General features: G+C 39.3%; 1 protein-coding gene across 3 annotated transcripts; it reads left to right on the forward strand.

Moving 5' to 3' along the window:
- The first annotated feature begins 68,608 nt into the window (after positions 1-68,608).
- Positions 68,609-215,872, forward strand: NAF1 (nuclear assembly factor 1 ribonucleoprotein). Of its 3 annotated transcripts, XM_049905512.1 has the most exons (10): positions 68,741-68,820; positions 93,055-93,219; positions 94,969-95,059; positions 171,112-171,283; positions 189,925-190,018; positions 197,105-197,187; positions 205,355-205,515; positions 206,499-206,550; positions 209,623-209,725; positions 212,595-215,872. In XM_049905512.1, exons 3-10 carry the CDS (start codon positions 94,974-94,976, stop codon positions 213,038-213,040), a joined length of 1,197 nt encoding a protein of 398 aa, XP_049761469.1. In that variant the 5' UTR covers positions 68,741-68,820; positions 93,055-93,219; positions 94,969-94,973; the 3' UTR covers positions 213,041-215,872. The 3 variants fall into 3 exon arrangements, with proteins under 3 accessions (XP_049761468.1, XP_049761469.1, XP_049761467.1); XM_049905511.1 differs by lacking the exon at positions 93,055-93,219 and having other exon boundaries at positions 68,609-68,820; XM_049905510.1 differs by lacking the exons at positions 68,741-68,820; positions 93,055-93,219; positions 94,969-95,059 and adding an exon at positions 163,698-164,213.
- The last annotated feature ends 72,486 nt before the right edge of the window (positions 215,873-288,358 follow it).

Genomic DNA, 288,358 nt, shown 5'->3' on the forward strand with positions numbered 1-288,358 from the left:
AGCCTCCACCAGAGTCCAGTACAACAAGATGATGCCCGACTACCACCACTGACTGCTCCGAAATGGATCACAATAGAGGGTCTCAAACAGAGCTGGAGAAAAATGTAGAACAAAATTCTAACTCAAAAAGACAGACCAGACTTGCTGGCCTGTCAAAGACTGGAGAACCCCTGAGAGTATGGCTCCCGGATAACCTTTCAGCTCAGTAATGAGGTCACTCCCGAAGTTCACCTTCAGCCAAAGATTGAACAGGCCCAAGGAACAAAACAAGACTAAAGGGGCACACCAGTCCTGGGGCAGGGGCTAGAAGACAGGAGGGAACAGGAAACCTAGTAATAGGGAACTCAGGGTTGAGAAGGGAGAGTGTTGACATGTCATGGGGTTGTTAACCAATGTCATAGAACAATGTGTGTACTAACTGTTTGAAGAGAAACTAGTTCTTTAAACTCTCTAAAGTACAATAAAAAAAAAAATGATTAAACTGAGCTTAAAGTTCCTATCTAAATAAACCTGTGTTCAAATCTATGCTCTTTTATTTCCTTGCTTGTATAACTGTGACCTTGGGCAGATAACATACCTAAATCGTACCTCTAAAATGGAGATAAAAATACTATCTCTTTTAGTTTATGTGAGCATTGAGTAAGGTTTTGTACCAAACCAAAAACCAAACCAAGTGCTGTTGATTCCAACTCATAGCGACCCTATACAGTGTAAGAATATTAGGATGCAACAATGCATGAAAATATGAATATATTTCAGTGCCAACAGTCTTGCACTTAGATGCAATATGAATTTGAGGAGGAAAGAAATTTCGGTCAGAATAACCCTTCAGCCCAAAAGTCTGTTGTATTTTCCCAGGAATTAGGTAATAAAAATCTGAAGTCTGAACCAGGGATGAAGTGAATGACATAGAGTAAAAGAAATCCCCAACCTAGTAGCCATCAAGTCAGTTATGACTTTTTTTTTTTTTTTTTAAGAGAGTAGAACTACCCCATAGGGTTTCCTAGACTGTAATCTTTACAGAAGCAGATTGCCACATCTTTCTGCCTCAGAGTGGCTGGTGGGTTTGAACCACTGACCTTTCAGTTAGCAGTTAAGCATTTAACCACTGTGTCATCAGGGCTCCTTGGAGAAGAATCAAAGTAAACTAAAATTTCTAACCTGGGAAACTAGAAAGATACTGGTATTACCAATAAAAATGGAGAAGTGGGAGGATAAATGAATTTGTGATGTTGAGTTAAGGAAAAATTGGTCAGTTCAAAATGCATTACAGAGATGGACCAAGATGGTGGTTTAGTCAGACACACCATGCTGTCTCCATACAGCAAAGACCTAAGAAACCAACTGAAACAGATTCAGATGACAGTCTTGGAACCCTGAGCAGAAAAAGAAGGATAAAGAATTAGATTGAACACCGAATGGAAGACAAACTGAATGAAAACAGCAAATGAGGAGATTTATGGATCATAGGGAGCTTGTCATCCAGCCCAGCACAGTGTGGCCACCCTGAGACAAATGGAGCAGTGTTCCTGGGTGAGGAGCATAGGAAAGCAACTTCACGGATAGGAGACAGAGATACTATGCAGTCAAACCCAGAGTGAAGCAAGCTGAGCAGATCATGAACCATATCTGCAGAAGGCAAGTGCAGAAAAATAGGTGAGAGCATTAGGGATCCAGGCAACCACAGAGGAAGGAGGGAGTCAGAAAATAGGTACAGTACTACTCACCAGCAACGGTCCCTGATCATTTGGGGGAATGACACCCAAGGTGTGGAGGATCCATAGAGTGCAGCTGGAGATACCCCACCCAACCAGACTCCTGACAGCACCCCCTACTCCATGCATTTGACTGTGGCCAGATCCTGATCACTGGCTGCACTCTACAGGAAGTGTATTGGCTCCCATGCCAGTGACCTGACAGGTGGCATCTGCACCTCTGCCAAACATAGAGCAGGAAATCCTATTGCCCTCATCCAACGTCTGTCCAGCTGCAATATCACACCTCCCACACCCAGATAGTTCCTACAGGATGACTGCGTATGCACTGAAACCCCTTGACTTCTCACCACCTACTGATACACCAATTTGTGCACACACAGAGGGCCTATTCCGTCCATTTGGCTAGCACTCCCTCACGGCGATTGCAGAGATGTCCTGCCCTGACCTCCAGAGGATGCACTCACTGCTAATACCAACTTGGAAGGATTCTATAGTCACACAAGGGCTGTGGAAGGATCCTGACCACCCAATATCAAGGAAGTAACCTGCTCCCCCAACTCCACTAAATCCTGCAGGGAAAGACATATGAGCCTAACCACAGAGGACTTGCATGTAGGTGTGACCCGCCATACCTGCTAGTGAGAGAAAATCACACTCAGCCAACTAACACTGCCAAAGTCATATATAGACCTGTACCACAAAACAACAATTAAAATAGTAAAAAGAAAAAAAGGCATTCTAAAGAGAAAGAGAAGGAACAAAGCTCCTGATAAATCGAAACAAAACAAAAATATCAGGACAAAACAAACAAACACGCAATCAATAAAGAAATATATAAACAAATAAATTAACACATTAATGCCTTGAAGACAGCAGGCAATAACAAATCACGTGAAGAAACAGGATAAGATGGTTCAAACAGTTGAGAAGAACAAGGGGATGAAAAAGCTTCCTGACAAACAAATGGTAATAGAAGTACCTGATAAGGAACTCAAAAAACTTGTATTTATGTTCTCAAAGAGATCAAGAGAAACACAAAAAAAAAACCCAAAAAGAATTCAGGAAAAAATTACAAGAAAACAATGACAAACTACATAGACAATTAGAAATCATACAAAACACCAACTAGAAATCCAGAAGATTAACAATAAAATTTTAGAAATAGATAACTCAATAGAAGGACATAGAAGTAGAATTGAATCAATGGAAGAGAGAATCCACAAAATAGAGAACAAAACCCTTGATGCTAATTTGTCTGAGGAACAATCAGAAAAAAAGAATGAAGCAAAATGAAAAAAAAAAAGCCTAAGAGTTATGTGGAACATCATCAAGAGGAATAATTTACATGTAATAGAATTCCTGAAGAGGAGGAGAAAAAAAGTATAGAGAATTTTTGAAGTTATATTGGCTGAAAACTTCCCAGATTCATGAAAGACAAGAATGTTTCCATCCAAGAATCTCAAAGAATCCCATATGGGCTAGACCCCCCAAAAATTCACCAAGACGTATCATAATCAAACTTTCTAAAACCAAAGACAAAGAAAGAACTCTGAGAACAGCTTGAGTAAAACAAAATATCACTCAAAGAAGCACCCATAAGACTAAGTGCTGATTTCTCATCAGAAACCATACAGGTAAGAAGGTAGTGGGATGACGTATATAAAATCCTGAAAGAATTGTCAACCAAGAATCATATATCCAGCAAAATCGTCTTTCAAAAATGATGACAAAACTAGGACTTTCCCTGATAAACAAATTCAGTGAATTTGTAAAAAATCAGTCCACACTTACAATAAATATTAAAGGGAGTCCTTCAGACAGAGAATCAACATCAGATAACAACCTGAGATAAAGACACATGACTGCATCACCAACATACCAACCCAGATAAAGACCTCACAAAAGTAAAATTAAGCTGCAAAACTAATGGTAGGGAACCAGAGATTTTAAGTTATAAATGTCAAGAACTTCAAAACAAAAAGAGGGAATAAATGGCGTAGTCATACAACTTCCATATGGAGAGAAAGTCAAGGCAATATCAAGATATAACAGATTGTTTTAAACATAGGAAGATAAAGGTAAATTTAAAAGAAACCACGACAAAAATTATAAACCAAAAAAAAAAACAAAAACAAAAAACCAAACCCACTGCCGTTGAGTCGATTCCGACTCATAGCAACCCTATAGGACTGAGTAGAACTGCCCATAGAGTTTCCAAGGAGCGCCTGGTGGATTTGAACTGCCGACCTCTTGGTTAGCAGCCATAGCACTTACCCACTACACCACCAGGGTTTCCAATTATAATCCTACTCACCAAAATAAAGAAGAAAATCAAAATGACTCAGTAAACAAAAACAACAAAGAAAGGTACAAAAAGAAAATCCATGTACAAAAACAACTCAGTACAGAAAATTACGTGGAGCAGACACTGCCTGGTCCTGCACCATCCTCACAATCATTGTTATATTTCAGCCCACTGTTGCAGCCACTGTGTCAATCCATCTCGTTGGGGGTCTTCCTCCTTTTCGCTGACCCTCTACCAAGCATGATGTCCTTTCCCAGGGACTGATCCCTCCTGATAACATGTCCAAAATATGTGATATGCATTCTCGTCATCTTTGCTTCTAAGGAGCATTCTGGCTGTACTTCCTCCAAGACAGATTTGTTCATTCTTCTGGTAGTCCATGGTATATTCAATATTCTTTGCCAACACCACAATTCAAAGGCATCATTCTTCTTCAGTCTTCCTTATTCATACTCCAGCCTTCGCATGCATATGAAGCAATTGAAAACACCATGGCTGGGGGGAGGCCTGCCTTACTCTTCAAGGTGACATTTGCTTTTCAACACTTTAAAGAGGTGTTTTGCAGCTGATTTGCCCAATGCAATGCGTCTTTTGATTTCTTGACTGCTGCTTCCATAGGTGTTGATTGTGGATCCAGATAGAACGAAATCATTGACAGCTTCAATCTTTTCTTTGTTTATCATGATGTTGTTTATTGGTCCATTTCTGAGGATTTTTGTTTTCTTTATGTTGAAGTGTAATCACTACTGAAGGCTGTGGTCTTTGATCTTCATCAGTAAGTGCTTCAAGGCTTTTTCACTATCTGCAAACAAGATTGTGTCATTTGCATAATGCAGGTTGTTAATGAGTCTCTTCCTCCAATCCTGGTGCTGCATTCCTCTTTGTATAGTCTAACTTCTCAGATTATTTGCTCAGCATATAGAGTGAAAAAGTATGGTGAAAGGATACAACCCTGACACACACCTTTCCTGACTTTAAACTATGCAGTGTCCCCTTTTTCTGTTTGAACAACTGCCTCTTGGTCTACGTACAGGTTCTTCAAGAGCACAGTTAAGTGTTCTGGAATTCTCATTCTTCACAATGTTATCCATAACTTTTTATGATCCACACAGTTGAATGCCTTTGCATAGGTAATGAAACACAGGTAAACATCTTTCTGGTATTCTCTGCTTTCACCCAGGATCCATCTGACATCAGCAATGATATACCTGGTTCCACATCCTGTTCTGAATCTGGCCTGAATTTCTGGCAGTTCCTTGTAGATATACTGCTGCAGCTGCTTTTGAATGATCTTCAACAAAATTTTGCTTGAGTATGATATTAATGATATTGTTGGATAATTTCCACCTTCAATTGGATCACCTTTCTTGGGGATAGGCATGAATATGGATCTCTTCCACTCAGTTGGCCAGGTAGCTGTATTCCAAATTTCTTGGCATAGACGAGTGAGCACCTCCAGCGCTGCTTCCATTTGTTGAAACATCTCAATTAATAGTCCGTCAATTCCTGGAGCCTTGTTTTTCACCAATCCCTTCAGTGCAGCTTGGGCTTCTTTCTTCAGTACCATGGTTAATAGAAGATATTAAAAATGAAATTTAAAAATTATTAGAATCAAATGAGACGGAAAACACAGCATACCAAAATCTTTGGGTTATAGCAAAAACAGCGCTCAGAGGAAAATTATAGCAATAAATGCACACATCAAAAAAGAAGAAAGGTCCAAAATCGATAACTTAAACCAACAACTTGAACAAAAACAAAAGAAACAGCTAAAGAAGACACAGTTACCAGAAGAAAGGAAATAAAGATCAGAGCAGAAATAAATAGAAAACAGAAAAACAATAGAAAAAATCAACAGGACCAAAAGTTGGTTCTGTGAGAGGATGAATTGACAAACCACTGGCCAAACTGACAAAAGAAAAGTGCTATATTTGGACCCAAGATCCCTGAGCTGAGAAGCTCCTAAACCAGAGGAAGATTGATAACAAGGGCCTTCACCCAGAGCTGACAGAGAGAGAAAAACTTTCCTTAGATCTGGCACCCCGAATTTGGACTTCTAGCCACCTAAACTGTTAGAGAACAAATTTCTGTTTTTTAAAGCCATCCACTTGTGAAATTTCTATTACAGTAGCATTAGATAAATAAGACACACCACAAAAAAGAAAATTACAGGTCGATATACCTCATGAATATAGATGCAAAAATTCTCAACAAATTATAGCCAACAGAATGCAATGACATATCAAAAAAATTATACAACATGAACAGGAGGAATTCATACCAGGAATGCAGGTGTGGTTCAACATTAGGAAATCAACCAGTGTCATTCACCACATAAATAAAGCAAAGGAAAATAACCACATAATCATCTCAATTGATGCAGAAAAGACATTTGATAAAATCCACCATCGTTTCCTGATAAACACTCTCAGCAAAATGGGAATAGAAAGGAAATTCCTCAACATACTTGAGGGTATATGTGCAAAACCAACAGCCAACATTATTCTCAATGGAAAGAGATTGAGAGCACTCCCTTTTATAATGGGAATGAGATGAGGATGCCTATTATCACCACTCTTATTCAACATTGTACTAGAAGTCCTAGCCAGAGCAATAAGGCAAGAAAGGGAAATAAAGTGTATCCAAAGTGAAAAGAAAGAAGTAAAGCTATGCTTATTTGCAGTTGAAATGATCCTATACATAGGAAATCCCAGAGACTCCACAAGAAAGTTACTGGAACTAATAAGAGGATTCAGAAATGTGGCAGGGTACAAGATCAACACACAAAAATCAGTTGGGTTCCTCTACACTAACAAGGAGAACTCCAAAATGGAAATCAAGAAAACAATACCATTTATGGTAGCCCCCAAAAGGATAGAATACCTAGTATAAAACCAACCAGGAAAGTAATATACTTATACAAGGAAAACTATAAAACACTGCTGCAAGAAACCAAGAGACCTATATAAAAGAAAAACATTCCATGCTCATGGATTGGAAGATTTAATGTGAAAATGTCAATACTATCGAAAGTGATCTGTAGACATAATGCAATCCCAATCCAAATCCCAACAACATTCTTTAATGAAATGGAAAAACTAATTCCAACTTTATATGGAAAGATACCCATATAGGTAAAGCAATACAGAAGAAGAACAAAGTAGGAGGCCTCACACTTCCCAATCTTAGTAATTAGTCATATTAGTCAAAACAGCCTTGCAGTGGTTCAACGACAGAAACATAGACCAGTGGAATAGAATTGAGAACCCAGAAGTAAATCCATCCATCTATGGGCAGCTGAACTTCAACAAAGGGTGGAAGTCCATTCAGTGGGGAAGAAACAGCCTTTTTAACAAATGGCAGAACTGGATATCCATTTGCACAAAAATGAAACAGTATACATACCTCACACCACGGACAAAAACGAACTCAAAATGGATCAAAGACCTAAATGTTAAAGCTAAAACTATATTGTTCCTGGAAGATAATATAGGGACAAAACTAGGGGACCTAATTTTTGGCATAGTCTGTCAACACAACTACAAATGCATGAACAACAGGAGATAAACTAGACAACTGGGAATCATAAGAATTAAATACTTGTGTTCATCCAAAGACTTTACCTACCAAAAGAATGAAAAGAGAATCTACACATAGGGAAAAAAATCTTTGGCAACAACATATCTGACAGGTGTCTAATCTCTGAAATATATAGAAAACTTGAACAACTCAACAACAAAAAAGGTAAACAATCCAATGAAGAAACGGAAAAAGGACATGAAAAGACGTTTCATCAAACAGGACATTCAGGCGGCCATCAAGTATATTAAGAGATGCTTGTGACCACTAGCCATTAGTGAGATGCAAATCAAAACCACAATGAGACGTCTTCTCACCCCTGCAAAATGGCAATGATCAAAAAAACAGAAAACACGTGCTGGTGAGATTGCGGGAAGATTGAAACTCTTATACACTGTTGGTGGGATTGTAAAATGATGCAAGCACTATGGAGAATGGTATGATGCTTCCTCAAAAAGCTAGAAATGGAAATACCTTATGATCCAGCAATCCCACCCCTATAAAGAATAATGAGGAGTCTGTGAAACCTCTTATGACATGGATGAACCTGGAGGACATTATGGTGAGTGAAATAAGTCAATCACAAAAGGGCAAACATTCTTGTTATAAGATGTTTCACGGACTCCTCGCTATTCTTTATAGTTGTGGAGTATTCCATTGTATGTATGTACCATGATTTGTTTACCCATTCGTCTGTTGATGGGCACTTAGGTTGTTTCCATCTTTTTGCTGCAATGAACATAGGTGTGCATATGTCTGTGTCCCTGCCCTTACACCTCTTGGGTATATACCTAGGAGTGGGATTACATCCTAGAGAGGGCTTGGAATCTCTGGTTGGTGCAAACCATTAACGTGCTCAGCTGCTTACCAAAAGATTGGAAATTCAAGGTTAAAAAGAATCCCTGAAGACGTATTGAACTGCTAGACCAAACAATATTCTACACCTATCCTTGTTTAACTCTTAGTTCTTCTGATCACCTTTTCGCTGTTCATTTCCCATTTCCACCTCTTCAAATTTTGCTCTCATTGCTATATACCCATTAACACCTTTGGCCCTTTTAAATGTTGTCTCTACACCACACCTACATACACATCTCAGGACCATATTAGTTAATACACTTTCAGAATCTCAATTTAATCTCAAATAACCTCTAACCTGGGGTATGCTGTGAAATGAATGTGTCCCCTCAAAATATGTGTTGGAATCCTAAATATGCCATGGACTGGAAGAAGAAGAAATAAATTTGTCTTAGAAGAAGTACAACTAAAATGCTGCTTAGAAACGAGGATAGTGAGACTTCATCTCACTTATTTTGGAAGTATTATCAGGAGGGACCAAGGAGGAGGTAATGCTTGGTAAAGCAGAAGGTCAGCAAAAAAGAGGAAGGCCCTCAATGAGATGGATTGACAAGGTGGTTGCAACAATGACATCAACAATTGTGAAGACAGTGCAGGACGGGGCAGTGCTGCACTCTCTTGTACATAGGGTCGCTATGAGATGGAACCAACTCTACAACACCTAAACAAAAACACCACCTATGAAGGTAACCCCAACTGGGAACAGGGTTTTTTATTATGTTAATGAGGCCATATCAATGTAGGATGTGCCACGTCTGGTTTATCCAATAGACAAGGTAAGCACCATGCTTATCTTGCTTACCAGACCCTTTGTAGTGAGCAATTTCACATTTCTTCATGACATCAAATATTCTGCTTCTAAGTATGGTTGGCATCTGTCTCTCTTCCAAACCCTCAGCACCTTCCTATAGAATCAAAGCCTCTTTTCAAATTCGCAGTTCCTGACAGGGTGGATGACCTAGTAACAAGGTAAGCATGGACTTACTTATGCTTATTAATCTGTAGTGAACAATTTCACAATGGTTTCGCCACTTCAGGGTAGATCTTGAATTGTCCTTTTTATTGATGAATGTAATACTACTCCTCTTCAATTTGTCATTCCCTGCATAGTAGACCATATAATTGTCCAATTCAAAATGGCCAAAACTGTCCATTTCATCTCTCCGATGCCTATGAAAAAAAAAAGTTTTTTTTTTGAGGGAATATCAATTAAGATATTTCAACAAATGGGTGCAGCGCTGGAAGTGCTTACTTATCTATGCCAAGAAATATGGAAGACAGCTACCTGGCCAACTGACTGAAAGAGATCAATATTTATGCCTATTCCCAAGAAAGGTGATCCAACCGAAAGTAGAAATTATTGAACAATATCACTAATGTCGTACTCAAGCAAAATTTTGCTGAAGGTCATTCAAAAGCAGCTGCAGCAGTATATCTACAAGGAACTGGCAGAAATTCAGGCCAGATTCAAAACAGGACTTGGAACCAGGGATATCACTGCTGATGTCAGATGGATCCTGGTTGAAAGCAGAGAATGCCAGAAGGGTGCTTACCTATGTTTTATTGACTATGGAAAGGCATGGGACTGTATGGATCATAACAAATTATGGATAACATTGTGAAGAATGAGAATTCCAGAACACTTAATGTGGTCATGAGGAACCTGTACATAGATCAAGAGAGTTGTTCAGACAGAACAAGGGGATACTGAGCGGTTTAAAGTCAGGAAAGGTGAGCGTCAGGGTTGTATTTCCACCATACCTATTCATAACCTGAGAAGCTGAACTCTAGGAAGAAGAACGGGGCATCAGGATTGGAGGAAGACTTATTAACAACTTGTGTTATGCAGATGGCACAACCTTGCTTGCTGAAAGTGAAGAGGACTTGAAGCACTTACTGATGAAGATCAAAGACCACAGCCTTCAGTATGGATTACACTTCAACATAGAGGAAACAAAAATCCTCACAACTGGACCAATAAGCCACATCATGATAAACGGAGGAAAGACTGAAGTTGTCAAGGATTTCATTTTACTTGGATCCACAATCAACACCCATGGAAGCAGCAGTCAAGAAATCAAAAGACACATTGCATTGAGCAAAACTGCTGCAAAACACCTCTTTAAAGCCTTGAAAAACAAGGATGTACCTGGAAGACTAAGGTGGACCTGACCCAAGCCATGGTGTTTTTAATTGCTTCCTATGCATGTGTCGATGGCGCTAGGTTTTTTTTTTTATGCATATGAAAGCTGGATGATGAATAAAGAAGACCAAAGAATTGATGCCTTTGAATTGTGGTGTTGGAGAAGAATATTAAATATACCATGGACTGCCAAAAGAATGAACAAATCTGTCCTGGAAAAAGTACAACCTGAATACTTCTTAGAAGCATACTTTGGACATGTTGTCAGGAGAGATCAGTCCGTGGAGAAGGACATCATGCCTGGTAAAGTAGAAGGTCAGTGAAAAAGAGGAAGACCCTCAGTGAGATGGATGACACAGTAGCTGCAATGATGGGCTTAAGCATAATGATCGTGATAATGGTACAGGACTGGGCAGTGTTTCGTTCTGTTGTACATAGGGTTGCTATGAGTCAGAATTGACTTGATGGCATCTAACAACAACATTCATTGATCCTGGTGGCAGAGTGATTAAGAGCTACGGCTGCTAACCAAAAGGTCAGCAGTTTGCATCCACCATGTGCTCCTTGGAAACCACATGGGGCAGTTCTACTGTGTTCTATAGGGTCACCATGAGTTGGCATCAAGTTGACACAACAGGTTTGGGTTTTTTTTTTTCTTCATCCATTGATCTTATCTTAATTGGGCTCTTAGCATCATTGACCACTCTTTCCACCTTGAAATAATTTATTCTTTGCTTCTAGGGCACAGCTGTCTTTTGTTTTGCACTTCACAGGCAGTGTCAGGTTTCTTTGCAGGTTTCAGCTTCTCTAACTAACCTTTGATATTGGAATTTTCTCAAGCTGAAACTTGATACTGATTCTCATCTCTAAATACCCTCTTTCCTTAAGTGATAATCTTGTTGTCTTTAAAATCATTTCACATGCTCATAACTTCTACATGTATATCTCTTGATGTGACCTCTCCTCTGAGCTCTAGACTCATATCTAACTACCTACCTAGAATCTCCACTTATATAATGTACTCGTTGGGGTAACACTAGCTGCTTTAACAAACTAACCTTTCAAGTTTCAGTGGTTCAATACAATAATAACTGTTTATTCCTTATTCACATCAACAGTGCAGTTGTGGGCATTCCAGAGGTGCCCTTCCTCATGATGGTGAGTTAAGTCCCAGAATTTTCCCTTCAAAAAAAAATTTTTTTTTTTATGTGTATACCATCCTTTAGGCCTGACAGTATTCTGCATTTAGCTGATAGGGAAAGCAAGAGTAGATGAGGCAAATTCATACCTCTGCCCAAAATGACAGACATCATGTTCTCCTTTATTCCATTGGTGAGAACTAGTCACATGGCCCCACGGAGATGCAACATGAGTGGGAAAATACTGTCTCTGATTGGGAAGCTGCCAGCAATGAGTTTATACTATTGTGAGAGGAGTATGATTCTTTGTTGAACACTAGCCATCACTGCCACATTCAGCCTTTCTAACTACCAAATGTGCATCCAAATCCTTCTCCACACAAAATGCAAACATCCCCTTTTTGAGGGAGGCAACCAAAAGTCTCAACCAGTCGTTTCATCCAGCTGAGAGTCCAAAATCTCTGGGGGATGGAAAATTCTCTCCAGCAAGTATGGAAATGGATCCTTGTATTCTGGCAACATAAGAACTAAAGGAAAAATGATCTGTCCACTCCATCCCTGACCTCAACGACATCCAATGCACAGTGGTGGATCAGGGACAAAACAGAGCAGTAAAAGCTTACACTCAGAATCTGGAGTTGTGAGGGCTGCATCCACTTCCTAGAGCTTCGCTAACAAAATACCACAAAACAGGCTGCTTGTAAGAACAGACATTTATTGTCTCAGCGTTCTGAAGGCTAGTAGTACAAATTAACAGTGTTGGCAGGGTCGTGTTCTCTCTAAGGGCCTAGAGGAAGATCCTTTCTGGCTCGGCTTGTCTCCGCTTCTGGTAGCCCAAGGAGATCCTTGACTTGTAAATGCAAATTTTTATTGCTGTCCTTCCTCTGTCATTCTCTGTGTCTCTTCTGATATTTCATAGGAATGCCACTCAGTTAGGATAAGCATCCATCCTTCTCTAGTATGGTCTCTTGTTGACTGATAACATCTTCAAAGACCCTATTTTCAAACAAGGCCATGTTCACATACACCAGGGGTTAGGACTGCAACATAAATTTGTGGGGGAGGGGGCATAAACAATCCATAACTGAGACATACCAGTCACAGCTCCATATTAATGAGTAATTCTGCAGGACTGGCATTGTGAGTTCCTTATGTCTTAAGGGGAGAAGTTTCTTAAGTAGACCCTGTTATGGATTGAACTGTGTCCCACAAAATTATGTATTGTAAATCCTAGCATCTATGCCTATGTGCATGTGTCTGCCAGTTTGTCATACTGTGAGGGCTTGCGTGTTGCTGTGATGCTGGAAGCTATGCTACCAGTATTTGGATACCAGAAGGTCACCCATGGTGGATACGTTTCAGCTGACCTTCCAGACTAAGACAGATGAGGAAGAAGGACCTGGCAGCCTACTTCTGAAGAGAATTAGCCAGTGAAAACCTTATGAATAGCAGTGGAACATTATCTAATATAGTGCCAAAAGATGAGCCCTCCAGGTTGGAAGGCACTCAAAAGACTGGGAAAGAGCTGCCTCCACAAAGTAGAGTCGACCTTAACAACATGGATGGAGTCAAGCTTTCGGGACCTTTATTTGCTGATGTGGCATGATTCAAAATGAGAAGAAAGAGCTGCAAACATCCATTAATAATCTGAACGTGGAATGTACAAAGTATTACTCTAGGAAAATTGGAAATCATCAAAAATGAAATGGAATGCATACACATTGATATCCTAAGCATTAGTGAGCTGAAATGGACTGGTATTTTCCATTTTGAATTGGACAATCATACAGTCTGCTATGGCGGGAATGACAAGTTGAAGTGTAATGGCATTGCATTCATCACCAAAAAGAACATTTCAAGTTCTATCCTGAAGTACAATGCTGTCAGTGATAGGATAATATCCATATGCCTACAGGGAAGAGAACTTAATATGATTATTATTCAGATTTATGCACCAACCACCAAGGCCAAAGATGAAGAAATTGAAAATTTTTATCAGCTTCTGCAGTCTGAAATTGATAGAACATGCAATAAGGAGGCACTGATAATTACTGGTGATTGGAATGGGAAAGTTGTAAACAAAGAAGAAGTATTGGTAGTTAGAAAATATGGCCTTAGTGATAGAAATGATGCCAGAGATCACATGATTGAATTTTGCAAGACCAATGACTTCTTCCTTGCAAATACCTTTTTTCACAGATGTAAATGGTGACTATACGTGTGTACCTTATCAGATGGAATACACAGAAATCAAATTGACTACATCTGTGGAAAAAGATGAAGGAAAAGCTCAATGTCATTAAGTCAGAACAAGGCCAGGCTCCGACTGTGGAAAGGACCATCAATTGCTCATAGGCAAGTTCAAGTTGAAACTAAAAATTAGGAAAACTACATGAGAGCCAAAGTACAACCATGAGTATATCCCTCCTGAATTTAGAGACCATCTCGAGAATAGATGTGACATGTCTAATGCCTGAAGAACAGACGAGTTGTGGAATGACATCAAGGACATCATACATGAAGAAAGCAAGAGGTCACTAAAAAGACAAGAAAGAAAGAAAAGACCATAACGGATGTCGGAAGAGACTCTGAGTGGCAGGACACAAGATAAACATACATAAGTCAGTTGGATTCCTATACACCAATAAAAAGAATGATGAAAAGGAAATCATGAAAGCAATACCATTTATAATAGCCTCTGAAAAAATAAAATACTTGGGAATAGATCTAACCAGGGATGTAAAAGACCTATACAAAGAAACTGCAAAACACTGCTGCAAGAAACTGAAAAAGAAATCTACATAAATGGAAAAACATACCATGCTTATGGATAGGTAGACTCGTCACTGTGAAAATTACAATTCTACCCAAAGCGATTTACACATACAATGCAATCCCGCTCCACATACCAACAACACCCTTTAGAGAGATGGAAAAACTTTTCATTAACTTTATATGGACAAGGAAATGTAAAGCACTGTTGAAGAAGAAGAATAAAGTAGGAAGACACACACTACCTGACCTCGGAACTACTGTACAGCTGCAGTAGTCAAAACAGCCTGGTACTGGTTCAATGAGAGACACATTGACCAACGGAACAGGATTGAGAACTCAGATGTAAATCCATCCACCTACAGTCACCTGATCTTTGACAAGGACCCAAAGTCCATCAAATGGGGAAAAGACAGTCTTTTTAGCAAATGATGCTAGCAAAACTGGATGTCCATCTGCAAAAAATGAAACAGGGCCCTTACCTCACACCATATACAAAATCTAATTCAAAGTGGATCAAAGACCTAAATATAAAGCCCAAAACCATGAAGTTCACAGAAGAAAAAATAAGATCAAAGCTAGAGGCCCTAATGCACGGCATTAACAGGATACAAACCACAATGAACAACACACAAACTCCAGAGGGTAAGCTAGATAACTGGGATTTTCAAAAAATTAAACAGTTATGCTCATCCAAAGACTTCACCAAAAGAGTGAAATAGAAATACCTTATGATCCAGCAATCCTACTCCTAGGAATATAGCCTAGAGAAATAAGAGTCGTCACATGAATAGACATATGCACACCCATGTTCAATGCAGCATTGTTCATAATAGCAAAAAGATGGAAACAACCTAGATGCCCATCAACAGATGAACGTATAAACAAGCTGGTACATACAAACGACAGAGTGTTACTCAACTATAAAGAAAAATGATGAATCTGTGAAGCATCTCATAATATGGATGAATCTGGAGGGCATTATACGGAGTGAAATAAGTCAATCATGAAAGGACAAATATTGTATAAGACTACTACTTAAAAATTTATGAAAAGTTTTACACACAAAAAGAAACAATCTTTGCTGGTTCTGAGGGAGGGGAGAGGCCGGGGTGGAAAAACACTAAACAGACAATAGATAAGTGGTAACTTTGGTGAAAGGTGAGACAGTACACAATACTGGGGAAGCTAGCACAACTCGTGCAAGGCAAGGTCATAGAAGTTCCATAGACACATCCAAACTCCCTGAGAGACCAAATTGCTGGGCTGAGAGCTGTGGGGACCATGGTGTCATAGAACATCTAACTCAATTGGCATAACATAGTTCATAAAGAAAATGTTCTACATTCTACTTCGGTGAGTAGTGACTGAAGGCTTAAAAGTTTGTAAGTGGTGATCTAGGTTAATCCACTGGTCTCACCCCTTTGCGAACAAGGAATAATGAAGAAAACTAAAGATGTAAGGGAAAGATTAGTCCAAAGGACTAATGGACCACATCTACCACAGCCTCCACCAGACTGAGTCCAGTACAACTAGTTGGTGTCCAGCTACCACCACTGACTGCTCTGATGGGGATCACGATAGAGGGTCCTGGGCAGAGCTGAAGAAAGATGTAGAACAAAATTCTAACTCAAAAAGAAAGACCAGACTTGCTGGCCTGACAGAGACTGGAGAAACCCTGAGAGTATGGCTCCCAGACATCCTTTCAGCTCAGTAATGAAGTCACTGCTGAAGTTCACCCTTCAGTCAAAGATTGGTCAGGCCTATAAAACAAAACAAGGCTAAAGGGGCACACCAGCCCAGGGGCAAGGACAAGGAAGGCAGGAAGGGTCAGGAAAATTAGTAATATGGAACACAAAGTTAAGAAGGGAGAGTGTTGACATGCTGTGGTGTTGTTGACCAACGTCACAAAACAATATGTGTACTGTTTAATGAGAAACGAGTTAGGTGCGTAAACCATCATTCGAAGTGCAATAAAAAATAAAAAAGAGACTCTAAAACCTGCTCTCGAACATCGAGCAGCTAAAGCCAAAGGAAGAAATGATGAAGTAAAAGAGCTGAACAGAAGATTTCAAAGGGCTGCGGTAGAAGTCAAAGTAAAGTATTATAATGACATGTGCAAAGAGCTGGAGATAGAAAACCAAAAGGGAAGAACATGCATGGCATTTCTCAAGCTGAAAGAGCTGAAGAAAAAATTCAAGCCTCAAGCTGCAATAGTGAAAGATTCTATGGGGAAAATATTAAAGGACGCAGGAAGCATCAAAAGAAGATGAAAGGAGGGACACCAGAGGTCATGGTCCTGGGACTGTTACCCACAACTAAAACCACTCTCAAAACCAACTCTTCAGACAAAGATTAGACTGGACTATAAGACATAAAATTATACTGGTGAGGAGTGTGCTTCTTAGCTCAAGTAGACACATGAGATTATGTGGGCAGCTCCTGTCTGGAGGCTAGATGAGAAGGCAGAAGGGGATAGGAGCTGGTTGAATGGACAAGGGAAATACAGGATGGAGGAGAGGAGTGTGCAGTCACATTGCAGGGAGAGCAACTACTGTCACCTAACAATGTGTGTATAAGATTTTGTACAAGAAACTGACTTGAATTGGAAACTTTCATTTAAAGCACAATAAAAAAAGAAAGAAAGAAGAAGATGGAAAACACACAGAGTCATTATACCAAAAATAATTGGTCAATGTTCAATCATTTCCAGAGGTATCGTATGCTCGGGAACTGATAGCACTGAGGGAAGGAGTCCAAGCTGCACTGAATGCTTTGGTGAAAACAAGTCTCCAGGAATTGGCAGCATATAAATTGAGATGTTTCAACAAGTGGATGCAGCACAAGAAGTGCTCACTCTTCTATGCCAAGAAATTTGGAAGACAGCTACCTGGCCAACCGACTGAAAGACATCCATCCATATTTATGCTGATGCCCAAGAAAGGTGATCTAACCAAATGTGTAAATTATTAAACAATATCATTAATATCACATGCAAGTAAAATTTTGCTGAAGATCATTCAAAAGCGGCTACAGCAGTATATCAACAGGGAACAGCCAGAAATTCAGGCTGATTTCAGAAGAGGATGTAGAACCAGGGATATCATTGTTGATGGATCCTGGCTGAAAGCAGAGAATGCCAGAAGGATGCTTACCTATGTTTTATTGACTATGGAAAGGCATGGGACTGTGTGGATCATAACAAATTATGGATAACATTGTGAAGAATGAGAATTCCAGAACACTTAATTGTGCTCATGAAGAACCTGTACATAGATCAAGAGGCAGTTGTTTGGACAGATCAAGGAGATACTGTATGGTTTAAAGTCAGGAAAGGGGTGCGTCAGTGTTGTGTCTTTTCACCATATCTATTCAATCTGTATGTTGAGCAGATAATCCAAGAAGCTGGACTATATGAAGAAGAACAGGGCATCAGAATGGGAGGAAGACTAATTAATAACCTGTGTTATGCCAATGACACAACCTTGCTTGCTGAAAGTAAAGAGAGCTTGAAGCACTTACTGATGAAGACCAAAGACCACAGCCTTCAGTATGGGTTACACCTCAACATAAAGAAAACAAAAATCCTCACAAATGAACCAATAAGCAACATCATAATAAACAGGGAAAAGATCGAGGTTGTCAATGATTTCATCTTACTTGGATCCACAATCAACACACATGAAAGTAGCAGTCAAGAAATCAAAAGACTCATTGCATTGGGCAAATCTCCTGAAAAAGACCTCTTAAGATGTTGCAAAGCAAAGATGTCACCCCGATGACTAAGGTGCGCCTGATCCAAGCCATGGTATTTTCAGTCGCGTCACATGCATGCGAAAGCTGGACAATGAATAAGGAACACCAAAGAAGAATTGACACCTTTGAATCGTGGCGCTGGCGAAGAATATTGAATATACCATCGACTGCCAAATGATGAGCAAATCCGTGTTGAAAGAAGTACAACCAGAATTCTCCTTAGAAGCAAGGATGTGAGACTGTGTCTTACATACCTTGGACATATTGTCAGGAGGGATCAGTCCCTGGAGAAGGACTTCATGCTTGGTAAAGTAGAGGGTCAAGTGAAAAAGAGGAAGACCCTCAGTGAGATGGACTGACACAGTGGCTGCAACAATGGGCTCAAGCATAACTACAATTGTGAGGATGGTGCAGGACCAGACAGTGTTTCGTTCTGTGGTACACAGGGCCGCTATGAGTCAGAACTGACTCAATGGCACCTACCGATAACAACAGGATTGTGTGTATAATCTCATTTGGGAACAGGTTGTCTCTGTTATGTAAATCAGGTAGGATTAGTGTAGGGTACATTTTCAATGCCTTTTGAGATATAAAAGAGATAAAATGCATAAAAAGATTAAAAAAAGAAAAAAACCAAGAGAAGCAGAGAAGGGTAAGGGAGATGCCAAGCCACATGACGATTGCCCAGCAGCGAAAGTTCATAAGAACAAGGACCGGCCTCCAGAGCCAACAGAAGGAGAAAGCCTTCCCCTAGAGCTGGCACCCTGAATTCGGACTTCTAGCCCCGAAACTATGAGAAAATAGGTTTCTGTTTGTTAAAGCCACCAACTTGTGGTATTTCTGTTACAGCAGCGGTAGAGAACTAAGACAGACCCTGATTCTGTTTTCTAAGTGGAGCTCCTTTTTTCATCATTCCCCATGGCCCCTGTCACCATCTTCTGGAATTTACTATCTTGCCCATTATCATCCATGAGCACATCTGAAGTAGATTTTGAGATATGTGTCCTTTTTAACAGAGTCTCTGAGTGAAACAAACAATTAAGCCCTTGGCTGCTGACCAAAAGTTTGGTTGTTCAATCCACCCAGCAGGGCCTGGGAAAAAAAGACCTACTTCCTAAAGGTCACATCCACTTCTGAAACACAAGGGTTCCCATGAGTGGAATCAACTGAACAGCAGCTAGTTTGGTCGAGTTTGGTTCTTCTTAAAGGTGTACTAAGGAGCCTGGTGGCACAGTGGTTTAAAATTCAGCTGCTACTGAAAGCTTGATAGTTTGAACCCACCAGCAACTCCATGAGGGAAAGATGTGGCAGTCTGCTTCCATAAACATTACAGCATTGGAAACTCTATGGGACATTTCTACTGTGTCCTATGGAGTCACTATGAGTCTGAATCGACTCAAGGGTAAGGGGTTTTGTATAAAGGTATACTTTGACAACTTTCTTCCTGTTCATGCAAGTTAGAAGCAGAAAGGTTGTTTGAAGACTCAATAAGTCAAAGATAGGCAGCTTTGTAATAACATTTTCCAGAACTTTGTAGGATTTCGATCACATTTATTTCCAGTTCCAGGTACTACAACCGTACCCAAATTTCTTTTCTAGGCAATAGTTCTCTGGTCAGATTTATTTATTTGTTCCTTAACCCAATGCTCCTTTCTTTTAAATTTATGATTACTACTTTGAGGCAAGCTGAAACAATAAGTGTGGAAGGCAATTCCACATTTTTAATGGGTCTCCATTTGTCAAGTTTCTTTAATCATAAAACTGATTAGTGCCTACAGCGATTGTTTTTTTAATAATCCTTAAAGGCCCTAAACTTTTGGATTCTATTCCTGTCTTTGTTATCTAGTGCTGGTATAACAAAAATACCACAAGAGGGGAGCTTCAACAAACAGAAATTCATTTTCTCACAGTTCAAGAGCTGAAAGTCCAAATCCAGGGTGCCAACTCCATAATAATCCTGCCTCATTAACATAACAAAGACAACCCATTCCCAAATAGGATTATAACAACAGGTATGTTGTTGTTGTTGTTAGGTGCCCTTCAGTTGGTTCCAAATCATAACTACTGTACATACAACAGATGATAACACTGCCCAGTCCTGGGCCATTCTCACAATCATTGCTATTTTTGAGACCATTATTGCAGCCACTGTGTCAGTCTGTTTCATTAAGGGTCTTCCTCTTTTTCACTGACCCTTTGCTTTACCAAACTTGATGTCCTTCTCCAGGGCCTGGTCCTTCTTGATAACATGTCCAAAGTACTTGACAGGATATCTCCCAATCCTCCCTTCTAAGGAGCATTCTGGCTGTACTTCTTCTAAGACAGGTTTGTTTGTTCTTCTGACAGTTCATGGTATATTCAATATTTTTCACCAATGTCATAATTGGAAGGCATCAATTCTTTTGTATTACTCACTTGCTGTCCAGCTATCACATGCATATGAGGCTATTGAAAATACCATGACTTGGGTCAGGCATGCTTTAGTCCAAAAGGTGCTATCTTTACTTTTTAACGCTTTAGAGAGGTTTTTGCAGCAGATTTTCCCAATGCAATGCTTCGTTTGATTGCTTGACTGCTGCTTCCCTGGGTGTTGATTGTGGATCCAAGTAAAGTGAAATCTTTGACAACTTCAATATAAAGGGTAGGATTTGCAACACATATTTTGGGGGGATACAATTCAATCCATAACATTCCATCCTTTATTCCCTCAAAATTCATGTCCTTCCCACATGCAAAACACAATCACCCCATCACATCATCCCAGAAGTCATAAATCAACTCCAAGTTCAAAATCTCATCTTCTGAATCACCTAAATCAAATATTGGTGAGACACTAGGTGTATTCCATCCTTGGGCAAAATTCCTCTTCATCTGTGAACCTGTGAAATCTACAAGTTATCTTTTTCCAAAGTACAATGGTAGAAAGGCACAAGGTAGACATTTCCATTACAAATGACAGAAATGGAGGGAAAGAAAGGATAAAGGGCACCAAGCAAGTCCTAAACTCAGCAGAACAATTTACATAAGCTCTCAAGTCTAGAAACTAATCCTCTGTTCCTTGGGACTATCTAGGCAATGGTCTTGCCCTCTGGACTCTGAGTGTTGGCCATGTTTTCTAGATTCTGGGTGAAGGCTGCTTAGCCCTGAGTTTTAGCCCTACCTTTCAGACCCTCTGTAATGGCAGCTCTGCTTCCTTAACTTTGTTCAGCCCTATTCTCTTAGTCCATCTGAATGGCAACCTCACCCTTCGGCACTGGCAGGCCTCATTCTTCTGTCCCCTGGGCGTGGAAGGCCAGGCCCCTCAGCTTGAGCAGCGGCCCCATCCTCTTGGCCAAACTGAATGGGAGCCCCGCACTCTGGAAGATCTGACTGTTTGAAACCTAGGAGGCCATGGCTCTACCCTTTGATACCCCAGAGGTCATGGGCCCACCACTTGAGGCTCCAGAGGTCATGATCCCACCTTTTGAAATCGAGAAGGCCCTGCTTCCTGTGGTCCTTCCAACCATTCTGCTGATATCCAAGTTGCTCCATGGATGGTCCTTTTCTTTTCTTGGAGGACAACTGATGTTGTTCCTTTGGCCTGTGTCATAAATGTTTATACGTGACTCTCTAGAAAGAGTTGCTAGATAACAGGCCAGATATATCACATTGGGGTCAATTGAGAGAAAGACACTGGATTATTGGTCCAAAAGTGACAAATATCACGACATCTCACATTTCATTTATCAGAACTAGTAACGTGCCCTCCTTTCCAAGATGGAACCAGGGCTAGAAAATAAAATTCTTGACTAGGCAACCACTTACGTGCAACAACTCACACTACAGAGTGGGAGATGACTATTTTCAGTAAACCATTAATGCCTTAAGAAATTAATATATAGTGGAGAATTAGTGGTCTTTCCCCATCTCAAACTTAACATGCCCAACTTAAGAGCCCACGATTCCTGTATTCTGTTAAAAAAAGGGGGAGGGGGCTTCTCTCTCTTTTTATGCTTTTCAAAAATTAAGTTTGTCTAGCTTCCAATCACTGTCAAGGTATTAAAAATGTTCTATTAGGTTTCAGTGTAAAGAGATTACAGAGAGAAAGGTATATAGGTATGTCAAATTCTTGATAAACCTGTAAGCGGTATAAAGTAACCCATGACAACACAGCCAACTGTGAAATATACATTATCTTTGCAGACTTATTTTTAGAAAAATGTTCCAAACTATGAAAATGAGCAGCAATGAGTCCTAGATTGTATATTATTATGCAGAACTGTAATGTGGACTCGGAAACCCTAGTGGTGTAGTGGTTAAGTGCTGCGGCTGCTAACTAAAAGGTCGGCAGTTCAAATCCACCAGGCGCTCCTTGGAAACTCTATGGGGCAGTTCTACTCTGTCCTATAGGGTCGCTATGAGTCGGAATCGACTCGACGGCAGTGGGTTTGGTTTTTTGGTTTTGTTTTAATGTGGACTCAGGTAAGGAAAGTTTTTTCTACATTTGCATGCTAGAGGATGGGAAATTAATCTGACAAAAATTTGGGCTCCTTCCACCTCTGAAATTTCTAGGAGTCCAGTGGTGCAGGGCATGTTCAGATAGTCCTTCCAAGTGAAGGATAAGTTATTGCATCTGGCCCCTGTCACAACTAAAAAGGAGGTACAACGCCTACTGGCCTCTTTGGATTTTGGAGGCAACGTATTCCTCATTTGGGTGTGCTACTCCAGCCTGTTTATCAAGTGACTCAAAAAGCTCCTAGTTTTGAGTGGGGAACAGATCAAAAGAAGGGTCTGCAACAGGTTCAGGCTGCCTTGTAAGCAGCTCTGCCAACTGGGCCATATGACCCGGCTGATCCAATAGTGCGTGTCAGTGGCACATAGAGATGCTGTTTGGAGTCTTTGGCAGGCCCCTATTAGTGAATCACAGCACAGACCCTTAGGATTTTGGAGCAAAGCCCTGCCATCCTCGGCAGATAATTACTTTCCTTTTGAAAAACAGTTTTTGCCTCATTACTGGGCCTTAGTAGAGACTGAATATTAACCGTGGGCCACCAAGTCACCATGTGTCCTGAGCTGCCCATCATGAGCTGGGTGTTGTCTGACCCACAGAGCCATAAAGGTGGACATGCACAGCAGCACTCCATCACTAAATGGAAGTCCATCATTAAACGGACTTGAGCAGGACCTGAAGGCACAAGTAAGTTGTGTGAGGAAGTGGTCCAACGCCCATGGTCTCTACTCCTATCACATTACCTTCCATCTCCCAGTCTGCACCTATGGCCTCATAGGAAGTTCCTTATGATCAGTTGTCTGAGGAAGAGAAGACTCGAGCCTAGTTTACAGATGGTTCTGTGCGATATGCAGGCACCACTCGAAAGTGAACAGTGGCAGCACTACAGCCCTTTTCTGGGACCTCCCTGAAGGACAGTGATGAGTTGAAACCCTCTCAATAGGTAGTACTTCGAGAAGTGCACCTGGCTGTTCATTTTGCTTGGAAAAAGAAATGGCCAGATGCACAATTGTATACTGATTCATGGGCTGTGGCTAATGGTTTGGCTGGATGGTCACCGACTTGGAAGAAACATGATTGGAAAATTGGAGACAAGGATATGAGGGGAAAAGGCATGTACATAAACCTCTCTGAATGGGCCAAAGAAGTGAAGACATTTGTGTCTTTTGTGAATGCTCACCAAAGGGTGACCTCAGCAGAGGATGACTTTAACAATGAAGTGAATAGGATGATACATTCTGTGGAAAACAGTCATTCTTTTTCCCCAGCTATTCCTGTCATTGCTCAATGGGCTTATGAACAAAGCGGCCAAGGTGGCAGGGATGGAGGTTATAGATGGGCCCAGCAACATGGACTTCTGCTCACCAAGGCTGACTTGGCTACAGCTGCTGCTGAGTGCCCAATCTGCCAGCAGCAGAGGCCAACACTGAGTCCCCGATATGGCACCACCCCTCAAGGCGATCAGCCAGCAACCTGGGGCAGGTTGATTACATTGGACCACTTCCATCACGGAAAGGGCAGCGTTTTGTTCTTACTGGAGTGGACACTTACTCTGGATACAGATTTGGCTTCCCTGCATGCAATGCTTCTGCCAAAACTACCATCTGAGGAGTTACCAAGTGTCTTATCCACCATTGTGATACCTCACACAGCATTGCCTTGGATCAAGGGACTCACTTCACAGCAAATGAAGTGTGGCAAAGGGCCCATGCTCATAGAATTCACTGGTCTTACTAGGTTGTCCATCATCCTGAAACAGCTGGCTTGATAGAATGGTGGAATGGCCTTCTAAAGACACAATTATGATGCCAGGTGGTGGCCATACCTTGCGTGTTGAGGCAATGTTCTTCAGGAAGCTGTGTATGCTCTAAATTGGTATCCAGTATATGGTGCTGTTTCTCCTATAGCCAGTATCCATGGGTCCAGGAATCAAGGGGCAGAAATGGCAAGGGCACCACTCAGTATTACCCCTAGTGTCCCACCCACAAATTTTTTGCTTGCTGTGCCCACAACCCTATGTTCTGCAGGTCTAGAAGTCTTAGTTCCAAAGGAGGAATACCCCCACCTGAAGACGTATCACTGATTCCCTTGAACTGGAAGTTAAGAATACTACCTGGTCACTTTGGGCTCCTCATACCACTAGAAGAACAGGAAAAGAAGTGAGTTGCTGTATTGGATGGTGTGATTGATCCTGATTACCAATAGGAAATTGGATTGCTATTACATAATGGAGGTAAAGAAGAATATGTCTGGAATGCAGGAGATCTCTTAGGGAGTCTCTTAGTACTACTATTCACTGTGATTTAAGTCAATGGAAAACTACAGCAACCCAATTCCAACATGACTACTAATGGCCCAGATCTTCAGGAATGAAAGTTTGAATCACTCCACCACGGAAAGAACCGTGACCAGCTGAGGTGCTTGCAGAGGGCAAAGGGAATACAGAATGGGTAGTAGAAGAAGGTAGTTCTAAATACCAGTTACGACCTCCTAATCAGTTGCAGAAAAGAGGACTGTAATTGTTACGAGTAATTTTGCTTTGTGTGTGTGCATCAAATATTCTTGTTTTCTTCACTTATAAAATATAAGATGTTAACACGGGTAGTGTGTTTGGTTGTACATGTGTTACTTGTATCATGTTAGGCAAAGTATGACTTTATAGTTGTCTTTATTCAGCAATTATGTATGGTTTAAGGAGATGTGTACAGCTGCCAAGTTGACAAGGGATGGAATTTGATGGTTAAAGTTTCATGCCAACTTGGCTGGGCCAGGATTCTCAGTATTATGCAATTACCCTCCATTTTGCTTTCTGATGTAACTAAACTCAGATGTCTCTGTTTCCTAATTATATATGCTTGTGCTGGAATATACTATTTCCCTTAGTTTAAAGTTGATTCAATCCCCTAAAGGATAACTCTAAGCCAAAATACTGAGTGTAAATAAGATTGTATACAACTATAGCAATTTTTTTATTTGAAATTTTGGATTCTTGTCATCCTGCCATAAATTGTAATACAAAGTGTTACATTTGTGTATCTGTGTACCTAATAAAAAGCCTATCATAGCTTTGCTCCTGTACATAAATTATCTTTAATTGACTGTGATATGGATTTTTCTTTCTAATTAAACCATATGTAATTTAGGACTACCTAAGCAAAGGGCCAAAGTAGACCTGGTGGCACACTGGTTAAGAGCTATGGCTGCTAACCAAAAGGTTCGCAGTTCAAATCCCCCAGCCACTCCTTGGAAACCCTATGGGACAGTTCTACTCTGTCCTTTAGGGCCGCTGTGAGTCTATAGGGTCACTATGAGTCAGAATTGACTCAATGGCAATGGGATTTCAGGTCTTCCAAGGCACCTCTGGGTGGGTTCAAAATGCCGGCCTTTTGGAGCTCTGGAGGCACAGTGGTTAAGAACTATGGCTACCAACCAAAAGGTCAGGAGTTCAAATCCACCAACTACTCCTTGAAAGCCCTATGGGGCAGTTCTACTCTGTCCTATTGGGTCTCTATGTGTCAGAATCGACTCCACTGCAATGGATTAACATGTTAAAGGGCCACAGTCAGTTTTCTGAAGTGTTTCCAGTAGGCACTTGTGTAGGTAGAATGTATTTTTAAAAAGTTATTTTAGAATTTTTCCTTAGTTATGCCTTACTATAGTAAGGAAGAAAATTTAGAAAGCACTGAATTAAATAACGTCAAGCATGGTTCTTTTATGAGTGAACTTCTTTAAAAAAAAAAAAAAAGAAGTGTTGCTGTTGAGTTGATGCCAATTCATAGTGACCCTATAGGACGGAGTAGAACTGCCCAATAGGGTTTCCAAGGCTGTAAACTCTATGGAAACAGACTGCCACAACTTTCTCCTGCAAAATGGTGGGTGGGTTCCAAATGTCAACTTTTGGGTTAGAAGCCAAGCATTTAACCATTGTGCCACCAGGGCTCCTTAGAGAACTTCTTAGAACCTTTAAATTATGGATATTTACTATGAAATGCCAAGAGGGGCTATATTGTTTTCCAAACTTATTTGATTATAGATTATTTTTCATGGTACACCCAGCATTGTTAGTGATCTGGAGAACACTTTTAGGGAAACAATTTTAGTTTCTTGGGCTTGTTTTTGGGTGTCTCATAACTCTATCATTCTAACGTGCTTGAGAAATATTATAAAGAACCAAAACCAATCCAATACCATCTCAATTCCAGATAATATGGCTGGAGAAGGAGAGTTTTATCGAAGGTTTATCAGTCAAATTGTATAATTACAAAAGAGTATTCATTTATTTCTCTTCCTTTTGTGTGGAAAAGTGTTCCTACCAAGAGAACTGGTTACCAACAGGCATTGCAATATTGTCAAGTTGGATTTTTCCTCAAGACATCTGCATTGATCAGCCACTTAGGGTTGTAAGTGACAACCTTAAGGATAGGAATATTTACTATTTTTTAGAAGATAGGGATTTTTTTCTTTTTAATATTGTAAATGTTTTATGAACTCAAACCAGTAAAATACTTTAACAAATAATAGCTAACATTACTCTGGACTAAACAGAGTTTAATTGTATTCACTGCCTTGAAAGTGTTAATTCATTTAATCCTCACACCTCCTCTATGAGAGGGTGCTGTCATTGCTCCCATTTTATAAATGAGAAAGGAAAAGCACAAAGAGCTTTGGGAACTTTTTCCTTAGTCATGTTGTACTAAAGCAGGGAACAGAATTTGAACCCAGGATCCAGATCACTCTTAATCAGTGCTGTGCGATACACACATGGAGAAATTGCTTTCAGGTTCATTTGTGCACTGTCTTAGGGAACCAGGCCTAGAAGGATCTCGTTATTAGGTTTAGCCATTATAACTTGTAGTTTTTAATAAGTAAATATAGTTGGATAATGGTAATTTCACAAGTTTGGCCTCAGCAAAGAAAAGTAATGAGATTATTTGCGCACACAACAATATCACTTTTTTTTTTTTTTACCGGAAGTTGCAGATACGTAGGTGAGTAAAACTGCCCTGGACCTCAAAAAAAAAAAAAAATCAACGAAATTATTGTAAAATTGAGTATATAATTACAAACTGGACTAAATGCTAAAGGTGGAGAAAAAACTGGTGCTAAGAGTGTTTAAGGAGCCTTGGTGGTGCAAACAGTTAAGCACTTAGCTGCTAACCTGAAGGTTGGAGGTTCAAATCCATCCAGCGGCTCCAAGGGAGAGAGACCTAGCCATCTACTGCCGTAAAGATTACATCCCAGAAAACCATATGGGGCAGTTCTACGCAGCCACATTGGGTCGCTGTGAGTTGGAATCAACTCCGTTACACCCACTGGGTAACAAAAGGACATTTTATTTGGGGGAATAGAATAGGGTAAGGTTAGGAAAATTTGTCTCAGGAGAAACTTGAGTTGAAATCTGAAGTTTGAATAGAAATGAAAGAGAGAGAGAATGAGAGAAGCAGGGAAGGAAGGGTAGAAATGAAGGACTAAAATGGACAGTTGTAGGTCATAAAGAAAGGATTCCCAGGCAGAACAAGTAACACATGCAAAAACTCTGAATTTAGGAATATACACATTGTTTTGGGGAGACTAAAGTAAGATCATCATTTCTGGAGTGTGGAAAACCCAGAGGATGTAGAGTAGCAAGAGATAAGGCTAAAAGAGGTGGGCAGGTACAAGTTATCTACCTTGTACCTGTGGGCCAGCTAGGGACTTGGGATTTTATCATACGAGTAATGGGAAATTGCTGAAATGATTTAGAGAAGCAAGTGATATTATTAAATGTACATTTTCACTGCATCAGGAACTGACCTTGTAAAACAAACTCTGCTAATGGATAGGAGAGTGCCTCACCAAGGACTCAGGGGCAAATAAATCACATAAACGACTCAAAATATGTCATAAATGAAAGCTGGAATACTCATCAAACTTTGACTCCAGTTAAATAGTAAAATTACTTTCTAGCTTTTATAAAATAAACGTATATATGATACACAATAATTTAAAAATACCACAAAGTGCTATAAATTATGTTAAAGAACATATTTTTTTAAGTAAAATTATGACTCTTATTCAAATATACAATGAATACATGCCAAGGATATATTTAACTCATTAACTTATGATGAAATCAATTAGATGCTATAACCAGTTTCAAAGGAAAATTCAAAGAATCACACATATATGTGCAAATGAAGACTGGTGAAGTGAATTCACAAACAGATGCAGAATGGATCTAGTCACAAGCAATAACCAATTCCATTTGCCTAACGTAGACTTGCATTTTTATGTGCAAAGTTTTTTGTACTGCTCTCAGTTTCCCACAACTCACAGGCTTGTAAAATAACGCAAACCAATGCAAGGCTGGGAAAACCTGGAAGAGTATGCTAGAGGGAAATACGTCTGGTCAGTTTTAGAGACTTTCAGAATTGTTTCTTACATGCATACCAAACCAAGAAACCCGTTGCCGATAAGTCTGTTCCAACTCATAGCGACCCTCCCTATAGGACAGAGTACAACTGCCCCATAGGGTTCCCAAGGAGAAGCTGGTGGATTTGAACTGCTGACTTTTGGTTAGCAGCTGTAACTCTTAACTACTGCCCCGCCAGGCTCCATATATACTATAAATTTTATGGTCTGTAAAAAGGCTGTTCTAATACTGGTCTAAAAAATACTACTCTACCATGTAATAGATTTAACATACAAGGAAGGCTTTTATTTCTGGCAGAGCTCAGTGGGTTCCTGGAGCACTTCTGTTTTAATCTTGACATAGGTCAGCTCCAGAACCTATTAACCTATAGATTTCAGTTGTGTGAGACCCTGCCAGAGTTTAGCCACACAATGTTGGACTCCGGATCCATGGAGACTGTGAGATAACACACTTGTGTTGCATTAAATTTCTAGGTTTGTGGTGAAGTTTTACACAGCAACAAAAATCAAATGTAAACCGAAGGATTCTATTTATATTGAATTCAAAACTAGGCAAAACTGAGCTATCGTGTTAGATGTTAAGATGACAATTACCTATGGGAAGTTGTGGAGCCTTGGTGGCTCAATGGTTAAGTGCTTGTCTGCTAACCAGTAGGTAGGCAGTTTGAATCAACCAGCTGTTCCTTGGAAACCCTACGGGGCAGTTCTACTCTGTCTTATAGGGTCATTATGAGTTGGAATCAGCTTGATTGCAACAGGTTTTATGGAAAGTTGTTAGGTGCCATCGAGTTGGTTCTGACTCATAGTGACCCTGTGTACAACAGAATGAAACATTGCGGGGTCCTGCACCATTCTCACAATCATTGTTATGCTTGAGCCCATTGTTGCAGCCGCTGTGTCAATCCATCTTGTTGAGGGTCTTCCTCTTTTCCACTGACCCTCTACTTTACCAAGCATGATGTCCTTCTCCAGGGACTAGTCCTTCTTGATAATATGTCCAAAGTACGTGAGACAAAGTCTCACCGTCCTTACTTCCAAGGAGCACACTGGCTGTGCTTTTTCCAAGACAGATTTGTCTGTTTTTCTGGCAGTCTGTGGTATATTCAATATTCTTCACCAACACCACAATTCAAATCCATCCATTCTTGGAGAGTAGGGTGGGGATAATGACCGAGTTTGGCATGATGGGGTTCTGGGATCTAATAATGCTGTTTCTTGTTCTGGGCGGGTGTGCTCACTCTGTTAACATGCATTAAGCTATACACTTAGAATTTGTGTATTTTTCTGCATGTACTTACTTCAATGTTAGTCAAAAAAAATCATATGGTATAGCTCCTCTATGAGTTTATATTTTCAAGTCCTTTGGAAAAAAATATATGATAATAATTTCAATATGTATTGAGCTCTTATTATGTGACAGGCATGGTCCTAAGTGCTTTATATGAATTTAATAATAACAACCTTTGAGATAGTTTCTATTATAAATGCCTATTTTTCAGATGAGAAAACTGAGGAGTGGCGATATTAAATAACCTACTTGGGGCTACACAGGTAGTGACAGAGTCAAGATATGAGCCTCAGCAATCCAATGCAGCCTATGCTCCTATTTACCTACACAGCCCACTTCTGTTTCAGTTATTACACAAAGAATATCTTTAGGGTTCTTGGAAAATATATGTTAACTAAATCTGCCAATACTTTTCATTTATTTTTTAACATTATTATTAAGACTTTTAAATCATGCATTGTTACTCAAAAACTCATTATTCTGGAATGTGGTTGTGTGTTTATTATCCTGTGGTATAAGACCAAAAATTAAGGTTCAATATTATATGCTTCCTTGACATCTGAAACTTGAGTGATAAAGGGAGGGATCAAATGGCCTAACCTCAAGTTTTCCTCCCTGTGTTGTTCCTGCAGATAAGGTCCCCTGGTCAAATAGCCCTCCTTAACAAACAGACCAAGTCTAGTTCCTACTTATCTCAGTACTGGGTTTCAGTTCCCTGTTACCCTATGGAATTTTTCAAACAAGCCAATCATATCCTCCCATGGGAGCCAGGGGGCACCCTACCCTCTTGATACTACAGAGCCTGCCTCCCATGGTTTTTCACTCCATTTCAGAGCTCAGCCCCCATGTGGCCCTATGCAGTGCAGTGCTCTCCCCCAGCCCCTGGCTGTAAGAATATGTAACCAACAGACTGCTGTTCATCTCTCCTGTCCAAGGTCTGTTGTTAGTTGCCATCTAGTCAATTGCAACTCATGGTGACTCAATGTGTGGAGAGTAGAACTGCTCCACAGGGTTTTCAAGGCTGTGATCTTTTAGAAGCAGGTAACCAGGCCTGTCTTCCAAGTCACCTGTGGGTGTTTCAAACCTCAACTTTTTGATTAGTAGTCAAGCACTTAACTGTTTGTGCCACTCAGAGACTGCCGTTGAAGGTCTAGTGTCATGTATTTGGCCATTCCCATAAATCTAAGATGGGAATCCCTTCCTCACCAATGGGGTAAAGAGGAGGCGATCAAGACATACCCCTCATAATTGGGATGATATTTCACATACTGTTGCATCTTAATTTTTTCCACATGCTTTTTTTTTCTCACTTTTTTAATTTAAAAAAATGCAGAAAATATTTTGTATTTTATATAGTAATTTTGTGATGTCCAGAATTAATAAATATTAACACTTGTGATATATCAAATGAAGTAAAATGGATAAAATTGAAGTTTTCTTTTTAACTTTTATTTTTCTCCTTCCCTTCTCCGAATCAACTACTATGAGGGATTTATTGGAATTCTTCTAATGACATATTTTTCCTACATGTTATTGTATGATAATACACAGTTTTGTGTGCTTTAAAATGCATTTATTTTCTTCTACTTTTTTTTTGCTTATTTTCAGTATTCAATCCATGCTTATACGTATAGATTTAGGTCATTAACTTTAGCTGCAATATAGAATTACTAAAAAAATTACTGTATTTAGTTTATCCCTTCTCTTGCTGATGAACATTTAGGTTTTTCTTTTCTTTTTTTCTTAATCACAAACAATGTTGCAATGAACACGTGTGAAAGTTTTTTTAGGATCTAAACCTAGCAGGGGAATTACTGATTAGTAGGTGTTATAGGTTGAATTGTGTCTCCCCAAAATGTGTATCAACTTGGCTAGGCCATGATTCCTAGTATTGTGTGGTTGTTCACCATTTGTGATATGATGTGATTACCCCATGTGTTGTAAATCCTGCTTCTATGATGCTAATGAGGCAGGATTAGACACTGTGATGTTAATGAACCAGGACACAATCTACAGGATTAGATTGTATCTTAAATCAATCTGTTTTGAGATATAAAGGAAGTGACCAGAAAGGATAAGAACTTCATTACCATTAAGGAAGCAGAACCAGGAGTGGAGGGTGTCCTTTAGACTTGGGGTTTCCTGGCTGAGAAACTCCTAGACCAGGGGAAGATTGATGAGAAGAACATTTCTCCAGAGCTGACAGAGAGAGAAAGCCTTCCCTTGGAGCTGGTGCCATGAATTTGGACTTCTAACCTACTAGACTGTGAGAAAATAAACTTCTGTTATGGCAGCACTAGTTAACTAAGATAGTAGGGTATGAACATTTTTATGGTTCATAAATATTCTCCGTGGTTGTTTCAATTTACACTTCCATCATAATGTATAAGAGTTCCTATGATGCCACGTCCTTGTCAACACTTGGTACTAGCAGACATTTTGATTTTTTTCTTAATCCAATGGGTGAATTGGTAGCACATTGTTTTTATAATCATGTACTTGTTTTTATTATATTAATATAGCCAATCATTTTTCCATGTACTTTCTGCCATCTGTATTCCTCTGTGAATTTCCTGCCCATATCTTTTGTCTATTTTGCTATCAGTTTGTCTTTTTCTTATTAATTTTCAGAACTAAAAGATATAGTATGAATATTTATCTTTTAATTCTTTAATGTTTCTATATATATATTGCAATTATTTTCTCTGGGTCTTTTGCTGGGATTGTATGTTTTAATTTTGCACATTTCTTCACATACAAATTTGTTAATTTTACATAGTCAAATCTAGAAAGATTTCCCTTTGAGGCGTACTTGTATCTTGTTTAAGAATCTTTCCCTACTCAGTAATGTTTTTAAAGAGCTAAACAAACACAAACAAACACAGAATTGAGTAAAATGCTTCCAGAAACTAGTAAAGGATTTCCCACATGTGACAACTAATTTAATGTACTTTATTTTTTTATGATAAATACAAAGTCTTTGGTGTGTATTAAAGGCAATTTTCCCTCCCATATAGGAACTTGTAAATTAAAGAAAATTTCAGTGGTTATATTGAACCATTCATCTTTGATAAGTGAGATCACTTCTCAGTCCTAACACATATTATAAGATCAATCTTGGTTATAAAAAGAATGGAATATTTCCTTACTGGAATTTTTTATCTAGTTCACTTGCAATTCTCTAACAAGCTTCAGATGTAAGCTCACGGTTGCTTCAGTCAATCATTCTTACTGTGTGGCTGCCAGGTTTACTAATCTTAAATTTTTTTTTTTAAAGCTGTGTTATCTTTTAAAATCATTAAGAAACAGCCTCCTGAAATTATCCTTGAACAATCACTTGTAATCACACAATCCATATCAGAGAAAAAACAAAGTGGTGATTTCTGAGTACGCTCTAATATTGGACTCTATATTAACTTATTCCGCATTAATAAAAACCTTTCAAAAATCTTGTCATTCTAAATAACATTGTGGAGAAGGGCGGTATATGATTAAGGAAAAAAATGTACATGTGGGCAGTCTTTGTCTACTTTCATTAGTTAAATGTTAATGTTCACATAAACATAGTGGAAAATTATTTCTTGGTTGTACAATAAAGGTAAAATACATGACCATTTCCAAAGATATTTATTACTTGAAAATATAAAGTCGATTTCTACTGCAGTGTGAGGAGAAAAAGAAAATTTATGAACATCAAATGAAAAAAGTTTTAGTTTTATTCTCTCTTCCACACAAATATGTTAATTTTTTTTTAATTTTTCCCTAGGAGGCTGTTGTCTACAATCTTTGAGTCTTTATTTTGCGTAATGACAAGTCATTTTTCTTAGTGATTACCGCCATTCCTCTGTTACAGGCTTAATTTAAATCCTTTCTCTAGTTGGACATTCCAAACAAGTTTAAATATTCATGTTTTGAATAAACAATATACTGCCTTGTTTCAGAGTTGAAAAAGTGTGAGAGTGAGTACAAAGAAAAACCACCCTCCTCCTATCTTCAGCTCCCTCAACTCTCCCACTTCCAGGAAATATGATGTTTTGTATGTGTATCTTTCCAGAAATGTTCATTTTATGCATATAAAACAAATATATACAAATGGTACATGTGCATAGGTGTGTTTATTTCCCTCCCCCCCCCTTTATTTTTTTACACATGGTGGCATATATACCCATTTTGCATTGTATTGTTTAATACATTTATCATAGTGGACTTCATATCCATACATGAAGAGCTTCCTTGTTCTTTTTTCATGGTGACATAATATTCCATGGCGTGAATATATATATACCAGGTTTTTAACTAGTCCCCCCAAGATGCATATTTAGATCATTTCCAATAGCTTGGTATTATAATCAGTGCTGCGGTACATAATGTTGCATGTAAATCGCTAACTTTAATTGAGCTCAGTATAATTTCAGCACCATGCGAAGTGATTTATTCAATTCTCAAATAACTCTGAGGGTGGTATTTTGTTTTGTTTTCTTCTTTACAGATGAGGATAATAAGAGGTTGACTAACTTGCCTAAAATGAGAAATGGGTAAGTGGAAGATTAAGAATCTGATTGCTGATCTGTGTGTCTCCAAACTCTTAGAAAATAATTGCATAAATATTTACTGACAGCCTGTATGTGTGTGACATGCTAGGGAGGCCACATAGATGAGTCAAACACAGAATTTCACCTGAAGGAGTTTATTATGTGTTAAAAGCCACTGAGTAGCTTATTGTTTTTGAGTAACAATACAAAAAAAAACCCAAAAAACAAAAAATCAAACCCATTGCCATTGAGTCGATTCCGACTCATAGCGACCCTATAGGATAGAATAGAACTGCCCCATATGGTTTCCCAGAAGCGCCTGGTGGATTCGAACTGCCGACCTTTTGGTTAGCAGCCATAGCTCTTAACCACTATGCTACCAGGGTTTCCCTGAGTAACAAGGCCAGTAATAAAGATGTTTAAAGAGTACCAGATTTATAAAGAAGTAATTACAGCATTTAATATGACTCCAGATCTGCTTTTGGATCTAGTCATAGTAAGCTTAAGAGCTAAATTTCAAATATGACCACTTTTTATAGGTGAACTAAGAAACATCTCTAAAGTATTAATTACAGCTAGAAATGAATCTTACAACAGAGGAATTGAGGCAAATATTAAGAACATGGATGGTTTAGGAAAAATCCTAAAAATGGATGCCTGTTTCTAGGACAGAATTTAAACTTAATCTGATGATCAGACTTTGAATATTTCATTTTATTCTTTTTCAGTGCCAGTTTCCTTCAGGGACAAAGATTAGAAATGTCAAAAATAACATGTAACAGACATTTCTTCCAAATGTTGGGATTTTTGCAGAGATGGAAAATGTGGTGAAGAAACTTCCTTTCAAATTTCCAGACTAACTTGGGATGTTAAAAAGAGGGGAAATCTTTTTTTTTTTTTTTTTTTAGTAAGACGAGAAACCAGGATTTGGAGAGATGCACTTGCAACCAAATGCAGCCTTGGCAGTTGAGTTTCTCTTACTCCAGCTCTGCGTCTGCTCTTATCTCACTCCTAAGAGCTCCAATTCTGACTCACTGAAAGTCCCAGGAATCTGCATTTGACTAATTCTCATAAACCAAAATTTTAAAACCATTGCATTAGAGAACAAAGAAGTTGCAGGGCTTGCCTTATTGTAACAGAATGCCACTTGGGTTCTTGTCCTGTCTTATTAGCCAATTGAAATAAAATGGACACTAATTGCAAAGGAAACAGAAAGTGGCAAGTTTACTGTCTGCGCGTACAAGGAGCAACGCGGGTCCGGCAACCATAAGGCCATGTGCTTACCGTCTAAGGGGACTGGGGAGCTTTCTGTTTCCAGTGGCATTGGGGGTTGGGTTTGGTACCCTGAACTCTCCACCCTTAGTCCTCCCATGCCCATACTTGGAGGTCCGGATATTAAATCATCTTCGGTCAGATGTGCTTGTAGTGGGACCTCTGCTTCTAAAATGGAATCAGGTGAAATCATGGGCTGGGAAATACTGTTCTTTCTGGTGACAATCAGGCCCAGGATGAGCTCATCTCTTCAATCTGCGCATGCTTCCAGGTGTAGCTTCAATCTGCGCATGCTTCCAGGTGTAGCTTCAATCTGCGCATGCTTCCAGGTGTAGCTTCAATCTGCGCGTGCTTCAAGGTGTAGCTTGGGCTAGTTCAGTGGATGGAGCCACTACCTGCTGCAACTTCCTGAAAAATATTGCTCAAAACAAGCCTGTGGTTAGCAAGACAAAGAAAGCAGGGAGGGGAAGGGGTGTTGACTGGGGTTTTCATTATGACTTCTCTCTTTCCCTACCCCACGCACATTGAGACAAGCCAACATGATAGAAAGTACACGAGCTTAAGAGTCCGGAGAAGTGTGTTCTAGACTTGGCTCTGCTACTTCCTAGCAGACTGACATTATGTGTATCACCAAATGTCTATGAATCTCAGGCTTCACCTGTGCCACTTGCTTATCGTGGGATTAAGATAACATGTGCAGGCTTTTTATCTACTGTCATAAATATGTGTGACATTCACAGTTGTGTTCTGTTAAGCTTAGAGATGTATTAACCAAATCATATAACTTTTTATATGGAGTTACAGTCTCCCTTTAAATTTCAAAACAAACACACTTGCTTTGCCAAGAGCAAGGGAAAACAACAGTAGCAGGGGCAACAGCAGTAAAAATCGTTTTGCCTCCAACATAGATTAGACAACTTTCTTCTTTGAAAATAATGTAACTAAAATCTTTTTTTAATGTAAAAAAATGAACTTCTAGATTTTTCTAAAGTTGAAAAATAGCCATGGACAGATTGTTTCAAACATCATAAAAACTCTGTAGCCTATTGAGTAATGATCCATTGTTTTTCAGCCACCTGGGAACTGTGGGTGGTGTGGGTTCTCCAACTCCCTCTTGATTGTGTCCTTGGAAAGGAGTACTAGGTGCCGTGCCAACGTTCTGGTGGTACTCTCTTAACTGCCAGATAGACCATGTTTTAGATCCCTGTTGGTTTCATTCCTTAATACTGATGAATTCAGCCCGTAGTCATTAAATAATACCATGACATGTTAGAGTAGAGTTACTGCAGTGTTCATAAAGCTGTGCCCAATACGATAGGAATGTGGCTAAGTCAGATGGCAGCAATCTCTGCCTTTTCTAGTTACTTGCTGAATTGTACAGCGTAGCTGCATAGTCAAGCCACAGGCAGCAACATGCTCGTACTCATCCCTCTCCTAGGGTCCCCGAGTGAATCAAAAGGATGAAATATTTCAATCCCAATAATTTCAGCTGCTAAATTATGTAGATTGATATTCAGGACTCACAATATAGTCTCATCTTTTATATATATCTTTTTCTTAAGATTTGCCTGGTTGATCACAAGTTTAAATATCCCATATTGCTTAATCTAATTAGCTATTTTTTAAATGTCACAGATTCACTCAGAAGCCTTTGAATGACAAGCTAAAGCATAAAAGTGTAACTAATTGGAATAATAAAATCAACCACTCTACCAAAGTTTTAAAAAATCATCTTTGGTATCTTTAAATTTTATTTATCAAATCTAGAATAGGTTGAGAGTAATTATATTGAAATATAAGGATAATTTAGCTTTGCATAAAAATAAAGCCAATCAGTAAAGGGGAAAAAAATCTTGTCTTCCTATTTTAAGTATATTAAAATTGTAATTAAACATTTTTTAAAAATTTGTAGTAGAATGAACAGATATATGCACACCCATGTTCATTGCAGCACTGTTTACAATAGCAAAAAGATGGAAGCAACCAAGGTGCCCATCAACAGATGAATGGATAAATAAATTATGGTATGTTTACATAATGGAATACTATGCAGTGATTAAGAACAACAATGAATCTGTGAAACATTTCATAACATGGAGGAATCTGGAAGACATTATGCTGAGTAAAATTAGTCAGCTGCAAAAGGACAAATACTGTATGAGACCACTATTATAAAAATTCTAGATAAAGTTTAAACACAGAAGAAAATATTCTTTGATAGTTGTGAGGGTGAAGAGGGATATTCACTAACTAGATAGTAGACAAAAAATTATTTTAGGTGAAGAGAAGGGCTACACACAACACAGGGGAAGTCAGTACAACTGGACTAAACTAAAGAAGTTTCCTGAATACAACCAAATGCTTCGAAGGCCAGAGTAGCAGAGACGGGGGCTGGGGACCATGGTTTCAGGGGACATCTAGGTCATTTGGCATAATAAAATGTATTAAGAAAATGTTCTGCATCCCACTTTGGTGAAAGGCGTCTGGGGTCTTAAACGCTAGCAAGTGGCTATCTAAGATGCATCAATTGGTCTCAACCTACATAGAGTAAAGGAGAATGAAGAACACCAAAGACATATGGTAAAGATGAGCCCAAGCGACAGAAGGGGCCACATAAACCAGAGACTCCATCGGCCTAAGACCACAAGAACTAGATGGTGCCTGGCTACCACTGATCACTGCCCTGACAGGGAACACAACAGAGAATTCCTGATGGAGCAGGAGAACAGTGGGATGCAGATCTCAAATTCTCATAAAAAGGCCAGGCTTAATGGTCTGACTGAGACTGCAGGGACCCTGACAGTCATGATCCCCGGATGCTTTATAAGCCCAAGGTTGGAACCATTCCCGAAGCCAACTCTACAGACAGGGATTGGACTTGACTGTAAGATAGATGATGATACCGGTGATGAGTGAGATTCTTGGCTCAGGTAGACACATGAGACTATGTGTGTGACTCTTTTCTGGTGGCAAGATGAGAAGAAAGAGGAGGATAGGAGCTGGTTGAATGGACACGGGGAATACAGGGTGGAGAGGAGGAATGTGCTGAGAGGAGGAGAGCAGCTGGGAGTGCACAGCAAGGTGTGTATAACTTTTTGTATGACAGACTGACTTGATTTGTAAACTTTCACCTAAAGCACAAAATAAGTAAATAAATAAATAAATTTGTAGTAGACTGACATCTAGAGCAAAGCTGTGACCTTAAATTAAAAATAGTAGTAAAATAATATTGAAAGCTATCCATTGCCTTATCAAATCCCACAATCATACCAGATACAAAAAAAAACATTTTAATTAATTCATTTACTTGCTCACTAATTAAATTCGATAAACATTTGTCAAATACTATTAATTTTTATTACATGTGAGATACTATACACCGGTAAGTGAACATCAAATGTATGGTGTATTTAATAATGTTGATAATAATTAGCCCTTTAGAGCTTCTAAATGCAGGCATTGTCTAATGATATTATCCCTATTTTACAGATAATGACATTGAAACACAGAGAGGCTAAGTCTCTTGCTCAAGGCCACACAGCTAGAAAAGCAAAGCTAGGATTCTAACAAAAGCAGCCTGGCTCTGAGGCCCACACGCCCATCACTAGGCCATTCTGCTTTTAAACTAAACCGGCTGCATTTTCTATTATCTCCTTTTGTTCTTTTTTTACTGTTGCAGTACACAGCACTTTGGCTTTACAATCTTCTTTCATTTCTTTATAGTTTTAGATCTTTCTATTTTTCCTCTCAACTCTTTGTTGTTGGCTGAACCATCCCTATTTTCAGGTTATGTTGATATCAGATACATCCGAGAACCCTGGTCTTAGATGGTGCCTTCATTATCTGATCCTGTTTCTTCATTTTTCGTAAGGATACTGAGACCCCCAAATGGTAAGAGGCTTATGCAACTGGCAGCTTTGTCTACTGACTCATCCGTGATTTGACCAGTCTGAGCAACTAGCTAAAGATACTCATCTTATTATTTGTTCATTCTGACAGTTTGTGTCATACTAGCATGGCTTCGCTCAGTATTCTGTAGTGATGTCTCTAGAAAACCAGCTTATTTCCTAAGGGTTGTGATCATATTAGTCACATGTGTCAGACTAACTCATGCATCTTTTCTAAAATAAAAAGCAAGAGATACTATAACCCCCAAGGCATACATGCTTCAACAACAACAAAAAATTTCAGAGACTTGGAGAAAACTCAATCGTATCAAAGAATTGGCAATGCTTTATACTGTTAAATTTGTCCATTTTTAATCAGAGAAAGAAAATGTTTTTAATTCCCACGTGAAATGTATCACAAGTAATAGATATTAAGAAAAATAATAATTCTGAAAAAAATGTTTGTATTTAATGCTGTTATAAGCTTAAATAAAAAAAAAAAAGAAGTTGCTGAGGAGTTGATTCTGACTCATGGAGACCCCATGTGTGTCAGAGTAAAGCTATGCTCCATAGAGTTTTCAGTGGCTGATTTTCAGAAATAGATCACCAGGCCTTTTTTGGAGGCACCTCTGTGGACTCAAACATCCAACCTTTTGGTTAACAGCCGAGCATGTTAATGGTTTGCACCACTTAGGGACTCCACCATGAGTTCTCAACAAGTTAGTGAATATATGTTCCCTTCCCTGGTCTTTTATTCCCTCCTCTCTTTGTTGGAAATAGAAATGGATATGTTCTTATAATATACCTCTAAGTTTAACAGAACACGACTCATAGTGACCCTACAGGAGAGGGTAGAACTGCTCCATAGAGTTTCCAAGGAGTGGCCGGTGATTCGAACTGCTAACCTTTTGGTTAGCAGCCGCAGCTCACCATAGCACTTAACCACTGTTCCACCCAGGACTCTGTGGTTACTGTAGTTAATATAAACTTATTGTTCTTTTTGCTGAAGTTAATGTATCTCAGTCATTTACACATGTAGTTGGTCATGGTTTGACTATTTTGCTGGCCAAACTGATTTTGATACAACAGAATTAAGAGGCTGAATCATTAATTTATTTTAAAATCACTTTGACATAATTACATGGGCAACAAGTAGTTGGAAAAATCTGCTGTGGATAAATGTATGGCATCTTAAAATTTAAAATTCATGTAAGTATTAAGCAAAACAATTTTCTACAGAGTTATAAAGGTTTTTCTTCCTCTTTAGGTCTATTTTATATTACAAAATTCCATTCATTTTAAAATAATAGCTTTACTGAGATATAATGAACATGCCATATAATTTACCCTTCAGTGGTTTAGGGTACATTCACAGGTGTGTGCAACCATCACCACCATCTAATTTCAGGACATTTTCTTGATCTCCCTAGCCACCCCCCAAAACAAACAAACAAACTTTGTACCCATTGGCAGACACTCCCTGTTCCCTCGCCCACTAACCCCTGGCAACCAGTAATCTACTTTCTGTTTCTCTGGATTTTCCATTTTGGACACTTCATTTAAATGGATTCATACAGTATGTGATCTCTTGTTACTGGTCTCTTTCACTTAGCGTAATGTTTTTAAGGTTCATCCATGTTGTAGCATATGATCAAGAACCAATGGTACTGAAAGAAGACGTCCAAGTTGCACTGAAGGCATTGGCAAAAAACAAGGTTCTAGGAATTGACAAAATACCAATTGAGATGTTTCAACACATGAATGCAGCACTGGAGGTGCTCACTCATCTATGCCAAGAAATTTGGAAGATTGCTGCCTGGCTAACCAACTGGAAGAGAGCCATATTTATGCCTACTCCAAAGAAAGGTGATCTAACAGAATGCGGAAATTATCTTACAATATCATTAATATCACACACAAGTACAATTTTCCTGAAGATCATTCAAAAGGAGATGCAGCAGTACATTGACAGGGAATGGCCAGGAATTCAAGCTGGATTCAAAAGATGATGTGGGACCAGGGGTATCATTGCTGATGTCAGATGGATCCTGGCTAAAAGCAGAGCATACTGGAAAGATTTTACCTGTGTTTTGTTGACTACACTAAGGCATTCGACTGTGTGGATCATAACAAACTATGGGTAATGTTGTGGAAAATGAGAATTTCGGAACTCTTAATTGTGCTCATGAGGAATCTGTACATGGATCAAGAGGCAGTCATTCGAACAGAACAAAGAGATACTGCATGGTTTACCGTCAGGAAAGGTGTGCATCAGGGTTGTGTCCTTTCACCACATTTATTCAGTCTGTATGCTGAGCAAATAATTCCGGAAACTGGACTATGTGAAGAAGAACGGAACATCAGGATCAGAGGATTGCGTTATGAAGATGACACAACCTTGCTTGCTGAAAGTGAAGAGGGTTTGAAGCACTTACTGTTGAAGATCAAGGACTACAGCCTTCAGTATGGATTACACCTCAAAATAAACAAAAGTCCTCACAGCTGGACCAATAAGCGACATCATGACAAAAAGAGAAAAGGTTGAAGTTATCAAGGATTTCATTTTACTTGGATCCACAGTCAATCCCCATTGAAACAGCAGTCAAGAAATCAAACGATGCATTATGTTCAGCAAATACGCTTCAAAAGACCTCTTTAAAGTGTTGAAAAGCAAAGATGTCACTTTAAGGACTGAGGTGTGCCTGATTCAAGCCATGGTGTTTTCAATTGCTTAATATACATGCAAAAGCTGGAAATGACTAAGGAAGATCAAAGAAGAAAAACTGATGCCTTTGTATTGCAGTGTTGGAGAAGAATATTGAATAAACCATGGACTGCCAAAAGAAGGAACAAATCTGTCTTGGAAGAAGTACAGCCAGAATGCTTCTTACAGGCAAGGATGGAGAGACTTCCTCTCACATACTTTGGACATGTTATCAGGAGGGACCAGTCCCTGGAGAAGGACATTGTGCTTGGTGAAGTAGAGGGTCCACGAAAGAGAGGAAGACCCTCAACCAGATGGATAGAGGCACTGACTGCAACAATGGGTTCAAGTATAACAATTATTATTAGGACTGGGCAGTGTTTGGTTCTGTTGTCCATGGCGTCGCTATGAGTTGGAAATGACTGAATGGCACCTAACAACAACAGCAGCAATGTTCCAACATATGGATGGACACTGCATTGTTTCCGCTTTTTGGTGATTATGAATAATGAACATTTGTGTGCAGGTTTTGTATGGGCATGTTTTTAATTCTTTTAGTTATACAGCTAGGAGAGGAATTGCTGGGTCTTATGAGTTCCTCAAAATGTTAAAGATAGAGTTACCATAAAAAAGAAAAAAAATTTTTTCTTTTTTATGGTAACATTTTGAGGAACTGGCAAAATGTTTTCCAAAGTGACTAAACCACAAAACAATTCCATCAGCATATCCTTATCAACACTTGTTTTTGTCTCTCTCTCTTTTTTTTCCTTTTAACTGTTGTGGTGGATGTCTTAGTTATCCAGTGCTGCTATAATATCAAATACCACACGTGGATGGCTTTAACAGATCTATTCTCTCACACTCTAGGAGGCTAGAAGTTCATATTCCGGGTGCTAGCTTCCAGGGGAAGGCTTTGCCTGTGTCAGCTCTGGAAAAAGGTCCTTGTCATCAACCTTCCACTGCTCTAGGAGGATCTTAGTGCAAAGACCTCGAGTTCAAAGGATGTGCAGCACTCCTGTCTCTGCTTTTTTGGTGGTAGGAGATCCCTTGTTCTCTCAGCTCACTTCCCTCTTCTGTATTCAAGAGATTGACTCAAATTACAATCTAATCTTGTAGATGGAGTCCTATCTCATTAACATAACTGCCTCTAATCCTGCCTCATTAGTCTCATAGAAGTAGGATTTACAACACACAGGAAAATCACATCAGATGACTAAGTGGTAGACAACTGCACAGTACTGGGAATCATGGCCTAATCAAGTTGACACACATTTTTGGGGGGCACAATTCAATCTATAACAGTGGATATAAGATGATATCCCATTTTGGTGTAGATTTGCAGTGGGGACCTGGTGGCACAGTGGTTAAGAGCTCAGGCTGCTAACCAAAAGTCAGCAGTTTAAATCCACCAGGTGCTCCTTGGAAACCATATGGGGCAGTTCAACTCTGTTCTATAGGGTCACTACGAGTCAGGATCAACTCGGAAGCACACAACAACAAAAAAAATGATTAATAATGTTGACCACTATTGCAGTCACAGTGCCAATCCATCTTACTAAGTGTTCTCCTTTCTTGGATCTCGTGGATCCAAGTAAAATGAAATCCTTGACAACTTCAATCTTTCCTGTGTTTATCATGATATTGCTTATTGGTTCAGTTGTGAGGACTTTTGTTTTCTTTATGTTGAGGTGTAAGTCATACTGAAGGCTGTCGTCTTTGATCTTCATCAGTAAGTGCTTCAAGTCCTCTTTGCTTTCAGCAAGCAAGGTTGTGTCATCTGCATAATGCAGGTTGTTAATGAGTCTTCCTCCAGTATTTAAGCCCTATTCTTCTTCACATAGCCCAGCTTCTCGGATTATTTGCTCAGCACAGAGATTGAATAGGTATGGTGAAAGATACAACCCTGGCACACACCTTTCCTGACTAAACCATGCAGTATCCTCTTGTTCTGTTTGAACTACTGCCTCTTGATCCATGTACAGATTCCTCATGAGCACAATTAAGTGTTCCGGAATTTCCATTCTCCACAATATTATCTGTAATTTGTTATGATCCACATAGTCGAATCCCTTAGCAGAGTTAATAAAACACAGGTAAACATCTTTCCGGTAGCTCTGCTTTCAGCCAGGATCCATCTGACATCAGCAATGATATCCCTGGTTCCACTTCTTTTGAATCTGGCTTGAATTTATGGCAGTTCCCTGTCCCTGCGCTGCTGCAGCCTCTGTGGAATGATCTTCAGCAAAATTTTACTTTCATGTGATATTAATGATATTTTTCAATAATTTCCACATTTGGTTGGATCATCTTTCTTGGGAAAAGGCATAAATATGGATCTCTTCCAGTTGGTTGGCCAGGTAGCTGTCTTCCAAATTTCTTGTCATAGACAAGTGAGCACTTCCAGCGCTGTATCCGTTTGTTGAAACTTCTCAATTGGTATTCCGTCCACTCCTGGGACCTTGTTTTTCGCCAATGCCCTCAGTGCAGGTTGGACTTCTTCCTTCAGTACCATCGGATCCTGATCATATGTTACCTCCTGAAATGGTTGAATGTCAACCAATTTTTTTTGGTATAGTGACTGTATTCCTTCCATCTTTTGTTGCTCCCTGCATCGTTTAATATTTTCCCCATAGAATCCTTCAATATTGCAACTCAAGGCTTGAATTTTTCCTTCAGTTCTTTCGGTTTGAGAAATGCTGAGCGTGTTCTTTCCTTTTGGTTTTCTATCTTCAGGTCTTTGCACATGTCATCATAATACTTTACTTTGTCTTCTCGAGCCACCTTTTGAAAACTTCTGTTCAGCTCTTTTACTTCATTTTTTCCTTTAGCTTTAGCAAGTTTCAAAGTTTCTTCTTACGTTCATTGAGGTCTTTTCTTTCTCTACTGTCTTTAATGACTTCTTGCTTTCTTCCTGTATGATGTCCTTGATGCCATTCCATGACTTGTCTGGTCTTCACTCTTTAGGGTTCAATGAGTCAAATCTATTCTTGAGGTGGTCTCTAAATTCAGGTGGGATATACTCAAGGTTGTACTTTGGCTCTCATTGACTTTTTCTAATTTTCATCAGTTTCAACTTGAACTTGCATATGAGTAATTGATGGTCTGATATGCAGTAGGCCACTGGCCTTGTGACTGGTGATATTGAGGTTTTCCATTGTTTCTTTCCACGGACGTAGTCAATTGGTTCCTGAGTATTCCATCTGGTGAGGTGCACGTGTATAGTCACCATTTATGTTGGTGACAAAAGGTATTTGCAATGAAGAAGTCTTTGGTCTTGCAAAATTCAATCATATGATCTCCAGCATCATTTCTATCACCACGGCCATATTTTCCAACTACTGATCCCTCGTCTTTGTTTCCAACTTTCAAATTCCAATCATTGATAATTGTCAGTGCATCCTGTTGGCATGTTCAATCAATTTCAGACTGCAGAAGTTGGTAAAAATTTTCAATTTCTTCATCCTTGGCCTTAGTGATTGGTGTGTAAATTTGAGTAATAGTCATATTAACTGGTCTTCCGTGTAGGCATGTGGATATTATCCTATCACTGACAGTGTTGTACTTCAGGATATATCTTGAAATGTTCTTTTTGATGATGGGTTAATTATCTTTTTATTGTCGAGTTGTAAAAGTTCTTTAGAGATTCTTGATACAATAATGTCCCTTATCAGACATATAAGGAGCTCTGGTGGCACAAGAATTACGCACTCAGCTGCTAACTCAAAAGTTGGTGATTTGAACCCACTCAGCAGCTTCAAGGGAAAAAGACCTGATTATCTGCTTCTAAACAGATTACATCAAGAAAACATTGTGGGGCAGTTCTACTCTGTCACACAGGGTTGCTATGAGTTGGAATCAACTCCCTGGTGTACAACATATGATTTGCAAATATTTTCTTCAGTTTTATTGGTTGTCTTTTCACATCAAGAGATGGTGTCCTTTGATGAGGTTTTAGTTTGATGAAGTCCAGTTTATCTATTTTTCCTTTACGCTTTTGGTGTTATGTGTAAGAAACCACTGCTTTATCCAGGGTCATAAATCTTTACTCCTATGATTTCTTTTAAGAGTTTAATAGTTTTAACTTTCACATTAGATCTAAGATACATTTTGGGTTGATTTCATATATGATGTGAAATAGGGGTCCAACCTCATTCTTTTGCATATATAGTTGTCTCAGCACCATTTCTTGAAAAGACTATTCTTCCCCCATTGAATGATTTTGGCTTCCTTGCCAATAATTAATTGATCATAAATTTAAAGGTTTATTTCTGAATGCTCAATTCTATTCCATTGACTTATACGTCTAGTCTTGTGCCAGTATCACATTGTCTGGATCACTATAGCTTTGTAGTAAGTTTTGAAATCAGAAAGTGTGAGTGCTCCAAATGTGTTCTTTCTCAAGATTATTTTGCCTACTCTGGGTTCCTTTCATTTTTATGTCTAGTGAACCATTTAATTTCCTTGTAGTTTCTTCTACTGTATTTTTGCTATTATTATGGTGGTTGTACTTGGTATTGCAATTAACATCTTAATTTATAACAATCTCACATTAACACTAATTTAATTTCAATAATATACAGAAAAATTTCTGCTGTAAAACTTAGTTCCCTTTCTCTCCCTCATGATATTATTGTCATGAAAATTGCATCTTTATACATTATAAGCTCATCAAAACAGTTTTACCATTACTGATTTATCTTTTAAATCAAATAGAGGAAGAAACGATTTTCAAACAGAAATACATTTGGCTGTCCTTTACATTTACCTATACAGTTTCCTTTAACTTTCATGTAGATCTGAAATACTAATTAGTGTCCTTTCATTTTAGCATGAAGGACTCCTTTGGCATTTTCTGTAGGGCTAGCTTGCTAGTGCTGAATTCTCTCAGGTTTTGTTTATCTGGGAATATCTTAATTTCCCCTTTGTTTTTTAAGGGTAGATTTTCTGATTATTGAATTCTTGGTTGATGATATTTTTCTTTCAGCACTTTTAATATGTCTATCCTCCATTATTTCTGAGGAGAAATCAGCTTCTGATCTTGCTAAGGATCCTTTGTACATGATGAGTTGCTTCTCTCTTATTGCTTTCCAGGTTCTCTCTTTGTCTTTGACTATTGACAATTTGACTATGAAGTGTCTAGGTATGGATCTCTTTGAGTTTATCTTTCTTGGCATTTGTTGGCTTGTAAGTTAATGATTTTCATCATATCTGAGAAGTTTTCAATCATATTTCTTCAGGTATTCTTTTTACCTTTTTCTCTCGCTCCTCTCCTTCTAGGAAAATGTATGCGTATGTTGGTATACTTTATGGTATCCCATAGGTCTCTGAAGTCCTGTACATTAGCTTTTGCTGTTTTTTGTTTTTGCCCGTCAGATGAGATAACCTTAATTGGAAGTCTCTGGGTGACACAAATGCTTGACTACTACTCAGAAGGTTGGTGGTTTGAACCCATTCAGAAGCTCCTTAGAAGGCAGGCCCAGCGATCTGCTTCCAGAGGTGACAGCCTTGAAAACCCAATAGAGCAGTTCTACTCTGCACACATGGGGTCACCATGAGTTGGAATTGACTCGACTGCAATTAACAACAAGAACAATGCTTCAGAACATCTTACTGTCTTAGAAAATTAATGAATATATACAATTAATTTCATCCTTCTTTCCCTTGGATAATAATAATTGGCCTATATTTATTTCTCTGATTCCTTCTTCTGCCAAATCAAATCTGCTATTGACCTTCGAAACAAATTTATTATTTATGTTATTGTACTCTCCAACTCCAGCATTTCTCTTTGTTTCTATTTCTATCTTTAATGATATTCTTTCTAGTCGATGAGAAATTGTTGTCATGCATTCCATTAATTCTGTTAGTTCTTTGAAAATATTTATAATATGTGATTTTAAATCTTTTTCTAAAAAGTCCATATGTGGACTAAAAAACAGTTTCTATTTGCTGTTTTTTTGTTTACCTGTATATAGTCTATACTTTTTTTCTTTTTTGCATGTTTCATAATTTTTTATGGTTGTTGAAAATTGAAGATTTTAAATAATATAATCTGGAAACTCCAAAAATCACATTTCCCCCTTCCTTAATGTTCATTGTTTTTACTGTTTATTGTTGTTCCTGCTTTTTTTTTTTTTACTTAGTGAATTTCCTAAACTAATTCAGTGCAGTCTGTATTCATTGTCATGAGTGGCCACTCAGGTCTCTTCTATATTAGCTTACTGATCAGCTAACACCTGGACAGGAATTTTGTCTTACTCCTTAAGCATTGAATCTTTCAGCCTGTGCCAAAGGCTGTGTGTGCATGTTGGGACATGCTTTCAATATTTTGCCACACAGTTTACAACTCTACCTTAATTTTCACTTCCTGCTTGTGAAGAGCCCAAGATCAGCCGTATGTAAGGGATTAGGGCCATCTCAGGTCTTTTCAAGGAGCCCTGGTGATGCAATGGTTAAATAGCTCAGCTGTTAACCTGAAGATCGGCAGTTTGAATCCACCAGCCACTCCGGAGGAGAAATATGTGGCAATCTACTTCCGTAAAGATTACAGCCTTGGAAACCATATGGGTCAGTTCTACTCACAATTATAAATATAACATTTGATGAAAGAGCCCCATTCCCAAATAACCATCATTATTTGACCTATCTGGCTACTCCCTGGAAAACTCGCACAAGCAGGGCTAGTCTGTATTTGACCTGCTTAGAACCCACTTAGTGCCAACAGATTTTTTCTTGGGGGAACTTCCTGAAGAAATTTAGCAGAAATTGTCTAACATCACAGCTACCTGAGGTGGCATTACAAGTTGGGACCAACAAGAGGCTGACCAAAAAATATTAAAAAGAAGAACAAGGGAATGAGATTTCCACAGGGAACTTTGAAAAGCTCTGATACCTCCCTGGGAATCCAGAAGGTCATCCAAATGTTCAGATCTATTCACATGCCCAGAAAAAACCTAGAACCAAAAAACCAAACTCATTGCCGTCGGGTTGATTCTGACACATGGTGACCCCATGTGTGCAGGTGGTTAAGCAGTTCAAACTCAACCAGAGGTCCCTGGGAAGAAAGGCCTGGTATCTGCTTGTGTTATCTGCTTGAAAACCCTGTGAAGCAGTTTTGCTGTGCACATGGGGGTCACCGTGAGTCGTGTTGAATATTGGTCCAGAATAACTTCTGTTATAACCTTTCCATGGAACATGACAGGTTATTTCTGAGAGGTCAAGTCTGACAATTTGCAATGGTGTTTGAATTATTCAATATACTCTAAGAACTTTGTGAGAGCAGAAAATTGAACAAATTGGTATGATAACCTAGAATAAAATGTCAGTTATTGGAGTGGGCTACTTTTTGTAAATCTTACTTTTTTCTGGGACAGTTTTTACCTGATTGTTTATATATTACTCAATTTCATTGGTTTCATTCTTTTTTCTAGCATTTTTTTAAATTTATTTGATCAATAACATGAAATTTTAGACCTAAATCTAATTTTTGGCTCAATAAAATGTATCTTTATTGAACTTCTAGTCTTTGTAGGGATACAATAATTAAAAGCAAAATCCATAACCTCAAAGAAAATTATGTTCTTTTAGGGAGAGACATGCACAATTATAAATACAACATATGATAAAAGATGATCCTTTCTGTAAGTGAACTATGAAACATAGTGGGGAAAGAACTGATTTACACTATGGAAGATGCAGGAGTACATTTTGGAGAAGGTGATATTTGAGCAGAGCTAGTTTGATAAAAAATATTTTCTAAATAATATTTGAGGGAAAAGACAAATATGATGAAGGTAAGTGCGTAAGCAAAGAAAGAAGACTATGAGTATGACCAAAGGTTTGGGTTGATTTGAGTTCATGACACATGTGCAAGGGGAAAGACAAAAAAAAAGTGGGCTTGTTTTTATTTTTATAGTGTGTTGAAGGAGTCCTGGTGGCACAGTGGTTAGCACCTGGATGCTAACCGAAGTCATTGGTTTGAACCCACCAGCCACCTCACAGGAGAAAGATGTAGCACTCCGCTTCCATAAAGATTACAGCCTTGGAAACCCCATGGGGCAGTTCTACTTTCTTCTGTAGTGTTGTATGAGTTAGAATTGGCTCGATGGCAATGCATTTATTTGTGTTTTGATACTATGTACCAAGCACAGTTCTATTATTCAAACATATATTCACTGATTCAATCCTCACAATTCTACAAGATAGGTGCTATTATTATCTTCACAAGTTCCCTCATTTTACGTATTAAAAATTATACACAAAGGAATTAAGTGACTTATTGTGGTAGACAGACTCTGAGATGGTTTCACAGTATCGCCACCTGCTGCTAGTCATGCCCTTGTATGATCCCTTTCCTTCAGTGTGGGTGGGACTTGTGACTTTTTTCTAACTAATAGACTATTACAAAGGTAGTTGAGATATCACTTCTGTGATCATCATGTGTAAAATTCGGACTTCCATCTTGCCAGCAGACTCTGTTGACTCTTTTCCTTGCTGGTTTGATTACGTAAGCTACCACATGGAGAGGCCCACTAGTAACGAAACTGCAAGCAACTTCCAGCTCACAGTCCGAAAGGACCAAGTGCACTCAGTCCAACAATCCTCAAGGAACTGAATCCTGCCCAGAACCGTGTGAACTCGGAAGCAGATTCTTCCCCAGTCTCTCCTCAGATGAGACTCCAGCCCTGGATAACACCTAGATTTCAACTTTGTGAGAGACCTGATGCAGAGAAACCAACTTAACAGCACCCAGATTCCTGACCCACAGGAAGTGTGAGATAATAAATATGTGTTGTTTTAAGTCACGAATTTTGTGGTAATATGTTACACAGCAACAGATAACTAATACTCTTGGCCAAGATTATACGGGTAGTCGGTGGAGGAGTGGATATTTGAAATTCAGTAGTGTGGATTGAGAACTATGTTGTATCATGTTTTGAAGACAGCAGTGAAAAGATGTTTAAAGCCATAGATTGCAAAGTTTTTCATGCTATGCTAAGAAGTTTGAACTTTATTCTTTAGATAATGATTTGAGGGTAGGATAGGTTTAAAAGCTGAGCTCTGATTTGGGAAGTTTATGCTGGTTTGTTTTCAAAGCTTTCTAAGTTAGAATGTTTTTATTTTCTGTATTTCATTGGTCATTCTTCTAATGCCAGTTATAACTATAAACTTTATAATGATAAAAGAAAGTGACTTATTGTGGTAGACAGACTCTAGGATGTTTTTCCATCTCCCGCTAGTCACACCCTTTCTAATGGTAAAAGATAAAATTAACGGGTTAGATCTGGTAGTCAGATGTTTCTATCCAGTGAGGTTGTTGAAAATCTATTTGCATCCATTGATTAATAGAGATTTATCTATTTATTGTATATTATTATAAATAAACAGAGGGTGGGAGCTAGGCTTGAACTTTGCCCATTACTGGGATTCAAACAAACAGAAGTTTAACAGCAATCATTATGCAGGAAAAGATGTGGCTTCCTAGATTGAATTTGCTGTAAGAGAATATGGCATCAAGCACAATCACCTAGACATTAAACAGGGCTCTGGAGTTGAAGTAAAGTGCTGATTCAGAGTATAGATGAGTGGCAGGTACTGGTTCTAATGACACATATATGCTCTGTTCAGAGAAGGACTGTGTAGGAATTAAAAGAGCTGTTTTCTTTGAATCTGCAATACTCTGGTACTTAAGCAAATTTGCTGTGGAACCCACGTGTGTGTAAGGCAGCATTTTTTTCACTTGGAAAGTGGGATGAGAGAGTCCCAGCTCCAGAGCATCAAGGCTCAGATCATTCTGTCCAGTGGCTCTTCAAGGGGCATCAGAAGCAAAGGTCCAACTCCATGTGTAGTGTCTGTGGACTGGTCTGGGCCTGAGGCAGGGGAGCCTGGCCAATGAGTTGTGGCAAGATCCAGCAAGCAGCATGCATAACTATTTGGAGGAGGTAGGTAGGGGAGCTTCAGTCAAGCAGATGAGGGTTCAGGGATTAGATTGTTAATATAGATGTAAGAGCATTTTATGTTTAGGCACTGTATAAAGCTGGGACGCTTAGGTTACACAAAGATTAAAGAAAATAAAGAAGCTACAAAATGCCAAAGCACACTCGCTTGCTGTGCGTAACTTCTCCTGTGTACAATCGATGATTACTTACTAAAGAAACTTGCTTCTGAATATTTCATGCTGCTGCCATAGAGTTATTTAAAAATATGAAGTAAAACCGTGTAAATTATCCTTGAAAATGAATGTGTTTGTTATGTCAATCTACAGTCCCTGATTAAGTGCCTCTTTGGGGGGAAAAAAGAGACAAAGAAGACTACTGAAGGCTGAGTAAATATGGAAATGTCTCCATTAAGAAGTTTCAAACCACTGAACCAGACTGAAACTGATGACTTGAGCATGATATTTGTCAAGTTAATGTCTAAAAGCTTTAGTCTGTGAAAGACAGGGAAGCTGTTATGCAAATTTATGCATAAAAATAAAAATGCCATATGTGCCTAAAGGGAGACTTCTAGCCAAAATGCTAATGATATAACAATGCTTAGCTTTTACAGTGATTTTAATCCAAAGAGCTCAAAATGTATCACAAATACATTATCTGCTAAATGACAGTTGGCAATATTAATTTCTTTTGTTATAAATTTCAAAAGTGAGTACCTTTTAATTGAGCAAAAATATATACTTAATACTAATGTCTTTTTTTTTTTTTAGGAATCTAAAACATCACACTTACCAAAATGAATCAAATGGGTGGTCAAAAATACACACAAATTTGAACAACATCAATATTTTATAGATGATTCTATTCTACAAATAAAGCTTTTATCATATAAACTATACCAACAGTTTTTAAAAATAGTGTGAATTCTACATTATATAAATAAAATATGGCTGCTGCCTTAAGGAGTTTACAACCTAATGGGGGAAATGAAATGTGTGACTAGCTCTAACATTAATCAGATAGTCCGTGCTGAAGAGTTCTAAAGGAACTGCCAGGAGGAAACAGACATGGGAATAATTATCCCTGCTTGCCACTGGGAAGGGCAACTGAGTCAGATTTTGAAGTAAGTTTGGGATTTCCCAGGCCCGTACTGAAGGAAGTGAACTTGGGGAATAACAAAATAATGTTAAAGGAAACTAAGACTGATAAACTGCCAGAATGTGAAGTGCAGCAAATGAAAGGATGCTGACTGAGTAGACCGTCAGATGAAGGTAAGACTGTTTTCTTCAGGTCGTGAAAAATAGCTAAAGTGCTTTCAACAGTTGGACACTTTGGACGAGGGAATAATAAATTTTAGTTTAGAATGTAGAATCAAACTATTAGTGCAAAGATAAGTATGAAGAGTTATTCCCTACTTTCTGTTTCCTCTACTCTTTTTTTTTTTTAGTTGTGGTTAATATATATATTTATTTACCACAATATGTACCATTTCAATATTTTTTAGATGTAGAATTCAGTGCCATTAATTATGGTCAGCAGGCTGTGCAACCATCACTTTTATCCTCCGAATTATTCCACGTCATTAACAGAAACTCAGTGCTCCCTGAGCAATGACTTATCCTCTCCCTTCTGCCCCTGGTCTCCATACATTTACCTCATTCATTAGACCATATATTATATGACTGATTTACTTCACTCAGAAGTTTTTTTTTTTTTAATTTTATTGTGTTTTAGGTGAAAGTTAACACAACAAATTAGGTTCCCATTTAACAAGTTTGTACAAATTGTTCCATGACATTGGTTGCAATTTTCACAATGGGTCAGTCTTGTCATTATTTTCATTCTGGTGTTCTGCCTCTATTTATTTAGCTTCCCTACCCCTCCTTCCCTTCTCATTTTTGTTTTTAGGTAAATGTTAACCACTTGATTGCATAAGGGAGCTCATTCCTCACAAGCGATATTGTTTATTTTATAAGCCAATCTATTATTTGGCTGAAAGGAGACCTCTGGGAGTGGCTTCTGTCCCAAGTTAAAAGGGTATCTTAAGGCAATAGGATCAGGGGTTCCTCTAGTCTCTATCAGTCCAGTAAGACTGGTCTTTTTAAGGAATTTGAGTCTTTTTTTTTTTTTGCATTTTTTTCCCCATTCTGTCTAGGACCTTCTATTGTGTCCCTGGTCAAAATGGTTGGTACTGATAGCCAGGCAGCATCTAGTCCTTTTGATCTCAGGCTAGAAAAGGCCATGTTTCATGTGGGTTGTTAGTCCTAAGGACTAGTTTCATTCTCCACACTTTTTTTTTTTTTTTCTGACTGAAGAAACTGAGAACTTCAGAAGTAACCTATTTATTTATATGTCTAAGACTTGAGAAACAGAGTTTTAATTATGGAATCCAGATTTCTGCATTCCGTAGAGGTTGGGGTGACCCACCTGAGCTATTGTCCTGAGATGATATTTGGATCTTGAGCCTTGGAAGAACTGATTTCCTAAAGTCACCATTGAGTCAAACAATGATCTAGATAAATTAGTAAAGACCATTTTGCCTTAACGTGTTGTGGCCTTTTGAAGAATTATCTATGTGCAGTCAGTTTTGAGAAACTCTAAGATCAGACTAGAAGCTGTGTTTTAGGGTAAATTGTTGTTATGTAAACACTGTTCTGATCCCATTTCCATAGCAATGTAATAAGATGAGGTGTAAAAGTCTTTGGAAGTTCTTTCCTCTTTGGAGCATTTTTGACCCTCTGGTCCAAAATGTTACCCTGATTTGTAAATCATATATTAAATAAACTTCATTCAGTTTTTGGTTTAATATGATTTTTTTTTTAAACATACTACATAGTGAATCAGTTGTGTTTTGAGGAGCTGACAGGATGTTCCAGTGGAGACATCTAGCAATAGGCTAGAAATATGAATACAGACATTATAAGAGTTGAGAGTCAGACCTATAGATTTCGGACTCTTTATCATAGGAGTAAAAAGAGCATTCATTTTGGGAAGAGGGTGGGAATGAGCAAGAATAAAGGATGAGAATGAAAGATAAATTACTGAGAACTTCCAGCCAACATGGCACCAGAGACAGAAGCACCGCACCATTCCTCCACAGCAAAGACCCAAAAAACTAAGTAAAACAAGGACAAATATCATTCCTGGAACCTGAAGCATCAAATCAAGAGCTAAAGAACTCACCCAAACACCAAATGGAATAAGAAACTGACAGAGAACAGAGAGCAAGGAGAGACATACGGAGGCAACCTATTAGCTAATGCAGCATATATCTGCCATCTTGGATTACTGTCGGAGATTGGTGAACAGGAAGCATGGGAAAACAGCTTCACAGAGCTCCCAGCAGGAGACAGGGCACCCGGTAACCAGCGATACATGCTTTCTGACCCCCCATCCTTTCCCTGCTGTTCTACCTCCATGCTTCCTGATTGGCAGCCATGGCTCGGCCAGCCGGGAGGTTCAGCATCTGTGATGCTTTTTTGGATTTGTTTTTCTTTTGCTTTATTCTGTTTGTTTTCTTTTTGTGGCTTGGGAGCCCCTTACAACCAGGCTGCACTGCACAACTTGGGAGCCACATCCCCAGTCTGCAAAGCCCCTGGGGACATTTCTTTTTTCTTTCTTCCTTTTCCTTTCCGTCTTTTTTCATTTCTGAGTTCCCATCTCTCTTTGCTTACTTTCTTTTTCTGTCTTCTGAATACCTGGCACTGTGTGTCATCTATACCGCCTCTAGCCAGGCTATACTGTGTACCCTGGAAACCACATCCCTGGTCTTTACAACCACACTGGTTGGACCCCTTGCAGCTTCTCTTCTTTCCCAAATTTTTATATAGTTTTTTTCTTTTTCCCTTTTTCTTTTTCTAATTTCCCTTTTTGTTTTCCTCATTTCTCAGTTTCTCATCTCTCCATTCCAATGGCAAGTTCCCTTAGGACTCTTTTATGTTTGTTTGTTTTGGGCCCCTGTTCATCTATCCCCTTTTTCCTCTTTCCTATGTGCATATTAGCTTCACACATCACATCCTCCCCCCTCTTTCCTGCCTACTTCCACCATGCACTGAACATCACACACCCCTGAGCAGCACAGGCATGGCCTACTGGAACCTTCCCAGCACTGATTCCTGATATGCCCTGTTGGCTCTAGTACATGCCACAAACAACCCATCCCAGCCCATCCACTTCAGCTGGACTTGCCCTCCTGCTCCACAGCTGAGCAACTACTCCCGCCCATTGGACAAGGAGGTGAAAAGTATCATGACCACAGATGAGCAAACAACAAAGAACACACAGTCTACCTGCTCAGACATAATCAAATAAAACAAAAAAAGCAGAATGAAACAAAACTACTGAATGTCCCAAAGATAGCAGACAATATTAAAACATATTAAAAAAAATAGTAAATGATGATTCCAGCAGCAGTCCAAAATAAAACAACAGATGACTTTCCAATAGAAGAAAAGGCACTAGTACTACCTGACAGGGAATTCATATTTTTTAATATTCAGAGCTATTCAAGAATTGAAGCAAAAAGCAGACAAAAATAAGGAAAAAAAACTCAACAAATTTATGGAAAAAGAGACAAATTCATGGGAAATACAGAAAAAAAATGGAAGAATCCAGGAAAATAATACAGTAACAAATGCCAAAATAAATGCACGGCTAGAAATCATACAAAAACAACAATTAGAAATCCAAACGATAAGCAACAAGATTTCAGAAATGGACAGTGTCATAGAAGGGCTGATGAGCAAGTCTGAAATGATAGAAGACAGGATCAGCGAAGACGAATACTTGGATACAACTCTAAAATCATAAAAAATGAAGAAACCCTGAGAATTATGTGGGATACACTCAAAAGCAAAAATTTGTGAGTGATCAGAGTTTTAGAATGGGGGGAGAAAACGGAAAAAACAGGAAGGATCATTGGAGAATTGCTGACAGAAAACTTCCCTAATATCATGAAGGATGAAAAGCTGACCATCCAAGAAGCTCAACAAACCCCATTTAGGATAGACCCCAAAAGAAAATCACCAAGGCATATCATAAGCACACTTGCTAAAACCAAAGAAAAAACCCTGAAAGCAGCTCAAGAAAAACAAAAAGTCACATACAGAGGAGAAACTATAAGACTAAGTCTGATTATTCTGCAAAAACCATCCAGACAAGAAGGCAATAGGATGACATATATAAAAGCTCGAAAGAAAATAATTGCCAAACAAGAGTAACATATCGTGCAAAACTCTCATTCATATGTGGTGGTGAAATTAGGACATTTCCAGATAAGCAGAAATTAAGGGAATATCTAAAAACCAAACCAAATTTACAAGAATTATTAAAGGGAGTCCTTCGGTCTGAGAACAAACAACATCAGACCACAGCCTGAATCTAGGATGCAAGATTGTACCAGCCAGGAAACAGCCGAGGAAATGAACCCTCAAGGACTATACAAAAGCAAAAATTGCAACAGGGGTCCAGAGAGGTTAATCTGTAACTGAAACAATGTCAGAACAATAAAAGAGGGAATAAATGGTATAGGTATAGAACTTTCTAATGGAAAGGAAGGCAAGGCAATACCAAGTAACAATAAGAACCTATTACCTAGGAAGACAAGCGTAAATTTCAAGGTAACCACAAAGAAAGTTAGCAAACTTACTCATCAAAATAAAGAAGAAAAACATAAAGTCTCAAAAACAAAATCTACAAAAATGAAAAAAAAAATTCAGCACAGGAGAATAAGAGGAACAAAGAAAATGTTACCACCACAAAAAAAATTACAAAATGACAGCAATAAATTCACACTTATCAATAATTACACTGACTATAAATGACTGAAATGCACCCATAAAGAAACAGAGTGACAGAATGGATTAAAAAAAAATGATCCATCAAAGGAGACACACCTTAGAAACAAAGACATAGGTTTATTAAAAGTCAAAGGATGGAAAAAATATATCAAGCAAATAACTACCAAAAAATAGCAGCAGTGGCAATACTAATCTCGGATAAAATAGACTTTAAAACAAAATCTCCATAAAAGACAAAGAAGGGCACTATATAATGATTAAAGGGACGATCGATCACAAAGATTTAACCATAATAAACATCTACGTACCAAATGACAGGGCTCCAAAATACATAAAACAAATCCCAGCGGCAATGAAAAGAGAAATTGACAGTTCTACCATCTTTTTTTTTTTTTTTTTTTTTTTTTACCATAATAGCAGGAGACTTCAACACACCACTCTTGGTAAAGGACAGAACATCTAGAAAGAAACTCAACAAAGATACAGAAGAGCTAAAGAGCACAATCAGACAACTTGACCTCATAGACATATATAGAACACTCCACCCAACAGCTACAAAGTATGAATTCTTTTCCAATGCACGTGGAATATTCTCCAGAATAGACCACATCTTAGGCCACAGAGCAATGCTAAACAAAATCTAAAACATTGAAATAATACAAAGTGTCTTCTCTGACCACAATGCCATCAAAGTAGAAATTAACAACAGGAAGAGCAAGGAGAAATAATTGATTACATGGAAACTGAATAACACCCTGCTTAAAAAACACTGGGTAATAGAAGAAATTAGAGATGGAAAAAAAAAATTCCTAGAATCAAATGAGAATGAAAACAACATACCAAAAACTTCGGGACACAGCCAAGGCAGCCTTCAGAGGTCAATTTATACCCATAGATGCACACATCAAAAAAGGAATAAAGGAACAAAATCAAAACATCAGCTACACAACTTGAACAAATAGAAAGAGATGTCCACAGCTACCAGAAGAAAGGAAATAATAAAGATCAGAGCTGAAATAAATGAAATAGAGAATAGAAAAACAATAGAAAGAATCAACAAAACCAGAAGTTGGTCTTTGAAAAGATCAGCAAAATCCACAAACCACTGACAAAACTGACAAAGGAAAAACAGGAGAGGATGCAAATAACCCAAATAAGAAATGAAATAGGGGACATAACAACAGACCCAAGTGAAATAAAAAGGATCATAACAGAGTGTTATGAAAAGCTGGACTCCAACAAATTTGAAAATCTAGAGAAAATGGACAAATTCCTAGAAACACACTACCTACCCAAGCTAACACATAATGATGTTGAAAATCTGAACACACCTATAACAAGAGAAGAGATTGAAAAGGTAATACAAAAACTCCCAACCAAAAAAAGCCCTGGCCCAGATGCCTTCACTGGAGAATTTTACCAAACATTGAGAGAAGAGCTTATACCAGTACTACTGTACCTATTTCAGGACATAGAAAAGGAAGGGATACTTCCAAATTCATTTTATGAAGCCAGCACAACCCTGATACCAAAACCAGTCAAAGACACCACAAAAAAAGAAAATTACAGACCAATATCTGTCATGAATATAAATACAGAAATTCTCAACAAAATTCTAGCCAATAGAATTCAGTATCATATCAAAAAAATAATACACCACAGCCAAGTAGGATTCATACCAGGTAAGCAAGGATGGTCCAGCATTAGAAAATCAATCAAAATAATCCACCACATAAATAAAGGAAAGAAAAGAATCACATGACCATCTCAATCAATGAAGAAAAGGCATCTGATAAAGTCCAACACCCATTCCTGATAAAAATTCTTAATAAAATAGGTAGAGAAGAGAAATTTCTCAACATAATAAAGGGCATCTATGCAAAATCAACAGCCAACATCATTCTTCTTGGAGAGAGGCTGAAATCATTCCCCTTGAGAACGGGAACAAAGCAAGGATGCCCTTTATCACCACCCGTATTTAATATTGTGCTGGAAGTCCTAGCTAGACCAATAAGGCAAGAAAAAGAAATAAAGGGCATCCAAATTAGTAATGGAGAAATTAAACTGTCCCTATTTGCAGATAATATGATACTATACATAGAAAACCCAAAAGACTCACTGACAAAATTACTGGAACTAATAGATTCAGCAGACTAGAAGGAAACAAGACAAACATACAAAAATCAATTGGATTCCTATACACCAATAAAGGGAAAGATGAATAGGAAATCAGGAAAACAAAACCATTTATAATGGCCCCTAAAAAAATAAAATACCTGGGAATAAAGCTAACATCATAAATCTAACCTAATCTAAAAGACCTATACAAAGAAAACTGCAAAACACTACAGCAAGAAACCAAAAGGGATATACATAAATGGAAAAATATACCATGCTTATGGATAGGTAGACTCGACATTGTGAAAATGACAACTCTACCCAAAGCAATTTACAAATACAATGCAATCCCAATCCAAATACCAACAACATTCTTTAGAGAGATGGAAAAACTTATCAATAACTTTATATGGAAAGGGAAGAAGTCCTAGATAAGTACAGCACTATTGCAGAAGAAGAATAAAGTAGGACTCACAGTACTTGACCTCGGAACCTACTATACTATAGAAATGGAAAGAGGCTCAATATATTTGAAACAGGAATAGTTCAATTTAATATAGTTTGGGTTTCAGAGACTTAACAGCTATTATTAAGTATTGTTAATATTCAAAGCTCTTTACTTTAGTAATTAAATTTCTACCGTTTACTTAATATAACTAGACAGTTTACCAGCAGAAATAATTCTTTGGGCTTCCCTCTTAACTGTTTTCAGTAGAGTATTACCCAGTCTGTATGAAATTGGCTGAAGGGAAAGACCTTCCCTCTGTGAACCAGCTCTCTGCCATACTATTAAAATAGCCTCAACAAGGCAGTGCAATGAGTTACTTAATGTGCCCTTTCTGGCCATGGTCTTTGTGACTCACACACAATGATTGAGTGGGACTATGCAAATAAGGTCAATGGAAGCTGTGATGGTTGGGGTTATGTGTTGATTTGGCTAGACCATGATTCCCAATATTGTATGGTTGTCCTCCATTTTATGTGTTGTGGATCCTGACCTCTACGTGTTGATGACGGAGGACTAGCGTAGGCTGTGTCATGGGTCACAGCCTTGCAGGAGGGCACGACTCAAGTCCTGCCCTTACTCAAGTTACACCTTTTCCTGGGGTGTGGCCTGCACCTCAGATGTATGTGTGTGTCCTAGCAAGGCTATGTCTCTCTGCATCTGGATCCTGCATCTGGTTTATGATGGACTGACCTCTGGTTCTTGGGACTTGAGCTAGAGGTCTGCTGTTTGACCTGCTGATTCTGGGCTTCACTGGCCTCCATCATCTGACCTGATTTGCCAGCTTTTGAGCCAGCAGCCGTGGTCTGAACTGCCTGTTTTGGGTTCTTCAGCCCCTACAGCCGCGTGGGTTGGGAGGAGCCTACGTCTAACCCATGTATTTGGGACTTGCCAACCTCCACAACTGTGTGAGCCATTTCTTTTACATGGTTCATGAGTTCTGTGAGATGTTGCAGCAAATTAGGGAACCCAAAGACTGGAGGGAGCACTGAGGGGAGAGGGAGGAGTTGATGTTAGAGATGACAGAATGGTACAGAAGTTTGGAAAGGTTGGACATTTGGGACATCCTTAACATCCACCTCATAGGAACCAGCTTTGTGAAAATCCTTATAACAGAAATTATGCATTTAAATGTCCATGATTTGCATAGCACTTACATATGTAAAATGCTTTCACCTATGTTACCTCTCTTAATAGTCACGATCACTCTAAAAATGAGAGAAAATGGGGCACTGAGAGGTTAAACCATAGTGGCGTGTGGCCAAGTCATTGTTCTAACAGGCTTTCCAGTGTTCTCTCAACGTGACAAGTGCTGGACAGCTATAGCACAGAAGTCATGTCCAAGTGTAAAATATTTTAAATTATATAACATGCTGTTAAAGAAGGCAATTTTAAAACCAAAGAATGGCAAAAAAAAAAAAAAAAAAAAGGAGGGGGAATCCAATATTGTGATGTAATTAAAAGACAATACAGAGAAGGTGGACACCATGGGAACATGAGACAAAGAAACGTGGTAGAAGATTGTGGTAGGGAAAGCATGCTGGGGAGATGATTGCGGTCAGAAGGAAGTTAATGAGAAACAAATCTGGATGGCCCTGGAGGCTCCTTTCCTTTCCCCTTTTGGTAGTTTACTCAAAAGTTGGCTCAGCTGCAGTCTGCAGAAGGACAAGGCTTGGGGTGATGTCAGCATCCTGGCAGACAAGGTCGTTCCCAGGACCCTCAGCGTGCAGACCTTGGCCCTGGTATGTGCACTGCCTGTGCTATATCTGACAGTGAGATCCAGTGTTATGTTTTCATTACTTTGAGAAACTAGGTGTTCCCTTGACCGTCTTAGGCTAACCTATAAACATACAGTGCAGTGTCTTGGGTGAGATCAGTAGTGTGTCCAACTTGTTGTCTAGCCTGCCGGCCCAGATAAGCCCCTCTCTGCTTGCACCTTGTTCATGGAACTTGTAAGCCCAGTCTATGCTGTGGAACAATAAGTTTGGGGTATCGCACACACTCGGCTACTTCTCTGCTTATAATTTTGTCCCAAAAAGCCTAATGTGTGTGTCTGTGATCCCTTGAATGGCACATAGTGGCAAAAAATAGGTGAGAGACACCCTTAACACAGTGTGCTAGGGAGAAAGAAATATCTGAAAGTTAACAAAATGGTCAGCATGAGACTATTGACTGCTCTGAGAAATGAAGCTTGCTGATGGGAAGAAAAGTGGCATACAATAAGTATACACAATTAGCTCTAAAAATCAATCCATCTACGTAACATCAATTACACAGTTTGTGGTAGAATTAATGCCTCCCTCTTTTTGTCATAAATTTGAGGAGCCTTAGGCTGGCCGTTGATAACCCCTGTAAAGGCAGACGAAATCATGCTGCCTTATTAGCGATCTCATCGTTTCTCTGGTCCAGGAAACCCTGTCAGTTAACTTCTTTGTCATGTCTTTGGATGACAAACTTGGCAGCAGTCTCTAGAGCCACAACCAGGCCTAGTCTAAAGCAAGGGAGAGCTCCCGCCTAAATCACTTAAGGCCACAGTCATCTGTTCTCTCTTTCCTCAGGAGGCTCATACTCCAGTGGAGAAGGCACGTATTAAAAACAAGCATTCAGGTAATCATACAAGGCAAGAAGGACAATTTGTCACCAGAAGTTATGCTATTGGAAGATCTTCTACACACAGAACCCGGAGGATGATGCTGGGTGGTGCTTTGTCTTCCTCGTGACTCGTTAGATCTCAGCTCCCCTTGTGCGTACCGATGAGCCCTCCTTCTTTTACCTCACGTCCCCCCGGCCTTTTAACCTCCTACCTCCCCTCAGGATCCTGGCTTATGGACAATTGTTTCCATTCTGGTTCCCACCTGTTGAGCTAAGAACCAGCAGGTAAACACTCACAGATCCTTCCAGTGTGTCAGAGTGAAACATCCACAGGAAAAAACCAAAAAATTCATTCTAATGGGAATTGCCTCTTATTACATAACTCTCTTGTGCTTGTTAATATAACCTTTGCCTTTCTGCTTTTGTATCAAAGACTTCTCAGAGGAAGGGGCCTAGGGTGGGAGTGGGAGGGTATCACCTGCCCAGTGCCAGTAAATAAACATTTCATCAAAATGGGGATAAACGTTGTAAGAGCAAATAACACAGGGCCTGACCTAGCGTAGTGGATACTGTCACATACCATCCAGATACTTTTTCAGGATGCAAGGATGATTCACCCAGCAGCTGGGAATGCTGTGCCTTTGGGAGTTATTCGTAGGCACCTTGCGACTTCTACACAATGGGGCAGGGAAGAATATGATTGACATCGAGGTGACCGAAACATGTCTTGCTACTACTTTGTCAGTTTTGATGGGCAAGTACAGCAGCCACAGCCTGAGAAGGGTGCAGACCCCTCAAGGATGAGTATCTGTGTCCCCAAAACAGGTAACTCACCATGAAAATGAGAAGAGGTGCCAGCTTTGGGAATCTCAAATGAATTGTAGACAAAGGTGACAATGAATATCACTTGTGTCCCGAGACCTGTTGAGGCAGCAGGGAATATAGTTTGCCCACTGAGCTTCCTTCCAGGAGTTTGTTTACTCCAGGAAAAGAGTCCCACCAGAACCGACACTAAGGAGCGGACATGAGTGGCCCAAGGCACGAACTTCAGTGAATGCTTCCGTGTGCTGCCCAAATTCCTCTTCAGGACTGAAGGATTTATTTCCTTGGGTTCTTGCAAGTGCTGCTGAAACACTACCCCCGAACTATCAGCCTTCTTTTCTTTTTTTTTTAATTGAACTTTGATGAAGGTTTACAGAACAAATTAGTTTCTCATCAAACAGTACACACATTGTTGTATGACACCGGTTAACAACCCCACAACATGTCAACACTCTCCCTTCTCCACACTGGCTTCCCTGTTGCCAGCTTTCCTGTTCCCTCCTGCCTTCCAGTCCCTGCCCCAGGGCTGGTGCACCCCTCTAGTCTTGTTTTGTTCCATGGGCCTGTTCAATCTTTGGCTGAAGGGTGAACGTCAGGAGTGACCTCATTACTGAGCTGAAAGGTTGTCTGGGGGCCATACTCTCAGGGTTTCTGCAGTCTCTGTCAGGCCAGCAACTCTGGTATTTCTTTTGAGTTAGAATTTTGTTCTACATTTTTCTCCAGCTTTGTCCAGGACCGTTTACTTTGATCCTTGTCAGAGCAGTCAGTGGTGGTAGCCAGGCACCATCTAGTTGTACAGGACTTAGTCTGGTGGAGGCCATAGTAGCTGTGGTCCATCAGTCCTTTGCGCTAATCTTTCCCGTGTGTCTTTAGTTTTCTTCATCCTTGCTTCCAAAGGGGTGAGACCAGTGGAGCATCCTAAATGGCCATTCACAAGGTTTTAAGACCCCAGACGCTACTCGCCAAAGCAGAATGTCAAACATTTTCTTTATAAACTCTGTTATGCCAATTTAGCTAAATGTTCCCCAAAACCATGGTCCCCATAGCCCCCAGTCAGCAATTCAGTCCCTCAGGGAGTTTGGATGCGCCTATGGAGCTACTGTGGCCTTGCCTTGTACAGCTTGTGCTGGCTTCCCCAGTATGGTGTACTGTCTTACCTTTCACCAAAGTTACTGCTTATCTTTCGTCTATTGTTTTCCATCCCCACCCCTCCCCTCCATCGTAACCATCAAATATTGTTTCTTTTTGTATGTAAACCTTTTCATGAGTTTTAACAGTACATACAATATTTGTCCTTTTGTGATTGGCTTATTTCACTCAGCATAATGTCCTCCAGATGCATCCATGTTATGAGATGCTTCACAGATCCATTGTTGTTCTTTATCATCGAGTCTATTGCTGTCATTTCGTAGTGCTTTTTTTGTGTGCTAATGTTTTCTTTGTTCCTCTTACTCTCCTGTGTGGAATTCCTTTTGCTTGTGAATTTCTTTTGTTTTTGTAGATTTTGTTCTTATTGAGACTTTATGTTTTTCTTCTTTATTTTGATGAATAAGTTTGTTAACTTTCTTTGTGGTTACCTTGAATTTTACCCTTGTCTTCCTAGGAAATAGGTTCTTATTGTTACTTGGTATTGCCTTGCCTTCCTTTCCATTAGAAAGTTCTATACCTATAACATTTATTCCCTCTTTTATTGTTCTGACATTGTTGCCATTTATAGATTAACCTCTCTGGTTCCCTGTTGCAATTGTTTTGGTTTTGGGTAGTCCTTGAGAGTTATATTTCCTACTTTGGCATCTGGCTGGTATGATCTTACATCCTAGATTCAGGCTGTGATTTGATGTTGTTTGTTCTCAGACCGAAGGACTCCCTTTAATAATTCTTGTAAGTTTGGTTTGGTTTTTACATATTTCCTTAATGTCTGTCTAATCTGGTAATGTCCTAATTTCACCATCATAACTGAACAAAAGTTTTGCAGGATATGTTATTCTTGGTTGAAAATTTTTTTCTTTCAAGGTTTTATGTATGTCATCCTACTGCCTTCTTGCCTGCATGGTTTCTGCCAAATAATCAGAGCTTAGTCTTAATGTTTCTCCTCTGTATGTGACTTTGTTTTCTCAAGCTGCTCGCAGGATTTTTTCTTTGTGTTTGGTTTTAGTGAGTGTGATTATGATATCCCTTGGTGTTTTTCTTGGGGGGGCCTATCCTATATGGGGTTTGTCGAGCTTCTTGGATGGTCAGTTTTTCATCATTTATGACATTAAGGAAGTTTTCTGTCAGCAATTCTTCAATGATCTCTGTGTTTCCTGTTTAATCTCCCTATTCTGGAACTCCAATCACTTGCAAATTTTTGCTTTTGACTGTATCCCACATAATTCTCAGCATTTCTTCATTTTTTTTCCTGATTTTTCCTCAGAGTTGTATCCAAGTGTTTGTCTTCAATTTTGCTGATTCTGTCTTCCATTGTTTCAAACTTGCTCCTCAGCCCTTCAATGATACTGTCCATTTCTGAAATCTTGTTTATCTTTTGGATTTCTAATTGTCGTTTTTGTATGATTTTCAGTTGTGCATTTTTTTTGGCATTTTGTTCCTGTACTTTCCTGAATTCTTCCATTTTTTTGGTCTGTATTTTCCATGAATTTGTCTGCCTTTTCCAAAAATTTGTCTATTTTTTCCCTCATTTTTGTCTGCTTTTTGTTTCAACTTTTGGATTGCTCTGAATATTAGAGATTTGAATTACCTGTTAGGTAGTTCTAGTGCCTTTTCTTCTACTGGAAAGTCATTTGGTGTTTTCTTTTGGATGCCTACTGGACCCATCCTTTCCTGTTTTTTTATATGTTTTGATATTGTCTGCTGTCTTCGGGACATTCAGTACTTATTTCTTTCATTTCTCGATTGTAGATTTGTTTCTTTTGTCCTGCTTTTTTGTTTTATTTTGTTATGTCTGAGCAGGTGGGCTTTGCATTCTTTGCTGTTTGCTCATCTGTAGTCATGATACGTTTCACCTCCTTGTCCAATGGGCAAGGCCATTCAGCTGTGGTGCAGCAGGGCACGTCCAGCTGAAGGCGAGGGGCTGGGATAGGTTGTTTACAACACATACTAGGGCTGACAGGGCAGGCCAGGAATTAGTGCTGGGCAAGTTCCAGTAGGCTGTGCCTGGGCTGCTCAGAGGTGTGATGTTCAGAGCACCTACAGTTAGGCAGGAAGGAGGGGGGAGGTTTTGATGTGTGGGGCTAATAAGTGTATGGTAAAGAGGAGAGAAAAACAGGAGCCAAAAAAAGAAACAAGCAAAGAAAGAAAGAGAAAAAAAAAAGCTAAGGGAGCTTACCATTGGAGTGGAGAAATGAGAAACTGAGAAATGGAGAAAAGCAAAGGGGAAAAGAAAGGAAAAAAACTAGATAAAAATTTGGAAAAGAAAATAAAAGCCCCCAGGAGTCCCAGAGTCCCACTGGTGGGGCTGCTAAGACCGGGGGCAGGAACAGAAGATAAATGTAGACAGACAAGAACTGAGAAATGAAAACAGACAGAAAAGGTAAAAGAGAGAGGAAAGAAAGAAGTGCCTCTAGGGATCCCACCTACATGGCTGGGCAAATTGGGGGAGTGGGTCCTCAGCTGTATAGTGCAGCCTGGCTAACAGGGGCTCCCAAGCTGCAAAAAGAAAAGGAAAACAAAGAAACAAAACAGAATAAAGCAAAACAAGAAAGAAAAAAAAAAGCCCCAGGGATCCCACCAGCATGGTGTTGAGGGCCAGAGGAATGGTTTCCCAGTAGAGCGTGGCTTCAGAGCCTTTTAAGAAGGAGCAAAGGTGGCATACAGATCCAGGTGTTCCAGAGAAAGGAGGGGGAGGTCATAGAAGGCACAGAAAAAACCAAATGAGACAGAAAAAAGCAATATCTGCTCAGGGGCTGGGCCAGTGTAGGCAGGGCAAATCCAAGCAGCCTGAGGCCAAAGCAGTTGCCTCCCAGCCAAGAGACTGCAGCTGGCAGGAAGCAGAGGAGGCTGAAGGTGGCGGGGCGGGGAGGGGTTAGAAAAGCATATATCATTCTTTAGCGGGTGCTCTGTCTCCTGTGGGAACTTCCTGAAGCTGCTTTCCAGTGCTCCCTGACCGCTGATCTCCGATGTGGGTAGGGAAAATCCATGTGGCATGGATGCTGCACTTTTTGGCCAGCGAGCCACCACAGCCAGCCAGGAAGCTTGAAGGTACAGCAGCAGGGGAGAGAATGGGGGATGGGAAAGTGTGTATCGCTGGTTACTGGGTGCTCTGTCTCCTGCTGGGAGTTGGGCAAAGCTGCTTTCCGGTGCTCCCTGTCTGCTGATCCCTGACAGGAGTCCAAGATGGCGGACCCGTGCTGCATTAGCTGAGGGGGCCCTCCGCACATATCTCCCCTTGCTCTCCATCCTCTGTCAGTTTCTTACTCCGGTCTGTGTTTGGCTGAGTTCTCTAGCTCTTCATTTGGCACTTCAGGTTCCAGGAATGACGTTTTTCTGTGTTTTACTTAGTTTTTTGGATCTTTGCTGTGGAGGGACGGCATGCTGCTTTTGTCTATGGTGCCATGTTGATCGGAAGTCTAGTATCAGCCTTCTAAGTGAGTTTCCTCCACTAAAGACAGTTGCCGAGCTTAAGCTCACACCCTTTCCCAGAACACCGTGCAGATCACGACTAGACACCATAGGGGTAAAAATGCCCTGTTCTCTTGCTCCAACTCAGGACAACTCAGAAGGGACATGCCCATTTCAGCCGTCAGTAGAGTTAAGTGATACCTTTGTTGAAATAGCATTGCAGCCCAACCTCTCCTTCTACTTGATCCTATTTCCATCCCTTCCACAGGTATTTATCCCAAAATACTTTATAATGAACTATTTGCACACTAATCTTAGTCTCAGCGTCTGCTTCCTGGGGAACCCAATCTGCAATATCTGATCTCAGAGATTAGAGGTTTTTCTGAGGAAGTAACTTTGGCTGCTGAGCTTTGCAGAGAAATAACCAAAAGAGGGGGTGAGAACTTTTAAGTCTAAAGCAGTTGTTGTCAATTGCCTTCGGGAGGAATTTGGCGATGTCTGGAGATATTTTTAGTTGTCAAAACTGGGGAATGCTACTGGCATCTAGTTGGGTAGAGGCAGAATGCTGATAAACAACCTACAATGCACAAGAGCAGCCCCTCACAACAAAGAACTGTCTGGCCCAAAAGGTTGAGAATATTGAGAAACCCTGGCCTAAGGAAATGCATATGAAGAGGTTCAGAAGAAGAGGTGGGAAGAAGCATGGGACATTTGAGAAATTAATGGAAGCTCAATATGCCTGGAACACAGAAAATGATGAGGAAGGAGGAGAGGAAGACTGCAGAGTAGGTGTTGATTCTTAAAGGAAGATGATTTTTATATTAACCTCAATGGAAAGCCACTGGAAACTTCTAAGCTAGGGTCTAAAAATGATCACGTTTGTGTTTTTAAGAAATCATTCTTGTGAACGTGTAATGGCCTGGATAGGAAGGTGTATGATGAACATGTGAAGGATGACGTTGTTTTGGATTAGCGTGATGGCAGCAGAGATGAAGAAAAGCAGAGGAATTTGCGAGGTATTTATGAGGAAGAAGTAACAAACTTAATCATTGATTGGAGAGGCAGCACAGTGTCACGCTAAGTGCATGGATTCAAATTCTAGCTTCGCAATTTATAATTTTGTGGCCTTGAGCAGCTCTATGTAATGTCTCTATGCCTTGTTTTTTTCACCTGTTATGAATATTAAATGAGTTAATTTTTGTAAAGGGCTTAGGAGTGCTTGGCACATGGTAAATGCTATAAAAGTCTTTTTATTTAAATTAATTTAAATGTATTATTTAAGTAATAGGGAAACCCTGGTGGCATAGTGGTTAAGTGCTATGGCTGCTAACCAAAGGTTCGGCAGTTCGAATCTACCAGGCACTCCTTGGAAACTCTTTGGGGCAGCCCTACTCTGTCCTATAGATAGGGTCACCATGAGTCAGAATCTACTCAACGGCAATGGTCTGGTTTTGGTTTGGTTATTTAAGTAAATTCAGGGGTTAAGCATAGGAAACAGTCAAGGATGACACCAAAGTTTCTGGCTTTTCTGCTTTGTGTTAAGTGGTGTTATTGTGCCATTAATTGAGAAGTACCAAAAGGGGAGTCTTCTGTTTTTTTTTTTTTTTTTTTCTTGTGGGTGGTGAGAGCAATAGCCAGGTCCATGGTGCAGTATTACAGAAACATATAGAGAAAAAGGGTTGTTTACATGGTCAAAACTGTTGAGAAGCAAAGTGAAATGAAATGAAAATGAGAGACACTTTATTTGTTTTTGTAAGTAAATCTTGAATATATTTGAAAACAAAATGAGGGCTGCACTAAACAAATTGTGTCACCTTACTCTAAACTAGGAATGACCAGTAAAAAATATTGCCGCCCCCAACCTGGCATTGTAATGAAAATGATTATTGGGCTTGATTCACCTCCTTCCCAGGAGGTAATTAAACAGTGAGCTAATATTGATTCAATTATCTTTTACCACTTTGTGACATTAATTGTTGCTCATCTGAGTAACAAAGAAATTCTACCAACTGAATTCTAAAAATTCCATTACCTCAAAAGACAATTTAGTTTGAAGTCTTTATGTTAACACTTTCCTTATTCTTATTTAAAAAATTGATTGAAATTTTCATTTTCCAGGAGATAGTTGGATAAGCACTCTACAGGACCAGGATCAGAATTTTAACACAGTAGGAAAAAAAAAAAAATACTAATAATATCATTTGTGAATATTATTGAACACAGGTGGTTAAAAACAAATCTAAATTTGCAAAGGTGCCCGTCCACATGGAGGCATAAAAGAAAAGAGAAGTTTGAAAAACAACTATCCAAAATTATAATGCTAAGGACTACAAAACACAGCCTGACTTAGTGCAAAAACCTAAGATCCTTGGGATTTTCAACTGTTTATTTGGGGCAGAGTTTCGCAATACAGGGAAAAGATTTACAAGTACATAGTCTTTGCAGCCTATTCTATTTTTATGTGTCAATACACACTTTTAGTTAACTGAATGAACTATTAACATAAATACGTTTTTAAAAAGGAAAGTCATATAAGGGCTTGGGGAGCTTGTTTTATGCACTGTAACCCTAGAATAGAGAAAAAGAAAGCCCAGTAGTAAATTTGAAGTGTTAATTGTATAGAGAAAAATAGAAATTATTTTATTTGTCTAAAATGTCTAATTCTAGAATTTTGTGAATTTGTACAAGGTAGGAAAAATACTAGTGAAGGTTTGTATGACACACACTGTAGGGACTAGACAGACTTCTGGTTTGGGGCTGATGTCCAAATTAAAGCTTTGAAGCACATGCTCCCCAGTAGAGAGACCAAACCCTCTGACAACGAATGGAAGTGTTTTTTAAAACCTTCACAGAGAGTGTTTTCAGCATAGGAAATCAAGTCATAGAATTTTACCAAACAGAAAATTATTTGTTTTTACTATTGAAAATCTTGGGCTTTAACAAAACCTAAAAAGAAAAAGAAAAAAAAAATGAGGTTTCAATCAATAATTCTTCAGAACATAGCAATGATTTGGCTGAATATTTCTACACCACCAGCAGTCAAACTGCATGACCCGCTTGTTCAGTCAGTGTAATCAACGAGAATGATCTTGACAAGTTTAGAAAACAGAACTCGAAAGGGAAACTCATAGAATACAGGAAAGAACTCTTTGAAAGTATTAGACAATCATACCTACAAGAAACAGATATTAGGATTTAATATAATTATGACTAAAAGTGAGAAAAAAAATGAATCATTTTTCCCTTTAAACACGTTTTATCTTTTTTTGTTGTAGTTTTTTGTTTTTTGAGGGAGGCAGGGTGGGAGGTGCTTATATTATAAATTGACTAGACCAGGGCTTTCTAAAAATTTCCACAGTGTAATTCATTTGTAATTTGAGCACTGATCTCCATATATAAATATTTATTGTACATTTTCATTTCAGGTTGAATCATGTAAAATAACCCACGAAATAACTATTTTATATGGTTCTAAATAATATGAACATTATAGACAAGGATGTAATAAAAATAGACATGAGTGATTTTTTACTTTTTCATGCATTCCAGTGAAAAGTCCCCCAGATTGCATGGGTTATTTTACAGCCCAGTGTACTGGACTATGAAATTTTAAATATAGTACGGTACAGCAGAAACGAATATAACTACAGCCTAACAGTTGCTGTGCAATTGATTCCAATTCATAGTGACCCTATGGAGTAGAACTGCCTGATAGGGTTTTCACGGAGGAGCTGGTAGATTCGAACTGCTGACCTTTTGGTTAGCAGCTGAGCTCGTAACCACTGGGCCACCAGGGCTCCATAACTGTAGTCTAGGTAAATGAAATTAAGTATGTTTTCCTCCTGGGGCTTTCCCAACCCTCTTTTATATTTACCTGCTCCCCCTACTCATTCGGCTCATCTGTATTGCCTTTTGTAAAGTTTCTGTACTAATTATAACCTTTTTTCCGAATTAGATACACCTACACATTCCTGGCTCACTTTTTTGTTTTGAGGGAGGAAGAGATGAAGGTGTTTGATTTATAACAGCTTTTTTCAAATTTATATCACACTTTTGAAAATAATTTAAATATGAATTTTGAAGAATTTGTTTAATTCTTTTGAAGAATTAAAAGACTTACAAAAGAATTTCAGAATTTAAATTTTTGAAGTTCCTCACTACTGTACTAGTGGTCATCGTTCAGTTTTACTGTTTCCTAATTCAGGGTGTTAATAAATTCACTTTGATTAGCATTTATGGTCACAGCATATAAAATATACAAGCAAATCTTTTTCAAATTCCTAAGTGTTACATAATATTAACAAGGACTGTTTTTTTTTTTTTTTTTTTTGTCTTGACCCAGTTTTGAGATTATGGCACGGTTTCCCCTTATGGGCAGTTGGCTAAGCTTATACCCCAACTATTCCCCTTATCAACTCTAACATTCCTGGGTTACAGTGAATGAACCCTATTGCCAGAGGCTCCCAGATGCCTAGCACCTAGGGATGGCTTCTTTTTCCTTGGGCCTGCAGAATTACTCAAAATACCCAACCCCCAGGAAGCCCAGGAAACCTAGTTAGTCCCACCCCACTTGCCATATATAACCCACTTCCTATAGTTCCAGTTTACTATAACTCTTGCTGCAGGTACAACCCCCTGTGTGGCCCTCATGGCAACCTTCTCTCATTTGGAGCTATAAATTAATAGACAGTTCTGACTTTCATAGAGCTGAGTGTCTTTGTGTTGTGTCTCCAAGGACCAATAATCATACCTAATGCTGGAGCCCTAGGGGCACAGTGGTTAAGAGTTTGGGAGCTAACCAAAAGGTGCGCAGTTTGAATCCACCAGCTGCTCCCTGGAAATCCTATGGGGCAGTTCTACTCTGTCCTATAGGGTCATTATGAATCGGGTTTGGTTTGTTGGGTTGTGTCATATAATTATGAAATAATAAGAAAACAATTTTTGAACATCTTATTTTTAAAAAGAATGTGTACAACTTATTCAACTGCATTTATTACCTCTTATACGCCAGATGACTTGGGTTATATATGTGAGCAAAGCAAAGATCTCTGCCCTTGTGAAACATACTTTGGGCAGACAATATTTTAAAATGGAATTCAGTAAGCTGAATTATTTGATGTCTGATTTTTTTTATTTCACATTGAAGACGTGCTTGATAATATATATATTTTTAATATCAGCAAAAGGGAAAAAGCAGACACCTAGCAAAAATTCAGGCTTGTACTAAAACTACCATGCAAGATGTGATGGCAAGATAAAAAGAAAATATGGTAAATATTAACAATCATGTCAGGAGGAATTCAACAAAACAAACTGGGCTTATGCAGTCATGAGTTAAAAAAAAGAAAAAGTGTTCCTTAGTGCAAGTCTCAAAAGTATTTTAGAGCATTTTTCCAGAGGGCAGAAACAGTATGAGAAAGTCTTGGCAGGAATGAGAAATAAATAGCAATGAAATGTTACATTGGAAAAGCAGTGGAGCATCCCCAAAATAAATGTAAAATAGCCTGGAACCTTTAAATTATTATTTACTAGGGATTAAAAATGTTCAAAATGCATATTTTATTATATGACAATAGCTAGAATCAAGCATTTAATCTGAGGGAAGTGAAGTCAAAATGAATATATATTTTTAAAAGAAGAATTTCTTTGAAATTAAGTTGCATCAAAGTACATAGTACTTGACAAATATTTAAATGACAAGGTATTGTGCCAAATTCATTTTTAAACATGGTTGATTAAACAAGAGGAAGATGACCTGCTTTATCAAATGTGTTTCTAGGTAGCAATGTGATTTGAAATTTTGAGCGCCAGTCATAGCCCTCTAGTGAATGGGCTCCTTCTGAGCACCAGATCTGTTCCTGAGGCTCTGACAACCTAATTTTACTGTGAAGATCCTTAGCACTGGGCAAAGCCCACTGGCTAAAAACGAGAGGTATAGAGCATCCTCTGACTCATTTTTTTTTTTTTTGAGGCTCCAACCACCATGACTTACTCATTAATTTTTAATACCATTAATGATACTCACAGAGACCTAGTTTCACCTCGACTGGCAATCTTGCACACGTAAGCACGTGTTTTCATCTACTGTTTCTACATTAAAGAGAACTAGAGGAATAGAGGTGTTTCTCTCCTCCAATTCCAGCTTGCATGGAATCATGGTCTTATTTTATTAGGAAGGTTATTAAAGGCTCTCCATCTTCCTTTCTACCTCATACACTTTATTTTAAAATAAATATTTTAGAGTCTATAGCCTTCTGCTTTTTTGGGAATGAAAAAATATTTCAAACTACGTCATGGATTGAAATGTGTCTCCCAAAAGTATGTGTCTCAGTTTGGCTATGCCATGATTCCCAGTATTGTGTGATTGTCCAAGATTTCGTCATCTGATGTGATTTTCCTGTGTGTTGTAAATCCTGTCACTATGATGTTAATGAGATGGATTCACGGTGGCTATGTTGATGAAGTCTACAAGACTAGATTGTGTCTTAAGCCAATCTTTTGAGATATAAAAGAGAGGAGAGTAGAGAGACAGGGGACTTCATACCACTAAGAAAGCAGTGCCGGGAGCAGAGTGCATTCTTTGGACCCGGGGTTCCTGCACAGAGAAGCTCCTAGTCCAGAGTAAGATTGATTAAAAAGACCTTCCTCCAGATTCCCCAGGGAGAGCCTTCACCTGGAGCTGATGCCCTGTATTTGGTCTTTTAGCCTACTAGACTGTGAGAGAATAAACTTCTGTTTTGTTAAAGCCATCCATTTGTGGTATTTCTGTCAGCAGCACTAGATGTTTAAGACAGCCTAAATTTTCTCTAAAATTCTCACACATCACTCACAGTGCTGTCCATATTCTGAATATACTGTTATAAAAACTTTAGAGCTTACTATTTACTTTGGAGTCCCTGGATGGCACAATTCGTTAAGCACCCAACTACTAATCAAAAGGTTAGTAGTTCTAACCCACCCAGAAGCACCTTGGAGGAAAGGTCTGGCAATCTGCTTCCAAAAGATGAAACCAAAACCAAACCCATTGCCGTTGAGTTGATTCCAACTCATGCTGACCCGATAGGACAGAGTAGAACTAGGTTTCCAAGGAGCACCTGGTGGCTTCAAACTGCCACCCTTTTGGTTAGCAGTCATAGCTCTTAACCACCACGCCACTACCTTGAAAACCTTATGAAGCATAGCTCTACTCTGCACATGTGAGGTAGCCGTGAGTTGGTATTGACTCCACAATAACTGGTTTGGTTTTGGTTTGGTGTTTATTTTAGGGGGCACTGGTGGTTCTGTGGCAGAATCCTTGCCTTCCATGGAGGAGACCAGGGTCTGATTCCCAGCCAGTGCACTTCACGTGCAGTCACCACCCATCTGTTGGTGGAGGCTCATGCACTGTTACAGTGTTGGACAGGTTTCAGCAGAGCTTCCAGACTAAGACAGAATAGGAGGAAAGTCCTGACAGTCTACTTTCAAACATCAGCCAGAGAAAACCCTATGTATCACAATGGTTCAGTCCACAACTGACTATCGAGATGGCAGAGGACTGGGGACCATTTTGTTGCATTGTGCATGGGCTTGCCGTGAGAGAGGGGCTGCCTAACGGCCACTAACAATAACAACATGGTTATTTTATATTCTTCTATTGCACATTTTTAAATAAAACTTAAATTCCAGATGTGGAATAATTGAGACTTCGTTGAATAAAATTTTATTTATTTCTGAATCCATTTATTTAGTGTAAGCTTTAAAAAATATTTAAAAGCAAATATGAAAATTATGTTGCATAAAAGTTGATTCAATTCTGCCTCATTAAAAAAGAAAAAAGCAACACTTATAGATTAGGAAAAACAAAAGTCACAGTTTCTGATGTACTTGTTAATCAGTGTTACTTTCTAGTGGATGAATATTTCTATCCCAGATCATTAAAAACAGATTTATGAATGAACTAATGAAGAGAATCATCTAAAGAAAAAAGTCCTGTTTAAAAATTGAATTTTGGCTAAGACTTCAGCCACAATGGTGCTCAGATTGCTAATAACATGTTAGGTGACCTTTGGCTCTGCTTGAAGCAACGTGCCCTCTGCTGGTGGTGGGATTCAAACCAATAATGACTCATTTGCTGTGGCGCTAAGAAGCAGTGAATGCTTCTGAGTGTTCTGTGTTATCTTCTTTTAGAAATTTTTTTGGGTTTACTGTTTAATAGCATTACCTCAACAAATTTTATTTATATCATGGACCGTGTACTTTGTGAGTTGAATTGTTTGCTTTTAAATATCACCCACATTGCTTCATTCTGTAAGGCATCATTAAACAGCAAATAGCCACTAAGAGGAGTAGGATGACTTGAGCTAATTCTGTTGCAATCCATGCTTCCTAGATTCCCTTTACATTTTTTCCTTAAATTTTGTGCTTTCATGCTTACAAAGAATTCCTCTAGGTCCTCATTTCTGAAACTAATAAAGCTAATTCCCAGATGCTGGAAATACTTGGGTGATTGATGGAGTTTAATTATACCAGTGCAGCAAAAGAAAAACAACCTCAAGGAATAGTAGCTGATGGCTGGTGTGGGACAGCGCCAGTCAGAGCATGAAGAAGTATGGGACTTGCTGATTTAACAGCATGGAAAATAGCAGGTACACTGGGCAAGGAAAACTGCAAAGAGCAGTAACACTCGAAAAAGATGGCTTCAGAGACTGTGCTGTGTGGAGTAAAAGCTGTTGGCCAGCCAGGAGATTGTTGGGCAGCAATACCAAAGAGCAGGGTTATTTCTGGATTAAAAAAAAAAAAAAAGCAGTGAAAGAATAAATTAACATTCACATTCATTTTTACTGACCTCTCGTCAATAATAGGTTTTTTTTCTTAGAAAATCAAAGCTGAGATTTTTTCGAGTTTTTTTTTCTCCACATTTTTGTTTGTTCTTAAAGAAACTGGAGGAAGTGAGAAATGCGTAATTTAGGTAAATTGCTGAATAGAAGGATGCCCTTCTCTCCTGTTTCACATTGTATGATATTTATCAATTTACCCTCATCTTAGCCTCTGCTACCCTGTGGGAAGTTATAAATAGAGCAGTCAATTGGCCTTACAAAGATTGTAGGCCATTCTGAGGCAATCTTATCCTATAAACTATTCTCCAGCATTAAACTAAATACAGCAATACTGGCAAAAATTTGGCCTCCAAAATAAAATTCCCAAACTTTGAATATACCCACCTCTTCTCCATTCTTTCAATGTTTTCATATTCACACTAAAATATTCATCTTAAATGGTTCTTCCTACTTGTAGTCTTTCCTAAACTCTCAAGTCAGCATGATCCACTCCTTCCTTATTGTTTCTACAACACTTTATATGCATTTCTATTATCACTTGTAAGGCTGAACAGAAGATTTCAGAGGGTGGCTCTAGAAGACAAAGTATCATAATGAAATATGCAAAGATCTGGAGTTAGAAAACCAAAAGGAAGAACAGGTTTGGCATTTCTCAAGCAGAAAGAACTGAAGAAAACATTCAAGCCTCAAGTTGCAATACTGAAGGATCCTATGGGCAAAACATTGAACAATGCAGGAAGCATCAAGGGAGGATGGAAGGAATACAAAGTCACTGAACCAAAACTCATTAATTGATGTTCAACCATTTCAGGAGGCAGTATATGATCAAGAACTGGTGGCCTGAAGGAAGAAGTCCAAGCTGCAGTGAAGGCATGGGCAAAAAACAAGGGTCCAGGAATTGATGGAATACCAATTGAGATGTTTCAACAAATGGATGCAATGCTGGAGGCACTCACTTGTCTGTGCCAAGAAATTTGGAAGACAGCTACCTGTCCAACTGACTGGAAGAGATCCATATTTGTTCCCATTCCAAAGGAAGGTGATCCAACAGAATGTGGACGTTATTGAACAATACCATTAATACCACATGCAAGTAAAATTTTGCTGAAGATAACTCAAAAATGGTTACAACAGTACATTGACAAGGAACTGCCAGAAATTTAAGCCAGATTCAGAAGAGAACATAGAACAAGGAATATCATTGCTGTTGTCAGACTGATCTTGGCTGAAAGCAGAGAATACCAGAAAGATATTTACCTGTGTTTTGACTATTTTATTGACTCTGCTGAAACCTGTCCACCATGGATGTCCCTGCTGGTATTTGAAATATTGGTGGCATAGCTTCCAGCACCACAGCAACACACAAGCCACCACAGTATGACAAAATGACAGACATGTAGAGATGGAGTATGTACATGTTATTAAATCATTTGGCCTTGGACAGAGCAGATTACCTTCCACAATGTAATGTAATGAAATGTAATTACCTCACATCTAAAATGTAATGCAATGTCATCACTTTCCATAATGTAATGTAATCAATCAGTTGAGGCCATACCAGTGTATCATGAATCTGAAATCTTATCACATCTGAGTTATACAAAGACCAGAAAAGACACCTCCAGAGACTTAGATGAACAGAGGACCCAAAAGCAGTTTGAAAAGCAAGCTTCCTAGCCTTGAAGAATACAAGAAGGCACTCTTCTGCCATGGTACCTCCTGATCCTGGAAGAAATAGTCCTCTTGCAGTTCACAAGGGGCACTTAAAACTTTTTGTTCTCAACTGTTCCAGGAACTCTGACTATCTGTTTATCATCTTAGCAGGTTCAATTAACTGGAAGCAATTATAGTACATTTTAAAATTTTACTTGAGATTGAATAAACTGAAGTTCATTTCCTGTCAGTTCACTGGCTGTCTTAGTTATCCAGTGCTGCTACAACAGAAATACCACAAGTGGGTGGCTTTAACAAACAGAAATTTATTTTCTCACAGTTTAGGAGGCTAGAAATCTGAATTCAGAGCACCAACTCTAAGGGAAGGATTTCTGTCTCTGTCAACTCTGGAGGAAGGTCCTTGTCTCCTCAGTTTCTGCTCCTGGGCAATCTTCATGTAGCACGGCATCTCTCTTCCCCTCTCTCTGCTTCCTAGCTTGCGTGTTTAATCTCTTTTACATCTCAAAAGAGATTGACTCAAAACACATCCTATGAGGAGGGGCCAAGATGGCGGACTAGTCAGATGCTTCCAGTGATCCCTCTTACAACAAAGACCCCAAAAAACAGGTGAAATGATTATATATATGACAGTCTAGGAGTCCTGAAGATCAAAGGTAAAGTGAGAAAATGGACTGAGCAGCAGGGGAAGGAAGAGTCGGTTCAGAAGTGGTGAGGAGTTGCCGGACCTGAATCGCTGCAAACCCTCAGGCACCATTCCCTGGAGTGACCACAGCAGGACTGGCGGTAGCATTCCAGATGTGGTTTCCACAGGGAGAGACAGCAAGTCGCACAGCCGACTCACATCTCTGGAAACAGGGAAGAAGAGCACTCTTGGCAAAACTAAGTACTTGCATTTATTTTACTATGCCCCCAGTCCCAAAGCTGACATCAGTGGTGGTCGATTTTCCCGGGCCTGAGGTAGGTCCTGCTGTGCACTCTGAGCCATTCTTCCAGCCCTGGAGAAAGAATATTCATAACTGGGGGAAAAGATAATCTGCCAGGTCCACTAAGCTGGGGAGCTGAGGACAGAAGAGGCTCCTGTCCAGGCACAAACAGTCCACAGACTTTGAATACCTTTCACCCATACATCACCTGTCTGGGTTTATTTCAGGAGAATAGGCCCTTGTTGGCAGACTGCAACTGTTTCAGCTGTGCAGTGGAGAGGTGGGTATTAGATGTTGTCACCATTTTGCCTATTAAACAGGTCCTCACCTACCCACATCATGGGCCTTAGGACAGGTGGCTCCACACATGTCACCTAGCCACCTGAGATGGGTCCAAGGATAAGTGGTACCTCCTAGTATTGGATGACCATGGTCTGGCTTCAGAACCCACCCACCAGTGCACTCTAGGGAACAGGGATGCACTTTCCTCACAGACACTTGTGGAATGGTTGTCAGCACCTGACTTGTTCAGAGTGTGACTCCCTGCTGCAACCAGATACCGGTACCTACACCAATCACCCCTGCCCCTTTAAGACTGTAGGATAGAGCCTGTACGACACACTTGATGATCAATCACCTGGACACCTGAGTTGAAAAGTGAATGGACTTCCAGTCTCATTTAACTGGTAACAGCTCTAGCCATCTGATGACAGGATGTTAGAGCTCCAAAGGCAAAAATAATCAAGCTAGCTCACTCAAGCAACCCATTTGGGCATATCAAAACAAAACAAAGCAAGAAGCTAGGATACATTAAGCAAACATAAAATATACTAATACAACAGCATATAGATGGCTCAGAAACAGCAGTTAATATCAAATCACATAAAGAAACAGATCATGATCACTTCAACAAGCTCTCAAAACAAAGACTCAAGAAATCTTCCAGATGAAGATGTATTCCTGGAATCACCAGATGCAGAATACAAAAGATTAATATAGAGAACTCTTCAAGACATCAGGAATGAGATCAGGCAAAATGCCAAATAAGTCAAAGGAACACACAGATAAAGCAGTTGAAGAAATTAAAAATAGTATTCAAGAACATAATGAAAAATTTAATAAGCTTCAAGAATCCATAGAGAGACAGCAATCAGAAATTCAGAAGATTAACAATAAAACTACAAAATTAAAAAACTCAGTAGAAAGTCAGAGAAGCAGAATTGAGGAAGTGAAAGGCAGAAATAGTGAGACTGAAGATAAAACACTTGGCAAAAATATATTTAAAAAAAAACAGTTAAAAGAATATAAAAAAATGAAGAAACCCTAAGAATCATGTGGGACTCTATCAAGAGAAATTACCTACAAGTGATTGTAGTACCAGAACAGGGAGTGATAACAAAAAATACAGAGGATATTGTTGAAGATTTGTTCATGGAAAACTTCCCTGATATCCTGTAAGATGAGAAGATATCTTTCCAGGATGTTCATCGAACTCCATGTAAGGTAGATCTCAAAAAAAACTCACCAAGACATATTATTATCAAACTTGCTAAAACCAAAGATAAAGAGAGAATCTTAAGAGTGACTAGGACTAAACAAAAAGTTACTTACAAACGAGAGTCTCTAAGAATAAGCTCGGAATACTCGGCAGTAACTATACAGGCAAGAAGGCAATGGGATGACTTATATAAAGCATTAAAGGAAAAAAAATTGCCAGTCAAGAATCATATATCCAGCAAAACTGTCTCTCAAATATGAAGGTGAAAATAGGACATTTCCAGATAAACAGAAGTTTAGGGACTTTGTAAAAACCAAACCAAAACTATAAGAAATACTAAAGGGAGTTCTCTGATTAGAAAATCAATAATATCAGATATCAACCCAAGACTAGACCACAGGGCAGAGCAACGAGATGTCAACCCAGATAGGGAAATCACAAAAATAAATAAAGATGAAAAAAAATGCTCAAAACAGGGAAACTGACAGTTGTCATTACGTAAAAGATGACAACATTAAAACAATAAAGAGGGACTAAAAAATGTAGTCATAGATCTTTCATATGGAGAGGAAGTCAAGGAGATATAAAGAAATAAAAGTGAGGTTTATAGGAAAATAGGGGTAAATATTCAGGTAACCACGAAGGAGACTAACAATCCTACTTATCAAAGCAAAATACAAGAAAAAAATAAAGACTCAGCAAAAACAAAATCAACAACAATGAATAAGAAGAAAAGACAATATATATACTAATCAGGACAAAAAACTAAGTGGGAAAAAGAAACTGTCAACAACACACAAAAAAGACATCAAAATAACAGCACTAAACTCATACCTATCCATAATTACACTAAATGTAAATGGACTAAATGCACCAATAAAGAGACGGAGAGTGGCAGAATGGATTAAAAAAAAAAACAAAACACAATCTGTCTATATGATGCCTGCAAGAGACACACCTTAAACTTAGAGACACAAACAATCTAAAACTCAAAGTATGGAAAAATTATATCAAGCAAACAACAATCAAAAAAGAGCAGGAGTGGCAATATTAATTTCTAACAAAATAGCCTTTAAAGTTAAATCCACCACAAAAGATAAGGAAGGACATGATATAATGATTTAACCATATGAAATATTTATGCACCCAGTGACAGGGCTGCAAGATACATAAAACAAACTCTGCATTCAAAAGTGAGATAGACAGCTCTACAATTATAGTAGGAGTCTTCAACACACCACTTTCAGTGAAGAACAGAACATCCAGAAAGAAGCTCAGTAAAGACACGGGAAGATCTAAATGCCACAGTCAACCAAGTTGACCTCACAGACATATACAGAACACTCGACCCAACAGCAACCAAGCATACTTTCTTTTCTAGTGCACATGGAACATTCTCTAGAATAGACCACATATTAGGTCACAAAGCAAGCCTTAACAGAATGCAAAGCATAGAAGTATTACAAAGCATTCTGGATGACCATAAGGCCATAAAAGTAGAAATCAATAACAGAAAAAGCAGGGAAAAGAAACCGAACATTTGGAAACTGAACAGTGCGCTGCTCAAAAACAACTTGGTTATAGGAGGCATTAAGAACGGAATAAAGAAATTCATAGAATCCAATGATAATGAAAGTACTTCCTATCAGAACCTTTGGGACACAGCTAAAGCAGTGCTCAGAGGTCAATTTATATCAAAAATGCACACACCCAAAAAGAAGAAAGGGCCCAAATCAAAGAATTATCCCTACAACTTGAACAAATGAAAAGAGAGCAACAAAAGAAACCCTCAGACACCAGAAGAAAGCATCTAATAAAAATTAGAGCAGAATTAAATAAAATAAAGAACGGAAAAAAAATTGAAAGAGTTAATAAGACCAAAAGCTGGTACTTTGAAAAAATCAACAAAATTGATAATCCTTTGGCCTAACTGACAAAACAAAAACAAGAGAGGAAGCAAATAACCCAAATAAGAAATGATACGGGCGATATCACAACAAACCCAACTGAAATTAAAAGAATCATACCAGATTACTATAAAAAATTGTACTCTAACAAATTTGGAAACCTAGAAGAAATGGATGAATTCCTAGAAACACACTACCTATGTAAACTAACACAAACAGAGGTAGACCAGCTAAATAAAGTCATAACAAGAGATTGAAAAGGTAATTTAAAAACTCCCAACAAAAAAAGTACTGGCCCGGAAGGCTTCACTACAGAGTTCTACCAAACTTTCAGAGAAGTTAGGACCACTACTACTAAAGGTATTTCAGAGCATGGAAAAGGATGGAATACTCCCAAACTCATTATATAAAGCCAGCATATCCCTGATACCAAAACCAGGTAAAGACACCACAAAAAAGGAAAATTACAGACCTATATACCTCATGAACTTAGATGCAAAAATTCTCAACAAAATTCTAGCCAATAGAATTCAACAACATATCAAAAAAATAATTCACCATGACCAAGTGGGATTCATACCAGGTATGCAGGAATGGTTCAACATTAGAAAAACAATAAATGCAATCCATCATATAAATAAAACAAAAGATAAGAACCACATGGCCTTATGAATTAATGCAGAAAAGGCATTTGACAAAGTCCAACAGCCATTCATGACAAAAACTCAGCAAAATAGGGATAGAAGGAAAATTCCTCACCATAAGAAAGGGCATTTATACAAAGCCAACAGACAACATCATCCTAAATGAAGAGAGTCTGAAAGCACTCCCCTTGAGAACCAGAACCAGACAAGGATGCCCTTTATCACCACTCTTATTCAACATTGTGCTGGAGGTCCTAGCCAGAGCAGTTAGACTAGATAAAGAAATAAAGGGCATCCAGATTAGTAAGGAAGAAGTAAAAGTATCTCTGTTTGCAGCTGACATGATCTTATATACAGAAAACCCTAAAGAATCCTCAAGAAAACTGCTGAAACTAATAGAAGAGTTCATCAGAGCATCAGGATACAAGATAAACATACAAAAATCAGTTGGATTCCTCTACACCAACAAAAAGAACACTGAAGAGGAAATCACCAAATTAATACCATTTACAGTAAGAAGATAAAATACTTAGGAATAAATCTTACCAGAGATGTAAATGACCTAAATCGAAATAGATCAAAGATATATAAATAAAACCCAAAACAATAAAGATCATGGAAGAAAAAATAGGGACAATGCTAGGAGCCCTAATACATAGCATAAACAGTGCACAAGATATTACTAACAATGTGCAAACACCAGAAGAGAAACTAGATAACTGGCAGCTCCTAAAAATCAAATAAGTATGTTCATCCAAAGACTTCACCAAAAGAGTAAAAAGATTACCTACAGACTGGTAAAAAGTTTTTAGCTATGACATTTCTGAACAGCGTCTGATCTCTAAAATCTACATAATACAGCAAAAACTCAACAAGGAAAAGGCAAGTAACCCAATTAAAAAATGGGCAAAGAATATGAATAGGTACTTTACTAAAGAAGACATTCAGGTAGCTAACAGGTACATGAGGAAATGCTCACGATCATTAGCCAGTGGAGAAATGCAAATCAAAACTACAATGAGACTCCATCTCACTCCAACAAAGCCAGCATTAATCCAAAAAACACAAAATAATAAATGTTGGAGAGGTTGTGGAGAGACTGGAACACTTATACACTGCTGGTGGGGATGTAAACTGGTACAACCACTTTGGAAATCGATTTAGCACTTCCTTCAAAAGCTAGAAATAGAACTACCATATGATCCAGCAATCCCAGTCCTTGGAATATATCCTAGAGAAATAAGAGCCTTTACACGAACAGATATATGCACACCCATGGTCATTTCAGCACTGTTTACAATAGCAAAAAGATGGAAGCAACCAAGGTGCCCATCAACGGATGAATAGATAAATAAATTATGGTATATTTACACAATGGAATACTACGCATCGAAAAAGAACAATGAGGAATCTGTGAAACATTTCGTAACGTGGAGGAACCTGGAAGGCATTATGCTGAGTGAAATTAGTCAGTTGCAAAAGAACAAATACTGTATGAGAGCACTATTATAAGAACTCAAGAAATAGTTTAAACACAGAAGAAAATATTCTTTGATGGTTACGAGAGTGTGGAGGGAGGGAGGGAGAAGGATATTCACTAATTAGATAGCATACAAGAACTATTTTAGGTGAAGGGAAAGACAACACACAATACAGGAGAGGACAGCACAACTGGACTAAACCAAAAGCAAAGAACTTTCCTGGATAAACTGAATGCTTCAAAAGCCAGTGTAACAGGGGTAGGGGTTTGAGGACCATGGTTTCAGGAGATATCTAGGTCAGCTGGCATAATAAAATCTATTAAGAAAACATTCTGCATCCCACTTTGGAGAGTGGTGTCTGGGGTCTTAAACGCTAGCATGAGACCATCTGAGATGTATCAGTTGGTCTCAACCCACCTGGAGCAAAGGAGAATGAAGAACACCGAAGACACAAGGTAGTTATGAGCCCAACAGACAGAAAGGGCCACATAAACCAGAAACTACATCACCCTGAGACCAGAAGAACCAGATGGTGCCCGGCTATAATCGATGTCTGCCCTGACAGGGAACGCAACAGAGGATCCCTGAAGGAGCAGGAGAGCAGAAGGACGCAGACCTCAAATTCTTGTAAGAAGACCAGACTTAATGGTTTGACTGAGACTAGAAGGACCCCAGAGGTTGTGGTCCCTGGACCTTCTGTTAATCCAAGATAGGAATCATTCCAAAGCCAACTTTTCAGACAGGGATTGGACTGGACTATAAGGTAGAAGATGATACTGGTGAGGAGTGAGCTTCTTGGATCAAGTAGACACATGAGACCATGTGGGCAGCTCCTGTCTGGAGGGGAGATGAGAAGGCAGAGGGGGACAGAAGCTGGCTGAATGGACACGCAAATACAGGATGGAGAGAAGCAGTGTACTGTCTCATTAGGGGAAGAGTAACTAGGAGTATATAGCAAGATGTGTATAAATTTTTGTGTGAGAGACTGACTTTATTTGTAAACTTTCACTTAAAGCACAATAAAAATTTTTAAGAAATTAAAGTAAATTTAAAAAAATCCTACACTAATACTGTCCATTAACATAACAAAAATAACTCATTCCCAAATGGGATTATAACTGCAGGCATAGAGGGTAGGGTTTACAACACAATATTTGGGAGGACACAGTTCAATCCATAATATTCTACCCTTTGCCTCCCTCCCTCAAATTCATGTCCTTGCCACTTGCAAAACATTGGCCCCTCACATCATCCTAAAATTCTTACATCAACTCCAATTGTGAAATCGGATATTCTGAATCACCTAAATCAAATATGAATGAGACATTAGGTGTATTCCATTCTGGGGAAAAATTACTCTTCATGTGTGATCCTGTGAAATCTAGAATACAAGTTATCTATTTCCAAAGTACAATAGTAGAACAGGCATAAGGTAGATGTTTCCATTACAAATGGGAGAAATTGGAGGTTAAGAAGGGATAACAGGCACCAAGCAAGTCCAAAACCCAGAAAACAAATTACATTAGCTCTCGAATCTTCAAAGTAATCCCCTGTTCTCTGAAACCATCTAGGAAGTGGCCCTGCACTTCAGACTCTGGGTGTGGGCACACCCTTTGGATTCTGGGTGGAGGTCCCTCGGCCCTGGGCTTCAGCTCCACCTTCCAGGCCCACTGTGATGGCAACTCTGCTTCTTTGGCTTTGGCCAGCCCCATTCTCCTAGTCCATCTCAGTGATGATCCCCACCGCCATTTTTCTGTCCTTTGGGCATGGCAGCCCCACTCCCTCAGCTTTGCACAAAGGCTTCATTCATATCCCTGGTACACCTTAATGGCAGTCGCATACTCCAGAACTGAGTTGGTAAAGATCTGACTCTTTGAAACCTAGGAGGCTGTGGCCCCACCCTATGAGATCCAGGAGACCATGGCCCCACCATTTGAGAAGTCCCTGCTTCCCATGCTCCTTCCAACAGCTCTGCTTGATCTCTGAGCTGCTCTTGTAGAATTCCAAGGGGCAGACAGCACTCTTTCGTTCTTTCTCTTTCCCCTCGAGTGTAAGCTGATGGGCTAGCCTAACATCCTTTTTATCCCCAGAGATCTTATTGTATCTTTAAACTTACCCTTGTTCACCCCTTTATCCCCCAAAGTATGGTCTAGTAGCTAAATTCATAAAGTTGGATATAAGGTAAAAAAGAAAACAGTGAAGTAAAATACTACATTGCTTTATAATTATTTATGTACCTGTCTTTTCTCACTTGTAAGTTACTGAGAGTGGGAATAGTATTTACAATCACATCTCTCTCTGTGTTTAACATGTGTTGTTCATAACTGAGCTTAACATATGTTAACTAATGAATGTTTGCAGAAGGTTTGATAAGTTGAAACAATGAAATAGAACAAATGTTGTTTTTGACAAAAGCTTTCTTCCCCCTCAGATTTCTGAATTTATTATCTATTGTTGCTGTAATAGATTACCTCAAACTTTAGTGGCTTAAAACGATAAACATTTGTTATCTCATATTTTCTGTTGATCAAGAGTTCAGGAGCAGGTTATCTGGGTGGTTGTCATGGATTGAATTGTGTGTCCCCCAAAAATGTGTGTATCTTGGCTAGGCCATGATTCCCAGTATTGTGTGTCTACCATTTAGTCATCTGATGTGATTTTCACATGTGCTGTAAATCCCACCCATATGATTTTAATAAGGCAAGAATGTTAATGGGGAAGGATGCAATCTACAAGATTAGGTTGTGTCTTAAATCAATCTCTTTTGAGACATGAAAGAGAGAAGTAAGCAGAGAGATGAGAGGACCTCATTACCACCAAGCAAGAAGAGCCAGGAGCATGCATCCTTTGGACCTGGGGTCCCTGAGCTGAAAAGCTCCTAGACCAGGAGAAGACTGATGACAAGGACTTTCTTCCAGAGCCAACAGGGAGAGAAGGCCTTCACCTGGAGCTGGAGCCCTGAATTAGGACTTCTGGCTTCCTGGACTTTAAAAGAATAAGTTTCTCTTTGTTAAAGCCATCCACTTGTGGTATTTCTATTAGAGCAGCAGTATATAACTAAGGTTCTCTCATGAAGTTGTAATCAAGCTATTGGCCAAGGCTGCAGTCATCTGAAGGCTTAACTGAAAGATACACTTCTAACCTCTACACTTCCTACCTCTGTGTGGCTGTTGGCAGGAGACTGTGGGCCTCTCCATGATGCTGTTCATAACATGGTAGCTGAATTTTCCCAGAGTGAATAATTCAAGAAAGGGAGAGAGGAATAGAGAGACCAGGAAATAGCCTCAGTGTCTTTTATAACCTGATCTTGGAAGTGAGATACCGTCAGGACAGAAAATGGTCACAGAGAACAATCCTGATAAAATAAATTTAGGTGAGGCCTGTATAAGTCTGTTAATACCAGGAGATGGGGATCCTTGAAGGCCATCTTGGAGGATAGCTACCAGAATCCTTGTCTTTACTTCCTTTGAATGTGTTAAAAGATATAATCTACCCTGCTTTCTGATCATTTCCCATTTTTCATCAGCCACAATCTATAGGCTACAATGTTGAAGCTTATCTCACTTCATATGTTTCCTCCTCTACTCTTGATTTTGGTCAATTTACCGTTGAAGAAATGGTAAATTCTATATGTGATTATATAGAGTATAGACCAATCAAATCTATAAAGTAAAATTTACTGTCATTAATATAGTTTTACCTTTTGTTGTCTTTAATTTATTCACTAAAGCTAAAAAAAAAAAAAAATTCTCCATCCTAATGCACCATGAATCTCTGATTCATTCGTGCAGGTAACATTTGTTGGTCTTTCAGTGTGTATTTTCTCTCTCCCTCCTACTCTTTCCCCCTTGTGCCTGGCATTTTTCAGGACCCTTGTCACCATTTTCTTTGTTTGATCAAGAAATAGTCTTCCTTCTTAAAATAACAATTTATCTGCCCTATCTATAATCCCTTTTATCTTCCTTACACATTCCTTGGTTTTTCTTTCATCATTCTATCTTTCTGTTCAATTATACATGTCCAGTTCTCTTTCCACTTCAAAAAATTTATATGGAGTCCAACTGTTTTTCTAGCTACCATCCTATCTTTAGCCTTCTATTTTTATATAGATACTTATTTCTTCATTCTCTGTTTCCTTCCATCCTATTTTGTTTATGACTTCTTGTTTTCTGTTTCACCATATTATATAAAAAAAAAAAAAACTAACAAAAGTAGCCACTGAACTATTTATGCTAATACCCAAGGTTATCTCCATTTTGAACAACTCAAGGATATTTTTTTTTTTCAGGATTTGATCTATTCATTACCTTTGCTCTGTATTTTCCTTTGTCATTTTTCTTGCTCTCCATCTAATTTACCTAATTTAGTACCCAAGAAATAAATATTTGGAATAAACAGTTCTGGGTACCATTGTGTGGTAATTGAATTCAAAACGCAAAATTGGGAGTCTTGAGGTATAAAATTGTCCTTGGCTAAAAGAGAAATATATAAAATAAGGCATTGAATATCAACTAGAATTTCATAGACAGTCTCCTAAAATTGTAGCAGGTGTAAAATCAATTTCAAACTCTAAAAGGACTGAGTTGAAATCTCAAATAACACCGGTCAGCAAATAATTATCCAGTCTGTAAGAGGGAAAGAAAAATGAAGACTACAAGAGAAGTCAACATTTCCCTATCTTTTCATCTGTGTATAAAGTCAGTGAAACCATAGAAGCTGCTTATTCATGTTAAAAGCAACAGCCTCTAACTCTGAAAAGCCATATCAGCCCAGGAAGACACACACAAAAGAAAAAACCTGGAATATTGTCTACATATTGGTACAGATCTTCACTAAAGATTTATATTTATTTTGATAATATATCTTGGATTGTGCCTACCACCACTAATATTGCTAATGGTTTTATATTTTGGCACCAATGGAATCATCCTGAAATGATGGCATTCCTTAGTTGAATTGTCTGTATGTGATACAACTCAAGTGATTTGCGGAAGTACCAACATACCATGGTGACAGCTATCACGTCCCTGTGCACTTTGTTATTCTTTCATGAAACATTTATTGTTTCCTTTGTATCTAGCCACTAAGGGCACCAGATTGCACAAGATGCAAACAGGTAAATATCAGTGCTCTTAGCAAGTGTTGGGTAATGATTTTACTTCCAGGTCTAGAGGAAAGATTGAAAAGAGTAGGAGCAGCCTGACCTAGTTTAAGGAATGAATATGAGTTAGCCAAGTAGGTGGAGATAGGTGAAGAAAGAGAGATTGATTGTCCAGACAAAGGGAATGAGTGCAAAGGCCAGAGGTCTGAAAGAATAGGTATGCTCAGAGAGCTCTAAGTAGAAAGATTTTTGCTCTAGCACAAAGTTCAGTGGAGGGAATTGCAATTAAGATAAGCTTGAAGTTGTCAGCAGGAGCCAAAGATGGAGGGCCTTGTATTTGATGCTAAGGAAATGGACTTTATTATGCTGGCTAATGGGTCTCCTTAGTGTGCCCAAGAATCACCTGAGGAGCTTGTTAAAATGTCCCACCCTAAAAATTCTGATTCAGTAGGTCTGGGTTTAGGTCCAGAAAACTATTTTCAGCAACCACCCTGCTGAAATTTTTGAATGTAGGTTTTGTTAATACTTTAAGGAAACAGATGTAGTAACTGTGGGGTGTAGAAGCATTATAACTGGAAGTGCAATGCTTTACAGGAAGAACTGGGGTGGGGAAGACAGGGAAATTGGAAGTACTTGATGGGATTTGGGAGTATAATTTTTCTGAATCCGTTGGTCTGAGATTATATAGACCTAGATTCCCAGTTCAGCTCCATTACTGACTAGCCGTGTTACTTGAAAGTAGTTGCCTAATTTATCTGACCCTCAGATGTATCTTTTGTTAAAGAGTGTAATATTATGGGAAACCCTAGTGGCATAGTGGTTAAGAGTTATGGCTGCTAACCAAAAGGTTGGCCTTTTGAATCCATCAGGCACTTCTTGGAAACTTTCTGGGGCACTTCTACTCTGTCCTATAGGGTCACCATGAGTCAGAATTGACCCCACAGCAACAGGTTTTTTTGTTTGTTTGTTTTGGTAATATTATGAACACTGCTTCTAAGTAGATAAGTAATGGGGGTAAAAATTCATTTTAAAGTGTTTATGCTACTCAAAAGGAAGTTTTATGTTTGCAAACCATGCAAATGTGATAGACTGACCGAATCATATTAATTACGTGTGCTCAGGATGTGACCCAAATTTTTGTTATTGTTGTTGTTAAGTGCCGTGGAGTCAGTTCCAACTCACAGCCATCCAGTGTATTACAGAACGAAACACTGTGCGGTTCTGCGCCATGCTCACAATCATTGTTATGCTTAAGCTCATTGTTGCAGCCACTGTGTCAATCCATCTCATTGAAGGTCTTCCTCTTTTTCGATGACCCTGTACTCTACCAAGCATGATGTCCTTCTCCAGGGACTGATCCCTCTTGATAACATGTCCAAAGTATGTAAGACGCAGTCTCACCATCTTTGCTTCTGACGAGCATTCTGGTTGTACTTCTTCAAAGACAGATTTGTTCATTGTTTTGGCAATCCACGGTGTATTTAATATTCTTCACTAACACCACAATTCAAAGGCTTCAATTCTGCTTCAGTCTTCCTTATTCATTGTCCAGCTTTTTTATGCATAAGATGCGATTGAACATACCATGGCTTGGGTCAGGCACACCTTAGTCTTCAAGGTGACATCTTTGCTTTTCAACACTTAAAAGACGTCTTTCGCAGCCGATTTGCCCAACGTAATGCGTCTCTTGATTTCTTGACTGCTGCTTTCATGGAAGTAGATTGTGGATCCAAGTAAAATGAAATCCTTGACAACTTCAGTCTTTTCTCTGTTTATCATGATGTTGCTTTTTGGTCCAGTTGTGAGAATTTTTGTTTTCTTTATTTTGAGGTGCAATCCATTTTGAAGCATCAAGTTCTCTTCACTTTCAGCAAGCAAGGTTGTGTCATCTGCATAATGCAAGTTGTTAATGAGTCTTCCTCCAATCCTGATGCCCCCTTCTTCTTCATATAGTCCATCCCCTTGGATTATCTGCTCAACATACAGATTGAACAGGTATGGTGAAAAGATACAACCCTGATGCACACCTTTCCTAACTTTAAACCACCCCGTATCCCCTTGTTCTGTTCGTAAGCACAATTAAGTGTTCTGGAATTCACATTCTTCACAATGTTATCCATAATTTGTTATGATCCACACAGTCAAATGCCTTTGCATAGTAAATAAAACACAAGTAAACTTCTTTCTAGTATTCTCTCCTTTCAGCCAGGATCCATCTGACAGCAGCAATGATATCCCTGGTTCTACATCCTCTTCTGAATTCAGCCTGAATTTCTGGCAGTTTCCTGTCAATATACTGCTGTGGTCACTTTTGAATGATCTTCAGCAAAATTTTACTTGCATGTGATATTAGTGATATTGTTTGATAATTTCCACATTCTGTTGGATCATCTTTCTTGGGAATAGGCATAAATATGAATCTATTCCAGTCAGTTGGCCAGGTAGCTGTCTTCCAAATCTCCTGGCATAGATGAGTGAGCTTTTGTTATTGTTGCTAAGTGTTGTCAAGTCGGTTCTTACTCATAGCGATCCCACATAAAAAAGGACAAAGTGCTGCCCAGTCCTGCGCCATCCTCATAATCATTGTTATGCTTGAACCCATTGTTGCAGTCACTGTGTCAATCCACCTTGTTGAGAGTCTTCCTCTCTTTCGCTCACCCTCTACCAAACATGCTGTCCTTCTCCAGGGACTGGTTCCTCCTAATAATGTATCCAAATTATGTGAGACAAAGTCTCTCCATCCTCACTTCTGAGGAGGATTCTGGCTGTACTTCTTCCAAGACAGATTTGTTCATTCTCTGGCAGTCCATGGTATATTCAATATTCTTCAGCAACACAATAATTCAAAGGCATCAATTATTCTTTGGTCTTCCTTAGTCACTGACCAGCTTTCACACGCATATGAGGTGATTGAAAATACTATGGTCTCATGCATTGAATTGTGTCTCCCAAAAATATGAGTATTGTGAGGTTGTCCTCCATTTTGTGATTTTCCTATGTGTTATAAATCATAATCTCTGCCTGTGGTTAAAGAGGATTAGGGTGGGACGTAGCACCCTTGCTCAAGGTCACATCCCTGATCTAATGCAAAGGCAGTTTTCCTGGGGTATAGCCTGCACCACCTTTTATCTTACAAGAGATAAAAGGAAAGGGAAGCAGGCAGAGAGTGGGGGACTTCATACCACCAAGAGAGCAGTGCCGGGAATAGAGTGTGTCCTTTGGGCCTGAGATTCCTGCGCTGAGATACTCCCAGACCAAGGGGAGACTGATGACAAAGACCTTCCTCCAGAGCTGACAGAGAAAGAAAGCCTTTCACTGGAGCCGGTTCCCTGAATTTGCACTTGTAGCCTACTAGACCATGAGAATAAACTTCCGTTAGCTAAAGCCACCCATTTGTGGTATTCCTGTTACAACAGCACTAGATAACTAAGACAGAATTTGGTACCGAGAGAGTGAGGTGCTCCTCTAACAGATACCTAAAATGCAGAAGCAGTTTTGAAACTGTGAATGGATAGAAGACTCAGAAGGAAGTGAGGAGAACTGTTAACACCAGGGAAGGCACAGATAGTAAGAAACAGCAGCAGAGGACCAGCAGCAGCAGTGAGCTGGCAGCAGCAGAATCAGGAGACCAGTGCCAGAGTGAGAGAACTGAGTGCCTGTGCACAGAAGGCTTTCCGGTGGAGTGGGGTACCTCTGGGCGCTTATTGGTGAAGTTACTGAGCTTTGGAACACTTGCCTCAACAGGGCAGATGTGGGCATCAGGCCCAAGGAACCAGGAATCAGAAGCTGAGGAGACAAAGGAACAGAAGAAGCGGAGCTGCCTTAGTCTCAAAAGGTATGGCCAGGGCCTCTGGGGTTTCAAAGTGTGGAGCCATGGCCTCTGGTATTTCTAATGGTGGAGTTGCCACTCAGATGGACTAGGAGAATGGTGTGCCTAAAGCTGCAGGAGCAGAGTTGTGGTCCCAGTGAGCCTGGAAAGTGGAGCTGAAGCCCAGGGCCGAGGGGCCTGCACTCAGAGTCTGGAGAATGTGGCCAATACCTAGAGTGTGGAGGGCAGGGTGATTGTGTAAACTATCTCAGAGAACAGCAGATTATTTTCAGAGCTTTGAGGGCTAATGTAATGTGTTCTGCTGACTTGCTTGGTGCCTGTTATCCCTTCTTTTCCTCCAGTTTCTCCTATTTGTAATGGAAATTTCTAGCTTGTGCCTGTTCCACCATTGTGCTTTAGAAGCAGGTAACCTGTATTCTAGATTTCACAGATGAAGAGGAATTTTTGGATTTTGGACTTGTAGTTGATTTAAGACTTTTGCTATGATATGATGGGGTGAGTATGTTTTACATGTGGCAAGGACATGAATCCTTGAGGGTCAGAGTGTGGAATGTCATAGATTGAATTGTGTCCTCCCAAATTGTATAAACTTGGTTAGGCCATGATTCCCAGTATTGTGTGTTTGTCGCCCAACCCACAAAACCCATTGCCATCAAGTCGACTCCAACTCATGGTGACCATATAGGACAGAGTAGGACTGCCCCATAGGGTTTCCAAGGATGGCCTGGGGGATCCAAACTGCCAACCTTTTGGTTAGCAGCTGTAGCTCTTAACCACTATGCTACCAGGGTTTCTACCATTTTGTGATTTTCCTGTGTGTTATAAATCATAATCTCTTCCTGTGGTTAAAGAGGATTAGGGTGGGGTGTAACACTCTTACTCAGGTCACATCCCTGATCCAATGTAAAGGCAGTTTCCCTAGGGTGTGGCCTGCACCATCTTTTATCTTACAAGAGATAAAAGGAAAGGGAAGCAAGCAGAGAGTGGGGGACTTCATACCACCAAGAAAGCAGCACCGGGAACAGAGTGCGCTGAGATGCTCCCAGACCAAGGGAAGACTGATGACAAGGACCTTCCTCCAGAGCTGACAGAGAGAGAAAACCTTCCCTGGGAGCCGGGGCCCTGAATTTGCACTTCCTTGGAAACTCTGCGGGGCAGTTTCTCTGTCCTATAGGATCGCTATAGGACGGCACTGGGTTTAGCCTACTAGACTATGAGAGAATAATCTTCAGTTTGTTAAAGCCGTCCACTTGTGGTATTTCTGGTATAGCAGCACTAGATAACTAAGAGACCTGGCTTGGGTCAGGTGTACCTTAATCGTCAAAGCGATGTGTTTTCTTTTGAACATTTCAAAAAAGCCTTTTGCAGCAGGTTTGCCCAATGCAATGTGTGTCATTTGATTTCTTCACTGATGCTTCCATGGGCGTTGGCTGTGGATCCAAGTAAAGTGAAATCCTGGACAACTTCAATCTTTTCTCTGTTTATCATGACGTTGCTTATTTGTTCAGTTGTGAGGAGTTTTGTTTTCTTTATGTTGAGGTATAATTCATACTGAGGGCGGTAGTCTTTGATCTTCATCAGTAAGTGCTTCAAGTCCTCTTCACTTGCAGCAAACAAGGTTGTGTCATCTGCATAATGCAGATTGTTAATGAGTCTTCCTCCAATTCTGATACCTTGTTCTTCTTTATATAGTCCAGCTTCTCAGATTATTTGCTCAGCATACAGATTGAATAAGTATGGTGAAAGGATACAACCATGAGACACACTTTTCCTGATTTTAAACCACACTGGATCCCCTCGTTCTCTTCAAAAGACTATCTTTTGGTCTATGTACAGATTCTACATGAGCACAATTAAGTGTTCTGCAATTCCCATTATTCTCAGTGTTATCCATAATTTGTTATGACCCATACGTGGAATTCCTTTGCATAGTCAATAAAACTCAGGTAAACATCTTTCTGGTATGCTTTGCTTTGAGCCAAGATCTATCTGACATTAGCAATGATATTGCTCATTCCACATCATCTTCTGACTCAAATTATAGGTTATGAAATATTGATAGATGCCAGCAAACACTTGATTCTATGATTTTGGAAAAAATATGTCATTCCTTTTTACTATATAAATATCAATGTAGGCTTTAAGAAAAGGAGCACATAATTCTTCTGGCTAAATATCGAGATGAACTTTCTTCCTCCTTTATTACCTATGTTGGATTTATAACTGTAAAAGATACCCATTTTAATTATTTGTCATGATTTTTAAATGCTCCAAAAAGTGTAGCATAACAGCTCAGTCATGATTTATCAAAATGTGTAAACATACAAAGAATATCTTCACCACATTATCAATTCTGCTTACCTTTTCTGAACCTTTGGTTCATTTCATAGAATGCCTAGTGGCCTGCAGAATAATGTTGGATTTCAGTCTGAGTTTGAATACATGTGAAAATACTGAGCAACTGCTTTCTTTTCCTGCCTGAAAAAAAGAACTGAAAATTCAGACAGTGCATTAAAGTTCTTTTTAAGCCACTGATGGAGTGAGATTAAGGATTGAGATTTTATTTAGAATAAGGTCCTAATCTCTAGGGCTTTAGTTTTTCTCTTTTGCTTATTTGTAATTAAATAAACTTCCAGATTTTTTTGTTGCTGTTGTTTTGTTTTTTTGTTTGTCTTTTAACTAGTTGACTTAGTTACTTGAACATCACATGAATGAGTTCTTAAACCACATGAAAGGTATTTTACCCCCTTTGTTTCAAGACCACAGATTGTAACCTGGTTAGCCTTCTTGGAAATGCTCCCATTGGCCTACGGAAAAATAAAAACAAAGTACTGGGAAAGTGAGTGAAAGTCCTTTGGCATTATTCATCAAATAGCCACTGAGAATATACTTAGTAATAAAGTGAGAGGTTTACAATTTGAATATAGGTTCTCAGACCAAAAGAGAAATGATGTGTTTATTACTTACCACTATTATCCTCCTAATAACTTACTAAATCAAAATAATACCCTATGTTGTATTAAGTTGACCCAGAGGGGCCTGTGGAGTCTTGGATGGTCTGTCAGGTGCTGGTGGAGGATCACGCAGGAAGGCCAGAAAACAAATAGAATGGAGTGCTCCTAGATCCCAGAGAGGAAGCTACAGTGTGCCTTGATGCAGGGCCACACAGGGGATTGTACCCAGGACAAGGCAGCAACAACCTGGAACTGTAGGAGAGGGCTGCTGTATGGCAAGCAGGGTGTCCTCGAGGTTAAAGTGTGATAAGCCTTGTTGGTCAGTTTAAGTTTCAAGTGTGTTAGTGCAGGAAAAGGGAGACATTTTATCTTGGGAAGCCACAGGGGGCATGGCTGGGAGGGGCAAAGAGTGACCACCACTGTGGAGAGTGTGGGTGACAAGATGGGAAGGGCATGTCAGAAACTAAGTGAAAGGGCAACTAGGAGATAGTAAGGGATGCTGAGGCAGCAACGATGTAGGCCACAAGCTGGCTTTATGACAAATGTGTATTTATGTGCTATTTGCCAGGAACTGCTCTCAGTATTTTACATAAATTATCTCGTTTAATCATCACATTAACCCTATTTAAAAAAAAAAAAAAAAAAACAGTTGCCATCAAGTCGATTTGTACTGATGGCAACCCCATGTGTGTCAGAATAGAACTGTGCTCCACAGGGTTTCCAAAGGCTGGTTTTTCAGAACTAGATCAAGAGGCCTTTCTTCCAAGGTGCCTCTGGGTGGATTCAAACCTCAGAATTGACTCAACAGCAACTGATTTTATAGATATGAGGTACCCTGATCTGAACATATCTCAATTTTTCAATAGGCAGCACTTATGCTCAGAGGCATCAGACAACTTTCTCAAGGTAGCATGATTCAACTGGAGGCAACCCAGCTCCAGAGCCGGCACTTTTAAATATTCTAGGTGTCTCTCCCTTAATTTGGCTATGCACAAACTGTTGTTCATTGCCATCGAGTCAATTCCGACTCATGGTGGCCCCATGTGTGCCAGAGGAGAGCTATGCTCCATAGGGCTTTCACGGCTGTCACTTTTTGGAAGCAGATTGCCATGCCTTTCTTCCCACGTGTCTATGGGTGAGTTCGAACCACCAACCTTTTGGCTAATAGTCGTTTGCCCTTCCAGGAATATTATCACAGTGATCACATAGATTTTTTTCTACTAACATTTGGAAATTTCAAATTCAATGATCTCTGCAAGGCAATATGGTGGGCTCAGTTATGCAAACTGAAACAACCATCTCTATTTCTTACACAAAATATAAAAGCTTCTTCCAAATCACATGTTGAAATAATTCATTCAGAAGGCCGTTTTAAAAGTGGGAATTTAAATGGATCCATGTGGAATAAAGACCCACGTTCTCATACAAAAGTTACTGGAGTACCTGGACTCTAAGTCAAGAAACCTGATTTCTAGCACCAGCTCTGCTACCAACCACTGCGTCTGCGTGCCCTGAGGAAGCAAGTTATCCTTTCTTTTCCTCATTTTTTTTTCTTTACCATTTTAATATCACAGTATTGGAATAGACAGCCTCCAATATCCCATTTTTTTTTAATATCCCATTCAGCTCTAAAATATTATGATTCTATATGAATAAAAAGAGTGACTTTTCCCTTGAGTTAAGCATGAATAACGGATTGTCTTGGGTCTGAAAAATATGCCTTTAATCTCATATAACACCACAATATTTCAGGAGAGCTCTATGGTCACATTTGGCTGCTTTGCTTATGTAGTTTATGGCCAGGATTGGTTTGCTCTAGATAACGCATTCTTGTCCTGTACCACTGTTGCTAAGATACAATCTTGTAAATAAAAGTTATTTTAAATATGCATCTGAGTGTGGGAGCAAATATGGAAAGTAGTTGGCCAAAGATTTAAAATACCTTCTGAGAGGGCTGAGACAATGCACTAGGTAAATTTTCTAAAGGCCCACTTTTGAGTGCCTCCCCAAATCATTTTGTTTTGTACGGAAACTGGGTGAGGAGAGGGGAGAGCGAGCAACTCTAAGGTTAGTAAAATGAAGAATTGTTTTATAACCCTAGTAATTAGGCCAGTTTGAAAAGATACTGATATTGTTGGTACAGGACTCTGTAGTGATATTTTTTCCTTGACATTATGTCTCAGTCTTTAAACAAAAAATAAAGCAAGAGAATTTGATTGTCACCACCCACAATAAATCAAAAAAAATCCTATCTTAGGAATCACCCAGAGAGCAGTTGACAAGCAGGCTGCCTTACCGAGAAGGTGAAGTAAGTTGTTCCCCCAGGAACTGAACTCCAAGGGGAACAGAAAAACCTGTTGCCCCTAGGTCACCCCTTTACCACAACCAGAAAACCCACCTTTAGACACCTATTTCTTAAAGTCCCAACGACTTCTACTCTTCAAGAGCCCAAGTTGAAATGTAAGTACCTTCTGGAGATAGGAGTCAGCCTCAGTTCGAACCTGTTAAATGAATATGTAACATGATGTAATCTCTTGCCACCCACTCAGTCATTCATGTGACTTCTATTACAGTATATCGTTTTAATTGCTGTATTTTATTATTGTTAATCTCTTACTGTGCCTAATTTATAAGTTAAACTTTATCATAAGTATGTACGTATAGGACAAATCATAGTATCTCTAGGGTTCGGTACTATCCACGGTTTCAGGCATCCGTGGGAGATCTTGGAACATATCCCCAGGCTTTCGAGGCAGCTACTGTAATTGCTCTTCAGTTTATGTTCAGAGGCGGCTTTCTGGGCAATTAGCTATTAACAGGATAAAAGGGCTTCCAGAGAAAAGGGGCCTGGAATGCACTTTGGTTGCCAGACAAGGGAAAAAAGGAGCTAGAAATGTACTGCAAGAGTTTCAAAGGCAAAATTCTTTTATTTTTTTTCAAAATCTTTTTCTTTTTTTCTAATTGTACTTTGGATGAAGGTTTACAGAATAAACTAGTTTCTCATTAAACAATTAGTACACATATTGTTCTATGACATTGCTTAGCTATCCTATGACATGTCAACAGTCTCCCTTCTCAACCTGGGGTTCCCTATTACCAGCTTTCCTGTCCCCTCCTGCTTTCTAGTCCTTGCCCCAGGCTTGGTGTGCCCCTTTAGCCTCATTTTGTTTTATGGGCCTGTCCACTCTTTGGCTGAAGGTTGAACCTAGGAGGAGACTTCATTACTGAGCTGAAAGGGTGTTGGGGGGCCATACTCTCAGGGTTTCTCTAGTCTCTGTCAGGCCAGCAAGTCTGATCTTTCTTTTTGAGTTGGAATTTTGTTCTACATTTTTCTCCAGCTCTGTCCAGGACCCTCTATTGTGATCCCTGTCAGAGCAGTCAGTGGTGGTAGCCAGGCACCATCTAGTTATACGGGACTCGATCTGGTAGAGGCTGTGGTAGATGTGATCCATTAGTCCTTTGGACTAATCTTTCCCTTGTATCCTTAGTTTTCTTTGACCTTTCTTGCTCCTGAAGGAGTGAGACCAGTGGAGTGTCCTAAATGGCCACTTACAGGCTTTTAACACCCCAAATGCTATTCACCAAAATATAATGTAGAATATTTTCTTTATAAACTGTGTTATGCCAATTGAGCTAGATGTCCCCTGACACCATGGTCCCTATAATCCGCAGCCCAGCAATTCAGTCCCTCAGGGAGTTTGGATGTATCTATGGAGCTTCCATGACTTTGCCTTGTACAAGTTGTGCTGGCTTCCCCAGTATTGTGTACTGTCTCACCCGTCTCCAAAGTTACCACTTATCTATTGCCTATTTAGTGTTTTTCTATTCCCACCCCTCCCCTCCCTCGTAACCACCAAAGATTGTTTCTTTTTGCTTGTAAACCTTGTCATGTCTTTTTAGAGTAGTGGTCTCATACAATATTTGTCTTTTTGTGATGACTTATTTCACTCAGCATAATGCCCTCCAGATTCATCCATGTTATGAGATGCTTCACAGATTCATTGTTGTTCTTTATCATTGCATAATACTCCATTGTGTGTATGTACCACAGTTTGTTTATCCATTCATCTGTTGATGGGCATCTAGGTTGTTTCCATCTATTTGCTATTGTTAAGAATGCTGCAGTGAACATGAGTGTGCATAAGTCTATTCCTGGATGACTCTTATTTCTCAAGGATATATTGCTAGGGGTGGTGTCTTAATCATCTAGTGCTGCTATAACAGAAATACCACAAGCGAATGCTTTAACAAAGAAAAGTTTATTCTCTCAGAGTCCAGTAGGCTGGAAATACAAATTCAGTCACCAGCTCCAGGGGAATGCTTTCTCTCTCTGCTGGCTCTGAGGAAGGTCCTTGTCATCAGTCTTCCCTTGGTCTGGCAGTATCTCAGCACAGGAACCTCAGGTCCAAAGGACACGCTCTGCTCCTAGCACTACTTTCTTGGTGGTATGAGGTTCCCATGTCTCTCTGCTCCTTTCTCTCATCTGTATCTCAAAAGAGATTGGTTTAAGACACTACCTAATCTTGTAGACCTCATCAATATAATTGCTGCTAATCCATCTTATTATATCACAGTGATAGGATTTACAATATACAGGAAAATCACATCAGAAAATAAAATGGAAGACAATAATACAAGGGAATCATGACCTATCCAAGTTGATAGATACTTTTGGGGGACACTATTCAATCCACGACATTCCACCCTTTGGCCCCCCCCAAATTCATATCCTTGCCATATGTAAACCATATTCACCTCATCATATCATAGCAATAGTCTTAAATCAACTCCAAGTCCAAAATCCAAAAATTGCTCTTCATCTGTGAAATCAAGAATCCAAGTTATCTGCATACAAAGTACAATGGCAGAGCAAGCACAGGCTAGACATTTCCATTACAAACGGAGAAAAGAAAGCATAGCAGCCACCAAGCCAGTCAGCAGAAGACATTACATTAGCCCTCAAGGCTTGAAAATAATCCCCTGCTCTCTGAGACCATTTAGACTCTAGCTATTGGCCACACTCTCCAGATTCTGAGTGGCGGCCCCTCGGCCCTGGGCTTCATCTCTGCCTTCCAGGCTCACTGGGGCAGCAACTCTGCTCTCTCAGCTTTAGGCATGCCATTGTCCTAGTCCATCTGAGTGGTAACTCCAGCCTTAGAAACACCAGAGGCCATTGTTCCACCGATTGAAACTCCAGAGGTCATGGCCATATCTTTTAAGACTGAGGCAGCTTGAATTTCTATGCTCCTTGTCCCTCCAGCTTCTGCTTCCTGATTCCTTGGACTCTCCACCCCCTCAGACCTCACACCCACATCTGCCCTGCTGGGGCAAGTGTTCCAAAACTCAGTAGCTCCACCGAAAAGTGCCTGGAGGTACCCCACTCCGCCAGGAAGCCTCCTGCACACAGTCAGCTCTCTTGCTCCTTGGGTTGGCAAGCCTAGTTCCACTGATAAGTGCCCAGAGGCACCCAACGCCACCAGGAAGCCTCCTGCACACAGGCACACAGCTCTTTTGCTCCATGGGTTGGCTCCAGCGCTGTCTGGTGCTGGTCGCCTGGTCCTGCTTCTCTTAGTTCTCTGCTGCCTCCGGTCCTCTGCTGCTGCTGCTTCTCTGCTGCTGCAGGTCCTCTATCCATTCAGTTTCAAAACCCCTTCCACATTTTAGGTATCTGTTAGAGCAGACCCCACACTCAGTACCAAATGTCCTAGGCTGGGTTCTCTAGAGAAGCAAAACCAGTAAAGCATATAAATATAGAGAAAGATTTACATCAAGGAAATGGCTCCGTGGAATTGCTGGATCATATGGTGTTTCTATTTCCAGCTTTCTAAGGAAGAGCCATACAGTTTTCCAAAATGGTTGTATCATTTTGCACTCCCACCAGCAGTGCATAAGAGTTCCAATCTCCCCGCAGCCTCTCCAACATTTGCTATTTCCTGTTTTTTTTTATTCATGCCAGTAATGCTGGGGTGAGATGGTATCTCATTGTGGTTTTGATTTGCATTTCTCTAATGGCTAGTGTGTCTGTTGGCCACTTGAACGTCTTCGTTGGTGAAGTATCTGTTCATTTCCTTTGCTCATTTTTTAATTAGATTATTTGTCTTTTTGTTGTAGAGATGTTGGATTTTCTTATAGATTTTAGAGATTAGAGCTTTGTCTGATTTGTAATAGCCAATTTTTCCCCCCCAGTCTGTAGGTTCTCTTTTTACTCTTTTGGTGAAGTGTTTTGATGAGCATAAGTTTTTAGTTATTAGAAGATCCCAGTTATCTAGCTTACCCTCTGGAGTTTGTGTCTTGTTTGTTGTGGGTTGTATCCTGTTAATGCCTCTAGCGTTGATCCTATTTTTTCTTCTAAGGACTTCATAGTTCGTGGCTTTATATTTAGGTCTTCGATCCATTTTGAGTTAGTTTTTGAATATGGTGTGAGGTATGGGGTCCTGTTTCATTCTTTTTTGCAGATGGACATCCAGTTTTGCCAGCACCATTTGTTAAAAAGACTGTCTTTTCCCCATTTGATGAATTTTGGGTCCTCGTCAAAGATCATGTGAACATAGGTGGATGGATTTACATCTGGGTTCTCAATTCTGTTCCATTGATCAATATATCTGTTATTATACCAGTACCAGACTGTTTTGACTACAGTAGCCGTATAGTAGGTTCTGAGGTCAGGTACTGTGAGTCCTCCTACTTTTCTTCTTCAACAGTGCTTTCTTTACTCATCTGAGGCCTCTTCCCTTTCAATGTAAAGTTAATGATAAGTTTTTCCCTCTCTTTAAAGAATGTTGTTGGTATTTGGATTGGGATTGCATTATATTTGTAAATCGCTGTGGGTAGAATTGTCATTTTCACAGTGTTGAGTCTACCTAGCTATGAGCATGGTATGTTTTTCCATTTATGTAGATCTCTTAGTTTCTTGCAGTAGTGTTTTGTACTTTTCTTTGTATGTGTCCTACATCCCTGGTTAGACTTATTCCTATGTATTTTATTTTTTTAGGGGCTATTGTAATAAATGGTATTGTTTTCGTGATTTCCTTTTCATTGTTCTCTTTATTGGTATATAGAAATCCAACTGATTTGTATGTTGATCTCATGTCCTGTTTCTCTGCTGAATTTTTCTATTAGTTCCAGTAGTTTTCTCATGGACTCTTTTGGGTTTTCTATGTATAATATCAAATCATCCACAAATAGGGACAGTTTAACTTCTTCATTACCAATTTGGGAGCCCTTATTTCTTTTTCTTGCTTTATTGATCTAGCTAGAACTTCCAGCACAATGTTAAATAGGAGTGGTGATAAAGGGCATCCTTGTCTTGTTTCTGTTCTCAAGGGAAGTGATTTCAGCCTCTCTCCATTAAGAATGATGTTGGCTGTTGGTTTTGCATAGATGCCCTTTATTATGTTGAGAAATTTCTCTTCTCTACCTATTTTATTGAGAATTTTTATCAGGAATGGGTGTTGGACTTTGTCAGATACCTTTTTGGCATCAATTAAGATGATCATGTGATTCTTTCCCTTTATGTGGCAGATTGCATTGATTGATTTTCTAATGTTGAACCATCCTGCATATCTGGTATGAATCCTAATTGTTTGTAGTGTATTACTTTTTTGATATGATGCTGAATTCCTTTGGTTAGAATTTTGTTGAGAATTTTTGCATCTATATTCACAAGAGATTTTGGTCTGTAATTTTCTTTTTTTTTTGTGGTGTCTTTGCCTGGTTTTGGTATCAGGGTTACGCTGGCTTCGTAGAATGAATTTGTCATTATCACTTCCTTTTCTATGTTCTGAAATAGTTTGAGTAGTAATGGCATAAGTTCTTCTCTCAATGTTTGGTAGAATTCTCCAGTGAAGCCATTTGGGCCAGGTTTTATTTTTTTGTTGTTGTTGCTGTTGTTGGGAGTTTTTTAAATTATCTTTTCAATCTCTTCTCTTGTTATAGGTCTGTTCAGGTTTTCAACACTATTTGGTGTTAGTTTTGGCAAAGACAAAATTCTTGGTTAGCCACATTCAAATAATCTGGCTTTGCCAAGTAGACCTCATTCTTCATTCGCCAATCCTAGACTTGTCCTGTCTCTCAGTCTGTGTATATTCAGGAACTGTAACTTAACTTTATGTTTATTAATCTTAAATTCTTTAGCATTCAATAAATTACTTTGAGGGGGTTTAAAGTGTCACCCTGGCTGTTAAAATGAACAAAAAAAAAAAAAACAACCAGTTGCCATCAAGTCCATTCAGACTCATGGGAGTCTGTAGATGGCACAAAGTTAAGCAGTGAACTATTAACACACAGGTTGGTGGCTGGAACCCACTCAGAGGTGCCTCAGAAGAAAGGCCTGGCAATTTGCTTCTGAACATCACAGCCTTGAAAGCCTTATAGAGCAGTTCCACTCTGCAACACATGGGGTCAAACTTGCTGCTAGGCCTTGCAAAGACTTTGTAACATTGACCAACCCCGAAGGATCACATTGAGAAAATGCTCCATCCCTCACTTTCTCACACATTCTTTCATGCAATTCTCTCACTCACTTACTCACTCACTCATTCTCTCACTCACTGTCTCCCTCATTCATTCACTCACTCACTCACTCACTCACCCACTCGCTCACTCACTAACTCTCACACTCAGTCACTCTCTCACTCACTCATCCTCTCTCAGTCACTCACTGACAGCAGCATGCCAATCAGGAAATCTGAGGGTTTTTACCACCACAATCAGGTCATAACAAACTGACCTTTTCCTTCTACCCCTGAGTCACTGCTTTCTAGCATCATCATCATCATCATCATCATCATTACGTATTCAGTTTCTTCACTAGACTTTAAGGTGTCTCCAGTCACAGGCTAAACCTCATACGTCTTAGCGTTCTCCACAGTGCCTCGCCCAGTACCTGTTACATGGTAAGCTTCTAGAAAATATTTCTTAAGTAAATGAAAATAATTTGGAGTAGCAGGTTATTTCATCATATTTCTTAAATAATTGAAAATAATTATCACTAGCAGATCATTTCACCATTATATGAAATGGTATTCGAAGGTATTGCACAGTCTTAGTATTTCCTGTCATTACTTAGTAGGGAAAATAGTAGCTGAAAACTTAGACCATCAGTGTATCAGTTTCATATGTGCTGCTCTGTAGATCCTACCCACAGGAGCTGGAGCTGAAGAATGGCAGATGGTGGGGATTATTCAAGCTTATGGTGTTTTACTTATCTTTGCATGTTACGATTAAGTCCTGATTTTGCCCAGTCTGTTGTTTGTCTGGAGCTCTGGTGGTGCAGTGGGTAGAAGCTCAGCTGCCAGCCAAAAGGTCAGCAGTTTGAATCCATCAGCTGCTCCTTGGAAACCCTATGGGGAAGTTCTACTTTGTCCTATAGGATCGCTATGAGTCAGAATCAACTCAATGACAATGGATTGGTCCTTTTTCTTCTTTCCTTTTCACTTGACTCAGCATCATTTATTCTTCCCCCTTTCTGTTTTTCCTTTCTCCAGGTAGAAAATTAAGAAAGAATGAAAACTAAAGAAATCACTATGCTACTAAATAAAAGGTTAACACGGTAATTGTGAGTCGGAATCAACTCGACGGCAGCAGGTTTTTGGTTTGGGCTGCCTTGCTAAAGAAAAACACAAATCATATAACTCTCCTCCTGAATGTGCCCCTGGAAAAATCCTGGAAGAAAGTGGGATTCAGACTGCTTCACAGAAATGGAACTAAAAAATAAAACAAGTGGCTCTCACTGTCAAAGGAAAATGTGGAATACAAAGCTTACCAGAAACAGACGCTAAAAAAGCAGGCAAGCATAAAATGACAAACTCAAGAGGTCAAACTTGTTAGGCTGTGTACTCCACTGGCTCCCTTTAACTTCCCATCCTAAAAGGGGGCTCTGATGGGCACTGACTTTTCCTGTTTCAATGCACCCAAAGACAAACTGCTTGCTTGCTGGAAATGAAAAATCAGGACAGACTTTTTTTTTTTTTGCAGCCCCTTCCTTCAAATGCAAATCTTCTTTTATCTCAGCAGTTCCGGGTGGTTCTGCTTGTCTTTTCAAATGCAAATTTCCTGATTCCTGAAAGGTTCAGGTGGGGCTCAGGTAAATACAGGGCTGCTGCATTCAAACCAACAGCCTGTGTTTCTTTTGGGCAAATTCTAGTTCACTTATTAGCATATCCAATCAAGTATTGGCTGAAGGCAGAGTAAATGCTCTCTATTATCTATAATGCCCAATATTCATTCCTACCATAGGTTTAGGTCTGCTTTATAACACTAGGTACTAGAAGCATTCAATATCCATAGTACGTTCAAATAAACACATAATCCTAAACACATAAACCAAAACCAAACTCATTGCCATCCAGTGGATTTCGACTCATAGCAACCCCATGGGACAGAGCAAAACTGCCCCATAGGGTTTCCACTGGTAGATTCAAACTGTTGACCTTTCAGTTAGCAGCCAACCTCTTAACCACTGCACCATCAGGGCTCCCCTAAACACATAGCCGTTTTTAAAACATTCCAATTTCATCTTCTCTTCTCCATATCTTAAATATCTTCCCATTCATATTCATATGGTCTTGGGCCTCTGGCTGGGTGGAACCAGTAGGCCTGCCTCCTATCAATCATCTCCTTTAACCGGCCTGGTTTTGCCACAAGCCATTCCAGAAGCAGCTTTTCTTCCCTCGGCTCCAACATGATTTTCCTTTTGGACAGTAAGGGTAACAACAACCAAAGTAACCATCTAAGAATCAAAAGTTTCACTTCCAAAGCCCCTTCAGTATTTCTCTTAAAAAGTCTCATGCTTCCAGGAGTCTTGATCCATTGCAGCAAATGCTCTTCTTATGCTCACTGTAAATATGGCATGGCAGAGGCATCCAATCACCTCCAACTTCACAAGGGGGAAGGAGAATCAAGATCAACAGCCCAAGGCTGATTCGATGAAGCGGAGCTCAGACATGCTTCCTCCCTCCACTATCTTTACCGATTCTGACACCAATCATCCCTTTTATGGCACTCTACTTCTCTGCTGAGTTTGACAATTCATTGCAAGGGCCACACAGAACTCACAGACAATGCTTACCATTACAGGGTTTATTACGTAGGGAAACAGCTTACAGTTCAGGTTCAGGAATGCTCAGGATACAGTTCTTCCATCAGGACAGCCTCTTCTCAACGATGCCTACAGGCATGCCTCTCCCTGGCCCCTGGGCCTATGCCTGCATCATCTCCTGCCACCCTCCTGCCTCATGGCCATTTCTTGCCACCATTTGTCTGCCAGTGCTTCTCACTGTATCTGATGTTCAAACTCTCTCTCTGTCTTCTGGGTCTAGGAGGGTCTCAGCTCAGGGATCCCAGATCCAAAGGACACTCTCTGCTCTGGCTCTTCTTCCTTGGTGGTGATGAGATCCTCTCTTTCCTCTCTCTGGGATGCCTCATTTTAAGCCTAGTGGGACAGCAAAACTGACCAAACCCCTCGTTAGGGTTCTATATACCATATTTGCATGGTCCCATCTCATAGTTTGGTGGGAGTTACACAAGACCATAGCTACAAGGGCTATATTAAGTAATTCATTTCACTGTAGCCAGAATGCTCCTTAAAAGCGAGGATGGTGAGTTTTTGGCTCATGTACTTTGGACATGTTATCAGAAGGGATCAGTCCCTAGGGAAGTATATCATGCTTGATAAAGTAGAGGGTCAGTGAAAAAGAGGAAGGCCTTCAATGAGATGGATTGACATAGCGGCTACAACAATGGGCTCAAACATAGCAATGATTGCGAGGATGGCACAGGACCCCGTAGTATTTTGTTCAGTTGTACATAGGGTCACTATGAGTTGAAAGCGACTCAATGGTGCCTAACGACAACAAAATCAAAATTGTACTTCAAATAGCTATTGTGAGGAATGAATGAAATTATTATGCAAAAGTTAGCACAGGGATTGGCACCTAACTAATATGAAATAAAATGTTGTTTTTCTTGTGTACCATTGAGTCAATCCCAACTCAAAGTGATCCAATGGGTTACAGAGTAAAACTGCCGCATGGGGTTTTCTAGGCTGTAATCTTTTTAGGAGCAGATCTTCAAGTCTTTTCTCTCATAGATCTTCTGGTGGGTTTGAAACTCCAAACTTTCTTTCAGTTAGCAGCCAAGTTCTTAATCATTGTGCCACGAAGGCTCCTTAAATAAAGGATAGTTACTACAGAATTAGGTACTAATTGAGCTTTATATGTGCCAGGCACTATTCTATTCACTTTACACATATTGTCTCATTTAATCCTGATAATGTTCTACACAATAATGACAATAATTTGTACATTTTCAGAGGAGGTAGCTGGGACATAAAATGAAGTAATTGTTTCCCCAAGGTCACACAGATGGTAAGTGGGAGAATTGGGATTCAAGCCCAGGCAACAGGCCCAAGAATTCACACTCTTACTTTAAATAAAAATGCTTGCAAAATCTTAGAAGTGTAAGACACTTTAGAAATAGTTTAGTAACCCATCTTTTACGAGCAAAGAACCTGGTGCCCAGAGACGGGACCACAGACCTGGTGAGTGACAGCGCAGGACAAAAAGCGAGGTCCTGCCCCTGCATCCACACGTCCAGCCTCCCTCTGCGTGGAGAGGGCTTTCCTCTCACGTGGTAGACACTCTTTGGGTGGTCCAAGCATTTTCAAGAGAGCAAACAAAAGAATGTTTGTTTTGAGGAAAAAAAAAAAAAACCTTTTCTCAAAACAAATATTCTTTTGTTAACTTATATAAACTAATAAAATAAATTAAACCTGGCCTGCAGGAATTTTGTCTGCAGTATTAAGATAAAAAAAAGTTAATAAAGCGGAAAGGAATAAAGGAGGGAACGAACAGAATTAAAGTTAGTTTGATGTGTTCCATGTTTCCAAACATGAAAAAACATGGCTATTGGATTTTCATCTTCAAATCATCACTTTCTAGGGCTTCATTTATATGGAGAAACAAGAGAGAGGCTACAGAAACTAAGTTTCTGGACTCTTTTTGCCTATGTGCAGCTTGGGGGATATGTGTTCAGTCTCCCGTCATTACCACTGGTCTGAAACTGGGTGTGTAGTAACACTGCTAGGGTTCCTTATTAGAGTAGATCTGTACTGTTCACACTGTGTGAGTTCCTCCTCATCACTGCCTGGGAGGCATGCAGTGGAGCTTCAGCAGTCTCCTTTGGTCGAAGAGAAAAGTGAGGCTCAGAAAGGTGAGCCCCGACATGCCAAGCCCCTGCTCTGATACTTTGATGCTCATACTTCATGGAGGAGTAGTTTCACTGCTCACAACATTTTTCTTTTTTCTCCCAAGCATGGTGGTTTATGGCCCAGGAATATGCTGTAATTTACATCTATATCTGTCTCTGTAAATCACATCATAGTGTTTATCTCCATCTTATCGATGGTAAAGACATAAAAGTAATAGAGATGAGAGTCACTCCCCTAAAAGGGGTCTTTTGAAGTTATGGAATTAGAATTTATGGTTACTGTTGACCCTGTCACAACTAGGGCTATCAATGTTCATATATACCTAGGAACTCACTGTAGGGGCAAGTGGTTTAATTATTTATGACTGTAGAACTATGTCCCAGTCCAGAGATGAAACTTAACATTAAAATGTTCAATTACAACTTTATTAGTATGTGTACACCATAAACCAGCCTTAATTCAACCCCAATCTACACTCAAACCTCTGAGCAGCAAGTTTAAGGACAAGGGGAGAAGACACAGATTTGAATGACATCAGTCCAGTAAATCAGATGACCCCATGATACAGTACCAGACAGCTGAACTTCAGTGTAGTCTCTGTTTTACCCCAGAGATGTGAACAGATTTTAGCAGAATTACCCTAATCTCCTGCTTTGCTACATACAGATAAACATTTGCTATCTTAGGCAGCATTAACTTACAAGGTTGTTTTGGGTCCTCAAAACTGTTTTGTTTTGGTTTGGCACGTTAATTATTTACACCAGTTTTGAAATGGCATTTGCATGCTAGGTTACTTTAATAAGGACACCCCAATATACTTCAAACGTTTTATTATGCTCACAGATACAATGAGTAAGGAATTAGAACAGGACAGAACAGGGATGGCTTGCTTTGCTCCAAGACGCCAGGGACTTCAGCTGAAAAGACTAGAATATCTAGGGGTGATTCAAATGATGGGAGGTGGGAATTATCTGAAAACTTCTTTAACAACATTACTGGCACTTAGGCTGAGATGGCTTGAAGGTGCACTCAGCTGGGGCTACCAACCAAGCACTTACCCCTGATCTCCGTGAGGCTTGGGCCTCACACACTGGGTGCTTGGGTTCCCAGGGGGGAGGGAAAATGATGAACAAGCCAAGTAGAAGTTACATAGCCTCTTCTGACCAAGCCTTGGAAGCCACAGAGCATCAGTTTTGCCATACTCCATTGGTCAAATAAGTCACAAGCCCTTCAGAGGCAGGGGACATATACTCCTAATGCCATGTTTTAAAACTGCCACAAGGGGATTAAATAATAAAACACTACAAAGGTGAGCATTACAGGGCTAGAGGTGGCTCTTGCATCTTCAACTTGTGATTTCCAAGGTTGTTCCAATTGTCACCACTTTTGAGGCAACAGGAAGGGGAGAGTTCAGGGCAAGCATCTGTAAAAAGATGACCTGGAAGCTGCGCACTTCAGATCCTTTCATACCTCAGCAGCTTGAGCTTCAGCACATGGTCTGAGGGAACTGTATGGGAGAATGATATGTAGCTTGTAAAGTACAAAGGGATGCATGTGCCCAGCTGAAAACTGGGCTATTCTAATGCTAAAGATGAGAACGAAAGAAGAGACACTGGGGAACAGAGGGCCTCAGCCTGCCTTTCCACACCTCCCCCCAAAGTAATTTCACACACGTCTTTCTTCCTATTGATAGAGCATGCTTTGCCTTTCGCCAACAAAGACAACTTAGAATCCCATCCAATTTCTTCATGCAGCACAAAGTTAGGGTCTCTGAGTGATATTCTGTCTTTTCTCTTAGGCCTGCTACGGCTTCTCCGAGCCTGGCAGGCTACAAACAAAAACCAAGCAAAATGTGTAGATGGCAGGACATCCCAGCTGGCTCTGGACTGCTCACCTCTGGGTGAAGAGAAATGAGCTCCTGTCTTTCTTGTAATCCATTGTATTTTCCTTTTGGCAAAATTAATACAGCATGTATTACAAAGTCACTTGAATTTTCTATATTTATTATAGCTCTATATTTAAAGATGACTTCTTTTTTTTTTTCTTAAACAACAAGGCTATGTAATTTAGCAATTTCAGATTCCTTGAAGGAGTCTATTTCACTTATTCTCATTTTTCTCATTCAATAATCTCAATAGACGCCACAATATAGAGCCCAAAGAGAGGAGCAGATGGCCCAGAAAAAGAAAGTAAACTGGGCCCTCATTTTTACTGTCATTGCCACTGTTATCTTCTTTTGCTAGTAACTGGGAAAAATCATTGTAGTTATTTTTTGGAAATTTCCCTGCAGACTTAATAGAAGCCGGAAGTGCGCTGAGGTAAGGATTGGAAGGAAATCCTCTCATCCTTGCCCATACCTGTCTCATCAACGGATAACCTGCATGTGGAATAGTGAGGTGGAGACTTGTATTCATCAATTAACTCCTCCAGTTCCTGCTCAGCCTCTGATTATCAAGGGACGATTTAGTTGTTGGCAATATGTGACAATGTTATTTCAACTTTAAAGTGTTAAAAAGCAAAGGTGTTACATTGAGGACTAAGGTGCGCCTGACCCAAGCCTTGATATTTTTAATCACCTCATATCCATGCAAAAGCTGGACAATGAATAAGGAGGACTGAAGAAGAATTGATGCCTTTGAATTATGTTGTTGGTGAAGAATACTGAATACACCATGGACTGCCAGAAGAATGAAAAAATATGCCTTGGAAGACATATAGTCAGAATGCTCCTTAGAAGCAAGGATGGTGAGACTTTGTCTCATGTACTTTGGACATGTTAACAGGAGGTACCGGTCTTTGGAGAAGAACATCATCCTTCATGCTTGGTAGAGGGTCAGCGAAAGAGAAGAAGACCCTCAATGAGATGGATTGACACAGTGACTCAAGCATAACAACAACTGTGAGGATGGCACAGGACTGGGCAGTGTTTCATTCTGTTTTACATAGGGTCACTATGAGTCAGAACTTACTCAATGGCACTTAACAACAATAACATGCTAACTTATAATACAGGCAATGTTCAAAGATTTATGATTATTGTGCCTCAAGAACTTCAATCACCAAAGACTCATTTATTTGCAATATAGTTTGTCTTCCGTCTCACTCTTACATACACACACACACACATACACACACACCAAACACATACAGTCACATATTAGTGCAGCCCAGATCACATCAACTTGGAAATAAGAATAGAATTGTAATTACTATTCTAAACTAATTTTCTTCTATCTTCTCTTACTTGCTCAGAAGAAACTCTAGACCCCTCACAAATTCCTCCTAAATTGTTCTGGGAGACCTTAGGCAAGTTCCCACTGGTGTTGAATAAACTAGCATTTCCTACTATCTGTGGTACCTATCAGGCTTCTCCTCTCACTCTCCAGCTTGCCCCAGCTGGGCCTTCTGTCTCTGCTGATGCCTCTGGCAGCACAGAGTCTTATGTTGAGCAGAATGTTATCTGTTCCAAGAGTACTGATGCCCAACCCTTTCTGCTCCAAGGGACAACTATTTAAGTATCTCTTGATGCTTTCTTACTAATGTCCTCTTATATTTTGTTATTTTAAAATTCTGATTAACACAAAGTGCCTGTCTTAAAAGACTTCACAGTGAGAAGATACACAAAGAAATCAATAATCAGAAAGAGTGTAATTAAATTCCATCATATATAAATAGAATAAAATAGAAATACCAGCAGCAAAGCAGAAGAACATAGAATACTTAATTTAGCTGTGGGATATTGGGATCCAATGAGGAAGCATTTCTAAAAAGAGGTAGTGATTGATCTGTCCTTAGGGAAATAGAAATGAGCTAGGCACTTTAGTGGTTAGGAACCATGGGATTAGGAACGAAATCACAGAGAGAACTCCTGGTCTGCTGAGAGACTGAATGTGGGCTGGTGTTGTTGTAGTGAGTGAAGGGTGTGTGCAGAATTTTGAGAATGAAGCCAGGAAGAATAGCAGGGGCCAGATCAGGAAGGAGTTTGAGATTAGTACAGGAGTTTGAACTTTATATGAGGAGCTGCTAGAGAAACAGAACAAATGAATGGTGTGATAAGATTTACATGCTAAGAAATTCACTCTGGCAGCTGTTTGGAAGCTAAATTAAAAACTATTAGAGAAATCTAATCAAGAATGACAGAGGTTTCCAGAAAGGCCATGGAAGCTGGGGTAGAGAGGAATGAATTAAAATATTTCAAAAATAATGTTTGGAGAAAAGGAGGAAAAAGGGAAGATAATTCTCACTTTTCTGGTAATTGGCAGTACCACTAAGACAAAGAAAGCTAAATTAAAAAACAGAACGGGTCTATAAGGAAGGCGGCGGGCGGGGTAGGGGTAGGGTGGCGATGGTAGCAGTGATGGAAGGCAGATTTGCAATGCTGTGGGAGAGCCGAAGGCGCCTTGGTGGTGCAGTAAGTGCGTGCCCAAGCGCTAGGCTGCTAACCAGAAGGTCACGGTTGGAAGCCACCAGCCGCTCCGTGGGAGAAAGATGTGCCAGTCTGCTTCCGTAAAGATTTCAGCCTCCGTAAACCCTATGGGGCAGTTCTACTCTGTCCTGTAGGGTCGCTATGAGTCGCAATCAACTTGATGGCAATGATTTGGTACAAACTGAACCATCGGTGGTTTGAACCCACAAGCTGCTCATGGGAGAAAAATGTGGCCCTCTGTGGCAGTCTGCTTGCGTAAATGTTACAGCCTTGGAAACCCTATGGGGCAGTTCTACTCTGTCCTGTAGGATAGCTATGAATCAGAATTGACTCAAAAGCAACCAGGTTTGGTTTTGTTTTTGATGGGAGATCCACATGGAGATGTCAAAGAACATTTAGAAAGGTATATTTAAGTTTAGAGACGAACTCTAGGACAGAGAGAGAGAAGTGATTTTGTTGCATTTCGTGTAGATCATCTTGCACACAGTATATTTAATCATATGTTACCAAAATGTAAAATTTCCTTACACCTTGGCATACGGAGTATGAAGACACCGTACCATGCTTTATAGAATGCCTAAGAACCAAGTAAATGGAATCATGATAAATAAGTCAGAGTTTCAGAAGTCAAAAATGCAAAGGCAATGGCTGAGAATGAATACTCTTATAAGTCATTTTTAAACACAGTGTTTTCTTAAAAGAGAGATTTTCAATTATTCTGTGCATTTCTCACATTGCTGAAAGGCAAGAAGGATTGAAGTTAAGCTCCTGTGCTGTCTGGATGAACTGTATAGGTGACTTCTGGTAAAATTTGCTTCTCCCTGACTGTGTGATCTTGAACAATTCACTTAACTTCTCTGTGCCTTTAGCATCTGTAAAATGAGGATGATAATTTGGGGATAACCTACCATACAGTACTTCTATAAGTAGTAAAGAGACATAGGTAAGCACTTAAAAGAGAATCTGGCCTATGGAAAGTGTTCAGTAAGCATTATCTATTATTGCCTTAAATGAGCAGCAGTTTTTGTCATTCCTCTGACTTAAGCGTCCTAAGAACAGTTGAAAGAATGGGTTTAAAATCACCTTTTATATCGATAGCAATTAAACCAAAAGTTGGTACGTGACCTCAGTAGAAATTCTGTTCATTTCAAAAGATATTAGATACAAAGTGAATATGTACATTTTTCTTCTAGGAAAATAGAAACATTTTCCAGCATTAAGGAAAGAGAAAGCGCCTTCAATCCTTTTTGAAGTGGATTCAGTTGGGGAGAAAGGGAATTGGTTGTTGGCATTGTTCGCAATAAACAACAGGCTGGTAGGCTGAGCTTCTCCAGGTGATGCAAATGCGACCCGAGCCTCCCTAAGCCAACAGTGTGAGAAACGGGAAGGAGAAAGCAGTGAAGCTGCAAACCGAGAGAGCCCACCGCGAATGAAATCAATAAGCTTGAAGGGCAGTAAACTGAAGAGGATAGCTGTTCTTCGGGCTTTTGTGTGATACATTCCGAAGCAGAACAAACAGGCTGGAAGAGCCAGCTCACCTTGTCACGAGAGGGTGTGGACGGAGACCTGCCGTGTTGGGGGGGAAGGCAAATTCCAGAAGGTGAGAGGATTCCAAAGACACCAAATCAAAAACAGGGAAATAGTACTCTGGCTCTCTTCCTGGGGAAAAAATAAATAAGTTCCAGTTTGTGTATCTTGTTTGTGTTAAAGGAAATAGGACCTGCAAGAAGATAATTTACAGAGCAGCACCATCCCCTATTATGTGGTGCTCAGTTTAGCTTCTGGACTATAGCAATGACCTGATTCTTTCACTTAACATTCTACATATTTATATACCTTCTTCTGCATAGTCAGTGAAGCAAGTTCCTTTGTCTATGCCTTAGATCATAGTTTTTTTTGAAATAAGTGCTGTGTTGAGTATTATTCATATTAAAATACAAGGTGGCCTATCACAATGGCATTTTCTTCTCTACATATGGATATAGTATGTATTTGGTAGATTCATTCCTGATTGAAGCTTTACTAAAATGAATATGAAAGATAAAAATGATCAGGTACTATGTGGAGGTATAAGACACTGAAGTCATATTTCAATCCATTAAATATAGCTTCTTATACAGTGCAGAGCAATTAGGTACATCTTTTGGAGTAAACAGCATAAAAACAAAGAAAAAACTCACCACATAATTCATTTTGCTCCCAGAGAACCACTCACACTTCTCAATTTGGAAATATATGCTCACATGTTCTAAGGAATCTTTCTCTTTTCCCTTCTACTTTGGAAACAAATTTATACTTATGAGACATACCTCTGGTCCAGGCTATGTTCTAATGCATTTTTCAATTAGCAAAATCAAATTGATTATTTATCTTTGGCCTCATGGAAAATTGGTCTAAGTGGAGTCTGGGAGTGTTGGCTAAAGATGACTGCCACACAGTGACTGCCTTGGCTGCCAGGTTGCTATGTTATCAGGCTAACATGTCCTCATCCAGTTTCCAAACTCCTGGAAGAGAGACTAGAATGGGAAGAGCTTAGGTCATATACCCATCTCTAAGTCCACGTACCTCTGGCGGAGGACAGGGCTGAGAGTGAAAGGAATGCCAAAAACCAAAGCTACTGCCCTCGAGTTTATTCTGACTCATAGTGACCCTATAGGACAGAGTAGAACTGCCCCATAGAGTTTCCAAGGAGCGCCTGGCAGATTTGAACTGCCAGCCTCTTGGTTAGCAGCCATATCACTTAACCACTACGCCACCAGGGTTTGCAGTGGAAAGAATACGAACACTTAAAAAAAAAAAAAAAAAATGAACAGCTTCCGTGTAAGTATGACCATGGACTGAGAGGAAACTCCAAAATTATTCACTGCAAGCTTTGTTGTGTGCTCTTAAGTCAATTCTGACTCGTAACAGCACTATAGGATAGAGTGGAGTTGCCCCACAGGGTTTTCAAGGCTGTAAATCTTTGCAGAAGCAGATTGCCACATCTTCCCATGGAGCAGCTAGTGGGTTAATAGCCAAGCGCTTAACTCCTGTGCCACCAGGGTGCCTCATAATATGATCTAACCAGGGTTTATTCACCAACAGGAATAAAAGGGATCAGGGAAAGAAATTGGAAAAGAGATACTTGGAATGTGATTTAAAAAAAAGAATTGGTGGATTATTCTCAAGGCCGGAACACACAGCATTGTGGCATTGACAAAACAGAAAACCGAGAGGTATCTTATTTTAGCTACAGGCTAGATAGCATATTCTTTATCCAAGGTCAAGCGAAGGCAGGCTAGCTTTGATGACACCATTCATCTCATAAGGCCACCGCCAACTGAAATAGAAAAATGACGGTTTCAAATAACTGTCCTGCGGAGTTTTGCTGTGCTTTTCTGAGCCTGATGTATGTGCGTGTAAGACAAAACAGGATACTATGATTAGCCTTCTCTGCACCCAGCCTTCCTCAGATAAGTAGCAGTGGGTACAAGATGCTACCAAAATTCTGCATATCCACAAACGCTCTGTTCTTAATGGTGAATCTATAGTTGTAGCACAAATTTTGTTTTTAATAAAAAAAAAAAATTTTTTTAATAAAGGCAATTGTTATATTCTTAGCTGCAATATTATGTCTGTATTTAATAATTTGTTGCTGTTGTTGCTGTCCTTAGCTGTCATCAAGCCAGCTCCCAACTCATGGCAACCCTGTCCCATCCCCGTAACCGGTTGCAATCAGATCATTGTGATCCAGAGGGTTTTCACTGGCTGATTTTCAGAAGTAGATCTCCAGGTCTTTCTTCCTTGTCTTAGTTTGGAAGCTCCACTGAAACCTGTCCAGCATCACAGCAGCACACAAGGCTCCGCTGACAGATGGGCAGTGGCTTCACACGAGGTGCATTGGCCAGGAATCAAACCCAGAATTCTACCACTGTACCAACATTGTCTCACATTATTCCATAATAATAACTGTAAAAAAAAGAAAGGAAATATTTTTTGTTTAACCATTATTTTTAAATAAACATTCTCAGCATATACAAATCTATAGTAACAGATAAGCTTATTCTAAAATTTATACAGAAAGGCACAAGCCCAGAATTTAGTACTGAAAAAGAAGAATAAAGTAGGAAGAATCGCTATATCCTATATCTCATCTTACTATACAGCTGTGGGGAAATCCTGGTGGCACAGTGGTTAAGAGCTACAGCTGTTAACCAAAGGGTCGGCGGTTTGAATCCACCAGGTGCTCCTTGGAAACCGTATGGGGCAGTTCTGCTTTGTCCTTAAAGGGTCTCTATGAGTCAGAATCGACTCAACGGTAATGGGTTTATATAGCTGTGGAGCCCTGGTGACGTAGTGGTTAAGAGCTATAGCTGCTAACCAAAAGGCTGGGAGTTTGTAGTCCACCAGCCACTCCTTAGAAACCCTGTGGGGCATTTCTACTCTGTCTTTTAGGGTCACTATGAGCTGGAATCAGAGCAACGGGTTTTTATTTTATTTTATATAGCTACAGTAATCAAGACACTATGGTATTTTTTAAGAGATAGACATATAAATTAGTAGAGGGGAATAGAAGACTCAGAAATGGAACCACACAGATATGCCCAACTGATTTTTGACAAAGGTATAAAAACAATTCAATGGAGAATGGATAGTCTTTGAAACAAATGGTGCTGGAACTGTGGTACATCCATAAACAAAAACAAAAGAACTTCAACCAAAAATTCACACTTTATACAAAATTAATTCAGAATAGATCACAGACTTAAATGTAAAAAGAAAAATGAAAATCCTTTTAGGAAAAAATATTCAAATTCCAGGGCTAGACAAAGAATTCTTAGACTTGACACCAAAAGCACGATCCATAGAAGGAAAAACTGATAAACTGAATCTCACCAAAATTGAAAACTCTTGCTCTGCAAAAGACCTTTGTGTGTGTGTGTGTGAGATAATGGGTTTTATTTATTTTTTATTGTGCTTTAGGTAAAAGGTTACAGCTCAAGTTAGTTTCTTATACAAACATTTATACATACATTGTTATGTGACCCTAGTTGCTCTCCCTATAACAGATAGCACACTCCTCCTTTCCACCCCAGATTTCCCCTATCAATTCAACCAGCTCCTGTCCCTTTCTGCCCTCTCATCTCGCCTCTGGACAGGAGCTGCCCATTTAGGCTCACGTAATTTTTTATCTACTTGAGCTAAGAAGCACTCTATCACGAGTATCATTTTATGTCTGATAGTCCAGTCTAATCTATGTCTGAAGGGTTGGCTTTGGAAATGGTTTTAGCTCTGGGTTAACAGAGAGTCTGAGGGTCATGTCTTCTGGGTTTCCTCTAGTCTCAGTCAGACCATTAAGTCTGATCTTTTATTAGAGTTTGAGTTCTGCAGCCCACTTTTCTTCTGCTTCATTAGGGATTCTCTGTTGTATTCCCTGCCAGGGTGGTCACTGATGGTAGCCAGACACCATCTAGTTCTTCTGATCTCAGGCTGATAGAGACTCTGGCTTATGTGGCCCTTTCTGTCTCTTGGGCTCACATTTTCCTTGTGTCTTTGGTGTTCTTCATTCTCTTTTGCTCCAGGTAGGTTCAGACCAACTGATGCATCTTAGATGGCTGCTCACTGGCTTTTAAAACCCCAGATGCCACTCACCAAAGTGGGACGCAGAACATTTTCTTAATAAACTTTGTTATGCCAGTTGACCTAGATGTCCCCTGAAACCATGATCCCCAGACCCCTGCCCATGCTACTGTGTCCCTCAAAGTGTTTGGTTGTGTTCAGGAAGCTTCTTAACTTTTGGTTTAGTCCGGTTTTGCTGGCTTCCCCTTTTTGTGTGTTGTCCTTCCCTTCATCTAAGATAAATCTTGTCTACTATCTAGTTAGTGAATACCCCTCTCTCTCCCTCCCCACCCTCGCAAACATCAAAGAATGCTTTCTTCTGTGTTTAAACCTTTTCTTGAGTCCTTATAATAGTGGTCTCATACAATATTTGTCCTTTTGCGACTGACTAATTTCACTCAGCATCATGCTTTCCGGATTCATCCATGTTATGAGATGTTTCAAGGATTCATCATTGTTCTTTACGGCTGTGTAGTATTCCACTGTGTAAGTATACCATAATTTGTTTATCCATTTGTCAGTTGATGGACACCTAGGTTGTTTCCATCTTTTTGCTATTGTGATCAGTGCTGCAACGAACATAGGTGTGCATATATCTATTCATGTGACGGCTCTTATTTCTCTAGGATATATTCCAAGGAGTGGGATTGCTGGATCATATGGTACTTCTATTTCTAGCTTTTTAAGGAAGCACCAAATCAATTCCCAAAGTGCTTGTACCATTTTACATTCCCACCAACAGTGTATAAGTGTTCCAGTCTCTCCACAATATCTGCAACATTTATTATTTTGTGTTTTTTGGATTAATGCTAGTCTTGTTGGGGTGAGATGGTGTCTCATTGTAGTTTTGATTTGCATTTCTCTAGTGGCTGATGATCCTGAGCATTTCCTCATATATCTGTTAGCTGCCTGAATGTCTTCTTTGATGAAGTGCCTGTTCATATCCCATTTTTAATTGGGTTATTTGTTTTTTGCTTATTGAAGTTTTGCAGTATCTTGTAGATTTTAGAGATTAAACCCTGATTGTATATGTTGCAGTCAAAATTTTGTCCCAGTCTATAAGTTGTCTTTTTATCCTCTGGTGAAGTCTTTTGATGAGCATAAGTGTTTGCTTTTTAGGAGCTCGCGGTTATCTAGTTTCTCTTCTGTGTTTGTGCATTGTTAGTTATGTTTTGTATTCTATTTGTGACATGTGTTAGGGCTCCTAGCATTGTCCCTATATTTTCCTCCATGATCTTTATCTTTTTAGATTTTATATTTATGTCTTCGATCCCTTTTGAGTTAGTTTTTGTGTATGGTGTGAGGTATTGGTCATGTTTCATTCTTTTTGCAGGTGGATATTCAGTTATGCCAGTACCATTTGTTAAAGAAACTGTCTTTTCCCCATTTAATGGACTTTGGGACTTTGTCAAATATCAGCCTGTCATAGGTGGATGGATTTACATCTGGGTTCTCAATTCTGTTCCATTGGTCTATGTATCTGTTGTACCAGTACTGGGCTATTTTGACCACCATGGCTGTATAATAGGTTCTAAAACCAGGTAGTGTGAGGCCGGATAATGCTTTACTTATCCGGGACCTCTTCCCTTTCCATGTGAAATTGGTGATGTGTTTCTCTATCTCATTAAAAAACGTTGTTGGATTTGGATCGAGATTGCATTGCATCTGCAGATCGCTTTGGGTAGAAATGACATTTTCACAATGTTGAATAATTTGTTTATCCATTTGTTAGTCCATGAGCAATGTATGTTTTTCCACTTAGGTAGGTTTCTTTAGGTTTCTTACAGTAGTGTCTTATGGTTTTCTTTGTATAGGTCTTTTACATCTCTGGTTAGATTTATTCCTAAGTATTTTATCATCTTGGGGGCTATTGTAAATGGTATTGATTTGGTGATTTCCTCTTTGAAGTTCTCTTTGTTGGTGTAGAGGAATCCAGCTGATTTTTGTATGTTTATCTTGTATCCTGATACCTTGCTGAACTCTTCTATTAGTTCCAGTAGTTTTCTTGTGCATTCTTTGGCGTTTTCTGTGTATAAGATAATATCATCTGCAAATAGAGTTACTTTTACTTCTTCCTTACTGTCTTAGTCGCCTAGTGCTGCTATAATAGAAATACCACAAATGGATGCCTTTAACAAAGAGAAGTTTATTTCCTCATAGTAAAGTAGGCTAAAACTCCAAATTCAGGTTGTTGACTCCAGGGGAAGTCTTCTTCTCTGTGTCAGTTTTGGAGGAAGGTCTTTGCCCTCAACCTTCCCCTGGTTGAGGAGCTTCTCAGGTACAGGGACCCTGGGTCCAAAGGACATGCTCTATTTCCAGTGCTGCTTTCTTGGTGGTATGAGGTCCCCCTGTCTCTCTGCTCACTTCTTTCTTCTGTGTCTCAAGAGATTGCCTCAAAACACAATCCAATCTTTAAATTGAATCCTGCCTCACTAACACATCTTCCCTCATTAACATCATAGAGGCAGGATTTACAACTTATAGGAAAATCACACAGTACCGGGAATCATGGTCTAGTCAAATCGATACACACATTTTTGGGGGGCCATAATTCAATCCATGACACCTACCAATTTGGATGCCCTTTATTTCTTTTTATAGCTTAATTGCTGTGGCTAGAACTTCCATCACAATGTTGAATAAGAGTAGTCATAAAGGGCATCCTTGTCTGGTTCCCATTCTCAAGGGGAATGCTTTCAGACTCTCTCCATTTAGAATGTTGGCTATTGGCTTTCTATCCCACCCCACCCAGTGCCCTCGAGTTGATTCCATATAAATGCCCTTTATTATTATGTTGAAGAATTTCCCTTCTATTCCTATCTGGCTGAGAGTTTTTATCATGAATGGGTGTTGGACTTTGTCAAATGCTCTTTCTGCATCAATTGATAAGATCATGTTTTTCCTGGTTTTTGTTACATTTATGAGATGGATTACATTGATTGTTTTTCTAATGTTGGACCATCCCTGCATACCTGATATGAATCCCCTTTGGTCATGGTAAATTATTTTTTTGATATGCTGTTGAATTTTGGCTAGAATTCTGGAGAAGATTTTTGCGTCTATGTTCACTAGAGATTTCGGTCTGTAATTTTCTTTTTTTCTTTTGTGGTGTCTTTACCTGGTTTTGGTATCAGGGTTATTCTGGCTTCATAGAATGAGTTTGGGAGTATTACATCCTTTTCTATGCTCTGAAATACCTTTAGTAGTACTGGTGTTAACTCTTCTCTGGAAGTTTGGTAGAATTCTCCAGTGAAGCTGTCAGGCCTAGGGCTTTTTTTGTGTGTTGGAAGTTTTTAAATTACCTTTTCAATCTCTTCTTTTGTTATAGGTTTATTTAGTTGTTCTACCTCTGTTGGTGTTGGTTTAGGTAGGTAGTGTATGTCTCAAGAATTTGTCCATTTCCTCTAGGTTTTCAAATTTGTTAGAGTACATTTTTTCATAGTATTCTGTTATGATTCTTTTTAATTGCAGTTGAGTCTGCTGTGATATCACCCATCTCATTTCTTATTTGGGTTATTTGCTTCCTCTCAAGTTTTTCTTTTGTCAGTTTGTCCAGTGGTTTATTGATTTTGTTGATCATTTCAAAGAACCAGCTTTTGGTCTTGTTAACTCTTTCAGTTGTTTCTCTGTTCTCTATTTCATTTAATTCTGCTCTAATTTTTATTATTTCCTTTCTTCTGGTATCCATGTGTTTCTTTTGCTGCTCTCTTTCTATTTGTTTGAGTTGCAGAGTTAATGTTTTGATTTTGGCCCTTTCTTCGTTTTGAATGTGTGCATTCATTGCTATAAACTGACTTCTGAGCACTACTTTTGCTGTGTCCCAAAGGTTCTGGTAGGATGTGTTTTCATTCTCATTTGATTCTGTGAATTTCTTTATCCCATCCTTAATTTCTTTTATAACCTAGTAGTTTTTAGCAAGGTGTTGTTCAGCTACCACGTATTTGATTTTTTTTCCCTTGCTTTTTCTGTTATTGATTTCCACTCTCATGGCTTTATGGTTAGAAAAGATGCTTTGTAATATTTTGATGCTTTGAATTCTGTTAAGGCTTGCTTTCTGGCCTAATATGTAGTCTATTCTGGAGGGTATTCCATGTGCCCTGGAAAAGAAAGTATACTTGGCTGCTGCAGGGTAGAGTGTTCAGTATATGTCTATGAGATCAAGTTGATTGATTGCAGCATTTAGATCTTCTGTGTCTTTACTGAGCTTCTTTGTGGATGTTCTGTCATTCACCAAAAGTGACGTGCTGAAGTCTCCTACTATTATTCTGGAGCTGTCTATTTCTCTTTTCAATATCATTAAAATTTGTTTTATGTATTTTGGAGCCCTGTCGTTGGGTGCATAAATATTTATGTCCTCCTGGTGTATTGACCCTTTAATAATTATATTTGGCCTTCCTTATCCTTTGTGGTGGATTTTGCTTTAAAGTCTGTTTTGTCAGAAATTAATATTGCCAAACCTGCTCTTTTTTGATTGTTGTTTGCTTGATATATACCTTTTTTCCATTATTTGAGTTTTAGTTTGTTTGTGTCTTTGTGTCTTAGGTGTGTCTCTTGTGGGCAGCATATAGATGGATCTTTTTTTTTTTTTTAATCTGTTCTGCCTATCTCTACCTCTTCATTGGTGTACTTAGTCCATTTACATTCAGCATAATTATTGATAGGTATGAGTGTTTTTTTTTATGAGTTTAGTGCTATTGTTTTGATGTCTTTTTTTGTGTGTTGTTGACAGTTTCTTTGTTCCACTTAATTTTCTGTGCCAAGTCATTTTTCTTTTCATCTTTCTCATTGGTGTTGATTTTGTATTTGTTGAGTCTTCATGTTTTTCTTGTTTTTTATTTCAATGTGTAGGATTGTTAGTTTCCTTTGTGGTTACCTGTACTTTTCTAAGTTTAAACCAATCTTTTATTTCTTGACATCCTTGACTTCCTCTCCATATGAAAGTTCTATGACCACAGTATTTCATCCCTTTTTTTGTTTTAATGTTGTCGTCTTTTACATATTGACGTCTCTGTTTCCCTATTTTCAGTGTTCTAGCTTTGATTTATTTTTGTAACTTCCTTATCTGGGTTTATATCTGGTTGCTTTGTCTTGTGTTCTGGTCTTAGGTTGTTACCTGATATTATCGATTTTCTAACTGGAGAACTCCCTTTAGAATTTCTTGTAGTTTTGGTTTGGTTTTTGCAAATTCCCTAAACCTCTGTTTATCTGGAAATGTCCTAACCTCACCTCCATATTTGAGAGACAGTTTTGCTGGATATATGATTCTTGGATGGCAATTTTTTTCCTTCAATGCTTTATATATGTCATCCCATTGCCTTCTTGCTTGCCCGGTGTCTGCTGAGTAGTCAGAGTTTAGTCTTATTGACTGTCCTCTGTAGATGACTTTCGTTTATCCTTACCAGCTCTTAAAATTCTCTATCTTTGGTTTTGGCAAGTTTGACTATATGTCTTGGTGACTGTCTTTTGGGATCTACCCTGTGTCGGGTTCGATGAGCTTCTTGGATAGATGTCTTCTTATGTTTAACAATATCAGGGAAGTTTTCTGTCAACAAATTTTCACAATTCTCTCTGTATTTTCCTTTATACTCCCCTGTTCTGGCACCCCAATCACTCATAAGTTATTCCTCTTAATAGAGTCCCCCCAAAAGCTTAAGTTTTCTTCATTTTTTTAAATTCTTGCATCTGATTTTTCCCCAAATATGTTGGGGTCAAGTGCTTTATCTTCAATCTCTGATGTCCATTTCCTCAATTCCGCTCCTATGACTTTCTGATGAGATATCTAATTCTGAAATTGTTAATCTTTTAGATTTCTGTTTGCTGTCTCTCTACAGATTCTTGCAGCCTGTTAAATTTGTCATTATGCTCTTGAATAACTACCTCTTAAGTTCCTCTGTTGTTTTGTGTGTGTGTTCCTTGGCTTGGTCTGAGTTTTGCTTGATCTCCTTCCTAATCTCTTGAAGAGCTCTGTATATCAACCTTTTGAATTCTATCTCCCATAATTCCAAGAAATTATTCCTCCAGGAGGTTTCTTGATTCTTTTTTTTTGTCACTTGCTGAAGCCATCATGGTCTCCCTCTGTATCTTAATTGATATTAACCATTTCTGAGCCGTCAATAGTGATTATTTATTTATTTTATTTTTGCTTACTGTGTCCTAACTTCTTGTTTTGTTTTGTTTTGATATGCTCAAATAGGCTGGTCCTGTGAGCTATTTTGGCATGTTTGAAGCTCTAATGTTCTGTCATCACAAGTTAGAGCTTTTAGTAGGTATGTGAGCTCAGGAGTCCATTTACTTTTCTTGTGTGGATTCAGCTCAAGTGTCCAGATTGTTGGTCACCAAGTGTACAGTGCAGGCTCTCACCTAAAATCCTAGATGGGCAGGGGTGATTGGAATAGGAACAGGCATCTGGCTGCAGTAGTGGGTCATGTGCTGAGCAAGCCAGGCTTCCCCTGAGTGTCTGGATGAAAGACATGTCCCTGTTCCCTAGAACACGATGGTGGGTGGGTTTTGCAGCCAATGTTTTTGGGCACCCAATGCTGTTGGCTGTAAGGACTAGGCAGCACCACTTATTCTTGAACCCCTGTCACCGGTTGCTAGGTAGAGTGGTGAAGCCACTAGTTCTCAGGCCCCTGATATGGGTAGGTTAGAACCCTGGTTAAGGGGTGGGGTGGTGTCAAATATCATGAATCTGCCACTCTCCCTCATAGTTGTTGCTAATGAGGGTCTATGCTGTTGAAATGGGCCCACACATGTCTATGCAGGGGTGAAAGGTGTTCAAAGTCCATAGACCCCTTATGCCTGTTCCTAGGCAAAGGGGCTGTGCCTACTCTGAGTTCCCAGCTTAGGGCAGCTAGCAGATTATTTTTTTCCTGTGTTTTCATTTGTTCCCACTCCAAAGCTGGGAGAATGGTTCAGGGTACATGACAGGTCCTACTTCAGGCCCAGAGGGTGCAACAATTGCTGAAGCCAGACTGGGACCTGCAGCAGAGTAGGGAGGGGCAGGTAAATGGGAAAGAGTTACTTCCTAAGGGGGAGAGATGGGTTTTTTGATCCTCATAGGTTAGATGCTTGTACTTAGCTTTTGCCAATTCTGCGCTGCTTCTCTGTAGTTCCGGAAGCTTGAGCAGACTCTCCACCACTCAGTTTCTCCCAGTGTGGAAGGCACGTCCTGAGTGCTACCGCTTGCCTTAGCCCTTGTGCACCAGCCGATCCAGACTGCAGGGTGCCTGCCAGGTCAGGTGTGGCAAATCCTCGCTGCTTCCGAACTGTCTCTCCCTCCCTCTGGCACTCAGTCTGACTCTCCCTCTCTCTGGCACTCAGTCTGACTCTCCCTCCCTCTGGCACTCAGTCTGACTCCTCAACTTTGTCTTTGATGCTCAGGGCTCCTAGACTGTCGTACATAATCGATTCACTTGTTTTATTTTGTGTCTTTGTTGTAAGGGGGACCACAGGAAGTGTCTGACTACTCTGCCATCTTGGCCCCGCTTCTAAAGACCTTCTTAAGATAATAAAAAGACAGATTTTAGAGTGTGAGGAAATATTTGAAAAATCACATACCCAGATTATATAAAGAATTCTCAAAACTCAACAGTAAAAATACAAATAATCCAATTAGAAAATGTGCAAAAGTCATGAACAGACATTTCACTGAAGAGGATACACTGATAGTAAATAAGCACATGAAAAGATGTTTGACCAAACCCCTTGCCATCAAGTCAATTTCGACTCATAGCAATCCTATAGGACAGAGTAGAACTGCCCAATAGGGTTTCCAAAGAACATTTGGTAGATATGAATTGCTGACCTTTCTGGTTTGCAGCCATGGCTTTTAACCACTGAGCCACCATAGGGAAGCACAAATTAAAATCACAACGAGATATCACTACACATCTATCAGAATGGCTGAAATAGAAAATAGTGATAACACCAAATGCTGGTGAGGATGCAGGGAAACTGGATCTCCCATACGATGTTGATGGAAATATAAAACGGTGCAGCCACTGTGTGAAACAGTTTGGCAGTTTCTTATAAAATTATGCATGCAATTGTGATATGATGAACCAATTGTACTCTTGGGCATTTACTCCAGCAAAATGGAAATTTATGTTCATAGAAAAACCTGTACACAAATGCTCATAGCACCTTTATTTGTAATAGCCAAAAACTAGAAACAAGCCATATGTCCTAGAACAGGTGGATAATTAAACAAACTATTGTGTTTTCATACCAGGAAACTCAGTAATAAAAAGGAATTATCTATTGATAAATACTATGTGGATGAATCTACAGGAAATTATGCTTAATGAAAAATAATCCAGCCCCAAAGTGTACATAATATGTACTTCCATTTATGTAACATTCTTGAAATTAAACATTATAGAAATGGAAAACAAATGATTGGTTGTCAGGGGTTAAGGATGGGGGAGGGAAGAGTGTAATTATGAAGAGGGTGCATGAGATATCTTTGTGTGCTGGAGCTGTTCTGTATCTTCATTCAGTGGTAACCACATGATCACATATGACAAAATTGTATAGAACTGAATGCACAGAGAGAGATGTAAAGAAGTGCATGTAAAACTGGTGAAATCTGAATAAGGCTGACAGATTACTTGAATGTTAATTTTCTGGTTGTAATATTGTACTGTAGTTCTGTGGATGTTACAGTAGGAAGAAACTGGGAAAAGTTTGTACAGGACACCTACAATTTGCAAAAGCAAACCAGGTAAAAGAAATGGAGGTTTCAAAGCTCAAAGGAGAGATTCATTCATTCAATTATCTTGAATTAGAAACTAAGGAAACCATGGAAGGAGGCACCCAAAGAACTGGAGGATTATAGTGTGTCTGAGCAATGAGTCGGAAGACTCAACAGCACACAACAACAACAAGTGTGTCTGAGCAACAGGAGTGGAGGGGAGAGTGGGAGGAGTGACATAGGAAAGGTCCAGGTGATGTAAGGCACCAAAGTCGTCATAAAGACTTTGAACGTTCCCCAGAGCAGTAGTAATACAGGGTTTTGGTCAGGAATTTGACATTATCAGATATGTGTTTTAAAAGACCACTCTACCTGCAGCTTGGATAATAAAAGGAGGAGGCCAAGAGCAGATGGGTAGGCTTTTGCAGTAATTCTAGGAAAAAAATGATCAGCGAGAGAGAAAGTGAGCCATACCTCTGTACAGTTTTAAGAATAGAGACGTTTAAAGATAATATCTCTTAACTTTTTTTTTGGAAATCTACTCCTTTATTGTTAATACTCCAATAAAAACAAATTTATTTCATGTCTTTAAGATGGATGTGGTGATCTCTGCTCACATTTGCCCCTGCTTTTTATAGAACAGTGTTTTTAGAGTGCATTTGGCTTAATTTGAAGGGCATTTATAAAAGTCAGTCTTTAGAACTTCGTTTCAAAAAACAGTATTTGTGGAATACTTTTGAAGCATATACATTTTGTTTGTCTCTGTAAGTAATCTTTGTATGCCAGTCCTCTTCACCGAGGGACGTTGTAACAGGCAATGTCATAAAATGTATTCCTTGGCTCGCTGAAAGGATGTTGTTGCAGCTGTTGTTCATTACAGTATGCAACGTCCTCTTTCAGAGGGCCCTAATAAAAATTTCTCACTGGTCTCAGTGCAATAAATAGATGCGTTTATCTCAAAAACTGTTTTTTTCTAAATCACAACTCAAGTATTTTGACTGCTGGAGACAGACCCTTGTGCCCTTTTTAACAAATGTTCAGAAACTTATGAGATAATTATAATACTTAGACAACTTTCCGCTAAGGAAGTGAGCTTGTATCTGTTGGGCAGGGACTCCAGCATCTTGGATACCCAGTGAGTAGTACAGAAGGTGTTGGGGGTAGGGAGGAGAGTGGGCTTCAGGAGGCCATGTCCCTTTAGTGTGTGGATGCCTTGCACTATGAGTGGAGTGTGGAAGAAAGAGCTCTTTTCAGCCAGAGCAGGTCTAGAGAGGGACTCAGGGAGAGCTGTTGGCAGCCAGCTCCCAGCAGTGGAGGGAATGAGACTTCAGGGCAGCAGGAGAGGTTCATCTGACTGACACATCAGCACATCCACTACAAGAATACGCCAATACTGACATGTTGATAATATGCCCTCGATGGCTGAGAAAGCAGGCTTCAGGGGCTGATATCATCCACATTAAGGAAAATCATGGCAAGATCCTATTATTGACTGAAATCCCCTTAGTGGAAAATAAGCCATTCCTGAAAATCTGCAAGAGTTAAATAGACTTCAGAACAGGAATCTGAAGCACTTCCTATCTTTCTGTATAAACCTGTTATTTTGGTCCATTGATCTAGATTTTCTAGATTAGGAAAGTAAACTGGGTTCAGGGTTGGCGTATTTGTATATGCCCTTACAGAGGTAATTTGTGTTAAAGGTCTTGAACAAAATGTACAAATCTAATAATAAGGTCAGTGGAGATTAGTTAAAAAGGGTTAGTGAGTATATTTATTCCACTGGATATAAATGCATGGCCTTAGGTTCAAAAGCTAAGATCAGTGAGGAAGAGAAAAATAGTCTCTTCTGAATGAAAACAGATGAACATAAATGATGCGTATTAGATCTGTGTTCAGTGGTTATTCTTTTAACATCTGTAAGCTATTTATTTAGAATACCTTATGAGGTATGAAATTACCTTTCAGAAAACCATTTGGCCTGTGGTCTTGGCTCCTGAGAGCAGGACACACCTAAACCTAATAAGTAGGGGGCTGACCAGCACAAGAGAGACCACCTGCCTGGGGGCCTGAAGTTGACTAAGTCTCAGGAGACATGAGGTAGTCTATCAAGGCCATGCGGTGAGGCCAATAAAGAAAGGCCTTGAAAGATGAAGACTCAAGGAGCTTCCTGATAGGTGACCATGCACAGGAGAGGGTAGCATGTTCCTCCTTGGGACTCGGAAGCTTCACGTTGTGACCCCTCTCAGACCTTACCCTGTGTGTCTCTTTGATTGTATCCTTTTATGGTCATATTAAATTTGTTATTGCAGGTGTGGTGTCTCTTGTGAGCTCTGTGTATCCTTCCACAAATTATTAGACTCAAAGGAGGGGAAGGAGTTATGTGGACTCCTGGGCTTGCAGTCTGTACCCTGAAGGGGTAGAAGAAAATTCCAGTTTGGGAGCCAGCTGGTCTGAAGTGGAGAGAGTCATATAGACTGCCAAGCTTGTAGCCATTACCTGCCCAGGTGGCTGGGGGTGAGCAAGAGAAGAAATGCATGGGCACCTGGGGTCTGAGAATTCCATGCAATGCAACTGGCATGTGGAGTGGGATTTGTTAACCACCACACAATTTTGTGTCAGAAGTGGGTGATCTCCCTAAACTGGTTTTCGTAATTGGTGTATTCAGCAGGATTATCTAGAGTGGACCTTAACAGAGCAACCCTACTCTACACAAATGACTCAGACAAAGCAGGAAAGGTCATGAATTAAGGCCATTGGTAAGCTTTTCTAAGTAGCCCCAGAAAAGGACACTAGGGTCAAGTAAGCTAGTGTCCTTAAAACTTTGATATCAGAGACTCCTTTTAGCTTTCTGATTTAAACTATGTACTCCCTCTCTTGAAAAATAGCATGCACGAAAACATCTAATATAACTTTAGGAGGCTTCTGCATCCCTGAATATATTTCCATGGTGGAAATATTCCAAGGAGCTCAGATTGGAACCTCTGATCATCTGTTATTTTCCATACCCGGTGTCACCATTCTAATTCAAGCCAATCTTGTAATATTCCTGGCCTGTGTTATTCTTTCCCAATCACTCCTGCTGAGTTTACACTTTCTGTTGAATGTATCACTATCTAACTTAAAATTTTAAATAGTTTTCCTCTGCTACCGAACAAACTACAAACTCCTCAACCCATTATTCAGATCTCTCTACGGTTTTATTACAGTTTATACTACCTCCCTATAACTTGTGCTTCATTTGTTGGATATGCACCATAGAACTTTCCCATCTCCATGTTTTTCCTTGAAAAGTTTTTGCTCCTAATGCCTTCTTTCCATCTCTGAATATTGAATTTAAGGCTCAATTCAAATGTCAAGTGCTCTTTGATGTTGCTGTCTATATTTCTACTCTCTCTATATCCCCATGGTGTTTACTTCTTTCACATGGTATTTGGCATATGCTAATTTATAGTGTAGTCATCTATATGTAAGTTTTATCTCTTTTTAACGACTGTCATGCCTTAAAGGTTTGAGATGTCTTGTATATCTTTTCACCTACATTTATTTATTTAATAGAATTTTATTGTTACCAGTCACGTCCTTTGTATTCACTTTAAAGTCATTAGTAAACATACACGGTCCTAGCTATCACAGGACATACAAATAAATAGACAATACACAGAGAATAAATTAGCAAAGAAATAAATAATTACAAAATGTGAAATGCTATGAAAGAAAGAAATAGAGAGCTTAGTCAAAGAATAACAGAAAAGCAACCCACTTAGAATGATCAGGGAAGGCCTCCCAGAGGAGGAAGAGAACTCGAGAGGGAAGCTGTGAGAAACTTCTTGTTGTTGCTCGGTGCCTTGGACTTGGTTCTGACTCACAGTGACTCTATGTACAACAAAACGAAACACTGCCCAGTTCTGCACCGTCCTCACGATCGTTGTTACGCTTGAGCCCATTGTTGCAGCCACTGCGTCAATCCGTCTTGTTGAGGGTCTTCCTCTTTTTCACTGGCCCTCTAATTTACCAAGCATGATGTTCTTCTGCAGGGACTGATCCCTCCTCATAACATATCCAAAGTATGTAGACGAAGTCTCACCATCCTTGCTTCCAAAGATCATTCTGGCTGTACTTCCTCCAAGACAGATTTGTTCGTTCTTTTGGCCATCCATGATATTCAATATTCTTCACTAACACTGTAATTGAAATATATTAATTCTTTGGTCTTCCTTATTCATTGCCCAGCTTTTGCATGCATATGAGGTGATTGAAAACACCCTGGCTTGGGTCAAGCACCTTAGTCTTTAAAGTGACGTCTTTGCTTTTTAACACTTTAAAGAGGTCTTTTGCAGCAGACTTGCCCAATGCAATGCGTCTTTTGATTTCCTGACTGCCGCTTCTGTGGTTATTGATTGTAGATCCAAGTAAAATGAAATTCTTAACAACTCCAATCTTTTCTCCGTTTATCATGATATTGCTCACTGGTCCAGTTGTGAGGAGTTTTGCTTTCTTTATGTTGAGGTGCAGTCCATACTGAAGGCTGTAGTCTTTGATCTTCATCAGTAAACGCTTCAGTAGGTGAAAAGATGTAAAAGAAATCTCAAACCTTCAAAGCATGACAGTCACTAAAAAGAGATAAAACTTACATATAGATGACTATACTATAAATTAGCATATGCCAAATAACATGTGAAAGACGTAAAGTAAACACCATGGGGATATAGAGTCCTCTTCACTTTCAGCAAGCAAGGTTTTGTCATCTGCATAACATAGGTTGTTAATGAGTTTTCCTCCAATCCTGATGCCTCGTTCTTCATATAGTCCAGCTTCTTGGATTATTTGCTCAGCACACAGATTGAATAAGTATGGTGAAAGGGTACAACCCTGACACACACCTTTCCTGACTTTAAACCATGCAGTTTCCTCTTGTTCTGTTTGAATGACTGCCTCTTGATCTACGTACAGGTTCCTCTGGGCACAATGAAGTGTTCTGGAATTCCCATTCATCACAATGTTATCCGTAATTTCTTATGATCTACACAGTCGAATGCCTTCGCATGGTGATGGTCAATAAAAAACAGGTCGATATATTTCTGGTATTCTCTGCTTTCAGCCAGGATCCATCTGACATCAGGAATGATATCCCTTGTTCCTTGTCCTCTTCTGAATCCAGCTTGAATTTCTGGCAGTTCCCCGCCAATGTACTGCTGCAACTGTTTTTTGAATGACCTTCAGTGAAATTTTATGTGGATGTGGTATTAATGATATTGTTTGATAATTTCCACATTCAGTTGGATTACTTTTCTTTGGAATAGGCATAAATATGGATCTCTTCCAGTCTGTTGGCCAGGTAGCTGTCTTCCAAATTTCTTGGCATAGAGTGAGCACCCCCAGCACTGCATCCATTTGTTGAACATCTCAATTGGTATTCCATCAATTCCTGGAGTCTTGTTTTTCACCAATGCCTTCACCACAGCTTGGACCTCTTCCTTCAGTACCAACAGTTCTTGATCATATGCTACCTCCTGAAATGACTAAACGTCAACCAATTCTATTTGGTTCAGTGATACTGTGTATTACTTCCATCTTCTTTTGATGCTCCCTGCATAGTTCAGTATTTTGCCCGAAGAATCCTCTAGTATTGCAACTCAAAGCTTGAATTTTTTCCTCAGTTCTTTCAGCTTGAGAAATGCCAAGCATGTTCTTCCCTTTTGGTTTTCCATCTCCAAGTCATCATTTCTTCCATTCACGTTAGCTACTCAGTGTTCAAGAGCAAGTTTCAGGGTCTCTTCTCACATCCATTTTGGTACTTTCTTTCTTTTCTGTCTTTTTAATGACCTCTTGCTTTCTTCATGTATGAGGTCCTTGATGTCATCCTACAACTTGTCTGGTCTTTGGTCATGAGTGTTCAATGAGTTACATCTATTCTTGAGATGATCTCTAAATTTAGGTGGGATATACTCAAGATCAGAGCCCTGGTGGTGTCGTGGTTAGGCAGCTCAGCTGCTAACCAAAAGGTCAGCAGTTCAAATCCACCAGCCACTCCTTGGAAACCCTATGGGGCAGTTCTACTGTGTCCTGTAGGGTCACTCTGAGTCAGAACCAACTTGACGGCATCTAACAACAACAACAATACTCAAGTTCGTACTTTGGCTCTAGTGGACTTTTTCTAATTTTCTTCAGCTTCTACTTGATTGCATATGAGCAGTCAATGTCTGTTCTGCGGTAGGCACCTGGCCTTGCTCTGACTGATGATATTGAGCAACTAGGGAACAGCATTTTAGACCAAAGTAACAGCATGAGCAAAACCACTAAGATGAGAAAAAGAAAACTCTTGGAATGCTTCAGGAATTGAGTTAGAGTTCATGTGGCTACAGCATCTTGAGTTAGGGGAGGAATTGCACCAGAGGTGACTATAAAGACAAGCAGGAGTTGGGTTATTTAGGATTTTATAGTCCACAATAATAATTTTGGATTTTATGCCTGGTGTGGGGAGCAAAAACATAATTTAATTTGTATATATAGAGAATGAACTGAAGGTGAGGAACATGAGAAAAAATTAGGAAAATGGTTAGGGCTAATGCTCTATTGCAATGCTAGAGGAGAAATGATGGCAGCAATGGAGAAGGTGCATAGTTTTAAGAAGATTTAGAAAGGTAAGTTAACAAGTCTTAGGGGTGGATTTGATACAAGGAAGAGAGAAAGAGAAACCAAGGATGACCTCTAAGCAACTGCGTGATTACTGATTAATCCTGGTATCTGGAAGAAATAGGTGTGAGTAATAATTCAGTTTGTGACTTTTTCAAAAGTAACTAGACTATTCTAGAAAAATGTAGATTTGAAAGTGACTCTGGTGACCACCCCTCTGTACTCTGGTCCAAGTACAAACTTGCAGCCTAAAAGGAGCAACTGCTGGAGCCTGAAGGCAGGCAGAGGTGGAGAGTCCAGGTCCCAGGCACTGCCAGAGGCTGATGGGAAGCACCAACATGGGCTTTTCCCCCCAGGATTGACAAGAACAATGGGCTGGAATTTCTTGGAGAAAATAAAAATGCTGGGAAAAATCTATGAACAACTCCAAAGCAAGGAAAAGATTGTTTCTGAGAAGAGCTGAGGGTCTACCTGATCTCTGGGCAGAGAGGCAGAATTTTGGGCAGAGTTCTCCCTACTCTTGATCTGGGAGAAGAGGAATAGATGTCAGGTATACAAACTGTGGTGTCTGCTACAGCAATGAACCCTGCAATACACGTATAATTTTTATTTTTATTATAGGAGGACTTTTATGGCTAAGATGTGTCTGACCTAAGCCAAGACCTTTTCAATTGCATCATATGCATGTGAAAGCTGGACATTAAAAATGAAAGGCTGAAAGAGAATTGACATACTTGAACTGTGGTGTTGGCAAGGAATTTTGAATATACCATGGGCTGCCAGAAGAATGAACAAATCAGTCTTGGAGGAAGTACAGTTAGAATTCTCCTTAAAAGATAGAATGGTAAGACATTGTCTTGCTTACTTTAGACACATCATCAGGAAAGACCAATTGCTAGAAAAGGATGTCGTGTTTGGTGAAGTGGAAGGTCAAGAAAATGAGGGAAACCCTCTATGAGATGGATTGATATGGTGGCTGCAACAATGAGCTTAAACATAGCAATGATTGTGAGGGTGGCGCAGGTCTGGGCAGAGTATCTTTCTGTTGTACAAAAGGTTGCCATGAGTCAAAGCAGAACTTTACAGCAGCTAACACCATCATATGATAAATAATTGTTCTCAAATAGGAAAGGCATATATGGGACAGGATGAAAGAATTGTGAATATTTAGAATTATAAATCACCTCTGTTAAAATCTGCACTATCTAGAATTAAAAGTATCAAACCACCTGGGCAAGACCTGAACAACTGCACCATGTTACAGAGAAAGAAACTCAGGCAGAGAGAATGAACAACTTGCCCCAAGTCACATGGTCAGTAGGTGATGGAGCTGAGTTTTTAACTCAGGCAAACAAAACCTGGCTACAAATGGTTTACACTGATAAAGATGTCCTGGGGTTTTTCAGTTATAACAAGTTGCCTTAGAAAAGCAAGTCATTTGACCTTGCTAAACCTGAGCCTCATTGTTTATAATGTGTGGCACGTGGATTAGATGATTCTTATGATCTCTCCCAACTTCAACATTCCGTGAGAAGCACTTATTAATGTCCTTAAATAAATGAACTGTATGTATTTGATGTAGGAATGACTTATTTAGAGTAGATTTAATAAAGTTAAAACCCTTCTTAAATTAGACTTTTTGCCTTCACATTTAAGACCAAAATTTTAGTCAAAATATATAGCATTGAAAAATCAACACTGACAATCTTTAAATGAGCCAGCATATACAGAAGCCTTTCTTCTTTGACTTGAAACTAACATACTTTTTTTTTAATGATGACTATCAGGCAAAGGTGGAGCCCTGGTGGCACAGTAGTTAAGGGCTATGGCTGCTGACCAAAAGGTCAGCTGTTTGAATCCACCAGCCCCTCCTTGAAAACCCTACAGGGCAGTTCTACTCTGTCCTGTAGGGTTGCTATGAGTTGGAAATGACTTGACGGCAATGGGTTTGGTTTTGGTATCAGGAAAAAGTCTCTGGGTGGTGCAAAATGTTAAATGTTACTACTAACCAGGTTGATGGTTCAAATCCACCCAGAGGCACTTCAGAAGAAAGGCCTGAACAATATGCTTCTGAAAGGTCACAACCTTGAAAAGCCCATGGAGCACCTCTCCACTCTGCAACACATGGAGTTGCCTGGAGTTGGAATCAACTCAGTGGCAACTAGTATCAGGTCAAGTAAAACATGAGCCGATATGAAGGCTGAGCTACCTAAATGGTACGAATAATGGCCAGAATTAACGGGAACACGTATTTGGCATTAACGAATTCTCTGTGATGCTGGTATTGGAAATGAGTGTACCTTGGCTTCCTCACAGTGCTTAACTTAGCCAAAAGTAAGCCCGTGACAACAGAAGCAAACGACCAACCACGCACTAACATAACAACAATTGATCATGAGAGTAATAGGTCATGAAAAAGTGTGTAATGAGTGTCCATTATTGTTATTAGATAACTTCCTCAAAAGTTAAGTTTTTTTAACTTTTCATTTTGAAATATTTATAGCTTTACAAGAAATTGTCCTTCACTCAGTTACCCCAATGGACATATTTTATATAATTATTATACAATATCAAAATTGGGAATTTGTCATTGGTATAATGTCTCTGCATAGTTCAACATCATAAAGATTAGTTCCAAACCTTAGAAAAATCTGCCTTCAATTTTTTTATAATTAAGATGCCTTTCCTTCTATGCTTTGGATGATATTTTCAATTTTGGTTGAAAGTTTAACAGAATAAATTCTGTTCTTGAATAATGGGCTTACTTCATGCTCTCGTTACCATATTTAGCACTGTGTAACATATTTTTAGCATTAGATAAATTATATCCTCATATGTCCAACAGCCAGATTTCATCTTATTATTATAGATAAAGTTGATACAAAGAAAACCAGTGTTTGAGAAGTCCTTAAAACCATAAAAAAAATGCTAAAATTGTACTTGAGAATGTGCCTACTAAAGTCAGAACAGGTGTTCTGAATTCTATTCACTCTAAATCTACAATTTTCTTTTCCTCTGATGGCTTTTTTATTTATATTTTTTTAACTCTTGTCTGCTTTAGCATTGTTTTGAGCGCATTCTCTATACACCTTGATCTTGTGACCAGTATATTCAGCTTCTCTTATTGTTATTGTTGGTGTCTGTCTGTGGTGGAAAAAGCAGTGCCTGGGTTCCCACTGACACATAGCAAAGGCTACTGACCCTCAGCTCAGTACATGCTGCCATGTAAAAGGATAATGTCCCTGAAAGGGCAAAGACTGGATCCCTGATTCCAACTGTCGCATCAGCTAGTATTATGCCATTTAAACTTTGCTGAGCCTTCATTTCCCCATCTCCAAAAATGTTGGTTATAAATTCATGGACTTCCAAGATATTTTCTACTTTTTTTTTTTTAATTCAATAATTCTCTGATTCTCCTATTCAGCTGGGGCATAAAAATTCAATTTCTGTAGCCAATGTTCCCTAGTATACGGATGTTATCAGCAGGAACATAGTTCTATTTCTTTGAAAGGATACAATTGATGCTCTCGAGGCGTCAATGGTAACATGAATTTGGGGCCAAAGAATCTTTTCAGCTATGACAGTCTGGCTTGGCCATGCCGCTGAGCTCTGAACACCCCAGGCTAGGCAGCCTTTGCCAGGCTATGAGAGGTGCCAGGACATGGACAGCGACAAATTGGAAGTCCACCTCTCAGTTGCCAAAAATTTAGGATAAAAGATGATGCATGAGGCAATAGGAACGTGAGGTATGGAGTCAGACCTTGATTTGAGTCCCAATTCGCCTTGTGTTTATACATAAATATGTGGATCAGGACTGAAGGAGGACCAGGGTAGGTAAACTATCGACAGAATTCTAAGTACACGTGCATTGTATTTGTACATAGTACAAGCCTCATTTTAAACTGCTTTCTAAACACAGGTGTTTCTGGACCCAGAAGCATAATTTCCAGCCAGGCAGGAGTCAGAGACCCTGAGACTGAATCTTGCCCTTCAAAAGCAAGAAACTCTAGCATGGCCTCATGGCAAGGAAGTACAAGTGTTGAGCACAAGTGAACATTGGAGTCATTGTCTTAGTTATCTAAAAAAAAATATCTAGTGCTGCTATAACAGAAATGTCACAAGTGGATGGCTTTAACAAACAGAAATTTATTCTTTCACAGTTTAGGAGAAGTCCAAATTCAGGGCGCCAGCTCTAGAGAAAGGCTTTCTCTCACTGTTGGCTCTGGGGGAATGTCATGTCTCCTTTCAATATCTGTAGACCCATCATTCCTTGGAGATCTCCAAGTGTTTTTGGCATCAATCTTCCCCTGGGTCTAGGCTGTTTTCTGTGCAGGGATCCTGGGTCCAAAGGTCCACTTCTAGCGCTTCTTTCTTGGTGGTAAAGAGGTCCCTCCCCTTTCTGCTGGTTTCTCTGTCCTTTTACCTCTTGTAAGATCAGTAAGGGTGTGGCTTGAGTGATGTGAGTGACACCCTCTTTTAAGTCTGTGACTCATCACACATCACACACTGATCCTGCCTCATTAAGATATAGAGGTTAAGATTTGTAACACATCACAAAATGGAAGATAATTACATCAGATCACAAAATAGAGGACAACAGCACAATATTGGGAATCATGACCTAGCCAATATGATGCATATTTTGGAGGGACAATTCAATCCATGACAATCATAGACCCTCAGATTTAGGAAAAGATGGAAATTATAACCTAGCCCTCATTATCCAAGGAGCCCTCGTGGCACAGTAGTTATAGTGTTCAGCTGATAACTGAAAGGTCAGTGGTTCAAACCCACTAGCTACTACGTGGGAGAAAGATGTGGCAATCTGCTTCCATAAAGATTGGAAACCCTATACAGCAGTTCTACTCTGTCCTATAGGGTTGTTATGAGTCAGAATCAACTCCATGGCCACAGGTCCTCATTGTACTACAATTTCCTGACCAGTGGTTGTCAACTCCCTGATTCATTATCCCCAATGGTGGGAAATTCCCTACCTACCCCAAAAAATCATTTAATTTTCTGCTTTCTTAACTGCATAGTTTTCTGTGAACTGTCCATGATTTTCTTACATTTTTGTTGTGCAATAGATAAAAGCGGGAAGTAGAGTTGAGAATAGGAGAAAAAACAATAGCAGCTCTTGCCGAAACGTGACTTAACGGCTTGGCAGTATGACGATTTCCTTGGTTTTACTTACAAGAATAATTTAACCCCAGAATCCATGAATGCATGAAGCAATTCTTGGTGAGCATTTCCTTTGGTCTTATTCTGAATTTTATTATGTAAGAGAAGACTATTTTCTATTTTTCAAAATCTCACTTTATTGTGACCAAGTGTTGGAAAAACGCCAGGACAAGTGGTTTCTTTTTTTAATCTATTTCAAATACATGATTTGATGTTTTCCCCAAGCTCTTGCTTTAAGTGTGAAATGGTTCCCACAGCTCTGGTAATGTTTCTTAAATTTCTCATTAAAAAAAAAAAAGGTACTGATGTACACTGTGTAGAAAGAAAGCTAATGTTAATAAAATCTGTGGATCTTAAATGGAATCAGATCTGTGATGTCTAAGATTTTCAGCCATTCAACGTGGTTAATGGTACTCACTTTCCAGCCTCAGACTGAAGTGTTCCTTTGCATCGTTCTCTGTTTCTTTAAACAGAAGAGGATTATATTTGAGGATAATCCAGAGCTATTAAGAATGTAGCAACCAGAAGAATGTTGTTTTTCTCTAATTCCTTTGTATTTTAATAGCTAATACATAAAAAAAAAAAACATAGTCTTCAAGAAGTCACCTTCATGATTCAAATGTTCAGTCTTTACACCCCAGAAAGAACAGCATTAATTTCATTGTACACACAGCTGTGAAAGAGGCTATAATAAGGTTGGCAGGTTCCAGCACTTAGGGAATTGTTCCTCTAGGAAACTAAAGATATTTCAAGAGGGATATTTGTACGTATTAGCTGAAACAGTGAAGATTATCATAATGTCATACAAAAAGCCTGCCTACTGGTTGAATATGACTAACTTTCTCTAACAAAATTCAGTAACTTTAAGACACAAGGACAGGGCAGTACAGAGTTTGAAAGGTTAAGCCCTGGAGTCATACAGTCCCAAGTTTGAATCCTGGCTTCACCACTACTACCTATGCGGCCATGAGCAAGTTATTTGTATTTAAACATAAGCCTATAATTAATCTCATTAAATTCTTGGAAGGAATAAAGAGATAATATGCAAGAATTATCTACTATAGCGTCCCGCACATAGTAGACAATAAATATTAAGCACTATTGCATTATTGTCTAATCCTACTTTCTAGAAATATTTTTTGTGTCTTCTATATATGAGACCCTGTGCAAGGTACTTAGCATAGGAAGTTTGACGCTCCTTCCTTTATTAGTTCTCAAAATCTAGCAGAGAAGAATGAACAGACAGCAGCACACTGTGCAAATGCGCTTACAATGGACTTGGGCACAGCAGAGGGGGTGCTACCCCGCCCGGGGCACAGCACAGGGGTGCGTTACCCCGCCCGGGGCACAGCAGAGGGGGTGCTACCCCGCCCGGGGCACAGCAGAGGGGTGTGTTACCCCGCCCGGGGCACAGCAGAGGGGTGTGTTACCCCGCCCGGGGCACAGCACAGGGGTGTGTTACCCCCCCCGGGGCACAGCACAGGGGTGCGTTACCCCGCCCGGGGCACAGCAGAGGGGGTGCTACCCCGCCCGGGGCACAGCACAGGGGTGTGTTACCCCGCCCGGGGCACAGCAGAGGGGGTGCTACCCCGCCCAGGGCACAGCACAGGGGTGCGTTACCCCGCCCGGAGCACAGCAGAGGGGGTGCTACCCCGCCCGGGGCACAGCAGAGGGGTGCGTTACCCCGCCCGGGGCACAGCACAGGGGTGTGTTACCCCGCCCGGGGCACAGCAGAGGGGGTGCTACCCCGCCCGGGGCACAGCACAGGGGTGTGTTACCCTGCCCGGAGCACAGCAGAGGGGTGTGTTACCCCGCCCGGGGCACAGCAGAGGGGGTGCTACCCCGCCCGGGGCACAGCACAGGGGTGTGTTACCCTGCCTGGAGCACAGCGAGGGGGAGGCTTTACCTCGCCTGGGGCACAGCAGAGGGGCGCGTTACCCCGCCCGGGGCACAGCAGAGGGGGTGCTACCCCGCCCGGGGCACAGCAGAGGGGCGCGTTACCCCGCCCGGGGCACAGCAGAGGGGCGCGTTACCCCGCCCGGGGCACAGCACAGGAGTGCGTTACCCCGCCCGGGGCACAGCAGAGGGGGTGTTACCCCGCCCGGGGCACAGCAGAGGGGCGCGTTACCCCGCCCGGGGCACAGCAGAGGGGGTGTTACCCCGCCCGGGGCACAGCAGAGGGGCGCGTTACCCCGCCCGGGGCACAGCAGAGGGGGTGTTACCTCGCCCGGGGCACAGCAGAGGGGCGCGGTACCCCGCCCGGGGCACAGCACAGGGGTGCGTTACCCCACCCGGGGCACAGCAGAGGGGGTGCTACCCCGCCCGGGGCACAGCAGAGGGGCGCGTTACCCCGCCCGGGGCACAGCAGAGGGGGTGTTACCCCGCCCGGGGCACAGCAGAGGGGCGCGTTACCCCGCCCGGGGCACAGCAGAGGGGGTGTTACCTCGCCCGGGGCACAGCAGAGGGGCGCGGTACCCCGCCCGGGGCACAGCACAGGGGTGCGTTACCCCGCCCGGGGCACAGCAGAGGGGGTGCTACCCCGCCCGGGGCACAGCAGAGGGGTGTGTTACCCCGCCCGGGGCACAGCAGAGGGGTGTGTTACCCCGCCCGGGGCACAGCAGAGGGGTGTGTTACCCTGCCTGGAGCACAGCGAGGGGGAGGCTTTACCTCGCCTGGGGCACAACAGAGGGGCGCGTTAACCTGCCTAGGGGTGGTGGGCAAGACAGACGTCACAGGTAAGATGACTTGAAAATTTCCGATGGACATATAATTGAAAGTTCTTCCACAGATGCAGACTTTTTCAGAAGTGTTTCTGATCCTTTAGCAGCTGTACCAAACTCATTATGGATAAGATTTCTGGGAATAAATTGTATGGGCCTAAAATCTGCCATAATATCCCCAGGCTGTTAAGGATACCATTTAGGCACTGCTCTGGTGATTACCATTAAAACAGCTTTCAGAGCATTTTTAGAAGTGTCAGAAAATTCTATGGGATCCCCTAGCTAACAGGAGGGAATGTATCACCTCATAGAATGTGGCAGCTTAAGTGTGGTTTCTGAAATCTGGCTTCTGGTGTTGAATTCTGGCTTTTCCACACTCACAGACTTGATGTGTGCAAAATAGTCAGTCTCTCTAAGCCTCAACTCTTCCCCTGTACAGTGGAGAGGGGAATAGTGCTTTCTTTATGGAAGTTTTGTCAGGATTAAGGGAGATAATATCTGTAAGGCACTAGACAGACCTTAAGTGATAAATGGATGCTGGCTATCTTTGCACTTGGTTGAAGAGTTTAGAGCTGCTCTCAGTTCAGGAACGTTGTCATTTTTTGTTTGGTTTGGGAGAACTATGACCCACAATTCTGAAGAAAAACAGAGTACATCTCTTGGTGAATGGAAAAAAGATAGAAGTGCTGGCAATAACACCTCTATTCATTATTTAGTTGTTTTTTGTTTTTTCCACTTCCCTGGGCGATAAGGGTGAAAGATTCTATAAGTGTCAAATTAGATAAAAGGTGGTTTCCATTTACATTGTTGTGATTGCTCTATTTTCTGTGTGTTCATTCATAATGTTCTCATTTGATGTGCAAATATGTTTCAGTCCCGATAGAGTGTGCTCCTGGTTTTATGACCAAATGTGTTGCCATGTTGCCCATAGTTTCGTTTTTTACATTTTAATAAGAATTCATTGATGTATCCTTTCATCAGATTTTTCCCATGAAAAGATTCATCTGAAAATCAACCAGAATTAAATAATAACCTCTTCCTAAATACCCGAGAAATGAAGAAAGAAAGGAGCAGGGTCTAGGAAAGAAAGACATGTCATGTGTAGAAATATTAATAAAAGATTCTGAACAGAGGAAGTGGTAGGAGTGTAATTCATACTAAAATAAACATGCTGATAAATTAAAAAACTCACTCACCATGCCTCGCCTGCAGGCTTTTCATTGTTAGCTTCACCAGTAGCCAAGCTGTATTGTCCTTCTCTGATTTCTAAAGATTGTTGTGTGAAATGTTTTCTTTTAACTGAAAAGGTCAGCCCAGAATCACAAACCAATCCCCATCAATAGACAATTAAAAAAAAAAAAAAGACATTTGGTGGGTACTAACGGCACTAGGTTAAGAACTAGGTAACAATTACACATATTCGTACCACTTCAGTAGTAAATCAAACCTATATAATTTACCGTTTTTAATTCCTAACCCTGGTGGGTAGTGGTTAAGAGCTTGGCAGCTAACCAAAAGGTTGGCAGTTCGAATCCACCAGCCATTCCTTGGAAACCCTGTGGGGCAGTTCTGCTCTGTCCTATAGGGTCGCTATAAGTTGGAATTGACTCAGCAGCATCTAACAACAACCCCAGACTCCTAATATATTCAAATTTGATGGTAATAAGCACTTCATGCGAGGTTTTCTGCTTATGCAAGTTTCTTAAAGCCCTTTTAAAATTGTGAAATATATACAGAAAAGTATATAAAACTTAATTGAAGAGAATAATGAATAACTATAAAAAGAATACCCAGAATGAGAAGCAAAATATCGCTACATCCTACAAGCCCCCCACCTACCCTGTTTTGCGTCCAGATCCCACTCCTTCCCTTCCCCCTTTGAGGTGACTGTCATGGATTGAATTGTGTCCCCCCAAAAATGTGTGCATCAGCTTGGTTAGGCCTTGATTCCCAGTATGGTGTGATTGTCCTCTATTTTGTGATTGTAATTTTATGCTAAAGAGGATTAGGGTGGGATTTTAACAGTACCCTTACTCAGGTCACCTCTCTGATCCAATGTAAAGGGAGTTTCCCTGGGGTGTGGCCTGCACCACCTTTTATCTCTCAAGAGATAAGAGGAAAGGGAAGCAAGCAGAGAGTTGGGGACCTCATACCATCAAGAAAGCAACACTAGGAGCAGAGCATGTCCTTTGGACCTGGGGTCCCTGTACCTGAGAATCTCCTCAACCATGGGAAAATTGAGGACAAGGACCTTCCTCCAGAGCCAACAGAGAGAGAAAGCCTTCCCTTGGAGCCGACGCCCTGAATTTGGACTTGTAACCTACTAAAAAATAAATTTCTCTTTGTTAAAGCCATGCACTTGTGGTACTTCTATTGTAGTAGCACTAGGTGACCAAGACAGTGACCATTGCCCTCATTTTTACAGTAAACACGTTTCTCTATAATTTTCCTATTTATGCACTCCTAGAAGAACAGAACATTTCCGTTCTTCTTCAAAAATGTAGTTCAGGAGTCCCTGGGTTGAGCAGACAATTAAGTGCTTGGCTACTAACCAAAAGATTTGCCATTAGAATCCACCCAGAGGTGCCTTGGAAGAAAAGCCTGGCCATCAACTTCAGAAAGATCACAACCATTAAAATTCCTGTGGAGCACAGTTCTACTCTTAGAGACATGTGGTCTCCATGGACTGAACAGCAACTGCTTTTTGTTTTTTTTAAATGTACAGACAGTCCTCAGATTATGAACAAGCACCATTTTAAGACTGTATTTAAGTCAAATTTGCACATAAGTCAGAACTGTTAAGTACAGTTCGTATCTAATGTCAGTCAAATGTTTGTCTTAGTGTATAGTATATAGTGTACTTTCTATGCATAAAAAACATTAAAGAAGTGGTTCCAGATACACTAAAACATCTTTATCATGATAATACAGTAACAATAATGTTTTGATGCATATCAAAAAGTAGCTCCTGTTTGTTATTATGAACCATTGTGCCACGAATTTTTAATATAATAGGCTTTACAGGGCTTGGTTCATAACTACAGTTATACATAAGTTGGACGTTTGTAACCTGGGAACTGCCTGTAGTTTAGTTTTGCCATTTTTTAAAATTCATATGAGTGGAATCAAACAAGTGTATTATTATGTGCCTGTTTTCATTTATTTAATATTATTCATGTAAGATATTTTTTCTTGCTACAAAATATTTCAATCTACAGATATACCATGATTATTTATGCATTCTACTGTCTTTGAACATTGGATTGTTTCTAATTTGGGGTAATTAAGAGCAATAATGCTATAGATATTCTTTTACATAAAATATGTGGGTTCTATTTCCTGGGTGGACATTGCACAATGATAAGATATGCATACCTTCAATGTCAGTAGTAATGCCAAACTATTTCTCAAAGTGACTGTAAAAATTTACACTCCTACTAACAGTGTATGACTGACAGTTATCACACTATTCCCATTTTGGCCAATCTTGTGGGTGTGTGATAGTACTTTATTATAGTTTTAATTTGCCTTTTCCTGAGGTTACTAATGAGGTTACTGTCAGTTTGTTGCAATGTGGTGGCAAGCATGTTGCTTTGATGTTGGAAGCTATTCACTGGTATTTCAGACACCAGCAGGGTCACTGATGGTGGACAGGTTTCAGTGGAACTTCCAGACTAAGATAGACTAGGAAGAAAGACCCAGGCTTCTACTTCCGAAAAAAAAGTTTAACCCTTAAAACTTTATAGATAACATCAGAACATGGTCTTATATAGTGCTGGAAGTTGAGCCCCTCAGGTTGGAAGTCACTCAAAACACAACTGGGGAATAGCTGCCTTCTTAAAGTAGAGTTGAACTTAATGACGTGGATTGAGTAAAATTTTCAGGACCTCTATCTGGTGATGTGGCATGACTCAAAATGAAAAGAAACTGCTGCAAACATCTATTAATAATCAGAACGTGGAATTGTACAAAGTGTGAGTCAAAGAAAATTGGAAGTTGTCAAAAATGAAATGGAGCACTTATAGATTGATATCTTAGGCATTAGTGAGCTGAAATGGACTGGTAATGGCCATTTTGAATCAGACAATCATGCAATCTACTATGTTGGGAATGACAAACTGGAGAAGAACAGCATCACATTCGTTGTCAAAAAGAACATTTCAAGATCCTCAAGTAAAATGATGATATCAACATGCCTACACAGAAGATCAGTTAATACAACTATTAATCAAATTTATATACCAACCACTAATGCCAAAAATGAAGAAGTTGAAGATTTTTACCAACTTCTGCAGTCTGAAATTGATCAAACACACAACCAGGATGCATTGATAATTACTGGTGATTGGATGAGAAAGCTGGAAACAAAGAAGTTATCAGTAGTTGGAAAATATGGCCTTGGTGATAGAAACAATGCTGGAGATCCCATGAAAGAATTCTGCATGACCAATGACTTATTCACCACAAATACTTTTTTTTAACAACCTAAATGATGAGTATACATGAGAACTTCACCAAACGGAATACACAGGAATCAAATCAACTACATCTGTGGAAAGAGACAATGGGGAAGCTCAATATCATCAGTCAGAACAAGGCCAGGGGCCGACTGAGAAACAGACCATCAATTGCTCATATGCAAGTTCAAGTGGAAGTTGAAGAAAATTAAAACAAATCCACAAGAACCAAAGTACAATCTTGAGTATACCCCACCTGAATTTAGAGAGCATCTCAAGAATAGATTTGATGCATTGATTACTAACGGCCAATGACAAGAAGAGTTGTGGGGTGACATCATACCTGAAGAAAGCAAAAGTTCATTAAAAAGACAGGAAAGAAAGAAAAGACCAAAATGGATGTCAGAAGAGACTCTAAAACTTGTTCGGGAAGGTAGAGTAGCTAAAGCAAAGGAAATAAATGATGAAGTAATAGAGCTGAACAGAAGAATTCCAAGGGCAGCTTGAGAAGATAAAGTGTAATGAAATGTGCAAAAACCTGGAGGTAGAAAACCAAAAGGGAAGAACACACTCAGCATTTCTCAGGACGAAAGAACTGAAGAAAAAATTCAAACCCCAAGTTGAAATACTGAAGGATTTTATGGGCAAAAAATTGAACGATACTGGAAGTATGAAAAGAAGATGGAAGGAATACACAGAGTCACTGTACCAAAAAAGAAATGGTCAATGTTCGACCATTTCAGGATGTAGCATATGATCAAGAACTGATGGTACTGAGGGAAGAGGTCCAAGCTGCAGGGAAGGCAGTGCTGAAACACAAGCCTCTAGGAATTGACAGAATAATTGAGATACTGCATGGAACTGGTGCAATGCTCTGCTCATCATCTATGCCAAGCAATTTGGAAGATAGCTAATTGGCAAACCAACTGAAAGAGGTCCATATTCATGCCCGCATAAAGAAAAATGATCCAACAGAATGCAGAAATTATCCAACAATATTGTTAATATCACATGCAAGCAAAATTTTGCTGGAGATAATTCAAAAACAGCTGCAGCCATACATCAACAGGGAACTGCCAGAAATTCAAAAGTCAGATTCAGAAGTGAACATGGAACAAGGGATATCACTGCTAATGCCAGATGGATCTTTGCTGAAAACAGACAATACCAGAAAGATGTTTACTTGTGTTTTATTGACCATGCAATGGCACTTGACTGTATAGTTCATAACAAAATATGGGTAATTTTTTGAAGAATGGGAATTCCAGAACACTTAATTGCACTCATGCAGAACCTGTACGTAGACCAAAAGGCTTCGTTCAAGCAGAAAAAGAGGATACAGCATGGTTTAATATCAGAAAAGGTGTGCATCACAGTTGTATCCTTTCACCATGCTTATTCAATCTGCATACTGAGCAAATAATCCAAGAAAATGGACTATGTGAAGAAGAATGCGGCATCAGGGTTGGAGGAAGACTCATTAACAAGCTGTGATATGCAGATGACACAACCTTGCTTACTGAAAGTGAAGAGGATTTGAAACACTTACAGATGAAGATCAAAGACTACAGCCTTCGGTATGGATTACACCTCAACATAAAGAAAACAAAAATCCTCACAACTGGACCAGTGAGTAACATCTTAATAAATGGAAAAAAGATTGCAGTTGTCAAAGATTTCATTTTACTTGGATCTACAATCAACGCCCATGGAAGTAGCAGTCAAGCAATCAAATGATGTGTTGATTGCATTGGGCAAATCTGCTGCAAAAGACCTCTTTAAAGCGTTAAAAAGCAAAGATATCAATTTGGTAACTAGGATACACCTTACCTGAGCCATGATATTTCAATTACTTCATGTGCATGCAAAAGCTGTACAATAGAAAAAGAAAACTGAAGAAAAATTGACACATTTGAATTATGGCATTGGTGAAGAATATCAAATATACATACTATGGGTCTCCAGAGAAAGGAACAAATTTGTCTTCCAAGCCATACAGACTTAATGCTCCTTAAAGGCAAGCATGAGGAGATGTCATCTCCCTTATTTCATACATGTTATCAAGAGAGACCAATCCTTGGAGAAAGACGTGATGCTTGGTAAAGTAGAGGGTCAGCGAAAAAGAGGAAGACCCTCAACGAGATGGATCGACACAGTGGCTGTAACAATGGGCTCAAACATAGCAATGATTGTGAGGATGGCACAGGACCAGGCAACGTTTTGTTCTGTTATACGTGAGATCACTATGAGTTGGAACCAGCTCAATGGCACCTAAGAACGATGAAGTTGAACGCCTCTCCTATGTTTAGCAACAATCTGAATTTCCTTTTTCGTGAAGTTATTGCTCAAATACTGTGCTTATTTTTCTGTTGGGCTTTTTTCCTTTTTCTTATTTATTAGAATTCTTTATAAAATCTGGATACTTTGTTATACATTTTGCAAACATTTTCTCCAATTCTGTAACTTGTATTTTTACTCTTTTAATGATGTTCTTTTGAGGAACAAAAGTTCATATTTTAATGTAGTCGAATTTAAAAATTTGTTTCTTAAACATGCTTTGTTAGGTCTTATTTATGAAGTATTTTCCTACCACTAAGGTCATGAATATAATCTCCTATAATACTTCTAAAAGTTTTATAGTTTTTTTCTGTTACATTTAAGTGTGTAATCCACCTGGAGCTGTTGTTTTTTGTATGGTCTGAAGTAGAGGTAGAGTTTCATTTTTTTATTATTGTGGGCACCATTTTTTTTAATACACAATAGTAATAATAATAATTAGCAAATATGGTGCTTATTTTATATGCTCAAATATATACTCATTTAATAAAAATGTGGATCTGTCTCTGGACTTTCTCTTTTGTTCCATTGGTATATTTTTCTATGTGTTTATTTGGGCACAAATATTGCCTTAATTATTGTAACTTTATATGTACTTAGGAAGTTTTAAGTGATTATAATGTAAAGACTTCTGCATGGTGTCTTAGGCTGGGCTTTCTAGAGAAGCAAAAACCAGTAAAGCATATAAATATATAGAGGGAAAGATTTATATCAAGGAAACAGCTAACGCAACTGTAGAGGCTGAAACATCCCAAGATATATCAGGATAGAGGCTTCTCTCAATTCACGTAGCCACAGGGGCTGGTGACCCCAAGATTGGCAGGTCAGAGAGCAGGGCTCCGGCTTTCAGGCTGTGAAGATATACGAATTCCAAGATCTGCAGATAAGCTGATAGTTCAAGTCCCAAGAGCAGGAGGTCAGACTAACAGGAGGCAACCACAGGATCCAAAGTAAGCAAAAAAACCAGAACATCTGCTTATATTTGGATGCAGTCCACACCCCCAAGGAAACTCCCTTTCAACTGATTGGCTACTCAGCAGATTCAATCATGAGAGCAATCACATACATATAAACACTGAGAATCATGGCCCAGCCAAGTTGATACACAATCTTAACCATCACAGATGGTATTAGAAAAACCAGTTACAGTCATGTCAGTTCCATGTGTGTCAGAGTAGAACTGTGCTCCATAGAGTTTCCAGTGACTGATTTTCTCAGAAGTAAATCACCGGGTTTTTTTTTCCCCCAAGGTGCCTCTGGGTGGACTCGAACCTCAAACCTTTCATTTAGCAGTTGAGTGCATTAACTTTTTGCAGCACCCAGGAACTCCGTAATATTACAAGATAATGAAAAATGAGATATCTGTTAGTCAAGTTTCATAATTATTGTCATATTGATGATCTGAATCCATGTAAGATGTTTAAATGTAGTTAAATCAAAAAGTGATTTTAAAAAGATGATGACTGATTCTTGATAATCTTAATCTAGTTTGAGAAGATAATTTATAATGAAGAAGTAAATGAGGAAGCAATGGGTCTTAACCAGGAGAACACATTGGAATAAATGGTGAAAGCTTTCAAACTTCATATGTGGTTGGTTAGTTCCAAGGAAGTCTGGAATACAGCCTAGACGTGTATACTGATAAAACTCCACATGTAATTCTGACCATCGTCCATGGTGACAATTACTGTGAAGAGTCAAAAAACTGATTTTAAGCGTCCAATGGACTAACCACTAACTTTATGATGTTGAGTATGTTACTTAAAGTTTCAGTTTCCTCATCTGTAAAATGGAGATAATGACACCTACCTTGAAGGGTTGGCAGGCATATCTGAGGGATCTCTGGGTAGGCTTGAAAGAACCACCAATCTTTCAGTTAGCCGATCATGTTAACCCTTTGCACTACTACTGTTTCCTGTACCTATCTTATTTAGTTATAATTTGGCAACCAAGTTGGCTTGGGCAGCACTATTAGATGAAAGAGACTTATTGAACAAACGTTAGGAGCAAGTCAACAGATTTAGAAGTAATGACTAGCCGCATATTCACACAAATCTCCAAGAAAATGTCTTCATCCTAACATAGAGACTTCCATCCCCGAAGCCGATTGAAAAAGAAATTGAAGCAAATCAAAGTGCACTTGGTTGTCAAGTATACCAGTCACCTTCACATTTCTAGCTTATGCAATAGATGGCCATAATAAAACATCTTCCTCCATCAACCAAAATACATTTAACAAACTTCTGAGTCCCCCTCACTGTCCTAGGTGTTGGTCATGTGCCCAATAACTATATTCAAGGAATAAATACTGCATTAATGATTGGACTTGGAACGAGCAAACTGAACAGAAACATGTTTTTTGGATATGTTAATTATTCTTCCAGCACTATGAACATTAGCTGACAATTTATTTACACTTATCTTTGATTTGGTATCTTTGATTAATGTTAGCTCCTTTCCCAGCTAAAATATTTCTTGTTCTTATTAGTGTTTAAAAATAACTTTTGTTTTGAATGCATAAATTATGTTTAACATAGGCCAAAAAAAAAATTCTAATAATTTTGTTGTATGACCTGTCCAGATTAAGATTCTCTTTAATTCTTCTTGTCATCTCATCGCAGGCCTTAGATCCTTTAACTCCTATTTACTTTCAAAGCTTAGATCCTCTAACTCCTATTTACTTTCAAAGCTTCTTCTTCAAGAAGCTTCTCTCAGTTCTGCCTGAGCTAAGTGCTTTTGAAAACACTCAATATATATCAGGGTTACATTCACCATATGCTGTGTGTTAAAATGATGTATTTGTGTATATGTCTCTCCATTGGACATAACGTCCAATGGAGAGACATATAGGATAGTATTGTTTCACTCCCAGCATCCTTCACAGAACTTGGCTCCATTCTGGTTACTCATTAAATGCTAGTTAGAATAGAACTGAACTGATACTGCCTTTATCTGAAACCCATTCTTTATCTACTCAGATACACTGATGGCAGGATGAGCATATTCTGCAAAATAAAGATTGGATATGAACCCTTAACTTTTTATCCTTCTGTCTTCTCTCCTACCTACCCTCCAGCCAAGGGAGCCAGGTTAAACTGTCCAGAGACACCTGACAGCTGGCTGGAAAGGATTACAATGATTTCTTTAGAGCTATGATGTGAGAAATGTTAAAATGACTTCAAATAATCAAGGCATTTTCAAAGTCTCAAGTTTGTGATTTCCTCAAAAGAAAAATGTTTGAGTAAGACTCTTTAGTTTCTTGTATATTAATTTTATTTTTCTCTGTGTTCCTTATTTTGGTGACTTATCCTGAAGACAATCTAGTAATGCTGAGAGTATTTAGAGTATTAGCCTGGCTATTTAGTTATAAATTATATTTTCTTTCAAGATGTGATTTTTAAAGTTTTGACACATTCTTACACACATTCATGTTGTTAATTGCCATCAAGTCTGACTTATGGCTAACCTATGTGTGCCGGGTAGAACTGCTCCATAGAGTTTTCAAGGCTGTGACCTTTTAGAAGCAGATCACCAGGACTCTCTTCCAAGGTACCTCTGAGTGAGTTTGAACTGCCATATATTACATATATTCTTTATTTTTATATATATCTGTGTGTACATATATTTATATTGAAATTATATTCAGATACAACTTTTTCCTGAAGAAATACTTAAACAGGAAAATAGTATTTCCTTGGAAAAAAAATACATTTTTTTCCCAAAGATATTTTTATTTTTCATTAAATATAGGCTAAGCACCAAAAACCAAAGCCAAACCCGCTCCCGTTGAATCAATTCTGACTCATAGCGACCCTATAAACACAGTAACTTGAAATTGAAAAAATAGGCTAGTTGCATAGATGTGCTCAAGCTGAAAGCCATATACACAGTTTTTTTTGTTGTTGTTAATTCTTTATTGTGCTTTAGGTGAAAGTTTAAATAGCAAATTAATTTCCGAGTCAATGATTCTTACACAAATTGTTTCATGACTTTGGTTGCAATCCCCTGCAATCTGTCAGTGCTCTCTCCGTTTTCTCCCTGGGTCCGTTTCCATTAGTCCAGTTTCCCTGTCCCTCCCTGTCTTCTCATCTTTGGTTTTGGGCAAATGTTGCCCTTTTGGCCTCATATTGCTGATTGTTCTAAGGAGCACATTCTTCATGGATATTATTGTTTTATCGCCCTGTCTATTATTTGGCTGAAAGGTGGCCTCTGGGGGTCTCTAAAGTTTCAAGTTAGAAGCTTGTCTTAGTGCAGTAGTCTCAAGGGTTCCTCCAGTCTCTTTCAGACCAGAAAGTCTGGTCTGTTTTTTGAAATTTGTTTTATATTTTTTACCCATTCTACACAGGAAATTATATCGTCATCCTGATTAGAGTGGTTGGTAGTGACAGCTGGGCACCATCTAGGTCTTCTGGTCTCAGGTTAGAGTAGGCTGTGGTTCATGTGGGCCATTAGCCATTTGAACTAATCATTTCATTGGGTCTTCGGTTTTCTTTGTTCTCCTTTGTTCCAGGAGGGAAGAGACCAATAGTTGCTTCTAAGATGGCTGCTCGCAAGCTTTTAAGACCTCAGACACTACTCACTAGACTGGGATGTAGAACATTACCTTTAGGAACTGTGTTTTGCCAATTGACCTAGATGTCCCCCAAGACTATGGTCCTTAGCCTTCAGGTCCAGTAGTTCAGTCCCGATGTCTAGGTAATTTGTGTAAATGTGCCCCCATATGCTGTATAATATATGAGTACACACGCAGCAGTTACAGATATGTATGTAGAAATAGCCACAATCATACCTATATATGTACATGGGTGTACTCCTGTATGACCCTCCCCACCTATTCAGCATATATATTAGCCTATGTATCTACTTCCAATTATTGACTGTTATTACTGTTTATATATGCACTTTTTAAAACTTACATTCGGCTGCTGGTGGGAAGCATAATAATCTAGTATTTAGGTAGACACGCTTTAGAGTCACCCAGATGTGAGATTAAATTCAACTTCTTCAAATTACTAACTGCAACTTTGGGAAGTGTTCTGTGATTTCTTTGAGCTGCAGCTTTCTCGTCTGTAAAATAATAACACTATCCACCCTATGGCTTGTTGTGAGTATGTACTGAGAGTTCAAGTGGTAATCGTTAGTATTGCCTCTATGAAAAAAAAATTCATTACTGGTCCCTTGATGACAAAGGATTTCTTGGTCCCTAGCCTCTTTCCTTCATTCAGAATAAGATTGTCTTATTGTTATTGTGAGGATGGCGCAGGACCAGGCAACATTTTGTTCTATTATATATAGGGTCAATATGATGCTATGAATCAGAGCTGACTCAATGGCACCTAATGACAGCAATTGTTATTGTTGTATGTTTTCATTTGCATTAGCACTTTCTCATTGGCTATTTTCCAATTTCAAACCTTTTACAGAAAAGACTTAATTTTGTCAATTTTCCTAATCCTCGCCACAACCTTCTAGCCTGATCCCATGCTTAGTATACTCTGCACTGGATCTGAATTTCACCTTGCAAGAAGAGTTTGTTAGTTTTGTCAATTTGCTCTCCTCTCCCCAACTTTATTCATATCCGTATATACTTCCAAATGCATTTTTTCCTTCCCAATTGCAAACATTATCCATTTTGAAGATTAGATGCATTCTCGTAGTCAACTCCTCCATATCCCCCTTTTCTTCTAGTCTTCTTTAGTCTTACATTCTGTTTCAGCCAGATTTGTTTCCCTTGGGACACAAGTTCCAACTTCTGAATCTTTCCCCAGTCTGTCCTGGTGTGGTACCGGCTTCTCTCTTGCTTTGCTATACCACATCCCTCTCTATTGTTCAGGATACTTTTTTTTCTAGGGTTTGTGGTAGGTGGATCGTTTTATCAGCAAACAATCTCTGAGCAAATTTTCCCTTCCTGGTAACTCATTCCTGGATTCACTTAAATAGAATCACAATTTTTTGGCTCTGATATCTACCTTAAGTATTGTAGTTGTTGGGTGCTGTCAAGTGACACCACGTGACACAGTAGAACTGGCCAGTGGGTTTTCTAGGCTGTAATATTTGCAGAAGCAGATCACCAGGTCTTTCTCCCTCAGATCCACTGGGTGGCTTTGAACCGTCAATCTTTTGGTCCGCAGCTGAGCCCTTTACCATTGCACCACTGGGGCTCCTACTTAGGTATTTAGTCTAATTTCTTCATTTGGCAAATGAGTGTGGCGAAGCTTAGAGAGTTTGTTGCATAAAAAACATTGCTTGTCTTTTCAACAAACCACTCACTGAAGGCAGGGACTGCATTTCAGGCACACCCCAATGTGTCTACAAAGTATGTTTTGGTGCTACGAAAATAATCTAACACCAGGAAAGGTTTTGATACGATTTTAGTGGCTAAATATTAAAACGCTGTGGCTGTAATAGATGATGCTTGTTGTCACTGCTTAAAACAAATGGCAGAGGGCACCCTGGAGCTTCTGCCTGTGCCTTACTTCTGTGGTTGTCCCATGCCATCTGTTATGCCTTTGGATAAACGCACTGCTCATAAAATGCAGTGGGAAGTATACAGCAAAAAAGACCATGAGCTTTGGGCTTGGACATCTCAGGATCAGAACACCACTCATGGCCATGGTGAAGTCACTGACTCTCTCCACACCTCAGTCTCTTACACACTTAATGGGGACAATAATACAGACATAAAGGGAGAATTAGGGATAAATTTTGACATGCACCAACATATACATGCTCCATAACCAGCAGCTATTAACATCTACTGGGTATTAGTGGAGGTGCATGTCATAGGACAGATAAAACAGTTTACAAAATAGTCTTCCAAAGGGAAATATACAAGAAAATGAATGGAACGAGTTAAACTGAATTTGACATTGATGCTCATTCATTTCATTTTTTTTTTTTTTAATTCAGAAAACACTGAAGTTCAAGATAAAAATAAACAAAAATTTCAAAAGCAGGTGAGAGTGGCAGGACTAAAGATGATGTTATAACCAAACAGCTAGTCAAAATTTGTTTTTTTTGGCTTTAACAAAGGAAATTTATTTTCTCACAGTCTAGTAGGTTAGAAGTCCAAATTCAGGGTGCCAGCTTCATGGAAAGGCTTTCTCTCTCTGTCAGCTCTGGAAGAAGGTTCTTCTCATCTGTCTTCCCTTGGTCTGGGAGCACCTCAAGTGCAGGGACCTCAGGTCCAACCATGCACTGTGCTCCTAGCACTGCCTTCTTGGCGCCCCCCAAAATCTGGTTTTTAAAAAATTCATCACAGTTTTTTTTTTTCCTTCATATGTGGGAAAAGCACAATATTTTGCTTAATTGCCTTTACTCACTTTTCAATCAGTAGTTTTGACGACATGGAATATAGACAAAAGTAAGTAAACTGCATGTTGTCATTCCATTATTCACTGGTGTAGAGGTGTAGAAAAAAATTCCACAGGTTTTTGGGTCACATAGATCTAGGCTTGAATACTGTTACTTCTTATGATCATTCAATTTATTCATTTCTAATTTTATAAGATGATGTAGGAGAAAAAAAGCACTTGGCAAAAGACCTGGAGTCAGATACGTATTTTAATGAAATGTTCCCAGGAGACAATTTCAATCAACACATGCCTCACTCCTGTCTCCCTCAGGAGCATAAAAAGTACAAAAGTATCTCCTATGGTAATCAATGACTCTGCATATCGGATCTAGCACCTGACACAGTCTTGATTATGCATGAGTAAAATAACTAGCACCTGAAAATATTTTAAACACATTAAAAACGACAAGCTTTTCTGCTTTATGCAATAGCTAAACGTTGAGATGGAAATGCAAAGCCTAACATCAGTAAAAGCCTGTCGATCTGCAACATGTCTTTGGGGGATATTTAGTACATGCCCAGTGAATGCGTATGAGGCATTAATGTAGCAGCTTTCCCTGGAAGGAGCTGAAGCATTGCACAGAATCTTCTCATTAAAGGCAAATGGTAATCATCTGAAAGTTTTTATTCTGCCCAAATTTAGGAATGTTTAGAAAACAAGAGAGGTAATCTGAGAATAGAACTGGCACAAGATGAAGAGTCCGGCACACACAGTTGAACCCCTGTTTTGCCCTAAATAGGCACAGTGAGTTTGGACTGGATGCCATGTAATCTGTCTAAGCCTCGGTTTCCTTACCTGTGAAATGAGGATAAGAGAGTCTACTTTGCAGACTTTCTGTGAGGACCAAATGAGACAACATGTGAAATTCCTGGCACATGGTAGGTTCTCAAATTTTAAGTCTCTTCTGGCCTTCTGTACCTCTTTCTCCCCTTAGATATCAAGTGTGTTAATGAATTAGATTTTGATGTTAATTCAAATGGGTCTTTTGCTGATTTTCCTCCTGGAACCTTGTATTTTAAAATTATACTAAGCAAAGCAACACACAGAATGGGAGAAAATATTTGCAAATCATATGCCTGATAAGGGAATAGTATCAGAATATATTTAAGAAAATCTTATAACTGAAAAATAAAAAGACAAATAACCAAATGAGGAAAGGATTAGAATAGACAGTTCTCCAAAGTAGACATACAAATGTTCAATAAACACATAAAGCAATGTATTTAACGTCTTAAATCAAAATCATGATGAGATAGATATTCACATCCACTAAGGTGGCCATAATCAAAACAACAAACAATAGTGGAGAAATTGGAACCCTCACACATGGCCGGTAAGATAATACACTGTGCAGCCACAATGGAAAACAGTTTGGCAGTTCCTCAAAAAGTTAAACATAGCTTTGCCACAGGACCTAACAACTTCTCTTCTAGGTACATATCCAAGATAAATGAAAACATATGTCCACACAAAAACTTGTACATTTATGTTCATATCAGCATTATTCATAATATCCAAAAAGTGGTTGCTGTTGTTAATTGCCATCAAGTCAGTGTAGACTCATGACAACCCCATGTATTACAGAGTAGAACTGCTTCATCAGGTTTTCTTGGCTGTAATCTTTTTTTTGTTGTTGTTGTTATAATGTTAAAAAATAATTTATTTATTTTTTAATTGTGCTTTAAGTGAAAGTGTACAAATCCAGTCAGCCTCTCATACAAAAATTTATATACACCTTACTATATACTCCTAATTGCTTTCCCCCAATGAGATGGCCCACTTCTTCCCTCCACTCTCTCTTTTTGTCTCCATTCCACTAGCTTCTAACCCCCTCTTCCTTCTTATCTCCCCTCCAGAGAGGAGAGGTCAACATAGCCTCAAGTGTCTACTTGATCCAAGAAGCTCATTCTTCACCAGCATCTTTTTCTATCCCATTGTCTAGTAAAATCCCTGTCTGAAGAGTTGGCTTTGGGAATGGTTGCTGCCCTGGACTAACAGAAGGTCTGGGGGCCATGACCACCGGGGTATCAGTCAGAACATTAAGTCTGGTCTTTTTACGAGAATTTGGGGTCTACATCCCACTGCTCTCCTGCTCCCTCAGGAGTTCTCTGTTGTGTTCCCTGTCAGGCCTGTCATTGGTTGTGGCCAGGCACAATCTAGTTCTTCTGGTCTCAGGCTGACATAGTTGCTGGTTTACGTGGCCCTTTCTGTCTCTTGGGCTTGTAATTACCTTGTGTCCTTGATATTCTTCATTCTCCTTTGCTCCAAGTAGGTTGAGGCCAATTGATGCAACTTAGATGGCCACTTGTTAGCGTTTAAGACCTCATACGCCACTCTCCCAAGTGGGATGCAGAATGTTTTCTTAATAGATTTTACTATGCCAATTGACTTAGATGTCCCCTGAGACCATAGTCCCCAAACCCCCACCCTGCTACACTGGTCTTCGAAGCATTCGGTTTATTCCAAAACTTCTTTGCTTTTGGTTTAGTCCAGTTGTGCTGACCTCTCCTGTGTTGTGTGTTGTCTTTCCTGTCACCCGAAGTAGTTCTTATCTACAAATTGGAGAATGCCCCTCTCCTTCCCTCCCACCCCCTCTTCTAACCATCAAAGAATATTTTCTTCTCTGTTGAAACTATTTCTTGAGTTCTTATAATACTGGTCTTATACAATATTTGACCTTTTGCAACTGACTAATTTCACTCAGCATAATGCCTTCCAGATTCCTCCATGTTATGAAATGTTTCACAGGTTCATCACTGTTCCATTGTGTGAATAGACCATAATTTATTTATCCATGCATCCATTGGGAAACCCTGGTGGCATAGTGGTTAAATGCTATGGCTGCTAACCAAACACTCGACGGCAACGGGGACGAGATTCATCCATTGATGGGCATCTTATTCGGTTTCACCTTTTTGCTATAGTCAACAGTGCTGCAGTGAACATGGGTATGCATATATCTGTGTAAAGGGTCTTATTTCTTTAGGATATATTCCAAGGAGTGGGATTGCTGGATCGTATGGTAGTTCTATTTCTAGCTTTTTAAGGAAGCACCAAATCAATTTCCAAAGTGGTCGTACCATTCGACATTCCCACCAGCAGTGTCTAAGTGTTCCAGTCTCTCCACAACCTCTCCTACCTTTATTATTTTGTGTTTTTTGGATTAATGTCAGCCTTGTTGAAGTGAGATGGAATCTCATTGTAGTTGTGATTCGCATTTCTCTCATGGCTAATGATCGTGAGCATTTGCTCATGTATCTGTTAGTTACCTGAGTGTCTTCTTTAGTGAAGTGTCTATTCATATCTTTTGCCCATTTTTTAATTGGGTTATTTGTCTTTTTGTAGTTGAGTTTTTGCAGTATCATGTAGATTTTAGAGATCAGGTGCTGATCAGAAAGGTCACAGCTAAAAACTTTTTCCCAGTCTGTAGGTAATCTTTTTACTCTTTTGGTGAAGTCTTTGGATAAGCATAGGTATTTGATTTGTAGTAGCTCCCAGTTATCTACTTTTTCTTCTGCATTGTTAGTAATGTTTTGCATACTGTTTATGCCATGTATTAGGGCTCCTAACATTGTCCCTATTTTTCCTTTCATGATCTTTATCATTTTAGATTTTATATTTAGGTCTTTGATCCATTTTGAGTTCGTTTTGTGCATGGTGTGAGGTATGGGTCTTTTTTTTATCTTTTTGCAGATGGATATCCAGTTATGCCAGCATCATTTGTTAAAAAGACTGTCTTTTTGCCATTTAACTGATTTGGGGCCTTTGTCAAATATCAACTGCTCATATGTGAATGGATTTATGTCTGGATTCTCAATTCTGTTCCATTGGTCTATGTAACTGTTGTTGTACCAGTACCAGGCTGTTTTGACTACTGTGGCTGTGTAATATGTTCTAAAATCAGGTAGAGTGAGACCTCTCACTTTGTTCTTCTTTTTCAGTAATGCTTTACTTATCTGGGGCCTCTTTCCCTTCCATACGAAGTTGATGATTTGTTTCTCCATCTCATTAAAAAATGTCATTGGAATTTGGATCAGAATTGCATTAAATGTAGATTGCTTTTGGTAGAACAGACATTTTTACAATGTTAAGTCTTCCTATCCATGAACAAGGTATGTTTTTCCACTTATGTATGTCTCTTTTTTGGTTTCTTACAGAAGTGTTTTATAGTTTCCTTTGTATAAATCTTTTACATCTCTGGTAAGATTTATTCCTAAGTATTTTATCTTCTTGGAGGCTACTGTTAATGGTATTGATTTGGTGATTTCCTCTTCGATATTCTTTTTGTTGTTGTAGGGAATCGAACTGATTTTTGTATTTTGGCTGTAATCTTAACAGAAGCAGATTGCAGGGCCTTTTCTTCCACGTATGGCTGGGTGGGTTTGAACCTCCAACCTTGAGCAGTCTAGTGCAAACTGTGCCACCTAGGGACCTTCCAAAAGGTGGAAACAACCCAAATGTCTGTTACTACGTTTTAGCATCATGTCACCATTCTATGAAGCAGTGTCAAATAGACCAGACATCATCAAAATATCAACAAGCAGCAAAATTCCATTCTCCATTACTTCTCTCTTTAGAGTTCTTTTAGGGAAACAAAAATTTGCATAGCTGTCAGTTTTTTGAGATGGTCAATGTTTTTGCTATCCATGTACTTGTCTAAGTTCAACTACAATGAAGTTACTAAAAGTGTCTTTTTTTTAAGGCTTTCTGGCACAAGTTTCTGATGTACAGAGCCTGGGACTTGCAGGCATCTCCCCTGCCCCATAATCCCTCCTCCTTGTCCGTGGTTCGAGTACCAATGATCCTGATTCAGCAAAATGAAATACCAGCCTCTGGGAGTGGGATAGGAAGACAAGGCCCGAAGTTGTTAAGAGAGCCAGGAACTAAATGCCTTCCCAGCTCTCAGTCCAGAGGTCCCGGAGGTCCGTCCCCGCCCCCGCCCCGCCCCCGCCCCGCCCCGCCCGCCCCCGCCCCGCCCCGCCCGCCCCCGCCCCGCCCCGCCCGCCCCCGCCCCGCCCATGCCCCGCCTCGCTCCCGCCCCGCGAGTGCCGTCGCGTCCCCTTACGTCACAGGCTTCCCCGGAAGTGCCACTGCGCACACCGCGACATTGTGCTTCCGGACTGGTCCGCGTGTAGTTACCCATAAGCGCGGGAAGTTGGTCAGGCGCTGGTGCGTCGGCCGCTGAGGTTATTTTACCGTCTCCGGAGGGAACCACGAGCTTTCCGGGGTCCCAGAGCGTGAGCCCCAGTCGGGCTCTGACGCAGGGAAATGGAGGTGGTGGAAGCCGCCGCCGCTCAGCTGGAGACTCTGAAATTCAATGGCGGCGGCCTTGCGGTTGGCGAAGGTCTGACGGCGCCGCCACTGCAGCCGGGTGAGGCGTCTCCGGACTCCGGGCAGGCAGCGAAGGTTCGGCCCGCCGGGGAACGGGCGGCTGAGCCCGCGGTGAGCGCCGTCGCCGCCGGCGGGAGCCGGGCCCCGCAGTGGGAGCCAGAAGCGCCCCCCGGCGGGAACTGCGTCGCGGGGCTGGCTGCGGCCGAGCCGGCGCGGACCCAGGACTCCGTGGAGACCTCGGACTCGGACACGGACTCGGACTCGGACAGGTTGGTGCCTGTCGGCCGCCGAGCTGCGGAAAGAGGGCTTCTATGAGGGGCGGGAGGAGCCGGGGCCTGGGGCCGAGAGGGCGCCCGAGTGGGTGTGGGCCGGCGGGGAGGCCGCCGATGCTCAGGACTCGCGTGTTGACCTGTAGCCGGGACCGCCCATGCCTCTGGACATCGCGTTGTGGATCTTCAGTGCAATAAGCTGTTCGCGCTACTTCCCTAAAGTCAGCCGTCTGAAAGGGCCAGTGTCTAGGCCGTGCCTTTAATTAGAATATAGAAAGTCTTAGGATATTAAATTATTTGCATAACTGTTCTCTTATGTTGAGTTTGTAACTTTGAGTCGTGTGTCAGGTCTGAATTGTTTCATTAGGTTTAGCGTGTGTGTGTATATTATCCCCCTGTTTTTGAGCTGGATGAATTGAGGGTGAGGAAAAGGATTATTTTGTGTGCTTCAGGTTGGCGCTTGCCAATTGCTAACTTGCAGAATCTTTGTGGGGAGCACATGCTCTTGAAGTTAGCTAATTGTTGTTCTTTAGTATTGTTTTATGCTCTGCACACCTTTTATTGTTGTTAGGTACCTTTGAGTAGGTTCCAACTCATAGCGACCACGTGTACAACAAACAGAAGGAAACACTGTCCATCCTGCGCTATCTTCACAATTGTTGTGCTTAAACCCTTTGTTGCAGCCACTGTGTCCCCCCATCCTGTCGAGGGTCTTCCTTTTTTCGCAGACCTTCTGCTGTACCAAGCATGATGTCCTTCTCCAGGGACTGGTCCATCCTGATAGTCCAAAGTATGTGAGATGAAGTCTCTCCATCCTTGCTTTTAAGGAGCATTTTGGCTGTCCTTTTTCCAAGATAGATTTGTTTGTTCTTTTGGCAGTCCGTGGTATATTCAATATTATTCACCAACACCATAATTCATAGGCATCAGTTCTTCTTCCTTATTCATTGTCCAGCTTTCACATGCAGATGAGGCAATTGAAAACACCATGGCTCGAGTCAGGCTCACCTTAGCCCTTAAAGTGACACCCTTGCTTTTTAACAGTACAAAAAGGAACCTTTTATAGGAGCTTTTTTCCCTTGTGTTTTTAATGCAAATGTCTGTGACAAAACTGCAGCATATAGGATGCTCTTAAACAACCCTGAACATTGTCTCCAAATATTTGAGTGTGTTCTGCGGGCTACTGAATAGGTGAACAAGATAGACACAACCCCTGCCATGCATTCCAGTGGGAGGGAAGAAATATAAAAGTAAACATGTTTAATGAATACAGTGATCAGAGTTGGTGCAAATCATTATGAAGTAACAAGCAAGGGGCTGAGAAAGTAACAGGGAGGCTGACCCTGTAGGGTCCTGTAGCCATCTTAAAGGTTTAATTCTAAGTGCTAGAAAAGCAAACTATTGATTAGTTTTAAGCAGGGAATGACATGCTCAGTTAACATTCTTATAAGTTTTGCTCTGTGAAGAGAGATTTGAATTTAGAAAAGAGTGCAAGCAGAGAAGCAAGAGTGGAACAGGGCCAAGTGTGGAAATAGTTGGGAAATGTACTAGCACATGGTTCCCTTGATTAAGTATTTTAAAGTTACACTCATCAGGCTCTTAATAATAGGTCAACAGTTGTTGTTAGGTGCCATCCAGTCCGTTCCGACTCAGCGACCCTAGTCCGCTCTGACTCAGCGACCCTACGTACAACAGAAGGAAACTGCCCAGTCCTGTGTCATCCTCACAATTATAGCTATGTTCCTGTGTCATCCTCACAGTTATTGCTATGTTTGAGCCCACTGTTGCAGCCACTCTCTGCCAGTCCGTCTCGTTGAGAGTCTTCCTCTTTTTTCCTGACCCTCTGCATTACCAACCATGATGTCCTTTTTGGTCCCTCCTGATAAAACATCCAAAGTAAGTGAGATGAAGTCTCACTGTCTTTGCTTGTAAGGAGCATTCTGGCTCTACTTTTTCCAAGACAGATGGTTTGTTCTTCTGGCAGTCCTTGGTATACTCAATATTCTTTGCCCACACTGTAATTCAAAGGCATCAGTTCTTCAGTCTTCGCAGGCATATGAGGCAATTGAAACTTTAGTCCTCAAGGTGACATCTTTAATTTTTAACAATTTAAAAAGTCTTTTGCAGTATATTTGTCCAGTGGAATACATCGTTTAGTTTCTTGACTACTGCTTGTGGATATTGATTGTGGATCCAAGCAAAATGAAATTCTTAACAACTTCAGTCTTTTCTCTGTTTATTGTGGTGTTGCTTATCGGTCCAGTTTTGAGGATTTTTGTTTTCTTTATGTTGAGGTACAGTCCATACTGAAGGCCGTGGTCTTTGATCTTCATCAGTGAGTGCTTCAAATCTTCACTTTCAGCAAGCAAGGTTGTGTCATCTGCATAATGCAGGTTGTTAATGAGTCTTCCTCCAATCCTGATGCCCTGTTCTTGATATAGTCCAGCTTCTCAGATTATTCGTTCAGCATACAGATTGAACAAATACGGTGAAAGGATACAACCCTGATGCACACCTTTCCTGACTTTAAACCACCCAGTATCTCCTTGTTATGTTCGAATGACTGCCTCTTGGTCTATGTACAGGTTCCTCGTGAGCATAATTAAGTTTTCTGGAATTCTTATTACTCTCAGTGTTATCCATGATTTGTTATGATCCACACAGTTGAATGCCTTGGCATAGTCAATAAAACACAGGTAAACATCTTTCTGGTACTGTCTGCTTTCAGCCAGGATCCATCTGACATCGGCAGTGATACTCCTTGTTCCGCATCCTCTTCTGAATCCCGGTTGAATTACTGGCAGTTCCCTGTGGATGTACTGCTGCAGCCATTTTTGAATTATCAGCAAAATTCTACTTCCATTTGATATTAATGATATTGTTCGATAATTTCCGCATTCTGTTATATCACCTTTCTTTGGACTGGGTATGCATATGGATCTGGCTAGTTGGTTTGCCGGGTAGCTGTCTTCCAAATTGCTTGGCATAGACCAGCGAGTGCTTCCAGAGTTGCACCAGTTTGTTGAAACATCTCGATTGGTATTCTGTCAATTCTTGGAACCTTGTTCTTTGCTGATGCCTTCAGTACAGCTTGGACTTTTCTAGTGCCATTAGTTCTTGATCATATGCTGCCTCCCAAAAGGTTGAATGTTGACCAGTTCTTTTTGGAACAGTGACTCTGTATTCCTTTCCATCTTCTTTTGATGCTTCCTGCATCGTTCAGTATTTTGCCAATAAACTCCTTCACTGTTGTAACTTGAGGCTTGAATTTTTTTTTTTTTTCAGTTTGAGAAATGCTGAGTGTGTTTTTCCCTTTTGGTTTTCCCAGGTTTTGCACATTTCATTATACTACTTTGTCTTCTTGAGCCACCCTTTGAAATCTTCTTTAGCTCTTTTTTATCATTTCTTGTATTAGCTTTAGGTAGTCTGTCTTCAAAAGCAAGTTTCAGAGTCCCTTCTGACATCCATTTTGGTCTCCTCTTTTTAATAATCTTTAGCTTTCTTCATTTATGATGTCCTTGAAGTCATCCCATAACTCATCTGGTCATTAGTGTTAAGTGTGTCAAATCTATTCTTGAGATGATCTCTAAATTCAGGTGGTATATGCTCAAGATTGTACTTTGGCTCTCCTAGACTTGTTTTAATTTTGTTCAGCTTCAGCGTGAACTTGCATAGGAACAATTGATGGTCTTCCACAGTCGGCTCCTGGCCTTGATCTAAATGATGGTATTGAGCTTCTGCATTGCCGTCTTTCCACAGATGTAGTAAATTTGATTTCTTTGTATTCCATCTGGTGAGGTCCAGGTGTAACAGTTCCCATTTATGTTGTTGAAAAAAGGGTATTTGCAATGAAGAAGTCATTGATCTTGAAAATTCTACATGCAATCTCTGGCATCATTTCTGTCACCAAGGCCATATTTTCCTTCTTTCTTTCCCACTCTCGCATTCTAATCACCGGTAATTATCAGTGCATCCTGATTGCATGTTTGATTAATTTCAGACTGCAGAAGGTGGTAAAAATCTTCGGTTGTTCCATTTTTGGAATTAGTGGTTTGTGCATAAACTTGAATAATAGTTGTATTAACTGGTCTTCCTTGTGGGCATATGAATATTGTTTTTCATTGTTTTTCGGGATAGATTTTGAAATGCTCTTTTTCACGATGAATGCAATGCCATTCCTCTTCAATTTCTTATTCTCAGCATAGTAGACCATATGATTGTCTGATTCAAATGGTCAGTACCAGTCCATTTCAGCTCACTAATGCCTAGGCTATCTATCTCTAAACGTTCCATTTCATTTTTGACAACTTCTAATTCCCCTACATTCATACTTCTTATATTCCAGGTTCTGATTATTAATGGATGTTTGCAGCTTTTTCTTCTCATTTTGACTTGTGCGACGTCAGCAAATGAAGTTTCCAGAAGATTTACTCCATCCACATCATTAAGATTGACTCTGCTTTGAGGAGGCACTCTTTCCCTTTTGTATTTTGAATGTCTTCCAAACTGAGGGGCTCATCTTCTGACACTGTATCAGACAGTGTTCTGTTGTTATTTATAAGGCTTTCACTGGCCAATTTTTTCAGAAGTAGACTGCCAGGTCCTTCTTCATAGTCTGTTTTAGTTTGGAAGCTCCGCTGAAACCTGTCCACCGTGGGTAACCCTGGTGGTATTTGAAATACTGGTGGCCTAGCTTCTGGCATCACAGTGTTATGCAAGGCACCATAGTGAGACAAACTGACAGACAAGTGGTAGAACGAATGGGATTAGACAGTTTGAAAAAAGCATTGTGGAAACTAGGGAAAGAAATACGAATTGTACCTTTGTTGGGAAATCCTGGTAACACAGTGGTAAAGAGCTACGGTTGCTAACCAAAAGGTCAGCAGTTTGAATCCAGCATGTGCTCCTTGGAAGCCCTATGGGGCAGTTCTACTCTGTCCGATAGTGTTGCTATGAGTTGGAATTGACTTGACGGCAGCAGCAGCAATTTTGTTGGGGAGGGGCTGGTTTCAGAGGAGGTAATATTTGAGTTGGCTCTATAAAGGGGGATGGAATTTCCTTTGGTTGAAGCAGTCTTGGCGTAAGAACATGCACAAATAATGGCTTGAAATAGTGAAAGTACAAGGCGATTTTGAAATTTGAGTAAACTTGTACGCTAGATGAGGCGCTTGAGTGAGAAGTGGTAGTGGATGGGCTTGTGAAGGTAACCAGAAACCTGAGTGCAGAGGGCTCTGGCGTGTCGTGCTGAGGAGCATGGCCTTTATCTCTTACACGGTGTAGATTTGCGAAAAACGTTTTAGGCTTTTTTGTATGTTTGAGTATTTTCTTAATAAAAAGTGGAAAATAGTACAGCATATACTCATATTTCCACCAGATTTAACAGTTATAATAGTTTTCAGTGTTTAACCTGGATTTAACTATTATTAACCTTTTTGAACTATTAGTTTCACGCATACATATTTTATTGAAACATTTTTAAGTCATTTACAGATATCATTGGCATTATACCTAAATATTTCAGCACGCATTCTCTAAGAGTACAGTCTTTCATATAACCACAAAGCTATTACACATAGCAAACTGATGCTAATTCCCTGTCTAATCTAATGTCCAATCGTGGAAAATTTTTTTAACATGAGAGAGTGGACCAGTAAAGATGAAAGGTCATGAGGAGAAGATAACAGCAGCCGAATGAAGGGGTGATTGGTGTGGAAACAGGCCTGTATTGATATCAGTTATACAACTGTTACAGAAAACAGGTGAGAGAGAGATGAGGCCTGAAATAGAGTCATAGTAGCAACGGAACTGGGATGGAGAAATGGAATAGTAGGGATGGTTACCAAACAGGAAATAGGTCTTTATCATTGATTGTGAGAATCCAGTAGTTGAGAATGATTCCAGCAATGAAATAAAATAGGTGTTCAAGGAAAGGTAGGTTTAGTAAGGAGCTGTTACTGAACAGCTGTCAAGTTGATTCTGACTCGTGGTGACGTCATGAGTGCAGAGTAGAATTGCTCCATAAGGTTTTCATGGATGTGACCTTTCAGAAACAGATCCTCAGGCCTGTTCTCAGAAGCACCTCTGGATGGGTTTGAACCATTTGCACCTCCCTGGGACCCCAGTAAGGAAAGTGTACATTAGTTTCCTTGTTTTTAAATTGTCCAAGTGTGAGGTGTGTACAGGTAATTCATACAGAGGTGGCTAGTATGCAGCGAGATTATGGGGAGAACCTAAACATGTCGAGGCTGAAGATTTCGGAGTTATCTGCACATGGATGGTGGTGGAAGTCATTGGAGTGGATGAGGTATCCCTGGAAAGAGTACAGAGAGGGAAGAGAGAGTGACTGAGGTTGGAACCCTGAGACAGTACAGAAAAGGGGCTGGAGGGGAGCCAGCAAACATAATTTAGACTGAGAGGAGGAGTGCTGGTGACCAGAATTGCTGTGGAAGTCAAGGGCCAAAGGATTTTCAGAGAGGAGAGCGGTCAACAGCACTGGTAACTGAGGAGCTCAGGTTGTCTGAAGACTCAGGAGAAACTATCAGCAGTTAAGTCATCTGGTTATTGGTGACTAAGAGAGGCCGTTTATCCAGAGTTTCCTTTAGACGGTCGCTTGCCATGTGCTTAATTATAGTCAGACAGATGTGTGGCACGTGTGAATATTCCAGTGAGAGGGTCTGGACTGTAACAGGAGTTCTGAAAATGCTATTGGTGGTTTAAAACAGTTTTCCAATTACTGTAACATTTCAAGTACTCTAATCCACTTGGAAATGCTAGTTTTTAAATTAAACCAGCAAGAGGAAACATGTAAATAAAGTAGGTTTTTCCAGGTTGAATAATCTTACTCTACAATACCATTGTAATAAACCTTACTGAGTTTTAAACTTTTTTGTCCCTACAGTGAAACAGATTCCGATAGTTCAAGCTCTTCATCTTCATCCTCATCTTCATCATCTTCCTCTTCCTCTCATATGTCACTTCCTCCAGTGCTGTCAGATGGAGAAGATAATTTACAAGTTGAGAAGGAAAATAAGAATTTTCCTCTTAAAACTAAAGACGAGTTACTTCTTGATGTAAGTACTTAGATTTTTTATTAAGTTTAATTTCCATGCTTTAAAATGTCTGATGATACTGATATTGATTGCATTTGGCCTGTGCCTGCTCCATAAATTTCAGTGCTCCTCAGCATCTTATCGGCCATGCCTTGACTTTCTCTGTAAAAGAGCATTGATCTGAATAGTTTCTAAGGCTGCTTTTAAGCCTAACATTTGATGATTGTTTTTCCTGGGGCATTAATTTTAGCTTGCTACTTTTTTTTTTTTTTACTCTTCTACTTTTTATTTTTCCTAGAAGTTACTTATGTAGATTTACAACCTTGGTTTTTTGTCTACATGTCAGAGAATTGTGCTCAATAGCCAGGGAAATCATCCTTTTTTAATTAATTGCATTTTGAGGAGGAGAAATTGAAATTAGATGGGCTGAGCTTTTTAGAATTCCTATTTACTTGATGTTTTTTGAGAGCTTATGTTATTAAAATTGGAGAAAAGTTATTGTAGAATAACTTTCTGTAGTGTGATATGTTGGCACTTGAGAAGTTTGGTTGACGGGGTTATTCTTGGGGATTTATTTGCTCTAAAGCAGTAAACTGCCCCTAGAAGCATGATGGTAGTCCAGCTGAAACCTCATGAACCAGGAGTAATTCTTCTCAGAATTTCAGAATATAGTCTGTATTGCTATGTGTGTGATCTTCCCCTGTGTACTTCTGTTTGTTATTAGTGCTTTTTAAAAATTTTAATGATAACTAATTACAATTATTATTGTAATTATTATCAAAGCAGTGAAATCGCTTAATGCAAGATTTGAAAAGAATTACAAAGTATAGAGGCAATCAGGCACCTTCTTCATGACTTTATTGTTCTATCAATATTATTTTTCCTTTTTTCTGCTCTACTTACGATAAGAAACTTCCTGTTTCCCTTACACTTCATATATTGAAAACCTCTAGGTTTATGTATAACTCCATCAGTGATTTGTTTCATGGTAGACGTGCTGATATCTCAGTAGTCGTCTTTAAACAAAGGCTCCCAAGATACTATTCTCTTTCTTTTTAAACAGTTGATTTCTTTTTAAATATACATAGCAAAACACACCAACTCAACAATTTCTACATGTATAATTCAGTGATATGAATTACATGCTTCGAGTTGTACAATCATTTTCATTGTCCCCCATCAAATGACTCCTCCACCATTAACATAAACTCACTGCCCCTGAAGCTTCTTGTCTAACTTAATCGGCTAACTGTTGTCAACTTGCTCTTATATAGATAATTCTTAAAAAGAGTACAATATTCAGGGTAGACATTCTTTACTAATTAAGCTTAACTATTTGGTTTAAAGTAGACTTCAGGGGGTATTTTTGGTTTAAGGTTTAAAGGTATCTTAGGACAGTAGTTTTTGGGTTCTCCTAGCATTAAAGGCTCCTGAAAGTCTAGATTCTGTGTGAATTTGAAATTCTGTTCTGCATTTTTCTTCCTTTTGATCAGGATTCTTCTATAGAATCTTTGATCAAAACGTTCAGTAATGGTAATGGTAGCTGGACTCTTATCTATTTCTTCTGGTGTCATGGCAAAGGAGACATTATTCATGGAGGCAGTTAGCCATGCATTCCATTTCTTCCCCTTACTCCTGACTCTCCTTCCTTTGTTGCTCCAGGTGAATAGAGACCAGTTGTATCTTGGATGGCAGCTTGCAAGCTTTAAGACCCCAGGCACTGTGCCGTGAACTCGGAGGTAGAACAGAAGCACTAAACATGGTATTAGTACAATTAACTGGGATGACCTAAGAAACATGACCCTAGACCTCCAAACTAAGAAACCAGATCCCATGAGGTGTTTGGTTGTATATAAGCAACCTCAGCAACTGCTTTTTTTTTTTTTTTTTGATATATCCCATAACGTTTGGATATGAGTAACTTTTACAAGTATTAGACTCGGTTGGACTCTTTTCTCTGTTTTTTGATCACCTTTCTACTTAAGTTTCTGTTTCAAGTATAGAAACCAGCAAATAGTAGACTACAGTACTTTTGCCTTTGTATGTGTATTGTTGCCTTGTTTATCTTACTAGATCAGGGCCTCTTATCTTGCAAATCCCTTGAAATTAAAATTATTAATACAAATAATGCGTATTTGTTTACATATTTTTTCTGGGTAGAGGGACCACGTTTTCATCAGGAAGTCTGAAAGGATCCATGGCTGCAAAGAGGCCAGGAACTGTGTTCTTTGAGGACTGAGTTGTTATCTTATCGTTGTAGCTCCCATAGTACCTGGAAGAGTGCTTTATAGATGAGTTCTCAGTCAATAATAACATGTGACTGTAAAACGAGCCTGCGAACAAAGGTCTCACATTCATGTGGTTTACCTGCCGTATAGCAAGCAACAAGACTGGTCTGGTTGCTTCTGTCATAGCATCTAGTGGAAAGAGACTGATAAATGGAAAGAGACTGATAAATATGAGAAGTGCTACTGAATTCTTTGAGTATATTATTATAATATAAAATGTTTGGCACATAGCAGAAAATTCCAGTTTTGCTGGGAAAGTATGTTAGTATTAAAACTTAGAACCATTGCCTGGTCTGTTTCTCTTTGTGCCAGTTCCAAGGGATCTTTCGAGAAGGATAGAAGAGGCATGGTCTTTATTTTTCAGTTTTGGATTCTTAATTAGTGGCTACTTTATTTAGAAGATTAGGGAAGACACTAGAGTCTAGTGCTTTAGCCACTCTGCTGCTAGACATAGGTAGAGAACTGAGTCCCCTGGTCTCTCCTCAGTCTCTGACTTAGGGCTCTGAGAGAGTACACTAGGATTCTTTCAGAGCTTCAACTCTGAAAGAGAATGACTTTGCCCTGAATACCAAGGGTGGTGTGGCTACAAGGGCTTAGTGCCTTCAGGACCTTGCCTCTTTCACCGTTCTCAGGAGATGTTTCTTCATGGGGCTGGCAGTTTGGCTGCCAGTACCTCCCGTATGAAAGTTATGGAGAAGATTTTTACTGGCTTGCCCAGGGCCTGGTACCTGGCCCTGAACCAATCTCTGAGGGTAGTGGAATGGATATTTTGATTGATTGGACTTGAGTGGCATAACCAGTTGCAGTCAAGTTGATTGCAACTCATGATCACCCCATGTGTGTTAGAATAAAACTGTGTGCCATAGGGTTTTTAGAGGCTGATTTTTTTGGAAGGTGATTGCCAGGCCTTTCTCTTGAGACACCTCTGGGTGGACTTGAACCACCAACCTTTTAACTAGCAGCTTGGCGTGTTAACCATTTGCACCACCTAAGTGGCAGTCTCTCCTGTGTGGGAGTTTGCAGGGAAGAGTGTAAGAGCACATGTGGGAAGGTGAGCTCTTGAGATAAGAGCATGTGAACTAGTGTGGGATGGCCAGCCTGATAGGAAGGGAGCTGGGATGTGGCTGTGTTTGGAGGGTGGTAGTTTCAACCCCTTATGAACCACTTGGAATGGGGACATTGGCAAATGTGTAAATATAGGTCAGAGAAGTGAAATGGGGAAAAATAAAGTGGGGTGAGGAATCCTTGGGTGGTAAAAACAGTTAAGAACTTAACTACTACCCTTTTGATTGGTGTTTGAACCCACCCAGAGGCTCATGGAAGAAAGCCCTGGCAGTCTGCTTCTGAAAGGTCATAGCCTTAAAAACCCTGTGGAATGTAGTTCTACCCTACACACCTGAGGCCGCCATGAGTCAGAACTGTCTCCTTGGCACTGGGCTTGGTTTTGATTTTCAGGGGCATAGGATGCGTTGGTGTTGGGGAATGCGAGCCCTCTCTGAGAAGGGGACTTTGGGTAGAGATCTCGAGAAGAAAAAGAGAAAAGCATCCACAGACCAGAGGAAGATTGTTTCAAACATTAACTGCTGCTGTCCAGTCTATTCCAACCCACAGTGACCCTGTAAGTCAGAGCGGAACTACCCCATGGGGTTTCTAAAGAGCCACTGGTGGATTTGAACTGCCAACCTTTTATCACCTGAGCTGTCAGACACTGCACCACCAGGACTCCTTCAGACATTAACAAAATTTAAAAAATTGAAATGAGAATCCTATGCTAGCATTCTGGTTTACCTGCTAAGCCCATTCTTCATTCTTACGCTCGCACGTGTACGTGCTTGACATATTTAAGTTACAGAAGTAAAACTATAAGCTCTCGTGTTCCTTTATGAAAGAGAACTGTTGTCATAGTAGAGTGAGAAAATTCATGTATATTTTTTTAGATGTTTAGGTAATGAATCATCAAATGTTGCTGTGTGTTGTTGAATCGATTCTGACTCATGACGACCCTTTTGGACAGAGTAGAACTGCCCCATAGGGTTTCTTAGGGTGTAATTTTTATGGGAACAGATCGCCCAGTCTTTTCTTCTGAAGAGTGGCTGGTGGGTTTGAACCATCAACATTTTGGTTAGTGGAGCACTTAGCCGTTTTGCCACCAGGGCTTCTTGGATGAGCAAATGGGGGACTAAAGGCGAAGAGAAAGTGAAAGGAGGAAGAAAGAGAGAATTAAAAACAATTGGGATGGAGAATATTTTCACCTAATTCACACTTATTATTTGATCTGTTACTGCACAGGATTAGGAAAGGTCCCGCTCCTTAGTTGTGTGTGGGTGCACACATCAAAAATACACTTGCAGGCGGGGCCGAGATGGCGGACTAGGTGGACGCTACCGCGGATCCCTCTTGCAACAAAGACTCGGAAAAACAAGTGAATCGATCACATACATAACAATCTGCGAAATCTGAACAACAAACACAGACTTAGAGACAGAGAACGAGCAAATACGGGCAGACAGCGATCGTTTTCAGAACCAGGAGCCAGCGTACCAGGCAGGTGACCTTCGGAGCCTGATCTGGGGCAGAGCCCAGGGGGGCAGACGGCACAGACAAGGGGCCCAGCCCTACCCCCTGAACTCATCCCGGGAGGGAGCCTAGCCGGTTGGCGCGGGCGGTGTAGCAGCACAGCCGGTGGGAGAAGCACCCAGGAGGCAGTGACTGATTTTGAAACAGGGAGAGCAGCGTCCCAGCCGGGGAGCCGTCCCGCTGGGAGTTTGGCAGGAAGCGGGCGTGGCGCGAGCAGGGGGATCAGCTATATTTCCCTAAAGCGACCCGGGTGGGGGGGGCCCAGCCGTTCGTGCGGGCAACGCCCACCCAGTTCGCCTCAGTGGTGCGGCGCACCGGAAGGAGAAGTCCCCAGGAGGAAGTGACTGGTCTCGGAGCGGCGAGAGAAGCGTCCCAGCCGGGGAGCCGTCCCGCTGGGATTTTGGCGGGCTCGGGCGGGGCGTGAGCGCGGGGACCAGTTATATTTCCCTGAATTGACCCCGGGGTCGGGCCCAGCCATTCGAGCGGGCGACGCCCACCCAGTTCACGCGAGCGGAGAGGCGCGCCGGAGGGAGAAGTCCCCGAGAGGAAGTGACTGGATTTCGAGCGGGGAGAGCAGCGTCCCAGCCGAGGAGCCGTCCCTCCAGGATTTTGGCGGGCGTGGACGGAGTATAAACGCGGAGATCAGCTCTATATTCTGAGATGCTACACTCCTAGCTCTCTGATCCCTCCACCACCTTCCCCAGGCGGCTCCATTAACATTCGAATACCCTGAGCCAGAGGGAGAATTCAGATAGGGATCTGACTGCATTTTTTTTTTTAGCTGATTACCTGGAAAAACTAGTTTCCCAGTGATGGCTCGGAGACAGCAGTCCATATCAAACCACATAAAGAAACAGACCATGACAACTTCTCCAACCCCCCAAACAAAAGAATCAAAATCTTTCCCAAATGAAGATACAATCCTGGAATTATCAGATACAGAATATAAAAAACTAATTTACAGAATGTTTCAAGACATCACAAATGAAATTAGGCTAACTGCAGAAAAAGCCAAGGAACACACTGATAAAACTATTGAAGAACTCAAAAAGATTATTCAAGAACATAGTGGAAAAATTAATAAGTTGCAAGAATCCATAGAGAGACAGCATGTAGAAATCCAAAAGATTAACAATAAAATTACAGAATTAGACAACGCAATAGGAAGTCAGAGGAGCAGACTCGAGCAATTAGAATGCAGACTGGGACATCTGGAGGACCAGGGAATCAACACCAACATAGCTGAAAAAAAATCAGATAAAAGAATTTAAAAAAATGAAGAAACCCTAAGAATCATGTGGGACTCTATCAAGAAGGATAACTTGTGAGTGATTGGAGTCCCAGAACAGGGAGGGGGGACAGAAAACACAGAGAAAATAGTTGAAGAACTCCTGACACAAAACTTCCCTGACATCATGGAAGACGAAGGGATATCTATCCAAGATGCTCATCGAACCCCATTTAAGATTGATCCAAAAAGAAAAACACCAAGACATATTATCATCAAACTTGCCAAAACCAAAGACAAACAGAAAATTTTAAAAGCAGCCAGGGAGAAAAGAAGGGTTTCCTTCAAGGGAGAATCAATAAGAATAAGTTCAGACTACTCAGCAGAAACCATGCAGGCAAGAAGGGAATGGGACGACGTATACAGAACACTGAAGGAGAAAAACTGCCAGCCAAGGATCATATATCCAGCAAAACTCTCTCTGAAATATGAAGGCGAAATTAAGATATTTACAGATAAACACAAGTTTAGAGAATTTGCAAAAACTAAACCAAGACTGCAAGAAATGTTTAAGGAGATTGTTTGGCCTGGTGACCAATAATATCAGGTACCAGCACAATACAAGTTCACAAAACAGAATGTCCTGATATCAACGCAACTCAAATAGGGAAAGCACAAAAACAAACAAGGTTAATTATAAAAAATAAATAAATGAACAAAATCATGCACATAACAGGGAATCATGGAAATCAACAGATAAATGATCACAATAATCAAAAAGAGGGACTAAATATAGGAGGCATTGAACTGCCAGATGGAGAGTGATACAAGGCGATATAGAACGATACAAGTTAGGTTTTTACTTAGAAAAATAGGGGTAAATAATAAGGTAACCACAAAAAGGAATATCAATTCCATAACTCAAGAAAAAAGCCAAGAAAAACGTAATGACTCAACTAACATAAAGTTCAACATTATGAAAATGAGGATCTCACAATCTACTAAGAAAAACGTCTCAGCACAAACAAGTATGTGGAAAAATGAAATGGCCAACAACTCACATGAAGAGGCATCAAAATGACAGCACTAAACACTTATTTATCTATAATTACGCTGAATGTAAATGGACGAAATGCACCAATAAAGAGACAGAGAGTCACGGACTGGGTAAAGAAACACGATCCATCTATATGCTGCCTACAAGAGACACACCTTAGACTTAGAGACACCAACAAACTAAAACTCAAAGGATGGAAAAAAATATATCAAGCAAGTAATAAGCAAAAAAGAAGAGGAGTAGCAATATTAATTTCTGACAAAATAGACTTTAGACTTAAATCCACCACAAAGGATAAAGAAGGACACTATATAATGATAAAAGGGACAATTGATCAGGAAGACATAACCATATTAAATATTTGTGCACTCTGTGACAGGGCTGCAAGATACATAAATCAACTTTTAACAGAATTGAAAAGTGAGATACACACCTCCACATTTATAGTAGGAGACTTCAACACACCACTTTCAGAGAAGGACAGGACATCCAGTAAGAAGCTCAATAGAGACACGGAAGACCTACTTACAACAATCAAACAACTTGACCTCATTGACTTATACAGAACTCTCCACCCAACTGCTGCAAAATATACTTTTTTTTCTAGTGCACATGGAACATTCTCTAGAATAGACCACATATTAAGTCATAAAACAAATCTTTGCAGAATCCAAAACATCGAAATAGTACAAAGCATCTTCTCAGACCACAAGGCAATGAAGCTAGAAATCAATAACAGAAAAACTAGGGAAAAGAAATCAAATACTTGGAAAATGAACAATACCCTCCTGAAAAAAGACTGGGTTATAGAAGACATCAAGGAGGGAATAAGGAAATTCTTAGAAAGCAACGAGAATGAAAATACTTCCTATCAAAACCTCTGGGACACAGCAAAAGCAGTGCTCAGAGGCCAATTGATATCGATAAATGCACACATACAAAAAGAAGAAAGAGCCAAAATCAGAGAACTGTCCCGACAACTTGAACAAATAGAAAGTGAGCAACAAAAGAACCCATCAGCTACCAGAAGAAAATAAATAATAAAAAGTAGAGCTGAAGTAAATGAATTAGAGAACAGAAAAACAATTGAAAGAATTAACAAAGCCAAAAGCTGGTTCTTTGAAAAAATTAGCAAAATTGATAAACCGTTGGCTAGACTGACAAAAGAAAAACAGGAAAGGAAACAAATAACCTGAATAAGAAACGAGAAGGACCACATCACAACAGAGCCAAATGAAATTCAAAGAATCATTTTAGATTACTACGAAAAATTGTACTCTAACAAATTTGAAAACCTAGAAGAAATGGATAAATTCTTGGAAAAATACTACTTACCTAATCTAACACATTCAGAAGTAGAACAACTAAATAGACCGATAACAAAAAAAGAGATTGAAACGGTAATCAAAAAACTTCCAACAAAAAAAAGTCCTGGCCCAGACGGCTTCACTGCAGAATTCTACCAAACCTTCAGAGAAGACTTAACACCACTACTACTGAAGGAGTTTCAAAGCATAGAAAAAGACGGAATACTACCCAACTCATTCTATGAAGCTACCATCTCCCTGATACCAAAACCAGGGAAAGACATCACAAAAAAAGAAAATTATACACCTATATCCCTCATGAACATAGATGCAAAAATCCTCAGCAAAATTCTAGCCAATAGAATCCAACAACACATCAAAAAAATAATTCACCCTGATCAAGTGGGATTTATACCAGGTATGCAAGGCTGGTTTAATATCAGAAAAACCGCTAATGTAATCCATCACATAAATAAAACAAAAGATAAAAACCACATGATCTTATCAATACATGCAGAAAAGGCATTTGACAAAGTTCAACACCCATTTATGATAAAAACTCTTACCAAAATAGGAATTGAAGGAAAATTCTTCAACATAATAAAGGGCATCTATGCAAAGCCAACAGCCAATATCACTCTAAATGGAGAGAACCTGAAAGCATTTCCCTTGAGAACGGGAACCAGACAAGGATGCCCTTTATCACCGCTCTTTTTCAACATTGTACTTGAAGTCCTAGCCAGGGCAATTAGGCTAGACAAAGAAATAAAGGGTATCCAGATTGGCAAGGAGGAAGTAAAGCTATCACTATTTGCAGATGACATGATCGTATACATGGAAAACCCTAAGGAATCCTCCAGAAAACTACTGAAACTAATAGAAGAGTTTGGAAGAGTCTCAGGTTATAGAATAAACATACAAAAATCACTTGGATTCCTCTACATCAACAAAAAGAACACCGAAGAGGAAATAACCAAATCAATACCATTCACAATAGCCCCCAAGAAGATAAAATACTTAGGAATAAATCTTACCAAGGATGTAAAAGACCTATACAAAGAAAACTATAAAACTCTGCTACAAGAAATTCAAAAGGACATACTTAAGTGGAAAAACATACCCTGCTCATGGATAGGAAGACTTAATATAGTAAAAATGTCTATTCTACCAAAAGCCATCTATACATATAACTCACTTCCAATCCAAATACCAATGTCATATTTTAAAGGGATAGAGAAACAAATCACTAATTTCATATGGAAGGAAAGAAGCCCCGGATAAGCAAAGCATTACTGAAAAAGAAGAAGAAAGTGGGAGGCCTCACTCTACCTGATTTCAGAACCTATTATACAGCTACAGTAGTCAAAACAGCCTGGTACTGGTACAACAACAGACACATAGACCAGTGGAACAGAATTGAGAACCCAGATATAAATCCATCCATGTATGAGCAGCTGATATTTGACAAAGAACCAGTGTCAGTCAATTGGGGAAAAGACAGTCTTTTTAACAAATGGTGCTGGCATAACTGGATATCCATTTGCAAAAGAATGAAAGAGGACACATACCTCACACCATGCACAAAAACTAACTCCAAGTGGATCAAAGACCTAAACATAAAGACTAAAACGATAAAGGTCATGGAAGAAAAAATAGGGACAACCCTAGGAGCCCTAATACAGGGCATAAACAGAATACAAAACATTACCAAAAATGATGAAGAGAAACCAGATAACTGGGAGCTCCTAAAAATCCAACACCTATGCTCATCTAAAGACTTCACCAAAAGAGTAAAAAGACCACCTACAGACTGGGAAAGAATATTCAGCTATGACATCTTAGACCAGTGCCTGATCTCTAAAATCTACATGATTCTGTCAAAACTCAACCACAAAAAGACAAACAACCCAATCAAGAAGTGGGCAAAGGATATGAACACACATTTCACTAAAGAAAATATTCAAGCAGCCAACAGGCACATGAGAAAATGCTCCCGATCATTAGCCATTAGAGAAATGCAAATTAAAACTACGATGAGATTCCATCTCACACCAACTAGACTGGCATTAATCCAAAAAACAAAATAATAAATGTTGGAGAGGCTGCGGAGAGATTGGAACTCTCATACACTTCTGGTGGGATTGTAAAATGGTACAACCACTTTGGAAATCCATCTGGCGTTATCTTAAACAGTTAGAAATAGAACTACCATACAACCCAGAAATCCCACTCCTCGGAATATACCCTAGAGATACAAGAGCCTTCACACAAACAGATATATGCACACCCATGTTTATTGCAGCTTTGTTTACAATAGCAAAAAGCTGGAAGCAACCAAGATGTCCGTCAATGGATGAATGGGTAAATAAATTGTGGTATATTCACACAATGGAATACTATGCATCGATAAAGAACAGTGACGAATCTCTGAAACATTTCATAGCATGGAGGAATCTGGAAGGCATTATGCTGAGCGAAATGAGTCAGTTGCAAAAGGACAAATATTGTATAAGACCACTATTATAAGATCTTGAGAAATAGAAAAAACGGAGAACACATACTTTTGTGGTTACAAAGAGGGGAGGGAGGGAGGGAGGGAGAGGGTTTTTTATTGATCAATCAGTAGATAAGAACTGCTTTGGGTGAAGGGAAAGACAACACTCAATACAAGGAAGGTCAGCCTAATTGGACTGGACTAAAAGCAAAGAGGTTTCCGGGATAAAATGAAAGCTTCAAAGGTCAGCGGAGCAGGGGCTTGGGTCTGGGGAACATGGTTTGAGGAGACTTCTAAGTCAATGGGCAAAATAATTCTCTTATGAAAACATTCTGCATCCCACTTTGAAATGTGGCGTCTGGGGTCCTAAATGCCAACAAGCGGCCATCTCAGATACATCAGTTGGTCTCAACCCACCTGGAGCAAAGGCAAAGGAAGAACACCAAGGTCACACAACAACTAAGAACCCAAGAGACAGAAAGAAAGGGCCACGTGAACCAGAGACGTACATCATCCTGAGACCAGAAGAACTAGTTGGTGCCCGGCCACAATCGATGTCTGCCCTGTCAGGGAGCACAACAGACAACTCCTGAGGGAGCGGGAGACCAATGGGATACAGACCCCAAATTCTCATAAAAAGACCGTACTTAATGGTATGACTGCGACTAGAGGAATCCCGGAGGCAGTGCTCCCCAGACCTTCTGATGGTACAGGACAGGAACCATCCCCGAAGACAACTCATCAGGCATGAAAGGGACTGGTCAGCGGGGGGGAGAGAGCTGCTGATGAAGAGTCAGCTAATTAAATCAGGTGGACACTGGAGAGTGTGTTGGCAACTCTTGACTGGAGGGGGGATGGGAAGATAGAGAGAGAGGGAAGCTGGCAAAACTGTCACGAAAGGAGGGACTGAAAGGGCTGACTCAATAGGGGGAGAGCAAGTGGGAGAAGGGAGTAAGATGTATGTAAACTTACATGTGACAGACTGATTGGAATGGTAAATATTCACTTGAAGCTTAATAAAAATTAATTAAAAAAAGAAAAAAAAACACTTGCAGTGAGCTAACTCGTAATTTATGGTGACCCCATGTGCTCCATTGGGTTTTCAGTGGCTGATTTTTTTCACAAGTAGATCTCAGGCGTTTTTTCCAAGGTGCCTCTGAGTGGACTCAAACTTCACCCTTTTTTGGTTAGCAGCCAAACAGATGAACAGTTTTGTATGCAAGTGTATATGTTTGTGTATATACACACAATAGACCATTTATCAACAATTTATGTGCTCAGATTTTTTTTTTTAATTAAATTTTGTGCTTTATTATACATAACTGTTTCAATAACACATTAAACACAAATGATCCTTTAAATTTCAAGGAAATACTGTTTTATTTGGTATATATTTATGTTCTGGGTATATACATGTATATAATTATTGTTAGAAAAGCATTTCGTTTATTGGTTTCCTTTTTCCCCAGCAGATTTTAATGAGTTCTGCTGATTGTTTTAGAGGGTAAAGGTCAATGTCTGTTAAAGAGGAGTCTAGGTGGAAAATGAGCATGGGTACTCAGCGCTGAAAGCATAACACCAGAGAGTTGATGGCTGAATGCCAAGTGATGGTAGGGGACATAGCAATATGGTTAAGTGGAAGGGGAGATAAGTAGCACGGCAGTAGTCAAGGAAGGCATCATGGCTTTAGCTGAGCGTTGAAGGATGCATAGGATTATGTATATGGAAAGGTGACAAGGTGAAGAGAATGTGAACTGTCTCAAGGAAGGATCAAATATGTTAACATAGTGAGGACTCTGGAAATATTAGCTTGTTTATTATTCATTATCCATACAGCTTATATTGTCGACAGTATTTTCACTTTTTAACATTTCTGAAGTTGGGGCAAATAATTGACGACATTTTATATTTGGCAATGCTTTCATCTAAGTGATACAAAAAGTCAGCTTCTTAGATTTGATGAAGTATGGACACTCCTTAGTTAACAAAAGTTATATTCATCATTGCAGGCTTTTTCTTATTGAGATATATTACAATTTTATTTTAAGTTTTATAATTTGAGTCAATTTTTGAAGGTATTCTTAAGAACTTTGTGTCTCTGACAGTAATTTTAGAGAAAAGCAATGAAAACATATTCATTAAAATAACAAAAAAGGGACTAGTCTAAACCTAAGTTTAGTGCCATATATAATGAGGTAATTAGTGAGGGCAATTAATGCTTATTTGTGATAGGTAAAGAAACAGCTTTAGGAAGACTAGAAATAAATGAGTTCACAGAAGGTTACAAAAGTACTCTCCCTGGAGAAGCTGACGAGATTGACTAAATGTTAGATGTGGTCATTTGTTGACAAACATTATGTAGACCTAATCCACTCTTTTCCAGTGTTTTACCAGCTAGAGGAGAAAAGAAGTTTCTGATTATGGTCCTCGGTACCGGACCCTGCTTTCCAACCGTGTCTGAAAAGCGAAGGCTCACGTGATAGATGGCATCAAGTAATCGGCAATCACCTGCATGTCCTCTATTCTTGGGTAGTAGGAGAAAAGTGGTTAGGAGATTTCATTCCACCTTCCTCACTTTCCTCAGTTCTTTCCAAACTAACACCAAAAAGTATTGGTTTGCTTTTGAAATGTTTGATTCTTTCCCCACCATCCTCTGCTGCCCTTTTTCTATGTTGGTGAGTGAAAATCCAAATCAAGGTTCCAGTTTAGATAATTTTGCCCCAGAAGATTATTAAATTGCAGTTGTTCCACGGTATCTGCAGGAGATTGGTTCCAGGACCTCTTCGGATATCAAAATCCACAGGTGCTCAAGTCCCTGTGTAGTATTTGCATATAACCTGTGCATATCCTCCCTTATATTTTAATTAATCTCAAGTCCATTACTTATACTACCTAATGCCATGTAAATGCTAGATACATAGTTGTTAAACCAAAAACAAACAAAAAACCAAACCTGTTGCTTTCAAGTCGATTCTGACTCATAGCAAAGTGCTAAGTAAATAGCACTTTAAGCTCTCTCTTAGCCTTATGAGGGATTGTTTTGACCACTTCATTGCTTTTTAGGAGCCATTTTTTCACAGAAACAGGCTGCATACAACACAAGTCACGTTGGCACAAGACGCAAAGCAGACAATGCTCAAACACAGAGTGCTGGGGAGAGACTGAGGAGCCCTGAGGAGGTGGGGGCTACAGCAGGGGATGCCTGTGCAGCGCTTCATTCCCGGGGATTCAGCAGAGTGTGCGGCAAACTCAAGTTTTGCTTTTTGGAGCTTTTTTCCCCCGAATATTTTCCAGCTGTGGTTGGTTGAATCTGCAGATGTGGAACTTGTGGATATGGAGGATTGACTGTACTGATATTTTTTCTTGCCCAATGTTAAGCCTTCAGAAGAGCTAGAGAAGTCAAAGTCCTTTATATGATATGAATGTCATCTTCTGAGAGGGTCATTTTTGTGCTGGAATCTTAGACAACCATTTTTTTACTGGTACATCTACAAGTTAGTTTTAATAGGGTGAATTTTTAATGTTAACGTGGTACTCATTTGAGTATCTTGCTTAACTGAGTAAGTTTGTAGACCATACAGATGTTAGCGAATCAGAATATAATAGTGTCCTTACAACAGTACTTGCTGTTTCTTGATAGTTCAGATGGGGTTAGGATCTTGCATTTCTGTATTGGTATAATTATGAGTATCTGTTATCACAGAGGAGCCCTGGTGGCTCAGTGGTTAAGAGATCAGCTGCTAACCAAAAGGTCGGCAGTTCTAATCCACCAGCCACTTCTTGGAAGCCCTATGGTGCAGTTCTGTTCTGTCCCGTAGGGTTGCTATGAGCCAGAATCTGCTCCACAGCAGCTGGTTTGGTTTAGTTTGGTGTTGGGTTGCTATTGCAGAATCATAGTAATTATTTGGTGTGAGTTTTTTTTTTTACTTCCAGTTGAGCGTTTTTTTTTTTTTTTTTCTTTTCTTTTATTCAGTTTTCCCATGCGATTATTTATAGGAAAAAAAGAAAAACTGATACCTAGAAAGAAAGTCACTTCCTGGGGTGCTATCCATGGGGAGGGCCACATCCCGAAGTAGTAACAGGTAGATTCCATTGTGCTCTGTTTACAGTGTTTGTGGAGATGGGTGTAGTGATACTGGGATCTCATTATGTGAGGCTTTTCATTGATTGGTTTTTAGAATAATGTATTTGGTCATGGTGAAGGATGACTGTAGCACCTGATGTAAGTTTTCTTAAATGGTATTTGCTTGGATCGTATTACCTCTTGAATGTAGACTGTGCAGGAAATAAATGAATGAGTTTCTTTAATATTTTGAATTTAAGTACCTCATTTGCCAAATGCTGTGGTGTGTGTCTGGAGGCTGTTAGCTCCATGCCGCTTTTCCGTTTGCCGATGATGGCCGTGGAATGCTTTTCTCCCTTCCCTTTACTGCGCTTCGTTCTTGCATGTGGAGTCGTTGAACGAGTATGTCCAACAAAACTATTTTTACTGTTCTTTTATTTGGAACCAGTAAACATTTATAATATTTATCTTACTATATAACACGTACATCTTTATCTGTAGTTCCAGGTAATGTTCATCCAAACAGGTTTTTGGTTTCATTTTACTTTTGGGAAATAGCATCGAGGAAAATAGATACTATCGTTAATCTTTATTTCTCACGTGGAGTATTGGAGTTAGCATTAACGTTTCATGGTGCTGTGGTACATGTTATTAAGTTGTTGTTAGGTGCTACCAAGTCGATTTGTGACTCATACTAACCTACTGTGACAGAACAGAATGGCCCCAGAGGGCTTTCTAGGCTATAACCTTTGCAACAGCAGATTCCAGGTCTTTTCTCCCGCAGAATGGCTGGTGGGTTCAAACCGCTGACCTTTTGGTTAGTAGCTGATTGCTTAACACATGCTATTAAAATGTGGTCTTAAAATTACACCTGCGTTAATGGTTGAAAGTAGATCAGCATAAATGCCTGGTGTATGTTTTGTAGTAGCGGGTGTGAGGATGTAAAGTAGTGTTGTCCAGTAGATCTCTCTGCAGTGATGGGAATATTCTGCATCCACACTGTCTTAATCCTGTTGCTGTTGAGCATTTGGAGTGTGGCAAGTGCCGCTAAAGACTCCCTTTTTAAATTTTATTTAATGAATTAAAATTTAAATTTAAATAGGCAGATATGGTATCTGTCTATTATTGGATAATGCAGAGTAAAAGGGTTTCTTCTCACTCACTCATTCCTGTTTCCATGATGGAGATAGGATAATGCAGGCTCCTTCAGCTTTTCTAACCTGCAGTAAATAACCTTTATGTCTATGATTTTCAGTACACTTGGTTTTTGCTTATTATGCTGAAGAGGGTCTTTCTATCCCAGGCCCCCCTTATCACATCTACCTTCAATTTTTTAGTTTACCATCGTGCCTTTACTTCCGATTTTTTTACACCCTTGTATACACTGTTAAAATAAAAGTGTGGCCCAGTACATGTCCTGGCTGTTTTTTCCTTATTGGAGCGTTTGTGTGTTTTTCTCTTTCTCCATCACAAATACACACCCTTTTCTCTACACATAGAAAAACAAAGTGATTGATTTTTATTTCCTTAAAGGAGATATGAGAGACATATTTATTCATCTCAGCATGGCAGCTGCTGTGCCAGGCGTTAAACTAATAATTGTAGTAATGTTTCTGCTGCAAACCAGGTATCTCTGCATCAGACTACACAGTTAAGCTTCCTTATTGTCTTTTTTTACCTTTTTGGGGGAGTTGATGTTCTTTCCATTCCTTTAGAATTCTTTGTTGAATTCTAGGGCTTCAGTTTTCATTATATGATTTTTTGTTCTGATAACTGTGATATTTTCTGAGATTTTTTAACTTGGGCTGTTATATCTTATGAGGTAGGTCAGTTTGTTTACTCTGTGCTAGGCATTGTTCTGGGTGCTGTAGCAGTGAGCAGAGCTGCCCCCCAAAAAAATTATTGTTGAAATGGATGTTAAGTAAATATGATAGTAGATAATATGTTTAAAAGAAGGAAAATCAGGGGAATTTGATAAATAGTAGTGGTAGTGCAGTACTTTAGATTTAGTAGTTAGGGAAGAGAAGGTGACACTTGAACTGAGATTGAAACAAGGCAAGATCCTGTATTGCTCAGTCTGACATGGTGAAATAAGGAACTTCCCCTTTGAGCCTCCTGCCTCTTCGAGCCTTCCAAAAATCTTCAGGGTAAGCACATCCCTTGGGGGAGTTCTTGACATAGAATTAATGAAGTTAGGGATATTTCTTCCTCATTCATCCACTTTCGCTCTCCTAGAATGCTAATTTAAAAGAACAAGTAGATCTGTTCTTCCTTGATCCAGTCTCCAAAATGTCTTTCCTTCTCAAAGCAAATACATTGGTTTTCTTAACTGGACTTTCAAAGACATACAACATAACGGACTCTTAACCTGGAATTGTACAAGGCATGTTTCATTTATTGATCTGTCTTGCATATTTTGTGTGTAATATTTAATTCTTTATATATCCGTAGTATCCTTAAGGACACAAAATAGCTGCTAACAAGGGTCAGCTATGTGTCCATTAAGTGCTTCTCAGGTACCTACCTCACATATTGGGTCAGAAAGAGTTGGGGAAGAAATCTTCAAGTGTAAAGAAATTTAGTTTTTAACTAAATTTTTACACCTTTACAGCTTTTATTGGTTGAAACTTACATTCTGTTTCCAAGAATTCTGTATTTGGCTAACAGGTGTCATTTTCTTTTTTCCTGAAGAAGCCACATACTCATAGCTTCGCCACACAGCCATAGAAAACATTTGTGCTGCTTCTGTTTGTTCAGCTATTTAATCCCAGTCAAATTAAGTTACCACATAAACAGAACAGATAAAAGAGAGAACTCTCCTGTGGAGAAATTACAGTTACTGGTAGAATTATTTCTTTTCAAATGGAATGCCCCTGGGAGTTACTTTGTAAGTTCTTTCTTTCCTTTACCCTGGATTCCTTAACAGTAGTGGTTTTTATTGTGTCTTGTACAGTTGTAATTAGAAAAAGCTGAAATGGCACCTTATGTCTGTGTTCTTAGTCTAGATGGATTTAGGGTGTATACTCTAGAACCAGTGAATCACTTAGCTCTTTCATCACCTATTTATTTTCTGCTTCGAATTTTTGATACCATGTTTTTTCATTAATGGAAACATGCTGAATCGAGTGTTTGAATTTTGGTAGGTTGTATGAATTTTTTTTTTCTTGCTCCCTCTCACAATCTAGTCCGCAGTCCAGAGCCCCCCAGAGTCCAGTGGGACATGCGTGTACCAAAAATATTTTCAAAATTTCTATTTCTTCCACCAGGAGTGCCCACCCCTCATACAATGCCCTGTAAAAACAATAATTTGCAGCACACGCCCGTTTCTTCAGTTACAAACTGTTATGCAGGACCTCTCCTAACATCTGTATTATACTGTCAGTGGGCAAGCAGCTTCCCAAGAAACTTGAGAGGCAGAAAATGTTGGTGGGCCACCAGATGTCCTATTGGTGATGAAAGAGTTGGGTAGAAAGATGTTGGAGTTGGGGGAAATGCCTTCAGAAAACTATGCCACCACTAAAAAAGATAACATCAAAGAGAGATTATAAACATGGTACACCTTCAGAGACTGAAACAGAGGATATACCGTTTTTTTTTTTTTTTTAAGTTCTTGAAACTGGAGGAATGTTAATGCATTTTATATTATAGGAACTACCTTCTGTTGAAGAACTCACTATTATTCTTCCTGAAGACATTGAATTAAAGCCTCTTGGGATGGTTTCAAGTATTATTGAGCAATTAGGTAAGTAAATAATTTTACCAATAATATTATTGTTTATATCCAAACACCCACAAATAATTAAACCAAGAACTTTATGAGTAGTGAATTTTCTTTGAAATTTGTAACGTTGCCTCATTTTATAGTCATTGAGTTTAAAAGGAAAATACTCAGTTTTACTTACATAGGAATACAAAAATACATTGTCTGTATAAAAAAGTAAAGCCTACTTTGACATGCTTTCTCAAGAATTTTCTTTAATTGGATGTATTAGGTTTCTATTGTTGCTGTAACAAATTAGCAAAAACATACTAACTTAAAATGACACAAATTTATCATCCTATACTTCTACCAGAAGTCTGACACAGGTCTCACTGGTTAAAGTAAAGGTGTCGGCAGAGGTGTGTTCTTTTCTGGAGGCTCTATGAGAGACTGTTTTCTTGTCTTTTCCAGCTTCTAAACTATCTGGCTGGCTGTCTTAGTTATCTAGTGCTGCTAGTAGGCTAAAGTCCAAATTCAGGGCATCAACTCCCGGAGAAGGCTTTCTCTTTCTCTTGGCTCTGGAGGAAGGTCCTTCTCATCAATCTTCACCTGGACTAGGAGCTTCTCCACCCAGGAAACCCTGGTCCAAAGGATTTGCTCTGGTCCCAGCACTGCTATCTTGGTGGTATGAAATCCCCCTGTCTTTCTGCTTGCTTCTCTCTTTTATATCCCAGAAGAAATTGACTCAAGACACAATCCAGTCTTACAGATTGAGCCCTGCCTCTTTAACATAACTGCCACCTAATCCCCCTCATTAACATCATAGAGGCAGGGTTTACAACACATAGGAAAATCATATTAGATGACAAAATAGTGGACAGTCACACAATACCTGGAATCATGGCCCAGCCAAATTGATACACACATTTTTTGGGGACACAGTTCAATCCATGACACCAACCAACTAGAAGAGATCCATATACCTGCCTATTTCCAAGATAGATGATTCAACGAAATGCAGAAATTATCAAACAATATTATTCACATCACATGCAAGTAAAATTATGCTGAAGATAATTCAAAAACAGTTGCTGCAGTACATCGACAGGGAACTGCAGAAATGCAAGCTGGATTCAGAAGAGGATGCAGAATGAGGGATATCATTGCTGATATCAGATGGATCTTGGCTGAAAGCAGAGAATACCAGAAAGATGTTTACCAGTGTTTTATTAACTATGCAGAGGCATTCAGTCGTGTGCATCATAACAAGTTATGATTACATTGTGAAGAATGGGAATTCCAGAACACTTAATTGTGCTCATGAGGAACCTATACATAGACCAAGAGGCAGGTGTCGGAACAGACAAGGGGATACTTCTTGGTTTAAAGTCAGGAAATGTTTGCATAAGGGTTGTGTACTTTCACCATACTTACTCAATCTGTGTGTTGAGCAAATAATCTGAGAAGCTGAACTATATGAAGAAGAACATGGTATCAGTATAGGTGGAAGACTCATTAACAACCTGCGATATGCAAATGACACAGCCTTGTTTGCTGAAAGGGGAGAGGACTTGAAGCACTTACTGATGAAGATCAAAGACTAAAGCCTTCAATGTGGATTATACCTTAATATAGAGAAAACAAAAATCCTCACAACTGGACCAATAAGTAACATCACGATAAATGTAGAAAATACTGAAATTGTCAAGGATTTCATTTTGCTTGGATCCACAGTCAACGCCCATGGAAGCAGCAGTCAAGAAATCAAACATTGTATTGCACTGAGTACATCTGCTGCAAAAGACGTCTTTAAAGTGTTGAAAAGCAAAGATGCCACTTCAAGGACTAAGGTGTGGTTGTCCCAAGCCATGGTATTTTCAGTTGCCTCATATGCATGCAAAAGCTGGAAGGTGAATAAGGAAGACAAGAGAAGAATCGATGCCTTTGAATTATGGTGTTGACAGAGAATATTGGATATACCATAGACTGACAGAAGAATGAATGAATCTGTCTTGAAAGAAGTATAGACAGAATGCTCCTTAGAAGCAAGGATGGCGAGGCTTTGTCCTACATACTTTGGACATGTTATCAAGAGGGACCAGTCATGCTTGGTAAAGTTGAGGGTCAGCAAAAGAGACGAAGACCCTCAACGAGATAGATTGACACAGTGACTGCACAAACTGGCTCAAGAATAGCAATGATTGTGAGTATAGTTCAGGCTTGGGCAGTGTTTCATTTTGTTGTACCTGGGGTTGCTCTGTGCTGGAGTCGACACAACAGCACCTAAAGAGAACAAAAGACTGCCTGCATTTCTTGTTTCATGGCTGTCCTCCTGTATCCTCCAAACCTGTGATGTAGGATCTCAGCGACCTGTCTTCCATGCTCACATCTCTCTGACCATAGCCACGAAAGGTTCTCTGCCTTTTAGGACTCTTATCATTAGCTTGGAGCCCTGGTGGTGCAGCGATTAAGAGCTCGGCTGTTAACCAAAAGGTTGACAGTTCAAATCCACCAGCTGCTCCTTGGAAACCCTATGGGGCAGTTCTACTCTATCCTTTAGGGTCACTGAGTCAGAATTGACTCGATGGCAGTGAGTTTGGGCCTTTATTTTGGTCATTAGCTTTGGCACACCTGGATAATCCATAGTAATCTCATCTCCAGATCCTTATCACATACGCAAAGTCTTTTTTTTTTTTTTTTTTTAATGTAAGTTACCGTATTCACAGGATTCTAGGTTCTAGATTATGGCTGCCTTTGGGGACTCATCGTTCTGCCTATCACATTGGAATTTTTTAAACAGGTAAATTATAATGGCTCTGTGATTTACTACTACTGTTAAGGGTAAGAAATATGAAACCGTTGAATTATTCTGGAACTATGTAGTAGATTTTTTTTTTTTTTTTTTACCTCCAGTACATGAGGTAGGTATCTGAGAGCTCCTGAAATACAGAATGTAGCTGGCATAAACTTTCATAACAAGTTGGTTTTGAGGATTGAACTAGAGCTGATGAAGTGTTCAGGCATGAACCAGTAGCTTGATATTTGCCTCCAAAACTGGAGGGTGCCAAGAGACTGAAGAAAGAGGTGGGCACCTCCAGTGTGGCGGCAAAGAAGTTTTATTAGGGAGACTAACAGAAAACGTGAGCCCTGGGTGGCTGTGAGACCAAAGCAGATCTCTGCACCCTGCAGTGGGAGGGCAGAGGTTTTATAGCGGTAATGGACAATACTGGCTCCATGCCAGGGGTTATATAAGAATTCAAACTGTAGTGAACTAGTGGACCCAATGAGGGTGCTCATGTTTGGTCTCACAAAGGCTGTTTTTCCCTTTACAAAGTCATAGAAAGTTTGAATGAGAAAAAGATCTACATTGCCAGCCAGTCCTCTTAGTTTATAGGATTTAAGGGACACAGAAAAATTCTGGTCACTTGATTATGATGGGTTGTATAATGAGTTAGTCATGGACACGAAACTTTATCTTGTGATCTAAGTTCTAATAGTTCTTATCAATATTTTAAAAAATACAAAATTTTGTTCTTTTTCCATTTTTTAATCAGAATTCTGATTTAATTATTTTTACAAAATGTAATTATTAGTCATATTTACATTCACTTTTACAATTACAACTGTAACATACATTTACAGTTACTTGTGGAATTTAATAATTTACATAGACAAATCAAATAGATTACATTATGAGTTGAGCATTTATTAGACTTGACGAGTATAGAAAAACTTTATTATGGCCATCCTCAAGGAAAAACATGTAAATTGTATAATACACGTGGAATAATGTTCTTTAAAGATACTGTGTGTATACAGAGGAGGTCAGCACAGTTGGACTAAACCAAAAGCAAAGAAGTTTCCTGAATAAACTGAATGCTTCAAAGGCCAGCGTAGCAGGGGCAGGGGTCTGGGGACCATGGTTTCAGGGGACATCTAAGTCAATTGGCATAATAAAATCTATTAAAACATTCTGCATCCTGCTTTGAAGAGTGGCATCTGGGGTCTTAAATGCTAGCAAGCAGCCATCTAAGATGCATCAATTGGTCTCAGCCCACCTGGATCAAAGGAGAATGAAGAACACCAAGGACACAAGGTGATTATGAGCCCAAGAGACAGAGAGGGCCACATGAACCAGCGACTACATCATCCTGAGACAAGAAGAACTAGATGGTGCCCAGCTACAACTGATGACTGCCTGACAGGGAACACAACAGAGAATCCCTGAGGGAGCAGGAGAGCAGTGGGATGCAGACTCCAAATTCTCATAAGGCCAGACTTAATGGTGTGACTGAGACTGGAAGGCCCCCAGTGGCCCTGGCCCCCAGACCTTCTGTTGCCCCAGGACAGGAACCATTCCCGAAGCCAACTCTTCAGACATGGATTGGACTGGACAATGGGTTGGAGAGGGATGCTGGTGAGGCGTGAGCTTCTTGGATCAGGTGGACACTTGAGACTATGTTGGCATCTCCTGCCTGGAGGGGAGATGAGAGGGTGGAGGGGATTAGAAGCTGGCGAAATGGACATGAAAAGAGAGAGTGGAGGGAGAGAGTGGGCTGTCTCAGGGGGAGAGTAATTGGGAGTGTGTAGCAAGGTGTGTATATGGGTTTTTGTGTGAGAGACTGACTTGATTTGTAAACTTTCACTTAAAGCACAATAAAATTATAAAAAAGAAAGGTGTTGTGTGGAGTAACACATCTGATAGATTAATAAAATTCCCAGCGTAGTGGAAATAAAGATTGAATGAGTCCGGATAAGCACCTGCTGCTCTTTGCTCTTGTACACTGTTCTTTTTTGAAAGCCCAAAATATCCAGCTTTATTTGGACCAAATAAAAAAATGAAAATACACTAGGTGTTAGCATATTAGGAAAAATAATGAATTAAATAGCCAAAGATTGTAAAGAGGGGATTTGGCATAACACCGAAGTTCTACCAGATGTTATGCTGATTTTTTTTTTTAATTCGAAAAAATGATTATTAGAGATTATCCAATGAGGAAGAAATGAAGGGACTTCATGGAATAAGACTCTTGTACTACTACCTTGTACTTTCAAAGTAATAGTTTGAGAGCCTTTAAATATTTTTTTTTCAGTGTATAATGATACGAAGTGTCAGTTTATTTGCACCCAATTATTTGAAACTGCCTGGCACACAGAATCATAGTAAGAGAATGGGCCTGCTGGGCTGTAACAACACTGTCAGCAGTTGTGCTGTCCTAGGAAAGGCCTTGGAACTAGGGATCTCGATTCTGGTGATACCTCTTCCTAGAATTGGACAGGGACTGATGTTATTCTCTTGAGTCCTGCTTTCTCATGTTTATAAAATGAGGGTGTTGATTAATTGACCTTGAATTTTTGTGCAAAATGACTGTGTGGGAAGGGAGGAGAGGTGACTGAGAATGAATTGCACTCACTGTCCTTAACAGTTCTTACTCATTGTCTTTGTTTCTTAGTGCTGCTATAACAGAAGTACCAAAAGTGAATGGCTTTAATGGAACCGAAATTTATTTTCTTACACTTCAGGAGATTAGAAGTCTGAATTCAGGGAACCAGCTCTAGGGGAAGGCAGGGGAAATCCTTGTCTCAGCTTCTCTGGCTGGTCATCCTTGGAGTTCCTGGGCTTGTAGACTGGTCTGCCTTCCTTTTCAGATAGTTTTGTTCTTCTCCTTGTCTGCCCTTTTCTGTGCCTAATCTGTCTTTTATGTCTAAAAAGTGATTGCCTTAAGACACACCCTACAGTGATATGGACTCATTAACATAACAAAGAAAACCCTATTCCCAAATGGGATTACATTCACAGGTATTGTTGGTGTTGTGTGCACTGGAGTTGATTCTGACTCATAGCAACCCTGTAGAACAGAGTAGAACTGCGCCATAGGGTTTCCTAGGCTTCAGTCTTTATGGGAGCAGATGGTCAGGTCTTCCAGGGTGCCACTGGATGGATTTGAACCATCGACCTTTTGGTTAGCAGCAGAGCTTTTAACCATTACACTACCAGAGCTCCTATTTACAGGTATAAAAACAAAACGAAACCTGTTGCCATTGAGTTGATTCCGACTCATAGTGACCCGATAGGACAGAGAGAACTGCCCCAGAGGGTTTCCAAGGAGCAGATGGTAGATTCAAACTGCTGACCCTTTGATTAGCAGCCAAGTTCTTAACCACTGCGCCACCAGGGCTCCATCTACAGGTATAGGGGTTAGAATTTACAACACATTTTGGGGGGACTTAATTCAATCCGTAACACTTAACAGATATAACTCAAAAACAGATCTAACTCAAAAGTGTTGACCCATGATGTGTTGCTTATGTGTACATACAAAATGTAGAAGCACTAACTATTGAAATTAATTGGGATACAGGTGAAATTCTTCAAATGAATTTTAATCTGAGCTAACACATTTTATTTCCCAAGTAGGCTACCTAAGTAATGTAGCAGAATATTCTTACTTGATGCTCTGATTTCCTAAGAGTTTATTGTGTTTGGTTTATTTTTTTCTCTGTGGTGGTACACTGGATGTTTAACATTTGTGACACTCACAACAATTGTAACATTTGGAGATTATGCTAGACCAATGGGATAATGCTTTTGCTTTTTTAGAATGGAGGTTCAATCAATGGTAAAAATCACTGTGAATACTGTCATCCTTACATGTATTCAGAGGAAGATGCTTTTATAAAACCTTTAACCTTTTTCATACATAAGTAAGTAATCAATGCTTTGTAGAAAAGATTTCCTAGAGTTGGAAGCTAATTTCTTCTAAAATAGGGGTTTATGACTAAACATGTTTACATTTTTTTTTGTTTGAATTGCTTGAGAAATAATATATAGCTTGAATTGTTGACTCTTTAATGGCTAATTAAAATTTCGTTACATTTTATACTTTATTTTTCTTCTAACGTCTTAGAATTGTAGCATTTTGTATTAAAGAAAAATATGTAGAAACCATCTCCCTGCGCTGCTTGGTAGTAGACTTTCTTTACCCATGTGGAACAGGTACTGCGGAATGTTATCCCATCTTAAATCTTTTTTCAAGTGATGTTGGAATTAAAGCCTAAATTCTCATTTAAATTATATATTAACTTCTGATTAAATCTTAAAATAATCTGTTGTACTTTATTTTTCAGTAATAATTGAATCTATGAGTAGCGTACCTCCAGTTAATGAGGATACTGTAATTTTTAGAAGTGATCGACAAGCAGCAGGCAAGGTTTGTAAAAATCTCAAATCCTTAGAATACTTACATTGTGCAGTTGGAGTTGTCAACTCAGTAGATTTTATTTTTTTCCAACAGTTATCCATCATAAGATTTTAATAGAAAGAAAGAGATGTAACATGTAGTCACCCTGGAAGGGGAACCAGAATTAAAAATGGGCAAAATTTAGAAATTATTGTGTTTGTTGATTGGCTTTTATAACTTTCCATACTTAGCCTAAAAAGGAAAAAAAAAAAAAAGAGTTTATTTTATTAGTAGGTGAACATCTGGAGCTTTCAAGTTTTGGTATATTTTTTATTTTCTTCAGTATCCAAGTTTACCTGTAAATTGGCTTAGTGCTGCCTATTACTCTCTGTGATGTGAGTCATTAAATACACATGAATAGAATTCTTTTCCTAGTGTTTGTCAGATACTTTGCTAGGCAGTGGGTCTGCATATTGAATAGGACATAATATCTCAACCTCCAGTTACTCAGTTGAGTAGGGAGACAGATGACATACACAACTTTCTACATAGTGTAGTAGTTCTTAACCTTTTGTGGTTTGTGAATACCTTTGAGTAGTGGCTCTGAAACTTTTTAGACTTTGGCTTCTTCAGATGAAAACTCAAGAGTGCAGCCTTTCAAGTGGAAAAAGATTTCAGTGAGAGTAGGGAACCGTCACCATAAGCACATGCTGGGAAATTATGAATCCATGTGCTTTATTAATATCCATAAGGTTGTGTCCTTTTTAACATTTTACTAATGGAACAACTCCATGGCCATCCTTAATATGGAAGGCCACATACTTTACTGAGCAAATAGGCAATTCTGAGCAGTCAGCAGAGGTCATAAGGCCTTCTTAGATCCTAAGTACCAACCAAGTGTTCTGTTTTTAGCAATGGAGACAGTTTTATTGACCTCTATATTTTCCACTGTACCTAGGACAATCCTTTGCAAATTGTATGTGCTAAGTGAATGCATATTGAGTTGAAACCAAACAAACAAAAAGAACCCACCTACCATCTTTGGAGAAATCTGTCTTAGTTGTCTAGTGCTGCTATAACAAATGCTATGAGTGGATGGCTTTAACACAGAGAAATTTATTCTCATAGTCTAGGAGGCTAGAAGTCCAAATTCAGGGTGCCAGCTCCGGGGGAAGGCTTTCTGTCTCTGTCGGCTCTGAGGGAAGGTCCTTGTTATCAATATTGCCCTGTTCTAGGAGCTTCTCAGGTGCAGGGACCCCAGGGCCAAAGGATCGCACCCCTCCCCTGGTTTTTCATTTTGGTGGCGTGACATCCCTTCCTCTCTGCTCACTTCTCCCTTTTATATCTCAAAAGAGATTACGATATAACCTAATCCTGTAAATTGAGTCCTGCCTTATTAATATAAAAAAAAAAAATTATTAATATAGCTGCCTCTAATCCTGCCTCTTTAATGTCATGGAGGTAGGATTTACAACACATAGGAAAATCACATCAAATGACAAAATGGTAGATAGTCACACAATACTGGCAATCATGGCCTACTGAGTTGACTCATTTTTGGGGGGGGGACACAATTCAGTCATAACATTTCCACCCTTTGGCCCCCCCAAATTCATGTCCTTGCCACATGTAAAACACATTCACCCCATCATATCAGCAAAAGTCTTAATTCCAAGTCCAAAATCCAAAAATTCCTTTTGATCTGTGAAATCTAGAATATAAGTTATCTGCTTCCCAAGTACAGTGGTGGAACAGGCACATGCTAGACATTTCCATTACAAATGGGAGAAATTTGAGGGAAAGAAGGGATGACAGGCACCAGGCAAGTCACCAGAACACATTACATCAGCCCTGAAGGCTTGAAAATAAACCTCTGTCCTCTGAGACCGTTTAGGCAGTGGCCCTACCCTCCAGACTCTGGGTGTTGGCCACGTTTTCCAGATTCCTGGGTGGATGCCCTTCAGCTCTGCCTTCCAGCCCCACTAGAATGAGAACTCTCCTGCATCGGATTTGGGTGGTCCCTATGCTCCTAGACCACCTGAGTGGCAACCCTGCCCCCTCAGCCCTAGAAGTCTCCATTCTGCCTCGTGGGCATGCCAGCCCCACCCCCTCAGCTTTGGGCAGCAGATCTGGCCCCATACTGCTGGCGCTGATGAACAACAGCCCCACACCCCAGAACTGAGTTTGTGAAGATCTGACTCTGTGAACCCTAGGAGGCTATGGCTCTACCCTTTGATACCCCAGAGGCGGTGGCCCTACCCATTGAGACTGAGGCAGCTCTGCTTCCTGTGCCTTGCCTTACTCTGCTTCCTGGTTCCTTGGACTGGCCTGTTGTCTGCCCTCCGCAGGCAAGTGTTCCAAAACTCTTTAGCTCTACTAATAAGTGCCTGAAAGCACCTTACCCCATGAGTAAGCCTGGGCCAGAAGACACTCAGCTCTCTTGCTCCATGGGTCAGCAAGCCTAGCTAGCTCCACTGATGAGTGCCTGGAGTCACCCCACTCCTCCGGGAAGCCTTCTGCGCAAAGGCACTCAGCTCTCTCACTCTGTAGGTCGGTTCCAGCGCTGTCTCTTGCTGGCCTCCTGGTTCTGCTGCTGCTGTTTGATGCTGATTCTTGCCATTTGGGCCCTCTCTGGTGTTACAGCCCTTCTCACTTCCTTCTGAGCCCTCACCAGAATTGTCTTCGATATCGTAATTCCACTAAGAGTCTCTTCAGGGCAATCTAGGCTTTTACTATTAGGCACTTGAAAACTCTTCCAGCCTCTACCATTTACAGTTTCAAAACTGCTTCTACATTTTAGTTGTCTGCTGGTGCAGCACCCCACTCCCAGGACCGTATTCTGTTTTAGTTATCTAGTGCTGCTATCACAGAAATACCACAAATGGATGACTTCCATAAAGAAATTTATTCTCACAGTCTAGGAGACTAAAAATCTGAATTCAGGGTGCCAGCTTAAGGGAAGGACTTTCTTTGTTGTCTCTGAGGGAAGGTCCTTGTCATCAAACTGCCCCTGGTCTAGGAGTTTCTGAGCATGGGAGCCCCAGGTCCATGGATGCACTTACTCCCCTCCTGGTTCTTAATTCTTAGTGGTTTGAGGCCCCTCTTCTCTCTGCTGGTTTCTCTCTTTTATATCTCAGAAGAGATCGACTCAAGATATAACCTAATCCTGTAGATTGAATCCTGTCTCATTAACATTACTGCCTCTAATCCTGCCTCATTAACATCACAGAGGTATGATTTACAACGCATAGGATAATTACATCAAATCACAAAGTGGTAGACAGGATCACATAATACGGGCAATCATGGCCTAGCCACATTGACACACATTGTTGGGGGGATACAATTCTATCCATAAACCAAAAAAACCAAACCCAGTGCTGTCGAGTCGATTCTGACTCATAGCGACCTTGTAGGACAGAGTAGAACTGCCCCATAGAGTTTCCAAGGAGCGTCTGGTGGGTTCGAACTGCTGACCCTTTGGTTAGCAGCTGTAACACTTAACCACTACGCCACCAGAGTTTCCAGTTCTATCCATAGCAAAACCTTATTGGGATTTAGTTTTTCCCCAGATGAGCAGCAGTTGGCTTCTTTTATTGTTCAAGGAGATAGTATTAATATTTAATCAGAGAAGCAAATATTTTGAACTATATTTATTGAGTAGACTGACATAACTTTCCCTGTTCCCTGCCTTTTTCTACTGTTTCATTCTAACAGAAGTTAGAAAAGGATCAGATGTTTATCGGGATCCTAGTTTGCTGCCACCTTTCTCTCTCTGCATACGTGTTTTTAGGTGACAGGCCGATTTACCAAAGAGCAACTAGCCACTTAGGATTTCAGAGCAGTCAGTGGCAGAACTAATTAGAGTCTATATCTGATATTTTCTGGCAGTTCTTGAGAAAGCTTGAGAGGGAAAAGAAGACTTTCTCATGATAGAAGGATGATGCTGAATGTTTTTTCCTTTCAAATAGCCAGGCCTAGTATTTTTGGTTTGAGTGTTGAGGTCAGCTCTTTTGATTTAGAGGAGGAAGTACTGTGTGTGTAGTACGGAGTCTATTACCAGGGCTTTTGCAAGAAGGTAGTGACGTATTAAGGCCTTCACTTCAGAGAGGGGCGAGAGAGAAAAAGGAATGAGAAATGAGCAGAGGTCTGTTCTGTGAGCAGCTCTCCGTGTCTGTTGGCATACCCTTTTAGGAGAAACCTGTTATCTGCTCTGGTAAAAACAAAACGTTTTTGCTGTCCTCAAAAAAGAAAAACATTTTTATTCAATCTTAGTTTCCAAATTTTCCATGGAAACCAAACCCATTGCCCAAGTCGATGCTGACTCATAGCAACCCTATAGGATAGAGTAGAACTGCCCCATAGGGTTTCCAAAGGGCAGCTGGTGGATTCGAACTGCTGGCCTTGGTTAGCAGCTGAGCTCTTAAACACTGTACCACCGGTATCCTAAATTTTACATGAAAAGCTTTGTAAATTTGAAAAGTGACAATTATTTTGAAAATACTTTATTATGAAACTAAACACCTAGAAATGATTTTCAGCAATAGTGGGGGAATTAGAAAACATCTGTTAAACAAACTAGTGACCAGAATATGAAATTGAATCTCCTTACATACACTGAATTAGTTGTACCTTCAACATCACAACCATTGCATACCTTCTTTCTTTCTCCTTTGCTCTTCAATACTAACCATAATAATTAGCCACAGTGATAGATATTTTATGTACCTCATCTTTTTAAATGCAGTGGAAACCTGCAAGGAAGTGATACCCGTTTTAAAACTAAGAGAAATTAAGAATCACAAAACAAAAAGGAACAAAATTGAGGTTTTTGTCTGATTGATTTCCCTCCCCCTTCTCCCTCCCACTCCCAATTTAGGGAGCTTAATCTCAGATTGGAAACCCTGGAGGCCTAGTGGTTAAGAGCTATGGTTGCTAACCAGAAGGTCAGCGTTCAGATCCACCATGTGCTCCTTGGAAACTCCATGGGGCAGTTCTGCTCTGTCCTGTGGAGTTGCTAGGAGTCGGAATCGACTCGACGGCAGCAGGTCAGGTTGGGTCAGCCTCAGATTTATATGTGCAGTTTTGCTCTTTGATCCTAATAACACTTGATACCTCTTGATAACTGTGAATGAAATTCCATTGTTAATATTTAGTCCTTTAGTTTTTCCTTTTTTTCAGTTGATTGCCCTGTGCTGCCTATTTTCCCCAAATAACATGAATTCAGTTGGTTGGTTATTTGCTTTGAATTTGCTTTTGGGTATTTATTGAAGTAGGTTTTGTTTTTGTTGTTGCTTGTTTTGCTTTCAGTAAACAACAGTGAAATCTATTCCCTTTCAAATATCATCAGAAAAGAAATTTTCACTGATTCTTTTTTAAAGAATGATTTATATTCCCTCCTGGTTAGGAATGTGTGATAACTTTCTGAAGGCCACCATATGCAGCCTTGTGTATATGTAGAGGTAACGTTTAATATAGTAGTTCCCATGGAGATTGAAATAACTCATTTGACCTGACCAAGGATTGGAATATTTCATTTTTATTGATGAAGAAAATCAGACAAGCATAAAGAAATTGATAAAATTATGCTTTGCTTTTGCTCAAGAATTCTGAACGCCATTTAAGTTAGCTTATTGCATAAACCTTGGCAAGTTAGTGAGGAAACCATTTTTTACAGTTAGGAAGTGAAAAATTGTGCTATTCAGGAAACAAGTCCCTGGGAAACAGGCCTGTTGTGTGCCAGGTCGCAAAACGTGATTATTTTACCCTGTGTTAATGGATTCTTAGGAAACCTTTCTAAATTCCTTTTTTTATTCCTGTTTAAACTTTAAGATAATCAGGTTATCTATACTTATCAAAGGAGTTAAAAAAAAACTGTGAAATATTTTTGAGATTTTTTTTAAGGGAGTGTAAAGACAGTTTATTGTCCCTGAGTAGGTTAAGTGTTAAACAATAACGGAAAGGTTGGCAGTTTGAGTCCACCCAGAGGTGCCTTAGAAGAAGGCCTGACAATCTGCTTCTAAAAGGTCACAGCCTTGAGAGCCCTGTGTAGTGCAGTTCTACTCTGCACATATGGGATCACCATGAGTCAGAATCAAGTTGACGGCAGCTGGTTTGGTGAAGACAATTTATTACTGTAACGTGTGTAATGTAGCCCAGTGAGCGTGGTGCTGCAGCGTACCTGTGCATCTTCCGCAGTTCTGGTTGGAAGAGGTCTGCTGTTTTTTCTAAATCCTTCCAAAGCAAGTTTCTTAAATTCTTTCTTTTGCTTTTACAATAAAAAATAGCCTAAAATTATCAATGCTACTAATGTTATTTCATAACACACTGACATTTTAACCGTTTTGAATGTCGCTAATAATTTTTAGTCTAAGGATGTCTCTCCAGAATGGTGGTACCCTGATGATTGCTTCCTTTTGGAGACTAATGAAAGTCATAAAAGCTTGAATGCTATGCTAAAGACCCTAAAGCGGAGAGGACCTGCTTTCACAAATCAGAACTGGTGCTTTGGTAAAACAGGCACTTTCATTGGAATTAATACAAATTGGTCTAAGTTATTTGGAAAATTGTTTAATAATTTGCATCAAAAATTTTAGTCACATTTATACTCTTGACTCCAGTAATTTGATCTCTTACAAATCAATTTTTAGGAAATCCAAAGTAGCAGAGACTTACATATAAAGATATTCATAGTGGTGTCAGTTATTAAATGAAGATATTGGAACCTGCCAAAATATCCTGTGATACAAGACATAAATTAATTGTGCTGTATCCGTCAAGGAAACCCTGGTGACGTGGGGGTTAAGTGCTACAGCTGCTAACCAAAGGGTCGGCAGTTCGAATCCGCCACACGCTCCTTGGAAACTCTGTGGGGCAGTTCTGTACTGACCTATAGGGGTGCTGTGAGTCGGAATCTACTCAGCGGCACTGGGTTTGGTTTGGCATATCCATAAAACAGTAACATAGAGCCACTAAAAGTATGCTTAGGAGCCCTGTTGATGCAGTGGTTAAGCACGCAGCTGCTAACTGAGAGGTCGGTGGTTCGAGCCCACCAGATGCTCTGTGGGAGAAAGATGTGGCAGTCTGCTTTCGTGAAGATTGACAGCCCTGGAAATCTTATGGGGCAGCTCTACCCTGTCCTTACAGGCTTGCTCTGAGTTGGAATCGACTCAGTGGCAGTGGGTTTATTTTTGTTTTTAAAATTAGTCTCATGAAGAAAGTCTGGAAAAATATACTCTCACATTTGTTATGATTTCTGTAATGTACAGATATTTATTATTTTTTTAAATCCAGGTATTCATTTTAAGAAGAGTTTCAAAATGAGAAGCTTCCTTTCATCATTCATAAAACATTTTCAGAAATAAAATAATGTGTTCATGCCAAAGCAGCTCCTTCACTAGAAAGTTGAAGTCTGCAACAGCTTTTGTTTTTGAGAAATGAGAAGCTTTCAATTTCAAAGCTACTACTTTCTGAATGAGAAAGAGTTGTGGTTTGATTTTTTTAAAACATGTTACTCTTTGGAAACAGCTTAGTTGAATCAAAAGCTTGTTTTTATATTTCATGTTAGTCTATATAATAAGATTCCAAATTACAGACAGTATTTCATTTGTCAAAAGTTACCAATTATAATTCTTTTTCTTTTACCTTATAATTTAAATAAAAAAGAATTTTAAAAATTCTGTAATTTATGTCCAGCTAGTAAGGAGCCCTGGGTGCCTCAATGGTTAAGCGCTCAACTGTAAACCAAAAGGTCAGCAGCTCAACCCCCACCCAGTGGCTCCTTGAGAGAAAAGACCTGGCCTTCTGCTCTTGTAAAGATTTCTGCCTAGGAAACCTTATGGGGCAGTTCTGCTCTGTCCTATAGGGTTTGATGAGTCGGAATCAACTCAACAGTACAGAACAACAACAGTACCACCAAAATAATTTGAACCTGACAAGGAACACATTCATTACAGGCTGCTTTAAATTCATAGAAAGAAAATCTAGAGTAAACAAATGGCAATTATAATCAAAATATGAAGACTTTATGAGTATGCAAAAATGACTTTAAATATAAAAATTTATTTTATTCATTAACATTGACGAAATTACCTTGTTTTAGCAGTTATTAGTAGTGGTTTTTAAAAAGAAAATACTGCTAACTTTGAGTCATTATTTTACGTGTTAAAAGAGGCCTTTTGTTTCTTCTGTTTTATAGATATTTGAGATATTTGGACGTGTTGCACATCCATTTTATGTATTACGGTTTAATTCTTCAGAGCACATTGAGAGTAAAGGTATTAAAATAAAGGACACTATGTATTTTGCTCCATCAATGAAAGACTTCACTCAATATGTATTCACAGAAAAACTTAAACAGTAAGTATGTTGTTAACATGCTAATTGTTCTTTGATATCTAAATGTATATTTTAGAAATAATTCTCAGTGATGGTATTTTCTTATATTTAAATACCTGTTTTCCATTTATCTTTAGATTTCATTTGTCTTAATAATGTTTCTGAAAGGTACAGTTTATCATCACGTTTTGTGCGTTTCACATGATTTAAATCTTTTATCAAAAATGACATGATCAGCTGGTAGGACATTTGGGCCATATAAATATTCTGAATTTTAGGTAATTATTTTTTCCATTATATACTTTCTTTTGTATACATGCTACTTTAGTATTAGTATTAGTATTACCAGTTTTCATTTTTTGATTTCTGTCACATTTTAAATGAAAATTTCTTTGCGTTGCTTCGTACACTAGACGGTTTTACTTCCGCCCTCTGCTTTGGGAATCACTGTTGGAGCTAGCCTTGGTTACCCATAGAAGACTGTTGATATTCCTTACATTATATTTAATTTTCACAGTATGTACATAATTTCACACTATATTTAATTTAGATATATTTATCTCTACCATTAAAACTATAAAATCTTAGGCAAAGGATTTCCTCATACTCATTTTTGTATTCTTAGCACATGGAACAGGGTCTTACCCATAGTTGGTATTATAAACATTTGTTGAACTGAACTTGAAAACTTGAAGAATCATGAAAATAAAAATCAGTCTTAGCATCTGAAAATGTTCATGAACTGCAAAACTACTTTCCCTTGCACCTCACAGCCTTGGCTTTTCATTCTAATTCCCCATTCCCAATATTTATATATGTCTAGACACATGAATTGTGTGTGTGTTTTTTAGTGAGTTGACAAGGAAATGGCCTGTTATTTATATATATTGCAAAATTGAGGATTGAGCTCATGTCTTCTACTTTGTTTTCTATACTGTTAAGTTCATAGTACTTAGGAGAACCTTAATAAATACTTTGATTTTTTTTTTTTTTTTTTTTCCTAGGGAAAGGGGATCAGATGCATCATGGAAAAATGATCAGGAACCACCACCAGAAGTAAATATAAGTCTTTTCATACAATGTTTTTGAAAGTAAGGCAGGACTTATAAGTTTGCCATTACTGATCTCAGGGGGATCCTGGTGCTGTTCAGCAGCCCCCCTGCCCTCCTAGATGACTGGTAATACGTTGCTGTAAAGGTTTTTGACTGATCGTTTTAGACCAAATACAGTGTTTAGTTATATTGTAGTAATTAACGTCATCTATCATCATTTACCTGTAATTTTCCGTTTTTATTAATTTTGTTGATACCTAGTAAAAGCAGATTATACTTATTTAAAAAAAAAATTTTTTTTTTTTCAAGTAGTAAACTCTCCATGTGGAACATGAAGACATTATGGTGTTTTTAATGATCTGACCTTCTTTTGGAGATGCAATGTTATTAGAATCCCCTGACCTTTCCGTTTTTTGCTGTATAATTTACCTTCCTAATAAGAGAACTTTTCATTTTATCTTTCTTGCATCCGTGTCTGCAAAACAGAGTTTTTTTTTACCTCCCTAGTGACTTGATAGTGACTTGATATCCAGGCATTCTAGAGATGTGCAATAGATGCAGGTGTAATCTCTAAATCAGAGAATTATTTAGTGGAATTATTGAGTTTAACCTTTCCATGGAGATGTTAATAAGCAGATTTTAAAAAGAATGATTAGAATATTAAAATTACAGCAATATACATGAGTGTTTTCCTTTCTTGAAAAAGTATAAATGTATGCAGTATAAAAGAAAAAGATGGGAGAGTTTTAAAATATGCTCAGCAAATCTGATAGTTTCTTAGGACTGTAGAAGCTTGGCCTTTCCAGATTTAACTTCGGTCATTTGAGATGTTCTCAAGTGATGCTGAAGATTCATGGTCTGTGTTCATTTCTAATTTTGTTGAGGCATGAGTCAGATTTGTGCCTTTCACTTTTTTCCCCTTTCTGTAGCCCCACACTCCCATAGCACTCAGTCGTAGAACATTTTCTTGGTATTGTTGAGTTAATTTATTTTCTCGCCTCACTGGACAGTTTCAGGGAAAGGACATCTTCCTTCTGATCTCAGTACTTCCTAGTGTCTGACTGATACTAAACATTAAGATCATAATTAAAGATCATGCATTTGAAGGTACAAACATCAGTCGATGTTGTTCTATTTGATTATTGATTCTGAGTTTTATGGACTCCTGATTCATGGAGGATTTGTTTTAGAACATGTTTCAGCAAGGCCATACCAAAAATCCAATACAAAGACTTTCATATGCATTTTATTCCTTCATTTTCTATATGCATACATGCACATGAAGATTCCTGGGTAGTTCAAGAGAATTACAATTGGCTGTTAACCTAAAGAAAGTTTAGCTATTCAGACCTACCCAGCAGCACCGCAGAAGGCCCTGGTGAACTGTTCCCATAAATATTACAGCTAAAAAATCCTTCGGAGGAGTTCTGCTCTGTAACACATAGAATCCCAATGAATCAAAATTGACTCAACGGCGGTGGGTTTTTGTTTGTTTGTTTAAATACATGCACACACCATGTGCCTGCTTTTATCTATTTTTATACAAAAAATAACATTTGTTCTGTGGTGTTTATAGAACCATAGAGTGCTTGAACTCTACGAGGTCATGACAGCTATAATATATATGAAGCCCTGGTGGTGCGATGATCAGGAGTCCGGCTGCTAACCAAAAGGTTCGGAGTTTGAATCCAGCAGCTGCTCCCTGGAAACCCTCTGGGGCAATTCTGCTCTTTCCTATAGGGTGGCTGTGAATTGGAATCAACTTGAAAGCAACATTTTTTTTTTTTTTTTTGGTTGTAATATATATATATATATATAACGCATAAGCCTTGGAGCAGTGATTTTTTTTGTAGATTGTAACAGTGAATCCCAATTCTTACTTTTATATGAATTTTCCTACTTGTAATTTAAATGATATCCGCTTAGAAGTTGGGTCATACTGGTGTCTGGTTTCCTACCAAAACCAGACCCACTGCTATTGAGTCGATTCCAACCCACAGTGACACTATAGGACAGGATAGAATTGCTCCATAGGGTTTCTAAGGCTGAAAATCTTTACAGAAGCAGACTGTCACATCTTTCTCCCATGGAGCAGCTGTTGGGTTCAAACCACTGACCTTTTGGTTGACAGCTGAGCATTTAAGTGCTGAACTACCAGGGTTCCTGGTTTCCTACCAAAACAAACTAGACCTCTTGCCATTGAGTTGATTCCGAGTCATAGCGACCCTATAAGACAGAGTAGAACTGCCTCGTAGAATTTCCAAGTAGCTTCTGGTGGATTCGAAATTTCAGCCCTTTGGTTGGCAGCCAGGCGCTTTAACCACTGTGCCACCAGGGCTCCTGGTTTCCTACCCGGAAAAAAAAAGCCAAACCCTTTGCTGTCGCGTCAATTCTGACTTATAGTGACTGTAGAACAGAATGGAACTGCCCCATAGGGTTTCCTACAGTCATATCTAAATAGAAAATCCCTGTGATTTTCTACACACTTACTTGGCTCTTACTAATCCTGACATTATTTTATTTGAGGGACCAATACCTATGTTGTGTTTAGAACAGTTCCTGGTATATAATGGGTGTGTGTAAATTTTTGAATTAATGAAACGTAGGACATTACTTTTATATTAGAGCTGATAATTCATGTTACTTGCTTTATCCTTCATATTCAGGGTATCTAAAACTATTCCTTCCTTTGACATCATTTGACAGTTGGCACTATGATGAGCCTGAGTCTCAGTTGGAAGTCAGACTTAAAGCGAGGAAAATACCCATATCTGAAGGTTGTAGAAGATCAGTGTTTTAAAGCCCCTGTCTGTACCTTTCTAGAAACTCAAAAAAAAAAAAAAAAAAATTACTAGGGTTCTAATCTTATTTACTGGCCTGTGTCAACTAAGAATCATTAGGCATTTAAAAAAAAATACCTTATTTATTCACCATATGGAATTAGTTATTACTGGAAAGAATTAAGTATGGAAAAGGACAGTTTTCTTTCAGGGTCACTGGTAAGTAATTGGCTTATCTCCTCACCCTCTTGAACTGGAACATCTTTGTAACAACTCTGTATCATTATCTCTGCAAGGCCTTAGATTTCAGTGATGACGAAAAAGAAACAGAAGCCAAACAGAGGAAAAAATCTCAGATTCAAGGCCGGAAAAAACTCAAATCTGAATTTAATGAACCAGGTGAGTGAATGCAATATACAGCCTTTCTTTACCTTCATTTGCATGTGTGTTAAATTCGTCAGTAATAAAACCGAAGGAAACATTTGGCTGCCTGTTTACCTCCCGGCTCCCAGCTAGCAGTGGAGGCATGGAATGTAACGGGAGAGAAACCTGGGGAATATTCTGTAGTAGTATCGTGTGAGCTGAAGGATGCAAAAATGTCTCTAGGGGTTAAAGACAAGCTAAGCCTTGTTAAGAGTCATCTGTGCTTATCAGTACTTTTTTTCTTAAGAAACCTAATTGCATTCATTTTTAACTCAAGGCATTTTTATCTTTTAACATGTGTTTTCTTTTTATCATGCTTTTCCTTCCCTTTTTTTTCTTTTTGATTGAAGTGTTCATTTTGAGATAATTGTAGATTCATGTGCAGTTGTTTGAAATAATACGGAGAGGTTCCATATACCCTTTAGTTTCCCTCCAATGGTAACATCTAGCAAAACTCGAGTACAGTATCACACACAGGATATCGACAGTGATACCGTCAAGGTACAGAGCATTTCCATCACCACCAGGATCCCTTTTTAGCTACACTCGCTTCCTTCCTCACCTGCTCCTTAATGCCTCACAACCACTAGTTTTTTCTGCATTTTCATAACATATGTTGCCATTTCAAGAATCACAATATATACTCTTTTAGGATTGGCTTTTTTCACTGAGTATAATTTTGTGGAGATTCATCCAGGTTGTTATATACACACACCACTATTTTGTTCCTTTTTGTTGCGGAGTAGGATTCCATGGTGTGAATATACCATAGGTTGTTTAACCATTCATGTCTTGAAGGACATCTGGGTTGCTTCCAGTTTTCAGTTATTGGCAATAAAGATGGTATAAACATTTGTGTGCAGGTTTTTATGTGAATATAAGTTTTTATTTCTCTGGGATAAATACTCAGGAGTGCAGTTGTTGGGTGTATGGTAGTTAGGTGTTTAGTTTCTTAAACACACTGAAACGAACGGAAACTAAAGAAACTGAACTGCTGTCCCGCTTCCAGTGTGGTTCACTGTGGTTTATTTCCACAGGCAGCGTATGGGGCATTCAGTTTGTGTGCCTTCTTGTCAGCTTTTGGTGTTGTCAGTATTTTTCATTTTAGCCATTCTGATAAGTATGTTGTTAGCTGTCATTGAGTCACCTCTGACTCATGGAGATCTTTTGTATAACAGACCGAAACATTGCCCAGTCCTGTGCCATGCCCGTAATCTTTGATGTGTTTGAGCCCATTGTGTCAGTCCATTTCATAGAGGGTTTTCATCGTTTTTGCTGACCCTCCACCTTACCAAACATGATGTCCTTTCCTAGTGGTTGGTCTGTCCTGATGGCACATCCAAAGTGAACAAGAAAAAGTCTCACCATCCTCACTTTTAAGTTGCATTTTTGTTGTGTCTTCTAATAGTCCACGCTATAGTCAGAATTCTTCTTTAAAACCACTATTCAACGCGTCGGTTCTTGTCCTCTTCTTTGTCCAGCTTTCACATGTATATGTGGCAACTGAAAAGACCATAGTTTGAGTCAGGCACACTTTAGTCATCAAAGTGACATCTTTTGCATTTTGGAAATTTAAAGAGGTCGTTTGTCACAGATTTGCCCAATGCAGTATGTTGTTTGATTTCTTGACTGCAGTTTCCATGAGTATTGATTATCGATCCAAGTGGAATGAAATACTTGACAGCTTTAATTTCATCTCCATTGACGTAGATGTTGCTTATTGATCCAGTTGTGAGGATTTTAGTGTTCTTTATGGTCAGGTGTAATCCATACTGAGGTCTTTTTACCTTCATTGGTAAGTGCTTCAAGTCATCTTCATTTTCGGGAAGCAAGATTATGTCATCTGCATATGACAGGCTGTTAATGAGTCTCCCTCTAATCCGGATGTCACATTCTTCATGTAGTCCGGCTTCTTGGATTATTTGCTCAGCATACAGTTTGAATAAGTAAGGTAAAAGGATATAATCCTCTTGCACAGCCATTGTTTCTTCAATACTTCTTCAGTCCCACTCTCTTTATCCTTTTCTTCTGGAACTCTGGTGACATAAATGTTAAGATTTTTTGTTAGAGTTGACAGGCCCATCTGGATTAGTTTTTGGATTTTTTTTTTTTTGCTTTTTATTTTCTCTCTGGTGTTCAGATTGGGTAATTTCTATTGTTCTATTTTCCTTTTCTCTGATTCTTTCCTCTGTATCCTCCATTCTGCTGTTGAACCCATCTATTAGGTTTTTTATTTTGATTATAATTTTCAGTTCTAAAATTTCTGAATCTTCTTTACATGTTCTCTTTTTTGAGACTTTCTATTTTTTATTTGTTTTAGTGTGTTCATAATTTCTGCTTGAAACATCTTTATGATGACTATTTAAAATCTTTCTCAGATAATCTAACATCTTTGTCATTTTGATATTGGCCTCTGTTGGTTTTCTTTTTTATTCAGTTTGGATCTTTCTGATTTTTGATATGAGTGACTTTCAGTTGAAACTTGGATATACTGGGTGTTACATTTTATGAGACTCTGGATTTTGTTTAAGCCTTCTCTTGTGCTTGTTTCTTTGGACACCACTCTGGCCAGGAGAGGAGTCAGGCTGCTGCCACATTACCACCGGGAGAGCTAGAAGTCAGATTCCTCTTTTGGCCTCTGTGACGCTGAGGGCGGGGGTGGGATGCCCTGTTACTGGTGAGTGGGAGTTGAGTGGGAGTAGAATTTCTGGCTCCTCCCTAGGTCTCCTCTTGAGCCTAGTGGGGGTAAGAGTGCCTCACTACTGCTCTCCCTGTGCTCTGCACTATAACAGCAAGTTTAAACAAGTGTTTTTAATATATTAACATGATTTTTTCCCCCTCTAAGGTGAAGATTTGGCAGAAGTACATCAGAATTGGAATGCTCATAGTTCTACTTCAGAGTATTCAAAGGGATTTCGCAAAAGAGAATTCACACGAGGATTTTCCAGGGGTAGATATCCTCGACCACTCCATGGAAGACCCCCACCTCAGCAGTTTTATAATTCAGAGCATATGGCATCTCAGGAGACACCAGGTTTTCCACCTCAGGGACAAGACAATCCTGTGATACCGCCGTATCCCTTTCCTCCGCCCGTGTTTGACATGTCTAACTTCCCGCTTCCTCCACCCCCACCCCCGGCTGTGAACATGGGCTGGCCTGCACCGAACGTGGCCCCTCACCCACTGCTGAACTTACCGTACTCCCTGCCCCCACCACCTCCCCCTCCACCGCCACCTCCACTACCCTATCCTGGAGATAGTAATTCTTCTCATTTTGGAACTTACTATTAGGTAAATGTATTTATTTCCAGAGAAATATAAACTTTTTCACATTTATTATAAGGTTTTTTTTTTTTTTAAAGAAAGTGACTGTAGACCTAGATTTTTAAAAACACTGTAAAGTACTAAATCATCAGTTCCTTCACTTGTAAATTAATGTATATTTATAACCTCTGTGAAATTGTATCCATAGGAAAATTTCAGCTCTATTTGATAGGGGAGATATCCAGTTATGCAATATTTAATTAAAACTTTGAATCTTTACCTCCTCCTATCACTCTCTCCTTGCCCAGATAAACAATATGTATAGGTCCTAATAAGAGATCTGGAGTAACTTGCATCATGGCTTAAAATGTACTAATACATTGATTTTCTTCTTGGTATATTTGAAAATGAAATGTTGAAGTCCTATTGAGAGTCTTTGAAAAATAAACTTTTTATTAACTTAGGAAATTGATTTTGATTGTGAATACAATTTTCCAATAAATTTAAATGTCTTTTTTTTTTTAAGGAGCCCTGGTGGTACAGTGGTTAATAGCTCAACTGCCAACTACAAGGTCGGCAGTTCGACTTTACCAGCTGCTCTTTGGAAACCCTGTGGGGCAGTTCTACTCTGTTCCTGTATGGTTGCTATGAGTCAGAATCGACTCGATGGCAGCAGGTTTGGTTTTTTGGTTTTTGGTGGGGCAGTGGTTAAAGAGGTTGACTGCTAACCGAAAGGCCGGCAGTTGTGAAACCACCAGCAGCTCCGTGGGGAAAGATGTGGCAATCCACTTCTGTGGAGATTGACAGCATTGGAAATCCTGCGGGTTGCTCTGAGTTGGAATCGACTCGATGGCAGTGGGTTTGGTTTTGGATTTGGATTTTTTTTTAAGCAAGTGAAAAATACAGTGGGGGAAAGTCTCACATATTGACAGAGGCTGTAATGATGAAGTTAATGTATATGACATATGTCTAAGAAGGCTGTATGGATTTCTGCTCTTCAGATAGTGTTCAGCAGGCTTGGTGATCTGATGTAACCACTTACAGGAGGCAGTGATCATTCAGAATAAAGTGTATTTAGGCGCTATGATTTCGATTTCTGTTTCCTAGGTTCTCACATACTTGGCACAGGTGAGGTGATTAATAAATACTAATTAAATGACTGAATGAGTCTAGAGTTTTGATTGAATGTCCAGTGAGTGTTACTTTACATTTTAAAGTATAAATGTGAGGATGGAATTGTACAGGTAGAAGAAGACTTAGCAGTAACCTAGTCCTCATTTTATAAATGAGAAGCCTAACTAAGGATTCCAGAAAGGTTAAGTCACTTAATTCAGGTCACTCAGTAGTGAGCTGGTAAGGAGTTAAACCTTGGTTCCTGGATCAGCACCCTCCACTAATCAGAGCTTCCTGATCTTTTCATTCCTCAACACTCAAATAAGAATGTCCGTATGGCACATGAGGGTAATCCGGACCACTTGTCACAGGCCATGGGCCCTGGTTGCACCCAGGGTCACTCGACCTCTTCATGACCTGAGGGGACCTAGTGCACAAGCTGAGTGCAGGAGGCCTCGCGCATACGTTGAGAAGCTTTGCCCTTGGTATGATCTCGGGTTTATCATGTGTTTACTTAAGAGCTTTCCTTATTATTCTTTCTTCAAATGGTTGTGCAGCCCTTTAGTATTTGTCCTCTTAAGTTGTGGTAGTCTTTTTGTGCTTGGTAGAATACTGTAGGGATTCAAACCAAAAAAAACCCAGTGCCGTCTCATAGCGACGCTATAGGACAGAGTAGAACTGCCCCATAGAGTTTCCAAGGAGCACCTGGCAGATTCAAACTTCCGACCCTTTGGTTAGCAGCCGTAGCACCTAGCCATTATGCCACCAGGGTGTCCTTGTAAGGGCTAAGGGAGATTATATCTGAAAGTACACACACACAAATACCATTTCTACAAGAATAGGAAGAGTAAGATGTTGCCGTCCCATTATGATAAGTCAAGCCATTATATAAGCACCATGGCTTTTTCAGATTTAGAAATATTTTAAAAAATCTTTCAACTTCTGAGCCTCGGGTACTGGTATCTGACAGTGTGTATTTAATATTCAAAGAAACAGCTAAATAAGACCTTTTGATCTCTGCTTTCTTGGTACAGTCACCTACATCCAATTTGTGTCTTCCCTATACTTTTTTTTATACTTAATTCAGGGCATTGGAGACTTCAGGGTGCCTAGCAATCAACGTGGTTAGCTTGTTAATCGTGCACATTCTTGAGCTTCATCCCCACATTTGAATTCAGTAGATCAGAGATGAGACCTAGGAAACTTTTAACACACATTGGGTGATTAATTTCAGGATTTATTCTAAGACTGCTAATATTTTGGGGTAAATTATGCAACTTCTCAGTTATTCATTCTGGAAATTCAGGAAGTTCTGTTTGGGGTGGTGGTGAGAGTATGCAGTGGATGGGGAGGGAAAGAGGGCAAAGGAAAGCCATAGCTCCTTAAATTGTATCTTAGCATCCTACATGGTTCTCAGAAGCATGCTTAATCAACCAAGTCCGTCCTCGGAGTTTGAGGGGAGGAACCCAACTGCCTCTTTTATTGGAAGACAAATATATTACAGTTTTCATCATTCTCGCTTAAATCTTACGGTACTTTTAAACCCATATATACGGCTCTAAATCTTTAAACTTGGTATAAGGTTGAATACTTCTTTAATTTTCTACACAGAGTTTCTCACCTTAAATAAAGGATTCTTTATATTAGCCTTTCCTATAACAAAGTAGGTTGACATGCAGATGGTTGCATATGAGTAATACCTTTGGATGCTTACAGTTGTAAATGTGATGGAATAAAATTAAAATTTGCTGCCTAAGCTAGTATGTTTTTTTATTAAGATGAATAGCTGTCTCTCTTCTTTCTGTTACAGAAAAGATAGGTCCATAATAATTACATAACTTGCACTCTTACTAGAAATAACTCTTATGGGAATTTGGTTGAAACTCTTTTCAGAGGAGACCTGGAATAGAATGTGCGGTGCAGTCTCAGAACTTACCAAAGGACATTTCTTAAAAGCCATCAGTTAGAATCGACTCGACAGCAATGAGTTTGTTTTTTGGTATGTGGTTAAGTCATACAGTTAAATGCCAAAATGTATCCATTGCTTCTGTGTATCTTAATGATTGTTGATGTGTGCAGTCGAGTCCAATGAGACTTACAGTGACCCTACAGGACAGGGTAGAACTGCCCCATAGGGTTTACTAGGCTATAATCTACAGGAGCAGATCACCAGGTTTTTTCTTCTGCAGAGTCACTGGTGGGTTTGAATCATCAGCCTTTTGGTTAGCAGTTGAGTGCTTAACCGTTGTGCCACCAGGGCTCTTTTCCTAATGATTGTTGTTACATGCTGTCAAGTCAGTTTCGACTCATGGGGACCCTATGCACAACAGAATGAAACACTGCCCAGTCCTGAGCCATCCTTAAAACGGTGTTATGCTTGAAATCGTTGTAGCCACTGTGTTAATCTACCTTGTTGACAGTCTTCCTCTTTTCCACTGACCCTGTACTCTGCCAAGCATGATGTCCTTCTCCAGGGACTCATCCCTCCTGACAACATGTCCAAAGTATGTAAGACACAGTCTCTCCAACCTTACTTCTAAGGAACATTCTGGTTGTACTTCTTCCAAGACAGATTTGCTTATTCTTTTGGCAGTCCACGCTATATTCAATACTCTTCGCCAACACCACAATTCAAAGGCGTCAGTTCTTCCGGTCTTCCTTATTCGCTGTCCACCTTTCACACGCATATGATGCAATTAAAAATACCAGGGCTCCGGTCAGGCATACCTTGGTCTTCAAGGTGATATCTTTGCTTTTTAATACTTTAAAGAGGTCCTTTGCAGCAGATTTACCCAATGCGAAATGCATAGTTTGATTTCTTGACCGCTGTTTCCATGGGTGTTGATTGTGGATCCAGGTAAAGTGAAATCCTTGAAAACTTCAGCCTTTTCTCCATTTATCATGATGTTGCTCATTGGTCCAGCTGCAAGGATTTTTGTTTTCTTTATGTTCAGGTGCAATTCATAGTAAAGGCTGTGGTCTCTGATCTTCATTACTAAGTGTTTCAAGTCCTCTTCACTTTCAGCAAGCAAGGTTGTGTCACTTGCATAACACATTGTGTCATCAGTCCTGATGCCCCGTTCTTCATATAGTCCAGCTTCTTGGATTATTTGCTCAGCATACAGATTGGATAGGTATGGTGAAAGATACAACCCTGACGCACACCTTTCCTAGCTTTAAACCATTCAGTATCCCCTTGTTCTGTCTGAACAACTGCATCATGAGCCCAATTAAGTGTTCTGGAATTCCCATTCTCGGCAGTGTTATCCATAATTTGTTATGATCCACACAGTCGAATACCTTTGCGTAGTCAATAAAACACAGGTAGACATCCTGGTAGTCTCTGCTTTCAGCCAGGATCTATCTGACATCAGCAATGATATTCCTAGTTCCACGTCCTCTTCTGAAACCTGTCTGAATTTCTGGCAGTTCCCTGTCAATATACTGCTGCAGCTGTTTTCGAATGATCTTCAGCAAAATTTTGCTTGCGTGTGATAATGATATTGTTCTATAATTTCCGCATTCAGTTGGATCACCTTGGGAATAGGCATAAATATCAGCTGCTGCAGTCTGAAATTGATCGAACGTGCAATCAGGGTGCATTGATAATTACTGGTGATTGAAATGCGAAAGTTGGAAACAAAGAAGGATCGGTAGTTGGAAAATATGGCCTTGGTGATAGAAACAATGCCGGAGATCAAATGTTAGAATTTTGCAAGACCAATGACTTCTTCATTGCAAATACCTTCTTTTACCAACATAAACAGCGACTATACACGTGGACGATGGAACACACAGGAATCAAATTGACTACATCTGTGGAAAGAGACGATGGAAAAGCTCAATATCAGTCAGAACAAGGCCAGGGGCCGACTGTGGAACAGACCATCTGTTGCTCATATGGAAGTTCAAGCTGAAACTGAAGAAAATCAGAGCAAGTCCACGAGAGCCAAAATATGACCTTGAGTATATCCCACCTGAATTTAGAGACCATCTCAAGACTAGATTTGATTCATTGAACACTAGTGACCGAAGACCAGACGAATTGTGCAAGGACATCATCCATGAAGAAAGCAAGAGGCCATTGAAAAGACAGGAAAGAAAGAAAAGACAAAGATGGATGTCAGAGGAGACTCTGAAACTTATTCTTGGGCGTTGAGCAGCTAAAGCAAAAGGAAGAATTGATGAAGTAAAGGAATTGAACAGAAGATTTCAAAGGGCAGCTCGAGAAGTCAAGGTAAAGTATAATGATATGTGCAAACTGCTGGAGATAGAAAACCAAAAGGGAAGAACATGCTCAGCGTTTCTCAAGCTGCAAGAACTGAGGAAAAAACTCAAGCCTCGAGTTGCAATAGTGAAGAATTCTATGGCGAAAATATTAAGCAACTCAGGAAGGATCAAGAAAGATGGAAGGAATACACAGAGTCACTGTACCAAAAAGAATTAGTTGATGTTCAACCATTTCAAGAGGCAGCATATGATCAGGAACCGATGGTACTAAAGGAAGAAGTCCAAGCTGCTCTGAAGGCATTGGTGAAAAACAAGGCTCCAGGATTTGACAGAATATCAGTTGAGATCTTTCAACAAATGGATGCGGCGCTGGAGCTGCTCACTCATCTTTCCTGATGATTATTAGTAGACCCTAAATTTTCAGTACTAACGGGACACAGGGAGATGTAAGTAAGTAATGGCAGGGTGCCTGTGGGCAGAAGTCTCCATTGTGTGTGTGTGTGTGTGTGTGTGTGTGTTTGGTACTTAGGAATATAGAATCATTTCTCTTTCCATCCACATTCTGATTTCTCATGTTCCCCACCCACATTTTATGCTTTTTTTGTTGTTGCTTTCTTTGAACTGGTGGACATCACGTACGTAATAAAAATCCATGTCGTTTGATAAATGAGTAGTAGAATCCAAGTTCCAGGGTAATGTAATTCTAAGTTATTTAATAAAAAGAAGTATCTAACATCCCAGGTGCCAAAAAACTTACTGTATTTTTTAAAAAGACAAGGCTTCTTAGGATAACAATCATGATTTAAGAAGAGAGAATTTCAAATTTTCTATCAGGAAATAAAATTATAAATTAACAAGTTAGGCAACAACAAAAAAAAAGAAACCATAATTCTTGTTTAGAAATTAGGAATTATTAATGTGTCATTTAAAAAAAAAAGTATGTCGTATTTCAACAATAATTGGCATTTGCTTTCAATTTTATACATTTACATTAAAAGACAGCTTTTAAGTGGTTTCAGTGCTTTCTACTAGTCCTTATACACAGCTTCCAATTATTGACTCATTTTGATTTTTAGTAAGCTAAAATACATCTTTAAACAGTTTTAAAATTAAGTACATGGGTTTTATGCTGTCTGGGATGTTGATCATGAGAGATTATCTTATTGTGAAGGTAAAGCGGTTAAAATTTGCCACAGGAACAAAATGAGAACAGAACCAAGAGTAGTAAAAGTCACATCAAAGATACAGAAGATATCTGGAGAAGGTATCTAAGAATGGAGAAGAGGGGGAAAAAAAAACGGGCAACAAAAAAGAAAGATAAATCTGAATAAGAATAAGAAAGAGCTCCCTTGGTGGTGTACAAAATTAAAAAAAGGCCAACTCACAGGCTTTGATGACATTTGAAACAAAAAACATTCAGTATGCCTCTAAGGGAAAAAAGTTATCTGCATCTGACTGGGCCTTAGACATCTTTGTAAGACTGAAAGATAGACAATGGAACAATGCAAACAAAAATTTAAGATGGATTTAAACTAAATCTATATTTAACTAAGTTGTCTTCAAAAAAGGAAGAAAATTTTATAGATCACATTTTCTTACTACCATGAAACAAAATTATAAATTAACAACAAAATCACAATTTTCAGGAATTAGAAATTATTATGATTTAAAAATCTAACCACTGAGCCAAAGAAGAAATTAAATTTTACAGCTCCACATTGTTAGTTGCTGTCGAGTCTGTTCCCACTCATAGCAACTCTATGTACAACAGAAGAAAAAGCTGCCTGGTCCTGTGCCATCCCCACAGTCCTTGCTGTATTTGAGTCCATTGTTGCAGCCATTGTTTCGGTCCATCTCATTGAGGGTCTTTCTCTTTTTCACTGACCCTCTACTTTACAAAGAATGATGTCCTGCAGGAACTAGTCCCTCTTGGTAAGATGTCAAAAGTAAGTGAGGGAGGTGGAGCCAAGATGGCGGAATAGACAGATGCTTCCGTCGAGCCCTCTTTACAACAAAGACCCGAAAAAACAAGTGAAACGAGTGTATTTGTGACAAGCTGGGAGCCCTGAGCATCAAAGGCAAGCTTAGACAATGAACTGAGAGGCAGGGGAAGGAAGAGACCTTTCAGAAGCGGAGAAGAGTTGCTGGATCGAATCGCGGGAAGCCCTCAGGCACCATTCCCAGAGTGGCTGCGGCGGCAGCAGCGGCGGTGGCGGGCTGGTCTTAGCGTTCAGCCTCAGTTTCCTCAGAGAGAAGCAGCCAGCCACACAGCCCACTCACACCTCCGGAACCTGAGGAGAAGGGCGCTCTCGGCAAAAGCTAAGTACTTCCGTATATTTTACTTCCCCCCCCCGCCCCCCAGCCAGCTTCAGAGGCTGCATCCCTAGGCCTGAGATAGACACTGGTGGGCACCTGGAGCCGTCCTCCCGGCCTTGGGGAAGGAAAAAATTCCCAACTCGGGGGAAAAGATAATTTGCTAGCTCTATTAACTGGGGGAGCTCAGGACAGAAGCGGCTCCTGTCCAGGCATAAACCGTCCATGGACCTTGAGCAGCTTTCCCTTCTGCATGGACCTATGTGGACCTATTTTGAGAGAATAGGCCCTTGTTGGCAAACTCCAACCGTTTCAGCGGTGCACTGGAGAGGTGGGTGTTTGATGTTTGACATTGCTTATTAAACAAGGTCCTCACCTACCCACAACAGGGACCTAAGGACTGGTGGCTCCACTTGGGTCCGCAGCCACCTGTGACAGGGGCTCAGGGATAACTGGTACCTCCCAGTCCTTAGAACAAAATCTTTGGGTGCCCATGGTCCCTCTGCAGACCCCACCCACCAGCACACTCTAGGGAACAAGACACGTTTTCCTCAGAGACAATTGGGGGTTGGTTCTCAGCCCCCTGCCTTGTTCAGAGCGTGACCCCCTGCTGCAATCAGTTACCGGTATATACACCAATCACCCCTGCCCCTCTAAGAGTGTCAGACAGTGCCTGTACCACATTCTTGATGATCAGCTACCTGGAAACCTGAGCTGAATTCATACAAGAAAACTGAATGGACTCCTAGACTGATATACCTGATAATAGCTCTAGCCAGCTGGGGACAGGTCACCAGAGCTCCAAAGGCAAAAATAATCAAGCTAGCTCACTCAAGCAACCCATAGGGGTATACCAAAACAAAACAAAACAAGCAGCTATGACACAATAATCAAGCATAAACTAATACAATAACTTATAGATAGCTTGGAGAAAACAGTCAATATCAAGTCACATAAAGAAACATCCATAGACAGACAGCAATCAGAAATTCAGAAGATTAACAATAAAATTACAGAATTAGATAAGTCAATAGAAAGAGGAGCAGAATTGAGCAAGTAGAAGCTAGAATTTCTGAACTCAAAGATAAATCACGTGGCACTAATATAGGTGAAGAAAAGTCAGATAAAAGAATTTAAAAAAATGAAGAAACCTTAAGAATCATGTGGGACTCTCTCAAGAGAAATAACCTACGACTGATTGGAGTACCACAACAGGGAGGGAAAACAAAATACAGAGAAAATTGTTGAGGATTTGTTGGCAGAAAACTTCCCTGATATTGTGAAAGATGAGAAGGTATCTATCCAAGATGCTCATCGAACTCCACATAAGGTAGATCTTAAAAGAAAGTCACCAAGACATATTATAATGAAGCTTGCCAAAACCAAAGGTAAGGAGACAATTATAAGAGCAGCGAGGGATAAACGAAAAGTCACCTACAAGGGAGAGGCAATAAGAATAAGCTCGGACTACTCGGCAGAAACCGTGCAAGCAAGAAGGCAATGGGATGACGTATTTAAAAATTCGAAGGAAAAAAATTGGCAGCCAAGAGTCATCTATCCATCAAAACTGTCTCTTAAATATGAAGGTGAAATTAAGACATTTCCAGATAAACACAAGTTGAGGGAATTCATAAAAACCAAACCAAAACTACAAGAAATACTAAGGGAGTTCTTTGGTTTGAAAATCAATAGTATCAGGTATCAACCCAAGACTAGAACACTGGGCAGAGTAACCAGAAGTCAACCCAGACAGGGAAATCAAAAAAAAAAAAAAAAAAGATTAAAAAAAAATTAAAAAGCCCAATACAGGGTAACGGCGATGTTATTATATAAAAGAAGACAACATTAATAAAGAGGGACTAAGAAATGTAATCATACACCTTCCATATGGAGAGGAAGATACGGCGATACAAAGAAATAAAAAAAAAAGCTAGTTATAAATTTAGAAAAATAAGGGTAAATAATAAGGTAACCACAAAGGAGACAAACTATCCTACTCATCAAAATAAAACACAAGGGAAAAATACAGACTCAACAGAAACAAAACAACAACAAATATGAGGAAAGGACAATATATAAAGAAAATCTACTCAGCACATAAAATCAAGTGGGAAAAAGAAGCTGTCGACACACAAAAAAAGACATCAAAATGATAGCACTAAATTCATAGCTATCCATAATTACCCTGAATGTAAATGAACTAAATGCACCAATAAAGAGACAGAGAGGGGCAGAATGGATTAAAAAACAAGATCCGTCTATATGCTCCCTACAAGAGACACACCTTAGACTTAGAGACACCAACAGACTAAAACTCAAAGGATGGAAAAAAATATATCAAGCAAACAACAATCAAAAAAGAGCAGGAGTGGCAATATTAATTTCTGACAAAATAGACTTTAAAGTTAAATCCATCATAAAGGATAAGAAAGGACACTATATAATAATTAAAGGGACAATACACCAAGAAAATATAACCATATTAAATATTTATGCACCCAATGACAGGGCTGCAAGGTACATAAAACAGACTCTATCAGCATTGAGAAGTGAGATAGACACCTCGACAATAATAGTAGGAGACTTCAACACGCCACTTTCGGTGAAGGACAGGACATCCAGAAAGAAGCTCAATAAAGACATGGAAGATCTAAATGCCACAATCAACAAACCTGACCTTGTAGACATATACAGAACACTCCACCCAACAGCAACCAACTATACTTTCTTTTCTAGTGCACATGGAACATTCTCTAGAATAGGCCACATATTAGGTCATAAAGCAAGCCTTAGCAGAATCCAAAACATTGAAATATTACAAAGCATCTTCTCTGACCATAAGGCCATAAAAGTGGAAATCAATAACAGGAAAAGCAGGGAAAAGAAATCAAACACTTGGAAACTGAACTATACCCTGCTCAAAAAAGACTGGATTATAGAAGACATTAAGGATGGAATAAAGAAATTCATAGGATCCAATGAGAATGAAACACTCCCTATCAGAACCTTTGGGACACAGCAAAAGCGGTGCTCAGAGGCCAATTTATATCAATAAATGCACACATCCAAAAAGAAGAAAGGGCCAAAATCAAAAAGCTACAACTTGAACAAATAGAAAGAAAGCAACAAAAGAAACCCACAGGCACCAGAAGAAAACAAATAATAAAAATTAGAGCTGAACTAAATGAAATAGAAAACAGAAAAACAATTGAAAGAATTAACAAGACCAAAAAAGCTGGTTTTTTGAAAAAATCAACAAAATTGATAAGCCATTGGCCAAACTGACAAAAGAAAAACAGGAGAGGGAGCAAATAACCCGAATAAGAAATGAGATGGGCAATATTACTGGAACTAATAGAAGAGTTCGTCAGAGCATCAGAATACAAGATAAACGTACAAAAATCAGTTGGACTCCTCCCTACTAACAAAAAGAACATCAAAGAGGAAATCACCAAATCAATGCCATTTACAGTAGCCCCCAAGAAGATAAAATACTTAGGAATAAATCTTACCAGAGATGTAAAAGACTTATACAAAGAAAACTACAGTACACTTCTGCAAGAAACCAACAGAGACTTACATAAGTGGAAGAACATACCTTGCTCATGGATAGGAAGACTTAACATTATAAAAATGTCTATTCTACCAAAAGTGATCTATACATTTAATGCAATTCCGATCCAAATCCCAACGACATTCTTCAATGAGATGGAGAAACAAATCACCAATTTCATATGGAAGGGAAAGAGGCCCCAGATAAATAAGGCATTACTGAAAAAGAAGAACAAAGTAGGAAGTCTTACTTTACCTGATTTTAGAACCTATTATACTACCACAGTAGTCAAAACAACCTGGTACTGGTACAACGACAAATACATGGACCAATGGAACAGAATTGAGAATCCCGACAAATCCATCCACATATGAGCAGTTGATATTTGACAAAGGCCCAAAAGCAGTTAAATGCGGAAAAGACAGTCTTTTTAACAAATGGTGCTGGCATAACTGGATATCCATCTGCAAAAAAATGAAACAAGACCCATACCTCACTCCATGCACAAAAAGTAACTCCAAATGGATCAAAGACCTAAATATAAAATCTAAAACAATAGACATCATGGAAGAAAAAATAGGGACAACGTTAGGAGCCCTAATACATGGCATAAACAGTATGGAAAACATTATAAAGAACGTAGAAAAAAAACTAGATAACTGGGACCTCCTAAAAATCAAACACTTATGCTCATCCAAAGACTTCACCAAAAGAGTAAAAAGACTACCTAAAGACTGGGAAAAAGTTTTTAGCTATGACATTTCTGATCAGCACCTGATCTCTAAAATCTACATAATACTGCAAAAACTCAACTGTAAAAAGACAAATAACCCAATTAAAAAATGGGCAAAAGATATGAATAGACACCAGTAAAGAAGACATTCAGGTTGCTAACAGATATATGGGGAAATGTTCACGATTATTAGCCATTAGAGAAATGCAGATCAAAACTACAATGAGATTTCATCTCACTCCAACAAGGCTGGCATTAATCCAAAAAACACAAAGAATAAATATTGTAGAGGCTGTGTAGAGAGTGGAACACTTCTATGCCGCTGGTGGGGATATCAAATGGTACAACCACTTTGGAAATCGATTTGGCCCTTCCTTAAAAAGCTAGAAATAGAACTACCATACGATCCAGCAATCCCACTCCTTGGAATATATCCTAGAGAAATAAGAGTCTTTACACAAACAGATACATGCACACCCATGTTTATTGCAGCAGTGTTTACAATAGAAAAAGATGGAAGCAACCAAGGTGCCCATCAAGAGATGAATGGATAAATAAATTATGGTATATTCACACAATGGAATACTACGCATGGATTAAGAACCGTGAAGAACCTGTGAAACATTTCATAACATGGAGGAACCTGGAAGGCATTATGCGGAGTGAAATTAGTTGCAAAAGGACAAATATTGTATAAGACCACTATTATAAGAATTTGAGAAATAGTTTAAACTGAGAAGAAAACATTCTTTTGTGGTTATGGGGGGGCTGGGAGAGGGGTATTCACTAATTAGTAGATAAGAAGTACTTTAGGTGAAGGGAAAGACAGCGCACAGTACAGGGGAGGTCAGCACAATTGGACTAAACCAAAAGCAAAGAAGTTTCCTGAATAAACTGAATGCTTCAAAGGCCAGCGTAGCAGGGGTAGGGGTCTGGGGACCATGGTTTCAGGGGACATCTAAGTCAATTGGCATAATAAAATCTATTAAGAACATTCTGCATCCCACTTTGAAGAGTGGCGTCTGGGGTCTTAAACGCTAGCAAGCAGCCATCTAAGATGCATCAATTGGTCTCAACCCACCTGGATCAAAGGAGAATGAAGAACACCAAGGACAGAGGTGATTACGAGCCCAAGAGACAGAAAGGGCCACATGAACCAGCGACCACATCATCCTGAGACCAGAACTAGATGGTGCCTGGCTACAACCGAGGACTGCCCTGAGAGGGAACACAACAGAGAACCCCTGAGGGAGCAAGAGAGCAGTGGAATGCAGACCCCAAATTCTCATAAGACCAGACTTAATGGTGTGACTGAGACTGGAAGGACCCCGGTGGTCCTGGCCCCCAGACCTTCTGTTGGTCCAGGACAGGAACCATTCCCGAAGCCAACTCTTCAGACATGGATTGGACCGGACAATGGGTTGGAGAGGGATGCTGGTGAGGGGTGAGCTTCTTGGATCAGGTGGACACTTGAGACTATGTTGGCATCTCCTGCCTGGAGGGGAGTTGAGAGGGTGGAGGGGGTTAGAAGCTTACGAAAAGAGAGAGTGGAGGGCGAGAGCAGGCTGTCTCATTAGGGGGAGAGTAACTGGGAGTGTGTAGCAAGGTGTATATGGGTTTTTGTGTGAGAGACTGACTTGATTTGTAAACTTTCGCTTAAAGCACAATAAAAATTATTTTTTTAAAAAAAAAGTAAGCAAGACAGTCTCACATTCTGGTTATACTTCTTCCAAGATGGACTTGTTTGTTCTTGTGGTATATTTGGTGTTCTTTGCCAACACCATAATTCAGATGCATCAATTCTTTTTCGGTCTTCCTTATTCATTGTCCAGCTTTTGCATGCATATATATAAAAAAAAAAAACATATATGAGGCAAATGAAAATACCGTAGTTTGAGTCAGGCACACTTTAGTCCTCAAAGTGACATCTTTGCTTTTTAACACTTAAAAGAAAGGTCTTTTGCAGGAAATTTGCCCAATGCAATACGTCCTTTGATTTCTTGATTGCTGCTTCCATGGGCATTGATCGTGGCTCTAAGTAAAATGAAATTCTTGAAAACTTCAAAATTTTCTCCGTTTTTTGTAAATGTTACTTCTTGGTCTAGTTGTGAGGATTTTTTTTCTTTATATTGAGGTGTAACTGTACACAACTAGGGAAAAAATGCATATCACATGTCAAAACATTAGCCAATAACATATTGATAGGTGATTTCATTTTTATAAGTGATTATAGTTTTCTAAAAAGCAATAAAAATAAGCAACTAAATAAATAATAAAGCAAATCTAAAGGACAGAAGGAGAAACTAAAGGCAGAAATTACTGAGTTAAGAAGGAAAAGCTGGGTAGAGTAATAGTAGGAGCTGGTTCTGTAGAGAGCCATCTCTTTATCAAGTCTATTAACTGATAAGAAAACAAATACATTAATTTAGAAAAGAATTACCAAAACAAGTATAACATTGACTGCCATCATGGAGCTTAGCTTCAGGATAGTCACTTGAGCGTGTGCTTTGTTTCAGGCACTATCCTAAATCTTTACATTACTTTAGCCCTCACAACAATTCTTTTAGGTAGGCACTGTTGTCCCATTTTGCTAATGTGGAAAATGAGGAGAGGGTAGAAACGCCCAAACATTCCAAAGTGGCAGGGGTGGTATTTGGCATTAGGTAATCATTTATCAACATGTGCTGTCAGAGCAGTTGTCATATACTGTCCAGATTTAAGAAGGAGATTCCAGAACAGACCAATAACCAAATTCTACAATTTGAAAAGTCCCACTCATAAAGTTCTAGACTAGGGCTATTTTACAGGTGAGTTTCAAAGTACAGTTAAAATCTATGCTCTGTGGTTCTAGAGTATAGACAAAGGAAAACCTTCCTGTTCATTAGAATGTATAACCTTGATACCAAAGCCAACCAATATAGCACTAACACATTTCACTAAAAAAAGATTCAAAATTTTTTACAAATGTAGTTATTTGTATTCAGGATTATGTTAAAATAATAATAAGCAATAAGACTTCTGTTAAGAACACGCGTAAATAATGTTGCTAGGTGCCATCGAGTCAGTTCTGACTCATAGCAACGCTAATGTACAACAGAACAAAACAATGTTTGGTCCTGCTCCATCATCGCCATCATTGTTATGCTTGACCTTGTTGTTGCAGCCACTGTTTCAATCCATTTTGTTGAGCGTCTTCCTCTTTTCTGCTGACCCTGTGCTTTATCAAGCATGATGTCCTTCTCTAGGAACTGATCCCCCCTGACAACGTGTCCAAAGTACGTGAGACGTAGTCTCACCATCCTTGCTTTTAAGCATCCTGGTTGTGCATCTCCCAAGACAGATTTGTTTGTTTTTTTGGCGGTTCATGGTATATTCAGTATTCTTCACCAACGCTACAATTCAAAAGCGTCAATTCTTCAGCCTTCCTTATTCATGGAAGGGGAAAATATACCCCAAGAGGAGACCGTTCTTAAAAATATGTATATAATCTATGAGAGGCTTATGAAGAACATGCAAGAATATTTGAATAAATGTATACACTTCTAGATGAGGATGTGTAGCAATGTACTTTCATACCAAATTGATTTATTAGATAATGAAGTATTTAGCAAACTTTTATTTCATTCTATGGTGATGATGGAGGAGGAGGAAGTGAACAGAAGTATTTTAAAGCTAACTGAAAGCAGAGAATGCCAGAAAGATGTCTGCTTGTGTTTTATTGACTATGCAAAAAGCATTTGACTGTGTGAATCATAACAAATTACGGATTACATTGCAAAGAATGGGAATTCCAGAACAGTTAATTGTGTTTTTTTTTTTTTTAATTGTACTTTAGGTGAAGATTTACAGAACAAACTAGCTTCTCATTGAACAGGACACATATTGTTTTATGACATTGGTTAACAACTCCACAACATGTGAACACTCTCCCTTCTCAACCCTGGGTTGCCTCTTAACAGCTTTCCTGTTCCCTCCTGCCCGCTAGTCCTTGCACCTGGGCTGGTGTGCCCCTTTAGTCTCGTTTTGTTTTATGGGCCTGCCTAATCTTTGGATGAAGGGTGAACCTCAGGAGTGACTTTATTACTAAGCTAAAAGAGTGTCTGGGGAGGCCATACTTGGGGTATCTCTAGTCTCTGTCAGGCCAGTAAGCCTGGTCTTTTTTGGGGGATTAGAATTTTGTTCTACATTTTTCTCCAGCTCTGTCTGGGACCATCTGTTGTGCTTTCTGTCAGAGCAGTTAATGGTGGTAGCCGGGCACCATCTAGTTGGACTGGACTGAGTCTGGTGGAGGCCATGGTAGTTGTGGTCCATTAGTCATTTGGACTAAACTTTCTCTTGTGTCTTTGGTTTTCTTCACTCTCCCTTGCTCCTGAAGGGGTGACACCAGTGAAGTATCTTAGATGGCCGCTCATAGGCTTTTAAGACCCCAGACACTACTCACCAAAATCGAATGTAACTGACTCCCAGGGGGTGAGGAGAATGAAGGAGGCATAAGCAATATTTGAAGAAATCATGGCTCATAATATTCCAAACCTGTTGTAAATGCCAACCCACAGTTTCAGGAAGCTTAGTAAACCTCGAGCAGGATAAAAACAACCACGCCTAGGCTCATAGCTATTTTACTGGAAATCACAGACAGAGAATATTCTAAAACTGCTCAGAGGAGAAAGACATGCTAAGTTCAATTAAGCAACAGTAAGAATATGACTGACTTTTGAGCTGAACTATAGAAGGTAGAAGACAGTAAAATTGTGTATTTAATGCATAAAACAAAAACTGCTGCTATACTTGGCAAAAATCAAAATCTTCAGAAACAGAGGCAAAATGATGTTTTCAGACAAAAACTGAAAGTTTTTGCGCTTTAGCAAATTTATCCTATGGACATATTCTCACAAATGTGCATGTGTGTGAGCATGTTTGTGTGAATAAAGGTATTTATTACACATTGTAATAGTGAAAAATTGAAAACTATTGGGAGCTGATCAGGTAGATGATAATATCAATACAATGGGATCCTGTGCCGCAATTTAAAGCAGCGTACGATTATGATAGTAACTACCTTCTAGCTCCGATTTTATTGTGCTTGTTCTAACCAACCGACTGTACTACCAACTAAGGTGGGTACCCATTTCCAGTTGCTGTTGAATTGACTGTGACTCATGGCAACCGTGTACACGTGCCAGAGTAGAGCTGTGCTTCTTAGGGCTGTCAGGGGCTGGTTTTTCGGAAGTAGATAACTAGGGCTTTCCTAGCAGGCGCCTCTGAGTAGACTCAAACCTCCAACCTTTTGGTTAGCTGTGGAGCAAGTTAATCATTTGTACCACCCAAAGAACTCCAAGGTAGGTACTACCAACTAATGTGTTCTGTTCATTGTTAGGTACTACTAACCTGGGCTTTTACTTCTTGGTATGTAGTTTGGACTCTGTTTATTCTAGTTAGAACCTAGCACAGAGCACCTCTGTTGGGCAGTTTTCCTCCTGCCTTTGTAGCCACCTTTAGCTCTGGTGTCCGTCCCTAATTTAATAAACTATTTGCAGCCCAGAACACTTTTGTGGTTATCATTCCTTCCAAGTGGGTTTGTTTGTAACAGGCACCCAGAACATACGTATCTCTTTAATTCACCAAAGCTCTTATACTTTACTCCATTTGGTCCTTCTAGGAATTTGTGCTAAGGAAATAATCAGGAAAAAAGAATTGTAAATATTGTCATCATACTATTGTTCATGATATTGAAAGAATTGAAAGTGAAGTGAATAACAAGCAAGAAGATGTTTATAAAAAGGCTCAGGGGCCATTTATATCATGAACTGTCAGAGTAATAACAATGATGTTTTTGAAGGGTATTTGCTAAGATGAGATACGTATATTATGTAAAAAGTGGAAAAAAGAGAATACTGAGTTCTTTATAGGAATTTTTAATTTTTATTCTTTATAAGAATCTTTATAATTCTTCCTTGGAAAAAGACTGGAAAGAAATATAACAAATTGTTAATATTTCCAGGAGCCCTATTGGCACAGGGGTTAAGCACTCAACTGCTAACCAGAAGGCCAGTGCTTTGAACCCATCAGCAGCTCTGCAGGGGAAAGACATGGCAGCCTGCTTACGTAAAGATTGACAGGCTTAGAAACTGTATGGGATGGTTCTGTTCTGTCCTATAGGGTTACTGTGAGTCAGCATCAACTAGACAGTAATGGGTTTGCTTTATTTTTCATTCCATGTACATTACATGTCTGTGTTACCCAAATCGTTTTTATTGATCATATGCTACTTTTACAATTAGCAAAGTTTATTAGAATTTTTCACTTTTGGTATATTTTTTTCCACCCACATTTATAGCCCTCACATATGAGTACGTTTCTGTAGCATTTTGGAAATGCTGAAAGATCTTGGGGAAAGATCTATTTTTATTTGCTCCTGGGTTCTATCCAAATACTCTTACCATCCTCTAATGCCATCTGCTCATTATCTTTTTTTTTTTAATAATTTTTATTGAGCTTTAAGTGAACATTTACAAATCAAGTCGGTCTGTCACATATAAGCTTATATACACCTTACTCCATACTCCCACTTACTCTCCCCCTAATGAGTCAGCCCTTCCAGTCTCTCCTTTTGTGACGATTTTGCCAGTTTCTAACCCTCTCTACCCTCCTATCTCCCCTCCAGACAGGAGATGCCAACACAGTCTCAAGTGTCCACCTGATACAAGTAGCTCACTCTTCATCACCATCTCTCTCCAACCCATTGTCCAGTCCTTTCCATGTCTGATGAGTTGTCTTCGGGAATGGTTCCTGTCCTGGGCCAACAGAAGGTTGGGGTACCGTGACCGCCGGGATTCCTCTAGTCTCAGTCAGACCATTAAGTCTGGTCTTTTTATGAGAATTTGGGGTCTGCATCCCACTGATCTCCTGCTCCCTCAGGGGTTCTCTGTTGTGCTCCCTGTCAGGGCAGTCATCGGTTGTGGCCGGGCACCATCTAGTTCTTCTGGTCTCAGGATGATGTAGGTCTCTGGTTCATGTGGTCCTTTCTGTCTCTTGGGCTCATGGTTATCTTGTGACCTTGCTGTTCTTCATTCTCTTTTGATCCAGGTGGGTTGAGACCAATTGATGCATCTTAGATGGCCTCTTGTTAGCATTTAAGACCCCAGATGCCACATTTCAAAGTGGGATGCAGAATGTTTTCATAATAGTATTATTTTGCCAATTGACTTAGTAGTCCCCTTAAGCCATAGTCCCCAAACCCCTGCCCTTCCTCCGCTGACCTATGAAGCATTCAGTTTATCCCGGAAACTTCTTTGCCTTTCGTCCAGTCCAGTTGAGCTGACCTTCCGTGTATTGAGTATTGTCCTTCCCTTCACCTAAAGTAGTTCTTATCTACTAACTAATCAGTAAATAACCCTCTTCCACCCTCCCTCCCCCCCTCATAACCACAAAAGTATGTGTTCTTCTCAGTTTATACTATTTCTCAAGATCTTATAATAGTGGTCTTATACAATATTTGTCCTTTTGCCTCTGACTAATTTCACACAGCATAATGCCTTCCAGGTTCCTCCAAGTTATGAAATGTTTCACAGATTCGTCACTGTTCTTTATCGATGAGTAGTATTCCACTGTGTGAATATACCACAATTTATTTACCCATTCATCCATTGACGGACATCTTGGTTGCTTCCAGCTTTTTGCTATTGTAAACAGAGCTGCAATGAATATGGGTGTGCATATATCTGTTCGTGTGAAGGCTCTTATTTCTCTAGGGTATATTCTGATGAGTGGGATTTCTGGGTTGTACGGTAGTTCTATTTCTAACTTTTTAAGAAAACCCCAGATAGATTTCCAAAGTGGTTGTACCATTTTACATTCCCACCAGCAGTCATTATCTTTTAAAACCAATATAGCAAACCCCCCAAATTAGAAGACTGTTCAGTGATAAATAAATTCTATTGGCTGTTCATTGTGGGGCTTTTAAGAAACACACACACTCCAAATGAGATAAAGATAGAACAGATTTAGGATGGAACTTAAAATTTCAGAGTTAACATTTCAGATGTCTAAATCAGAATTGCTTTTATGCAGTGGTTTGATATACATTTCCAATACTCAATATACAGTAAGCTTAACTTTCTACAATGAATTTTACTCATGCCATACATTCACTATGAAGTAAATGTTTAATCCCAAATTAGTCTTTATAGCCGCTTAGAGAATTCGTAATCCCCTTTTCTTTGCCAAAAGGCAGCTGATGTTTCTTCAGATAAACTTAATATTAATTTTCATATAACGTAATCATTGAGAAAAACGTGTTGTGAGGAAAAAGGAGACAGCAACAAAGAGAAACAAACAAAAAGCTCCACAAATAATGTATTCTAAAAAATGTAATAACACCTGGGGATTATCTAGGTTTAAATTATCTAATCTACAGTGCCCATTGAAGAAAAGCAAGTGAATTTAGGTTATACACATATACACATAGCATAAGGCATAGTAATTGCTTTGATCATATAGGATATATGTTGTTGTTAGGTGCCATTGAATTGATTCTAATTCATAGCGACCTATGTACAACGGAACAAAATGCTGCCCAGTCCTGCGCTATCCTCACAATCGTTGCTATGTTTGAGCCCATTGTTGTTGCCACTGTGTCAGTCCATCTCGTTGAAGGTCTTCCTGTTTTTTGCCAACCCTCTACTTTACCAAGCATGATGTCCTTCTCCAGGGACTGGTCCCTACTGGTAACATGTCCAAACTACATGACACAAAGTCCCACCATCTTTGCTTCTAAGGAGCATTCTGGCTGCACTTTTTTCCAAGTCAGATTTGTTCATTCTTCTGGCAGTCCGTGGTATCTTCAGTATTCTTCGCCAACACCATAATTCAAAGGTATCTGTTCTTCTTTGGTCTTCCTTATTCAGTGTTTGGCTTTCACCTGCATATGAGATAATTGAAAATACCATGGCTTGGGTCAGGCGCACCTTTAGGCTCAAAGTGATGCCTTTGTTTTTAATGCTTTATTTAGGTCTTTTGCAGCAGATTTGTCCAATGCAGTATGCCATTTGATTTTTTGACTGCTGCTTCCATGGGCATTGGTTATGGAAATCTTTGATGACTTCCATATGTTCTCTGTTTATCATGATGTTGCTTATTGGTCCAGTTGTGAGGATTTTTGTTTTCTTTTTTGTTGAGGTGTAATCCATACTGAGGACTCTGGTCTTTGATATTCATCAGTAAATGCTTCAATTCCTCTTTGCTTTCAGCAAGCAATGTGTCATCTGCATAATGCAGGTTGTTAAATGAGTCTTCCTTCAATCTTGGTACCTCTTTCTTCTGCATATAGTTCATTTTCTTGAATTATTTGCTCAGCATACAGATTGAATAAGTATGGTGAAAAGATACAACCCTGATGCACACTTTTTCTGACTTTAAACCACACAATCTCCCCTTGTTCTGTTTGAACGATTGCCTCGTGGTCTATTTACAGGTTCCTCATGAGCACGATTAAGTGTTCTGGAATTCCCATTCTTTGCAATGCTATCCATAATTTGTTATGATCCACATTTGTTATAGGACATACAGAGTGAACTTTTCAGAATCAGAAGAAATCTAGTTACTTTCAGCTTTCCTGTTGCAGGAAAAGGCATTCAACACTTTCCCACTCTCACTGTCCCTATACTTTTCCACGGAAGACTCAAGTCAAAGAATGTGAGCAGAGAAAGAGAAAAAACTCCTTGTGTGCCTACTTCCTACCCTTTCCCAATCTGTTTGGCTAAGGGAGGCTTGGGAAAGTTCTTTAGTTTGGACACTGTCTTCACATGTTTGGGGTATTAGCTCACATGCTCAGTGTATTTAGAATATTTCTAAATAAATATTTGCTGACTTCTATAGTTAAGTGCTGGAAAAAAATAAGCTAGTATATTGTTAAATACTATATCCTTTAAAGAAAAATAATGTAAAAACTAGATTGACATTGTGTAGAGTGAATTAATTCATGTGTTCACACCACAATATGCTTTCATAAAGTCCTCATTCTGACTGCATGTTTGACACCAACAGTAACATGCTGTGAGGTCTACATGTGAAAAAATAGACACTTTCAATAAAGTACTAGCTGGGGACTCTTTTCTTTAAAAAAAAAATTGTTGATAAGGTGAAAGCCTAGCTAAGTACCCAAAGTTTACAAAAGCTAAAAAAAAAAAAGTTTACGTCTATCTGTCCTGGGGGATACAAATGGTTAACTAACACACTTGGCTCTTAACTGGAGCCCTGGTGGCACAGTAGTTAAGAGCTCGGCTGCTAACCAAAAGGTTGGCAGTTCAAATTCACCATGCACTCCTTGGAAACCCTATGGAGCAGTTCTACTCTGTCCTATAGGGTAACTATGAGCTGGAACCTACTCGACGGCAACAGGTTGGTTGGTTGGTTGCTAACCAAAAGGGTGTAGGTTCGAATCCACCCTTGTAAGAAAGGCCTGGTGATCTAAGGAAAAATCAGGCATTGAAAGCCCTGTGGAGCGTAGTTCTACTCTGACACGTGACGTTGCCATGAGTCACAGTCGACTCGACAGCAACTGGTTCCATTTCTGGAAAAGGTGAAAAAGAATTTTAATATTTATAAGAATTCATTGTCAGGTGATGCTATAGCTACACTATTATGATTTAATACATTCGGGATAATATAGAAAAAAAAGTGATCTTTTCTGCAGATAAATTGCCAATATTCCAGAACCCTTTCTCTACTTCTCGTTCTGTGATCTCGTCTGATCCTAAATTTATGTAGTAATAATGTTCCAGAAAGCCCGGGAATCATTTGCCACAATATGCTTGAAATTAAAGTTGAAAAATACCTCTTTAGTGTTATCAGACTAAACTACTTGTTTTGAGCTACTAGCAGCAGTGAAATTGCGTCTCATTTTAGACTCTGTGTGCACTCTGGACCCAAATCGTTATCCTTTCTGGATTAGACATATACAGGTGCTTAGTGTCCTGGATACCATGTACAAGGTTATGTAGCAAATGGTAAAGCACTTAATAATGAAAATAGGCGATGAAGAAAAATATGAAATACTTTCTTCTGCACATTCAGTAAAAAAAAAAAAAATGCACTGAAGGCTAGCACAAAAAGCCTCATTGTTATTTGTTATGCATATTTTAGTAGTTTCAGTTAACTTCTGAAAATGTACCTTTCATTTCTATTCATATAAGATTGATGAAATGGGAATAAATTTTACATTGGACTATTTCGTAGTTAGTTGCATTATGCCAGCCCCTGAAAGAACAAGCTGACCTTGCTTATGTGGTAAAAGCTTTTTATTTTTGTTGAGAATAAATGGACTAAACATTATTTCTGACCAAAGATATGACCCAAATAATAATACAATACAATAAATACAAAGGAATTAAATCTGTAGCACAGAAACCAAAACCAAACCAAACTCATTGCCGTAGAGTCGATTCCAACTCATAGCAACCCTACAGGACAGAGTAGAACTGCCCCACACGTTTCTTCTTAGTGCCTGGTGGATTTGAACTGCCAACATTTTGGTTCACAGCTGAGCTCTTAACCACTGTGCCACCAGGGCTCCATTAGCATAGAATTCCTATTAAAATGTGATAAACTGATGGTGGTGGTCTGTAGTGTTTGGATGGTAGAGGTGAACTTTTAAAATGTGTTCAGTGTCAATAGCCACTTCATCATGCAAAGCCCACTGCTGCAGCTCTTTAAAGCATTATTTGTATGCTCCCACGGCCTCACGGTGCTGGGGAAACGTTTGTTCTCACCCCCATCCCACTACACTTGCAGAAATGTCATGCAGTGTTTCGTCTCAGACGTGATTTGGCACTGTCCTGCTCAGCTATGCACGCTGTGTCCTAGTGAATTCGTTCAAAGCAAATGATTAGTGATCTTAATATCAGTTTGTTTTTTGATGAAGCATAATTGCTGATATATTTGTTGATGGAACAAATTCAAATATTTGGCAAAATTATGGCCAGAAAAAATTCAAGGAAAGAATTATAGGCATTTATTTTATTAATACATCCAAATGCCATTAGTGTGAGCCATCTGAAATTTCCCGTAAAATGGCAGTTTTATATGGTTGTATATTGATTCTATCACTTTTCATAATTATTTTTCTTCATAGAACATTTTCCTGAACCATATTCCATGGAACGCACTTTGGGAAATGCTTTCATAGGGGACAGTTGGCAGAAATTCATGGCAGTGCACATTTCTCAGAGATATTGCTAGTCTTGCTGAGAAGACAATCTATTAGAAGATGATGGGGCCTAGAAGAAATATCAGTTATTTTGTATTAGGTTAGGAAACTGCTGTTCTTGCTTCCAGCTCTAGTGTGCTCTCTGTGGTTGTTAACCTGGGTCTAAGGACAGATTCCAGCATGCCAGACCCCTGAGAGCTGTGAGATGCATGTTTTTCTGGGGGAGAGGATCCTTGGCTTCCATCTTGTTTTCAAAGTTATATACAAAGAGAGACAGAAAGAGAAGGAGAGAGAGATCTTCTCAAGGTTATTCCTTTCTGGAGCAGATCTAACATGTAAATGTTTCTCAAATTGATAATGTACACATTCTTAAAAAAAAAAAAGAAGTAACTGTTAAGGCCCTCCAAGTATATAATATATCCACAGCCCCCAGTTTGGGAAGCATTGAGTTCAATTAAAATTTCATTCTATTGAAAATATCTTTCCAATTACTTATAGAGCTTTTATACCTGCAGGAATATATCTGTGGACTTCAATTTAAAGAAACCTTGGCCTAAATAAAATGGATCTCAAATGGCCACTTAGGAAAAACTTCTGAATGATTGCAGCCAGGTGTAGAGGCAAGATTTAATGGCTTTAGGTATTTAGAGAATGTCTACTATCTATGTTTCTGCCCAAGAGGGAAGTTTTAATTTAGACTCTAAACAGGAACTCACTTAGACTAGAAGAAAGGGGCACTGTATTCAGCTTCACAATGTCTTGAGTGAGCTCTGTCTCCATTTCACAGAACTCATTCTAGGCATATTGTGAAGAAGAGTGAAGTTTCAGCAAGTTTGTAATATCTAAGGGCATCTACAAATACGACGGCAATGGAAAAAGGAACGACAAGCATGGAACGCAGAAAATGATTGGCAGATTCTGGGAGAGAAGTGGAGACTAGGCCAAAATGAGACCATTCTCTTCATCGTAACCGGTTAAGGCATGTCTCCAATTCCCAAGCACAGAGGACTTAGAAAAATCTCTCATACTTGCATAATTTTTGGAAAAGCAAAACATAGGTTTCTCATACAAAAAAGTAGAGTCAGTCATTCTACTTAAGCCTCTTTTTTAGTTTTCATAAAGTTTTAGTCAAAGAGCATATCCAGATACTCTTACATGTAGTTTTCTGGACACTTCATGGCTGTCCTATGTGGGCAAGAAGCACTGCCCTACAAAATGCTCATTTCAAAAGTTTTGTTTCTGTCCATGAGCCCAACATGTGGTATAAGATTAGACTTCAAAACTTTAAAAAGATTGTATAGAAAACTTAGTGGGCAGTGAGTTTATGTTAATGGGGGAGGAACAACTCAGAAAAGGAGCGTGAGAATGGTTGCACAACTCAAAGAATGTAATCAATGTCCCTGAATTGACATGTAGAAACTTTTGAATTGGTGAGTGTTCTGCTGTGTATTTTTCAAAGAATTAAAACCTTTTTAGCACAGGCTTCCATGTCAGTTGGACCTCAAGAATAGCACAAAGAGATCAATAGAAAATGGATTCACTGTTTTTTGGAACTTGTTTTGAGAGTACCCCAACAATTATAATGTGGGAATTATAGCATTTTGGAACAGCAAAATTAATTATTTTTTCCAGGGTGGTAAAATTTGCTTACATTTTATTTAATTTTATATGATATCAAATATGAGTTTTGTCAAATTTTCATCAAGAATGATAAATCTACTGCAGGTTTTTTTTCTGTTGATTTCTGTATTGGCCATCCTGTAAGATATATCTATGCTGCTCTATCCATGAGGATGCAGTTTAGAATGCTGAGCTTTATAGATAACAAAGGATAAACGATGCTACAGGTGTCTCTCTCTGAGAAATAAGATTTCCAGACTTAAAGAATAAGAATGAGAAGACTTAGGATTTTAGGAGATATTTGCTTTTTCTTCTAGGTTTTCTGTACTTTTTAAAATAGCTTCACAGCTAGGAAGCTAATTAAGGTGATGAATTGATTTACTTGTAAATATGAAAAAATAACAAAAGTACAAATATGTAAATCTCTTATGGCAACTGGTAGGGAAGTACATATAATCTGCTTTTAGTATTTCTTTTTATTGACCACCCTAGTGAAACTGGGATTAGAGTGTCATTGAACTTTCACAAATCTTTATTCAGCAAACATTGTTTTCTGCTTATTATCTGATGCTGGGGACACAACACTCTGAATGCAGTGGGAGGAAATACACACACAAACGGGGCACCAGATGCTGTCACACGAATATGTTCTTGTACCGGTCAGGTGGGAATGTAGAAGCAAGAGAGGCCAGTTCTACCGGGATGAGGATGGGGAGAGGAAGAAACTAGGGAATAATTCACAAAGGACTTGGAGCTGAATCTTAGGAAACATGGGATGAGCTTGAGAAAAACCACAGAATGCGAAACTGCGGAGTGTGTCTGGAAACCAGCAAGTAGAAAGATCTGACTGGAATGTACAGTGTCTAATGATGAAATGGAGGAAGACAATCCAGGAAGCTAGAGACACCAGACAACAGAGAGCTTTCGGTGACTAACTACAGAGTTTGGATTTTATCCCGGAGGTAACAGGTAACCCTCATCCCATGGTTTCTCACTGGGCTAGTGACATCTTTAGTTTCATATTTAGAAAATACGACTACCCTGGAGAATAAGTTGGAGGTAGGAGAATGGAAGGGTGCAGATTAGGACATTACTGATGAAAACAGTGTGGGAGGGTGAGGATGAGGACTTGGTGGTTCAGATGCAGAGATAAGTATGGATGAAAGACATTTAAGGAGCGTGGAATGACAGGACTTGCAATGTTAGGGAGTGAGGCAGAGAAGGGAAGCCATCTGGGATGACTCTTAGGTTTACGGTTTGATTGACTAGGTAAGGTTCCTGAGAAAAGGAATATATCTTGCATGCTTTATTTCTTTTAATCTACACAACAACTTTGAGGTAATACTCTTATTATAATTTTATAAAAAAAAAAAATTTATTTTTTATTTTATAGAGCAGGTAAATGAGGCCTTAAACAGGTTAAGGACTTTGTCCAATATCTCACATATAAACGTGAGACCATATTAAAGAGATTGTGTTATTCCAGGTTCTGAGCTTGTAACCACCATTCTAGGCTGCCTCATAAAGCAATGATATACAACAAGATTTTCAAATTTGCAGTTGAGGTGTGGAATGATAGGTCACTTTTGTGTGGCCTTTCTACCCACAGTCTTGTAACTTCTACCCAAGTGATTGGGTGGGACTGTGTGATAGGGTAATTGTGGCCCACCAAAGGAATTGGTTAGTTTTGCCATCCTGCTGGGCTTGAAATGAGCTACTCCAGAGGTGGGAAAGAGAATCCCACCACCACTAAGGAAGAACAGCCAGGAGCCAGCATGTCCTTTGGACCCAGGATCCCTGGCTGAGAAGCTCCTGGAACCAGGTGACAGAGAGAGAGAGAGAGCTGTAACACTGAAGGCAGCAAGACCTGGCAGCAGAGACCCAGTAGCAGGAGATAGCATGTGGCATGAAGAAAGCTGAGTTCCTTTTGGGGAGAGGCCTTGGGCCAAGGAGAGGCGTGCCTTTGAGCACGGCTGGGAGGAGGCTGTCCTGATGGAAAAACTGTATCCTGAGTGTTCCTGAGTCTGATTTGTAACTATTACTTCCCTAATGAGCCCCATAATCGTGAGTATTGCCTGTGAGTTCTGCGTGGCCATTGCAATGAATTATCAAACCCAGCAGAGAAGCAGAGAGGGATGGTTGGTGTCAATTGGTAAAGAGGGCTGAGAGAGGAGGCACGTCTGACCTCTGCCTCACAGAAATCAACCCTGGGCTGTTGACCTTGATTCTCCTTCCCCTTTGTGAAGAGAGAGGAGGTCAGACACTTCCCCCCTCCATTTTTACATAAGAAGTAGGAAAAAAAAAAAAGTGTTACGACCAAGACTAAGAAAAAAAATCTATTAAAATTATGATTAAGAAGGCATTACAAAAACAAACAAACAAAAAAAACCAAACCCATTGCCATGAAGTTGATCCGGACTCCTAGTGACCTTATAGGACAGAGGAGAATTGCCACATAGGGTTTCTGGGGAGCCCCTGGTGGATTTGAACTGCTGAGTTTTGATTAGCAGCCAAGTTCTTAACAACTTTGCCACCAGGGAGACATTAGTGCTAAAAAATTCTGCTAGAAATGTATCAGCACATATTAATATCCACAAATACCCTTGATATCGTTACAATTGTGTTTTCTAGTATCAGAAACACACACACACACAAAGAACAAAAATAATCTGAGGTTAATTCAATTATATAATTTTCTTTTCATCTATTTATAATTTTTACTTGTTTCTCTCTAAATCCTATAATAAGAATACTTGTTATAACAGTGCATAATTAAGCTACAATACTTCCAAGAATTTCATTCATGCACATTCCATTGGATTAGTGCATTGTAACATTCTAGTACATATTAATTAGTTGGAAAACGTGGATTGTTTTAAAAATTAGTTGTTTTGTTGTTAGAAACTGTGGATTGTTTCTAAAATTAGTACACACTTTTCAGGTTATTAACATTATCCAACTGTTACTACCAAACAAAAACTGACAATGTATCTGTGGCCTTACTGAGTTAATTTTAGGAATTTATTTGAATGTTTTCAGCAATAACTTAGACTTCCAAGATCTGTTTACTTTAAAGCATCTCTTGCATCTTAACTTTATTAGTTTGTTTATTATAGATGAGACTTTACTTCAAGAGGCAATTTGGTGTCATAATGATGATATTAATTTGCATGATAATTTGGCAAACTGTACTCTCTGGTTTTACCTTGAAAATTGTGCATAGAAATAGATCTCTACAAATAAAGCTGATTAAGAAGAGCTTTTTAAAATAGCTTCAATATTTTGTGGCCACCATACATATAAAAGGAACAAAGTACAACTTGTAGTATTCCAAGTAAGAAAGAACATCTCATTCTATTATTAACACTTTGGTTAGTGGTCATGTTGATAGAACTTGATTTTTTTTCTTCCTGTTTATAGTTTTTGCCTGTTTAGTCTTTTAAATGAAAATGTTACCCAAAAGATGTGAACATTCAGTTCGCTAAGAAATATATATAGCCAATAAAGATTTGGAAAAGAAAATTGCTTAGCCTTCCAAATAAGTTTAATTAAAGAAATGTAAATAAAATTAAATAGAAAAATACAGATTTCAGTATATTAATAAAAAAGGAAGCATGATTGTCATACTGAGTGTAGCAGAGGCTACAAAAAAATCATGCCTTCTTCTATGCTACTGATAGTATCAAAATTTATGGAGGGTAATTTAGTAATGTTCAAGACCAAGGACATGAAAAATATTAAGAATCTTGGTACATATTACTAAATTGTTGTTGTTGCTGTTAGGTGCCGTAGAGTCTGTTCCGACTCATAGCAACCCTATGTACAACATAACGAAATCTTTGCAATCCTCGTAATCATACTTTTTTGAAATTTGTCATGAAGAAAGTTTTCAGTATCTGCTTGAATATTATATTCATATAATTTAAATAACCAGGACTTCTTTGTGCTCTGTGCTATGAATACAATGGTGAACAAGATAGATAAGTTCTCTTAAGGAGTTTTGAGTAGAAGATTTAGGAAGTAAACTAGCAATTACAATAAAGTGTGGGAGAGGCTTTGATAGGACTATATCGGGTTCAGTGAGGGCACCTTATCCAGATTCAGTGACGAGTGCAAGGTTTTCCTAAGAATGTGACATCTTGGATGAGATCTCTTTTTTTTTAATGTTGAAAATATACACAGCAAAACATATACCAAATTGACAATTTCTACAACCAGTAACACTGAATTCATTCTTCAAGTTGTGCAACCACTCTCGCCCTCATTTTCTGAATTGTTCTTCCCCCATTAACATAAACTCACTGCTCCCTAAGATTCCTATCTGACCTTTCCAGTTGGTGTTGTCAATTTGATCCCATATAGTTCTTTAAAAGAGCACAATTCTCAAGGTGAACATTCTTTACTAATTAAGTTTTTTTTTTTTTTTTATTGTTTGGTTTAGGAGCCCTGACGGCTTAGTGGTTAAGCACTCAGCTGCTAACCGAAAGGTCAGTGGTTTGAACCCACCGGTGGCTCTTCAGGGCAAAGATGTAACAGTCAGATTTGTAAAGATTACAGACTTGGAAACCCACTGGAGCAGTTCTACTCGGTCCTGTAGTGCTCCTATGAGTTGGAATTGACTTGACAGCACAGAACCACAACAATGTTGTTTGGTTTAAAGAAAATGTCAGGAGGCATTTTTGGTTTAAGGTTTAAAGATTAATCTGAAGTCAATAGTTTTGGGGGGGCGGTTCCTCCAGCCTCAGTGGCTCCATAAAATCTGAATTCCATGAGAATTTGAAATTCTGTTCTATATTCTCTCCCACTTGATAAAGGATCCTTCTATAGGTTTTTGGAAACCCTGGTGCTGTAGTTGTTCAGAGGTATGTCTGCTAACCAAAATCTTGGCAGTTTGAATACACAAGGCACTCCTTGGAAACTCTATGGAGCAGCTCCACTCTGCCCTATAGGGTCGCTATGACTCTGAATCAACTCAATGGCAATGGGTATAGGTTCTTCCATCAAAACATTCAGTAATGGTAGCAGGGCACCATGCAGTTCTTCGTGGCAAAGGAGGCAGTTGTTTATGGAGGCAATTAGCAATGCAGTCCATTTCTTTGTCCTATTCCTGACTCTCTGTCTTTCTCTGTTGCTCCAGGTGAGTAGAGACAAATTGTTGTACCTTGGATAGCAGCTCGTAAGCTTTTAAGAGCCTAGGAACTATGCAATGAACTAAGAGGTAGAACAGAAACACTAAAAATGATATTAGGCCAATTAACTGGGATGTCCCACGAAACCATGGCCCCAAAACTCCAAACCAAGAAACCAAATTCCATGAGGTATTTTGTTGTACGTAAATGGCCTCAGTAGCTGCTCTTTTTTATTTTTATAAAAATTATCACACAACATTTATCAATTCAACTTTTTACGTATTTGCAACTTATTGACATCAAATACATTAATTGGCTGTGCAAAACTTACTCTTAATCCATGTGAATTTACCATCACTCTAAACAGAAACTCAGTGCTCCATAAGCAAAAACTTCTCTTTTTTTAGCTGAGATTTTAAAGTTGAATAGGAATGTGCCAGGTGACTAGGAAAAAGGTAAGGAGAAAGTTCCAAAGAGAGGGATAAATATAAGTGGTAAATTAAACAAAACAGCACACACACAAACACAGAACTTTTAGAAAACATTAAAAGTTCTAAAAGGGTGACATTGTTTGCTATTTTATGTTTTTAATAATAAACTTTATCTTTTAAAGCAGTTTTAGGTTTACAGAAAAATTGTGCAAAAAAAAAAAATACAAAGAATTCCCATATACTCCCTCTCCCTGCGCCCAATATCCCTGTATGCATTTGGCACATTTGTTACTATTGATGAACCAGTGTTGATACATTATTATTAACTAAAGTGCATCTTCTGTTCAGCTGTTTTACTTCATCATTTCTTCCTTTATCTTTAGCTACTCAGTGTTCAAGAGCAAGTTTCATAGTCTCTTCTGACATCCATTATGGTCCTTTCTTTCTTGAACAGAAGATTTCGAAAGAAGATGGAAGCATCGAAAGAAGATGGAAGCACCAAAAGAAGATGAAAGGAATACACAGTCACTATACCACAAAGAATTGGTCGATGTTCAACCATTTCAGGAGGTGCCATATGAGCAGGAACCAGTGGTACTGAAGGAGGAAATCCAAGCTGCACTGAAGGCATTGGTGAAAAACAAGGCTCCAGAAATTGACAGAATACCAACTGAGATGTTTCAACAAATGTGTGCAGCGCTGGAAATACTTGTCTATGCTAAGAAATTTGGCCAACTGACTGGAAGAGATCTATATTTATGCCTATTCCCAAGAAAGATGATCCCACTAAATATGGAAATTATCGAACAATATTATTAATGTCACACACAAGTAAAATTTTGCTGAAGATCATTCAAAAGTGGCTGCAGCAATATATCAACAGGGAATTGCCACAAATTCAAGCCAGATTCAGAAGACCATGCAGACCCAGAGATTTCATTGCTGATGTCAGATTGATCCTGGCTGAAAGCAGAGAATACCAGAAAGATGTTTACCTGTGTTTTATTGACTATGCAAAGGCGTTCAACTGTGTGGATTATAACAAATTATGGATAACATTGCAAAAAATGGGAATACCAGAACACTTACTTTTGCTGGTGAGTAACTTGCGCATAGGAAAAGAGGCAGTTGTTCGAACAGAACAAGGGGATGGATACTGGGTGGTGTAAAGTCAGGAAAGGTGTGCGTCAGGGTTGTATCCTTTCACCATACCTATCTAATCTGAATGCTGAGCAAATAATCTGAGAAACTGGACTATATGAAGAAGAACAGGACATCAGGATTGCAGGAAGACTCATTAATAACCTGTGTTATGCAGATGACGGAACCTTGTCTGCTGAAAGTGAAGAGGGCTTGAAGCACTTACTGATAAAGATCAAAGACCACAGCAGTAAGTATGAATTACACCTTAACATAAAGAAAACAAAAATCCTCACAGAACTAGACCAATAAGCAACATCATGATAAATGAAGAAAACATTGAAGTTGTCAAGGGTTTCATTTTACTTGGATCTACAATCAATGCCTATGGAAGGAGAAGTCAAGAAATCAAAGGATGTATTGCATTAGGCAAATCTGCTGCACAAGGCCTCTTTAAAATGTTAAAAAAAAGGAAAGAAATCACTTTAAAGACTAAGGTGGGCCTGACCCAAGCCATGGTGTTTTCAGTCGCCTCATATGCATGCAAAAGATGGACAACGTATAAGAAAAATTGAAAAATAATTGATGCATTTGAATTATGGTGTTGGTGAAGAATATTGAGTATTGAAGAATGAATAAATCTGTCTTGGAAGAAGTACAGCCAGGATGCTCCTTAGAAGCAAGGATGACGAGACTTCATCTCACATGCTTTGGACTAGTTATCAAGAGGGACCAGTCCCTGGAGAAGGACATCACACTTGGTAAGGTAGAGGGTCAGTGAAAAAGAGGAAGACACTCAAGAAGATGGATTGATGCAGTGGCCGCAAAAATGGGCTCAAACATGGCAATGATTGTAAGGATGGCACGGGACGAGGCAGTGTTTTGTTCCATTGTACATGGAGTCACTATGAGTGGAAACAAATTTAATGGCACCTAACAGTAACATGCTGCACAAATGAAGAGACTGGCTTTCAATAAAAACACTATCTAAAGAAGCCAGTGAAGGATACTGGAAAAGAAGTAGGTTGGTGGAAGGACATGGTTGTTGGCATCTAGATATTCTAACGTGTCATGGGCTGGGCTCCCTGGAAGGAAATACTGAGATGGAGTGTGGAATGTTGAGTATTTCTTAGGGACCAACACCTGTAGAGGGTAGAAGGAGGAAATAGGACTGGATGGAGGAAAAATTCAAACTATAATACATGCCTGGAAAAGCATTGACCAACCCCAGTGGAGTGCTAGATTTGTGCCTCAGTGCCTACTTCCCTTCCCCCACCCCCCACCCCCCACCCCCTACCACATTAATCAGACATTGGATTTGGGCTTCCTCTGGAATGGTGTGCTCTTGAGTGAGGAGCCTGTTGCTAACTGAATTGGATCCTGAAGGAGCTGATAGTGCTCCCATCATGTGGGGGTCATTCCTTGAAGGGGATGTGTATGGTACATCTCTCTGTCCACCATCTATAACTGTTTTCATTTTCTCAGTACAAAGAAGCAAGCTAAATCAACACCAGCAAGTGGGGAAGGAAAGTGAAATGGGGCAGGGGCACTTGAAGGCAGAAAAGACGTGTGGCATTGTCACCTGGAAAAGTGGATGAGTGAATGGACTAGGGAAATAACATGCATGTCCAAGCAGCTTTAAAGGTATATTTTAGGTTTTGTAGTTATAAATTTAAAGTGAGATCAAACAGTGTGGTTGTGTGGTTTTCTCTAGTCACTTTCAACTCATATGTTTAGCTGCAGGAGCAGAGTGAGAGAGAGGAGGAGTAACTGAGAAATCAGTTAACAGGAGGCCAGGTCAGGTACACACTTGGAGGTCATTTGTCTTTTACTCCAGGTGAGATGATGAGCCATTTCAGGATGTTTGTTTTAATCCTTTTAACTTTTGGAAACAATAAAAAAATTGCACAGAGTATAAAAATATAGTTTATTAAATATATAGCTTATTAAATAATCAAAAAGTGATCACCCTTATAACTCTACCCAGGTCAGGGAACAGAGCCCCTCTTACCCTCTCCAGTTATTATTTCCTTCTTCACTGTTAATGGCAGGCACTCTCCTGATATTTATGGCAACTTTGTCCTTTTTTATTTTTATTTTTTTAAGTTGTACCATCAAAGCTTGTATTCCTAAAAACTAAAGATTAGGCTTGGTGGGTTTTATTTTTGTTCTTTTTCATCTTTACATAAATGGAATCAAACAAGATACCTTTTTTTTTTTTGGTCTGTCATTTTTGCTCTACATTATATTTGTAAGGTTCATTCCTATTGTTGTATATTATCCTGTATTGTTGCATTTGCCCCCAAAGCTCAGTAGAAACTGCTCTTGTGAAATTGTCAGTGACCTCAGCAATGCCAACTACAATTGTCAAGTCTCAGTCTTCAACAGACTTAACCTCTTTTGGATAGTTGATAATCTTCTACTCTTTGAAAATATTTCCACTTGACTTCCAGATTACCAAACTTTTTTTTTTTTTTTTCCTGTCTCACTGGTCGTTCCTCAGATGGGCTCCCTACCATGTAATTTCAAAAGATGCCATTATCTGGAACAAAATATAAATGGGTCCCCAGGATGCAGTGACGTAGCCCTGATCCTCAGTTTACTTTTATGGCTCTTTGTCTTTCCCTTGCCTCTTTATGTAGGAGTATCGCAGGGCTCTGTGCTTGTTCCACTTCATTTTTTCTAAGAAAACTCATCTCCATTCTAGACGTTACTCTTGAACTCCAGACTCAGATATGCACAGACTACCTCACAGCTTCCTTTGGACAACTAATAAATGTCTTAAACTTAACGTGTTCAAAATAAATTCTAAACTTTCACTGAAAACCTGCTCCCCTAGAAGTTTCCGGTCTCTCTGTTGATGATAACTGTATCCTTCCAGGTGTTCAAACCCCAGGTCCCAGATTCAACATAAAACAGAATAACAATAAGAATCACGTTTTACTTTTACTTTATGCTGACAAGTGGGGAGGAATGCTGTTATTAGTTGTTGTTAGGTGCCCTTGAGTCAGTTCAACTCATAGCTACCCCATGTACAACAGAACAAACTACTACCTGGTCCTGCCCCATCCTCATAATCATTGTTATGCTTGAGCCCATTGTTGCATCCATTGTGTCAATCCATCTCATTGAGGGTCTTCCTTTTTTCGCTGACCCTCTGCTTTACCAAGAATAATGTCCTTCTGTAGGGAGTGGTTGGTTGCTCCTGATAACATGTTCAAAGTACACAAGGTGAAGTCTCGTCATCTTTGCTTCCAAGGGGCACTCTGGCTGTACTTCCAAGACAGACTTGTTTGTTCTTCTGGCAGTCCATGGTATATTCAATATTCTTAGCCAACACATAATTCAAAGGCATCAATTCTTCTTCAATCTTTTATGCATTTTTCCAGCTTTCACATGCATATAAGGTGATTGAAAATACCATGGTTTGTGTCAGGTGCACCTTAGCCCTCAAAGTGATATCTTTGCTTTTCAAGAGGTCTTTTGCAGCAATTTGCCCAGTGCAATACATGCTTCAATTCCTTGACTGCTGCTTCCATGGGGATTGATTATAGACCCAAGTTAAATGAAATCCCTGATAACCTCAATCTTTTCTCTATTTATCATAATGTTGCTTATTGGTCCAATCCTGAGTATTTCTTATGTTGAGGTGCAATCCATACAGAAGACTGTAGCCTTTGATCTTCACCAGTAAGTGTTTCAAGTACTCTTCACTTTCAGTAAGCAAGGTTGCATCATTGGCATATTATAATGAGTCTTCCTCCAATCCTAATGCCACATTCTTCTTCATATTGACGAGGTGCTGGGATTATTTGCTCAGCATATAGATTGAATAAGTATGATGAAAGAATATAACCCTGATGCACACCTCTCCTGACTTTAAACCATGCAATATCCCCTTGTTCTGTTTGAATGACTGCCTCTTGGTCTATGTACAGGTTCCTTGAAAGCACAGTTACGTGTTCTGGAATTTCCATTCTTCTCAGTGTTATCCATAATTTGTTATGATACACACAGTCAAATGCCATTGCACAGTCAATAAAACATAGGTAAACATCTTTCTGGTATTCTCTGCTTTCAGCCAAGATCCATCTGACATCAGCAAATATATTCCTCATTCCATATCCTCTTTTGAATCCAGCTTGAATTTCTGGTACTTCCCTGTCAATGTATAACTGCAACTGATTTTGAATGATCTTCAGCAAAATTTTACTTATGTATAATATTAATGATATTGTTCGATAATTTCCATTCTGTTGGATCGCCTTTCTTTGGGACGGGCATAAATATGGCTCTCTCCCAGTTGGTTGGCCAAGAAGCTGTCTTCCAAATTTCTTGATATAGACAAGTGAGCAACTCCACGGCTACATCCATTTGTTGAAACATCTTAACTGGTATTCCGTCAATTCCTGGGGCTTGTTTTTTCAACATTCCCTTCAATGCAGCTTGGACTTCTTCTTTCCGTTCCATTGGTTCTTGACCATATGCTACCTTCTGAAATGGTTGAACATTGAGCAAGTCTTTTTGGTACAGTGATTCTGTATTCCTTCCATCTTCTTTTGATGCTTCCTGTGGTGTTCAGTATTTTCCCCATAGAATCCTTCAATATTACAACTCATGGCTTGAGCTTTTTCTTCAGTTATTTCAGCTTGAGAAATGCTGAGTATGTTCTTCCTTTTTGGTTTTCTAACTCCAGGTCTTTGCACATTTCATTATACTTTGTCTTCCAAGCCGCCCTTTGAGATCTACTTTGTCTTCCGAGCCGCCCTTTGAGATCTTCTGTTCAGCTCATTTACTTCATCTTTTTTTCCTTTTGCTTGAGCTACCCTAAGTTCAAGAGGAAGTTTTAGAGTTCCTTCTGACATCCATTTTGATCTTTTTTTTTCCTGTCTTTTTAATGACCTTTTGCTTTCTTTGTTTATGATGTTCCTGATGTCATTCCACAACTTGTCTGATCTTTAGTCGTTGGAGTTCAACACATCAAATCTATTAGCAAGATAGTCTGTGAATTCAGGTGGGATATACTCAAGGTTGTATTTTGGCCTTTGTGGACTTGCTGTAATTTCCTTCAACTTCAAGTTGAACTTGCATATAAACAACTAATAGTCTGTTCTGCAGTTAGCCCCTAGCCTTGTTCTGACTGATGATATTGAGCTTTTCTATTGTCTCTTTCCACAGACGTAGTCAAGTTCATTCGTGTGTATTCTACCTGGCATGGTCAATGAGTATAGTCACCATTTATGTTGTCGAAAAAAAGTAGTTGCAATGAAGAAGTCATTGGTCTTGAAAAATTTTGTCATGCGATCTCCAGCATCATTTCTGTCACTAAGGCCCTATATTTCAACTACTATTCCTTCTTTGTTTCCAGCTTTTGCATTCCAATCACCAGTAATTATCAAAGCATCTTGATTGCATGTTCAGTCAATTTCAGACTGCAGAAGCTGGTAAAAATCTTCAATTTCTTCATCTTTGGCATTAGTGGTTGGGGTAAAATTGAATAATAATAATATTAACAGGTCTTCCTTGTAAGCATACGGATATCATCCTATCACTGACAGCATTGTACTTCAGGATAGATCTTGAAATGCTCTTTTTGACGATGAATGAGATGCCATTCCTCTTCAACTTGTGACTCCTGGCATAGTAGACCACAAGATTGTCTGATTCAAAATGGCCAATACTAGTCCATTTCAGTTCCCTAGGGCCAAAGATGAAGAAATAGAAGATTTTTATCAGCTGCTGCAGTCTGAAATTGATCGAACATGCAATCAAGATGCATTGATATTTACGGGTGATTTTAATGCAAAAGTTGGAAACAAAGAAGAAGGATCAGTAGTTGGAAAACATGGCCTTGGTGATAGAAACAATGTGGGAGATCAAATGATAGAATTGTGCAAGACCAACGACTTCTTCATTGCAAATACCTTTTTCGCCAACATAAACGACGACTATACACATGGACCTCGCCACATGGAGCACACAGAAATCAAATAGACTACATCTGTGGAAAGAGAAGATGGAAAAGCTCAATATCATTAGTCAGAACAAGGCCAAGGGCCAACTGTGGAACCGACCATCAATTGCTACTATGCAAGTTCAAGCTGAAACTGAAGAAAATAAGAGCAAGTCCACCAGAGCCAAAATATGACCTTGAGTATATCCCACCTGAATTTAGAGACCATCTGAAGAATAGATTTGACACATTGAACACTGGTGACTGAAGACCGGATGAGTTTTGGGATGACACCAAGGGCGTCATCCATGAAGAAAGCAAGAGGTCATTGAAAAGACAAAACAGAAAGAAAAGACCAAGATGGATGTCAGAGGAGACTCTGAAACTTGCTCTTAAGCAGGAGGAAGAATTGATGAAATAAAAGAACTGAAGAGAAGATTTCAAAGGGTGTCTCCAGAAGACAAAGTAAAGTATTATGACATGTGCGAAGAGCTGGAAATGGAAAACCAAAAAGGAAGAACACCCTCGGCGTTTCTCAAGCTGAAAGAACTGAAGAAAATATTCAAGCCTCGAGTTGCAATAGTGAAGGATTCTATGGGGAAAATATTAAACGATGCAGGAAACATCAAAAGAAGATGGAAAGAATACACAGAGTCATTATACCAAAAAGAATTAGTCGATGTTCAACCATTTCAAGAGGTGGCATATGATCAGGAACCAATGCTACTGAAGGAAGAAGTCCAAGCTGCTCTGAAGGCATTGGCGAAAAACAGGACTCCAGGAATTGATGGAATATCAATTGAGATGTTTCAACAAACAGATGCAGTGCTGGAGATGCTCACTGCATCTCTATGCCAAGAAATATGGAAGACAGCTTCCTGGCCAACTGACTGGAAGAGATCCATATTTATCCCTATTCCCAAGAAAGGTGATCCAACCGAATGTGGAAATTATAGAACAATATCATTAATGTCACAGCAAGCAAAATTTTGCTGAAGATCATTCAAAAACGGCTGCAGCATTTTATCGACAGGGAACTGCCAGAAATTCAGGCTGGCTCCAGAAGAGGATTTGGAACCAGGGATATCATTGCTGATGTCAGATGGATACTGGCTGAAAGCAGAGAATACCAGAAGGATGTTTACCTGTGTTTTAGTGACTACACAAAGGCATTTGACTGTGTGGATCATAACAAATTATGGATAACATTGTGAAGAATGGGAATTCCAGAACATTTAATTGTGCTCATGAGGAACCTTTACATAGATCAAGAGGCAGTTGTTCGTACAGAACAAGGGGATACTGATTGGTTTAAAGTCAGGAAAGGTGTGTGTCAGGGTTGTATTCATTCACCATACCTATTCAATCTGTATGCTGAGGGAATAATATGAGAAGCTGGAGTATATGAAGAAGAACGGGCATCAGGATTGGAGGAAGACTCATTAACAATCTACGTTATGCAGATGACACAACCTTGCTTGCTGAAAGTGAAGAGGATTTGAAGCACTTACTAATGAAGATCAAAGACCACAGCCTTCAGTATGGATTGCACCTCGACATAAAGAAAGCAAAAATCCTCACAACTGGACCAATGAGCAACATCATGATAAACGGAGAAAAGATTGAAGTTGTCAAGGATTTCATTTTACCTGGATCCAAAATAACACCCACGGAAGCAGCAGTCAAGAAATCAAACTACGCATTGAGCATTGGGTAAATCTGCTGCAAAGGACTTCTTCAAAGTGTTGAAGAGCAAAGATGTCACCTTGAAGATTAAGGTGTGCCTCACCCAAGCCTTGGTATTTTCAATCACACCATATGCATGTGAAAGCTGGACAGTGAATAAGGAAGACCGAAGAATAATTGACGCCTTTGAATTTTAAGGTGGGCGAAGAATATTGAATATACCATGGACTGCCAAAAGATCAAACAAATCTGTCTTAGAAGAAGTACAACCAGAATGCTCCTTAGGAGCAAGGATGGCGAGACTGCATCTTATGTACTTTGAACATGTTGTCCCTGGAGAAGGACATCATGCTTGGCAGAGTACAGGGTCAAGAGGAAAGAGAAAGACCCTCAACGAGGTGGATTGACACAGTGGCTACAACAATGAGCTCAAGCATAACAATGATTGTAAGGATGGCTCAGGGTTGGGCAGTGTTCCGTTCTGTTGTGCATAGGGTCGGTATGAGTCGGAGCCAACTTTATGGCACCTAACAACAATAACAACAATGCCTAGGATATCAAGCTTTATGTGTTCCATTTAATTTTTGACACCTCCCAATTTTCCTAGATTCGGACTTCGTATATTCCACATTCTGATTATTAATGGATGTTTGCAGCTATTTCTTCTCATTTTGAGTTGTGCCACATCAGCAAATGAAGGTCCCAAAAGCTTTACTCCATTCACATCATTAAGGTTGACTACTTTGTGGAGGCAGCTCTTCCTCAGTCATATTGTGAGTGTCTTTCAATCTGAGGGGCTCATCTTCTGGCGCTATACCAATCTTCTGCTGCCATTTATAAGGTTTTCACGAGCCAATTCCTTCAGAAGCATAGTGCCAGGTCCTTCTTCCTAGTCTGTCTTAATTTGGAAGCTCAGCTGAAACCTGTACCACCACCATGGGTATCCCTGCTGGTATTTGAAATACCTCTGCCATAGCTTCCCGCATTGCAGCAACACATAAGCCACCATAGTATGACAAACTGACAGATGTGTGGGGGAAGGGGTAGTTGTGGTTAAAGTACACAATTAACCTACTTTTCACTTAAGAGGGGTAAATTTCTTTAAATTTTAATATTTTAAATGGATTGAAGCAGATTAAGAAAATTTGTCATCTGCTTCCCTCTCTTTACCCTCATATTAACTCCTTCCTTCCTGATTCTGTTTTTTTTTTTCCTGATTCTGTTATTCTTTGTTTTATTAACATCAAATCAGTCCTTTAGCTTTAGATATAGAAAATATATTCAACAGGTTAACTTTGGAAAAACAAGAAATGTTGCATACACAATAGCCATAGTCACGTTCAGAAATTTACAAAAAAAAAAAAGAGATTTTTGCAAGATCCACTTAGGTAAGGAGCTTCCAAAGGAGTCTTAAAAAAGTAATTTCCTAGGTTCAAAGTATATATGAATATGTGAAATGGAACGCCACTTGTAATTACTGTAGAGGAGAGAAACAAACTCAGGCAGTTCTTTCGGTTTTTATGTAGGCCTTAAATCAATTTTTCCAAACAGAAATAAATTCCTAGAGATTGTGATTCCTGAACCTTGGACTTTATAGTATCAAGGATCTTTATTATATAAAGGTTTATGTTATAAAATGGCTAAAGCCAACAATTGTGAGTTTAAAAAAATCCACACTAGAGTTTATCTTGTTGGAAACAAAAATAGAAAAACCAAAAATAAACCTAAAAATCAGCCTAAAATCATTAAAACTCAACAATGTGATACCACTACATACCTATTGTTGATCTTGTTTTTTCTTGACAGTGAGTTGAGTTCAACTCACGGCAACATTATGTGTAACAGAATAAAACATTGCCTGGTCCTACACCATCTTCATGATCATAGGTATGTTTGAGTCCATTGTTGAGGCTATTGTGTCAATCCATCTCATTGAGGGTTTCCCTCATTTTTGTTGGACCTCTACTTTACCAAACACGATATCTTTTTCTAGTGATTGGTGTTTCCTGATAATGGTGCACAGTAAGTGAGCCAAAGTCTTACCATTCTCACTTCTAAGGAAGACGGTGGTTGTATTTCTTCTAAGACTGATTTGTTCACTATTAGAATGCCTTCTCTTGAAAACACTGACACCACCAAATGCTGGCAAGGTTGTGAGACAATGGGAACTCTCATTCATTGCTAGTGGGAATGCAAATGGTACAGCCACTTTGGAAGACAGTCTGGCAGTTTCCTACTAAGCTAAACACAGGCTTACCCTGTGAGCCAACAATTAAGCTCCTTGGTATTTACCCAACTGATTTGATAACTTATGTTCACACAAAAACCTGCACATGAATATTTATAGCTGCTCTATTTATAATTGCCCAAAACTTGAAGCAACCAAGATATATTTCAGGAAATGAATGGATAAACAAACTGTGATGCATCCACATGTTGTTGTTGTTAGGTGCTGTCGAGTCGATTCCAACTCGGAGACACTATGCACAACAGAATGAAACAGTGCCTGGTCCTACACCATCCTCGCAGTCCTTGTTACTCTTGAGCCCATTTTTGCCGCCACTGTGTCAACCCTCTTTTTCACTGACCCTTTACTTTACCAAGCATGATGTCCTTCTCCAGGGACTGGTCCCTCCTGATAACATGCCCAAAGTATGTGAGATGTACATCCATATAATGGAATATTATTTAGTGATAAAAAGAAATGAGCTCTCAAGCTACAGGGAGACACGGAAGAGCCTTAAATGTGTATTTCTAAATAAATGTGTATTTCTAAATAAAAGAAGCCAGTCTGCAAATGCTATATGTTGTACGATTCCAACTATCTGACATTCTGGAAAAGACAGCACTATAAGGATATATAAAAATTAATAGTTGCAAGGTGTTGTGAGTGGGAATGAGGGACATATGGGTAGAGAACAGAGTGTTTTTAGGGCATGGAAACTATTATGCGTGATGTTGTATTGGTTGTTCTGTTGTTGTTGTTAGGTGCCATCAAGTCGGTTCTGACTCATAGCAACCCTATGCACAAAAGAACGAACACTGCCCAGTCCTGAGCCATCCTTATAATCGTTGTTATGCTTGAGCTCACTGTTGCAGCCACTGTGTCAATCCACCTCATTGAGGGTCTTCCTCTTTTCCGCTGACCCTGTACTCTGCCAACCGTGATGTCCTTCTCCAGGGACTGATCCCTTCTGACAACATGTCCAAAGTATGTAAGACACAGTCTTGCCATCCTTGCTTCTAAGGAGCATTCTGGTTGTACTTCTTGTAAGACAGATTTATTCATTCTTCTGGCAGTCCATAGTATATTTAATATTCTTCACCAACACCACAATTCAAAGGCGTCAACTCTTCTTCGGTCTTCCTTATTCATTGTCCAGCTTTCACATGCATATGAAGTGATTGAAAATAGCTTGGCTTGGGTCAGACGCACCTTAATTTTCAAGGTGACATCTTTGCTCTTCAACACTTTGAAGAAGTCCTTTGCAGCAGATTTACCCAACGCAATGTGTCTTTTGATTTCTTGACTGCTGCTTCCATGGGTGTTATTTTGGATCCAGGTAAAATGAAATCCTTGACAACTTCAATCTTTTTTCTGTTTATCATGATGTTGCTCGTTGGTCCAGTTGTGAGGATTTTTGTTTTCTTTATGTCGAGGTGCAATCCATACTGAAGGCTGTGGTCTTTGATCTTCATTAGTAAGTGCTTCAAATCCTCTTCACTTTCAGCAAGCAAGGTTGTGTCATCTGCATAACGTAGATTGTTAATGAGTCTTCCTCCAATCCTGATGCCCGTTCTTCTTCATATACTCCAGCTTCTCATATTATTTGCTCAGCATACAGATTGAATAGGTATAGTGAAAGAATACAACCCTGACACATATGTTTCCTGGCTTTAAATCAATTAGTACCCATTGTTCTGCCCAAACAACTGCCTCTGGATGGATGTAAAGGTTTCTCATGAGCACAATTAAGTGTTCTGGAATTCCCATTCTTCGCAATGTTATCCACATGCCTGTCAGTTTGTCATACTGTGGAGGCTTGTATGTTGCTGTGATGCTGGAAGCTATGCCACCGGTATTCAGATACCAGAGGGTCACCCATGGAGGACAGGTTTCAGCTGAGTTTCCAGATTAAGACAGACTAGGAAGGAGGACCGGGCAGTCTACTTCTGAAAAACATTAGCCAGTGAAAACCTATGAATAGCAGCAGAACATTGTCTGATATAGTGCTGGAAGATGAGCCCCCCAGGTTGGAAGGCACTCAAAAGATGACTGAGGAAGAGATGCCTTCTCAGAGTAGAGTGGACCTTAATGATGTGGATGGAGTAAAGCTTTTGGGACCTTCATTCACTGATGTGACAGGACTCAAAATGAGAAGAAACAGCTGCAAACATCCATTAATAATTGGAGCCTGGAATGCACAAAGTATGAATCTTGGAAAGTTGGAAATCATCAGAAATGAAATGGAATGCAAAAACATCAATATCCTAGGCATTAGTGAGCTGAAATGGACTGGTATTGGCCATTTTGAATTGGATAATCATAATATACTCTACTATGCTGGGAATGACAACTTGAGGATGAATGGTGTTGCATTCATCTTCAAAAAGAACATTTCAAGATCTATTCTGAAGTACAATGCTATCAGTGATAGGATAATATCCATACACCTACAAAGAAGACCAGTTAATACGGCTATTATTCAAATTTACGCACCAACCACTGGGGTCGAAGATGAAGAAATAGAAGATTTTTATCAGCTGCTGCAGTCTGAAATTGATCGAACATGCAATCAAGATGTACTGATAATGACTTGCAATTGGAATGTGAAAGTTGGAAACAAGAAGGATGAGGAGTTTGAAAATATGGCCTTGGTGATAGAAACAATGCCGGAGATCAAATGTTAAATTTTGCAAGACTGACGAGTTCTGCATTGCAAATACCTTCTTTCACCAACATGAACGGCGACTATACACAGGGACCTTGGCAGATGGAACACACAGAAATCAGGTTGACTACATCTGTGGAAAGAGACGATGGAAAAGCTCAATATCATCAGTCACAACAAGGCCAGGGGCCAACTGTAGAACAGACCATCAATTGCTCATATGCAAGTTCAAGCTGAAACTGAAGAAAATCAGAGCAAGTCCACAAAACCCAAAATATGACCTTGAGTACATCCCACCTGAATTTACAGACCATCTCAAGAATAGATTTCATGCACTGAACACTAGTGAGTGAAGACCAGACAAGTTGTGGAATGACATGAAGGACATCAACCATGAAGAAAGCAAGAGATCATTGAAAAGACAGGAAAGAAAGAAAGACCAAGATGGATGTCAGAGGAGACTCTGAGTCTTTCTCATGAACTTCCAGCAGCTAAAGCAAAAGGAAGAATTGATGAAGTAAAAGAACTGAACAGAAGATTTCAAAGGGCATCTCAAGAAGACAAAGTATTATAATGGCATGTGCAAAGAGCTGGAAATGGAAAACAAAAAGGGAAGAACATGCTTGGTGTTTCTCAAGCTGAAAAAACTGAAGAAAAAATTTAAGCCTCGAATTGCAATAGTGAAGGATTCTATGGGAAAAATATTAAATGATGCAGGAAGAAGATGGAAAAAATACACAGTCATTGTACCAAAAAGAATTAGTCGATGTTCAACCATTTCAAGAGGTGGCATATGATCAGGAACCAATGGTACTGAAGGAAGAAGTCCAAGCTGCTCTGAAGGCACTGGCGAAAAACAAGGCTTCAGGGATTAATGGAATATCAATTGAGACGTTTCAACAAACAGATGCAGTGCTGGAGGTGCTCACTCATCTATGCCAAGAAATATGGAAGACAGCTTCCTGGCCAACTGACTGGAAGAGATCCATATTTATGCCTATTCCCAAGAAAGGTGATCCAACCGAATGTGGAAATTATAGAACAATATCATTAATATCACCTGCAAGCAAAATTTTGCTGAAGATCATTCAAAAACGGCTGCAGCAGTTTATTGACAGGGAACTACCAGAAATTCAGGTTGGTTTCAGGAGGGGATGTGGAACCAGGGATATCATTGCTGATGTCAGATGGATCCTGGCTGAAAGCAGAGAATACCAGAAGGATGTTTACCTGTGTTTTATTGACTGTGCAAAGGCATCTGACTGTGTGGGCCATAACAAATTGTGGATAATGTTGCGAAGCTATAATGGTGGACACGGCATTATGCTTTTGTCAAAGCCCACAGAACCTCACAGCACAGACTGAGCACTAATGTAAGCTGTGGACTTTAGTTAATAACCAGGTATCAATATTGATTCATCAATTGTAACACATATACCACACTAATGCAAAATGTTAATAATAGGCAAAACAGGGTGAGGGGGGAAGGTAAGGAGTTTACGGAAACTCTACTTTCTACACAATTATTCTGTAAACCTAAAACTGCTCTAAAAATGAACTATTATGTATATACACCAGTGTAAAACCAATTTTTAGTCCCTTTCTTTTTTTGCAGTAAAATGCATTGGAACACATATACATTATTTTTACTTGGCCTCAAATTTCCAGAGCAGTGAGAAGGTAGACAAAGGTTATTTACCATGTAAGTTCCTTTTAAAGTTAGGGTGGTTCTGTTTGAAAATGATGCCGTGGTGACAGTTATAATCAGTCTGGTCATGGTGAGTAGGCCAGCCTCCTGTGGCATTCTTACTTGTGGAACAGTTTCCATGGAAACACTGTAGCCCACAGATGTAGTTTCCGGTGTGTTCTGGCTAAACAAATAATGGAAAGCTGTGTTCCTTTTTATTTAATGATCTCCACATCTGCATACTTAATAAGCAGGGTGAGGCTGTAGGGATCATCTGCAGTAACTAAGGGCAAAATGACAGAGATGCAAAAGCTATGGGAAGATTAGCATTTCTGCATTTGAAAAGCACAGTGCATGCCAGGAAATTGTTTTTCTTTCACCTCAGGCCAGAAGATCAGACACCCATAGCTGGCCATTCAGACCTTTCCTGTTCTTACTTATTGGCAGCTCTCAAACTCATCAAGGATGACAATAACCTCTAAAATATGTGAGAGAAGTGACCCTGAGAAACTCCTTTCTGTGTAGAGTGGGGTCAGGTTTTCGCTCCTCATGCAGAAATGCTCTCCTTCCTAGTAGTGGGTCCAGTTGTGGCACGCTTTTGCTAGGCTCTGACATAGTGGTTAAGTGCTACAGCTGCTAGCCAAGGTGTCAGCAGTTCGAATCCGCCAGGCGCTCCTTGGAAACTCTATGGAGCAGTTCTACTCTGTCCTATAGGGTCGCTATGAGTCAGAATTGACTGGATGGCACTGGGTTTGGGTTTGTGATAGAAGGTTATATCATCTTCACCTTTTTGTTGGTACCTGTGTTCTTTCTCTATGTCCTGAAATTAGTTTCTTTAGCAACTAATTCACAAAAATATATATAAACAAATATTAGCCTCATAATAAGAGGATTTTTTTCTTCCTAGACAAATTGAAATGTTTTGTTGTTGTTGTTGTTGTTAGGTGCCGTCGAGTCGGTTCTGACTCGTAGTGACCCTATGCACAACAGAATGAAACACTGCCCAGTCCTGAGCCATCCTTACAATCGTTGCCATGCTTGAGCTCATTGTTGTAGCCACTGTGTCAATCCACCTCATTGAGGGTCTTCCTCTTTTCCGCTGACCCTGTACTCTGCCAAGCACGATATCCTTCTCCAGGGACTGATCCCTTCTGACAACATGTCCGAAGAATGTAAGACGCAGTCTCGCCATCCTTGCTTCTAAGGAGCATTCTTGTTGTACTTCTTCTAAGACAGATTTGTTCATTCTTTTGGCAGTCCATGGTATATTCAATATTCTCCCCCAATACCACAATTCAAAGGCGTCAACTCTTCTTTGGTCTTCCTTATTCGTTGTCCAGCTTTCACATGCATATGATGCGATTGAAAATACCATGGCTTGGGTGAGGCACACCTTAGTCTCCCAAGGTGACATCTTCGCTTTTCATAACTTTAAAGAGGTCCTCTGCAGCAGATTTACCCAATGCAACGCGTCTTTTGGTTTCTTGACTGCTGCTTCCATGGGTGTTGATTGTGGAACCAGGTAAGATGAAATCCTTGACAACTTCAAACTTTTCTCCATTTATCATGATGTTGCTCATTGGTCCAGTTGTGAGGATTTTTGTTTTCTTTATGTTGAGGTGCAATCCATACTGAAGGCTGTGGTCTTTGATCTTCATTAGTAAGTGCTTCACGTCCTCTTCACTTTCAGCAAGCAAGGTTGTGCCATCTCCATAACGCAGGTTGTTAATGAGTCTTCCTCCAATCCTGATGCCCGTTCTTCTTCATATAGTCCAGCTTCTCGGATTATTCCCTCAGCATACAGATTGAATAGGTATGGTGAAAGAATGCAACCCTGACGCACACCTTTCCTGGTTTTAAACCAATCAGTATCCCCTTGTTCTGTCCGAACAACTGCCTCTTGATCTATGTAAAGGTTCCTCATGAGCACAATTAAATGTTCTGGAATTCCCATTCTTCACAATGTTATCCATAGTTTGTTATGATCCACACAGACAAATGCCTTTGCATAGTCAATAAAACACAGGTAAACATCCTTCTGGTATTCTCCGCTTTCAGCCAGGATCCATCTGACATAAGCAATGATATCCCTGGTTTCACCTCCTCTTCTGAAACCGGTCAGAATTTCTGGCAGTCCCCTGATGATATACTGCTGCAGGCATTTTTGAATGATCTTCAGCCAAATTTTGCTTGAGTGCCATATTAATGATATTGTTCTATAATTTCCACATTCGGTTGGATCACCTTTCTTGGGAATAGGGATAAATATGGATCTCTTCCAATCAGTTGACCAGGAAGCTGTCTTCCATATTTCTTGGCATAGACGAGTGAGCATCTCCAGTGCTGCATCTGTTTATTGAAACATCTCAATTGATATTCCATCAATTCCTGGAGCCTTGTTTTTCGCCAGTGCCTTCAGAGCAGCTTGGATTTCTTCCTTCAGTACCTTTGGTTCCTGATCATATGCCACCTCTTGAAATGGTTGAACATCGACTAATTCTTTTTGGTATAATGACTCTGTGTATTCTTTCCATCTTCTTTTGATGCTTCCTACGTCATTTAATATTTTCCCCATAGAATCCTTCACTATTGCAACTTGGGGCTTGAGTTTTTTCTTCAGTTCTTTCAGCTTGAGAAACGCCAAGTGTGTTCTTCCCTTTTGGTTTTCCATCTCCAGCTCTTTGCACATGTCATTATAATACTTTACTTTGACTTCTTGAGATGCCCTTCGAAATCTTCTGTTCAGTTCTTTTACTTCATCAATTCTTCGTTTTGCTTTAGCTACTTGACATTCTAGAGCAAGTTTCAGAGTCTCCTCTGACATCCATCTTGGTCTTTTCTTTCTTTCATCTTTTCAATGACCTCTTGCTTTCTTCATGGATGATGTCCTTGATGTCATTCCACAACTCATCTGGTCTTAGGTCACTAGTGTTCAATTCATCAAATCTGTTCTTCAGATGGTCTCTAAATTCAGGTGGGGTATACTCAAGGTCTCTGGGTTTATACTCAAGGTCATATTTTGGCTTTCTTGGACTTGCTCTGATTTTCTTCAGTTTCAACTTGAACTTGCATATGAGCATTTCATGGCCTGTTCCACAGTCAGCCCCTGGCCTTGTTGTGACTGATGATATTGAGCTTTTCCATCATCTCTTTCCACAGATGTAGTCAATTTGATTTCTGTGTGTACCGTCTGGTGAGGTCCATGTGTATAGTTGCCGTTTATGTTGGTGAAAGAAGGTATTTGTAATGAAGAAGTCATTGGTCTTGCAAAATTCTATCATTCGAACTCCAGCATTTGTTTGTATCACCAAGGCCGTATTTTCCAACTAGGAAGAAGGACCCGACAGTCTCCTTCTGAAAAGCATTAGCCAATGAAAAACTTATGAATAGCAGCAGAACATTGGAGTATTTTAGAGACTAAAAAAATATAAGTTTAATGAATGCAGTGTGAATACTTAAAAAAATTTTTCCTACTTCCCCAAAGTGACTAAATGACAATTGTGGGCTAACATTTCAGTATAGTCTAGCTAGGTAATATTTTTTTTTTAACCATAAAATTATTTTAAGCACTTTATTTTGAGATAATTTTTGTTTTAAGTTTTCTGTTATACTATGATAGGAAAAATAAAGATAGAAGATAATCAAGATGGAGAAGAAAGAAATACTCTTAAATTGGATATGAAAGAAGTAATTTTCTTTAGTTTTGTTCTCACAGCCCTTATAAGATTAAATTTCCAGTGGGGGGAAAACGGTGGAGCAAGAAAGCACCAAAACTTTGTATAAGTAGAGTTTTCTTCATGAAAAGTTTGCTTCTACTCCAACAAGGCATGCCTTGAAATGTCATAGGTGCAGATGAATCGTTTTTAATAAGTTATTGTCAGCATACAGCAAAAATTTGGGAGAGAAAAGAGCAAAGGATGAACTATATCTTTCTGGGCCTAATTTCTTTATGGGACTATGGCCAAAGGGAAAAGACACTAAGCCTTTTTATTGTAAGGCACCAACCTGAAAAGGAAGGTGATCCAAAGATAAACAAGAATTTTTACTTAGCACCAGCTTCTTTAGGAAAAATTTATTTTCCTCTTTCTCTCCCTCTCTAGCACAAATAGTAATTTAATGCCTACTAGATGCTTGGGAGTGTGTTTTGGGCTAAGAATATGGATGAATAATGCATGAATCTTACAAAGGGTAATTCTAGGTAGTTCTTATACAACATGAGCTGTGATAGAAAAAACATAGATTTTGGTGTCTTCAAGCCTTTTTTTAAATTCCAATTTGGCCACTTACAAACAGTGTCGGAAAAGTTACTTCTTAACATTTTGGAACTCCAAATTCCTAAGGGAAAAATGAGGATAATTATACTTAGCAGAGTTACAAAGAGTAATTGATATAATGTATTTTATGATACCCATTCCCTGTAAGTACTTTCTTGAATCATTTCTTCTAGCAAATTTTCAGTCCTGATACAATCTAACATTTGCCTATCCCAAAGCTGAATGTAGATGGGAAAGATCTCACAACCATGCAGACTGTTACCATGAGTGGAATATTATTTGCACGGAATGAATGGTAAAAGCATTAGAAGAAAATACAGGTGTGTCCTGCAGGTGGAGCTGGCTTTTTCATTTTTATTATTCAGAAATTATCCAAAGGAAATAACCAGTGAAAAATATAAATGTATGTCATGGCTTGAATTGTGCCCCAGAAAAATGTGTATCAATTTGGTTAGGCCATGATTCCTTGTATTGTGTGATTGTCCACCATTTTGTCATCTGATGTGATTTTCCTATGTGTTGTAAATCCTACCTCTATGATGTTAATGAAGTGGGATAGGCAGCCGAGAAGCTCCTAGTCCACGGGAAGATTGATGACAAGGACCTTCCTCCAGAGCCAACAGAGAAAAAAAGCCTTCCCCAGGAGCTGATGCCCTGAATTTGGACTTGTAGCCTACTAGATTGTGAGAGAATAAATTTCTCTTTGTTAAAGCCATCACTTATATTTCTGTTACAGCAGCACTAGATAACTAAGACAATGTCTATCTAAGGTTGTTTATTGTACTGCTATACATGATATGGGAACCCTGGTGGTGTAATGGTTAACCAAAATGTTGGCAGTTCAAATCCAACAAGTGCTCTTTGGAAACCGTATCGGGCAGTTCTACTCTGTACTACAGGGTTGCTATCAGTCAAATTGACTTGATAGCAACAGGTTTGGTTTTGGTTTTATACATGATATTGCACAGAAGGAAAATAAATTCATCAAAACACAGGGGTTAATAAATAAACTATATTGACCCATTCAGTTATATACGTTTATGTGATTGTACATTTATTGACCTGAAAAACGTAAAAAACAAACAAACAAAAACAAATTACAAAACAGTATGGCTTACTATTTTACCCATGTCTTTTTGTTGTTGTCGTTGTTATTAGGTGCTCTCAAGTCAGTTCTGACTCATCGTGACCCTATACACAACAGAACAAAACACTGCCCGGTGCTGTACCATCATCACAATGGTTGTTATGCTTGAGCCCATTGTTGCAGCCACTATGTCAATTCATCTCGTTGAAGGTCTTCCTCTTTTTTACTGACCCTCCGCCTTACCAAGCATGATGTCCTTTTCAGGGACTGGTCCTTCCTGATAACATGTCTAAAGTACATGAGATGAAATCTCACCATAGTTGCGTCCAGTGAAAAATCTGGCTGTATTTCTTCCAAGACAGACTTTGTTCTTCTGGCAGTTCATGCTATATTCAATATTCTTGCCAATGCCATAATTCAAAAGTATCAATTCTTTGATCTCTCTTATTCATTGTCCAGCTTTTGCATGCATGTGAGGTGTTTAAAAAATTTCACGATTTAGATAAGATACACCTTAGTTCTCAAAGTGACATCTTTGCTTTTCAACACTTTAAAGAGGTCTTTTGCAGCAGACTTGCCCAATGCAATTCATCTTTTGATTTCTTGGCTGCTTTTTCCGTGGACATTGACTATGGATCCAAATAAAATGAAATCCTTGACAACATCAATATTTACTCCATTTATCGTGAAACTGATTATTGGTCCAAATTGCCAGGGTTTTTTTTTTTTTTTTTTTTTTTTTGCATTATGTTGCGGTGTCATCCATACTGAATGCTGTAGTCTTTGATCTTCATCAGTAAGTCCTTCAAGTTCTCTTCGCTTTCTCTGAGCAAGGTTGTGTCATCTGTATATTGCAGGTTGTTAATGAGTCTTCCTCCAATTATGTCAATTATGTTCTTGATTTTAAACCATGCAATATTCCCTTGTTCCATCTGAACAACTGCCTCTTGGTGGATGTACAGATTTCGCACAAACACAATTAAATGTTCTGGAGTTCTATTTCTTCCCAGTGTTATCCATAATTTGTGATGATCCACACAGTTGAATGCCATTGCATAATCAATAAAACACAGGTAAAAATCTTTCTGGTATTCTCTGCTTTCAACCAAGATCCATCTAATATCAAGAACAATATTCTTCATTCCATGGCCTTTTCTGAATCCAGCTTGAATTCTGACAGTTCCCTGTCTGTTTACTGGTGCAACCATTTTTTTTCTTTCCTTTTTTTTATTGTACTTTAGATGAAGGTTTATAGAGCAAACTAGCTTCTCATTAAACAGTTAATACACATAATGTTTTGTGACATTGGTTGCTAAGCCCATGACATGTCAACATTCTCCCCTCCTCAGGTTCCCGTTTACCAGCTTTCCTGTCCCCTCCTGCCTTCTGGGCACCATCTTATTGTGCTGGACTCAGTCTGGTGGAGGCCATGGTAGATGTGGTCCATTAGTCCTTTGGACTAATATTTCACTTGTGTCTTTAGTTTTCTTCATTCTTCCTTGCTCCTGAACGGGTGAGACCAGTGGGGTGTCTTAGGTGGCCACTCATAGGCTTTTAAGACCTCAGATGCTATTCAATGCTCTTCACCAAAGTAGAATGTAGAACATTTTCTTTATAAACTCTGTTATTCCAGTTGAGCTAGATGTTCCCTGAAACCACGGTCCCCACAGCCCTTAGCCCAGCAATCAGGTCCCTCAGGGAGTTTGGATGTGTCTATGGAGCTACCATGGCCCCGCCTTGTATAGGCTGTGCTGGCTTCCCCAGTATTGTGTACTGTCTTTCCCTTCACCAAAGTTACCACTTATCTATTGTCTGTTAAGTGTTTTTCCATCCCTACCCCTCCCCAACCTCATAACCATCAAAGATTGTTTCTTTTTGTATGTAAAGATTTTCGTGTGTTTTTACAATAATGGTCTCATACAATATTTGTCCTTTTGTGATTGACTTATTTCACTCAGCATAATGACCTCCAGATGCATCCCTGTTATGTAATGCTTCACAGATTCATTTTTGTTCTTTAGAGGTATATAATACTCCATTGTGTGTATGTACCACAGTTTGTTTATCCATTCATCTGTTGGTGGGCATATAAGTTGTTTCCATCTTTTTGCTATTGTCAACAATGCTGCAGTGAATATGGGTGTACATATATCTATTCATGTGCAGATCTTATTTCTCTAGGATATATTCCTAGGAATGGGATTGCGGAATCAAATGGTATTTCTATTTCTAGCTTTCTAAGGAAGCACCATATCATTTTCTAAAATGGTTGTATCATTTTGCACTCTCACCAGCAGTGCATAAGAGTTCCAATCTCTCTGCAGCCTCTCCAGCATTTGTTATTTTCCGTTTTATTGATTCCTGCCAGTAATGCCGGGTTGAGACGGTATCTCATTGTGGTTTTGATTTGCTACATATCGTGAGCGTTTCCTCATGTGTCTGTTGGCCGCTTGAATGTCTTCTTTGGTGAAGTGTCTGTTCTTCTCCTTTGCCCATTTTTTAATTGTATTATTTGTCTTTTTATTGTAGAGGTGTTAGATTTTCTTGTAAATTTTAGCGATTACAACTTTGTCTGATTCGTAATAGCCAAAAATTTTTTCCTAGCCTGTAGGTTCTCTTTTTATTCTTTTGGTGAAGTCTTTTGATGAGCATAAGTTTTTAATTTTTAGATCATCCCAGTTATCTAGCTTATCCTCTGGAGCGTCTGTGTTGTTGGTTGTGATTTGTATCCTGTTAATGCTCTGTATTTTGTGTGTGTGTGTGTTTTTTTTTTTTAATGCTCTGTATTAGGGCCTCTAGTGTTGATCCTATTTTTTCTTCTATGAATGTCACACTTTTTGGCTTTATTTTGTGTCTTTGACCCATTTTGAGTTAGTTTTTGTATACAGTGTGAGGTATGGGTCCCATTTCATTTTTTTTTTTTCAGGTGGACATCCAATTTTGCCAGCACTAGTTGTTAAAAAGACTGTCTTTTCCCCATTTGATGGGCTTTGGGCCCTTATTGAAGATCAGGTGACCATAGGTGGGTGGATTTACATCTAGGTTCTCAATTCTGTTCCATTGGTCAATGTATCTGTCATTGTACCAGTACCAGGGTGTTTTGACTACCATAGCTGTAAAGAAGGTTCTGAGGTCAGGTATTGCAAGTCCTCCCACTTTATTCTTCTTCAGTAGTGCTTTACTCATCTGGGACTTCTTCTCTTTCTATATAAAGTTAATGATAAGTTTTTCCACCTCTTTAAAGAATGTTGTTGGTATTTGGATGGGTATTGCATTGTATTTGTGAATCACTTTGGGTAGAATTGTAATTTTCACAATGTTGAGCCTACCTATCTATGTGCACGGTATGTTTTTCCATTTATGTAAATTGCTTTTAGTTTCTTGCTGTAGTGTTTTGTAGTTTTCTTTGTATGTGCCTTTTACATCCCTGGTTAGATTTATTCCCAAGTATTTTATTTTTTTAGGGGCTATTATAAATGGTATTGATTTCCTGATTTCTTTCTCATCATTCTCTTTATTGGTGTATAGGAATCCAACTGATTTTTTTTATGTTGATCTTGTATCCTGCCACTCTGATGAATCTTTCTCTTAGTCCCAGTAGTTTTCTTATGGAGTCTTTTGGATTTTCTAAGTATAAAAAAAAAAAAAATAGAATCATATAATTTGCAAATAAGAAGGGTTTAACTTCTTCATTACCCATTTGGATGCCCTTTATTTCTGTTTCTTGCCTTCTTGCTCTAGCTAATACTTCCAACGCTATGTTAAAAAGAAGTGGTAATAAAGGGCATCCTTGTCTTGTTCCTGTTGTCAAGAGGAAAGTTTTCAACCTCTCCCCATTGAGAACAATGTTGTCCATTGGTTTTGCATAGATGCCCTTTAATATGTTGAAAAATTTCCCTTCTATACCTATTTTATTGACAGTTTTTATCAGGAATAGGTGTTGGACTTTGTCGAGTGCCTTTTCTGCATTGATTGAGAAAATCATGTGATTCTTTTTCTTTCCTTTTATTTATGTGGTGGATCACGTTGACTGATTTTCTAATGTTGAACCATCCTTGCATGCCTGGTATGAGTCCTACTTGGTCATGGTGTATTATTTTTTGATTTGCTGCTGAATTCTATTGCTAGAATTTTTTGCATTTTTTTTTTCTATTCATAAGAGATATTGGTCTGTAATTTTCTTTCTTTGTGGTGTCTTTGCCTGGTTTTGGTATCAGGGTTATACTGGCTTCATAGAATGAATTCAGAAGTATCGCTTCCTTTTCTGTGTTCTGAAATAGTTTGAGTAGTACTGGTATAAGCTCTTCTTTGAATGTTTGGTAGAATTCTCCAGTGAAGCCATCTGGGTGAGGGCTTTTTTTTGGTTGGGGTTTTTTAATTACTTTTTCAATCTCTTCTCTTATTATGGGTCTGTTCAGATTTTCAACATGATTTTCTGTTAGTCTGGGTAGGTAGTGTGTCTCTAGAAATTTGTCCATTTTCTCTAGGTTTTCAAATTTGTTGAGTGTGGTTTTTCATAATACTCTGTTATGATCCTTTGTATTTCAGTTGGGTCTGTTGTATTGTCCGCATTTTATTTCTTATTTGGGTTATTTGAGTTCTCTCCTATTTTTCTTTTGTCAGTTTGGCCATAGATTTGTTGATTTTGTTGATCTTTTCGAAGAACCAATTTTTGGTTTTGTTGACCCTTTCTATTGTTTTTCAATTCCCTATTTCATTTATTTCTGCTCTGACCTTGATTATTTCCTTTCTTCTGGTGGCTGTGGGCTTCTTTTCTCTTCTCTTTCTGTTTGTTCAAGTTGTATAACTAATGTTTTTATTTTGTCTCTTTCTTCTTTTTTGATGTGTGTATCTACTGCTATAAATTGACCTCTGTGGACTGCCTTTGCTGTGTCCCAAAGGTTTTGGTATGATGTGTTTTCATTCTCATTTGATTCTAGGAACTTTTTGATTCCATCTTTAATTTCTTCTATTACCCAGTGGTTTTTAACCAGGGTTTTATTTGGTTTCTATGTATTTGAATTTTTTCCCTTCCTCTTCCTGTTATTAATTTCTACTTTTATGGCATTGTGATCAGAGAAGATGCTTTGTATTATCTCAATATTTTGGATTTTGTTGAGGGTTGCTTTGTGGTCTAGGATGTCGTCTCTTCTGGAGAAAGTTCTATGTGCTTTGGAAAAGAATGTGTACTTTGCTGCTTTTGAATAGATTGTTCTACATATGTCTATGAGGTCAAGATGGTTGATTGTGCCATTTAAATTTTCTGTATCTTTGTTGAGTTTCTTTTTAGATGTTCTGTCCTTTACCCAGAGTGGTGTTTTGAAGTCTTCTACTATTATTGCGGAACATTCGGTTTCTCTTTTCAGTTTATGTATTTTGGAGCCCTGTTATTCAGTGCATAGATATTTATTAAGATATGTCTTCATGATGGATTGTTCCTTTAATTATTATATAATGCCCTATTTGTCTTTTTAAAATCTGTTTTATCTGAGATTAGTATTACCTCTCTTGTTCTTTTGTGGTAGCTGTTTGCTTGATATATTTTTTCCATCCTTTGATTTTTTTTTTTTTATAAATTTATGTCTTTTTTTGTAAGGTGTGTATCTTGTAGACAGCATATTGCTGGGTCACTCTCTGTCTCTTTATGGGTGCATTTATGCCATTTACACTCAGTGTGATTATTGGTAGGTGTGAAATGGTGAGTTTATTGCTGTCATTTTGTACTGCTGACATTTTCTTTGTTCCTCTTACTCTCCTATGCTAATTCCTTTTTGTTTTAGGGTTTTTTTTTTTTAATCTCATTTTTGTAGATTTTGTGTTTACTGAGAATTTATGATTTTCTTCTTTATTTTCATGAATGTGTTTGTTAACTTTCTTTGTGGTTACCTTGAAATTTACCCCCATCTTCCTAAGTTTTAACCAGTCTTTTATTATTTGGTATTGCCTTGTTTTCCTCTCCATTTAAAGTTCTGTACCTACACCTTTTGTTCTCTCTTTTATCTTTCTGGTGTTGTTTTCATTTACATATTAACCTCTCTGGTTCCCTGTTGTAAATCTTTTAGCTTTGTTTTACCCTTGAGAGTTCATTACCTAGGGTGGTATCTGGCTGATGCGGTCTTGTGTTCTAGATTTAGGCTGTTGTCTTATGTTGTTGATTTTCTAACTGAAGTACTACCTTTAATAATTTTTGTAAGTTTGGTTTGGTTTTTACGTATTCCATTAATTTCTCTTTATCTAGAAATGTCCTAATTTCACCATCATATTTGAGTGAGAGTTAGGCAGGATACGTTTTTCTTGGGTGGTGGGAATTTTTTTCTTGCGTGGTTTTATATATGTCATCCCATTGCCTTCTTACTTGTGTGGTTTCTCCTGAGTAATCAGAGCTTAGTCTTATTGTTTCTCCTCTGTATGTGAATTTTTGTTTTTTTCTGAGCTGCTCTCAGGATTCCTTCTTTTTCTTTGGTTTTAGCGGGTGTGATTATGATATGCCTTGGTGATTTTTTGGGGGTTCTATCCCTTATGGGCTTCGTTGCGCCTCTTAAATTTTCATCTTTCATGACTTTAGGGAAGTTTTTCTGTCAGCAGTTCTTTAATGATCCTGTCTATGTTTTCCATTTTCTTCCTCTTCCTAGAACTCTGATCACTCAAAAATTTTTGCTTTTGATTGTGTCACACATTATTCTCAGGGTTTCTTCATTTTTTTCTCTGATTTTTCCTCAAAGTGGTAGCCAAGGATTTGTCTTCAGTTTCACTGATCTTGTCTTCCATTATTTCAAACTCACTTCTCAAAACTTCTATGGCATCGTCCATTTTTGAAATCTTGTTTATCTTTTGGATTTCTAATTGCTATTTTTCTAGGATTTCTAGTCATGGATTTATTTTGACATTTTTTCCCTATATTATTTTCTTGAATTCTTCCATTGTTTTGTCTTCCTTTTCCATCATTTTGTGGGTCTTCTCCATGATTTTGTCTATTTTTCCCTTGTTTTTGTCTGCTTTTTCCTTCACCTTTTGTATAGCCCTGAATATTACAATTTTGAATTCCCTATCAGATAGTTACAGTTCCTTTTCTTCTTCTGGAAGGTCATCTGGTATTTTATTTTGGGCTTCTACAGGAACAATCCTGTACTTTTTTTTTGTATGTTTTGATATTGTCTGCTTTCTTTGGGACTTTCAGTAATTATTTTCTTCATTTATTGTTTTTAGATTTGCTTGTTTTGTCCTGCTTTTTTTTTTTATTTGGTTATGTCTGGGCAGGCAGGCTGGGATTTCACTGTTGTTTGCTCATCTGTGGGCACTCTACTTCTTGCCACCTTGTCCAATGGGGGAGGACCAGTCTCTCAGCTATGGTATAGCAGGGCAGGTCCAGCAGATTGGGAGGGATGGGAATGGGTCTTTCGTGGCATCTACTGGGATTGACAGGGTGGGACTGGGGGACAGTGCAGGGCAGGACCCAGTGGTCCATGCCTGTGCTGTTCAGGGGTGTAGTGCTCAGCATGCAGTGTAGATAGGCAGAAGGGAGAGAGGAAGATATGATGTATGGAGCTAAGAGATTGTGAGAAAGAAAAGGGAGAAACAGAAGCCAAAAAAAAAAAAAAAAAAAGGTGCTGAGGGAGCCTACCATTGGAGTGGCACAGATCCAGGGAAGCCATGTGCTGTTGGCTTTCTAGTGAGGCAGTGTAGCACAGCCTGTCAAGAAGGGCCAGGAACAGCATATGCTGCTAGGTGGGTGGGAGAAAATAAAGGAATGAAGGAGAGAGGTATAATAAGAAACTTGAAAAATTAAAAAAGAGAAAGGCATGTGCTGCCAGGTGGTTGGAGAAAGGAAAGGAAGGGAGGTAGAGAGACAGGAAACTGAGAAAAAAATAATGCCAAGTGGTCAGGAAGAAGGAAAGGAAGGAAGGTAGAGAGAGACAAGAACTGAGGTAAAAAAGAAAGCAAATGCCCTGAGGGAGCCCACCGGAAACATCTCCTTAGCTGAGCAGCACTGCACAGCCTGTTGAGAAGGAGTGGATATGGCACACATCACCAGGTATTCAGGAAAAAGGAAAGAAGAAAGGTAGAGAGAGATAAGAAACCAAGAAAAGAAAAAAAGATAATACCCTGAGGGATTCCACTAGCATGGTAGTGCGGACTGAGGAAGGGGCTCCCCAGCCAAGCAGTGCTGCTCAGTCCATCAAGAAGGAGCAAAGGTGGCACACAGCACCAGGTGTTTGTGAGAAAGGAAAGAAAGGAGGTGAGAGAGAGAGAAGAAGCCAAAAGAAGCTAAAAAAAAAAAAAGGCAGCAAGAAAAGATGGCATCGAAGGAGCCAGCTGGTGGTGGAGGGGCAAATTCAAGTGTCAAGGAGCCAGCGTCTCCCCAGTCAAGGCACCATGGCCTGTGTGGAGTGATGGAGGTCGTGCAGAGGGAAAAGGGTGGGGGGTGGGAAAGCGTGCATCCCTGGTTACCGGGTGCTCTGCCTCCTGCTGGGAGCTCTGTGAAGTTTCCTTACCATACCTCAGTCTGCTATTCTTGGTGGCTGAGGCTTCCAAGATGGTGTATCTATGCCGAGTTAGCTGACAGGGGACCTCCATTCTGTAGCTCTCCTCATTCTCTCTTCTTTGTCAATTTCTTATTCCATTCAGCACTTGGTTGAGTTCTTTATCCCTTCACTTGACACTTAGGGCCCTAAGATTGATGTTTGTATCTGTTTTACTTAATTTTTCAAGTTTTTGCTGTGGAGGGATGGCATGGTGCTTGTCTATAACGCCTTGTTGGCTCCGCCTCTGCAACCATTTTTGAATGACCTTCAGGAAAATGTTAATTCCACGTGATTTTTGATAATTTCTGCATTCTGTTTTATCACCTTTTTGTGGAATGGGGAGAAATATGGATCTATCTCTTCCATTCGTTTGTCCAGGTAGCTGTCTTCCAAATTATTTGGCATAGACAAGCGAGCACCTCCAGCTTTGCATCCGTTTTTTGAAACATCTCAATTGATATTCTGTCAGTTCCTGGAGACTTGTTTCTCACCAATGTCTTCAGTGCAGTTTAGACTTCTTCCTTCAATACCGTCAACTCCTGATCATATTCTAATTACTAAAATGGTTGAACATCAGCGAGTTCTCTTTCGTACAGTGACTCTGTATTTCTTCCATCTTCTTTTGATGCTTCCTGTGTCATTTAATATTTTCATCATAGAATCCTTCAATATTGCATCTTGAGGCTTGAATTTTTCTTCAGTTCTTTCAGCTTGAGAAATGCCAAGTGTGTTCTTCCTTTTTAGTTTCCTATCTCCAGGTCTTTGCACATTTCATAATAATACTTTATCTTCTTGAGCTCTCCTGCTCAGCTCTTTTACTTTATCATTTCTTCCTTTCACTCTAGCTGCTCTACATTCAAGAGCAAGTTTCAGAGTTTCTTCTGACATTGATTTTGGTCTTTTCTTTCTTTCCTGTCTTTTTAACAACCTTTTGCTTTCTTCATGTGTGATTTCTTTCATGTCATCCCACAAGTCATCTGATCTTCAGTTATTAGTGTTCAATACATTAAATCAATTCCAGAGATAGTGTCCAAATTCAGGTGGGATGTACTCAAGGTCATGTTTTGGCACTCATGGACTTATTTTAATTTTTTTGAGCTTCAACTTAAACTTGTGTATGAGCAATCAATGGTCTGTTCCTCAGTTGGCCACTGGCCTTGTTCTGATTGATGATACTGAGCTTTTCCATTTTCTTTCCACATATGTAGTCTGTTGCCTGTGTATTCCGTCCAGTGAGGTCCACATGTAAAGTTGCCTTTTATATTGTTAAAGAAGATATTTGCAATGGATAATTCACTGGTCTTGAAAAATGCTATCTTGCAATCTCTGGCATCATTTCTATCACCAGGGACATATTTTCCAACTACAAATCCTTTATCTTTGTTCCCACCTTTCACATTCCAATCGTCAGTAATTACCATGCATCTTGATTTCATGTTTGATCAATTTCAGATTGTAGAAGTAGGTAAAAATCTTCAATTTCCTTATCTTTGGCATTCATGGTTGGTGGGTAAATTTCAATAATAGTCATATTAACTAATCTTCCTTGTAGGTGTTTGGATATTATTATCACTGACAGCATTGTACTTCAGGCTAGATCTTAAAATGGTGTTTTTGACAATGAATATGATCCATTCCTCTTCAATTTGTCATTCCTGGAATAGTAGACCATATGATTGTTTGATTCAAAATGGCCAATACCAGTCGATTTCAGCTCACTAATGCCTAGAATATTGATCTTTATGTGTTCCATTTCATTTTGATGACTTCTAATTTTTCTAGAGTCATACTTCATACATTCCACATTCTGATTATTAATAGTTGTTTGCAGCTGTTTCTTCTCATTTTGAGACATGCCACATCAGTATGGAAGATCTGGAAAGCATGACTCCATCCACATCATTAAAATTGACTGTATTTTGAGGAGGTATCTCTTTCCCAGTAATACCTTGAGTGTTTGCGGACCTGAGGGGCTCATGTTACAGCACTACATCATTTAATGTTCTGCTGGTATTCATAAGGATTTCACTGGCCAATTTTTTAGAAATAGACTGCCAAGTCCTTCTCCTTAGTCTGTCTTAGTCTGGAAGCTCCACTGCAACTTCTCCACTATGGGTAACCCTACTGGTATTTGAAATACCACTGCCATAGATTCCAGCATCACAGCAACATGTAAGCTACCACAGTATGACAAAGTGACAGATGTGTGGTTGCTCATGTCTTTACTATTTTTTAAATAACGTAAATATAAATGAAAGCATAAGATTTACAATTTTGATGTTCCTACCATTATTTTGAAGGAGCCCTGGTGGCACAACAGTTAATTGCTTTCCTGCTAACCTAGATTGGTGGTTTGAACCCACCCAGCCACTCTGCAGGAGAAAGACCTGATGATTTGCTCCTGTTAAGATTATAGCCTAGAAAACTCTACGGGGCAGTTCTACTCTCTCACATGCAGTTGCTATGAGTTGAAATCAATTTGAAGACACCTAATGACACCATAATTTTGTTTTTGTTATTATCCTCTTGACATCCAGTGTATCCAACTCATAAAGTAACTAACATGGAAATAATTAAATAATGTTTTTGCTGGTTGCCTTAAAGTCGATTCTGACGCATGGTGACCCCGAGTGTGGAAAGTAGAACTGTTCCATAGGATTTTCAAGGCTGTGGCATTTTGTAAGCATCTCTGGGTATGTTGAAACTCTAAAACATGCAGCTAGTAGTTGAACACTTAACTGTTTTCTCCTCCCAGGGACTTCTTAAATAATGTTAGATAATGTAAAATTTTATAAACAGCTTCAATGAAAGCCTATAAGAATATAAGATAGATCCTTAATGTGCACATTTATGATATTTATTTATCTTGTGCAACTCTTAACTAAAAATGTACTTATTCAGTAAACCTGTCCTGCTGTCTCATATCTAAATTGCAGTCTCCCTGAAGACATTCCCTCTGTCTCTTCCCTTATTTTTTATCCTTAGAACATATCATTGTGTCTAACCTATATTTTATGTATTTGTTTTGTTTATAGTCTATCTCCCCCAATAGAAATTTCTATGAACATAGGAACTTTTTTTCTGCTTAAAATTTCTGCTGCTTCCACAAGGAAAAGTGTTTGGCACAGTAAATATTTGTTTATTGAAGGGAGAAGGGAAGGTGTCTTAGTCATCTAGTGCTGCTTTAACAGAAATACCACAAGTGGATGGCTTTAACAAAGATAAATTTATTTCTTCACAGTAAAGTAGGCTAAAAGTCCAAATTCAGGGCATCAGCTCCAGAGAAAGGCTTTCTCTCTCTGTCAGCCTTCTCATCAATCTTCCCCTATACTAGGAGCACAGGGACCCTGGGTCAAAAGGACGCACTCTGTTCCCAGCACTGCTTTCTTGTTGGTATGAGGTCCCCTGGCTCTCTGCAGCTTCTCTCATTTATATCTCAAAAGATTGCCTCAACACACAACCCAGTCTTGTAAATAGAATCTTGCCTCACTAACACAGCTGCTGCCCATCCTCCTTCATTAACATCATAGAGGCAGAATTTACAACATATATGAAAATCACATAATATCCAGAACCATGGCCCAGGCAAACTGAGAAACACATTTTTTGGGGGGACATAATTCAATCCATGACAGAGTGATAGAGTAAGTTATGCTTTTGCCTTTGTTACTTTAATTAATTGAATTTATCTTAAGAAAAATGTCTCATGTTATACTTTAAAATTTCCATATTTATTCACTGTATTAATTTATGAAGCATAATGAAAGAAAATATCAATTCAATATAGAAGGGCTTATTGTTTTATTTGTAAAGATTTGTTTTATCAACTAATTTGAAGAACAGAAGTTTTTTCCAAATTTTTAAAATTTTTATGGTGTTTACAAATCTCATACAAAAATTTATATACACCCTGCTATATACTGCTAGTTGCTCTCCCCTTAATGAGACAGCACACTCCTCTCCACTGTCTATTTTCGTGTCCATTCAGCCAGTTTCTGAGAATCTCTGCCCTCTCATCTCCCCTCCAGATACAAGCTGCCCACATAGTCTCATGTGTCTACTTGATCCAAGGATGTCACTCTTTACCAGCATCATTTTCTATCCCATAGTCCAGTCCAATCCCTGTCTGAGGAGTTGGCTTTGGGAGTGGTTCCTGTCTTGGGCTAACTGAAGGTCCGGGGACCATGACCTCCAGGGTCCTTCTAGTCTCAGTCAGACAATTAAGTCTGGCCTTTGTACAAGATTTTGAGGTCTGCATCCCACTGCTCTCCTGCTCCCTCACGGTTCTCTGTTGTATTCCCTGTCAGAGGAATCCTAGGTTGTAGCCAGGTACCATTAGTTCTTCTGGTCTCAGGATGATGTAGTCTCTGGGTCATGTGGCCGTTTCTGTCCTTGGGCTTGTAATTACTTTGTGACCTTGGTGTTCTTCATTCTCCTTAGGTCCAGGTGGGTTGAGACCAATTGATGTATCTTAGATGGCTGCTTGCTAGTGTTTAAGACCCCAGACACCACTCTCCAAAGTGAGATGCAGAATATTTTCTTAATAGATTTTATTATGCCAATTGACCTAGATGTCCCCTGAAATCATGGTCCCCAAACCCCTACACCTGCTACCCTGGACTTCAAAGCATCCAGTTTATTCAGGAAGCTTCTTTGATTTTGGTTTAGTCCAGTTGTGCTGACCTCTCCTGTATTGTGTGTTGTCTTTCCCTTCACCTAAAATTGTTCTTGTCTACTAATTAGTGAATACCCCTTTTCTTCCCTCCCCACTCTCGTAACCATCAAATATTTTCTTCTCTGTTTAAACTATTTCTCAAGTTTTTAAAATAGTGGTCTCATACAATATTTTCCTTTTGCAACTAATTTCATTCAGCATAATGCCTTCCAGATTCCTCCACGTTATGATGTGTTTCACACTCATCACTGTTCTTTACTGATGGGTAGTATTCCACTGTGTGAATATACCATAATTTATTTACCTGTTCACCCATTGATGGGCATCTTGGTTGGTTCCATCTTTTTGCTATTGCAAACAGTGCTGCAATAAACGTGGGTGTGCATATATCTGTTCGTGTAAAGGCTCTTATTTCTCTAGGATATATTCCAAGGAGTGGGATTGCTGGATCGTATGGTAGTTCTATTTCTAGCTTTTTAAGAAAGCACCAAATCGATTTTCAAAGTGGTTGTACCATTTTACATTCCCACCAGCAGTGTATAAGTGTTCCAATCTCTCCACAACCTCTCCTACATTTATCATTTTGTGTTTTTTGGATTGATGCCAGCCTTTTTGGAGTGAGATGGAATGTCATTTTAGTTTTGATTTGCATTTCTCTGATGGCTAATGATCGTGAGCATTTCCTCATGTATCTGTTAGCTACCTGAATGTCTTCTTCAGTGAAGTGCCTGGTCATATCCTTTGCCCATTTTTTAATTGGATTATTTGTCTTTCTGTAGTTGAGTTTCTGCAGTATCATATAGATTTTAGAGATCAGATGCTGATGGGAAATGTCAGAGCTAAAAACTTTTTCCCAGTCTGTAGGTAATCTTTTTACTCTTTTGGTGAAGTCTTTGGATAAACATAGATGTTTGATTTTTAGGAGCTCCCAGTCATGTAGTTTCTCTTCTTGTGTTTGTTCATTGTTAGTAATGTTCTGTACAGTGTTTATGCCATGTATTAGGGCTCTTAGCATTGTACCCTTTTTTTCTTCCATGATCTTCATTGTTTTAGAATTTATATTTAGGTATTTGATCCATTTTGAGTTAGTTTTTGTACGTGGTGTGAGGTATGGGTCTTGTTTCATTTTTTGCAGATGGATATCCATTTATGCCGGTACCATTTGTTAAAAAGACTGTCTTTTCCCCGATTTACTGACTTTGGGCCTTCGTCAAATATGTTCGTATGTGGATGGATTTGTATCTGGATTCTCAATTCTGTTCCATTGGTCTATGTGTCTACTGTTATACCAGTACCAGGCTGTTTTGACAAATGTGGCTGTATAATAGGTTCTAAAATCAGGTAGATTGAGTCCTCCCACTTTGTTCTTCCTTTTCAGTAATGCTTTACTTATCCTGGGCCTCTTTCCCTTCCATATGAAGTTGGTCATTTGTTTCTCCATTTCATTACAGAATGTTGTTGGAATTTGGATTGGAATTGCATTGTATCTATAGATGGTTTTGGGTAGAATAGACATTTTTACAATGTTAAGTCTTCTTACCCATGAGCAAGGTATGTTTTTCCACTTACGTAGGTCTCTTTTGGTTTCTTTTAGTAGTGTCTTGTAGTTTTCTTTGTATAGGTCTTTTGCATCTCTGGTAAGATTAATTCTTAAGTATTTTATCTTCTTGGGGGCCACTGTAAATGGTATTGATTTGGGGATTTCCTCTTTGGTGTTCTTTTTGTTGGTGTAAAGGAATCCAACTGATTTATATATGTTTATCTTGTATCCTGATACTCTGCTAAATTTTTCTGTTAGTTTCAGTAGTTTTCTTGAGGATTCTTTAGGTTTTTCTGTGTATAAAATCAGGTCATCTGGAAACAGACATACTTTTACTTCTTCTTTGCCAATTTGTATGTCCTTTATTTCTTTGTCTAGCCTAATAGCTCTGGCTAGGCCCTCCAGCACAATGTTGCATAAGAGTGGTGATAAAGGGCATCGTTGTCTGGTTCCCGATCTCAAGGGGAATGCTTTCAGACTCTCTCCATTCAGGATGTTGTTGGCTAATGGCTTAGTATAAATGCCCTTTATTATGTTAAGGAATTTTCCTTCTCTTCCTATTTTGCTGAGAGTTTTTATCATGAATGGGTGCTGAGCTTTGTCAAATGGGTTTTCTGTATCAATTGATAAGATCATGTGTTTTTTGTCTTTTGTTTTATTTATGTGGTGGCTTACATTGATTGCTTTTCTAATGTTGAACCATTCTTGCATACCTGGTATGAATCCCACTTGGTCATGGTAAATTACTTTTTTGATATGTTGTTGAATTCTATTGGCCAGAATTTTGTTGAGGATTTTTGCATCTAAGTTCATGAGGGATATAGCTGTGTAATTTTCTTTTTTTTGTGGTGTCTTTACTTTTTTGTCAGTTTGGCCAATGGTTTATCAATTTTGTTTAATTTTTCAAAGAACCAGTTTTTGGTCTTCTTAACTTGTTCAATTGTTTTTCTGTTCTCTTTTTCATTTAATTCTTCTCTAATTTTTATTATTTGCCTTTTTCTGGTGCTTGAGGGTTTCTTTTGTTGCTTTCTTTCTACTTGTTAAAGTTGTAGGGATAATTCTTTGATTTTGGACCTTTCTTCTTTTTGTATGTGTGCATTTATTGATCTAAATTGACCTCTGAGCATTGCTTTCTCTGTGTCTCATTGGATTCTATGAATTTCTTTATTCCATCCTTCATGCTTTCTGTTACACATTTGTTTTTAAGCAGGGTATTTTCAGTTTACAAGTGTTTGGTTTCTTTTCCCTGCTCTTTCTGTTATTGATTTTCTACATTTATGGCCTCATGTTCAGAGAAGATGCTTTGTAATATTTCGATGTTTTGCATTCTGCTAAAGTTTGCTTTATGACTTAATATGGGGTCTGTTCTGGAGAATGTTCCATGTGCAGTAGAAAAGAATGTATACTTTGCAGCCGTTGGGTGGAGTGTTCTGTATATGTCTATGAGGTCACGTTGGTTGTTTGTGGCATTTAGATCTTCTGTGTCTTTATTGAGCTTTTTTATGGTTGTTTTGTCCTTCACTGAAAGTGGTGTGTTGGTTTCCTCTTATAATTGTGGAGCTGTGTATCTCACTTTTCAATGCTGTTAGAGTTTGTTTTATGTATTCTGCAGCCCTGTCATTGGATGCATAAATATTTAATATAGTTATATCTTTCTGGCATATTGTCCCTTTAATCATTATATAGTATCTTTCCTTATCCTTTGTGGTGGATTTAACTTTAAAGTCTATTTTGTCAGAAATTAATATTCCAACTTCTGCTCTTTTTTGATTATTGTTTACTTGATATATTTTTTTCCATCCTTTGACTCTTAGTTTGTTTGTGTCTCTATGTCTAAGATGTGTCTCTTTTGGGCAGCATATAGATGGATCGTGTTTTTTAATCCATTCTGCCACTCTCTGTCTCTTTATTGGTGCATTTAGTCCATTTAACTTCCATGTAATTATGGTTTAGTGCTGCCATTTTTATGTCTTTTTCGTGTGTGTTCTTGACAGTTTCTTTTTCGCACTTAATTTTTTGCGCGGTAGTTTATCTTTATGTATTGTCTTTTCCTCTTATTTGTTGTTGATATTTTTTTCAGTTGAGCCTCTATTTTTTTCTTGTATTTTGATTAGTAGGATTGTTAGTCTCCTTTGTGGTTACCTTACTATTTACCCCTATTTTTCTAAGTTTAAACCTAACTTTTATTTCTTTATATCCCCTTGTCTTCCTTTCCATATGAAAGATCTATGACTATATTTCTTAGTCCCTCTTTATTGTTTTAATGTTGTCTTGTTTAACATAATGACATCGCTGTTTCCCTGTTTTGAGCATTTTTTAATCTTGATTTGTTTTTGTGATTTCCGTATCTGGCTTGACATCCAGTTGCTCTCTCCTGTGTTCTAGTCTTTGGTTTATATCTGATATTATTGATTTTCTAACCAGAGAACTCCCTTTAGTATTTCTGATACCTTTGGTTTTGTTTTTACAAATTCCCTAAACTTCTGTTTATCGGGAAATGTCCTAATTTCACCTTCGTATTTGAGAGATGGTTTTGCTGGATATATGATTCTTGGCTGGCAATTTTTTTTTTTTCTTCAATGCTTTATAAGTCATCCCATTGCCTTTTTGGCTGCATGTTTTCTGCCAAGTAGTCTGAGCTTATTCTCATTGACTCTCCTTTGTAGGTAACTTTTCATTTATTCCTAGGCACTCTTAAAATTCTCTTTTTATCTTTATTTTTGGCAAGCCCGATTATAATATGTCTTTGTGACTTTCTTTTGCGATCAACCTTATGTCATGTTTGATGAACGTCTTGGATAGATATCGTCTCATCTTCCACGATATCAGGAATGTTTTTGGCAAACAAATTTTCAACAATTCTATCTGTATTTTGTGTTATCCCTCCCTGTGTTGGTACTCCAGTCACTTGTAGGCTATTTCTCTTGACAGAGTCCCACATGATTCTTAGGGTTTTTCATCTTTTTAAATCCTTTTATCTGATTATTCTTCAAATATATTGGTGGCAATTGTTTTATCTTCAGTCTCACTTATTCTGCCTTTCCTTCCACAATTCTATTCATCTGACTTTCTATTGAGTTGTTTGATTCTGTGATTTTATTGTTTATCTCCTGAATTTCTGATTGTTCTCTCTCTATGGATTCTTGAGCTTATTAAAGTTTTCATTATGTTCTTGAATAACCTTTTTAATTTCTTCAACTGCTTTACCTGTGTGTTCCTTGGCTTGTTCTGCTTATTGCATGGTCTCATTCCTGATCTCATTTCTGATGTCTTGAAGAGTTCTGTGTATTAACCTTTTGTATCGTGCATCTGGTAATTCCAGGAATGCACCTTCCTCCAGAAGATCCCTTGATTCTTTGTTTTGGAGACTTGTTGAAGCAATCAAGTTCTGTTTCGTTATGTGATTTGATATTGACTGTTGTCCCCGAGCCATCTATAAATTATTGTATTAGTATATTATATGTTTACTTACCATATCTAAGCTTCTTGCCTTGTTTTGTTTTGATATGTCTAAATAGGTTGCTAGAGTGAGCTAGATTGATTATTTTCGCCTTTGAAGCTCTAATGTTCTGTCACCAGATGGCTAGAGCTGTTATCAGGTATATAAGCCCAGGAGTCCATTCACTTTTCTTGTATGGGTTCAGCTCTGGTGTCCAGGTAGTTGGTCATCAAGTGTGTGTTACAGGCTCTGTCCTACCATCTTAGAGGGGCAGGGGTGATTGCTGTAGGTACGGGTATCTAGTTGCAGCAGGAGGTTACACTCTGAACAAGGCAGGGGGCTGACAATTCTCCCCCGAGTATCTGAGGAAGGCACGTCCATGTTCCCTAGAGTGCATGGGTGGGTGGGTTTTGTAGATAGATCATGGGCACCCAATGCTTTTGGTTGTAAGGACTGGGAGGTAACAGTTATCTTTGGACCCCAATCATGGGTGGCTGGGTAATGTGAGTGGAACCACAAGTCTTTAGGCCACTGACATGGGTAGATGAGGACCCTTTTTAATAGGCAAAGCAGTGGCAAACTTAAAATACCCACCTCTTCCCTGCACAGCTGAAACAGTTGCAGTCTGCCAACAAGGGGCTATTCTCCTGAAACAGGCCCACACAGGTCCGTGCAGGGGGGAGATATATTCAAAGTCCACAGACTGTTTATGCCTGGCAGGAGCCGCTTCTGTCCTGAGCTCCCCATGTTAGTGGAGCTGGCAGAGTATCTTTTCCCCAGTTGTGAATTTTTTCCTTCTCCAAGGCTGGGAGAATGGCTCAGGATACACAAAAGGACCTATCTCAGGCCCAGGGAAATCGACAGCCACTGAAATCAGCTTGGGGGCTGGGGGTGCGGTAAAATATACATAAGTACTTAGTTTTTGCTGAGAGCACAGTTCTTCTCTGGTTCTGGAGGTGTGAGCAGGCTGTTTGGCTGTGAGGAAAGTGGCTGTATTCTACTACCAGCCCGCCACAGGAGCTTCCGGGAATGGTGCCTGAGGGTTCCTGGCAATTTAGGTCTGGCAACTCCTCTCTGCTTCTGAACAGTCTCTCCCTCCCCCTGCCACTCAGTCTGTTTCCTAACTTTGCCTTTGATCTTCAGGGCTCCTGGCTTGTCATAAATATAACCATTTCACTTTTTTTTTTTTTGGTCTTTGTTGTAAAAAGTATCACCAGAATTGCTTGACTACTCTGCCATCTTGGCACCTCCTCAGAATGGAAGTTTTGAATGAACAAAATATATAGATTTGTGTAAATCTTTAGCAATTATTACCTTAAAGTTTGGCTGATTTCCTCATATTAAATTCTGTGCTTAACATTTGCATACTATTTTCTTTTTAAGAAATGGTGGGAGATTTTAATAATTGAGGCTAAGGGAAAGGAAATGTTCTCCAGGTGCCAACCTATCAAGTTAGCAAGTTTCAAAGGAGACATAGATAAGCTGCTGGTTAATGAGATTGATGAATGGTAATTGGAAAATTAAAAATGAGCCATATGCTATTACTTACGTATCTTCATCCATTTCTCCCCCACTTCCCCCTGACATTATCTCTTACCCTTACACAATCTTCCCCTGCCTGTAATTAACTACACTGAAGATGCAGGAGTAGAATGACATAAGATTTCAAAGGTCAAGTTTCAGTGACTTCATCAGATACTGTGACATCTCAGAAAGCCCCAAGTTATTTTCTTGCTTAACTATTAATGTATGCAAGTTATGATGAATTAAAGATAAGATTTATTTTTCTTATCTCCACATTTAAGATATAATCTTTAAAATATACCATAATAGTGTACTGCAACATATGTGAAAGACCTTGAAAATAGTATTTATTTCTGAAATTTCAATTCTTGTATATCAGGCATTCTCAATGTCAGGGAGATATTGTCCTCATGGAGACAAAACTTGGTTCTTGGAAGATGAAAAATTCTTATGCTTTTTACGTATATATATATATATATATATACACACACGCACATATATACTCAAATAGACATGCAGCATGTCTGAGGTATTGAAATTTCATAGAGGCGTCATTAGAAAAAAAAGCCTAAAAAGTCTTCTTGGGGTGGTGATATGAAAAGAGGCTAAGAAACATTACAGTACATCATGGTTTCACTAATAATAAGTGTTTTTATCCTCTATCAGGTTCTGGCTAATGGAACAAATGATAGATAACAGCTCCATGGGAACCAATGTTTTAAATTGGTTGAGCCAATGCTGGACTCTTAGGTAAAAGATTGTCTACAGAATGTGCATAGCTCTGGGACAGAAGTAAGGTCGCTCTTGTCTGAGTTGAAGTCAAGTCATTTTTGCAAGATGGTCTAGACCTGGAATGGGAAGAGAACACCCTGTACTGGAGTGAAAACTGCATAGACAAGTACAGAGCACCTGGCCTCACAGCAGCAAGTATCAGCAAAGGAGCCCACCATCATCATTAGGAAGTGGAAGGTGAGGGCTCTGCTTTGGAGGCCCAGTGGTCTCTCACAAAATGGCCCAGTGAATATCCAGAGCAGCCACTTTTCCAGAGAAAGGCTGGTTTTGAGAAAAACCCTGAAATGTCCCTCTCTCTGAAAGTCTGAGAAAAGGATGGAAGCTCCTTTCTGACATGTACAGGCAGACTCTGGTTTATGAATGAGATTTGTTCCTAAGTCTGTCTTTAAGTTGAATTTGTAGGTAAGTTGGACCAGGTACATACAGTTCTTATTTAGCATCAGTTAGTCAAATGTTTGTCTTAATATACAGTATATATTTACCTTTCTATCTATATGAATGGAAACCCTGGTGGCATAGTGGTTAAGTGCTACGGCTGCTAACCAAAGGGTCGACAGTTCGACCCGCCACACGCTCCTTGGAAACTCTATGGGGCAGTTCTACTCTGTCCAGTATGGTTGCTATGAGTCAGAATTGACTCGATTGGCACTGAGTTTGTTTTTTTGGTTTTTTATCTATATGAAACCCTTAAGAAATGGCCAGGAAGTTGGCCAGGAAGCTGTCTTCCATATTTCTTGGCATAGACAAGTGAGCACCTGCAGCTCTGCATCTGTTTGTTGAAATATTTCAATTGATATTCCATGAATTCCTGGAGTCTTGTTTTTTGCCAATGCCTTCAGAGCAGCTTGGACTTCTTCCTTCAGTACCATAGGTTCCTGATCATATACCACCTCTTGAAATGGTTGAGCATCAACTAATTCTTTTTGGTATAATGACTCTGTGTATCTCGTCCATCTTCTTTTGATGCTTCCTGCTTTGTTTAATATTTTCTCCATGGAATCCTTCAGTATTGCAACTCGAGGCTTGAATTTTTTCTTCAGTTCTTTCAGCTTGAGAACCACCGAGGGTGTTCTTCCCTTTTGGTTTTCCATTTCTAGCTCTTTGCACATGTCATTATAATACTTTACTTTGTCTTCTTGAGATACCCTTTGAAATCTTCTGTTCAATTCTTTTACTTCAGCAATTCTTCCTTTTGCTTTAGCTGCTCGATGTTCGAGAGCAAGTTTCAGAGTCTCTTCTGACATCTATTTTGGTCTTTTCTTTCTTTCCTGTCTTTTCAATGACCTCTTGCTTTCTTCATGGATGATGTCCTCGATGTCATTCCACAACTCGTCTGGTCTTCTGTCACTAGTGTTCAGTGAATCAAATCTATTCTTGAGATGGTCTCTAAATTCAGGTGGGATATATTCAAGGTCATATTTTGGCTCTTGTGGACTTGCTCTGATTTTCTTCAGTTTCAGCTTGAACTTGCATATGAGCAATTGATGGTGTGTTCCACAGTCGGCCCCTGGCCTTGTTCTGACTGTTGATATTGAGCTTTTTCATCGTTTCTTTCCACAGATGTTGTCAATTTGATTTCTGTGTGTTCCCTCTGGTGAGGTCCATGTGTATATTCGCCGTTTATGTTGGCTAAAGAAGGTATTTGCAATGAAGAAGTCATTGGTCTTGCAAAATTCTATCATTTGATCTCTGGCATTGTTTCTATCACCAAGGCCATATTTTCCAACTGCTCATCCTTCTTTGTTTCCAACTTTCTCATTCCAATTGACAGTAATTATCAATGCATCTTGATTGCATGTTTGATCAATTTCAGACTGCAGCAGCTGATAAAAATCTTCTATTTCTTCATCTTTGGCCCTAGTAGTTGGTGCATAAATTTGAATAATAGTCGTATTAACAGATCTTCCTTGTAGGCGTATGGATATTATCCTATCACTGACAATGTTGTACTTCAGGATAGATCTTGAAACATTCTTTTTGACGATGAATGCAACAGCATTCCTCTTCAAGTTGTCATTCCCAGCATAGTAGACTATATGATTGTCCAATTCAAAATGGCCAATACCAGTCCATCTCAGTTCACTAATGCCTAGGATATTGATGTTTATATGTTCCGTTTCATTTTTGGCGATTTCCAATTTTCCTGGATTCATACTTTGTACATTCCAGGTTCTGATTATTAGTGGATGTTTGCAGCTGTTTCTTCTCATTCTCAGTCATGCTACATCAGTAAAGGAAGGTCCCAAAAGCTTTACTCCATCCACGTGATTAAGGATGACTCTACTTTGAGGAGACAGCTTTTCCCCAGTCATCTTTTGAGTGCCTTCCAACCTGGGGGGCTCATCTTCCAGCATTATATCAGAAAATGTTCTACTGCTATTCATAAGGTTTTCACTGGCTAATGCTTTTAAGAAATAGACTGCCGGGTCCTTCTTCCTAGTCTGTCTTAGTCTGGAAGCTCAGCTGAAACCTGTCCTCCATGGATGACCCTGCTGGTATCTGAATACCGGTGGCATAGCTTCCAGCATCACAGCAACACACAAGCCCCCACAGTACGACTAACTGACAGACACATGGGGGACTTGGGGCTAGGGCCTACCATATTGGTTAATGCAACACCTAATTTATGATGTTAACTTTCATTTACACAATAAAATTGCTAAGTTTGAAATACTATGTTGAAAACACTGAGAAATTGTTAGTTTTCCTCACTACTAGATTTAGGTTCTAAGGGTAATACTATGTCTTCTACTAGGGTAACTGTCAATAATGGTCCCCTGAATCTGTCTTCCCACAGGCATGATTAA

Source organism: Elephas maximus, chromosome 13 (genome assembly GCF_024166365.1).
Source record: "Elephas maximus indicus isolate mEleMax1 chromosome 13, mEleMax1 primary haplotype, whole genome shotgun sequence".
NCBI lineage: Eukaryota > Metazoa > Chordata > Mammalia > Proboscidea > Elephantidae > Elephas > Elephas maximus.

Excerpts from the sequence above, each read along its gene's own strand:
- NAF1 (XM_049905510.1), top strand. The coding sequence starts at position 163,882 with ATGGAGGTGGTGGAAGCCGCCGCCGCTCAGCTGGAGACTCTGAAATTC. Across the intron at positions 164,214-171,111 it reads ACGGACTCGGACTCGGACAG|TGAAACAGATTCCGATAGTT; the intron begins GTTGGTGCCTGT and ends TTGTCCCTACAG. Across the intron at positions 206,551-209,622 it reads ATCAGGAACCACCACCAGAA|GCCTTAGATTTCAGTGATGA; the intron begins GTAAATATAAGT and ends TATCTCTGCAAG.